Source organism: Aquila chrysaetos, chromosome 11 (genome assembly GCF_900496995.4).
Source record: "Aquila chrysaetos chrysaetos chromosome 11, bAquChr1.4, whole genome shotgun sequence".
Taxonomy (NCBI): Eukaryota; Metazoa; Chordata; class Aves; order Accipitriformes; family Accipitridae; genus Aquila; species Aquila chrysaetos.
Window position 1 is genome coordinate 29,243,357 of NC_044014.1, and position 288,358 is coordinate 29,531,714.

Consider the following 288,358-nt stretch of genomic DNA (forward strand, 5'->3'; position numbering starts at 1 on the left):
TATAGGTCGGTCTGTATTCTTCTGGGGTTTTTTTGTGCCAAGCAAAGCTTGGGCAAATTCTAAGACAGATTCATACATCATGTAACTATGCTGAGTTTCCAAGTGATAGTTCAAAAAAACCCCAAACCTAGAGAAGTCACATAAGAAGGGTAAGGGAAATATGTGTTTGAGTTAACAGTGGCCTACATCTGAGCAGTAGTGAAAATATTTATCCTAAAGATATTAAGAGATCAGTGTCTATAAAAACATGATCTATTGAGATAAGAGAATTCGTGTTTCAGAGGGATGACTGATTATAGTTCTTGCCAAGAAACCTAAGTAGTTTTAAAATACAAGCAAATACAATAACCCTTAACTCAAGCCCAAGTGAGAAACAAAATAGTGATGCATTTTTTCTATAGGCTCCACTTAGATACATATGGACACTGAAAAAATGTTGAAGAACAGCTGTCTCAGAACTTCACAGCAGTCCCAGCCCCCAAAATTTTCAGCTGTCAGTGCCTAAGGGTAACTTTTCAGTGCAGCTAGGTTTACAATGAAACAAACAACAGATCCTGTTTCCAGGGTTACAATTATCGGCTAAATAAATAGCATTTTTTAAACTTATCTACGAAACACATCAGTGGCAAAACCGCAATTGCTTAAGATAATAATGAACCAAATACAGGTGTGTCTGCATGCAGCCAGTCATTTCTGGAAGAAAGTACATTTAGGAGGTGGAGTAGAAATGAAGCAGAATGATTGGAGAAGCCCAACACACTCCCAGGAATGTGACTTGAAACTGAGCAAAGGGGAGCTGCAGTGCCCCTTTGCTGCAATGGGAATGATTTATTATCTGAATGCTTCCTCTCTCCCTCTCTCCCCCTCTCTTCACAATTAATCTCTTTTTATTTCTGCAGTATCTTTCCCTACATGTAGCTTGAGTCAATCAATTCTCTCATGTTTTAATATTAAATATATTAAAAGTTTAATAAATAGGAGACAGCTTCTCAGAGGTAGAACTCATGCTCATGCTAGTAGAGAACTCAATCCTCTTACAGTTTCAACCACAGGGTTTTCAGCAACTTCAATGAGAACAAAATTGAGATCCTTGGAAGACTACTTCCTCAGTGCACCAAAAAATGTTTTGCTTCAAATTTTTTTCAGAAACAAAACAACAACAATCAGCTCTATTATAGAGCTGAAAATATGGTTCAGTTCATTAAGAAAAACAGACTGAGCAAGATACTTTCTCCTCCTCCCCCAGAAAAAGCTAATTTCTTTACCTGGAATCTGCTACTACATCTAAATTATAGAGAAACCACTGAGTAAAATAATTTATTTTGTCCAGAAAACAATTTGCTTCTTGCATCAAACTAAAAAATAACATATTTTTCACACTTACTTTCCCAAGATTATGGGGGGGGGGAGTCTTTTGTAATAGCAACTTCTGTTGAGATCCATGAATAACTACATGCAGAAAGTGGCAAAATCTCCTTGGAGAGTTTGTTAAAAGATTCCTAAACCTTCTAAATACTCCTTAGAGAGAGTAAGATTATTCAGATAACTTTGGTGTGATATTCCTAAATATCAGTGTTTTTTTTCTAGAACAAACCCAAGCTTCACATCATCATTCAGAGTACATTGAAATTTTAAATTATGCCAGATGCAAAATGGGGAAGAGTTTTGATTTTTAGTGAAGTTTATATTTCTGTGTCAGTACAGAGACATCAATCCAGCCTTTGTAATGGATAACAACTCAGCTAAGATTAACCAAGAGGCAAAAGGCAACCATCTGTACTTACTACATTACTTGACCGTTTGCCTCTGGATTTACTTTCAGGTGATAATACAAACATGCTTAGTATTAATAATAAAATGGTTTAACATAAGCACTTTTTTCTTTTTTTTTTTTGCATCCCCCTCAATTAACTCATGTTGATATAGTCAAAATACTAACTAAGGAACTGGTCATCTCAATTTTTTTCAAAATGGCAATTGATTTTGGGTGCCCTACAACTAAAGATAAAATGGAAGCACTCAGCATCTCCACACAGGCCCTAGTGAATGTAATTTTTTATGACATAGCATCGTCTAGAATAACTTACTTCAAATAAAATATAGTAGTATAAATGACAACAATTCTGATCTCTAAGTTAAACAGTGATTTTGGTTTATGATAATAATTCTATGAGGTGCAGGTTAACAGGGAAGACCCACAGCATTTAAGTGGGATATACATCTGAGAGCTCTCAAATTCTGTGAATCAGTCTTCTGCTTCTTTTAAAAAGTTTTCTACACTGTGACAGCTTGATTAAATGGCACATTCCTCTACCTTGCCTTTCTTCCACTACTGTTAGCCCAATAATACCTACATAAATGTTTATAATAGTATAGCTTCTTCCATCATACGAATTGAAACAAATATACAAGTATAAAGCACAAAGACTGCATGAAGGTTTATAAAGGTAATGCCAGAAAACAAACAAAAGTAAAAAAACATCAAACAAGTGTACTGGTAAGATAATTTAAAAAGTAGATAAGTCCTTACCAGCAAATAACAGGTTTAGACTCTCTTTTCTAGCTGTAGTCAATAGACAACACTGTTCTTATCTAACCTAAGTACAGACAAAACTTCACAGAAGTACTGCAATTAATAGCTGACTTCAAATATGAGTAAACGGTATTAGCAAAGTTCAGAGGAATTCAATTTTACATTTAATCCACACTAATTCATCCAACTCTCATTACCATTAGCAAATTACTGTATAAAGCTTTTGCTTACAAAAAGATAAGTTAGTTCCTTTAGACTTTGAAGGAAAAATCATCCATCATAAGAAAGGGACTGCAGACTTAATAAAGCCTATTCTGTTAAAAGATAACATTAAAACATGCTTGCTGCAACATGTATTTCTCCTTCTAGGAGAAAAGCTTCTCCCATTGCAGAGCTGAGTTTCCATCTTTGTGAGCAAACTGATAGCTAATCTGATTCATTTTGTCCTATTCTGGGCTTCATATCTGTTTTCATCCTTCTGCTTCAGTATTGCTGGAATGAGAACAGCTGTGAATGGGCACGTTACTATCAGCACGTTCTTTGGAGGATCTGTACATGGGGTCTGATAGCAGCCTAAATAAGTCTGATCCTATTCTGAAGAAAGGAAAAATGACAATTTCATAAATCTTCTGTCAGTATGTAGCACCTTATTTTCAGCAACATTTTCCATCATCTGCCTCTGAATTCCACCTTCTTCATTCCACAAAAGTGTATTCAAAGGGAGTCTAAGCTGTAGCTGAAGTTACATTAGGTAATTGCATTTTTTTTTCAATATGTGACTTCAGATTTTTATGCAGAGGTTAAATTGTATTAACACTTCTGAAATCACATCACATGCAGTAACAATAAAATAGTATCTTCTTCTCTGTTCTCTTCCTGTTCCAGGCTCTAGCTTGCTATGCTCCAAAGGTTAAAGTTCAGGAGGAGAAGCCAAAGATGATTTTAAGCTGCCTTAATTTCCCTCCAGGCGTAGACACCCAAGCAGAAGTCATCTCTGTTGTGAACTACGTTTCCAAGTTACCTACAGACTGCTTTGCACCTTAAGAAAGCACTGAGCCAAGAATTGTTTACCCTCTGGCCCCATATCTAACATAAGAATTCCTATAAAGCTGTAGAAGGTGATCAATGCACCAGGTCTATGCACATCAAATCCTGAAAAAACGGGAATTCCTATAAATAACATTTGAACAACTTATGTCTTCTGTACATAATGTAACAGCAAAGGAATAGGTAAATTGGAATCTACCATTTTATTTTGACCCTTGCTAAGCAATTTTCTGATAGCAGTTTCCATCCAAAAATTCAATTCCTATCTAGAAAGAGAATGTGGAATACAAACTGCAGGATCACAAAGAAAAAGTCACAGTTAAAAAATAAGCTGAAACAAAATGACAAACAAAAGTTGTAGTTTTCATGGGTTGTTACTGACAGAGCCGCCAGTGTGTTTATTTAGGATGCACTCTAGTGGACACACATATAACAAAATCAAAGAAAGATACAAATGTTACAAAAAGATAGAAAATGAAAGCCACATGTTGAAAGTAGTAATTAGAATTATTTACTAGCATGTTTTAAAATACTGCCTTATAACTTGAACATATTTTCTAATTAAATATGAAGGCTGTATGAAGGCTGAAATTTTCATAGTCAACATGATTGTCCAATCATGTAACATGTAAATGGACACAAGTTACTTATTATTTTTTTTAAAAATTTAATCTAAATAACAAGATCCAGTTATACATACTGGCTCAAAAGGGAAACTCCATCTATTTATCCAGTCACTCAATCCCTTTGAGATTGTCACAAGAAGCTGCTGTGCATACAGTGTTAATAGGTGTAACTAGAACTGTAGTACCTTAAAATGCAGCCTTAAAATGACACTGTTTTAATGGTTACTCATAAATATAATCATAAACTGTGACAAAATCCGTTTACTGGAATATCAACCATAAGGGTATATTCATTCCACAGAAAAGCTTCTTGACTGTCATGGAAATTGCAAACCTACACCAATGCAGAATAAATGTAGATAGCAAATCCTGACCACCTAGTCACAAAAGTAGTTCCATTTTTCATTACTTAAAAAGTTACACAAACATTTCTAAATATTTATATCTGGAAAGTGACATTTTTCTCTTTTGATTTTAAGGATGTTCATATAAGACATACCAATCAACAATGTCTAAAAAGCAATATGGCAATAAAGAGGGCAACAGGACTTCTTTAATAAATGTACTTTATTATTTTTAAGGGAAAAATAATATATTACTATACTAGAAATCAATAGTGCTCACCATTTTAAAAATTGGTAGGATTATGCCTAGTATGAGCTACATGAACAGAACAAGTTAGAGCATAAAAATATTTATTACATGATTGACCTTTGCCTGTTGGGTATGTAGATATTTTTAAGTTTGCCAAAGATAGCGAAACCCTTAAAGCTAACTGTAATATAAACACATTAAAGTGAAATTATCCCCAAAATCTCTTTTATCCCAAAACTGAAGAATGCAGTGTATGCACTAACTATGCACTGAATTTGTAATGAAGAGTATTTTCATTGCACAATATTGGCAATGACTAAGTGTTAATTGTCCAACTAACCTGTATTATTGGAAGACACTGAGATGCAAAGGCCTGTTTTAGCCAAGAAGTGTAGGATTTCTTAATGCTGGTGTCTTTTCTATTTATAACGAACAGACATGGAACATTCTTGACAACCTGTACCAAGATATCAGTGATTACAGAAATTTGTCCTTATAAAAATTAATGCAGTCTTTAAGAATTATAAAACTTATTTTTATAGATAAATATGGATCAAGCTAAATGTCCTTCCAATTTTTATTAGAAGTGAAGCTTTGAGAACTTATAATGGTAGTTACTGAAGACAACAGAGATGTAATTTATTGATTTCCAAATTCAAGGCAAAAGCAGAAAAGATTATTTTAAGACTTGACTAATTAAAACTCTTATGCAGACACTTGCAGCTCACCTAATACCACACAATAACCAGAAAAGGTTATTATAAAGCCTAGAGCAAACACCTAGTGTTACAGAAAGCACCTCATGATTTCCAAGACAGACAAGATCTTTTAGGACATCTGTCTACGCAGTCACACACAGTTCAATTTCTCTCTTCCAGATAAATTGGAAAATCTTCCGATTTGATTTTTGCATCTAGTTTGATGTGCAGAACTCTCTCCACACCTTCTAATCTGTAGATCACTCCCTCTTTCTATCAGAAATCATTCAAATTCTTGGAAAATCCTTTTTCAATAATCTTTTATTCTTTTAATATTGATTAAAATTATCATATTGTAGCCTGTACTCCAAAATAATCTTGACACATTAATTATATCTGTAATTATTACGGTTACATGTCAAGAATCAAGGGACAATAAGTAGAAAATATATTTACTGCTTACATTTCAGTTGCAGTTTTCTTCCTCTGAGTCAGCTCTGCTAGCTACAATGATTTAAGAACAAAAAGGAAGCATCACATGCCAGAATTAACAGACTTTATACAAACACTCAGAAAGCACAGAAACTGAAACAAAAGGTATGTAAATCAGTTCTATATATAAAATACATAAATTAAGATATTACACTTCAGGATCAGCAAGTAATGAGTAGAAAATATATTTACTGCTTTCAGATCAGTTGGGAACTTTCTTGTTCTGCTTCTGCCATGAGATCTGTTATACCCTAAAAAACAAAAAATAACTTCTATCAGTTGCCAGCATTAACTGAACTTTGCAAAAAGTAAAAAAGAGGAGAAAAGAAAAAGAAAAAACTCAGTGAAAGACAAGTTGGTATTCATCAATATAATTATGTATTCTTCCATTCAGTGAAATGCGATGAAGTTTATCACCAGACTTCTATTATAAAATCCAGCAGGTCTGGATAAAGTACTATGATACTGAGAGCAGTATAGTTTCAATAGTACAAGTCTATATATTTTCATTTTATTGACCTGTTCTTAATTTGTAGTTTAATTCAACAAACATCACCGTAAAACCTGAAATAACATCACCAAAGGCCAATGTAATCCAACTTTAAATGACTTTAGGCATGAAAACTTGGAAGCTGGCACATACAAGAAGAAGCAGGTAAGTTTACTACTCATGTTCACTTCTGGTTTTGCAATTCACTTATTTAAGAACACATAAAATAGGCCTGAAGCCTCAAGAATACTTTTTAATATGTAATTATCAGAAAATTGTAAAAATTGGGGCTATAGGAGATTTTGAGAACTCATCTGATTTACCCTGGTAAAAAAACACCTGTGAAAATCTGACCCTAAGTACAGTCATAATTATGTTCATAAATATATTTAAAGAATACTTATAAAACAGGCTGTTATTAAAGTAACCTTAAGCATAAAGCATATTATTAAGGCTAATAAAGGAAAAAGGGTTCTGATAATGATGTACTAAAACTAGTATATCAAAATCTCAAGTCATACCACTTTGAATACTCTAACTGGAAAAAGTCGGACCGTACCAATATCTTTATGACCGGTGAATACTCATAAAGCTGATTTCACAGGAGTTGGCATCATCTGTTAAACGTACTGCCATGCCTTACAATAAATAAAGGCTGATTCATGTTCTCTCATTTCCCTGGACTGTCAAGTATAAAAGGAATTTAAAAAAAAAAAAAAAAAGCTGGGCATAGAAGATAGCTGAGGATCACAGCATAGAGCCATAGTTGTAGTACTGAAAGCAGTACATTCATCTTGGCACAGGGCTCAGATAACCTGATTCTCAGCAGGCCCCAGCCTTAGTGAGCACTGTGTGTCCTTAGTATCTGGTGTTATATGTTAAATGTTTGCTCAGATATCTCTGCACAAGAGTACATTCTTCTGCACAAAAAATATACTTCATACCAACCAGAAAAATATAAATTACTTCAATCACTCAAAAGTGAGTAATCTTTTGTAATTTAGTACATGTTGTACATGACTATCTGTTCACATGGCAAAGGAAGGCTGCCTCCTCTCTGAGAATATTCATATTTTCATTTGTAATGCACCTGAATACAAAAGGGCATTTTAAATCTTGAAGATTTAGTCAGCCAACACCACACAGTCTTTTAGAATGGCTTAACTTGCACCAGAGAACAGGCTATGGGCAGTTTGGAAGTTGTGGCCAAAATACCATCCTTTAAAACCATAGGAAAGAACCAGCACAGTCTTAACTGCAACAGTTTTAACCTTTGATATGTCAGTGCAGAAAAGCAAATCTGTAAGAATCAATCATTTATAATCTCCCTGTTCTTTCTAAACACTTACCTCAAACTGTCCATTCTCATCTAGCTCCTCAACTCTGGTCAAATTAGGTGCTCCAAGTCTATCTGTAAGTTCAGCTATCGTCTTTTCATTTTCCTATGGTAATGAAAACCAGTTTTCAGTTAAAAGTATTCCATGTCATGAATAATTATCTACAGAGAATATTTCAGACATGTTAAAATGACATTATGTATTAATATAAAGAGGTACTTTAGATGCATGCTATACAAACGTGTTAGTATATGAGTATGGTCTTTGTATGCTTGTTAAGACTATTTTTATCAGTTTTTTTTAAATAACAGGAATTTTGGTTTAAATTTCTATATATTCATTTTTTCTGTCACTTTAATACTGTCATCTTTCTACAATTATGTTCTGTCGGTATTTTAACAGTGGTCTAAAAATGTACATATCTCTAAAATATGATGTGCTCCATGTAAATGTAAGAGATACTCACATTTAAAAGCTTTATTGAGATAAGCATGCCAATTATCAGTGTATGTTTTTACTGAAATAGCATTAAAATACCATACATTTACATGGACATCTGTATACGCACTCTTCTGTTAGTATAAATTCCTGTGCACCAGGAAGATCTCACAATCAAGAGGCATCCCAATTCCAATCCACAGTTCCTTTTCCAGGCACAGCAAATGGACTTTGTGCTGGCACACTGTAAAGCATTACTGCCTAGACACTTAAATTAGACATGCTTAAGTTATAATACTTTCTCATAAATACCATCAAGGAACGTGAAAGCATCAACTAAGCTGACCTTAGGCTAAATTTTGCAATAAATTTATGCTCTGTTCTGAATATAAACTAAATAAACCTAATAGAACAGACCAAAACTCAAGTATAAAACCCAGACTGGAAGCAAGGTGTTAGACATTCTTCCCCCATTTTAACTTTTTTTTTTTTTTTTTAATTATGTGTTAGTTCAACACCCATGGGCTTCTGCCTTGTGTTTCATATTTAGTGCCTCCACCTGGCAAAGACAGCTGATTAACAGTACTTTCAAACCACTGACTAAGCTTTGGCTTAAACCTCTTGATCTTTCCTCTGCAACAGCATTTCGTCTTCTTCATTCTGCAGTTTCAACTCCTCACGTTCTTGTTCCAGCTGACCCTGCAGACAGTTTAAGAAAGGACAAATTAGAAGGAAAAGAACCACATTCATCTTCCCTACCCCATTGCTTACAATGTATTTCATGATTGCAATCTTAAATAAAATGAAAAAGGAAGCAGAAAACATAACTGCAATGTTAATAACATAAAGCCCTTTCAGTATTACCTAGCTCAACATTTTCATAGGTTTTAGACACACATGGATAGAAAGGCTTTACTGCCAAGAGGAAGAAGAAATAGACAACTGAAGTTAGTGTACACACTTAAGATACTGTCTCATTCCGCATGCTCTTTATCAGTCTATATTCATTATCTCCTATACTTCGGATTAAGTTCTTTGATACTTCATACAGTATCTAGCACAGACAGCTGAATCCATATAGAATCAAACTTACAGAAAAGGTTGGCAAGCAATGTCATTAACATTATTATCATCTTCATCAGCAACCTTTAATATTTCCAATCGGAAATATCTAATACAAAGTGTTTATTCTTTGTGAGCCAAGTCCTATTGCATCAAAACTTCAGAAACTGCATAATCTAACTGTTCACATTCAACAGCACTAAGGCCTAGAGAATACTGTTTGCTGTAGTGTTTTGTGAGCAGTTGCTATAAATATGGTCATATTGTAGTAACTAGTTTTCACATTCATTTTTGGTACATATAATCAAACCATGCCTGAGTACGTGACTATAGCCAAAATTGTGAGTTAGGTTAAAAAATGTGTCTAATGTGAGTATTGTTCAACATCTTTCCTGCAGTTTACATGAAATAACTTATTTAATTCTCTGTGAATTACCTCATATTCTTGTTTCCATTTACTATTTTAAATGACTCATGAAATCCTTAAGCACATAACTTTTGGTCTGCAAATTTGTAAAGTCCAAATTTAAAAAGTGCAAGTGAAATAGAATGAATGCACCTTACACTAGAACTGGGCTTAACAAGATCAGCACAGATTTAAAATTACTCTTGATTTTAACGTCGTGAAAGTCAGCCATGTAAAAAAATCCAGTCAGATAATGTCAACATTATCACAGCAACACTAAGGCTGTTACATGTGTGGTCAAATTCATATGACTCCTTTAAAAAGAACAGCTAGAAACACAGATATTATCTTTATTTCTCATATTCAAAGTCCATATAGCATAGGACTCAAATTGCTTCATACCAACAGAATGCTCAGGTAGCGAAGGAAAGAAAAAGGGACCTCATTGGATCACACTATACATACTGCTCACATACACAGTCTTCATTCATTGATTACCAACCATTTTCAGGACTCTGTAATTGTGTATACATTCTCATTAGCTTTTTTTGCATTACTGACGTTACATGGAAGTAGCTTCAGACAATGATTGGTTATTACTCCCAGGCCTCTTAGCAGGCCTGTCAAAAATTTTTGCAATGATTTCTAGCTTTATTTGCACCAGCTCTTGTTCATTATTAACTACAGATGATAGCCTACTTATTTTAAGTTACTTCTCATGTAAGTCTTAAATTGGTTGCTTTTTACCTTAGGCTTCTTCATTTTTTTTATAACATTTTACTGCATAGTATGTAAGTTTTTCTTCCCATGGGCTGACTAATCATTTCAGTTATTATTTAGAAAAATTAGATTAAAATACTTGTTTTATGCTACCTTCTGTCAAAATCATTATACAGAGATTAGAAGTATACAGAGAGCTACAAGATGCCACAGCATCATATACTATTTATAACTATCTATTATTAAGTATTATTAACCTGACGCTGTTCTTCAAGTTTCTGCTGAATCATTAGCTCTTCTTCCTTCATTTTTCTTAACATTTCGAGTTCTACCAGGGCCGCCTCCCGTTGTTGTTCCAGCTCAATTCTCTCCAGCATTCTCTATTTCAGAGGTAACACAGAATCAATTAAAAAAATAAAGAGGCATTAAATAGCATCAATTATATTGTCATGAATTTTTTTGCCCAAGATGGATCCACCTTTTTTTCTTCATCTAAGATTCTTCTGTAATTGTAAATCCAATGTGCCAGATACTCTATTGGATCTGCCGGCCGATGCTCTACAACCTCTGCCAGTCCCTTTTTCAAGCAACTTCCCAGGCATCTTTTCAGATACTGAGACTCCATTCACATCTACTGACAACAGACAGAGATTAGCCATCAATGTCAGAATTAAATTACGGTTTTTAAGAATTATTGCCTCAGGCACCAAATACTGAATATGACGTTACTCTTTTTATTAACCTGGCAATTAATAGAAGAAAGTTATTTAAATTTAATATTGGTTTAGTTCTTAAAAGCTCCAGTGATAGATCAGTTTCACCAAGCACTGCAGAAAAAGTACTCAATGCCTGCCCCCCCCCCCCCCCCCCCTTACTGTTTAGGCATGTAGAATTCAGAAACTGCTTGGAAATATACTGGTAATTCTAGGTCAGCACAATAGCAAAAAAACCACAACAGGACATAGGAAACTTCCAGACAGATATTTGAAGAACAGCGAAGTAGTTCTGTGAATGATTAAGGATAGGTTTTAGTATGAACTAACAAAGCGATCTTTAGGATACGTATGCAAGACCAGGGCCTGAAGCATTCACGCTATACAGTCAAGAAAGGCACAAATCTCTGTGCACACACAAGGTTTTACTGGCCCTGCGCCAGTAAACACGTAACACACCTGAAACGCGACTTCTGCAGGGCTGAAGAGACCCTTCACTTGCTGTCTGCGGGACTGAGCCCGCGTCGCGCAGCCCTGGCCCGGCGAAGGCAGCGGAGCGGATCCCTCGCTAGGAACGGCGCCCGTCGAGCAGCGGGTGCCCCTACAGACGCCGCGCAGCTCTGCGCCGCACGGCCCGACGGCAGGAGGGAAGCCAGGGCGTTTCACGCTGCCCGGTGTGAAATGCCGCGGATATAAAACCTCTCTCACCCTCCGCGTCCGCACCGGCTCCTGAGGTAGCGGGTCCCGAGCTAGCTGTCGGGGCCCCGAGAGCACTAGTAAGACCTTAATTGTCCCGACCGTTTTCACCTGGAGCCTCCACCCACGTCCTCTTGCCGCCGGACTCCATCTAAGCACAGGCTGGCGCCTTTACCTCCCGCCCCTCCCGCCCTGAGCTACGCGCTGGGCGGGCCTGTTCCCTGGCCCTGCTCCCGTTCGGCTTTCCTATTGGACCTGGAGCGTCACCCTGCCTCGCCCGGTGCTCCGCGGACTGTCGCTAGGACCCGGCGCTGTCGCCCCCCTGCCTCTGGCGCCGCGGGGCTGCGCGCTGTCGCTAAGGTAATTACCCGACCGCCCTCGGCTCCTCCCGCTCGCCTTCCCTCAGAGAGCGGCCCCGCTCCCGCTGCTCCCGGAGCCCCGGGACGGCAGACCCTCCCCGCTACCGACGGCCTGCCTCCGGCCCAACGGCGGCTGGGCGCCTCTCCACCCGCTCCGGGGCCGCGGCAGCCGCAACGGCGCCCTGCGCGGAGAGGCTGTGGCGAGGCGCGCGCCGCCACACAACGCGCTGGGTTGCTAAGCGACACCGCTCGCGGGCGCACCGCGACCTCCACGTCGCCGGCAGGAGGCACGCGATTGGAGGAAAGGCGGGGCGGGGCCGGGTGGGCGGTGCCAGCCACCGCCCCGAGGGGAGCGGGAGGTGGGTGCCCGGGGGCGGCGCCCGGCAGCCGCCTCCGACGCGGGAGCCCTGTGAGCCCCGGCGGGGGGCTGAGGCACCGACGGGCGGCGCAGCGATACAGCCGAAACGGGGCGTCCGCTACCGGTCCCTGGGGACGCGGTGGGGTCTTCCTAGGGACAAACCCACTTGAAATGCGTTTAAGGCCATCTCTCCGTGAACGGTTTCCTCCCGTAACAGACGGGGTGTCCACAAAAACGAAAACCCGCCGTCAGTCGGTGCCGGATGCAGCCAACCGGCAACGTACAGATCCCTCCTGACGAACGTGGAGATTAAATCAGTCTCTGTGTGTGTGTGTGTGTGTGTGTGAGTATAAATACATACACTCTGGTAGAAAGCGTAGAAAGCAATTTAGGGGAGAAAGATGGTGGAATTTTAGCAGAAGGAACCTGAGCTAACACTGAATACAGATTTTGCGGCCAAGTGGAGGGCACCTTTTCAAACAAAGCGGTGGTCTCCCATGCTTGCAGTTAAGACTTCCAGCATTACAGCAGAGCGATCTTTTCTCCTCGTAGACAAAGTTCTCGGCTGACGTTCACCTCGGACTTGGCCAGCTGTTTGTTTCACCGGCCACTCTTAATCAGGTATTAAAAAACCGCAAGTGATCGCAGCCGAAAGCGTTAATTCGGTGTCCGTATTCATCCTGCAGCTTAGCTGCACTAACGTTATCGTGGTCTTTCCCTAGCAGAAACGAAAGGCTGCAGAAGGAATTCCTTCCAGAACGAAAGGCTGCCCGGGAGTAACGAAGCACGCGGCTTTCGAGCGGTGAGAAGCGGGCCGCAGTACTTCCTGCAGGTGACCCGGTAGGTCGAGAGGACGCGCCGGGAGCGGGTGTTCCTGTTCTGGCCGGAGGATGTCGCTGGCGCCCCGCGAACGCGTTCCCCAGCGTGGCAAAGGCGCCGCCGCCGCCTTCGCCCCGGGGCTGGGGGGAAGCCCGCCCGCCTCACCGCGGCCCGTAGAGCTGCGCCGGCGCCGCCGCCGGGGGACAGCCCCGCTTCCCGCCTCCCGCCTCGGCCCGGCCCCGCGCCTGCGCGGCGCCCGGCGGCGGTCCTGCGCCTGCGCGGCGATGGCGGCGGGCCGCGGCGAGGCGGCGGAGGCCTGCGTGGGGCGGGTGGTGCTCCCCGGGGACGTGCTGCTCCTCCCCGCCCGCCCCGACGAGGACGGGGAGCGGCTGCGGCTGGGCGCCGGCGCGGCCCCGCGGGGCCGGCTGCTCTGCGGGCCGGGCCTGCGGCGGTGCGTGGCCGGGCTGCTGGTGACCAAGTGCGGCCTGCTGCGGCACCGCCAGGCGGGCGGCGGCGGGGCGGCGGGCGGCGCCTACTGGGTGGACTCGCAGCAGAAGCGGGTAGGGGCGCGGGGGGGAGCGGGCGTGTGCCGGGAGAGCCCTCGTCTCGTCCGCGCTTGCCCGGCCGCGCTGACCGCCGACCCCCCCTCGTTTTGCAGTATGTTCCGGTCAAGGGCGACCACGTCATAGGAATAGTGACGGCCAAGGCGGGAGACGTGTTTAAGCTGGACGTCGGTGGGAGCGAGCAGGCGTCGCTGTCCTACTTGGCCTTCGAAGGCGCCACGAAGAGGAACAGGCCGAATGTGCAGGTTAGTGCTCTTGTTCCTCGGCGGTGGCGCGTCGGCGGCGTCGTTTGGTGGCGCTCCTGTTACGTTTAGCAGTCTTGCGTAGTAAAAGTATTTTTATAAACCGCAGGTAAAAGGAGGAGTGCACGTTCGTCTGCAGTGATTTTTGCCTTGGCCCTCCTCGGAGGTTTTTGCGTGACTAGGCTGTGGGCTGTCTGAGGTGTCTTAAGAGAACGTGTAACTAGCGTGGCTCGAGATCTGTCAGGTGGCAGGCTTTTGCACTCCGTACGTTTTAATTTTTGCCAGCCGTAGGTGCGATTCATGAGTAACGTGCATCCAAGGGGGCACTCTGAGTTTAAGACTCTAGAACGAGCTTTTACACCATCTGATACTGGTAGAAAACAGTTCTTTAATAACACTGTTACAACAGTTGTGTGGCATATGCGTGCCACAGTTTTCTGCATTCAGCTGAAATACCGTCACCAGAACGTAAAAGTGGGCTGTAAAGAAAAACGAAGTATGTTAGTGCGGGTTTTGTTGTTGTTGTCCTCAAATGATTGCAAGAGCAGGTTGCTTAGATTTTTTTAATACTCTTAAAGTCTAAAGACAGAAATTCATGTTTGGTATTTAAAAAAGAAAAAGGGAATACTCTGTGAAATAAAATTCTGTACTTTTTTTAAAATATCTTTCAAATTCCAGTAGTGATACAAGATAATTGTTCCCAGATGATGTTGCCTTTAGTAGAAGAGGAAATGAAAATTCTTATTATACCAGTTTTTCTACCACCAATATTTTAAAACTATTTTGTGGCCTCATGAGAGCATCTTTATCAACTGAGTATTTCTTACAAATGTGCAGTATGATCTTCTCTACTACTTCTGCTCTTTGACACTGTTTTGTTTAGGTGGGAGATCTTATTTATGGTCAGTTCCTTGTAGCAAATAAAGACATGGAACCAGAGATGGTCTGTATAGACAGCAGTGGAAGATCAAGTGGAATGGGAATAATTGGACAAGATGGCTTCCTCTTTAAGGTTTCCTTAGGTCTAATAAGAAAGTAAGTACTAAGAAAAGTAAGTAGTCACTGTAACATGTAATATGGTGCGTAGGATTCGCACAACTATTTCCTCTGAGCAGTGTGGGCGATTTGGTAATCAGAGTGTGTAATTGTTTTAGTGCATTTATACCAGTTGTACTGAATAGAGTATGGATATTGAGCTAGAAGGAGCGTTTATTTTCCCTCTTAAGAGATTTAGATGCTTTTCTATATGGTGTTGTGTGACCTGTTTAAAAAAAAAAAAAAAAAAAAGCGATGTGGTTGCCAAGGCAGCATGGAGAATACAACTAGTGACCTGAGGAAATCAAACATTCAAGCTAGGGTTTCAGGTATGTACTTACTACCTTGGAGTTTAAAAATGGGAAGTGCTTACTGTCCTTTTTCTGCTTAATGGGATAGTGAGGGATGTACATTTGACTGACAGCTGATTAAAGGGGTCTTTCCACATGAATACACATTTTCTTACTTCCAAAGCAAAATTTGTGGGACTTCATTTAAAACTGACATGTTAATCCAGGAACCGTTTCATAAGCTTTTAAATGAATTGTGAACTTTGGAGTTACTTATGCTGATGTAAAGATGAGATTTTTATGACTATCAAAGAATATCAGATTAAATGGATAAATGATAGTCAAGCTTTGTTGTTGCTTTTGGGTGGGTTTTTTTCTTTGGTTTTGTTCTTTGGAAAAGCAATCTGGAGATGCAGAGCAGCTATTTCATACCTGGGTTTTTTAAGTAATGATTTGTCTGGTTTACATGTCCCATCAGAAGTCAGGGTGAACTGATACAAATATTTTTGCAGCCATTCTGCTTGTTTTCCAAATCTTGTCTGTATGTAAGTAGAGAAATAACAGTATATTACAAGCAAACTGCTAAATCCTGATATGTTTGTCTCCTTTGAGAAGCCTGTTGAAGCTTGATTTAATCCTAGATGTATTACAATGTTCTTGACATTTCTATTTTTCAGTATGCTGTCACCTAATAAAAACAAAATACTTCGTTTACTGCTGTTAATATTGTCTCGTGAAGGAGAAGGGAAGTTGTGTTTTGAAAGACACATCTTTAACTCTGGTGTCAAATTTATAAGTAGCAGCACTTTAAAATGTCACTTTGCCAAACAGTGTAGTTTTAGAATTTATTAAACCATAGAATTGTTCTAAAAGTATCAATTCACTTTAAATTTGTCAGGTGTTACTTCTGAATCTAATTAGAAAAAAACCAACTAAATTCACAAGTGCTGTATTTTTTTAGGTGCATATATTTCATATGAGAGGAGAATTAAAAATCTGATACTGTATTGCTAATAGGTCCCGTAACACCAGTACTACGGTTTAGTTATTGAGTGATAATAATGCAGTGTCTATCAAATGTGAGCACTTACTACTTCCTCTGACTTTTTTTAATCTTGTTTACAGACTCTTGGCTCCCAAATGTGAAATAATTCAGGAGTTGTCACAATTGTACCCGTTTGAGCTGGTGCTGGGAATGAATGGAAGAATATGGGTAAAAGCAAAAACAGTTCAACAGACTTTAATTATAGTAAATATTTTGGAAGCCTGTGAGTATATGACTGCAGAACAGAGAAAACAAGCTCTTGCCAAATTGTCAGGGCATTGATAAGAGAAAACGTTGAGGATTTGCTTGAGATGACTGTAGGGTGTTTTGGTTATTTTTGTATTCAGATTCATATTAAAAGCCATTTTTAAATTAAGTACTAGACTTTTGTTGTTCTTCAGTTCCCTTCTTTATCCACTCAGCTTGTTCTTGTCTTGTTTAGGAACTTTGTTTTTACTCTTATGATTATGAAACCCTGTTTATGCTTATGAATTTTGACTGATGTGGAGACAGTCTTTAAAATCTTCCATTAGCTGTGAGTTTTGAGGTGTAACTAAAGTCTTCTGTAAGAACTGGTCAATTTGTAAACTGCGTATATTTGCTTTTTTTAGTCATTATTAATATTAAAACTTCAAACAATATGTGTTTACTTGGGGTAGCGGAAAGTATCCTGCAGGTCATTCATTCTGGTCAGATGCTCTATTTATACAGTGACAAGAAGTGGTTATTTAATATTTTACAAAATTTTGGCTTAGAAATGCAGGTGGAGAATACCAGAAAATAATTACCACAGGGCATAGCCTAAAATAATCATAGGGTGCTTAAGGCAGATGATCAGGTAAGACCCAACATATGCTCATAGTGATGTTGCCACTTTCCCTAAAAGACTACCTGGCTAGTAGTATTAAGGAAATAGCATGAACATTCCAGTAGCTTGATGGCTCACTGGAGGTAAAGAATATAGCTGACAGTAATGCTATTTGAAGTCACTTGCAACTTTTCCTAAGTGCTTTTTAACTAGAGATTAGGTAAAGACCACTGCAGCAATAGCCATGTATTTCTCACTTCTAGACATTTTAGATTTATTTTCTTTAGCTACAGCATGAAGATTCCATATAGCTTTGCTTCATGTTTAACAAAATCAGCATTTCTGAAAAAAGCTGTATTAGGCTTCATTGTGTAGTAGTTCCTCACATGCATATAGAGGAAATGCTGTCCTAAGAAGGATAAGCTGTCAGTCCATTTTAGTATGTGAATAGTTTGCTGCTGTTCTTTTGAAAGAGAGCCTTGGAGTAATGGAAGGGAAATTACTGATGCCTGCTTGCTGTGGGAGAAGAATTTGACTGTATGTACCCAATGAACTGCATTGGAGCTGTTTAAGCAGTTATTTAGATCTGTGATGGTTTTGGTTCTTAATAAGCTGAATAGTTTGATACCAATAGTTAAATGAAATTTGAAAAAATGGACTAATTAGAGTGAGCCTGAATACTGTCTTAATTCCAAGTGGAAACAAAATTCTTCCTATTCTGTATTTCATCCAAAGTTCAGCCTGTGGTATTTGATGATGCGGTTTTCTTTGGCATCTCTCTAATTTAGAAATTGCTTCAATTCAGAGCCATTTCTCTGAGTCATCTTTAATATGCTTACCTAGGGCTTCCCCTGATTCAATAAAAACACAACTCTAATGGTTTCCATGTGAGTCTAATGGCTACAATCCAGAATTCTTTCTGGGTTTTACTGGCCTCTGTATTTAGTGTTTAGGATATTGCTTATCTGGCTTGGTAGATCTTTAGTCATCTTTTTTTTTCACCTGTCTTCTCCCAGCTGAAGTAACTTTCATTCACATCCCATAAATCTTTTAGGCCTATAACCTTTCTCTTACTACACCTGAAAAGCTGTAACTTAATAAGGATTTCACTAATGCTGCTCTTCTCCAGTGTTTTTTCAACTTTAGTTAACTAGAGGCCCTGCAGGTTGTCTGTTGTTAGAACAATAGCTGGCATAAGCAGAAAAGCACTTGCCAAATCATCTCAGGGTGCTAGCTTCGTTTTCTGTGAATGTTCTTGGATCATAATAGTAAAACCACAGGAATGGGGAATGACATGGATCATTTCCTGAAGAGTTGTGGCTTGAAATGCAATTAGCCTTACCACTCCCCCTTTTACTTGTCTAAGCAGCCTCCCTTCCCTCCCAAAAGTCTTGAGTTTTAAGCCTAACCTGCAAGATATGTGAACAATCCCTGATTTAAAAATGCTGTTTTGGTAGTGCAGCATAGCAAATGGTGAAAGTTTTCAACATCATCAGTGCCCCATTTCACACCACCCATTATTCTGTCCTGTTGTCAACTGCTTACCACCCGAGTAGAACCTTGATTAAATCAAGAGCAGGGAACAAAATGCATTAAAACTATGCTTGTGTTTAATACACAGTCATTTTAAGTATGTACTACACTTAAGTTTGACAACTTACGCAGTGACAAAAATGACAGTGGATGTGAGTAAAACAGGTGTGGGGAAAAATGCTTGAACGCAAATACATTTAAACACAATACTAAAAGAAGGCAGTATTGGTGTTTTGGTTTCTTTTTAACTGGAGAAAAGAAAACTCTCTACATTCCTTAAACCAATTACTAGCTTTGACAAGCTTTATCTCAGGAACAAAATGTTCAGGCAAAATCTGTATGATGTCTTTGTGAACTTTTAGTTCTGGCTCAGTGACTAAACCAGTATTATCAAAAAGAGCGACGTAGAATATAACTTGGTTCTAGGAAGAAAGACTGGTCATGAGTGGATGAAGTCCTTGGCATTCCCATTAGAAGCACATAAACACATTTCAGGAAATGGAACTTGCAGAAGTGATGCTGTGGACTTGAAATGTACCTTGATTAGTAGGATGTCTTTCTGTTGCATTTGTGTGATGTTTGCCCTTGTCAGTTTAAGTCATTATTTTAGTCATTCATTTCAGATACTTGGTAATTGTGCATTGGGTTGCTTTGTTACATTGCTTTTCATTCAAGTTGTGATGAAAGTTAAAAAGTAAAGATTGTAGATGTCAACACGGACACAGTCCTTATCCTCAGAGATGAGCATGACCCCTTAAAAAGAAAGTTTACAAAGAATTAAATGGAAACCGTACATTGAAAATATGAAATATGTAGTTTGTGGCCCTTCCTAGGTTGATGTGTTGTGTAAAGACCAAGAATAAATGCTAACAAAGTACAGATATGCAGTGTTGAAATTGTGTGAAAGTAAAACATTAGTATTTTGCTCTAGCAGAAGAAAGTTGCACAGATAAATAGTTCAACGTAATAAGAGGATTAAGAGCTTAACTGTAAGGTTATGGTTAGAGCGTGGCTGTAACTCTGCTAGATTAGAAGTTTACTGTGCCCAACTACTTATTACCACCTTACCACTGGAAGTTGCAACTGAGGTTTGCAGGCATGTGTATTTGATTCCTAGCCAGGTTCTGTCAAAATCACCCACATTGGCATCAACACTTTTAATAGCAGCGTTATTTTGTTTTTCTAACCCAAATGTTCTTCTAGCAGAAGAGGTCATGGAATTTTTCTCTCGGATTTTAAATATTAAGAGCAGCTCATCTACTACTGGAGAATCTCAAATTTGTTAGAGAAAGCCCAGTTTTCTTAATGCTTGAGCAAATGATTCTGAGTAACAGCTAAATCAACTGGTAAATCAACATGTTATTTTAAACCTTACAAATTGGTCATCTCCAAGCTTTACATACTTACATTAAAAAATATTTACACTGTTTTTCCTAGCTACATACAATCAACTTGGTGAGATATGTTGAGTGTAGAAAGTAGCTGTCTTAAGGACAATGTAGGACACTTTAGTTGTATTAGTAACACAAGCAGCCTTGTGCTTACTAATGACTTGTATAGATTGCAAGATGCATAACTACTATTGAAGCCTATAGTAAGGAATTAAACATGTAAATTTTGTCCCAACAACTTGAAAGAGAAACAGCCTAGAAAAGTGTTGGGTGCCTGGATTTTAATAGAAACTATGTAGTAGCTGTGGGCGGTGAACCAGGACTGCTGCAGAATGACTTTTCCTCTGATGTCCTGATCTTGCAGAGGTGCAGTTACTGCCTTTTTGGTGCTATCAATATGGGTAGTTTGGGATGTTCAAGAGCCTGTTTCTGCTTATAGAGCCTGAAGCTTGACCACTATTCTAGTGGCTTTAATAGTCTTTAAAAATAACTCTTTACTAGGCCTCAGTGTCCGACCTAGTATAAGAAAAGCTAAAAAACTGGAATAAAATAGCAGTATAGGTAGCACTGCAGTAAACGGGACAAAGAAAAAACTATAGGCCACTGAGAGATTCAATTTTGCTTTAATTACGCTTACCTGACCTAAAGATATTAAAGACTGAAAGACAGATAGAAGGACTAATGACCTCATCCGCTGTTTCCAAAGGCCTTGGTTATCTATTGTATTGTAAATGGTAGGCTTTTCTGTGATTCAGTGTTTATTAGGCTATTGCCAAAAGACATTTGTATAAGCATCTGTATACCCGTTAAAAAGACTTGCTAATTCTTTCTTCCTGTTCTTGTCCAGATGGAGGGTGTTGCACCAATCTCTTCTTGGTGTTCCACTGTGAACTGCTCATGTGGGTGAAACTGATTTCAAAAGGCCTGTAGGTCCTTTGGTTTATTTCGTGACTACTGCACCCTGATCTTACTTTTGAGATAAATCTAAGATCCTGTGTCCAGGCTGCTGTAGACAGAATGGTGCTTTTATTTCCTGAGAATCAGGATGAGGTTGCAAGCACCACCACCTGAGTACATATCCCTGTACAGTCTCCAAACAAGAGATGGCTTTTGCCTGGTCTAGTTGAAACATATGTCAGTCTGCATCTGGGTGCATATGCCGTTAGAAGCACATGGGTGAAAAGTTCAAGCTGTATTTTTGTGTATCTGCATCTACTCTTATTGGCTCAGTATCGAAAATCTTAATTAGTCTGGAAATGCTTCTACGGACATAGCGCCTAGATCTTGCCTTAGCCCACCGCTGTCTGTTTCCTTGTTGCTTTTGAGATCTCCTGTTTCCTGATCTATTAAACAAACTGACTTTTCTAAGCCATTTGTTTAACAACGCCCTTGGTCTAAAGCTGATCTACAGAAGCATGATCCAACAAGAAATAGAAATAATTAACTTCTGAAATAACACACAGCTTTGTCATTCTGTATGTGAATTGAAAGTTTCGTAATGCTAAATCATGTTTTAGCATAGATACTGTTACAGTGCATGCTGGGTGACTTATGCACGGGCATGCTAGGGAAATTTAATTAACTGATATACAAGCAGTTTGCAGACTGATACTCTTCATTCAGTTTAACCGCTATAAAAGTGAATTATGAAAGCAGGAAGAGAAGGGCTCAATGTGCTTTTTAAGAGTACTATTCAAAACCTGAGAACTAGAAGATTAGATGTTGGTGCCTGTTGCTCTGTGAAATGTTCTTTCTGTTTGTGTTAGGGACTTTATTAGTCTCTTTTCTTTAGCAGGAAAAATGTGTGAATAACATCTGAATAGGTGTATGGAAAAGCAAAACTATTAAAATCGTATTATGATTGATCTGTATCAAGAGGGAATACCAGAAAACCAAAGTCGTCAAATTCCCATTCAGCTTTCCTGCCAAAATCTCCCTACCCTTCTAAAGCAATCAGGGCAAAGGTAGTCTAATAAGGAAGTCCAATAAGGACAAAGTAGTCCTTGCTGCAGCTCCTCTTAAGCAACACAGCAGCTTTTCATGGAAAGCAAGCCTTTCTAGAGAGGTAGGCAGAGAAGGTTAGATTCCAGTATTTTCATGACACCATTTTTCTTTGGGTTCTGTGTCTATTGGAAGTGTGCGTGCATTCAAGGGATTTCATGGCTTTGTAAAGTCGGAAGACATTCTTGGGTGGAATCCAGGTGTGCGGGCTCAGATTTTTCTGCATTTTTCTTTTTAACAGTAGGGACAAATGAAGTCAGAGTCGCTTCTGTGATTAACTGCTTATTTTTCTTGCCTGATGCCTTGTTGTGGACTCCTACGCAGAGCAAACAATAAATAAAAAGAAGTTTTCGTCTTGTGATAGGTGGTGGTTTTTCCCCCTCAGGAACACTGGCTACCTTTGAATTGTGAAGGCCAACTGCCAGATTGTTAGAGGTGTAACGTGCAAAAGTATCATTAAGAGAAAAGTTTTTTTGTTTTGTGTGCTTACCATGGCAACAAAAAATAGAACTGCAATTCTACCATTGCCAAATGTTGACAGCTGGACCCACAACCGTTATAAAATTCAGAAGAAAGGAATGTTGGCAGCCTGCAGAAATTAGGGTTTTAATTACATGCTGATGGCTGACAGAATTTGTCAATCATTTTTTTGTCATAATGTTTTTCTGAAGATTGCTGTGTCACAGTAGCAAAGACACATTCTAATGCTGACTGCATTTCAAAAACAGCGAGAAAGCCACTTGAGCATACGACGTTTGGTGTTGACAGAGAACCTTCGCACACTGGTTAAGGAGAAAAAGTAGAGATATTACTTGTTTTCATGTATTTCCAAGGAAAAAAAGCAGCCTCAAACCCTGGAGTCCTCCCAGATACCCCAGCTTTTTCAGGTAGTCTGGTAATGCTGTTTCTGCCATGAACTTTCCTTAGGTTATTTTTTGATTGCTGCTAAGGGTGAGTGACTTCAGTGCTTTTTATAATCAATTTGATTTCTAAAAGCATGTGCATGAATAAAAGCATAGCTACCACAATTTCAGGCAAAAAGACACAAAATCTTTTCCCTGCAACTGCCTGAGACCGTGCCATTCTGACATGTACTAAGCAACATGATGCAATGGGACGTGCTCTTGCAAAACGTCTGTTTGGCATTGCCGTCCCGCAGCGCAGGGCCGCTGGGCTCTCCTGCGGGAGCCAGGCAGCCTGATCAGGGAGCAGCCAGCCTCTGGGAAGCCCCCGTGGTCTTCTGCTCCAAGGGGTCTGCCGGGGTGCCCGGGCAGGCTGCCTGGGGATGGTTTCTGGTGCATCCCAGCACAGGGGCACATTGCCTCCAGTTTGATCTGCGCTAGAGCAGAACCGGGATGCTGTTGTTGCTTCCAGTTAGCAGGGAACTTGTTTTGTGGTGAGGTTACTCAAAAAAACAAGCTCTGCATTAAAGATAAACAAACTGCCAATAAGGGGTAAACTGAGCAGGTCTAACCAGAGTGGCTGGTGACTCCCAGTTGAGAGAGAGATAAGAAAAGGCCTTTCATTTGGTCTAGCTAAGTTTGGGGGACATGCTGAAAACCAGTGGCTCTAGGTGGTTTGGAATGTAGACTCTCCAGTAACATCAAAGAGGTTATGTTCATTCTCCCCAGCTGCTGTTGTGTAACCGACCAGACAGCGCTGTCACTGCTACTACCTTTTTTTGTTTGGTTTTTGGTATTTTAAGTGCCAGCTTAACAGGAGACCCCAGGGAATAGTCCCAAGGTGGTGAAGATGAGTCCTCTCTGAGTTTCTGGCTGGAGCGGTGCCTCATGACCACAAGGAGCTGAAGAGCGCGTTCCTTCAATGGTGTTGTGACATGTTATTGGCTGGCTTATCTGAGCAAGTATATTCTTGAATGTAATATATATGTAAGTATTTTAAGTGCCCCATTAATCAGATTACTTGAGCGATAAGCTCACTGTGTTCTCGGACTTCAGTCCTTACGGTTTTTTTTTTTTTGCCTTAAATACATTTCAGCACCGTATCTTACAAAACAGTTCGTTTCTTTCCTGGCTTAGCCAGAAGCTAAAGAAAGTCCTGGTGAGGGGAGCACGGGCCCGGCAGGAGCAGAAGGTTTTTATTCATTCCAGTCCCTAAGGGCGGGCTAAACCGCCTCAGCGCCGCAGCTCAGCTGCCCCCCCCGCGCGGCGCGGACCCCGCCGACGCCGCTCCGAAGGGCACCCGCGGCGAGCGGCCTCGGCACGGCGCCGCCGGTCCCCGCGGCGCGGAGGGCGCCGGGGGCGGTGCCTGCGCTCCGCCCGCCCGCCCGCGCGTGGGCTGCGGCGGCCGCGGGGCCGGGAGCGGCGGGGCGCCGCGGCAGCGTGAGTGCGGGGTCGGGGGGCGGCGGGGGTAGGCGCCCGGCGGGGAGGGCCGCGGGAACCGCCGCTGCGCCGGCCGCGGGGGCAGCGCCGCCGGGCCCGCGCCGCCCCCCCGCCGGCCTGCTGCCCCGGCCCCGCTAGCGCGGCGGGGAAGAGGCGCGCAGCCCTGAGACGAGACCTGAGGGGTGGGGTGGGGGGGGGGGGGCCGTGCGAGCAGCGGGGCGGCGGCGGGCTGCGCAGGGCCCGCCTGAGGGGCGCCGCGGGCGGAGCTCCCCGCCCGCCCCCCGCAGGAGCGCCGTGGGGGCCTTTTGGCCTGCTGCTCTCGCCGTCGGGACTCTGCCGCCCCCCCCGACGTTTTGAGGTCCGGAATTCTGCTTACGCCTGTCCTTGTGATCGAATATTTCGATTGATACCTGCACTCTTATGTGACTTAACCAGGGTGCAAGGAGGCGCAGCGAGACCGGCGAGGCGCAGAGACACGCTGCGCTTCGCTCCTCGCGTCATTCCCAACGCGTTGGTTTGGTCTTGGGCGCGATCGCGGTACTGAAGAAATCCACTGGCTGAATGCTCCTTCAGGCTGCTTGAAGTTCCAGTTTGGAGCCCTCCCAGCCTTCCCTTCTGGAAGCACAGGGACAATTTCCCCATCAGACGATTTCCACGTCAGACCTGGTTCGCAGCAGACAACAGAAAGGGTAAACCAGGTTGTGGGGAAATTGTTCTCCGCTGGGTGTATCTACTGAGACTAATGCTTTAGTCTCATTTATGCACAGAGCCGCCCCTGCCTTATGGGTCGGAGTTAAAACCTATATTGATTATTTTGTGGTTTTGCTTTTTGTAACAAATAATTTTGCTGTTAGGAATTCTGTGATGTGAAGAATGAGAAAGTTAAAACACAAGCAAGGCCTAAGAATCCAAAAAGGTGGAAAAGTAATTCTTAATTTAAGCTTGAATCTGCAGGAGTTATGGCTGCGTTGGAACAGGAGGGAACACTTGCTGCCTAGCGGGTCGCTGTGTTTTTGGTGAACACTGATTTGCATCATTGCATTATCTGTTGGTATTCGTCTTCTTCCCCCACCTCTGCAGACTGCCACAGCTTGTGGCTTTCTTGCTCTGGATCCCCAGCAGACCCAGCAGTGAGTTTAGCCTGTATTATCTTCACATAAGTCCTTTTGGCAGTTCTGTGCTCCAGGTACTTCCTCCCAGCTCCATGGTATCTCCGTTTTGCGGATTGAGCAGAGATTTGAATTTACGCTTACACGGTATCTAGCTGCCTCTTCCCTCTGAATATACCTAGAGAGCTGGAAGATTTCCAAAGTGGTGTACCAGAGCTCTTTGCTCTCCCTTGCTCAAAAGGAAAGGGTTGCCGAGATGTTTGTTGGGATTCTTTAAACCAGTCTCAGAATGGGGGAGATTATTTGGTCTAACAACTAACTTCCTTTCACAGGAAGGAGTATGGTTTGCTTGTTTGACACAGCAACTTTCTCTTTAGCTAGGGCCAAGCGCAGTGTTGTACTGAATTCAGTAATGAAATATGCGCAGACTGGGAAGAAATCTGAAAAGATGACTGTTATTCTTGACACAAGGAATGGTTTGTTACAGGATCTTTACAATAGCGAAAAGAAAAGAAAAAATCCTTCATGTTGTGAAAATTACCTACATTCATGCCATCGGAAATGTTAGGAGACTTCTTTTTGCGTTGATTTTGGCATTTAAAGGACAGTTTAGGTTGGAAGGGACCTCTGAAGCTTCTCCAGTCAAATCCACACTTAAAGCAGGGCTAATTTTGAAGGTCAGTCAGGGTGCTGTATTTTATAATACTTAATGGTATTTAAAAGCTCATGAAATCTTGATGAGCATGTTACCAGGTTATTGTGAATTGTAAATTTTCTTTATAGGAGTTAGATTACAAAGATATTTGTAATCATATGACTCATTTTTGGGGGGAACGTCTCATAAAAAAATAATCAGCTCAACTTGTTTGGGATATGCAAGTTGTGACAAAGCTCTGAAATATTTTTAGGCTCGATATGGAATCCCTTGGGGTAGTTGGGAGGGAAGGAAAGAGTAAGCAATGGTCAAAGCCATTTTAGACTAGGGTATATGTGCTAGTGCAGTCCAGCTTGTGAGAGTGCCCACTGAGTGTTTCCACTTTTGCTCAGCTGTCTTCTTAGGAAAATTATGTAAGTAAGTGTGTGGTACCCTGAGTTTTACTGAGAACTTGAAAACACAGACTTTCCAGGTTTTTTTGACACAGCTGCAATGGTCTTGTTTACACTGCTAAAATAAATGTTTAAGGATAGCTATCCTCCTGATGACAATTTTCTCTGATTGTGGGTGGGAGGGAAATGAGACATCCAGAAAACCACGTTTTAGCTGGTCTTCTTGACACAAAGTGAAGACCATCAGCTGGCACTTAAAACAGGATTAAGACTAAGCTTGTTTAAATTCTGGTTAGCTGAGTACTGACAGACCACAAAATAACTCACTGTTATCTTGGAGATCTCTTGTGGTCACCACAAAAAACACACAAAAAGATGGTTTTTTCCTTTTTTCTTTGGCCTCTGCTCTCTGTAAAGAGAAGTGCTTGTTCTTTTCTGGAGGTTTTAGCAGAGTTGAGAGATTGCAGATCTGATAGTTCCAGACAAAATGATGCTCTTTAGCGAAGGGATGTTGCCACTAAAGCAGGTAACTGAACACAGAAATGTTGGGTTAATTCACCAGTACAGCGTCTATATTGAAACTTTTTTCTAACACTGTGCATTGTGATGGCTTTTTAATTGTTTCCAGGGTTGTTTGTATTGTTTTGCCATGCAGTGTGCCTGGGGGGGTGGGTGTTTAGAAGTAGAATAGGCTGAAACGTAGAGAAAATATTGTAAAAATGCTCAGTTCTACAGAAGAGCACAGTTTAGCATGCAGATCTTAAAGTTTAGTGCTGTGATCCCAGCTTCAGAAAAGCTTTCTCTTAATTCCTGTTCCCTGTACCCACCCACCCCATAAAGAGGGTAACGATGTGTTCAGTTAAAAAAAAAAAAAAAGTTGAATGATTAAGATACCTTTAAAACAATCTTGCCGTGGATTGGACAGCTGTTCTTTCGTAACTGCTGCAGGGTGGCTGTGGCAACATATTTCTCAAAGACTCTGAGAGCCAGGTTCTGCTGCAAGGCAAAGGCTCCAGCGCTGGACTCCTGCCTAGTCCTGCCCACTTGCCACCCGTGGCAGCACAGTTTGTCTCTTCTCCTGCCCACGCTCGCATTCAGGGGGAGCTGGTGGTGGCTGATGCTTGTGCAGGCTGCATGGGTTCTGGTGAGTGTGTGCACCTAAAATTTGAAGGCTTATGGGATGCTATGTTTTGTCTTCTCCTCTTGGATTGTGGTTTACGGGATTCATTTGTTGTATCTTCTTGCTGTGGATTGTCTTTGATGTTTAAAAACTCACAGAGTTTGATCACAAGGCAGTAGCGTTTGTATTTTAAGGTGGGGTGGAGGGTTATGAAGTTATTTTGAGCTTCAGATCTCCTTAATAAACAGCAGCTAAATAGAACTGAAGCTGGTAGTTGCAAATGGTCAGCTGTTTTCTGTTTAGTCTCTTCACTTGGGGTTCAATGACATAGATGTATCAGGGCTCAGCCTTTCTCGTTAGCAAATGTTTTAATAATCCTGGCTGCTGTTTCCTATACATATTTTTCAGAGTGGCTCACTGGTGTTTGCTCAGCAGGGGAAGAATTTCGGTAGCACCATGTAGAGCTGCTTCTTCCATTCCCCTATTTTTTTAAATAGCAAAAGATTCGCATATTTGAATAGGGTTTTTTTGTCACTGACTGGAAACCAAAGAGTCCCAGCTAAACTGAAGAGATGTGTTGACTAAGCTTAATGATATCCTCTCTATCAACTACCACTGGCTGGAAGCTGGCTTTTAGTTGTGCTAATGATGCTAACAATAATAATAATGCTAATAAAAATAAAAAGCTATGTGAGAACTACTCATTAAGCAGTTAGTTGCCACAAATTTGGCAACATTTTTGTACACAAATGACGTGCACAAGGGATAAATACTTGGATTTTACCCCCCCTCTCCTCTTGTAACTAGGAATTAAGAGAAAAACAGTTCTTGATCAGACAAGATTAAAGTCTAAAGAATAGTTGGATAATCAAACTCTGGGAAGGGAGCAGCGCTATAGCCTTTTGGGTATGCCACAGAGATTTTAAGTCTTAACACAAGGATATTGCTGCATTACAGCAATACATTTTGAGTTACATTTTGGTCATTCCAAAGGCTGGGGTCAGGATGGTCTCTGATATGAGTCAGAGGCAGATATCAAAAAATTGTCATTACGGTATGACTTTATGTTTGAAAAAAAGTATCTAGACAAAGCAGATATGTTCAAGGAAGGTTTTCCTTGGTTAGAAATAAGTGGTGAAATGGGGGAGAATCTGTTCTCTTATCTGTGTTATGTTTGTGTAAACTAGCCTTGTTTCCTGCTCACGATCATGGATTACTCATGTTTCTAGATACTGTGATACTGTCTTCCTTGGAACCAAGCATGCTGTTAGAAGAACAAAGCGATCTTTTTTTCAAAATGTTTTCTAGCTATTTCTGCAGGTAGGCAGTTGGTTGTATTTGTTTGTCAGTAGTATTCTGGAGCTAGTTTTAAGGATGGAAAGGGATTTTTTCCCAGAAAATTCTGGGCACAAAAGCAAGGAGCTGCTTCTGGTTCTTACTTTCTGAATTCTGGCAACAGCTAGCTGTGGGGTTAAAGATAATGTGTGTGTCTGGTTTATTGCCAGTCACAGTTCAAAACAGTAATATTTTCCTATATTTATGAGGGGAAAAAAACCCCTCTCCCATACGAAAGTATATACAGAGGGCAATATTTACCAAAACAGTCTATCAGGGAATAGGGTTTTGCAGATGGCTGTGGAAAAAAATCAGTTCTTCGTATTGTATAATACTAAAGTTGGGTGAATGCAAACCTACACCCCTTTGTAACACATAACTGTTGTGATGTAAGTGTACACTGACTTCTTATACTGCCAAAACTCCAATGACTCTTGCACCAGTTATTGCTCAGAGCTGGATCTTGAATTTTGTCCATGAGGCAGGGCTAAGTGTGCTTTCCTGCATCCTCATAACTGATAGTGCCTCACTGGAAGGTCGCTGTCAGCCCTTCCCACGCTTGTGAAACATGTGCAAGCGTCAGGATTGGGCTGTGGGGGATATGTGGATGGATGGTGGTTAAATAAAATTGCCACCGAACTAGAGTCACTGGTAACAACAAGCAGTGTTTGTACTTTAAGACTTGAGCATGCATATGTAATGGTTTCCATTGCAATGTTATCTATCAGTTCTAACTGATGGGTGTGAGTTTAAGTTGTTTGTTCCTGACGTCATTTCTGCTTTAGCCGGAGTGGAAATTGGGTAGCATATAGAAGGTCCTGTCCAGGGCATGTTTGTAATGTTGGATCACTGTGTCTAATAAAATGGTTGCAAATCTATAAATTTCTGCCTGCAGGCATGACTGATGAGCTCTAATTTCGGCTTGGTGCCTGCTTTGGTTCTAGTGTGGAACTGTAAGAAACAGGAAAGGTTAGCAGTTATGGTGAACCAGATATAGATTTTTTTTTTTTTTTTTTTTTTTTTAAAGTCTTCTGTGGTATATTTGTGAAGTTCACTGTTTAATATAGATTAGTGGGGGGAAAAAACATTTAATCTACGAACGCTTCTTTTTTTGAAAGAAACCACTGTCTTACTGTAATAATTTAAGTTACTGGCTAACATAGAGATCATCTTGTTAGAGACTTTTTATTACACACATATACTTCAATCATCTTTCTCCCCATTCCATCTGAGCACTTTAATCATGAATGTTTTTGTCAGTCTGGTAGCAGGAAAAGGTAAGAATATCTTGTTAAAAGTTTTGATGTGGGTCAGGCACAGAACTGGAATGTAATCTAGATCTTCTAAAACCCAGTTCAGTACATTAATAAATATACAGATGATCTCCAGATGAAACCAAAAATATCTGTGTGAGCTTTTAGTTGTTGTTTTAATCCAGTTCCTCCTTGTCTGGCATCATTGATGTCCAGTGTTAGATCTGCTTTCTTCTTTCTCTTTCCAGAAATGTCCTTCCTGCCTGACTTTGGGATCTTCACCATGGGCATGTGGTCTGTTGGTCTTGGAGCCATTGGTGCAGCTGTGACAGGGATCGTCCTTGCTAACACTGACTTATTTTTGTCCAAGCCAGAAAAGGCTACGTTGGAGTTTTTAGAGGAGATAGAGCTAAAAACTTTGGGATCAGGTAAGATTCTGGGTGTTTCAGCCCACATTCTTCAATAATTGGGCTTTTATAAGAACCTTTGTAAAGCCAGGGTTGGAAGAGTTTTTCTTAGTCTTTCCTAGTTATAACTCATAGTTGGGTGCCATCGATAGCCAATAATTCTGGTGAAGGAAAAGCAACCAAAACTGGTATTTCTGGATGAAACATGACACACTTCTAAAAATCAGTAAAGCAATAATAACCTGTTAGGCATATAGATTTTTTTTCTGATAAAACTGTATTTGAATGTGGAATTCTCTGCAGTGCTTTATGTTGATCCTTAAAGCATTAATCAATATAAACAAAAATGGCTGATATTACTGTTGATGCTGTTTCTCCTGTATAAACAGAACAAAGAACATTCAAAGCAGGTGAACTATGGAAGAAGAATGGTGCAGTGATCATGGCTGTGCGAAGACCTGGATGATTTTTGTGCAGAGAGGTACTTACTGGGATTGGGGATTAATAAGGAAGAGTTGGGCTCTACTTGCATAGATTCCCTTTAAATAAATTATTTTTTACATCTACCAGGGACCTAGCCCATGGCAATTAGAAAAGGAGATTACACAAAATCCAATTGGTAATGAGTCATATGAGCTAGTCGTATTCCATATGTCCAAAATAAATCTCTGTGATCGGGTAGTCTCTGGTCAAAAGCAGCCCAAGACTGGACTGGCAAAAAGCCATCAGGTAAAGCTCATCAGCAAAAAAGAGGTGTGCATAAAGGGGAGTCCCTTGCTGTTCTAGATGCTGAACGTGAGTCAGGAAGGTAAGGAGTCTGAAGACAAGGAGTTACTGTTCCATAACAAGGTGGGTGGGGAAACAAAATTTGATCCTTAAGTTGGCATTAGGCTCCTTGGACGGAGGTGGGAGTAGATACTTAAAATAAGATTTGAATGTGCTGTGTGCCTGGGAACGGCCATAACTTACACCTTGGCCATTATTTTTCTCATAGCTATGGGGAAAAATAGCTATTATGTTGTTACTCACTACTTCATAACATGGAGTAATTAATATTGCAACCACTTCATTAAGGGATCTGTTCCCATCAGTAGTAACTGCTTAAGTATGTGTAGAATTCATGGAAGGTTAAAGTTTAAAGTACTTTGCTCTCTGAACAGGTGTAGCATAGGCAGGAGGAGATAGCGCTGCATGCCTGACTCTGTGCCTTTCCAATACAGTCAGACAGGAATTCATTAATGATTTTTTTTTTTTAATGCTAAATTCCTAAGTAGAAATAAAGAACCCAATTCAAAGAATTGTGGTTTTGAGGAGAGAGAAATTTAATTTTCTAATTCTTATTTTTGGTTCAAAACTTCAAATTTTTAACAGAGGCAGTCACACTACTGATCAGCTAATTAGGGCAAAGAATTGTTTTGTATTTTAATTGTGAAAGTGTTTGAAAAAGCTTTTAAATTGTCTGAACTGAAGTAATTTTTGATTGTTGTACACTCTAAGCATTTTTGTGAGTTGTCCTAAGAACAGTTCAGTTGCCCCCCTTTTTTTTTTGCCCATTAATGTTTCTCTGTAGTATGAAAGCTGCTGCTTTCCCCAGTGTCGCTGACTCTGAGCTGGTGGAATGGTTCAATACAGGTGACTTGCCATATCTGTTAACTTGCAGGCAGTAGTTTTTTGGGGTTTTTTTTTTTTTGCAAGAGACAAAATACACTTGGTTCCCACTATCTTACACCTTGGAAAGGATGTTGAATTTTGTCCTCGTTGACAGCATCAAGAAGGAATATATACTTCCAGGAATATATACTTCCCTGGACACAGTGGTGGTGTTGAAAAGTGGCCGTTCTGCCTCATAGATCACTGACCTGATACCAGTGGTGAGGACACACTTCCATTATCCACTGCAGAGGATGTCACAAATCCTACTGGAATGATGCCTTTGGATCCTTGAGAATTGAGGCCTGTAGACTTAAGAAATATGGACTTTTTTATCTTTATCATCTGCATCCTAAATCATCAGTTTCCCTTTTTGTTATTTAAGATAGACTATCTTTAACAGGACTGCACTTCTACATCTCATAGTCTGGATCTGGCCAGGTAGTGATCCAGTGCTCCAGTCATTGTGAAGGTGCCATGGGCTTGCTAAATGTTGTAGGTATCAACTCAAGCAGTCTAAAATAGCAGAAGAGCCATAGTATCAGAGGGACAAATTGAAATGGGAATTGTTCTTTTGGGTTGTCCCTGCCTTGGTGGAGAGAGGAAGTATTCTGCTAGGGTGTGCTTGTCTGCTTTTTACAAAAACAAGAAAACAGTTTCACAGACTAGATGAAATGGTCACAGCCCCATGGTAAAGCTGTACAGCTGTTGTGTGATATGATTTGCCCACAAAAATAGACTTTTTTGTTTTCTCTTGTATAATTTTTAACGAGCAGTAAAGCAAAGCAAATCAGGTCTAGTGCCAAGATGCTGCTTGAAGTCTAATCTCTTGAGAATTTTAAAACTTAACTATGCTCTTACATCATTTCTACTCTCTCCCCTCCCAAAAGCCGAGCAAGGAGACACGAAATAAACCCCACCAAACTGCTGAAGTGCCTTTCTCCAAAAGGCTAATCAAGGTTTGATGGTATTGCTGTCTCTCCAGAGACAGTGATTTCTGGCTTTACAGGGGACCCCACTGCACTAGCATCAGTTCTCAGACATGTTAGGTCGCAATACAGATCTTTTTTGTTTTGTTTTTGTTGGTTATGAGAGTTTTGAACTGTATAGAAAATCCCAGATAAAATTGTTTTAACCCCCCTTTTAGGAAGATCGTAAGGCATTTTGTTGAGGGAAAACAGAAAATAATTACCAGATCTTTAAGAACAGAAAAGAGGGGAAAAATCTAACAAGTGTAAGCTATGATCCTTTAACTCTCTGTCATGGTTTAACCCCAGCCAGCAACTAAGCACCACGCAGCTGCTTGTTCACTTCCCCCTACCCAGTGGGATGGGGGAGAGAATCGGAAGGAAAAAGGTAAAACTCGTGGATTGAGATAAGAACAGTTTAATAGAACAGAAAGGAAGAAACTAATAATGATAATAATAACAATAATAAAATTACAATAATAATAAAAGGATTGGAATATACAAAACAAGTGATGCACAATGCAATTGCTCACCACTCGCTGACTGATGCCCAGTTAGTTCCCGAGCAGCGATCTGCACCCCCAGGCCAACTCCCCCCAGTTTACATACTGGGAATGACGTCATATGGTATGGAATATCCCTTTGGCCAGTTTGGGTCAGCTGCTGTTGCTGTGTCCCCTCCCAGCTTCTTGTACCCTTCCAGCCTTCTTGCTGGCTGGACATGAGAAGCTGAAAAAAAATCCTTGACTTAGTATAAACACTGCTTAGCAACAACTGAAAACATCAGTGCTATCAACATTCTTCTCATACTGAATCCAAGACATAACACTATACCAGCTACTGGAAAGAAAATTAACTCTATCCCAGCTGAAACCAGGACACTCTCACTGCTCACTACTCTGTGTTTGCTTGTGATGCTGATTCATCCTTTTTCATTTCCTCTGAAAAAGATGGAGTAGTGAACTGGAAAGCTGCCCTTACCCTTTCACCTACTGATGTCTTTCTCTAATGTCTTTTCTCCTGTCTGTTCACCCCTATCTGTCTGCTACTTGATACTTGGTAAATTCTAGGTGTCCTGCAAGCCTTTGAGTTAAGGCATTTTGGTTAGGTGGCTGAGGGTGTTCATGCAGACTGTGTCCATTTTTTAAAGCATGGAGTTCTTTGTAGGAGTTTTGTCCAGTAAAAATGACCTTTCTCCATTGGAGATGAGAAGAAACATATTTCAGTGTGCACTCTGATCTGTTGGAAACCTCAGAGGTCTTTGCACAAACTGTGGGAGCTGGGATTCCTTCAGCAGAACAAAAAACCCAGCTGATGAGTGGTGACACCTTACACTCTTACACACCAGAAAAAGCAGTATTGCTTCTGGGATACTGAAGGTGTATGAAGAAATTCCATGATTATTTTCACTGGGGGATCTAGGAAGGAGAATGCATCTTCACTCCATTACTTGTTCTGGACTTGTATAGCCTGCTGCTGCACAGAGGCCTCAAAATACTTTGCAAAAGGGCTGATAATGATGTATTTCTACTTGGAAAAAAGGATTAGAAATTCTGGCCTGGGAAAGTTAAGTGATGTGCAGGCAGTATCTTTGTACTGTTCTGTAAACACTTTAAAAGATAGTTGAAGCCCTAGCACAGACAAGGTATATCTACAGCTCTGAGTTAAGAATATGTTTTCTCCAGGATTGTAATATTTTATCCAGTAAATGCTCAAAAAAATCTCCTTCCTCTGTGCTTAATGAAGAAAATTCTAGTAAATCCAGTGAAGACCTGCCTAGGAGTAGAGCTAGCTTAAATGTCTGATTTACAAGTCTGTTTCTGTTTTGCGGCTCAAGCTAGAATTTATGTATGTTTCTGATGCTCTTGAAATTCAAGGTGAAGCTTTCCAACCTCCATTTCCATTTACTGCCTGAAATGTTTGGGATTTTTTCCTTTCTTAGGAGGCTTCTGAGCTCTCCTCTCTGAAACCTCAGCTGTCCAAGCTGGGTGTCCCTCTCTATGCTGTTGTGAAAGAGAAGATAGGGACTGAAGTGGAGGATTTTCAGCATTATTTCAAAGGAGAAATCTTTCTGGATGAAAAGGTATAGTGAAGTCGGTGTTCTTTTCTTTAAAAACAAGCTTATGAATGTCCTCTTTGAAGAGCTTGTATAAATAATACAGATAGAACGTGGTCTGAATGAAAAAGGTTTTAGTAGCATTGTAGTTTAAGAAGTTAATTAGCTTTGCGTTTCTATATATATCTGTCTCTCCTGCTCAGCTTAAAAACTGCTCTGTAGCTATGCACCGATAACATGCTGTTGCAGGATTATTCCTCCCCTCCCCTTTAACAGGTAAACAATATGGCCTATTAATTTTTATTCCTTTCTTCCACTGGCTGTGTGACTTGCTGATGTGTTTGATGTATGAATCAAGGTCTGCAGGTGACAGACATAATTAATTCATGATGTACAGGCCAAATTGCAGTAATGTGGTTTGTCCCAGTAGACTGTCACATGCTGTATTGCCAGTCTCATGTCTTACAAAACCACGGCCCTGGCTTACTTCTTAACCCAGAAAATGCCTTTAGAAATCATTTGGCTTCTGAAGGAAAAAGAATACGTAATACTCAAAATCAACTAGAAGATACCTTTATTTTCCTTCCTCACTCTGCCTGTGTGAAAGAATTGGGCTGATTTAAAAAAAAACACAAACCAACCCTCCCCCCCAAAAAAACCCAAAACAGATTGCTGATAAAGGTTCAGGACTTGGCACCACTGTTACCTCTTTACCAGCATTTTTATTGCCATACTTCAAAAATAAGAAAAAAGATCTTTATCACAAAGGACCCTTGTTGTCAGCAATAGGGATGTAGATGTATATGGGACTTAAATACCTGTGGATCAGCTTAAAATCCACATGAATGGTGGCAGTACCACTAGTTGGCTGTGTGGATGTAAGTGGTTAGGTAATGCCTTCAAGAAGTTATTTCAGGTGCAATTTCTTTTTAGTTCTGCCTGGTTAGCTTTTGGGTGTTGTGACCTTTCTTGGATACAGGGTTGGCTGGTTTCCTAAATTTCATTTGGGAGGAAAAGTCCTTTTCACTTTGTTTGCTGAGGTATTTTCTGTTTCCCTGCAGAAGGGCTTCTATGGACCACGTAGACGAAAAATGATGATGTCAGGCTTCTTCCGCTTTGGAGTCTGGCAAAATTTCTTCCGTGCCTGGAAAAGTGGATATAGTGGTAACCTGGAAGGAGAAGGATTCACCCTGGGAGGAGTCTACGTGATTGGGGCAGGAACACAGGTACTGTAGGCCATCTAGGAGGCTTTTATGTCTCCTGTGAGACCAAAAGTTTCTTTTCTGGAATTGTTCAGTTGCTGGTCAGTTGATCTCCTGTGGGGAGACGAGTGTATGAATTTCTCTCTTGTGTCTTTGACTAGGGTGTTTTACTGGAGCATCGTGAGAAAGAATTTGGAGACAAAGTCAGCCTTCCATCTGTCCTTGAAGCTGCTGAGAAGATAAAACCACAAGCTTCATAAGCGGAAAAATAGTTGCGCATATTTCTGATCACAGCTTGAAATGTAGAATGCATCTGTTTCTTGAACATGCATTTTAATTGCTTCTTAACTATTTAGTGATCAACGCAGAAGAAAGATTCTCTATTCAAGCATAGAAAATGATGAAAATCCTCCTGCAGGCTTTGCAGCCTTTCAGGTGGTCAGGATTTCAACTGCTCTTTTGTGTCTGACTGTATTAATGAAAGGCTGGGTCTAAAATCTGACCTAGCCTAGATGTTTCCAGTCAGAGACAGTCAGCTGAAAACCTGTCTACCTAGGGGAGCAAAACTCTAAGGCTGGAGTAATGGAGTACCAGCTGAGGTTGAAGGTTAATAAAACTTTATGTAAAGGAAATGCCTTCGCTTTTTGCTTTTTCATTAACATGTAAACACATCTGTGTTTCTAGAAGACTAAATCCTGTCTGTCTAGATTATTCTGAGATTCTGCATTCAAGATGTGCCACTATGTCGACCTAGTAAGTTTCGTGTTAGTTAACTACTGGCTCTTGATCTTCCAGCTCTTTGTGTGATTCCCTGCAATGAAGATTGAAGGCATCTAATGTTCACTTCAGAAGATAATTGTGGCATGAGGGCAAGTTCCTTCTCGTGTTTAAGATTCTAAAAGAGAAGGGAACAATATCAGAGAGCAGATTAGGTAGAGTTTCCACCCTGGCTTGTGTTCTGCAGTAGAATGGCTGGGCTGTTACTCCTAAAAATAGATGTAGTGTTGCACAATATGATCCGTGAGACCCAGTACCATACATAGCCGAATATATGTGCCTAGACTGAAGTATGAGCAAGACAGCATGAATTTTCCAAATGTGCTGATGTTTCAAAGTCTAAACAAAATTTTAACATTGCATCTAGAGAGGATTATCAAGTGTTGCATATCCTTCGTTAGCTCGTGTATATAAAAGGTTAGGTGACTTCGGAAAAATGCGCAGGCTAGAAAGTACTAAGCCAGCAGAAGAATTAAAGGGAAGGATTCTTTTGTCCTGGCAGCATGTCAGTCTGAACTGTCATTCTGCTTTCTTTTGACCTTAAAATTAATGAAACCTTCATGTATCGTTGCTACTGAGGGCAGGGATGCTTTGCACCTCTGAAACTTTGGTAATATGCCTATTTTGGCTCTGTTTGCCAGTGCCTAACCATCTGTATTGTTGAGCTGTGTGCAAAAAAATGGTCATACATGATGCTTACTGTATGAAACCTAAATGCCAAAAACTCTTAAAACTTCACAAACACTGAGGCCTGGCCTTGGTCTGTGTTAAATCAGTTATGCAGGCTTTAAAATCACATCATTATGGATGACATTCTGACCTTTTTTTTTTTTTCTTTAAGTATTTATGTCCAGGCAGAACTAATTTTAACTAAAAGTATTTACGTGCTCTTCAGAGTCTGTTCTTCACAGTTCCCTGAAACAACACTAGCAGTGAGGAATTTGAGTGATTCATATGTTCACAGAGGTGTTTCATTTGAAAACTAAATGGAAATCGGACTCATGTATGCTACTATTAGGTTAAATTTGTGTTTGACTGTTTTGGGGGATGGAGGAAGGAACAGGAGTTTGGAGAGCAGAGCAGCAGAGTCTACAGCAAATTGACTACATGATACGGACTTCATAAAGGCTCTCCGAGGAGTCATGGACAGGTGCAGAGAACCATGTATTGTCTCCATGTTCTGAGCTGCCTGGGTAAGTATGCCCATAAGATGGTGTCAAAAAGCTATTGGGTGCTCAAAGGCATAAAATAACTGGCTGGAGGTAGGCTCCTCTGAATGGCATCCAGAGCAGCCAGACAGCTGTCAAAAGTTTGCTCCATAAAATGAAGAGTTGTGCTTGAGGGCTTTTTGTCCTGGGTTTTACCACTGAAAGGAAGTACCTGTATCATGAGTGCTTGCCTGACACAAGGCACCTAAAACTCTTCCTCTACGCATCTGCGAAGTTCAAAGCATTGTCTAAGTGGCCACTTGTCTGCAGTAGGCGTATTGTTACTTTGGAGTGCAAGTGGTAGGAAACACAAAAGATGCTAAAAGAAATGGGTGTGAGCTGCTCCTTCTTACAGTTGCAAGATGGTACTAACAACAAAGATCTTTCTTAGAACAGGATGAGAATTCTGGAGCATGGCTCCTGTAGAGTTTTGAGTTTTCTTTCCAGTGGGAACTGGAAAGCTTTGCCATTTGCAGAGAACAGATCTTGCGCAGAGACAGGCAAAGAAGGTGCTGATCTTAGACCTGGATTTCAGGCCTTGTTCCAAGGGCTGTTTGAGCATTTCGTATAAACATGAAATGTGGAAGGCATAAACAGTCCTTGGAGAATGGGATGGAACCCAAATAAATTCCAAGATATTTAAGATAAAGTGAAGTGCTATTAGAACCTGCTAAATCTGGAGAGCATCTACTTAACAATTTTGTGTATGTGCAATTGAATTCCACCCATTCTGTCAGATCTGGCCACTGGTTCTTTTGTCAGAGTGCAGGAAGTCCTAGATGATGAGGAGGATGGCACAGCGTTGCAGCCCTGCTGTTAGCCCACCCAAAGTGACTGTTTTGTGATCCTGGAAACGGAAGCAGGAAGCCGTCATGTTCAGCATTTAGAATGTTTAGCTGAAGTACAAGGGCTGTCAAACATACAAATCACTAATGCTACAACATGATGAAATGGTCCTTTAGTGTAGAAACATTTTTAGAAAGACCCATGAAGTCCTTTTGAGGGTGTTTATTAAAATATTCATGGAGACTGAAAGTTCTCTGCTCCCTTCAGCTTCAGCAAAGGCATATATACGGTAAACACGTCAGACCTAGGTCTGGGAGAGTGTTTTCCTACTGTTAACAGTGATAGTTCCCGTAAACAGCTAGTGGGATAGTGTACTTTTTGAGTCGAAAGCTATGTAAGCTTACACACATTTCAAAGTTTTCTAACCCTGTCTTTCAGAGATCAAGTAAAAATTTGGAGCCATAAAATGTCCGAATGGTATTTGAAAATGTTCTGAAGAATTATTATTGATAAATCTGATCTTTTTTTAGGCCAACCTTGGGATTATTTGGAGTTGACTCATCCATTCTGAACTCCATGTTGACAAAATACAAATGGAGAGGATAGAAAATACGTGGTGCCTAGGAGCTAGGAACAGCTAATAGGAATTGTAAATGGGCAGTCTTGAAGAAATAAAAATGACAGCAAAATAGTAAAGGAGGAACAAATGAATTCAAAGTGAATTTCCAATGTTGGAGACTGCAAGGTCTGACTATTTTATAAAAAATGTTTTCTTCTTTGAATGTAGCATGTTCGTTGAAAAAAAAATTTCATAGTTGTTGATTTTGTTGTACCAACAGCTACCTCTGCTGGCCCAGTTCCTTATATGCATTTAATGTTTTGATTTTTTTTTTCTTTTAACACAACATGTACACAAAATCTAAATCACTTCTCAGTGCATCGAATATCACATCACGGTTCAACACTCAAGCTAGTTACTGGAGACTCTTAATAATTGAAAGTTTGTTTGTTCTGGGCTTGAGAAACAAAACTCCCCTGTAGTAATTTCTCTTCAGTCAACTTTCCCTTGTTTGTAAGCTTGTTCATCTTTTTTTCAGCACAAAAGCACGGTTAATAAATTTTAAGAAGGAAAATGCTGTGAAGTCAATGGGGTAGGTGTAATATAGGAAGGTGCTTTTTACTTGAACTTTTAAAAATACCGATTACATTTCCTATCTGTGGTGTCCTTTTAAAACCATTAGAAAGATGGGTCTGCCGCAGAAGGTGTTTTCTGTTTATTTCCTGTTCTGCATTTTTGTTTCCGTGTGTGGGTTATCCATTCCCACTGCCTGCAGTTGGTGCCGTTTGCGAATATCCATGAAGAGAAGGTAATGCCAAGGGATCCCTGCCATTTTCTGATGCGTTTCCTGTGATGCACTGTGGTAGGAAGAAAAGAATGAGCAGATTTCTTTTTCTCTCTGAACCGCTGGATGTCACTGCTACCCCAGCCGAAATGAAGGTCAGCAGTAAACCAGAGTTTTTTTCTGCGGTAAAAGATTTGCGTAACAAAGATGCCAGGAACAGACTACTGTAGATTCCGATTAGGCTAGAAGAAAGCTGTTAGAAAAGTCTTCTGCCATCTTTTTACTTGTGTGGAAGTTTTCCTTTTTAATGTAAGAAACATAAAGGAAGGATATACCGTATTGAATGATACAGTCTATGGTATACAGATATTTCTAAATGAGTGTGGCAGGAATAAATTAGTAACAGGCTTACTGTAATCCTTACTAATGTCTTATGTTTTAGTAATATTAATTTTAGATACTGCCAGTGTGTGAGTGGCTCCCATTATCCCACAGACTTCTGTCAGAGGTTGATTGAGCGGAGCCGGAGTAGACAGGTGCAATAGCCACTTGGTAGCAGCGGAGGGAGCTGGGGAGATGGAGAAAATACTGTGGAGACGTGATGAGTAAAGTTAAATCGCTGATTCAGTCTAATCCACTCCAATTTTGATATCTGAATAGTTCCAGCCTAATTTATTCTTCTTCTAATTGATCTCGAAAATGTTATAAAGGTTTTCCCTAAAATATTTCTACTTTCTCTTTTCGGTCCAGCTACTGATTTATTTGAAGTTTAAATTCTCTCAGTAGCTTCTGTGGGCTTTTTTCCCCACACCCCCCTTTCTCTCTCAGCCTCATAATTATCAAAACCACGTGATAATTCCAACTTTAACTAAGTGCTAGGGCAAGTTAGAAGACTTTTAAACGACAGTAACTTTGGCAGTAAAAGGGTGTAATAATACTGCAGGAATGAAAATGGAAAATCTGATTTTTTAGTGAACTTGTGCAGGCTGATGTTCATGTATGGTTTGTCAAGGCTTTTTCCTCTGACCACTACAAAACATTTCCTGAAATTAATGAATGATCCGTTATGAGGAGTAGTTGGTGGAAAATGGCATGACTGAGCTATTCACCAATTCTACTGTGTCTGCTCAGTGTTATCATTATCATCAAATACAACTTTTCAGTGGAATAAATTTATATTTATGCAGGGAGGTTTCTGGAAATCAGAGTTAATGTTTCTGTGATGGATGAGATTTTTACCCTAATTTTCTTGGCAACACAGTGAAGCACACAGAACTGAGATAATGTCAAAGGCAAATAAATGGGACATAGGTTGTTTGAACTATCTCTATGCTAACAGTGAACGCAGTCAATTCACCTGCTCTGTGAACTGCTAACACTAACCACTTTACAAGACTATTTTAAATTGCAAGAGAACCTTATTTTACTGACGAATGCCCTTCCTAATTCCACAGTCCTTACATCCTAAAGCTGCTGAATTTCCCATTTCCCCTGCTGAATCTTAGCAGTTACTATTTTACCCTCTGTCTTCCCATCTCTTATAGAAGCAGCACACTGGAGCTTTCTGCCTTGGCTCTGGACTTTCTGGAGATGTGACTCAGTGCTCTGTAAGATAACTACTTCTGAGTTGGAGAAAGGATCTCTTCTAGTTCTTTCTACCACCTGATAATCCAATGACCTTTCCTCACTTGGATCCTCCCTAAAATTTAGCTGATTCTTCTTCTAGCATCTTCTTTCAGCTTTACCAGTCAATTCAATTTTACTTCCATTTCTAAGAAGCCACGAGCAAGCTCGGGGGGGCCTGCAACACCACCCACCCCCCTTTTTTTTTTTACATTTCTTTGAACAACTGCATGTAGGGGATGAGAAGAAGTCTTGATAACGCAACCAGCGGGTGGGTGACACGTTGGTGTCTATCCGCTTTCTCTTACTTCAGATGGGTGTGGGTGAGGGGAACTGTGCATTTATGCCATATTGATTCTAGCATGGTTTTGGTTGTTGGCCTTGACCTAGTGGCGAATTATCACAAAAGAGAAGCACTAAGCTCACATCATTTAATTGCTCAACAGTTCCTTTCACCCTTTAGCAGAGCACTCGGTAGGTTTGCTGCTGTCTTTGTGAGCAGCACTTGTTCCTGATCCAGGGGGAATAAGGAAGTCCCCAAAGTCCAAGCTGTCCCGATCCAATGTCGGGGAAGGTTTCGATATGATCCCAAGAGCGAGATTAAGACACAAACGAGGTCAAATGCCGTATAGTCAAAAGAGTTTTTATTATCAAAAGTATCAAAAGTGGAAAAATGGTAGCGATAGGATAGAATGGAAGAAAAGGTAGAAATTAAGCAAGCAGTCGGGATAGAGTTGCAAGGATAGTCACCACCATGGATCCAGCGGCGTCCCGTCGGTCCTCAGGCAAGCAGTCGGTGGTGGGAGTTGCAAGGATAGTCACCAGCACGGATCCAGCGGCGTCCCGTTGGTCCTCAGGCCAGCAGTCGGTCAAGGAAGGTCACCAGCACGGATCCAGCGGCGTCCCGTTGGTCCTCAGGCCAGCAGTCGGTGGTGCGAGTTGCAAGGATGGTCACCAGCACGGATCCAGCGGCGTCCCGTTGGTCCTCAATCTTCAATTCTTTGGTGAGGAAGAAAAGGCCCCCCCTCACCACTTGTTTCTAGGGGTTCTTTATAGGGCATATTTCGATGATGTCATGCGCTGCAGGTTTCATTCATCACACGACCTTCGCGTGATCGATACCAGAAACCAATATCTTATCAGCTCCAGCCCAGTTTCCTCCCCTGAATGCCTCAATGGCCTGGTAATCGTCCTTATGGACAGAGGAGTGTCCCGCTTAAACCGGCCATCTTGGAGACAAAGGGCTCTGGATGAGCAGTTCACAGTTCCTTGATGACAGCCCAGTCCCTCATACCTAACAATCTTTGAGGCAAATGGTTCGAGATAACAATTCAGCCTCTTACACAAGCCCTGGAGCCGGTGAAGGAATTGTAAAGAGTATGAGAAGGCCTGCAATAATGCCTCTGGTGTTGACTACCTTCCTTAGCCTTGCCTTCCTGCACACAAATGTATTTTCATAGTGAGGCACTGAAGAAAATAGTTTTGCTCTGCATATGAGGAAGAGAATGAAGGTGACAGAAGCGTTTCTCTGTGTCAAGGGAGATCGAGAAAGGGAACAGGAGCAGCGGATGGAAGTTAGGAGCTAAGCCAGACAGGGAAGGGAGGGTACGTCCCACCTGCCCGGCGGTGACCACCTCAGGTGTGAGCTATCGCTTGCTCACCACATGGGTTTAAAAACCGCGACTCGGCCACTCCTTCCCTTCCTCTCCCTCCTATCTTCTCAGCACCTCGGAAGAGAGGTTTAAAAGCTCTGGGACGCCTGAAGACTCGAAATACTCTTCGGGGTAATTTTATTATTTTTTTTCTTCCTTCGCCTTCCGGCTTTCCAGGAAAAGCTCGATTGCGCCTTCAACATTACCCTGAAAGCGCTGTCCCTGGCATGCCCGTTCTCGCTCCGAAAGTCCCTCAGGGGGCAGCAAACGCGGCTGAGAGGACGGCCGGGCCGCGCGGGCCGCCGCCGAGCTGCCTCGGCCCGGCCCGGGGGCGGGGCAGCCTCTTCCGCAGGGCGGGGGACGCGGCCATCTCCGCCACAAAACGACTCGAAACCAAAAAAGCCGAGAGCCTTCCCCAGCGGTGGCGGGCTTCCTCCGGCTGAGCCGCCGAAGGGGGCTGCGGGGCGGGGGGTCGCCCGCGGGGAAGGGGCGGCGGGAACGTGAGGGGCGGCCGCTCCCCACGCTGGGGCGGGGCGGGGGCCGCTGGCGCTCGCAGTCTCCGCCTGGCCTCGGGGGTCCCCGCGGGGCGCCGCGGCTCCCCCGCCAGCGCGGAGTACGCCTGTGGGGGCCACAGCAGGCGAAGCCGCCCGGAGGCCCGCGTAGAGCCTGGGGGTCCGCAGGGAGAGCGGGGCCTCCCGCGCGTCCCCTTTGTGTGGAGTACGGCTGCGTACAGGGGCGGGCGTGGCAGGAGGGACGGGCGTGCATTTCCGCGCTGCCTCGGCCGCCGGCGGGAGCACGGTAGCGGCGGGGCGGCTCGGTGGAGAGGCACCCCGGCGCTGGTGGCCGGCCGCGCTGACGCGGGGAAGGTCCGGGAGCGCCGCCGCGCCGCGTCCATGGACTAGCCGAGGCAGCGGAGGGACCCCCGATTACGCCGACCTCCGCCTCGCCCTCCGCCCAACTTGGGGAAACTTGGCGAGCAGGCTGCTGCCCCCGGTGAGTCCCTGCCCGCCCCGCCGCCGGCCCGGGCATCCCCTCAGCCGTCTGCCCCCGGGGTCGCGCCGCGTCCCCGCCGTACGGAATGCCCCTTTCTCCCCCCGTCTTTAAGCACCGGCCCCCGTCTTTGACCCCTCCCCGGCGCACGACTCTTCCCCCGCAACATCCCCTGGGAGCTGGCAGCCATTGAACGGAGCGGGGAGCAAGCGCTGCCCGGCTGCCCTCCCTCGGGGCGGGCAGCAGCCCTCAGACTTCGTAAGTTTCCCGAAAACGTGGGGCTGTGGCGAGCCTCTGCCATTGTCCTTGTCCATTAAAGGAAGCCGGAGAGGCCGGGCGAGGCTTCCTCTGGGAGTTCACGCGAAGTTGTTTCGTTGAGTGAGGTGCCACGAGGGAGAAAAATAATTTTTTTTTTTAAAAAAAGGCCTTTCGGGGTGCTGCAGCCGCGGGGCGGCGTTTGGCCGCTCCGTCCTCTGCCGGTGCGCCGGCTGCCGGCAGCGCCTGCCCTCGATCCAGGCGTTGCTGTTAGCAGAAGCAACTGCTCCGTGCGTACGAGGGTTGGGGCCTGTAACTTCTTTTTTGAATTTTGACTGTAATTACTTGTAAGCTGTGTGAGCGAGGGACCTCTCTGACACCCTCTGAGCTTCCTGCCGAAGCAGGCCCGGCCGTTGAGTGCGGTGTCACCTGAGGTGATGCCTCGCGTTTGTTTCGGCTCCTGTGGGGTTCCAGGATGGGTGACTGGGTAATTAACACATCACCAGTTCCCCTTTGGTCATTTACCTTCTACCTGGTCGTCTTTGTCGTTTCAGGCGAATGTTTTATTTCTGGTCTGTGACCCCTATGGAGCGCTGCTGAGAAGCTGCTGCACACAGACCTTATGAGGAGAGTTCAAGTAAAATGCATTATGCACGGTTAATGTGGGGAAAGTGTTCTGGTTGTTTTCCCCTTTGTAAACTTTTTTGTTTTAAGGGAGGGAATGGCCCTTGTGCATTCTAGAGAGAGGGTTTAAGCTAAGCTGGAAAAGGCTTGGTATTATGGAGGACCCATGGTGTTATACCGGCCTCACTTCAATACTGGCTTTTTATTTTTGTGTAGAACAAACCACGATTTTACACTTTCAGAGTATCTGCATAAGGCTGTTAAGCATACATCTGACTTTACCTCACATACTCAATGTAGACTTAGTGGTTTTATTTTGAGCCTTTCTGAATTAAAAACAACAAAAAAAAAAGCTGTAAAAGTAAGTTATTTCTGTTGGTTTTCCCTTCCTTAGTAGGGCTTCAAAGGTGGTGGTGGAGGGAAGGACATTTTATGATAACCGGGAGGGTAGGATTTTTCCAGCGTTATGCCTTTTTTTTTTTTTTTTTTTTTTTTTTTTTTTTTTTTTTTTTCCATAGGGACATAAAGTTTGTGACCTAGAGCTCTGGATAAAATGGAAGGAAACCCGTTCCTAGAGAATGGAAGTACAGGGTCTATCTAGTTCATTGGGGCGATGATCTCCTTTCTGGCTATCTCCATCAGTGAGTTAGGCATCAGTACTCACATGCTCTTATGACTTCCTGAGCCATTTTCTACTTAAAATAAACGTGTGAAACTTTAAATGCTTGGGTGTGGATGGTTGAGATGCTACCACTTTGTCTGCTTGACAAAGGAATTGTGTGGGGAGAGAAGGGGTCAGGTGGCAATTCAAGTCTAGTCATTGATGAGAAGTAGGAATGAGCTGTGGGGGAAACTACTTTGCAGCTTTTGTGTTTTGGCTGTTTTTTTTTTTTTTTTAAAAAAAATCCAGGACATCTGTGTTGGTGGAATGGTGTTCTTTATCCTCTGGCTAATGACACTGGAAGAAGGTACTTTCAGGGTGTGATGTGTGTCCTTTTATAAAGCTCTGTTCTTGTGGGGAGGGAAGAACGGAGTGATGATGCCTGTCCTTAGAATATTTTCATGTTCAAAATTACAATGCCACTGAAAACAGCAGTTTTTAAAAATAGCTTCCCAAAAGTTTGGAAATACTTCTATAATAATGTTGAAAAACAACATGCAAGTAAGTTATGTGGTTGGCATTTTGCTTTATTTTTGTTGATATCACTCATAGATGGACTTGCTAAAGGTGAAGCCTAGAACTAGATCAAAATCACTGAAAGTTGATCTTCTGTGTCTGGTGTGTGCTCTATGATTTTTATTTAGTGTAAGTTTATCTAGTTAGCTTTCTTTGTAGCTTCCTTTGTGTGGAAGCGTCCCCAGGAAAGAAGACCAAATCAGGAGAAACCTCACTTGAGTTTTATTCTTGTCTGTGGGCATAGGCTTTGCCTGACACTTAGTGCATTGTAGAATAATTAATCTTATGCTGTTTTCCTGTTTAAAGCCTCTTTCCTGTCCTCCCAAACCCTCTTGGCGGGGGGAGGGGGGTGCGGGTGTGTGACAGAAAAGAAAGAAAAGAATTACTTATTAGGAGCGGTGTCTGTGCAAGAACCTTCAACATACCTGACAGGACTGAAGGGGAGTATGTTCTGGGCTACCTTTTGCTAGCTTTAGGCCTTGGCCTTGCAATACTTAATGAAAGGATCATAAAAAGCCCTTGCTGTGAGCCCTAAAATGCTATCTAGTTGGGGCACTTTCTTTGGTATTGAAGATGTGACTTTTTGCTCTTAGATGTAGCAAGAAAATTGTTGTCATGATGTCTTATGAATTTGGTCATGTCCGGATGCAAATGTGTATGTAATCTGGATGAAGAAGTTTTTAGTTGTAGGCTAACTTCTAATGAATAACTGAGGAGTATACTTTTTGATCCCTTATAAGTTGTTTGGGTCTTGAGGCTGACCTCTGATTTTCTTACAGGGTAGTTATATTTAATTTACAAAGCTTTGGTTTGTGGCTACCAGTCAGCCATTACCTGTAAATTGATGTTTGGAAAAAAAAAAAAAGCAGTGGTGGGGGTGGAGATCTTTCTGCTGACAAACTCCTACAATTAATTCTTATAGTCTTCTATGAAGTTTCCCATCGTGTATTAGGTGTGGTATAGTCTGAGTACTGCTGAGCGTGAATAAATTAAACTCTTGTTCTAATCCCACTGTGTTAGATTAGAAATCTCATTGAGGTGAGGCAGGGGAGGGAAGTGGAGTTCACTGAGCTATTGTCAAAACTGTTCCCACAGATCCTCCCTTTATGTCATTTTCTGCTTTTACAAAAAAAAATTTCCACTAGAGTGGGGTATGGTGAAATATGTGGGTTTCAGACACCAGACAAAGGAGACATTTATGCCTCACCTATGAATCAAGAATGTTTTTACTTGTGGGCTTTTTGTGTCATGCTGCTTTGCATTGTGGCTTCCTGGGTCAAAACTTCCTGTTTTTGATAGAACGGACTTTTGTACTTTGGCATCTGTGGTGGGTTTCCAAGGCTAACAGGCTGCAATTCACAAAATCCATGAACGTGCTATGGTTCTCATGTTGCTTTAAGCTGAAGTACCTTAGATAAAGTAAATCAAACCCTCAAACAAGAATTTTCTTTACTTCAGAGTAAATGTTGCAGGCTATCACTAAGGGGGAATTACGAAGTGGTCCTTTTCCAGGTGGCTTCTGATTGTATGTCCAAAGGATGGTCATGTGTCTTCGTCACTACTATTGCACAGTCCTTAAAATCTATGGCTTTTCTAGAATTGTAGTGTTGGTAGCTTGCATGAGGGTACTGAAGCAGCCTTCCAGCCCCTAGCACAGCTTGCGCAGGAACAGGATTCTTCTTCTTGACCCTTTGGCTCATGCTCAGTCAAAAGCATCTGATAAAGGAAAGGTTAAGAACAATGTCAGAGATGATCAGAGCGAAGCTTATCAAGGTTAGATACGTGTGGCTCTTAAAGTTTAATAGTTTGGGTGTTCCCCTGCCCCTAATCTAGCAATCAAAAAAAGAGGGGGGGGGGGGAACTGAACAGTCTAGGTTCAGATGACTTCATTTTGAAAACAGCCACGATTTAATTACTTATACTTGAACGTCTCATATTTGAATTTTTTGCATTGTAAAGCTGCTTCTCTTTTTTTCTGGATGACTGAACAAAACCTGTTTTCATTATGGTCAGTGAGCTGAAGAATCTATTTTAGGCATGTTGCAGGTGAGGATTACGGCAAAGGATTTAACCTGCAGAAAATGGTGATCCTCAAATATTGACAGGATAAGGGATTGCAATGTTTGCAGTTGAAACCACTGGCTTCAAAGGCTTTGGCTTTTGCTGACTTTCTTTACCAATCTGACGTAAATCTTAGAATTGAATCCCTTTGAGAGAGGAGAAGTATCATTCTGCTTGATTATTCACACTTGAATTCTGTTGCCACTTATGCAGAAAACTTTTGGCAAATGAAAATAAAATATGCTAAACAAGAGGAACGGTATCTGAACCCAGGGCTGTTAGGATTTAAAAGTAAGTTTATTTTCCTTTCTGGTTCAAAGTGTGCCTCAGCCCCTGTTTGGAAAGGGGGGACCACCACTTGTTTTGCTTCAGTGTTTCCTGTCTCTCTTCCTTTTTGAGAGCAAAGCAATAGTGTTTTATCCCTTTCCTTGTAGTAAAGCTCATACATGATATGTGTAAGTGAATAAACTTTTGTCCTTATCCAGAGTACCTGCTTACATGTGTTTCTTCTGAGAGCTGTTTCTGTGCCCTTGTCTTTAGAAGTCTGTGCAAAAGCTGAAAATTTTAGGACTGTCTTCATCCTTAATCTGAACCTGAATGTGAAAGGCAAGGGTGTAATAAACATAGGCCTTTGCTTCCTCTTGACCTTTGCAGTCAGTGTTGTTGAATGTTGTCCTGGTATTACAAAGGAGCTTCTCTCCATTTTATGCTCCCAGTCTAGAGAGCAGGCATTTATAACAAATTGATAAGGGTCTTCTGTGTGAAGACCTGTGCTGAAGCCCCCATTGTAGTTGGGACTCTTCCTGTGACACTAATAGGCTCAGACACTTGCTGAGCTTGTGTGTGCATATGAGCTTTTGGCTTTTTTATGGGTTGTTTTATTTTGGCTTTTTCATTCTGTTTCGGGCAGGTTGCTAGTGTACAAAACCAAATTTGTTCATGTGGCCCAACAGCCCTTTCCAGAAGTTGTCTTTTCCTGTTTTAAAGGTTTTTGTTTCCTGCTCAAAGACTAAATAATTGATACTTGAGTCTCTCTGGAAAGGTGTTTTCTCTAAATAATTGGTGGGACTTGGAGGAAACAAGGCAGCTTCCAGTTGCTGCAGTCAGAGCTACAGGAAGCAGAATGAAGCACAGTATTCAAAGGCAGCTAAATGCTGTGAATTTTAATATTTCAAAAAGAATCTGATTTGTTCTGCTTGGCGAGAGCTGTCTACTCTTGCTTTGGGGTATAAAATCAGTGCTGAAGCATGTACACTGACATCTAGAAACTCCTGGAATAGAAAACAAAGTTGAATAGTCTCAAGTAACTTGCATCTGAAGGAAGACACCCGAGATGTTGGACTTTCGTCTCTACACGACAGCAGCCTTCTGACTGCCAGGATATGGAGCTGATTCTCTTGTTTCTTTCCCCTCAACAATTTGTTATTAAATGGTGCTCAGGGAAGTACTTAATGTTGTGTGGAATATGAATGCAGTGGTATAGCTGCATATAATACAGGGTATGAAACAGCAAAGCTTTCTACCCTGCCCTGAGTATTTCTTCAGTTTGTCTGCATGGTAAGCCTGTGGAGATGGAAGGTTCATCTAAAAAGTTATCTGACTTGAAACTGATGGGTAGGCAGTTAGTGAGATGACTCTCAGAAGACAACAAGGTGGCTTTCTTTGCAAAGTGTACAGTGTGCTGTGCTCGCAAAGGGTATTTTGGTGAAGTGGTCATAGCGGTCGTCTGATTCTGCAAAGCAGAAGGGGAGTTCAACTGAAAGGCTTTGTCCAGCTGGGAGAAGTGAGAAGGGAAGGTGTTGTTCAGCTCTGTTGGGTTGGTTTTTGGTTTTTTTTGAGCTGTTCTGCTTGTGTAACCAGTCATACTGTCAGCCTGTTAAGATGGCAGTTTCCTGTGTTCTCACTTTTTTTTTCTGAAGGTATTTGTTTTTTCCCTTTTATTAAAAGCACAGATTAGGAAGTGTTTGTGTCTAACCGCCACACCTTCTAATTCTGCTGATGCATTTGCTGTTAGCTATTGCAGAGACTGACGTCTGCACTGGAAGGAGCTTCAACAGTGTCACTTCACGGCCTTTGCTGCCCTGATCTCTTAACGGCACCGTGTTGTTCTTGGCGTAATCCTGAGTGGTGGAAAGCCTGTTTTTCCTCCTTCCCCTGGGGCGGATGCAGAGTCTTCCAGTGAGACAGTCGAGGGTTTCTCATGACCCGACCCACCTCGCCTGAGCACTGGCTTTTGGGGGAAGGGCTGGAGCAGCTTTGGTCTTTGTCTTTTTAATTCTCTTTCCTTGTGTTGTGGTAGCATGTGCAGGGTGCTCTGCGAACCTACCTCCTACGTCTCCTGAAGCATTAGCTTATTTCTTTGTCTTTGGGCTGAGACATCTGGTCTGCTGAAGAGCTGGCAGTGGTTAGGATGGTGAGGTGTTTGGTGAATGCTGTTTTGTCACATCTCTGATGTTTTCCAGTATTGTGTTAGAGGTTATCTGCTAGTTGGTTTTTGAAAGTTGCGGAAGTGTGTTTCTTTACCAGAAAGTCAGTTGATAGGGAGAATAATTACACCGTTCTTGAGCTGTCAATGTGGCCACAAAGACCTATTTTCTCTTGTGGCCTCTCAGCTGGTGATGGTCCTGCTCAGCATGTAAAATAAGGTTCTTCTTGGTGTGTTGTGAATGCAATTGGTGTGTGAAGTGGAGGGCAGCAAAAGCAAGCAAGCTTTGAAAGCATTGTCCCCAGACCTAACAGGCATTAACAACCCACCCTCCAATAAGTAGCATCCCCTGGTGCTGGGAGGGTGCCTCATTTGGAATGAGTGTTCCTGTGGTGTTTGAAAGCATGGGTCCTGTTACTTGGTGTGGGGAGGGAGAAAAAATTGAGGTTTTATGGATTCAGCTCCACATCATGTCTCCATGACATGGAGACAGCATTGTTTAACCAGAACAAGTGGTGAATGTAACTAGTATTGTACAGATACATGCATTCTTAGCATGCTCATTACTGGAGATCAGATGTCAATATTGGAATTCTTTTTTTTCCACTTAAAGATACCTTGATCTGGTTTAAATTGTCAAAATAAATATCTTTTATTATGCATAATATATATTATATAAATAAATATATAGGAACACTCAGTGTAAAGGCTAAGAAATGTGGTGTGAATGTGGACAGACTGCATGTTATATTCAAAGCAAGGAATGTTTTTAAGAAAAAAACCCAAAACAAATTATGTGCTTGTCATTTCTGTAGTTTATATTTCTATAATCATTCTCCTGTTTTTCTGTCTTATGAAAAAAGAAAATGAAGGGATATCCTTTTTGGCTTAAATGTAACTGGAGACTTGAACAAGTGGCATTCCTGGAAATGGAGGAAAGCCATAATGTGTCTAAAAGTGTAGGATGTTCTCTGAAGAAAGAGTGGATTTGTCAGCAAAGAAAGTTGGTAGCTTCCTGTCTTTTCTCCTCAAAGTTGTGACTTATTTTTGTGATACAAAGTGGTTTAGTAAATGGAGGACCCATTTGGTTCTTGAAATATTTTGGTCTGTATGGAGGTATGGGACGGAACAGACAACATGTATGGAATAGGTTCTGTTACTGTTGGCTCACTAAATAGAAAGAAAGTTATTCCCCAGTCACTAAATAGAAATAAAATTGTTCCCCAGCCTGGAAGTTCTGGCTCCTCAAATAAAATATTTACTTTGTAAGGGTTCCAAAACCTTCTGTTGGAAAGAAGAAAAAGTCAAATTACATGCTTGCTTTAATTTGAAAACTTGAGTTTTCCCTTACTACTGTTGATGTTATAGGGAGTGGGTATATATCTGCTCTCATGAGAGGTAGTAGAAAGCAGCTGAGGAGTTTTGATCAGCTAAGATTATTCTGGCTACTTGTTCTAAAAGGCTTTGCTCCCTGGTGTGAATAAACTCCTGGTCAGAATGACTGACACACTTCTATGTGTTTTGCAATACCTGAACTTTCTGTGAAGTAAAAGGAAAACATAGCTTTTTGGTTTGTTGTGTAAGTAAGTTCCTTACTAAGTAAGTTACAACACAGGCAAGCTCCTATTCAGGTGAAACTGCTCAATAGCTTTGTTAGAGAAAATTTTCATAGACATGAAAGATTTTTCCAAACTTTCCCAATATGTTAATGAGCCATCCATTGAACTGGAGTGACAGTGTCTAGTGTTGGTTTCGCTTATCCTGGTGTAATCCGACTTGAGTTTTAACTTGCATGTGCATGGGTTATCCCACAGTGCTTTCGAGGCTAAGGTCAGTGAATGCCCTACATCCTGTACTCCTGCTGTTGCCTCCAATTCTTAAATACTAATAAAGAGCCTGACAGCTTACAAAAAGATCCTTCTCTCTTCTACTATCTTTCACTCTTTTGGTCATGTTTGGAAAATTGCTGGCTTTTGGACTAAGTTTACTTGTGACATTTCCTTTTCTTTCTGCTTCCTGTGCTATGCCTTGCTTTAAGTCAGAATATGGAGTGTACACTTTATTTGCAGTTGGCTACTTTGAGTAGATTTCCCTTGAACTAGGTAAGAGGTCCGTGCCTTCTAGTTGGTGCCTTTGTCAAGCGCTGCTGTATGTTGGAGCAGAAAGTCTCTTATCTGTTCACTTATTACTTCAGTGAAACTGGGGTTGGTGGAGCAGACCTGTAGCATAAACCTAGGAAAATTCAGTGGATAGCTGAGTAGAGTTGTACCTCTCCACAGTGGCAATAACTAAAAATATTTGTAGTTTGGATTTACATGGTCAATACTTGCATTCTGCAGTGTCATTGGCTTTCATTCTGACCAGTTTGTATAAATGAAAATATGGAAATTTTGGAGCTGCTTTTTATATATATATATATATATATATTATTTATTTATTTTTTAGCATTACTAGTAGCTTTCATAGCTAAGTAGGAATAAAGACTTTAACATGTGAAAGCAAGGCCAGCCAACTATATCTCTTGGTAACTTCTGTGTGAAGAGCAGTGAAAAGTGAAATTGTTAGAACTGCTATTGTCCTCTGTCACTGCTTTTTAATTGCTGTGAAAGTGATCCCTAATTCTGCTCCCCTTTTTCAAGTCTTCCTTTAGTGTCTTTCTGTTCGTAAAAGAAATCAGGTGGCGCTGAAAACATCACATGAATGATAGTGTGAATAGCTCCTTGAATGTAGAGCTATTATATGGAAGTATTGGTGATGTTAGTCAGGTGGGCAGTTCAGAAGAGGTTAAAAGATGATACTTCTTGATGCCCATGTAGATTATTTTTCAGAATTTAAGGTGTCTACATTCTGAATGTTAGTTTAAGTTCAAAGTACTCTTACATGGTATTTCAGATGCAACTCACCCACGTAAAAGTAGTGGCTTGGCCAAAAGCACGTGTATAAACTTCAGTGTGAGTTGTCTGTAGAGCTGGAGTGGAGCTCTTCTGAATCGCTGCTTCCTTGTTTTAGATTTGGGAACACTGGGGTATGTTCCTCACAAGTTTTCCTAAGTTGCAATTTGTGCTGTAGTGAATAAAGTCTGGTCACTGAAACCTGAAACTCTTCCCATTTACAGGGGATTGGATCTGCTCTGAGATTGTTTTGTAGAGTTTGTGTTGGAGCAGCTTGTGCTTGAAATAGTCTTCAAGTACTTTGAGGACTTAGCGGCTTCAGCACACTACAAAAATAAGAGCCCCAAACGATAATGTCTTAAGAAATATGTCTGGCTTTGGTCATGTTTTCCATTGAGTTCAGAGATCTGTTATCTGGCATTATTTTTCTAGTAAAACGGGGATAACCTATTAGCAGTATCTGTCTTGCATCATGAGTCTTTCAGGTTAAAAAATACCCTTTTGTTGAATAATCCTCAGGTTTCCTCTAAGAATGAGCAAATATTTCTCTGCTGTTCTGAACTGCAGCAGAAGTAAATACACTATACTTGTATTCCTTAAGAGAAGCTTGTACTTTCTTTGTGAGGCCCTAGTCAGAGTTCCTTGGAGACAAAATTACAAAAATAAAGATGACACATGCTTGCAGGGAGTTCCTGAATCATCAGCAGGGCTACTCTCTCTGTTTCCAGGAACAGATTAGTCGGTAAGAGCTTTAAATCCTGTCAGTTTTAGTTCCCTTTGTGTTGTACCAGCTCAGCCCTTAAATATGAAGATTTGATCCCCAGCACCCAGATACTGTACTGAACATTAAGACTCCCTCGGTGGTCAGCTTTTCTCTGGGATGTGGAAAAAGCAGTCTGTAGGTGCCTCTTAGTTGCTCCATTTTCAGAAGGTCCTAAGAGAATCTCTGAACTATCCCTGGTCAGGGGTAAGTCTTTCTTTCAACTTCACAAACTGCCCCCCCGTATTGATAAGAGGACCAAAGAAAATGGCACCATGTCTTGAATGAACTGATGCTTTTTGATATAGATTTGGTGTTGATGAAGTAATGGAATTAAGTAGTCGTATCAAACAATAGGCCAAAGTGCATATCCTATTTTAAAAATTCTTCTTGCTCTTCAGTATGTTCTTCTTTTGACTTTATATGAAGCTGGTGAAGCAAATCAACAGACTTGATGCTTTGTGTTGATGAATGATGGGGAGAGCAGCCAATAGCTTACAAAATTAAATTTTTTTTCTTTGTTTTCTCTTTTCTTCGTTCTGTCCCTGTTCCCCCAGCTTCATCCATTTCAGTGTGTTAGCTTGAAGTGTCGTGTAGCCTGTGGTGCTGTTTTAGGCTGGCATTGCAGGGGTGCTGCATTTCCACGAGCACTCTCAGAAGCTAGCATTGCTTCTGGCCTCCCATCCTTGTTCTCCTGCCACCTCCTGCACCCACACTGGCATTTTATGAGCTCTGGGGAGATAGATTGGAAGGCTTAAAACTGTTTTCTTCTTGGCACGTGGTACAAGATCACAGGATTGATCTGAAGATTTGCTGTATGATTGTTTGCTCCACTGAGTAGGATGTTTAATGGTTGTAGATTTTAGGAGGGTACAGGGAAGGGGATCAGGACTACATATGGTGGCAGTACTGTCTGCACCTGGAACTTCAGTGTGACTTATGTCTCCCTTGTAAAGTTAATGCCTCCTGAGGGTCAAAAGAATTTGTGGACCTAGATCTAGAGATGTTAAATCTAGAACAAAGCTGGAACACTAATGCACATCTTATCTGTGAGGATTTCCCTGCATACATGAATTAGATTGTTTAATATATCACAGCTTCTGTTTTATGAGAGTTAAAATCTATAGACTATGAATGTCAATGCTGTAGCATTTTGAAGGTAAGAGTGGAATCTGTGGGTGTAGAAATGCTTTGGAAATGGCAGTAGTCTCTTGATGAATGACCATATTTTTTCCCCTTACTAAAGCTGTAAACACCAAGACAAAATTATATATTCTACCAAAGCAGCACTGCTCTGTTGTCATGAGTGGGTGATAACTGTCAGCTGACACAATGTGACTTGCTTTGTCTGAAACACTGTAGAGAAAGTTACTAGTCTATGCTGCCCACATACTTTAATCTTCCAAGTGTTTTGTAGTATTGCCTAACCATAGTTATGTAGCCTGTGATGTAAATTAAATGAAATACTGATGTAGCAGATTTCTGGACTGGTAACAGATGCCTCCTACATTAGGAAACATGACTGCTTTTAGGATAAACATGGGGAAGGTGGCTGTGTGGCCTTGAGTGGATTGCTTGGTCTGTTTATTTGTAGGGTTAGGGGAAAAAGTCAGACACACCTACACTTTAGATTTATTATGTCAATGTCACTCCCACAGCAGTAGTGATTATACTGTGCCATATGGTGTTCGGTAGTCTGTCAAGAAGAACCAAAAGACTCCTGATGAGGATAAGCAAAGAGAGTAAGTCAAATCTGCTCTTAATATAGGCAAGTGTTTCAGAAGGTAACATCTGTCTGGGAAGCCATGTGCTGTTATAGGACAGCTCCTTGGAACAGGGAACCAGTACTGGTAGTACTAGGCACCCTGTCACTTCAGAGCATTAAAAAAAAAAAAAAAGGCATATTAAAAAAAAATTTTTCTTTTTCATTCTGTGAAAATACTGTGATTGGAATCGGCTGGGGCATCTTGCTAGTTGTATGGGAAAGTAGGGGCAAATGTCTTACATGCTGGTGGTCAAAACGATGAGGTACCTAGGGAATGGTGCTTATCAGTAAGGGTACTTTTGATGCTCTTATTCCTGTGAATAGTTTCACTGAAGTTGGGACTTGAACAGTTGGATGTAAGTCCCAATGCCAGGGAGGGCAACCTAACAAAAAGTAAGACTTCAGACTTGTATTTTAGGTCCTGAAATGGTATGCTTGCCTTTTTGCCCCAGATTATATTGTAAGCCTTTTTGTCTAGTAGAACCCCATTTTTATGGAACTTAATGATGTGCTAGCTAAATGCCACTTGCTGCCTCCTGTTGTAGTAGTAGTAGCAGCAGCAAAAGCAATGGTTTTTATTAGTAGCATGTGCATTTTACAGTTGCTGCTCCTGTCTTTTTCCAGGATCCTGATTTTCATGGGGAGGGAGGCAGAACAGTGACGGAGGCCTCAGTGTGCCTGCATCTGGAGAACATGTTTGCACTGGCAGCTAGTGTATTGCTGTAATACAGGCTTACACTGGTGCAAATGGAGTCTTGGACTCTGCTCGGATTAGTGGGGTTCTTCTGTTGTCTCCTAATATTCCCTCTTTTCCCTCTCTTCCCCTGACCCATCAGACTTACTGACTTGGACAAGTGTATGAGTATTGATTGTTGAAATATAAATTGCCTTTTGGAGCTAGAGACTGAAATGAAGAAGTTGGGAAAACCAAGTGTTCATTCCTTCTCTTTTATTCTCTCAGCTGCAGGCTTAGAAAAGCATGTCAGAAGAGTGGTGTTTTAAACAATTTTCTTTACTATGTCTCGTAATAGTAAGATTCCTAAGTGTTGTCTGTGAAACTGAGTGGGTTGAAAAGGTCTGTAACTAAAGCTGAACCAGGGCATGAGGAAACAAAACTGTACTTCTTAGGAATGTATATTGCAAAACTCAGCTTATGTATATGAGTGGGTCACATACATCTAGGAAAGTCCTTTCCAGTCACTGCCTGTACTGCCATAAAGTACAATTTTCTTTGTTTTAACAAAGGTTAAGTGCTTTTTGCTATAACTGAACTGTGAGCATTAGAACCTAGTTAAAAGGTGAGGTTTTGGAAGGCAAAAAACCTTGTTTTCAGTGTTTGTTTAAAACTGTATGGAAATCAACACCTGAACTGTGGAAATATCAAGCTCAGGTGTTAATGGTGAATGTTTATGCTCTCTTGCCTCACAAATTTTGCAAGTATTGTTTCTGTAAGAATGTGCAGTATATCCTTTAATCTTTCTCCAGACTCTGCCATTTCTCTGAAACGAGCTAAGTAGTTCATTCTGTGTGTTCAGTCCCTTTACTGGGGCTATTGAGGAAAAAAAGTTTTAGTTCTGACTTAACTCAGTTTTACTCTGTCTCATGGAATTTTTTACTCCATCTCATATGGAATCAGGAGGATTAATTCCTTCTTTTACTGATTTTTTTTCTATTGCTACTGTGTCTGTCCAGATGCGGTAATCTAGAGTTGCCTGTGGGTAATGTATCTTAAGAAACCTGCATAGGCGGCATATGCATGAAGGCTACTTAGGTGATGTCTGGCTTTATTATATACAAATTAACCTACTTCATGTCAAGTCGATCAGTATGTGTAGGATCTGAAAATACCTTTTATGCGCATGCAGGCCATCTTAGCTTGAAAAAATCAGAAATTATTCTCTGTTCACAAGTCTTGCAGTCTTACTTCAGTATGCCAAGTCACATGATTTTGCAATTGTTTTTTCCATAACTGCTTAAAGCTATGGAGTATTCTACCAAAATGTACCCTCATTAGATTTTTCTACATGGTTTCTGCATGTCTGAAAACTATTTCCATTTGGTTGTGCAGCAAAGAAACTTCCTGGCTGGGCTTGAAGAAGGACAGGGGATGTGTCTGGACCAAGGAGGGATTCTCAGTCTGCTTCCGGATGGAAGCCAAGCCTGGCATGGGGAGAGACCTATGGAAGAAAAATAAAAGTCTGTTTGGGATCTCTGTCCATAGTCTTGTGGGCTGGAGATGCCCATTGTTTGTCCTTGATCTGTTTGTGTGTGTGTAGTTTTACCTTCAGGGGAAAAAAAATTTAAGGCAAGGCATAAAATATTTGTGTTGAGATTTCAAAAAAATAAGCTCCTCCAGTGAGACAATGATGGTAGTACTCCATAACTGTCCTGGAAAATAATGGGTATTTTACTTAAAAGCTAAAGCAAGCTGTTTATTGTATTGAATGGGATTCTCAGCTGACAAGTGTTTGATTCTGTTCCTTCTTTCAGTGGGAATGGTTTTTACAACCAGGTGCAGATTGCCTTCTAAAAAAAAAATAGTTTCCCTTCTCATAGCTGTGGATGTCGTGGAGATCTTCAGTTCTCTGTTCCATGGTGCTTGGTTTCAGACTTTGCTGGGTAGTCTTGGTTTTTGCGTGCTGTCTGTGAATGTCCAGGTCAGCATAGTCCTTGAAGTCTTTTCCTTAGTTATGAGGTGTTCGAAATTTCTCTGTGCTTGCATCCCTGTTACAAGCCTTTCACTGACATCTTATGGGAGGAAAACATTTGCCTCAAGCGAGCGGAGGGTTGAAACGTGGAACTGCTTCTTGTCTATCATAAGCAGCACTTGTGCAGTCAGCCCTCTAGAATGTGAGGGCTATGCAAGTGCTTTGTCTTTCCTGCTCCGGCTCTCGCTTTAACAGCTTGTCCTCTGTTTTTTTTCCTATGCATGGCATTTCTGCAGAGGTGGTTTAGTTATGATACTCTGAAGAGCTGTAGTTCTCTGAAATATTTGAGCAACAGTTGCAGTTGAACCTTATCTCTAGTGTATGTAAGGAAGCAAGGAAACCGAACTCTGCAGAGCAGGTCAGCTGTTTAATGGTGGGGCTTTTGTTCTTGAGAATAAAACCTTTTACAGGGTATTGATTTGGTAAAGAAACACTGAAGCATGGAGAAGACAGTACAACTGCCCATTTTATTTAGCAGTCTGTAGACACTGAGATTTTCCTGGTAACCACTTCTAACATCTTGCTAGCTGAGTTGGATGTGCAATCCACAGGGTATGTGTTTAAACTTTTGTGTAAGTCCAAGCAGCCATCTGTATAAGTAAAATGGTTTTGAAGGAGTGAGAAAGGGGATGAGTGTCAGCTTGCTGATGCAGATCTTCCTAGGTTAACTGTATAGCTAGTTTCCTTTTTGGGTGTCCCTCCCTGTTACCACATAAGGGTGCTTAAAGAAGATAGGATTATTAAGCAACAAATACTTGAAGGGAGTTTAGGGTCAGCAGAAGTTTCTGAGCTGACTTTGAACATGCCTCTGAATGGCATACGGTACAGGTTACTATAGTCTTGTTCTCAACAGAGCAAGAGATCTGGAAAGAAATTCTTTACTCTTAAAATATTTCACTGCCTAATTCTTCTCGTTCTTTCTTTTTTGTACAGACGCTCTGCTATAGAAGATGCACTATTACCGATATTCTAATGCAGAAGTCAGCTGTTGGTACAAATACCTGCTCTTCAGCTACAACATTGTCTTCTGGGTAAGTATAAAATGTAGAGACTGAAGTAGCTTAGGCATACCTCAGTGTCATGGTTTAAGCCCAGCTGGTAACAAAGCACCACGAAGCCACTCGCTCAGTCCTCCCGCTGGCCATCGTGGGATGAGGAGAAAATACAACGAAAGGCTCATGGGTTGAGACAAGGACAGGGAGGCATCACTCACCACTTATGGTCACGGGCAAAAGACGGACTCAACTTGGGGGGAAAAAACAAAATCAATTTAATTTACTACCAATCAAATCAAAACAAGGATACTGAGAAGTAAAACCAAACCTTAAAACACCTTCCCCCCACCCCTCCCTCCTTCCCGGCTCAACTCCGTTCCCGATTCCTCTACCTCCTTGCCCCCAGCAGTGCAGCGGGACGGGGAATGGGCGTTGGGGTCAGCGCATCACGCGTTGTCTCTGCCGTTCCTTCCTCCTCAGGGGGAGAACTCCTCGCTTGTCCCCTGCTCTGGCATGGGGTCCCTCCCACGGGAGACAGTCCTTCACAAACTTCTCCAGCGTGGGTCCCTCCCACAGGCTGCAGTCCTTCAGTCACAGACTGCTCCAGCGCGGGCTTTCCCATGGAGTCCCGGCCATCTTGGGGGGGCATCCCCCTGCTCCGGCGGGGGCTCCTCCCCGGGCTGCAGGTGTCAACTGCTCCCCCCCGTGGGCTGGGGGGGACAGCCTGCCGTCTGGTGTCACCACGGGCTGCAGGGGCATCCCCTCCTGCCCTGCTCCTCCTCCCCTCCTTCTGCGCTGACCTCGCTATCTGCACAGGGGTTCCTCTCACGTTCCAATCCCACTGCTCGCTGCAGGCTCCCTTCTTAAATACGTTATCCCGGAGGTGATACCACCGTCACCGATGGGCTCGGCCTTGGCCAGCGGCGGGTCTGACTTGGAGCCGGGGAAGCTTCTAGCAGCTTCTCACAGGAGCCACCCCTGCAGCCTCTCCCCTGCTACCAAAAAACCCCACCACACAAATCCAAACCACTCAGTTTTATTAACTTCCTTCCTCTATTTGAGAGGACAGGCTGAAATATTTACCTGAAAGCAGGAAGCTGATGTATGGTATGTCCCAAGTGTTTTGGAATTGAAGAAGCCTATCCCATGTGAGAAAGTAATTCTTATTGAAAGTTATACGGATACTGATTCCTCACAATCTTTCCCTTCCTTGTCACTTCCTCCTGTCTTACCTTCTGAGCGAAGATAGAGGGGTGAAGCAGATAAAGCTGGTTTTCTTGTTTGTTTGTTTTTAATGGAGAAAGGAAAGATCTGCTTGAAGGATTTGTCAAAAGAAAATAGTACAGTCTCTGCTGTTGCTGACAAAGCCTCTTGTCTTTTGAGTGATGGAGGCCATTAAATGCTGGTTGTGTTTGGGCAAAGGTTAAAGCTACCTCTGACTGTACTTAAGTTGTATGTTAAGTTGCTTCCCTGTTAAGAGAAGTCTCTTCTAATATCTCCTTCCAGATCATCTTTGATATCTATGTTGGGGTGGTGTAGCTGTAAATACGCTATGCAGAAGAGAAGAAAGGAACTGCCCCAAAGATGTGTCCCAGCTGGCATTATGCCATAGTCAAGATCTTAAAAGTCATGCTCTGTGGGCAGCAAAATTGTCTGATACTGTCTTGAAATAGGGACTAGCCTGCCTATGATGTTTGTTTAGAATTGTGAATGTGAAAAGGGTGCAAAAACAAGTGTGTGGTTTTAGATGATGGTCAAGATCACTGAAGCACCTAACTACCTTGGAAAAAAAGGCTATTCAAAGGTTAGTGCATAGCGTTGCATTAGAAATAGTTAACATGTCTGTGAGGGGAAGGTGAAGCTAAGGATGCTGTTCAGATAAACTTGATAATTCTTTTCAGAACTTAGAGGTCAAATGTTAGGAGTTTGCACCTGAAGTCATAGAAACTGTAGTCCTAGATAGAAAGGTGGGGTAGTCATGGAGAAGTGCAGATACAGTGTTTTGCCTTGTGCTAGTAGCTTGCGTTAATGTTCTGATTCAGAGTTGAAATATTTCGTAGTACGGATAGCCTCTTCTAAAGATGTTTAGATCTTTTCAAAGCTGAAAGGATCAGATAGTAAGAATGAAGATATGGTATGTGGTTGAAGCAACTTATTTAAGAGTAAAAATTGATCCTCCTGATCCCGACTTGTCTGAGATCAGTAGACATGCTAGAGAAGACTATATTCCATTTGTTTACTGGGTTCCTTAAACCATGTCAACTTTTTATTACCTAAAACTTAAGATACACAGAATTATTACCCAAATCTGTATTTAACTTCAGTAAAAAAAGGGGTTTTGTGTCTGAACGTAAGTTGCAGGCTGTAGAATCTTGTTCGTACTTGTCAGTAATGACTTGGTATTTTGCTTGATTAACCCACATAAACTTCTGGTAAACTAGGTTGGTGTTTCTGCCCATTTCAGCTGCTTTGGCAGTATTTAAGGTAGAAAATAAGCTTTTTTGAAAGCTGCATGTATGATGGACAAAACTCTGAATTAATTTGGAATCATAGAAAAATTTAGGTTTGATGGAACTTCTGGAGGTCATCAGGCCCAATTTTCTGTTGAAAGCAAGACCCTTTTAGGGTAGAAAATCACTGCTCAAAGGGAAGAGCTGGGAGTCTTGTGAGTTTATTACTCATGAATTTTCTGCTGTTTTCAGCCTAATAAAAATGTTAGAAGGCTGGGTCATACTGAGACTGCAATGTTTGGGTATCCTTAAAAACCACAGAACTTTTTGCTGCTGTTACCAGCTCTTGTTTATTAGTGCAATGTTTTAACATGATACTGTACTATTAAGCCACAGGGGAGTTTATCCTTGTGTGGGTAACAGGGCAGAAAAGATGTGTGTGGTTTGTGTAGAAACTTTTTTCCAGTAAGGGTTAATTGGCCACAGTATTGCCATAGTGCAAATGTTTGTAAGTGATGATTTTTTCGCCTCTAGCAATTGTCAGTTCCCATTATGGCCTCGTGTCAAAATGTAGGTGCTCAAAGGCCACCAGCTCTGTAGTTATTTCTATTCTTCCATATAGTACAACTCCCATGTACCTGTAGTAGAGTGTGGTGCAATGAGAAGTGATTTTTGTCAAGCTGTTCTGGTTTTCAGAGAAATCACTTTAACTGGGTGGATGCTCTTTAGCAGGTAGTGTGGCAGTATGTGAGAAACTGACACTTTTTTTCATGAATATATTAGGTTTGTTCTAGTTGTCTGTCTTTCTGGTGAGTGCCTCATGAAGTGAGTCTGTTACTGCTTTTGATGGGTAAACAACCTTTGAAAAACTGAAATTTTTTGTGTTTACTGGGAAGACTCAAGAATTTGCCTCTGCTTTTTCACAGGAATTAATTTTGTCTCTTTCTATTTTCTTTTTCATTCCCTGCAGAGTCATTACATTTCACTTTTTTCAGATTTATTTTTTATTGTATTCTCTTGAAATAGATGATGAAGATCCAATGATTTTTCTTAAAGAATCATCTTAAAGAAGAGATGCAGAAAAATTGAGGAGAATTTGAAATACAGTTTGTGTGTTTCAGCTCATCTGTTGGCTGGAGGAATTGGTTTTCTGAACAGGTAGTACCTTGCTCAACAAATGGTCTGAGGCTTCTGCTGAGAAGTTATCAGGCTGACCTGGTAAATTATGTGTAACTACAGCTCTTTTGATAAGAGTTCAGCACCTTTAGTTGTAGAACAAGCTATGTAAATGTTGAGTGGGAGGGTAGACACTCCTATAGGCAATGCATGAATCATTTAGCTGTGATTCAGGAGCCTATGACATCCTGCTGGCTGGGATGCCTAGTCTAACAATCTCTTTAACTGGACAAAACCATCGTGTGTAGAACAAAGTAAATTTTCTATGTGCCTTAAAAGAGCTGAAGGACTACAAAATCAGAAGGGAAATGTAACCATGACTCTAAAAAGCAGCTTTTAAGGAGGGAACATTAGTCTTGATTCATCTTTCTTGGCTTGCAGGACAGGTGCTTGTGGGAGCCTGTTTTGTGAGTGTTTGTGTTAGTGAGGCTGGCTACTATATAATGGGTGCGAGGGATGGTATTTAGATAGGTGTGCGGTCAGCCTTTTGCCCACTTAAGCTGTTACTGGAGGTATGCTAGTAGCTCAGCTGTGTCTCAACTCATGATACAGTTTATTCACAAGCCAGGTAATTTGCATGTAAATAGAGTTGCATTTGTTCTTCTGTTACGCTTACTGAAGATGCATGTTGACTTCCCTGTTGTAGCTCTAAAGATAGTATCAGTGACTGTATAAACTTTAAAGTTAAAGCATATGGTGACTTAGTGAGTAGTTTACAGAATATTTAAACTTTTTAGTGGGTGGTTACTTTTCAGTTTGTGTCATGTTTCAAATACAGTTCACATTGGTGTGGAACAAAATATTGAACTCAAAGAGGACAAATATAACTCTCTTAATAATGGCAAGCTCACAGTTTAATCAGCCTTTAGAAATCTGTAAATCTTCATTCTTTGGAAGGTTTTTTGGTTGGTTTTTCTTTGGGTTGGTTTTTTTTTTTTTTCAGATGGGCAACTTGACAATAGAAGTTTCAGTTTTGATGGCTTTGAGTTAGTTGTGTACGACTGCTTGCAAAATCACTTCTCTATTCTTTGTGATTGACCTTCCCTTGTAAGAAAGGGAATGGAGGTCATAGGAAGGCTCTGTCTTCCTAGACATGATTTTAATGTGGGATTACTTTTTTTTATCTTGCTTTTTAAGCATGCTAGTAAGATTTAACTTCTCCAAGTACACTTGTTTTAATAAGTAGTGATGAGGCAGTATTGCAACCATTAAGATAGCCCTGCAGGGAGTGCTCAGAAGTTTAAGTGAAATTACCCTATTACAGCAAGGCTGGATCTCCTTTTGAGTTTTAAAGCTTTTTTTTTTCTTTTTTCTCCTCCAAATAGCTTCATTTGTCATAATGAAATTAAAATACTGCAGTAATACAAAGTGAAGAGCTTGATTTTGGCACCTTTCTGTTCAAGTCATTTTGCAACTGAGCGAGCCATCTGTGAAAGCCTCAGTGGAGGGAGGAGGCAGGGGTGCCCTGTCTTGTGGTGCAGCACTGCTCTGTGCCTTCCAGCCTGCATTTGGGAAGGCCCAGGGAATAAAAGGCAGTGCCTCACTCACCTGTCTCTGGTGCTTGCTCCTTTGTCGCCAGTTGAACGATTTTTTGAGTAGTCCAAGAATTTCACCTCAGCCAGGACATGACTGTTTCAGTGAAGTGAAAGATTGCATGTGTGCTCTGCCAAAGCCTTTTAGGTTGCATGTGAGCTCACTGTCTCTCAGATGAATTGAGAGGAGAGGGTAAAATAGCTTTTAGCTGCTGTCATCTTGATTTATCTTCTAATGCTCTGTAGTTTTGTGTGTGGCTCTTAAGGGGTTTTGGAGGAAAAATAAAACTTTTCAGTCATGCCATAGAAGATGTGACATTTTTGCCCTGAACATGATGATGAAGGGCAAAAATTCTCTTAAGTTCTGGAAAAGAATTTTGAGCTCACTTTTGAAAAGTAAGAGAAGACCCAGGCTAGCATAAGATTTTCTTGGCTTTTGCAGTGTATGTTGTGTTTCAGGAACATCTAAAACAGCAAGGCTGTGCCAGGAAGAGGAAAGAATCCACCACCAGGTGTTTTCCTGACCCTGAGAGGAAAAGTCTGGGAAGAGACAAGGGTAGGAAGGAAGGGCTGTAGGCTGCTGATTGCTCCAGCATGGGTGGAGCTACAATGTAAAATAGGATTGTCCAGGGGGTAGAAAGTGTTCTCTGTAAGGGTAACATTTTGTGCTTAGAAAAAGCGAGCACAATAGGAACGCATTCCCATTGCCTCTAATCAGACATTGATTTTGGGTCAGCCTGCCTCAGTGTGTGCCCTTGTGTGCAAGGATTGTCTTGCAAGAATTATGTTTAGCTGCAACCTAGATTTGAGAAACAAATTAGACCTGTTTTTTCAGTTAGTAGGCTGATTCTAATAGCATAGTCAAAGGAATTCAAAGTGTGGTTAGGAACAGATAATGCTTAAGCTAAGTGGTCTTGTGCACAGTGTCTGTGAGTTGGTGTCAGTATTGTATGTCTCCTGAACAGATTTTACAGCTTGATGCAATATGTTAATAATGTGGATTTTTCAGTTCTAAAGCAGGAAATGACCAAATGCTGATTACTAGTTTTAGTTTCCTGTTCAAAGGGGTACAGTTGGGCTGCTTCGTGTATGTTTCCATCTAACCTTTCATGCAGTATATGGCTGAAATGACTCTACGGCATAGAAGTGAATTGGGTAGTCCAGTTTGTTGTTGCTTACACATCATCCAGATTCTGGTGAAAGGTGAAGTTCAAAATGCCTCTCTTGAGATAGCTAGCTTGCTCACTCTCACCCTGGGAACACTTTCAGTTAGCACTGCTACTTCTCAGCTGCCTGTTCTCCCATTCATGTGACCAGTTAGTTCAGTGAGCTGATGAAGGTTAAAACTTTTCTTTCAATTCAGGCTGGATCAGCTCCCTGGTCTGCCTCATAGCAGTCAACTTGAATGCCTCTGTGCAAGAGTGGGAAAGAGAGGGTATTTTCCTGGTGCTAATTCTCTCTAGAACTCTGTATTGGGTATCAATCATGCTAAATTCTGAGTTAGTTTTATCACCGTGGTGTGTTTTACAATAGTTTTCAGTGAGATACTTTAAAGAATCTTGCACATGGTATTTAAAGCAAGTAGATCTTTTTACTTCCTTGCAAATTGGTTGTCTTGGTTATTGTGCCTGTAGATGTAGTGGCTGATGGCTTTGTTTCTTCTGCAAGTACATCATACTTCACTTTTTTTTGTTAAAGAAACCTAATGTATGTGGTTTGGCTGCTTCTAGTGAGAATTATGAACCACTTGTCTTAGCTGAATTAAGTTTTAGATTTATCTATGTTGATTCTATGAGACTAGGTGTATTTTTCTGCTAATAAACTCTGTTTTACTTGTAGATAGTTTGCATAGGTGCTGATGGAAATAACTTTGCAAAAATAGTGTAATTTTGTGAAACTGAACGCTTTATAAAAACATGAGAGCAATGTTAATGTTCAGAGGTGAGAATGAAGCATGCTAGTGAAAAATCTACTTAATCAAGAATCTATTACAATTTAAGATGGTAATTATAATGAAAGGCTGCCAGTGGACATCCTGTTTGTATATTCAATAGCACAGTATTAGTGTTACACTAACATTAGTTTGTATGCAGAGTGTGGAAGATGTGTGTCTTCCCAATTCTTTTTTTTTTTTCTTTATTTATTTAGAAAAAGTTCCCAAAGATCCAGCTGTGTGTACTGTGTAATTTACCCTGATTACTTGAAATTATACCAGCTGTCTTCACCTGTCTCCCAGCATTCCTGGAACATTTGGAATGAGAAAGGGTGAAGGATGCATCAATTGCATGCCCTGGGTAACTTCATGACATACAAGTTTGACTAATTATTTTTTTTTCTTTCTTTTTTTTTTCTCCCCCATTTTGCTTCTTCATCTGAAAATCACTGGGTTAAGATTTAGGGGTAATCTGGGTCAATATTCTGTTTATGTCCATGTGGTTTTTAATAGTATTTTTCAAGTTGTACTTTGATCCAAATCATCACTTTAAATGTTCTTAGCTTATTCAGAGTCTGAGATAAGTAGTCATTGTGCTGTTGCTTATTAAGCAACATCAGGAAATTTAACTTATTTAGCACTGCTTTGTCCAGTTGTAACTTTTTCCATGTATTAGTAGTGGATTTGGTTGGTTAATCTGTGTGCTTAAGCCCTAAAATATGGCATATAATACTTCATGCCTGGAGACAAATGTCTAACATCATTTGAGTACAGAATTACATGAATGACACTTAGCAGCCCTTTGTGGCTTTGCTGGGGGAGTGGGGAAAGGAGAGTAAACCCAGAACAACTTGTGGGTGCTGGTCTCTTCTGTCAGGTGGCTGGAGATAGGATGAGAGGAAATGGCCTTAAGTTGCGGCAGGGGAGGTTTAGGCTGGATATTAGGAAAAATTTCTTTACTGAAAGGGTTGTCAGGTATTGGAACAGGCTGCCCAGGGAAGTAGTTGAGTCACCATCCTTGGAGTTATTCAAAAAGCGCGTAGACAAAGCACTTCAGAACATGGTTTAGTGGGCATGGATGATGGTTGGACTCGATGATCTTGAAGGTCTTTTCCAACCTAAATGATTCTATGATCTTATAACTTCATTTGCCCCGAGTGCAGTTTAGAGTCAGCAGGCAGTGAACCCAGCAGTACTTAAAATCTACGCATATATTTTCATGTGTGACTGTAAGAGGGTCTCATTTTTACTTCTTGCCTGTGCTGTGGGGAATTGCCTGTGATGCCCATTTAGTTCATGGGAGGTGTTGCATTCCCTAGAGGAAATGGTTCCTTTTTCAAGGCATTTTTTCAGTTGTTGGGATTTACTTGTCAGTGTGTGTAAGGCTTGGGGCGGGGGCGGGAATATTAGTCCTTTATATAGAATCATAGAATCATTCAGGTTGGAAAAGGCCTTTAAGATCATTGAGTCCAACCATAAATCTAACACTGCCAAGTCCACCACTAACATGCCCCTAAGCGCCACATCTACATGTCTTTTAAATACCTTGAGGGATGGTGACTCAACCACTTCCTTGGGCAGCCTGTTCCAATGCTTGATAACTCTTTTGGTGAAGAAATGTTTTCTAATATCAAATCTAAACCTCCCCTGGTGCAACTTGAGGCCATTTCCTCCCATCCTATCGCTAGTTACTTGATAGAAGAGACCAACATCCACCTCACTACAACCTCCTTTCAGGTAGTTGTAGAGAGCGATAAGGTCTCCCCTCAGCCTCCTTTTCTCCGGGCTAAACAACACCAGTTTCATCACCTCCTCCTAGGACTTGTTCTCTAGACCCTTCATGAGCTTCGTTGCTCCTCTTTGGACATGCTCCAGCACCTCAATGTCTTTTAAGGTTACATGGACATAGCAGGGTAGAATGCCATTTTAAGTAATGAGGGGGAGCTGCCCTCAGTTTGTAGAGAGGTCATTTTAGTTTGATTATTGAAATTGGGTATTAAAGACAAACTGCCTGAGAATGAAGAAAGGGAGTGAAAGACTAGAACAAGGATCTCTTGTTCATTTGGATGAATATAATTCAGAAATATTTATTGCACAAACATATGAATTGGTGTCGGGTTTGTATGTTGTCAGTTAGATTTGTTGCTTATTGCAAGTAAGTGGATGGACCATTACTTCAGCTTAATTCAAAAGGGTTTAAACAAGGTAAGGATTCAGAAGACACACTGTATGTAATTAGAGAACAGGCTAATATAATGAGCCTTGACACTGAGAAGTTATGAAGAGTCAAGCATGGCTACTGTCTGGGGGTGGTATGGTAAAATGACTAAATAGGGAATAACCTCAAAATGCATTAAATATTCTGAAATCTTCATTAGTTTGCTGGCAAAAGGTTTAGAGCAAGTCATTGGGACAAGGATAACTCCCACGTGCATGCTACTGGGTGGAATTGTTAATTTAGTGCTATGTGCTTCTAGAGTAATAATAATCAAATTGAAATACTTTTGAAAGTAGCTTATGAAATGCAAGAATACTATGGAATAAAAGCACTCTAAATCCTTTTTGCAAGAGATTGACTCATGGGGAGGAATGTCCCATTACTGTTGTCTGAGATTACAGACAATATCTGTTCTACTTGAGCAACAGTGCTACTGGCTAAGTGTTTGAGAATGTGTTGATTAGCATATCTAATTAATCTTTTCTTTTTGTTTTAGCTAGCTGGGGTGGCCTTCCTTGCAGCTGGTCTATGGGCATGGAGTGAAAAGGTAAGGGTAGAAATGACTGGTCTTACTTTGGTGGCTGCCCTCTCCTGCCCCCAGCCCTAGTAAAACTACTTCCTCAGGAAGCAGCAAAGGTTAAATGTAGCATATGAGCTCAGGACCATGTTCGAATGATCTAAACTGAGTTCAGTTGGAGTTTCATTCTTGTCCCTGATCAGGTGTTAAGCTGTGGCCCTTGACATTTAGACCTTTTTAGTAAACTTATAAGAGCAGGGTGCTAGGGAGAATTTAATCTTTATGAATGGTCTTTATGAACTGGTTCTCTTTTGAAAGCATGTTTTCTAAAATACATTTATCCACCCACCTCTTTTTGTTAAAAACAAGAAGCTTTTGGGAGGAATGTGAAAGATATCTCTTTATATAAAAAACCCCAAACCAAACCAACAAACGCAAAAACATGTGTCTTTGGGACCATCTTTCTGAAGTATTCCAATCTTCAGGGCATCTGTTGTCTTCCACTTTACTCCCCATGGAGTTGCTTAAGTGATTGTGTCTTCATGTAGAGGAACAAAATTAGAGAACATAATCTAGCTGAATAACACTTGTATTTTTGGCAAAGGTTTCTTCCAGCTGAATAACTTCCTTGGAGGAAGTCTGTGCAGACATGTACCTACAGAGTTCTCCTGTTACAAGAGAAGAGATGGTATAGGTATGGAAATGAATCGTGCAGACCCTTGTAATGAATCTAAAAGCATGGCTTTAAGAGGACTGCAAGCAGTAGGAAAAAGTGACAATTACTGATTTACTGATCTGCATCTTAACTAACAGTGGAGGGCAGGTTCAGTTGTGCTGCTGAGTAGGAACACTTTAATTACCATCATAGTGTAACATTTCGTTAATCAGAGTGCTTGTATGCAGCAGTTACCCACATACAGATTGGTTCTGGGATTCCTCCACTTTTTGGAAGCAAAAGAGTTTTATGATGATCTTAATGCTGAGGTATTTATTCTCCTCCCTGTTCCCTATGTGTGTGTTCACATTCTCACAACTAGGTTAGTGATATCATTGGTATATAGTAAGCAGCCTACCTCCACACACCAAATGCATTTACCTGCTATTCTGTTGTTATAAAAGGATTTTTTTCCAACCCTTTAGGGAGGGTGTTCAACTTGTCTTTAATTTGTATTCTCTTATGTTCAGACATTATCTTCTGTTCTGTAAAGAAGCACATAGGATCTGTGTGGTTGGAAATGACTAGGTCACGACTACCTCCATTTGCCAAATGGACTTTGTGGTACACTGAAGTTACTAAAAAGCAAAGACAGACTCTTTCTGCCTTTATTTCTTAAATTTTGCCTGCACTATTTCTGCTTTCTCTACTATCTTGCAAATAAGTGCTTCAAAGCTTTTCCTGTGGTTTTGAACTTCTGAACGGCTCATGGCTCAATCTAACTGTACGTTATTTTTCATGTCTGTTGTTCTGTGCTATGTGGAGAGTCTTTCATACTAGTGCCATTTTTCAGCCATAGTGCCTGTATGGATCTGTCTGTTTACAGATAAACATCTTGGTGAACAATAGATAGGAAGTAAGAAAAAAACATTCCAGAAACTGTGCTGCAGTGGTAAACCCAAAGATAAACTACAGGTGGTGGAAGTTTTTTGAACATCCTGTCTAAGTGCAATGTGAAGTACATTGGGTCCCTTTTGTTTTTTCTTGTCTTTTTCTACTAGGACTACACTTCAGATTGATTCCTAAGCAGTGTTTTTTTCCTGGATATAAATTCTGTGCATCTTCTAGCTGATAATATATCGAAATAAGAATGTTGATTTGTGAGAAATGTTGAAAATACTATATGTAAACATGTTACCCATCCTGATTTGTGTTACCTTTTTGAGTCAAATCCACTCTTTAACTGGTGTGTCTAATTGGCCTATCCTTATATCTTGTAAGTGGGTTTTGTTATGCTGAACAGTCATGTAAAAGTTAAATTGCATAAAATTTTAAAAGTCTATACAATAAAAAATGGATAGATGTTAATATGTCACCCAAGAGATATTGCAGAAATCACTAAGAGAAAGTGAATTGTAATAAACTGTTAATAGAAGCAAGGTGAATAACACTGAGCCCTCTCATCAGGAAAACAGTTTTTATTGGTAAAACCATTTCAAGAAGGACACAAATGAAGATCTGGGAAACTAGAGGTTAGTCAGCCTAACTTCATTCTAGCAAGTTCATGGCTAATCACAGATGGAGAGGGAGCAGTATACTTCAAAGCAGGACTGTTACTTAGAGGGACTTCAAGAGCATGGAGAAATGGGTTGACAGGAATGTTATGAAAGTTTATTTTTAAAAAAAAAAAAAAAAGGCAAATGCAAAATCCTGTGCATGAGATGGAGTAACCCCATGCATCAGTATGGGCTTGGGGTTGACTGCCTAGAAAGCAGGTTTGTGAGGTAAAAACCTTAGGCACCTGTTGATCAGTAAGTTGAGTATCAGGTGTGCCCTCATGTCAAGGCCAACAGCATACTGGGCTATATTAGCACCAATGTGCCCAGTGGTTGAGGGGAGGAGCTTCTTCCAACAATATTCATCACACTTGGGGCTGTATCTGGAGTACCATGTCCAGTTTTGGGCTCACTGTGTCAGACAGGTGTTCCAACTTTAACTTATTCTATGATTAAGTGTACTTATTCCTTAGTCTGCTGATATTTGTTTGTGTGTGTACACAGAGGTATGTAAACTGTCGAAAGGTATGTGCATATAACTTGTGTTATAATCAGTGGCAGTGTGATATTGTGACAATCAACATCCAGTTTACAGAACTTGATTGTAAGAAATCAACTCTGTCCTTGTCAGATGTATTTTGTAGTTTCCATAGTAGCGCATCTCAAAACAGTAACTGGTTTGGCATTTGTTAATGGGTGGTATTAGAGATTTTTTTTTTTTTTTAAAGACAATCCATGTTTGCCTTCTGCCAACACTTCAGTTGAGATAGTGGCATAATGCTTACAAACATTAAAAGAAAGTGGAAAACAAGTTAAGCATGTACAGTTGAACTCTTAATTCACTGTTCTAAGTGACTGAAATGAAAACTTAAAGGCTGAGTTTTATTCGTGGATTTTTTGACACTGACTTCAGGTATCGGACTTCATTTCTGTATACCTGTAGAGAATCTAGGTGCTGTTGTAAAGGGCAGCCTGTGCTTCAAAGAGCTTTTACCATCCTGCAGATGGTACAAGCAGAAGAATCCTTAGAGAGATGAGTAAGGTAGAATGAGATAGTCCCCTGAATTAATGCTTGTTTGCATCCTTCCTTCAGGATTTTTCACTTAACACCTTTTGTTAGGCAAAAAACCCCCTACAACCTTCTTATCAGAAGAGAACACTGCAAACATCAAATGTGAATGTGAAGAAACTGTTGTGAACCAGCAACATCTGAGGGTGAATAATAGAGCCCAGTTCCTGCCAACTTTTCTTCATAACATGCTTTGATCAGAGGAAGTTTTCTTCCAAAAGATGTTGCTTGAGCAAGTGAGATTGTCTGAAAAAAAACCTTGAGTTAGGGTGTGGGAAGGAGATGGCTGGAAATAGTTGTGAAAGTTTCAACATCCTGGTCACACAGTGTTTGGTTTCATAGTATATTGCTTCTATAAAGACACTGAATTAGCCTAGCTAATCTTGGCATGTCTTCCTTGATTGTGGGGTCTGAGCCAAGGTTTGATTAGGTGGGACTCTCATAATTAACCCAGTAGACCAAGTTTGATAGCTGTGAGGTCTTACAGTTTGTAAGAATGGAAACGTGTCACTGGTGACACTAAACTAGAAAAGTCTTTGCTTCCCAAGACTTTCTGAAAGCTTGGAATTCTATGAACTGTGACCACTTTTTAATAGGCTGTTTCAACTGTTAGTCACCAGCTATTGCAAGGCAATTCGGAGTTCTACATTTCAATTATTTTTTTTCTTTTCATCCCTTCAACCAGTTTTGGCAAAAACAACTCTATTGTCTTGCTGTTGCCAAATTAACAGCTCTAAAAAGATCTGTTATGGAACACATGAAAGAAGATGAACTCCTGTGTATCACTATATAGTACTGTTAATCAGTGTCTTTTCAGAAGCTGATGAAGTTTTTTCATGTGCACATTTTCTTCCAATTTTATATTTTGAAGATATTTTTGTTAAGTAAGCATTTAAATACAAAGTGATACGGATTTTTCCAAGGTGTCCTCTTAGGATGTATATTCTTTGCACTTAACTCTAGCACAAATACTTGAGTAGCAAGATGAGAATTTACATTCCCGTGACAGAATTAGACTCCTTATACGAATTACTTTACGAGTCTCTCTGATATGTTTCTCTTACACTAAATGTAGTTAGCTTGAGAATATACTTTATAAAGAAAAAACCAAGATATAGTAAACGTAATTATGGGATATTGTACTGTGTCAATTTTTGTTATTTCTCTGTTTCAAAGGGAAAATATTTCCTTATTAAAATGTTCTATGTATTGCTGGTGAGTGTTTGATGAACACTCGGACTATTGTAAGGCTGCCTGGATGTCCCTACAAATTGGTCCTGCGAACTTTAAGAGTTTCAGCTGTTGGTCCTTTCTGTCTTATGCACATTGCATCTTTTTCTTATACATTACATGAGAAGCTTGTGTTACATGTATTTGATGGAATTTTAATGGTAGCTGGTACATAAACTTGATTTCTTTAAAACCTAATCTAGAAATGATAAGGGCTTCACTGTGTTAGCATTACATTTGCATAGACTTAGAAATTCTCTCCTAAGATCTAGGCAGACAGGCTTAATAGGTAAGATTATTGTCAAGATAAGTGGTACCTCTGGATAGTTAACAAAAAAGAAAGTATTGCTGCTAAATTAGGCAAATTGCAAGTATCTTATGGGGAATAACTAACTTCTTTTGGTGTAAGAATTTTATCTGGGCTGAAAGGAGAATATTTAGACTATACTTCTGTATTTTTGCAAGATTTTGGAGGAGTATTCCTAAGGCTATTCAGCACTAGGAGGGGTACAACTAAAATGTTGAGAGGAAAAAATCTGCTTCCCTTGAAAACCAAAGCAAGATTTTGTTCCCCTCCCTTAAAAAGTCACCCCAACCTGCTTTGTCGTTAAATGTCTCTCCCTTTCTGCCATCTAAACATTAGGATTGGAAAAATTATTTTCTTAATTTTTTTTTTTTAAAGACTTTGTAATTGGAGTGCCCTTCTTATTCATGCATTTCAAGTTAGTATAAAGCATTAATTCTTTTGCCTTGAAACTAAGTGAATAGTCAGTGATAGTATTGAGCTTTTGGCACCATCTTGTGGAAGCTTGTTTGGCAAATAGACCTACAAGAATGTAATCCGAGAAGTTCACTGCATTGGATTTTACTTATTAAAAGAATGAATAGCTATGCCTTTGCATTTGGGTGAAGAAAATTGGTATTGTCAGTTACCATTTTACAACAAGACTTTTCCATGTGGGTTGCTGTTGGCAAACTCAGGGGTTTGTAACCAATTCATTTGGCATCATGTGGAATCATGGACATCCAGAAGGAATTTTAAATGAAAAACATGCTTATAGTTGTCACCTTTTTCTGTTATCCTGTTTTTCTCTTTCAGGGTGTATTGTCTGATCTGACGAAGGTGACTGGTCTTCATGGTCTGGACCCAGTGGTGCTTGTCTTAGTGGTGGGAATAGTGATGTTTACTTTGGGATTTGCTGGTTGTGTAGGAGCACTGAGAGAAAACATCTGCCTTCTGAAGTTTGTAAGTAACATCATTATATGAGTGGATTATTATGCATTTGAAAGCTGGGAATGATGGGTGAGGAACTAGTAGCAAACCCAGGTAATTAGTTTATAGAATTTGGTTTGTTACAATGTATATGGTAAACTTACTCCCCTGACTAACCTCTGAGTAATGGTATTAAAAGCAGTGTAGGCTCAAACCTATGTATGTTTTTCCCCTTCCTGGAAAACGTTTCTTCCCTTATTCTGCTATACAGTGATTTTCTAGTATGTATACCAGAATCTAAGATTGTGATGCATTCAAAGTGAATGGATATTTTCTAATTTGGGACTTTTTTTTTTTTTTTTTTTTTACAGTTCTGTGGAGCAATTGTGTTTATATTCCTGCTGGAGATGGCAGTGGCAGTTCTGGCTTTCCTGTTCCAGGACTGGGTGAGGGACAGGGTCAAGGAATTCTTTGAGAATAACATTAAATCCTACCGAGATGATATTGACCTCCAGAACCTCATTGATTCGCTACAAAAAATTGTAAGTTCATATCCTGTCATTTTTTTTCATGTGTTCTAGGAGAATATGTAGATTTGGAAGTTTTCCTTTTTGTTACAGATTTATCATATTCTGTAGCTAATAGTGCCATGTTACAGATGTGCTGTTTTGTTCTTTCTGCATTGAAAGAATCAGGGAGGCAAGATATTCTGAGATACAGTGCTGTTCTAACTGCGAGTGTGGAAGCTCTGCCAAGCATCCATCTGTCTTTTGACCTTCTTCACTTGTTCCCCTGTTCTGATCAGTGTTGCACCAGTTTAAGTGAGAAGTGAGCAACAAAAAACTCTTTATCTTGAAAAAATTGTGCAATGCAACTGCTAGTCTGCACTCTTATTTTAGGAGGTGCTCCAGTCTTGTACAGGGATGCAGCACAGGGCCTTTAGTCTTCTGAGATGCACCTCATCTTGAAGCAAATGAGGGTTTTTATTAACTGGGAAAGGCTAGTCTCTAAGCAGGCAGTTGTCATGGAAGGTTGAAACAATTTTACGCTCCTGTGGTCCTAAAATCTTCAGTTACCAGAAGACAGTGATGTACACCAGGAGATGACAAGACCTATGCTAGTAAGGGTCTGGTGACTTTCATTCGATCAGCTGCTTTTGTAATCGTGCCTAGGAAACAACTAGTGAGGGTGACTCTTCCGATTTTTATTTATTTGCGTGTGGTTAAAAAAAATACATATGGAGAGAAACAGAGTACGTATGTGAGTACTTCATGAAGAGGTTGTTGTGGTTTAACCCCAGCCAGCAACTAAGCACAACGCAGCCGCTCACTCACTCCCCCCCACCCAGTGGGATGGGGGAGAAAATTGGGAAAAAGAAGCAAAACCTGCAGGTTGAGATAAGAACGGTTTAATAGAACAGAAAAGAAGAAACTAATAATGATAACACTAATAAAATGACAACAGCAATAATGAAAGGATTGGAATGTACAAATGATGCGCAGTGCAATTGCTCACCACCTGCCGACTGACACCCAGCTAGTCCCCGAGCGGCAATTCCCCGCCCACACTCCCCAGTTCCTATACTGGATGTGACGTCCCATAGTATGGAATACACCGTTGGCCAGTTTGGGTCAGCTGTCCTGGCTGTGTCCTGTGCCAACTTCTTGTGCCCCTCCAGCTTTCTCGCTGGCTGGGGATGAGAAGCTGAAAAATCCTTGACTTTAGTCTAAACACTACTTAGCAACAACTGAAAACATCAGTGTTATCAGCATTCTTCACATACTGAACTCAAAACATAGCACCGTACCAGCTACTAGGAAGACAGTTAACTCTATCCCAGCTGAAACTAGGACAGAGGTAAAGTGGTTGTCTCCTTTATCTCCGCCCCCCCCCCCCCCCCCATATGAAAGAAGGTTGGTTTTGTCTGTCTTCCATCTTTTAGAAGATCATGTTTAGAAATCTGTGCTTACAGCTCAGTGTGATAGCTAAGCACGTTTTAGAGTGGATACCAGTTTGGTCAGCTGTGTATTACCAGCAGTTTACCCATTATGTTCATTCACTCTTGTGTGCATTGGTAGGGAAGCATCCTCTGACTAAGCTGCCTGGATGGATTTCAGTGCTCTTTTGCTTTAGCTTTCGGTGCTAAGGGCACCTTTTTTGTAAGGTAGGATGACTGCTGGCCATGACCAACACCAGTAATTGTCTCAGTGTTGTCCACTCTGTTGTTGTTCGTTCTGTTTATCTAGTTTCAGTGCAGTCAGCCTGGCTAATACGCTAAGCTGACTTACAGTTGAACTCCAGTTAAATATTTTTCAATGAAAATAAAAGGCTGAGCTTACTAAAAGGACTTCACTAGCCAGATTAACAAATTAATAAACATGAAAAAGGAAAGACCAGAAAAATCTCTGAAACAGCCTGTCATTGATCCATACCTGAAAGTACTGTGGAAGGAGGGGAAGTGGATGCAATGTGGATTAGCAACTGTAGTTTTGCAAGGGTTGAACAACAAGGTGCAGCAGCATGTTCAAATGCCTTTCTGAAGCCCATCTCCTAAGGAGCCATGTTCCTTAGGCTGACTTGCTCTGTTCTCAGTGTGTGCCTTGGGACCCAGATAGCTTTTTGTAGGCAGCTCCTTGCTCTGGCTAATTATGTTACTTTCAGGCCTGTAAGTGACCTTATAGTCTCTACCTTACTAAGGTAGATTAGCGTGTTTAGTGGTTGTATGGCTTTTTGCAAAGCTGTAGAAGTGTGAGGGAGAAAGGACTAGAAAGACAAATAAGAGCTTCTCTTGCTTTCTTCATGGTAAATGTATTAGTGACCTAAAATAATTTTTTCTTGGTGTTGTTTCTATTCTTACTATTCTGTTCATCTCTTTAGTCATATTTCCTGTGAAAACTGTTATTGTAAATAGTTCTGCTCTGTTCACATCAGTGTCTGTCACAACTTCATAACTTCTAAATCCATTTACTGACTTTGAGTTTCAGTGGTCTTCAGACAGTAGTTAGGTTAATACAAGTTTTGTAAGATGGGCGGTGGGCAGAGGAGAGATGTTAGAGATATCCCAAGAGGATGGAATTTCATGAGGTACCAGGAAAATCTGTGTGCTGGTATAACATTTCAAGCACTAAATTACAGAGAGAGATATGTGCCCTTAAATATCCAGGCCAGTAAACTGCAAAACATAAATTAATAAGAAACTAGCTTTCATTACTTCCAGGAATTGAACATTGTTTGAAATGTTGGGTTTTCACAAACCTGCAATTATGGTAATTACATTACACTGTTCAGGTTAGAAGTATTTCACAGAAGTTTCTTAGAGTTGAGTGATCTTTGAGCTAGTGAGACTTTACCAGTTTGGATATGGAAACCTTCTTATTCAAAACAAAGGAAGTATAGTCACAAATGTTTGGATCCACTTTTTACAGTAAACAAGGAGAAGAAAACTTGTTGATTCATGAAGATTTAAGGATGAAGTCACAAATTTATCATAGTTTTTCTAGTTTTGGAAATAATGGGGTACAAAGCATTTGTATAAACTATTTTGTTGCACCATTTATGGATATGCACTGATTGCATCTAGCAATTACATCTAAAGTGATAATTTTTATGATTTTGCTTGTCACACTGACACCTATTTCCAGGAGCAGTATGCCGAATGTATTGCTTTGATTTCATAGAGCCACGGTATTGATTACTCTTTTTTTTTACTCTGATGTTGCCAGTGATTCTGCACAGCGTTAGAGAAAGTGAAGATGATGAACAAATGTCATTCCAGAGAGTTAATTCAGTGGATAAATTGTCTCTAAAATACCCCTAAATGCTAAGTGTTTGTTTATCTGTTGCAGAACCATTGCTGTGGTGCCCAAGGTCCAGATGACTGGGACTTTAACATATACTTTAACTGCAGCAGTGAAAGCAAAAGTCGTGAGAAGTGCGGCGTTCCTTTTTCCTGTTGTATACCTGATCCTGCCGTAAGTTGTTTCCTGGCTTTGTATTGCTCTGATGTTGTTGGAGAGGTATGAAAGGAAGTACTTCCTGAATGAGGTGTGATGACTAAGGGCTTTAAAAGGTCTTCTAAATGATCAAAAATTACTCTTGTGCAGACAACCTCTTTTCATGTTTCTGTTCCATCCTTTTTAAGAGTCCAAATGTGGCAACCTGTTATACAGCTGAAAATGTATTGTTACCAGGAATTCAAGCTATTTTTGTATGGCTTGAGTCCGCAAGTATTGGTGCCTGATATTTTTTTTTTTATTCCCAGTGCACTGTTTCCTTGAATTTCTGGCATCTGTTATCTAGCTTGTAAGGACCTGAGAGCACTGTCTAAGCTGTGTGTTTGTCCCAGTTAGAATTAATGTTGCACCACCCCTCCACCAGACAAGTAGGAGTAACTCCATTTGCTGATTGTTTATCAGCAACTAGTAAAGTGCTCATGTACAAACTCAGTTTAAAGCATTTGAATCAGTTCTTTGGTTTTGGCAAGATTTAGGTGCTTATTGGTTAGATCTGTTTACTAAACTTGAGGAATCTGACCCTTCCAGTGGAAGTGGAAATGTGGAGGTAGGAACTAACATAAAATTCTTCATAGCATTAGTGGGAGTAGTTACAGCTCAAAGTCAGTCCAGCAATCCTTGTGCAGAGCAGATAGCCATTAGCAGGTTATACTTTTGAATGTCTTGAAAATCAGCCAAGGAAAGACTGTCAGGGAAATATTCCATGTTCAGATTCCGCAGTAATTAGTTTCTACTTCAATTTGGAGCAGTACTATTCCACTGCAACTTTTTCTGTTGCTGTATTTAAGGAGACATAAGTATGTTTAAATCTTTTTAATATGAGATTCTGTTCCTAATATTTAAATATATAACACTATGCATTGTGTAAATTATGCTATAATTGTGTAATACATATGTTTTCATGACTCCTATACAGAGAAAACAAAAAATGTCTTAAAAGGAATGTCTTTGCATCTCTGGAGATAAATACTGTCATTGGGTTGTGTGGGGTTGTGATCTGGAAGGTGTTTATCATCCTCCTACTTGGGACCTGCAGCTGGAGTGTTTTGTGTTCAAGACTAGGTATATCTTGGAGCTGTGTTATGTGTGAGACTTTGAACTATCAACTGAGGGGTCTCAAGTAGCTTGCAGCTGTTACTTGTTTTAACTGATTGGGATAGCAAATTGTATACCACTTGAAATGATGGAGTTGTAAGGCATATTTCTCCACTGCAGGTGTAAATAAATCACCCTGGTACCTTTCTTGTTACATCAGTGTTATGTGAAATAGCTAACATGAAATCCAGATGTCTTATTGGTATGCTGGCAGTACAGTTGCTGTGCTTCATGTTAAAAAGTCCTTCCTAGTTCAAAGTCAAGTGATAGAAGAAGCTGGGATTTCTCAGTGAGGATGTTTTTCTGGTAGTATACACCTCTGCTTTGTCATTACTTTTCTTGTGTTCTGCTAGTGCTTTGCTCATTTTCACTAAAAATGCTTCTTAAAATGGTTGGCTCTGACAGTCCTGATTTGTTTGTCTGAATCTAAAAGACAGAAAAACTTCCTGTGAACAGAAGTGAGTAGAATTCAATTGATTTAAAATAAATCTTTTTTGCTTTGCAGCAAAAAGTTGTGAATACACAGTGTGGCTATGATGTCAGAAAGAAGGTAAGGTGCTGGGATCTTGCTGTCTGTCATAATCTGTGCTTGCGTAGGCAAAACTATAAAAACAGTGGAAATGCTGATAGATATGTCAGGTTAAAATTCTGGGAACTAATCAGCTGTGCTACATCATACTACAAGTAGAGAGTGGTAGAGATTTTCCTTTGTTTAAAGTAAACTTGTACTGTGGGAGGGTGGAGGAAACAAGTGATGGAACAGGGAAAGGGAAAGGTGTGTTTCAAAAAGGGGTAGGACTTGCATTTCAAGTGTGCATGTCAATTATTAGTTATAATAGTCTAACTCTGAATTCTATTATCTGCTAATTCTAACGTATTGTAATAACAGGATTGCAGGAAGATACTAACATCAGTGTCTGACACTCCCTGATTTAATCTGGGCATATATGTTATTTCTGGAATCTGGTTAAAAACATTACTGCATAAGTGACAAATCATTAGTTTAGCTATACCATGTGGTTGACTGATCTTAAAATAAACTTGAGCAGAAAAGTAATACTCTTATTCTTCCTCTCCACATTCAGAGCAAGAGTCAATGGGATGATCAGATTTTTGTCAAAGGATGTATTCTTGCTCTGGAAGCTTGGTTACCCCGAAATATCTACATTGTTGCAGGTGTCTTCATAGCTATCTCACTCCTCCAGGTTAGCTGTTTTTGTTATGCTACTTCGAATAAAGTTTCAAGTTTGCAGATACAGACCTGCTGAAGGTAAAAGTAGTTATGGAGAGAGGTAAATATTTTGACACTGGATTTTTTCAGGTATGAGAATAATGGGGGGGGGGGAATTATGGGGATGAAGACTTAGAATGAAAATATCTGATATCAACTAATTTAATTCTCTTGAAATTATGTTCCTCAAAGCCATGAAGGTCATTATAAAAATACACTAGAATTATAATACATACAGTATATGATGATTGTGATGTATATTGTTATATATATGATTATTATATAAATTAATGTGATACAATAATATTTCTTACATTTCAATGTGCTGTGAGGGTGGGGAGATCTTCTGGTCATCTGCTCCAGTAGATCTAAACTACAGCTTTCTATCACAAATGTGAAATGACTAAAATACAATTCTGTCCTTCGTGTTAAGATTGTCACTCAGCTGGCTGTAAGTGACGTGTAGCATACTGCTCAAAAAAAGTTGAGAACGGAAGAGCAGGGAAATTGGTGAACAGGTTGTGAATGTGATATTAGCAGAACCAGGTGAAGGAGTTGGTGTGACTTCTTCCGGTACTTTGTCAGTACTTGGTACATTAAAGAAAAAGAACCCAAATTCTCAGGAAAACATATCAGATTACTTCTTTCAAGGTGAATCGTACTTTCACTGGGGCAGTTGTTTACACTTACCTAAATTTCTTCACTATGGTACTGCTTTGCTTCAGTGGGAAATAAGAGACTTGTAAATCTACTACCATTTAACTGAAAATAGTTGAGCATAGAGTGCTGGCAAAATACCTTTTCCCAGCCATGGCAAGACTGCCCTATGTTGCTTGGGTTTTGATATTTTATCACCATCTAATGATAGTGCTTCCGTGGCTTTGAGAGGTGCTGCCCCTGAGGACAACACCTTCGGTTAGGAGGATGTTCAAGATAGGAAGTCTAATCTTTTGGCAGTGTGTTGACCAACAATAACTTGATGTTTTTGTTCTTATTCATGTCTTGAGTATCTGTGAAACCACTTTCAGTCTCACTTGTATTTTCAAATTGTGTCAGTCTTGTGCATTAAACTATTTCATGGTAGGACAGAGTTAGACATAATCTGACTACTTCTAAAACAAATCTTTCAGCTTTTCTAAAACTTCACCCCAGTCTTTTGGTTTTTTTCCTAAGAATGTTTCAGGAGATGTGCTGCGTTATGAATTTATCTTCAATTTGTAAGGGAAGATTTCCCTGAGAACTTGAGTGAAAGTTAAAATTTCAAATTTAAATGTCTTGGAATAGTTTGGGACTTTTCTCACTATTGTTTGTGACAAGAATTTCATTTTAGTACAGGTAATTGTACATTCTATGTGTATTTAAAAAAATTGATGAGAAAATTGGCTGGATTATCCAGAGTTGTGGAATGAATGAAAATGCCTGATTTGTAACTTTAGCAATAGGTAAGGGTGAGTGTTATAAGACTCAAACGTGGCTAAGTGGATTTCTTCCAGCTCTAGGGAATCTAGAAGCTTATTATTTTGAATGCTCCTGAAGTGTCACATGAAAACATCTTTTTCTCATGAGTTTTATTTCTTGCAAGATTCTGCTGCCTTTATTACTTTTTAGTAATAGCCATGCTTTGATGGATGATCCTGGCTATGAAGTGATACCTGAATGTGCAAACACTTTATGAATGCATATCTTTATTCACAAGAGTAGTTGCGCTGACATCAGTACAGTGTAATAGGGACACAGAAGAAGTAGGTTCCCATTCTGCAATAATAACTCATCGTAATAGGCTCTAATTTTTAGAAACATCTTGCAGACTAGTACATTACAAGCTTTTCATCTCACAAATCGTTTGTGTTTTTGTCTTTTTAGATTTTTGGGATTTTCCTAGCCAGGACATTGATTTCTGATATTGAAGCTGTAAAGGCAGGTAATGCCTTCTGAATATAAAAGCAGACGTGTTGCAAAAAAGTATGTTTTACAGTTATTGGTTGGATGTGAAGGTGGAAGAAATGAGCAGACCATGAAATACTCCTGTTATTAAAAGCCTTATGTGGATTTTACCCTGCTCGTGCTTTTTGTTAGAAGCTGGTACAAAAAAAAAAAACCAAACCCTCCGAACACACACCTGTCTACCTTTTTTCTAACAAGACAACTTGGTGCACCAGCATTGATCTCTGAGGAAGAAATGGGATTTCTCAAGACGGCAGAACAGATTTTAAAGATCATAGCAAGGAGACATGAAACTGCTGTAAACTTTCCTTGAAGGATTACTGTGAAGACCGTTCTGTTTTCACTCCCAACTGTCACCAGTCTCAAAATGTAATCTTTTCAGAAGGTGTGCTGATTGCTTCAGAATCTTGAAGTGGTTTTAATCTCTACAGTAGACTTGTGCAGTCGTTTTTTGGCAAAATACCCAGCAACCGTAATCATCATGGTATTGGAAATTGGAAAAAAAAGTAACAAATTGTCTAGTTCTTTAATTGATTTTCAGTTGTGCAGAAGTAGGGATATTTGTTTGACTGGGAATAATATAGATGTCTCGGGAGCAGGAACTTGTGCTCAGCATCAGAGCTTGAGTAACCCATGTTGTTTTCAAAATGCAAGCCTTTTGTCAAGAGGGGAAAAATCTGACTATCTGTAGCATTATATGTTAGAAATCTCCATTTCAGGCAAGGGGGTGTGAATCCCTGATGCTGTTTCCTGTCTGAAAAAAATGTAAATATTCTTTATTTATAGAAGAAAAAACTCTTTAAAAATGCTTAGCTTTTTATTATCAGTAATATCTTTAAAAAGTGCTGTCTGCAGAAATTTCAAAATACACCTTGTTTAAGTAGGTAGCAAGCATACTATGCTAGCTGTTGATGGTTTTTGCCTTTCCTCCAGTTTCTCTCACAGCTGCTATATTGAACTTCACAAGTCCTAACTGCTAATATCAGGACTGATGAAAAACATTTAAATTGAGTATTGATACCTACTGAAATCTGTTTTTTTAATGAGGAAATACACATTTAGTGAAAGATTCGAGTTGTTGAATTTTTAAATCTTCAGTAAAGCTGTTGAATCATCAGTTCTGCTTGTATTCTGATACATGGTTCAAATGCCAGCCACAATATGGTGAACCAGAATGATTTCTTCACAGCAATTTTCTGCATCAAATGGAACTACTCCTGCTGAATTAATTTTTTTTTTATTTTTATCAGAAGAAAACTAAACTCTCTTCTTCCTGTCCTCCCCTCCTGGGGGTTCAGTAAATGGATCTGTAGTTCAGTAAGAGTTCCAGTCTTCTCTAAAAGACTTTGGCGTAGTATTTTTAGCTTTAAGATAGAAGTATGTGACTGAACTTCTTGGAAGTAGCTGTAGCTGTCAGTTTTACTGTGGGCCATATAACTAACATTGTTTACTGCTTCCAGTGACACCAGTTTTTTCAGGGAGAGCAGGTTTATTTACAGTGCCTAACATAGTGTAAATTTTAGAAAAGTATATATTTTTATAATGATATTTTACTACATGTAGTCTGCCTGAAGGATTTAATACTTGTATTTCCAAAGTATATGGCTTTCTTAGGAAGCCAAACTTTTAAATCTCTCTAATGTCCTTTTTTCTATTATGCATGTATTAACGAACATTTCACTGGCAAAAGCTGATCAACAGTAAGAATCTTTGTGTCTCTATTGATTGTCCAGACATCCTTCTAGCTTTTTAATCTGTGAAGCACTTCACAGACAATGATGTACTTCTCATGTGTACTTCAGTTCAGCTTTCATAGTTCTTTTTCTGGCCAGTGATTGAGACACTACAGGAAAAGGAAGCTTGTCTAAGGATGGTTGACTTCCTTACAGGAGCAGAGAACAGTCTGCTATTACTCATCTGAAAACCTGAAAGTAAAATTGCTAGAAGTGCACTGTGATTTTTTTTTTTAATTTTTTTTATTTTTTTAGCTTTGATATACAACAAGGAAACAATAGCAGTAGACCACTGAGGGGAGAGAAAGAGGCATTTCTTCTGTAGAGCCTTGAATCTGAGGTCTGTATTACTTATTTGTTGACTCTAGTCCATTAGGAGCAGCCAAAAATTTACTGCTGTTAGTGCTACTTTGCAAGCAGCAAAGCAGTGTCCAGCAACCTTTGCTTTAAACTCTGGTGCTTGAAACTTTACAATGCCTCATCAACCAACTTACTCTGTTAAGGTTATGTGTAATAATCTGATGTATGAAAAATTGGAGAAGGATGCTTTCTATTTGTAACTTTTTATTCATAAAACATTGCATTGAAAATTGCATCTAGGGAGTACGTTTCCCTTTGCCACTTTTTGACGCAGAAAGCTCCTAATGCTGCGAAGTAATTTCAGCAGTTGGTGAAAGTCATCATGGTGTCAAAGATATCTGTGGAGTTCATGCACTGAAACTAGCTGCTGACAAGAGCCAGTGTCATGGAGCAGGATTCCAGTGTCTGCAAATCTTGCCAAGTTGCCTGAAGACAAATGAATATTTTGTTTCTTTTTGAACTACTGTTTGTATGTAAAATAGAATATAATTGAAGTGTTGTCTTTCCATGGTTTGTTCTGATTGGCTTTGGCCATTTTAACACCAGCTTTGTATCAATGCTCCAGTTATTTGGAACTGAATTCAAGAGATCAAGTTCAACCTATTTGAGGATCTTTAAATTAATGGATTGATTTGCTTTCACTGTGGATAAACTTCTCTGTGCTTATTCAGTATCACTCTTAAAACCCTGGGGCTCTAGGCTGGTTTACCCCTGGACATTTTGAAGTGCACCCCTATTGGTGGTATACATGGCTAGTGTAATTTAAGACTTGGAATGGGAATACTTTCTTACCACTTTCTACTTAGCTATATTTAGCACCTTCTCTGTGGACCTGCAGCGACTTCATGGCTAAACATATAGGTTATGGTTTAAAAAGTCTTGTCATCAAAAGCGGTTAGGTGTGAGCCTGCCTCTAAAGCCTTGAAGGAGAAGCAATTCAATGATCTCACAAAGAGAGAGGCTTTATAAATTGTTGATGTTGAGATTTCAGTGGTTGCATTTGGAACAACTCCACAAACACTACAATGGAAACAAGGTTTTTAATGAAGATGTCAAATATGAGATCAGACTCAAATAACTAGACTGAGAGAAGGAAACTTTTCAGTCTGATCACTTTTATTTCTTGGAAAGGGGCACAATTTATTTCTGTGAAGCAATGTATTTATTTGCCAGTATGTTTGACAGTGCAGCTGCCCTTTTGTTTCTATTAATATACCTGCATTTGGACACAGTTTCCCTGTACGTGAAGAGGAGGATGAATATAAGCACTGAAAAAACTGCAGTGACAAAAGGAGCTTCGGTTGCCTCCTGAAAACCTGAATATTTCTTCCCGAGGGGTCCTTAGTTTGGTGACCCTCATACAGTGCCATGTGGATAGACTTGTACCTCCAGTCCATTGAGGCTGATGTGGCAATTGGCTTATATGTAGAATTGCCTTGGTTTTTTTTGTCTTCCCATTCCATCCTTTCCTCTTCGTTCTTCCTACTGCCTGTGGGTTATCAGGCAGCTTGAACGTTGTTTAGCCACTGGAAGGGGAGGTTCTGTCTCTTCTTCTGAGGTGGTTTTTCTGAGTGACTTTCAGTATATTTTTTTCCTCAAGCCTTAAATTTGATTAAATAAAATTTAATGTTTTGTACTCCTGGAGTTTGATTTCTAAGATTTTTTTTGTTTCCAGTCACTAGTATTTCCCTCTCTAAGGTTTAGACGGCTACTGAGACTGCAATTTGTGGATAACTACAGAAATGGTAAAAGCCAGCTGGTGTTTGTGTGTATATTTTGCTGAAACTCTCCTGAATTTCCCCCCCCCCCCCCCCCCCAGTCTGGGCTGCTGAATAATAGGTAACACTGGTGCTTTTCTCTCTATTGTTAATGCAAAGCCATGAACAAGTGAAGAGCTGCAGAATGGTGTAGAGAAATTATTAAATCTCTAACTGCTGTTTGCACTTTGCCATTATACACAGTTATTGCTACTGTGATTTGCACAGTCTATGGTTTGTCATGTCTGAGCAATGTTCCTGAAACTATTAAGAGTGCAGAAGTGAAGTAACTTCCAGGTTTGAAGATGAGGCTTGCAGAAATAGGTTTGTGTATGCTTTTTTTACCATTTCAATGTTTCTTTAATGCATTAAAACCTGATTTTAGTTTTAATAAGGTCAGAGAAACATCTAGCCAATAGGTAGTGACTATATTAGAATAACAGAGTTATCTGGAAATTAGATACTCTAGAATGTTAAGGCTGGATCACTTCTAATAAGAATGACTTAACTTGAATGTGGCTATTTGGTGTGTATATATAGAACTTGTAATAGATCCTGATATATCTCATACTAATGCCTGGTTTAGGCAGATCTTATTCTGAAGTTGAGAGTCTGAAGCTATTTCTCATTTTGACATTGGAAATGTGTAGGATGCCCATATCACTGTGTGCTTTAAGCTAAAGGAAACTGTGCATGGTTCAGCTCTTGTTTTTCTTTTCTCCTACTACGTGGTCAAAACCTGCTTGTGTGTTGCCAAGTGACTTGTCTGGGGTGGTTTTATGAAATTCCCTTTCTCAAGAGTACTCCTGAAAGTGATATTTGGTGGTGAATGTAGTGGGCTAAATAGTGTTAACAAGTTTTGCAAGTGGGAAAGCTTTTGCAGGAACAAAGCTGTAATGTTTGTTCACAGGCGCAAGCCAGTTATACTTGAATTGTTTGACAACAGGAGGCCTTGTTGACTTTTAAACATTACCTGGTTTATAACAACTTTTTAAAGGTCAGTACTCTTCTGGGTGTTTTCTCAATAACTTCTACTGCTGGCTAAAAAAAAACCCCACCATTGTTCTCTAGCTCTTTAGTATCTACCACTACAGCATTTTGAATTTGATCTAGGTCTTGGCAATGTGTCTGCAACATACTTGCAACTGCTTCAAAAAGCTCCATAAGAACAAGTTGCGCAATAGATCCTGTTACCTTTTTTTAATCAAGTGACCATTTTAAAATATGACAGGTTTCTGTAGAAATGTTCAGAGACATTTGTTTTACTACAGTTTTTCATAAACTAAAGTTAAACCGAGGTTCTCTTACTGGAGATAATTTAATGAAATGCCAGCTGTCTTAAAATCTTCACACAAGCCCACTTGTAATTTCTAACTAGCTTTAATTTGTATCTTGTCCAACCACTGTATGGACATTGACTGCAGTTTCTTGTAAACTACTGAGTCTCATTCCAGGTTACAGTAGCTGCAACTCTGAAATTAGGATGAGTGTGACCTCAGATAGTTAGGAATATAGCTTGTGACACTAGCAGGTAAAACCTCAGGGATGAGTTTTAGAATTGGAAATTGAAGAGGGATTTGGTTTAAAGGTACAGTTTTATGGTGGTTTTAACATGTTCAGTTAACAGCTGGGCTTGCAGGTCGATTCACAATGTGCAGAGGTTGAATTGGTGCCAATTAGCCCTTTGCATTGTTTAAGCTACAGCTCTAGTCTAATCTAAACCCCCATTGTTTCAGGTTGCACAATATAAGCTTGACATTTTTTTGGTAATGATTTTAAAGTCCCATTGATACAAGAAAAAGTTGCAAGTGATATCCTGATTTGACAAAACCAAGTAGCTTAAAAATGTATTGTGGAAGTGGTAATTGCCTGATGCTTCTCGTGATGTTTTCTAAGACTGCTTGCTTGACAGGCCTTATTCCTACTGCTGTTAGTAGCTCAGTAAAGAGCAGCAGTGAGGCAGGTATCTGTAGGCCAAATAGATGAGCAAATGATTTTTTTTTTTTAATATGTACAGCTTTGAAAGCAGGAGCTGTACCTGGGCTTAGTAGTGTTGGTTATGCGGCAGCATGACAAATGCAAGGCAGTGTTGGCAAAGCTGGCATTGTATTGCATTTGCCTCAGCAGCAGTGCAGGGTTGCAATGGGGAAGAAGGGAGGCTAGTGGGGTGTCTCTCCTCTCAAAACCTGTAATGTTGTGACAGCTTCCTTGACCACATTTGCATTGCTGTGACTACAGAGTTGTTCGATGGTTTCTTTAATCTTATTCTCTTCTATTTCTTGTCTCAGATCACCTGAATGGGAGATGAAATGCTGACTTTTAGTGACATGCCATGGCATAGTGGCTCCCGACAGTTGTAAGATAAAAGTTTGAAGTATTGGCTGTTTAAAATGAGCTGCTTTAATTTAAATACATTTCTCTCAATAGATACCGTTTCAGCTATTTAAAGTATTGAACAGGTTAAGATTTTTTTTTCTCTCCTGTTTGACTTCCAAGAACTGATTGAACAGGAGAAAAGCACTTTGTTAAAAGTATAATAGAGGACAAGTTCTAGCATTATTTTGCCTGTGTGTTTTTTTTTAGCCTTTCATATTAGTAAGACTCAACCCTTAGTGTTACAGTTAATCTATAAAGTGCTAAGTACATACACCTCTGGAAAAAAGTCTTATAGGTCACATCTGTTGTGTCAGTACTCCGTAGTAGCACTGAAGGATGCAAATACTGATCCCTATTCCAATAACTGTGTGGCTACAGGTAAAAAATACTCTACTGCAAAATCCAACTTGGCTGCCAATATAGGGTGACTCCACGATTTGAAAGGCAGCTCCCCTTGTGGCAGATCTTGCCTGGGCACAATCATTATTTTCAATTTACATGATTTATGTATTAAGATGCGAGAAACTGCCACAAGATCTTTGGACTCCTGGTTTCAAGGTGGTGGTTTTCAGTTAGTGCCACACATCCAGGATGAGTCTGATCTTGCTCAAAGCATTTTAAGTCTTCCCTAACCACAGAGCGAGAGAAACTGAAATCATATCCTTCATATGTTTTACTAAAAGTTGCTGTGCAAAGGCAGCATTGCTAAAATTGCTGTTTTCTCTCAGCTTCTGGTTTGCTTACAGCATAGGCAGAACAAATGTATGCCTGCCTGTGGAAGATGATACAGACTATTTTTGAACACAAAAATGCTGTGGTACATACAGGACCTGGGATTGTCAGACATTTGTGCATGGTGAATTTGGACAAAGATGCCTTTATTCCAGGGCTCTAATTTTGCTAGTTCAGGACTTGATTATGCCACTGACTCACTGGAATAAAGCCTTTTTTTCATTCAACTGATGGTTTAATCAACTTCTCGTAAAGAAGGAAGCTACTTTACTGGGTTTTTTGGTGATCAATAAAGAGTGAACCTCTTTAATATCCTTTACTACTCACTGACTAACATTACAAGCAGCACATTTCAGTAACAGAAAACACTTGTGTTTCCATCACAAACATCTGTTCTTTCATCACAGACAACTTAAAATGAAGTTACCTGAATTAAGAAGACTGCACAAAAGACCCATTGAATTATATATCACCTCAGGACTTGTATTATCATCTTGTAGAAGTTTGTGTAAGCTTTGAACTAGCTGTGATTCCTTAAATGATTCTTCAAGCGTTTCTGAAAAATAAGTAAACAAATACCTGAGACGTACCTGAAAAGAAGCTAGAAAGTGAACATGCTTGCTTTTTAAAAATAAAATTCCTGACTGGCTTAATTTCAGATTGGCGATACAGGGATGTCTTGGGCATCTGTTTTCTGCACTGGAAAATTTCTGTATTATTTTCTTCACTGGCCTCATTATGGAAGACAGAACCTGTATACTATAGATTGTATAAAATAACTTCATCATAGATTAAAATTTGCAACGATCAGTGCTAGGAATGTTGATTCATGTTAGTTTCCCAGTTGAGTTTGAGAGCCTTAATGGTGGACCAAGCAGTAAAATTGGCTCTTTACTGTCTTGCTTGTTGGTATACAAAATTCAAAATTTCAAGCTGACTATTACTTTTCAATTTATCTCTTGATGTACGTAGATTTCTGTGGTGACTGTCTTTATTGTAATAAATTGAGTCCCGTTTTCAAATGTGATCAGTCATACAGGAAATACCTGGGAAAAAAAAATATACTCAATCTCTCTGAAAACGAGCTCAGTAAAAGTAGTTAGAACCAGTTTTCTCACTTGTTTAATTTGCAACTTCTACAAGGCCCTTTTGTCTATGCTTCTGCTTTATTCTCGCCTGCATTCAAATGTCTGCTGAAGATTATTTCCTTAGTTTATAGTCTTCATTGACCATTCCAGTCCGTAATTTTTCCTTAATTTTGTCTTCATTTAGACTTTCTCATCTTTTTCTTTAGTCTTCATTACCTTTACTTTCCTTCTGTTTTTTTATAGAAGTTTCTAGCATCATACCATGCTACTCAACAGATTATGCCTGTCCACGCAACCTAATCATCTGACAGTACCCTAAACAAAAAAAAAAAATCTTTGGGCAGTTCCTGAAGCCTGTTGCTTTTGTGATCTTTTGGATGGCTGACTTCCTTTATTTCATGCTGAAGAGCTAAATCTAGACAAGAAACATGCTTTTTTGTTCATGTTATGTAGAATTAACAGCATGATGCTTTCTTAATAATTGAGGATCTTGCACAGGTAAATGCTTTTAGGAGAAAAATACCTAAATCGATTGCAGATGCTATTGCCAAAGCATTCAGAGCCTCGTTCTGCATGGCAGCATGTTTGCTTGTTGTCATGGAAACCAGATGCTTCACTCCTTGTGCCTCCTGGATGGCTTTGACCACTTCCTGTTAAAGCAAAGGTAAAATATCACAGATGGAAATCTGACTAATGAATAAAGTAGAATGAAGAGAGAAATGAGGTTGCACTCTTCAGCCTCTGAACAGATGGAAATGATTTACCTGCTGCAATGCAAACTGATATTTGAAGATTAGAGTTAACATTGCTTTTGGCACTGATCATATGTGTCTGCTTAGGGCTGGTCTAATTTACTTGGAATATCAATACTTATATATGCATATCTATAAGGTATAAAAATACATATATTTTGTCTTGAGTTTTAGTTTGACCTTATTCCGATTTTTCATTTCAAACTAGCAAAGATTAGTTTTACTTTATCAAAGCCTGTGCAGATAGTATCTACTTTTTTTTATCACTACCTCAAAGTAAAGCATGGTTGGGATGCCTGTGTATAATAGCATAATTTACAAGAAACAGAAGCCTGTTCTAATACGCCAGCAGATAGAGATCATACGAGATTCATCCATCACTAGGTAGATAAGTGGGCTCTTTGGAGCTTCTGGAGGACTGATGTTTGGAACAGGTCTGGGTTATCTTTGCCATTTTAATTAGAAACTAATATTTATGGAAATAGAAAAGCTTTACTTACTATTTGTCAAGCCTTACTCAAGCAGGGTAAAAGTTGACAAATGACAGTAAATAGCTATGTTGCTCGTTTCTGTGCAGTATGTGTGGCTACGGAGAGCGCTGCTTTCCTGCTCACACCCTTATTGGTATTGAGGCAGACTAGAGGGGTTTTTACTGTGAACTTTCATGTTTTTAATGATAAAGCTGTATGTGCTGTTTTAACACTTAACCCTCAGCTATATTGACAAGCTTTAAAAATATTTGAGAAGGATAAAGTAGAAACATATCAGGACAATAGCTCTCATACTTGGGATCTGTTGTGATGCAAGATCGATGCTAGCAGCCGATTTGCTTCTCCACGAACGCCAGTGTGGTCATTAGCATTGCACCACTGTACAAGTCTGTTGAGCAGCACGGGGTCTTGGCCCAAGATTTCAGCTGCATCAGCTGAAAAGAAAAGCATCGGGAGACATTCAAAATCAGACTTCACAGTCTTTCTGTCACAGAAGTGTTGAATGCAGAAGTAGCCAGGACCACAGGCCTGAGCTCAGTATCCTTTAAAAGCTGTAACTAGAGCACTGGGCTTTTAAGGGATCTTGGAAATCTTGAGGAATGCCAGTTGTGTTAGGGCAACTCTTGGAGGTAAAGAACAAAGTAAGCTGTTCTGATAGACCTATCCTTTTTAAAAGGCTGCTGAAGCAGGGCTTAAAATGAGCAGCTTCATATCTTTAAAAGCAAATATTCTGTTGCTATACTGAAATCTTCCTGAGGACTGTCCCTTTCCGATTTGGTTTCTTGCACTTGCTCTTTGAGTCCTGCACAAATGTAATCATGGGCTCTTCAGAGTCTGTTCTTGCTGTTTCAGTGCTCCCAGTAATGGTGATAATTACTGTTGGTAGCATGTGGGAAGCCAAGTCTTAGTACAGAATTGCAGCATGTCTGTAATTGCATGTCTCAAGTTCTAAGAATGTGTGTTGAAGTGTGTATTAGGCATCACCAAAACTTCCCCCAGAGTTTGGAAGAGCCTTTTAATTTGTGTTCCCCTGTGTTTCAGGAACCCTATCTCAAGACATGCTAGCAGTATTATCTCTGTGATTGACATTTGCAAAAAACCTCACTAGATAACTTTTCCTAAGAAGTGAAACTCTAATGATATGCTGTGGTTTGAGACTCTTTGCCACTAAGGGAGACTACTCCCAAAGCTCGTAGAAGTTCAGCAGCAAAAGCAACTTTACTCATGCTCTCTCAATATTGCATCAGTCTAACACATGATTCCACATGAGTCTTACTGCAGTTTAATAACACATCTTTAAAGTGCTGTGGATCAAAAATGACTAACTGGTGGAAAGTGATTTCCTAAGCAAAGGAAAAATGCAGATATAAGGGTGCTGAGGACTGTGAAGTACTCCATTTTAACCAAGTATGTTAAGCAGGGGTTCAGCCCTGAGGACATCCTGGTAAATACTGCTTCAATAATTTCAGTTAGTTAATTCTGTTCAGTACTTAAGACATTGAAATTCTACATCTTGGTTCAACTGGAATTTTCTTCGAAGTGAAGGGTACCAGGAGAAAGATAAGAAAGTAGTAATGTGCACAACTTAGGCTGCCTCTTTGTAGGAATTGAGTGCTCACCCATTTGGCTTTGAGCACACAAGAGCTCTTTTGTAAACTGCCAGACTGCTGTTCCCGTGTGTTCCAGTTGATTGTGAACTGAGGATATAAATGCACAGCACTTCCAACTTGGCACCAGATGTATTAGCTGAGAGCTAAGAGTAGTCACAGGACAGATGCTCACTTTCGGTGTAGAATTACTCTATTTGCAAAAATATACTGTGGTTATAAGATTTAATTCAAATTAAGGAGTCTCGTGTAGTTATTTTTAATAAAGGGTTTTTCTTGTTGACTTCATTTTGGTTATGTTGAGTCCTGTCCCATGCCTGCCCCCCACCCCTCAATGCTGGAAGACCAGAGCAGATGAGCATGAAATGTGTGTTTGTGTGCTCTGAAGAAGGAAAGATGTGGTAAAGGTCTTCATGGGAAGTGTACATTCCCTAAGAAGGGCCATAAAGGGTTTGTGAGCTTTTTCCGATCTTTTTCTGCTTTTCCAGTCTTTTGAAATAGTTCCAGGCCTGAAAGAAGGTAACCAGGGAGATCCTTTCTGCTGTGGAAGCAAATTCAGAAAGGGAAAACTGTGGGGAAAAGTCTGTGTGGTTTTAAGATACTGGGAAGTTTGTCTCCTGGAGCTTTGCTGAAGCGAAGACTTGAGGAAGAACCAATGTAACATCCAGAACAGAAGGGATAGGTTTGGCTGACAGGGGCATCACTCTACTCCTGTTTCTTTACCTGTCCCTTTCTCTGTTGCATTTGTTTTGAGATATTCTGGAGAGTCAAGTAGAGTATGCACCAGAAGGTCAGTGTCAATAAACCACATGATTACTCTGGATATTTTGCAGAAACTGTAAGTCATCCTATACTCTTTCTATTTTGGGGAGGGAGATGAAGAAGGATGGACACTTCCTTTTTTTTTATTTGTCCAGTACACTAAGTAACAATCCACAGGGCAAAATCCCATAAGGAATCTTGGAGCTTCTAGCCTAGCTGAACATACTTTTTTTGAGGTAAGAGTTATTTGTCGTTGCATACCACCTGCATATTACCTCCTGTAAGAGAAGGGCTTTTGCTTCTAGGTCAGATGTTACATGTTAGTCTGAGGAGATCATGGTAATCCAGTTTAGTACAGAAAGCTGAAAGAGGTAGGAGGGTGGTGAATGGAACCAGTTTAAGAGCTTTGTTCAAAGGAGGTGTCTTGACACAGTTTGACAGGGACCTCCTGATGTCTTCCAGCAATAGAGCTCTTTGAGATAAAACCCAATTAGTTATTCTTAACCGGAACAGGAGGACATTTTAACTTACAAAATACCAAATTTGAGTAAATTGTGTGTATGACTGAACTTTAACTTGAGCTGTAAGTCCTTTGGCTGTTGAAGTGCAGAAATTCTGCTCCTCTGAAGCAAAAAAGCAAAACTGTAAAAACCAGTTAATGTTAACATCTCTAGTGTAATGAAGCTGACAGATCTGACTGCAGTTTTCTATAGTTAGAAAGAAACCTAACTCTTCTAGTCAGTAGGTCTCAGCATGCCCAGTGATTATCAGAATAATTAATTTATACTAGATAATGCAATTAACTAATTTAGTGTGGACTTCTTAGTAGATGTGTATTCAAAGAGTTTCAGGCTGAGTTAATTAAGGGCAGTGTTGACTCATGGGTAAACAGAATAGAAAGTAAAGGTGGGAGAATTGTGTGTTCATAGGCAGGAAGTGGTAAACATTGAATAATCTTCTACATCTTTTATTTTCTACTTTACACTTTGATATCTGTATTGTTTCAGATTCGGAAGTTGTACCATTTTGTGCCAAATTCTGACTTCATACTAGAGCTGGTAAATAGCGTTGAGTAAAAAAAAAAAAAAAAAATTTAGATAATGTGTTTGATAATTTAGATCTCTGTTGTTATGATGTCTCAATTTTAAAAGCTAAATGATCTCCCCATTGGAATTCTGATATAGCTTTGGAGAAATGCCCTTTTAATGACTTCCTGCAAAACCCAAGAGGAAGAAGGGGCTAAGTTTCTGTGTACCTTGCAATGTCCATTGCCTACCATGGTGAAATATAGGTGAAAGCAGCTTTTTACTGGACTGGAATCAGTGCAAATTAACGATTGCTAGATGTAAATTTTATGTCATGCATATTAAGTTGAAAAAGGATGCAAGTAGCTGCCATATCAAAGTGGTGTCTGCAGTGGTATAAATGAAAATGAGTGCAGCATGGAATGTAGGAGTGAGGTTTTTTCCCCTTCCATATAACTACTGAATTTGTGATTGTAATTGTTCCATACCAGCTGTCAATTCCCATTGTAAAATGGTCATAACACTTCTGATTCTGTTTTTGACCTATTTCTTGTTATTCCTGCACATCAAGGTGGGCAGTACTAATTAGTGTTCTAGAGCAGCTGCTCTGGTGATATGAAAGAATTACAACACTTATAATTAAAAAAAAAAAAAAAAACCCAAACCCCACAACACTTGTTTTTGTGTTATACTCTGGTAAGGAGCTACTAAGTCTAAAAATAAATTAAGATACTGTGTTAGATCTTAACACAATTCTGACGTTATGCATGTTTCTCAAAATGCAGCTATATGCATAGGTGAGTATTGTTGCCTTTGCATATCCACCTCTGTAAAACTGAATGAAGTGCGAGTAGATAATCCCACATTTCAATATGCAAACTAAATTCAACATTTGAGCTATGCCAGCAAGATAAACCTGGCAATAAATGTATAGAGAGACTGTGTGACTGGTAGAAACTTGTTTTTCCTGCCTCTCTCCACCCCAGCTCCCTTTGATCATTTTATATTCTCTAGTTCTTCTATTGATTTGCTTTCCTGTGATTTGGCACTGTAAATCCTTAGCCTGATGCTTTTCCATCATACTTGTGCCTTGCTGGTATATCTTCGATGGAAAACATCTTCCTTTTAGGCCTTTGCCATTTCTCACTGACTGCTCCAGATTCTTCTGTTTGGTTTATTTCTCATCTACCTCTGAGGCTGATTGGAGCCTTCAGCAATCATCTCTGTTGGAATCTCTCCAGACTGAGCAGAATTAGGTTAGCAGGACACTTAGCCTGTAGTCTCCTTGCATATCCATTGTCTTGCAGGGGGAGGGGAGGAGGAGGGTGTACAGCTGACATCAGTAAGTACTAGCAATTCCCTACCTTGACCATCTGCTAATTTGCGTAGTGTTCCAAGAAGTTTAAACTGCACAGGAGGCATCTCTGACCTTAGAAGTGCCTGAATCCGTTCTGCCACACCTTCTTCCAGCACTTGAATCTTGTTAACAACTAGAAAATGGAAAAAAGATGTTGATGTGAAGCTCAGTAACTACACAAGCATCTGAAAATGTAGATATGACATAACTGTTGTTCTGAATTTTATGCTCCATTATGCTCTTAGCAAAAGGTCCAACTTGTTAGAGCACTCAGAAATGAAGTCAGGACTACCTGGCTGTTTAGGCTTCTCTTTTGAGCTAAAAACTTCCTAGGAATTGCTGTTACGATATTTTGGTTACTTTCGATCTCAGCCCTGCCTGGAATGAAGTACATAAAAGAGGATAAACACAGCATTGTTTTCTCTTCCTTTTTCTGGTTGTAATAGATTATCCATCCACTCTCCCACTGACATGAGCAAGCCTTTCCTATGCTTGCTTATCTTAACTGGGTGGCAGAAGTGATTTACGTAGCCATATTGCTTGAGAATGAATTTTCTTTTTGTATTTGAGCTCACTGATCCCCTGTTGTTCATGCCTTTGTTTCTGTGCTTTCCCAATTCTTGTATCTTTGCTTCAGTCGTTAGTGCAGTAATCCCTGGTAATAATCAGAAGCTTGCCTGGAAGGAGTCCTAATGCTGCTTAACTGTGCTACCAAAAGCTGCTTCCTCCAGAGCAATTTTCTTCCCATCCTCTGCATGCCCTTTTTTTTTTTTTTTTTTTGGGGGGGGGGGGGGGGGCGGGACGGGGAATGACAGGACAGTGAAATTAGGGAGATAACTGTTTTCTATCTTTCTCCTTCTATTGGGCAAATTGAGAAGCAGACACTGTTAAGGACTTGCTCTTAATGTCCTTGTTTTTCAGTGGCACAGACTGACTCCATTTACTAGAGCTTAATGACTTTTTGCAATTTTTTTTTTATAAGCACCTGTTCTCTTTTAAGATCATTACTTGAATTTAAGACTTCCCCTGTGCCTATTTGCAAGTGTTAGCCCAGATTTAATTTTTATTTTACGATTTATTTGGATTTGCACTCAGTCTTTTTTTTTTTTTTTTTTTCTGGGTAGCAGACTATATTGTTGAAAGTGATAGAGTTTGTGTATTTCTGGAAGTGATGTATTATTGTGAGGGGATGTCTTACAGCTTCCGTATTCTGATATTTTTACAAATTGATGAAGAAAAGTACAGTGTAGTAGTACATTTTAAGTGCTATGCATTGCCCACACACTTGGAAAGTTCTAAAATGTAATAGACTTGAACAGAACAGATAATCAAAATATCAACATATCAATACAGAGTCTATTTTATAATTCAGAGTTGAGCCTTTTAAAGTACAGCTGCAAAGAACATTACGATCTACTGGTACTATGTGTAGCAGGCAGTAATAGAGGGGTGAAGTTGTAGGTTGTAACCACATTTTTCTGGATTTTTAGATCCTGTAATCTTGGCAAGATCAGCTGTGTTCATTGCTTTAAGGAACTGCTGAGCAATGTCTGGGGGTTTGGCAATGCAAAAAGTGGGCCTTGGTGTTTGTTAAGGAACAGGTTCTGTTGTGAGTTAGAATGTGATCATCTGTGTTGTCAAGGGAAACTACATCAAAATTGCTATCTTTCAAATGAGATTAATTGGTATCTTTTCTGCTTGTAATGATTAAATACTATTTAATTTTTAAATAAATTAAAATTGTACATATTGCAGAGTGAAATCAATGAGAACTAAGCATGGGACACCTCTATAGAAAAAGGCTTGTAGAAAAAAATCTACCTTTTCATTCTCAAAGATAGTTACATTTTGCCTACTAAATTACTCTCTTAATTACAGCTGGATGGCTCACTATGATTTTTCATGATTCTGTGATTATCTTCTAATAGCTTTGTGTTAAGTTGTAACTGATTTAAGGTAGCTGGCATGCATGGTCGAAATAGTGCATGCTTTGTTAGCACCAAAAAGCAATTTGCACAGGCCTCTGTCTGCTGATGTGAATGGTGGTAGAAAAATCTCTTCACAGAGAAATAAAATATACATAGAAGCAGTGAGGGGCTTATGGTGGGAGATGTATTTATTAAAATACTGAATAGGCAGACATGGCTGACTATTATGATCCAGAGAGTGTGATAATACTATAAGCCAAACTAAATAAATTACTTGAGAGCATATAAAAAATAAGTTGAAAGAAATAGGTGAAGTTCTGAAGAGAGCTATCTGCAAGAAGAAATGAGAGTGTATTAGGCTTTAAAAGGAAGTAGGGGAGGCAAAGTAGCAACTAGTATATTCTGGGGCTCCCTTGTTCAAAGCTATGATTATGTATAAAACTGTTAAACCACGCATGCTGGCTTGCTTACATAATAAAATCGGGAGACAACTTCAGGTTCTTTTCTTTTCAGAAAATAGTGTTGGTGTTGAGCTCTTCTCTGGAGTACTGCATAGCAGTGTAAGAACTGTGTTGCAGGGTACTGTGCTGTTAAGTCTCTAGCAAAACTTTTTTTTTTTTTGCACTTTCACATGGAAGCAGTAAATTTGAGATGAGAAGCAGCACAATTTTGTGATGTGTATTAACAAAAGATCACAAGCGTAGAATCGTTTGGGTTGGAAGGGATCTTTAAAGCTCATGTAGTCCAACCCCCCTGCAATGAGCAGAGGCATCTTGAACTAGATCAGGATCCTCAGAGCCCCGTCCAACCTGACCTGGAATGTTTCCAGGGTTGGGGCATCTACCACCTCTCTGTGCAACCTGTTCCAGTGTTTCACCACCCTCATTGTAAAAAAATTTCTTCCTTATCTAATCTAAATCTACCCTCTTTTAGTTTAAAATGATTACCCTTTGTCCTATCACAGCAGGCCCTACTAAAAAGTCTGTCCCCGTCTTTCTTATATGCCCCCTTTAAGTATTGTAGCTAAGTGTGTTACAAAGGCTGAATTTGCAATGAATATTGGCTTTATAGAAGAGGAGCAGATTTATGAAATCCCTACCAGCTGTGATACGATAGCTCCACCCCATACTCTCCATTTTAAGCTATAAACCGTGTTCTGCATTTTTGTCTTGAACTTCTGTATGCTGTTAATATGAAACCATTTCAGCTGCTGGCAATAAGATCACACTTTATTATATTTAGACCCTTTATGTAGATCAGAAGTCCTGATGAATTATTCAGATATATGTCTCTGCAGGGGGGAAAAGGTTAATTGCCCCTCAGTATACAAGGGAGTCGAATTGGTGACTTGGACAGAGCTGCACAGATCTCCATTAAGAGACCCATCTTTACAAAGAATCACTGTATGTCAATTGTCTTCAAACTCTGTACCTGGAATAGCAAGGTTTCGAAGTGCACTGAGTGCAGCATGTTGAACAGAGATGTCCCCACTCTCTACGTGTTTCTCCAAAAGATCCAGAAGCTGATGTATGACCCCCAGCTGTACCATTCGTACACAGTTGCCATCTGAAGAAAGAGGCAAAACCAAGCAGGTGAGAGAGATAAGAAACACAGTGATAGAAATTAATCATGCAAATTGAGAATTCAGGGAGTCTTTGCCTTGATTGTTTCCTTGTCTTGATAAGATTGAGACTATAGCTTTTGGGTTGTTTTTTGCAACCTTCAACTCTCTAGAAATAAGTGGGCATCAGCCACTTGTGAACTGATGCTGAGACACCCTCTAGTAAAGCTTAGCTTGAGAGCGCTTTCTAGGGACAGTCATAGTCAAATTCAAAATCATATGTTCTCTAGTCAATTTCTTCTTCAATACTGCTTTATTTTCCACTACATATGTGGTAGAATACTCGTGGCATTTTCCATTTCTCTACAGGATAGCTTTAATACAATTTTGCTATTCCACTGGCTTAAGATATTATTGTGAGACCAGGGATCTTATCCAGCAATGGTGAGTCTGATTATTAGTTTTGTACTGCTGTTGCTCCCTGTATTAAATCAAATAACTTGTCATTAACTAATCATTGAAAGAATCAGGCCTAGGTTTTTCTTACCTTTTTTGAGAAACCCACTTTCTGAAATGAGAAGTCTAGTTGTGTTGCAGTCATATGAAGCTAGGAAAAATATGAGTTGACCTAGAGAGTTCTGATCTGTTTAATGCTGGTGAAAGAGCAGATCTGTACATTCCAAAGAACTACCATTTTGCCCAGTACATGATCTGCAATATTTTGTCAGTTCGTGTCCGTATGTCTCCTTCTCTCTTTGAGAACTTGCTCTGCAGTGGTGACAGCCCTTTTATTATTAGAAGCCTACTTAGCTTACCTTGATAGGAAATGAGAAAGCGTTCTCCTAAAGAGCAAAAGGAAGCCCTCCATATTACAGTCTGCATCCTTCCTGAAGGAAGTGTTTTGAAGATGCCATTTGGCAAATATTTTTCTGTATTTTTATTTTAGACAGTTTATTATACCTTGAGAGGCATATTCTTGACACCAGTCAACATTTCCTTACTGCTGTGCTGTTATAGAATGCTGTTTGTTAACATGTGGCAAAACAGTGTGAACGCTATATAGGAAGACCACGTCTTCACCTGGAGTAAACAATTTTCCATGGAACTATAGACCTCATGCAAATACAGAATCTGGCCAAAAGTAGCTTTAGGTGCTTCTCATGGTACTAACTGCATGCCTAAAATGTACAGACTTCTAATTTTTGTGTGTATACCACTTAAAAATGGCTCTAGTAATTTTAACACCTTTTCTTGTTTGAATGTTATTTCTACCCCAAAGTAGTAGAAACTCCTCCATGTTGTGATTTGAACCAATGCCTGCTATTCCTTTAATCTCTTAGCATTTCAGTTAGTAGCATATTTTTCCCCTGTATTACTACATATGTTAAATAAGAATTTGTCAAATGCTTAAAATGTAGGTGGATATTTTCATGAGAGGACTGTCAGTCTGTGAAATACTTTGAATTCTACTCATGCAAAAATATTTTGATATCAATTTATACATACATTCTCTAAAGCTGATGTTTTTGCTTGTGATTCTTCAAATGTTCTCTTGCCTAATCTTTGGAGATCAGAGTATATGAGGAAAATTGCCCAGTCCTCTCTAGGAACAGGTTCTCTAGGAATACACCATCTCTTTTGGTCTGCCAGTATTCTACAGGCAAAATACTTTGATCTTCATATAGGCTAACCTTAATTGAATTTAATTTCTCTCCTCCACCCACCTTTCAAACCAAAGAATGGCAGAGCATTTTTTTCTCATGTAGTGAAGTGCGAATAGGCAGAACCCATTAGTGGTTGCCTTGCTTTGAGCTCCAAACTGGTGTTCTCTCCCATGGATTTTTGATTGGATAGCAGCAGAACCTTCAATTTAATGGCTCATAGTTAAAGTCTCATAGGAACAGCCACTTTCGTAGCTGCAAAAGCTGTCTGTCATCTTTTCACTGCCGCAGAAGTCATTTGATGCTGAGATCAGATTTCCATAGGATTTTTTTTCTCTTAGATTAAAGGCTGTGCATACATCAGTGGCACACACTGGGGCCTGAGAGGGATTATTCGCTTTTTCCACATGAAACATCTAATGGGGTTGCGGGGGAGATGAAGGGAGAAGAGCGAGTGACAAAGCAAGCCATTCAGCTGAATAAATTGAAGATAGCCAGTTTAAAGGCACCGAGGGCATTTCTGTGGCCTTTGTAGAACTGTGATGCACAATGGCGAATTCAGAGCAAGGTATAAAACAAAAAAGGGAGTCTAGAAAGGATGTGGGGGGAGAGGTGGAGATTTGTGTGTATGATAGCTTGCTTTAAAAAAAAACAAAAAACAGATGAGACTGACTAGCTAAACATTCAGACAGATATGAGGGAATCTTTTATGATAATTAAGCACATATTAATGCAGAAAGTTGAGCAATGTTGAAAAAGCTCCTTTTTGTTAATTGAGTATGAACCCAGTACAGTAACTATCAGTGAGAAAGGACAGAAAACATGGTGGGGTATCTTCTGCTGACTGATTCAACACAGCATGCATTCCAGGAGCCTGTTTATGAGAGTCTCTCTTGTGTTTCTGCATAGTATTAAGGCTCATTGCTTTCTATAATAGGAAAGTGCAAAAGATAAAATTACTTATCTTGAGATTTCTTTTTCCCCTCTGGTAAGTCTGACTAACCCTACCTTCCTAAAAGTTACTGAAAACCTAAAGCATCAATAATTGTGTGTTATTTTTGTATATTTCTAACAAATGTATTTGCCATGAAACATTTCCAGAGTCTCCTCTCTAATAGTGTGCGATTTAGGAAAAAAAGTGCAAAAGCTTGCATACCTGACCACCCCATTTTTCACAATTATGTCCCTCAAACTACTTCGATATCATTAGCATGTGTAACTTAAAGGCATGCAAGTCTCCAGTCTGTAGAAAAGCAAGAATGTTACTGTTTCAGAGCCAGGGAACAATGAAATTTAGTAGAGTTGCTTTTCTCTCCACTCACAAACAGTGGCTTTCCATCTTCAAAAGGTAGAGAATAACCAACCTTACCATTTTTTGTAAAATTAGCAATAGCCGTTGCTCCTGTCTCTGTAGCTGCATGTGTTTGGATGTGATGCAAATACCAGCATTCTGGGAGATGATGCCACATCCCTTAGCAAAACAACTTCTGCATGTACCTATCTGTGGCATGACAAATAGAGAGAACATCTCATGTCTGTTTATAATTAGCCCTGAAGTGAACTGTTCTGTCTTTGGGGAGATTTAAATCAGTGATGACTTAGATTGTTGTTATAATTAATAATTTAAGGCCTTTAAATTGTTGATTGCTTTGGGATTGGGGGTGGTGGGATGCAGTACAAATGTCCAGTTCTTGATGTTTTATTTTTTAATCTGTATTGCCCAAAATACAACATAGCAAGGCCACCTAAATTAAGTTGCTGTTAGGTCTTTAGCCGTGTCTTGTTGTTCCTGAAATCAGCTTAAAGACTTAGAGAAAAATCTAGGTCAGCAATGTGTGTAGTCTGTTCCTAATAATAGATGCAGAACTTACATTACAAGAAAGTTCTTGCATTTTGTTTGTTATTCCACATGTTCAAAGTATGTACACAGGTTTGGAATAAGGAAACATGAGTAGTTCAATATCATGTGAACTTAATCTGATGATTAGCTTTAAACTTAAAACTGGCTCTTAGGCCAGCTTTGAAAGTTATAGAAGCAGGGTGTGAACTGACAACCACAGGTACAGTTACAGGGGCCTTGAAGTTCTTGTGCTTGCGTTTGCATTCTGCACAGGAGCAGTCACAGTGGTGTTAGATGACTTGAGGCAACATATGTATGTGCTTGAAGGGAAGCATGGCAAGGTGAGCACTAGGCTCCTCTAAAAAAAACATAAAGAAACAACATCAAAATGTCCCCTTAGCAGAGGGGTTGCCATCTGCTCTGTATCTGGACTGTCAGTATTCCTTTTTTTACCTCCAAGAAGCAGAGAGACAATGAGATCTGATGCAGCCTTCACAATGCATGTATCTTCAGCTTGTGAACTAGCCTGGAGCCTCAGCAGGATCTCGGACAGCACCTCTTGCACGCCTGCCTCCACCAACTGCGCCTTCAGAGCATCTGTAGAGATCATAGTAAAAGCACACTAAAAGCTTCTTGGGTCTTTACAGTGTTTCAAACTAGGAAGCTAAATCCTTGAACTTCAGCCAGTCTTTTTTTCAGGTGCAGTCACTGTTTTGGTTTTGTTTGTAACAGACATTCTGGTGCTAGGATGACATCAAGGCAGAATGCGCAAAGTTGCTGCATTGAGCTTTGACATTTCTTGTATTGCCAGTCATGAGTTTTCATTTCTTTAAAATCTCTATCAGGTATCTAGATACTCTTAGTGGATTCTTGTCGGTGCTTGTTACACCACTGCTTAGAGTAGACATCTTCTGTGATATTTGGCTGTCATTTTTTAAAATAAAAAACCAATCTGTCTAGTCTGCTTTCCTGTTGCACACCATGGAGAATATGAGTTTGAATCTGCTATCTTATGGATCTACTGAAATAGAGTGGAATGCTACTCTCTCCCTCCTTTCTTTGTTGCCTCACCTGTTATGCTTCAAAGTCTTGCTCAGGCCAGGATTTCATATGTTCTGGCTTATTTCCACTGAAGGGATTACTGGTTCCATTAGTAGGATCCCATGGCAAACTCAGGACCCGGAGCTTAAGCTAAGTACCAGTACCCTGTCTCCCCTCATTCCCCCAAGCTGAAAGGAGCCTTACCATTTTCTGCAAGCGCTTGCAGGACCTCAAAGACAATTTCTAGCCTCTCATGGTTCTCTGCTCTTCTCAGTTGTTTCACCAGCTGTTCAGCAACCTTTGTCTTGCTTAGAGCTTCCTTGGCTGTATCTGTGTATATGATAAAGTCAGGATTTTGAATGTTCTTTATTGGATTAAATGTTAAAAGCATATCTCCCTATAATCTGAAGTGATTAGACACAACTCTGTTTTTAATGCTTTTTCTGTTTTTATAGATGCTTCTGTCCCTTTGGACAGCACTGAGGCAGCAAAACTCTGCTCCACCCCTTCTCCCCCCTACTTCTTTCTTTAACACTATTTTTGTCTAATTCCTGTAGCTATGACCTTATAATAGCTGTCAAATTAATCCTGGCTTAATTCCACTGACTCTTATAAATCCATCTGTAGTATGATTATTTAATATATCAAATTGGCACATGCCAGTTTGCTGTAGTAGTGTATTTTCTGCCTTGATTAGATGGTTTTAGTCTTGCTGGGATCCTAAACATGTACAAGGTGCGTGTTAACAAAGATCAGATTTTTTTTTTTTTTTAAAGCTTCCTGCTGTCTGACATAAAACACATTTGAATGGAATTAAGTAATGTAAAAGATCTAGAATGGAATAGGGTATTAAGTAATATGAGAGATCTATAAAGGACAGACCTCACTAGAGGATGATGTGACAGTGTGTGTGATACCATACCCCCTTCCCTGCCTCTACCCCTAAATGCAGGAAGCAGTAGATCAAACTGTAGTCAGACCATATACAAAATGTGTTACTAATTTTCTACTTGGTCTTTTTCTTCTGTCACTACTTACAACTTGTGTAAAGTAGGGCAGATGTAATTTAAATCAGTAGAGATGCCTTTGGTTTGAAAATTGTGTAAATGAAAAGGGAAGCTGTTTCATTAAGGTATATAAACTTAATTATTAAATAGAAATACATTTTAAATAAATGAGTACTTAATGTACCGCATCTGAAGTAGTTGAAACTGTCAATTTACCACATGAATTTATGCCCTCTATACTTTTTTCTGGGTCAAAAGCTGTCTATTGAATCTTAATTGTTTTAATATAGTACCAGCAACTGCTGATACTCCAGGAAAGAGTAGTTACTTCTCCAACACAGATACTGTGTCCAGTCCCTGATTAGGTATCAGTAGTGTTTAAAAAAACAAAACCCAAACCAAACAACCCCCTGCCTCACCCTCAAACCAGCACGCTCCCATAACCAACAAAACCAAATCCCCAGGAAAAAAAACCCCAAACAACCCTCCCCCCCGCCAAACCTGTGGATGTTGTGCATGTACATGGAAAGGCAGTGACAGTGTGAAGATGATATTTTGCTAAGATACAAAAACATTTACTTACCAAGGTCTGCAAGATTGCATAAGGCTAATAAATCAACATGGACAAGTGGTTCACTCTCTGCATAATCGGTTAATATTCGGACTAGTGATGTGATTATTCCTACCTTCACCAGCTCTTCCTGAAGATCCCCTGGTTAATAGTAAGCATAAAATTTAAAGGTGATTAAATAGGGACTAATTAAGTCAGTAAAAAATGTCCAACTGATGCTTTGCAGCAAGATAGTCTGGTCCTTTCTCACACTGTTAGAATTTGTACAGCTTTTGTGCTGTGGCTTCACGCTAATGTGTGTGTGTGAGAAATGCAGGTTTCAGGACAGAGTTTTGCTGAACCTCCTAGTTCTACTTTGACTTGAGGAATTAAGCCACTGTAAAAATATATAAGGGCAATTGCCTGAGCATCTCTATTACTAGTGCAGCTTCTAAAGCGAGTTCTGATGGACTGTATCTCTTCATATGTATCTGAAAATTGAGTGAGGAACAGACAGTTGGCTTATTTCTCTCAGGGAATGGGAATCTCAGCCTTATTATCCTATGGCTTCTTTTGTTCTGAAGGGCAGGGCGATGGAAGGGACTGGAAACCGAAGATAAAGCATAGTCCAGTGATGAATCTGCTTTCAGGGATCAGCAGTATTCTGACTCATACAGCAAATATCTGTATGTCTGCTTTTTGCATGTTAGAATAATGATTCTTTTTTTCTTAAAAAAAAAAAAAACCAAACCACAAACCTTCTTTGTAAAACAAGACACTTTACCAATACCTGGGCTATTATAAGATACCACTGAGAGACAGAAGGCTCTAAAGTTGATCTGGGGGATTCATTCTCTTCCATTTTTTTGAATGTTAGTTGCTCAGCATGTAGGGAGTCTTGGAGTGCTTGAATTCAAGGTATCTTTGGAATTTTTATAGGCTGAGTAAGGTTCTCAAGCAGCTGTAAATTTGTGTGACTTAAGGGAATTCAACAAAGTACAGTAAGTAAAAAAATTAATTTGGTCCCAGTTTTAATATACTAACTAAAGTTTTCTTTATCCACATGCAGAATTGCTGAGGAAAACACTGGTAACTGTTTTCTTTCTTTTTGTAGTTTGTCTTGTAATGAATGAAAGCTGAATATCTAAAATGATTTTGAGAATTCCGAGAACTATGAAATACAAAGTTGGACAGTGATGATTGCTTAACAGTACAACGACACTGCTTTTGCAGTAGCGTCTTGCTGAGGGCTAGGCTGCAACTTGGATGACAACATATATGACAGACACCAGAAAGTGGGTGCTATTGTAGCATAGACAATTGTAATTCAATCGGGAAATCACTGACGTTAATTTTTCTGTGATGTATTTATTGCTGTGTTAGTAATAGGAATTATTAAAGCATGTATCTTATAATCACAGTCATCTTGTCAAATCTATGCTGGGCCCGTGTTCTGACAGAAGTGAAGCAGATTTGCAGTATGGCGATATGCTGTAGTAATGCTGTACAGTAGTTGCATGAGCCCTGCATGTAATCATATGGAGAAGTGTTTTTTAAACTATTATGTGGCATTCCTTGGCAAATACATATAATTTGCAGGGGGCTAGTAGAATCTATACCAGGTACCTATCATGCTTGTATTTCATAGGAACAATGCAGGGAGGCAAACACATAGCTTTCTAGATAAAGCTATGCAGGTCCACACTAGAAAAACAAGAGAAGGTGGGTTGAAGGCAGAGGGAAATGGATAGAAGATGCTGTCTGAAAAGTTCCATATGGCCTTCAGTATGCATTAAATATTTTTGGTCGGTCTGGGAATTAAAGGTAAAATAAAAATCTTAAACTGTTGGAGCAAGTAAATGAAAAGGATTTTAATTTGTGAGACCAGCAGGCAAGCTAGCGTGCTAACTTTAGGGAAAAATCTGAAGCACAAAGATCTCTTATATGCAAGCAATGGTCCTCAGAGAAGACCATTCCTTGCACAGAAAAATATCTCGGTATTTCTTATTTTTTAGAGTATGTTTTTTCTGACATACTTTTTAAACACGTGCTTTGCTTTATAGATGCTGTTATTACTTTGGAAGAAGACAAAGCCATTCAGGATTTGGGCCCAAGGCAGTTCTGCAAAATTGATTGATACATGTACGAGGCTCTGCTACTTTTGTATTTACAGAGCAGTTCTGACAAAGGTGTGTCACCTTGAAGTCAAAAATAAGGGGGAAACCCAGAGTTTAGGAGGTGTTTGGGATGCTTTCAGCCTGGTGTCTGTGACCTGTGTGAATTGTATATCTAACTGGAGGCTGAAGTGCATTGTGTGCTCAGGTCTCATAAAATTATTATTAGTTACAGGTTACAATGCCTTACAAAATAATGCCTTACAGCTAGGGAAAATAGGATTCTCTCAAGTTGATACTTACGATTATCATAACAGATACGGCCAATAGCCCTCCCAGCATGAAGCAACATTTCTTGGTCTGTGCTCTCCAGCAAAGGTATCAAAGTTAGAACCAAATCTGCTTCAATACATGGTTTCTTCATTTCCTCTGTGTAGGTAAAGGAGAGGGACTTGTGCTTTTTTGCCATGTTGAAATAAAACAATTGCAATTGCAAGACCAATAGCCGGTAGCCATGAAACAAAACTCAGGAGTGGAAACATACAGCTAATGTGCTGTAATATGCCTTGTAGTAACACTTTTGTACAACGTACCATTCTTAGCTATCTCTGAAAGCACCTGGGCTGCTTTCACTGCACATCGTGGATTGCCCTTCAGGATTTTTGCCAAAGTTAGGAAGATCCCACTCTCTCTGAGTAGGCTGAAGGATCTCTGCTCTGTAATGATAAGAGTGTTAACAATACCTGCAGCAGGTCTGCAACTGTTTTATTTACATGTTGCTTTGTTTCATAGAGTTCTGAGTGGATATCTGTGGGATCCAAGGTTCTGATTTAACAAGGTACTTAAAGGCTATCTCAGTCTAAATACATGGGAACAGTCATCTGCTTGAATTGCAGTAAGTATAGTTGCAGCTGATTATTCTGCTTCATGCTGAATTGAAGCACAGGTGGCAAAACGAAGGGGGAAGCAGATTCATCTTCTCTGACTATAAAAGGATGCTTGCGTAAAGCATGGGAAGTCAGGGATTAAGATTCTATTCCTGAGGTATGGCCTAGCAATTAATTTTGTAGGTAGGCACAACATCTTTTATTAGACTAGCAATTAGAACAGTAAATTCCCTTAGCCTTTTTTTCATCAAAAATATGGCTAATTGTCCTTAAGGTAGTAAATCACCATCTGCCAGGAGATTCAAATAAAAGCAGGTTTATGTCATTTCAGGACCACGTGCAGAGACCTTAAAGACTTTCTTATGAGACTGGGAATTACTTTTTTAAATTCATGACCTGATAGGGTCACCCCAGTTTAATCCTAGGAGTTTGTAGTAAATAGAATATTAAATTTGGAATTTCTTTGCAGCTTCAGGTGGTTCAGTGACCAGTAGCTTTATCTGGTCACAGGTAGATTTGCAAGTATATAAAGAGAAAGGAAAACCACAAAACAGGCTCAGGACAGCCATAGTTCCAGCAGCAATCGCTTCCTGTAATGTGGATTATCACAATAGACAAAAACCTCCAATGAATGCCTTTGGATTGTGCAAATGGTTCAATAGTGATCTGGAGTGATACTTAGCTATCTTCAGTAAGAGCCAGGAGAATCCCATTCAGACTTTCAAGAATCTGATCTTCAGCTTCTGTGTCATCTCCACAGAGCCGAAGGTACTCCAGGTGCTGATTCAGAGTTTCTAAACAGAATGGGATAGAAAACTGTGGTGAGCCAGTATGGAAAATATTTTGAGTTCTTGCTGGTATTTCTTTTCAGTGACAATGGCTGACCATGAGATCATCTCCTGAAGGGTCCAGATCTAAATATGCTCATTAAATAACTCAATCCAAGAGCACGAGGGCAAAGGCTTGGTCTGCTTCGCAGACAGCACATAGCTCTTGTGCAGGCATAAACATGCAGAGATAAATTCTATGTGGAAAAAGAAATAAATGTGTAAGAACTGTGGCAGAGTTTGAGGTGAGGAGGAGAGAGGAATAATTAGAGAACCCAAATCAAGCCTGTTATTTCTAAATACCTCTTTATCATAAAGATAGTACTTGCAGTTCAGCTAGCTGTGTATCTACTCTGATGGTGGCCAGTAGCAGGCACTGAAAGAGTGCAGAATGAAAAGATATGGTAACATACTTCTCCCTTAGTTTCTGGCAACCTTGGCCTTTAGAAACATACCTTATATTTACGTCAATGTATTTAATACATTTTGATGGACTTTTATTCTATAAATTTTTTTAATTACCTATTTAAGATAATTCATACCTTTTATCTCCACAGCACACTGTGATATTAAGTTCCACAGTTTCACTGTTGTAAGAGGAAGATACTTCCCTTTATTTTAAAATATCTACCAGAAAGCTCAAAGCTAATGGCCCTTGAGTTTCTGTAGTAAGAGAAAGGAATGATCCTTCACTAGTTGCTCTTCCCATGCTTGTCATGATTAGATGGATTTTTATTATATCCCTCCTTCGTAATTCCTCTGCCAATTCATTTAATATTTCCTCTACAGAAGCTTTGGTAACTTGCCTCAATCTTTTTCCTGTTCACTTTTATTCTTTTTTTTTTTTAGGTGAAGAACTAGAATTTGAAAGTGTTTTCAAGATACAGGTGGACTGGGATTAAGACAGTGTCCTAGTTTCAGCTGGGATAGAGTTAACTGTCTTCCTAGTAGCTGGTACGGTGCTGTGTTTTGAGTTCAGTATGTGAAGAATGTTGATAACACCGATGTTTTCAGTTGTTGCTAAGTAGTGTTTAGACTAAAGTCAAGGATTTTTCAGGATTTTCTCATCCCCAGCCAGCGAGAAAGCTGGAGGGGCACAAGAAGTTGGCACAGGACACAGCCAGGGCAGCTGACCCAAACTGGCCAACAGTGTATTCCATACCATGGGACATCCCATCTAGTATAGGAACTGGGAAGTGGGGGCGGGGAATTGCCGCTCGGGGACTAGCTGGGTGTCGGTCGCCAGGTGGTGAGCAATTGCACTGTGCATCATTTGTACATTCCAATCCTTTTATTATTGCTGTTGTCATTTTATTAGTGTTATCATTATCATTATTAGTTTCTTCTTTTCTGTTCTATTAAACCGTTCTTATCTCAACCCACGGGTTTTGCTTCTTTTTCCCGATTTTCTCCCCCATCCCACTGGGTGGGGGGGGGAGTTAGTGAGCGGCTGCGTGGTGTTTAGTTGCTGGCTGGGGTTAAACCATGACAGACAGATTGTAATGTTTTGTTTTCTACTCTTTTAATTGTTTGTCTATTTGAGAACGTGTTTTGTGCAGTTACTCAAAATGACTTGATCTCTTCTGGGCAGAGGGAATTAATTTAAACCCCACCATTGTTCATAATTAGGTCACCTTTTCCCCATGTATGTTGCTCTACATTTACAGACACTGAACTTGATGTGCCTCTTTATCCCAAGTTGTACAGGGTGGTAAGATTTTTCTGCAACTCTCTACAGTTGGTTTTAATTTTGAGTACTCCAGATAATCCCAAAACTCTTTACCATTCTGCCATTTCTAGATCGTTTATGAATATATTGAATGACACAGGTTCCAGCAAAGGTAACCTCTAATAATTATGGCTCTCTATTGTGAAAGCAGTCTTTATTCTGCCCTTCAGACTTCATCAGATAACCTTCTCTCATATCCCAAAATAGCTTAGATGATAAACCTTATTGAAAGGTTTGTAGAAATCGAAATGCATTAACAGTATCTCCTTTATTCACCTTCTTGCTCCTTAAAAATATATTTAAAGATTGAGCGATTGAGCATTACTTGCCTCCACAGAAGTCATATAGACTCTCTCCTTTTTTATCGTATCTGTTTAGTAATTCTGTGCTTTACTATAATCTTACAATTTACCTAGGCAGAGATCAGACTGCTGTACTTTAATTCCCTGCATTCCTTGCAACTGTTGTTGTAAACTCATGCCACTCTTACTGCTTTCCACCCTATTAATCCTGTAGTTGATTTAAATGGCATTCTGCATGTCACAGATAATGATTTGATGATTCATTTTTTTAATTCCTTATAAACTCTGGGGAATAACATCCAGTCCTGACAATTGGTTACCATTTATTTTATTGATTTGTTCTAAATCATCTGCTCTTTCAATCTGAAGGTTTCTCCATCTACTTCCTGAAAACAAAAAGATCTAAAGTGGTTGAAATGAATGTAAGAAATAATGCCATCAGAAAACTGGTGGCTGAAGTATTTAACTTATAGCAGAATATAATAGGTGTTACCAAAATTGTAGTAAAATAGCATTTCTACTTCACTGAAAAACTATTTCACTGAAAAAGATGAGTCATGAGTCTTGGCCTAGAAATTCTTCAGCCGAGGATTAATAATTCATCATTTATTTCTGTTGTTTGATGGATTCGCTATTTTCTCTTCCCTTAATGTGTCCATTAGTTATTGTGAGATTTTTTTTTTTTTTTTTTTAAATTAGAATGCATGAATTTAGTGCATAAAGGAATTTACTTCAGAGGAACCAGAAGTGTCTTGAGCTGTTTTGAAGAGAGGATGAATTAAAGGGAGGGGAAGTAGAACATAATTAAAGGCTGTTATAGTCCTTTGAGAAGAAAAATTCTTTGGCTTTAAAAATTAAAAGCTGTTATGTAAGACCAACAACAATTTTGGTTTTGTGCTTTAAACAAGATGCCACCTTTAGAAAAATGGCTGGATCCATCAGGTTAAAAATATAGATGGGGGAACCTCAATATTTTTTATTCTGAGTGAGAAACTGAGGCTGTATGTATTGATGTCTCTTGGAAAGGCTTTGTAGTTTAAAGTGACTACGTGCTTGTCTTTTCGTGGCCTCTTCAAAACTGTGTGCTAAGGGGGTACAAGCATAAAATTGATAGGAGATCATTGTTTTTTTTGAAAAATAGATTACTTTGGATTTGTTACCTTTTTTATTAACAAAAACAGGCTGAAGACTCCTGGAATAGATAGATGTACAACAAGAATGAATTCCTTTGACCTGCTTTAAAAAATTAACATTAGTCACTGGTTTCCATTTCCGTCCATTTCTGCCACAATTTGCTGAATAAATGATTTTGTATGAAAGAAGTACAGGTAGAATGCAATTTTCTTAGCGGGAAAAAAAAAAAAATCATCTGAGCAACCTGACAGTTGAATCAGCTTTGATCTTAAACTAGATCTAGTGGGAGTGGGCAGAAGGTTACAACTGCTGATAGAGCAACATGAAATAAATTAGGAGCCTGTGAGAATGAATTATCTATTGAACTCTGACTTCATCCTTATCAAGACCCAAAATGTGTTGGCGTGAGGTATTGCATTTCACTTCTAGTACTCTGTCCTCTAATTAGAGCGATAGTGATATTTGCAACTACATTTCTAATATGGTTAGGATATATAGAAAGATAAAAAGGTGACCATATCTTTTAAGTTGGAGGAGGTTGTTTTACAAATAGCAGGGAACAGTCTACATTACTGGTCACTCATTAGGTTGGTATAGTGGTAATTAGAAATCCAGGTGCTTTGTTATTTCTCCAGGGAATAGATCAGTAGAATAACACCATATGCATGATGACAAAGTCCTTGCAAAATATCCCTCTGGTTACAGTCTGTAGTGTTGTGGAATTAGTACTATAAGCGGCAGAATCGACCAAGTAGCTGACTAAAGAGCTATTTTTATAGAAGTCTTGCAGAAGGCAGTATTTAACTGTAACAGTCTTAAAATACTGAACCTTTCTGTCAAATACTCAGAATTTTATTGTGTTGTACTTCTTTTATAAAAACTTGATTAATCAACATGGGACTGATTCCTCACTACTCATTGTCTTTAAGTCTATGCTTTTGAAGTGGAATTGAAGCAGACATTGTAAGACACAGTTATTTTTGTGGAGAGGCAATAATAACAGCACACATACAGACTGTGACTAAAATTGGCCAGAAAAGGGTATTTCTGTTCTATGGAAAATTCTGGGTTGTTGACGTTTTGTTGTATCCCATGCTGGAACAGAACCGAGATGTGGTGGAACTTCAGGCAAAACAGAACAATTTGTTTCAGTTTTTTTGCAAATGTGGTTCTTCCCCAGCTGGGGGCTGCCTGGCACACTGGCCTGCTGCCCAGCTGGCTTGTAGGCAAGCTGGAAAGAAGCCAGCCGGGCTAGCCAGCTGGTTGGGCAGCGAGGAGTGCCTGCCCGCCTGGCTTCTAAGGAGGGTTTTAGCAGAATAAACACATTCTCGAGGAATATTTTTCGTTCTCTTGAATCAGCATTTTTATCAGAATATTGTTGATCAGCTTTAGTAATTCACTGTAGAAGTAGGGGAAATGGACTTAGGCTCTCTGGTCTGGAAAGCTCTAATTTTACTTTCTCACTGATTACCTGCAGGGTCTGAATTTAGAAATCTCTGGAGGTTGAAGTACAGAAGGCTTTTTTCCTGAGCTGAAGGGCTAGATTATTAATTCACGCATAAATCTGTGCATAAGGTACCGAGTAGAGGCATAGGAACGAGACTGTTGCTGTGGGAGTTGTTTTTTGATCATCCTGATGAGAGCAGGAACAATAATGCAGAAAACAGGCTGCACCGTGGAGATTTCATCTGTCTTCTGCAGTGGGGAAAGAGCCATGAGGTGTGAGCTCTTTGGATCCCTTGGACCATTGCTGTGTCAATTCCCAGCACAAGTTTTGACCTATAAAGTCCTTGGGGAGTGAGAAAGAAGGAATCCCACACATCTCTATATTTTTCAGTGACTAATATGCCCCCCCCCCCCTAAAATGGCAATGCCTTATCTGATTTTTTTCATCATTTTATAGCCTTTCACATGTGTAGGAACTATATTCTATTTTTTCTAGAGGAAATATAGATCCTATCTTGCAATACCAAATGCTACATTTGGTATTATTTATTACTGTGTGGATCCTGAGCAGTGGGAAGTCAGTATGATCAAATTTGTTTGAGGGCTTGAAACAACTCATTCCAGTCGAATGTGTAGCCTTGTGTGTCTGCTGCTTCCTCTTCCTTCAGTAATTTCACTTACTAAACTTATTCTTCTGCCACTTACCTTTAGTATACTTCCATGGACTTTGATGATGATGATGATTATTATTCAAAGCTGGAAAACAAGTTAATGTGTTTTTCCAGAACATAAAGATGTGGTAATTGTTTGCAATAGAGGTCCATTTAGCTCAGTGTAATATCTCTCATAATAGATCATTAAAGAACAGTAAAACAAGACAGTACATATCCTTTCCCAACTTTTCTACTTTCTCAACTTTTAGTAATCAACTCCTTAGGGATTTTCTTTGCCGGAAGTTTCATCTTGTTTAATTGCACTTAAATTAATGAAACTATTTATTTTGAACTTGTTTGTAATTTAGCTTCCAGAACATAGACTGGTGATGAATTCCACAAAGTAATTTTGGGTTGAGAGAGAAAATAATTCATTCTTGTTTTCTCTTGTTGAAATCATCACCAGGGCGGGGAACACAAGTCTCTATTAAATGCATCCTGTGTAACAGCTGAGGGATAAGAGTCCATGTTGATAAACTGCTAGAGTTCTATAGGTCAAGAGTAGCTGGAAGACATAAGAAGAGTCCTGAAAAAACTAAAATTTCAAGTCATAATACTGGAAAATAGCTGTTGGGTCTGTCTAGCAATTTAATAATAAAAAAAATGAAAAGTTGACCTGCATTCTTATTCATGTGGCTGCCTGCAAAATCATGTAGCTGTAAGCCTCCATTTGATCACAGTATTTTTTAATGCTCTTCCCTAAAATAACAAAAATAATTCCTGGTCCATGGCATCTCCCATATAAACCTATGGGAACAAATATGCCTGCATGCCGAGTAGAAGAATTAGTAATAGTAGTAGAAGGTAAGGCTCCAGGTCTCCTTGTCTAGGAATGTGATACTATATTTAATTGGAGATGGAGAAATCTAGAAGGGTTGGTGAGTATATGTGTGTTAGGAGCCAATAAATCCTATAAGGTCAAATACATTCCTGCTGACGGTGAATGGTACAGCTATATGATTATAGCAGTTTTGCTGTCAAAAAAAGTAGCTTTTGCTTCCCTTGGTTACTTCAGTGGCCCTACAGGGAAAGGAGGAGAAATGCGCAATTCAATTTGAGGAAAGGTTTTTGAATTTCTCCAGTGGTGAGTTATTATATGCCATCTCTAGAAAGGCATGCAGCTGTTTTGGGACTGGGCTGACTTATATTCTTTCCAATAGAACTATCTTATCTTGGTGCATGAAGTAAAGTATTGGAGGAACAGATCCTCCATCTCTTCAGACTTTCAAACCCATGGCAAGAAAATTGTCATATAAATCAGATAAGCTGTTATCTATGTCTCCATGAAAAGCCACTTACGGCCATGTTAAAAGATATGTTTTGTGTCTTTGTCACTGCACTCGAGGGTGATGAGATGTAGGGGAAAAATCATTAGATTAAAAAGGAGCTGGGGAGAGAATTTAAAACCAATATTCTAAGGATGACAGGATATAATTATGAACAGCTCCTCACCTGACTTTTTTTTCCTCTTGTTTCTCTATAAAGTGTTTTAGATTACTCACGTCTATTCTGTAGCCGTAAAGAATTCACAGTAAAAGTAAATTTTAAGGGTTCCTTTGACTGGGTTTTTTTAACTTTTTCTGCATGGAAGTTACTTGACAGAAAACGTCTGTGGACAAAAATGAATTCTGCTTTCTGGACACATTTGCTTTATTAAAATTAGAAAAGGGGAAGAAATATTTTGAAACATTTTTGAAACCTTGAGACAGCATTTTAATTTGCAGTTCTCTTGGTGGATGTTCACTGGAATGTCCTTGGTTTTATTAAGCTGAACTGAGCTTAAGACTTGATTCAATGTCTATGGCAGGATGGGGTTGAAAGCTAAGATGTTGTCTGGAATGGCACCCAAAGCTACTCTGAATTAATTCAGCCTGGGCAGTCCTGTAGTTTATGATCATGTGGGCATATATAGCCTTTGTATTCTTCTTGCCCCTGCATCCTTCAGTAACCCTCTTCAAGGAGGAAAGGAGTAGGAATGGTTGGCTAGTATAGGTTGTCCTAGAAGGCTGGAGCCATGTCATTACCTGGGAATTGAAATCTCTCCTTCCGCCCACTTTCAGAATCTGAAAAGGACCATACATTTCCTCAATAGTCTTTTCTCCTGGTCTAGACTATTGGTAAATATTCTCAATGTTAATGGCCAAATACGTACAGTTTCTAAGCATGCTTTAAAAACACCTGTTGCCAAGAACTGGAAAGCAGAGGAAAGCCCACTGTGTTGTCCACAAAAACTAGCCTTTGCCCATTGCTTTTGCAGCCTTTCTGGATTGCACTGACTCATTCTGAACTCTTGAGAGCATTGTTCAGTGCCTATGATCCTGTGGGATGCACCTTTGAACATTTTACTATTCAAAGAACATGAGAATGCAGTGGGTTTTTAAGGAGATTTTTACTGTTTAGCCTGAGCTGCAGGTTGAAAGGATGATGAAAACAGGAGTTTAAGCCTGACTGGTTAGTACTTACATTAATGTTCTCTATTAATTGCAGGCATTTAAGAAAACTTTCTCTAATCCATGTCTAAAATTATCTTAATTGTCATATATCAGCCAGGACAGCCACAAATACTCATTCTTTGATGTGGTGTCATGTGTGGCATTAATTTTTGTCAAAAAATGAGGTAAAGAATAATAGGAACCACCTAGCAGTAAAGTAGAAAAAGAAAACAGATACAGAACACAAATGGGTCAGCATCTGGTTGCCATGGCTGGATACTGAGTGTTGAATTTTTAATGCCTGAACACCAACCATTAGACAGAAGAGCACTGCAAGGGGGTGGGGAGCAGAAAGTGTTAGAGGGAGTTTACTGTGGTGTTCGTATGTCTACAATATGTCCGTCAGCTGGCCTTGGACTATTCCTTAATCTCTCAGCTGTTGATCACCACCACTCTGCCTTTACTTCTGAAGGGTTTCCTACCATTCATCTGCTGTTTGGCCTGCAGTTTGTTTCAGAAAGCATAGTTCTTCTTTGGCCTTTGATGCCAGGCTTCTTACCCACTCTGAATATGCCTGGAATCAGAGAACAGATGGGGGGACGGGGTGGTTCGCTTCTGAGCAAGAGTTCTACTAGCTATATGAATGCCCTGAGTGGTGAAGGACAACTTTGTTATATGGCTGATTTAAAAAGAAGAGAGTGTGCTGATGCAGGAAGGTGTTTTAATCGATAACATTTATCCTTTGAGAACCTGTGCATAGTTTTAACTTGAGCAAAACATGAGTGAAGAAGTTGAAAATGTAAGCAGTTAAGGGAGATGTAGAAATGTTGCATTATTTGGGTGGGAATTACATGGCTGAAGCTTAGAGTTCCACAGTGCAATGACTGAAGTACAAAGCTGTAAGTGCGTGAACAAAGACTTTTTTTGTTGTTAACGGTAAGAGACTCAGCTATGCTTCACATGATCAGAAGATGATACTTGCAGAAAACTAGTAGAGAAATTCAGGCTCAGAAGAAGAGGTCTTGGAAAAAGGTGATACTGATATTCCTTGTGGTAACACAAATTGATACATTGTCACTAGTGAGAAAAATCGCAATTGATTGTGAAATGGAGATTGATTGGGAGGGGGGAAACAACTTTTTTTTTTTTTTTTGGCAAATTATTTTTGGATAATTGAATTCCACAAAGGAGGGAATACAGGAAAGAGTGTGTGTGTGTGGAAAGCTAGGGGTAGAAAGCAGATCCTACTGGCCTGTGGTTGATGCTGTGCCCTGTGGAGTCAATAAGAAAAATGGCTGCAGAACCCTGACTGAAAACAGATAAGAGGAAAAATATGATTATCCTAGGATAACCTAAAATAGGTCAGTGAGATAAGTCAGAAGAAAGCCAGCGAGTGCTGTCAGGGAGAGCGTATGTGCTGAAGAGATGACCCATAGCATGAAAAGCTGCTTAATTGTACTCTGCTAAACTTACTCCTTTGTTGAGGGATGGAGAATAGGAATAAAATTCACTTTAGTGTAAAGGAGTCAATGTTGTAAATTCGTGTACAAGTATGCGCCTTTTTACGTGCCTGATAATTTAACTCTGACTCTCAGTGCTTATGGAATAGGTCTCTTTGACATACGCCAGCTTCATAGGCTAATGCTGAGCCTGAGCTCCCAGGTGCTTTTAACTCCTCACAGAAGGTAAGGGGAGCACCAGGTTTTGGGTTTAGAAGTCAGACTTGCAGGAATAGTAACAGATGTACTATGCTCAAAAGCAATGAGTAATGCACCTAAAAATTACTTTTTTCCTCCATGAACAATTTGTGTTTGGGTCATATTTTCAGGTTTTTCTTTGTAAACAAGAGGTCAGGAAACTTGCTGGTTTAAATCAAAGTTCAGCTTTTTCCATAGTTGTTTAGTTCTAGGAGGTGTTGATTTCAGCAAGTATTGCGAAACACGGGGTAAATCGTCAGAGCTGGGGAAGCTACATGCTGACTACAACAATGTGAGCAGATAAATAATTGGACAAATTGTGACAGCTGGGTATAAATTGACTGACTTCATTTATGGAAATGAATGAAATCCCCGTCTTGCTTGCTTGCTTACTGGATATCTTGTTTCCCCCATTTGTTGAGTGATGTTGGTCTCTAAAGGTACCTTTGATCACACAGTTAATATACATCTTAAGTAGTTATCTTTTATATGATGGGCTTGCTATTTGCTCACTTTCTGTAGTTTTGCAGCACAAGGTGAATTAAAGGAACCCTTCCATTTGGTCATGTGTGTATGGGAAGTAGGCCGTAGTCTCAGCCAAGTAGCATTCAGTCTAATTTCCCTGGCTCCCTAAATTTAGCTTGAAGAGCTGTCAGTGGAGGAAAAACCAATTAGACTCCATAGCAGAGAAAACACTAATTTCCTTTGGCTGACAACTCCTACAAGGTTTTTTTCAGCCAAATAAAAGAACAGCTGTGAAAAAATAAGCCTTTGCGCTGGTATCAAAGCATCAGCCCAGTCCTCAACTATCCCTGCTAGACAGTCTGTTGGGAGTGTAGGTGGATGTTAGAGACTATAGACAGTGACAATAAAGCTGGTGGTGTCCAGACCCCAGCATGTGTTGTCATAAGAAAAGTTGTTGACAGGAGTTGGAGGTAGACCACCAAATGGTGAGCTGGGGACATGTGCCATCCCTGACTTCCAGCTGTCTGCTGCCTCTGCAGCGAAGCAGAGAAGTCTCATCCCTGGCCATGGCAGTGTATCTAATCTGGTTCTTCACAGGGACTTGTTGCAAAGCCATCTGGTTGGTTGTAGGCGTTCTGGTTGGTGTATAGGTATTGCTGGAGCATGGCGATGCACAGCTGAAGCCAGAATGTGTGTCGGCAGTAAAGAGAGCATCAGCAGGTGGAGAACAGGACTGGCTGCGCTGGGAAACCCAGCCATGTGGCATGGCTGACAGAGCAAGGAGGTCCCACCAGGGAGCCCAGTAGTGTGGGAGCTACATGGACAGATGACAAGTAATGAGGCAAATGCAATTATTGGCCTTTTGTGCCTGGACTCCACCTAAATAGGCACAGCACAAGGGTCCCACAGTCCAGACTAACACTCGTGAAGTTCTGGGGTTTAATTAATGTTTGTTGTGTGTGCAAGGCAACTCATAGGCCTGAGCATTTGTCTGTTCCACCTGTGTGTGACAGATGCTGTTTGAGGTAGGTGTATCGTGTAGATTTAGGAGGCTATAGTACAAAGCTATGTTGTCACACTTGAAAGGACATTCCTTCCTTTTCTTCTTCTCTGGTACAATGCCCCCGCCCAAAAGTGTATTTCTGTAATTCTTGAAAGGACGCAGCTTTTGTCTGCAACTCATCCTCTACTGGCGCCTGTCTTGTCCTTACTACTTGCTTGTATGACTCCACCCAAGATCTGGAAAAAGCCACTGATGATCTATGGTGCAGTTAGCGAGGCTCCTTATTAATCTTAGAGGTTTCAAGAATAAAGCAGACTGCAGTGGGAACTCGCGTGAATTCTGGCAATTTTTCTGTGGGCACTGTCTGAAGCTTTTGTAGTGCTCAGTATTACAATTATAATCCTGACATGTATTTGACCCATTTTATAACTTCATAGGGATGTGAAGAAGATCCTTGGAAGATATCCTCAAAGTTGATTGCATAATGGACATGCTAGAGATATTTTTTCCTAGTTAGTGGGGGTGTGTGTTTGTCTATTTTATGCAGTATAAGATACCTCATACTGAAAAAAGGATCATTCTAGGGTCACACACACATTTTAAAAATTACTGCCTTACAAGATCTGCTAGTGCTTAATGCAAGTATCATGCTGCTGTAATATATGACCTATATTTTAGAGCTCTGCTCCAAAACTTGAGTTGCTCAGCAGAATCTGCTTATTGGTACATCACTTCATTGATACTTATGAAGTGTTACTTTTGTGCTCATTCCCAGTGGAGCAAGAAGGATCAGATTTTAAAGATATGTAGACAGGCACAGGTATCCTAACATTTTTGAAAATTTGTTTTGGGTAATTTATTTTTTGTTTTAACTTAATTATGTTGACCGAGTGCTACCTGTGCTGTACAAATAGGTTTGAGGTCTGCTGCACAAGTGAGTTGGCGTTGCCTGGGCATTGAAGGGGGAGCACGCAGGGAGAACTGGAATGCAGCCTGAGCTCTGCAGAGGACTTGCTTCTGGGACCTCCCAGTAGTTGTTCTCTGCTGCCAGTGTAAGAGGGTGATTATACCAAACAGTACTGGGAGCAGGCTTATACAGATTGACATCTTGAGAAAACCCTGGTTGTATGAATGAAATAAATTCACTAAAGCAGTTAGCACACATTCAGTTGTAAAGCATTTTAGACAGAGTTCATGTCTACAATAGTTCCAGCCTATGCAAGATAACATGAATAACTTCTATCTTGGGTATTTTTTCCTGGGCTGAATATCACAATAAGGTTTTCATGTGCAACCTTGTGTTTACATAAAGTTCTACAAGCTTTTTTGAGAGTACCTAGAACTATCAGGTTCAAAAGTCTTTGCAGGTTCTCTCACTTTTATTTGCCTGGAAGAAACGCTTACAATCATTAGAAATTATATAAGTCAGGTTTTTAATATCTAAACATATATCAAAGTGTATGGGAGGGGATTTGGAGAAAAGAAAAAAGGAAACATTTAATCAAGGCGGGAAGGAAGTGTCTGTGAACAAGTCATAAGATTCTTTTGCTGTGGTGAACTTGTGCATTTTGGTCTAAGTACTTTGTAACTAGATTTCTTCCTATTGTTCTACTTTTCTTGCACAGATAAGTTAATGATAAAATGCTTTTGATGAAATAGTTTTGGAGTGCTCAATGTTTCAACAAATAGGTTGAACAGTGCTGATTCCAAATACTTATTTGTGGTATTTCTTAGAGTCTTAAAAGTAAAATATTCTTTTATTTGTAACATGGGCTAATTTCTCTTAAATGGATAACCGTTTACTTTTTTTTTCTGGCACTGGTAAAGCTGAGCAGCTTTTATCCACAAATATTTTTAGACTAAACAGGATGGTAATTTTACACTCCAATCTACAAAGGACCCTAACAAAGTCCATATACCAGTCATAAATAGGAATATACTGTCACTATACTTTTGCTGGACTGAGTCCTGAATGAAGTACTTTTTCTGTATAGATTTTATTTTAAATCAGCTCTTCATTAGAAAAAAAGCTCCCCATAAAATTGGATTTTGATGTTAGAATAGTGAAAAGATAATTCAGCTCTTTCCAAGTGGCACTATATTTTATTTACTTAATTTAGCTTTTTTTAATGAAGGTGGGGGGATCCCAAAGCACAGGAACAATGGTTTTAGGTGAGCATGTATTAAAAGTTACTTGGGTTGTCACAAAGCAAAAAGACTTTTTTTTCAGATTGTTGGTGACCTTGTGACGCAAACAAGTGTTTAGAAACAAAGAAGGACAGATGGAAGCACAGATGTTGAAGGCCCATACCCAGTAGCACTTCACTAACTGTCTTTCCTCAAGTGCAAGAGCTTTGTTTCACAAAGAACATCTAGCTGAAATGGTGCTGAGAGACTTTGAGGAGTTGGGAACCTGTCTCCCCTTCTTCGGCCCATGCAGGTCAGGATAGCTTTATTGACTTTGCAGTCTAGATTCTAATTCTACAGAACAAAAGTGGCTGAATTTCCATTAGGTACTGGAAAGCAACAAGCTTTGTTGACTCCAATTTATTTAAGTGCATCTGACACAATGCTTTAAAAATCTATAAGAAAAAAAAAAACTTGAATTAAAAGCAGCAGCTGTGGGATTTCCCTATGGTATTGATGTATTAAGTGTATAATGCTTTTGAAGCAAATGGCAAGATGGTGGGGAAAGTTGAGAACCGTGCACACAAGGAATTTGTAATATTGTCCAGGCTGGTTTTAATATTTTTAGTTGTAAGCTGTGTTACCTTCCTTACATCTAAAAATTGCCTGAATTATTACATGGGTTTACATGAATGAATGTTTCTTTTGAAAAGCAAAGTTTGACAAATCTGTACGTAGAAGTGTATGGGTTGGTTTGTCATTTATTATTCTCCTATCCAAAGTTTCATACTTGGGGAGCAGAAACAGTGCTGTGTGACCAAATGCATGCTGTAAAGAGCACTAACAAAAAGTGTGAATAAAAACTTTGAGCCACGATCAGCAAATACCTCAAAAGAATAAGCCTTCTGAACAGAAGATTTGGAAAGTAGGACGTGTACACATAACTGATGTAGGAATAGGAAAACAAACAATCCACCAAGTTCAGTTTTCTACACCTGAATCGCAATAGGAAGTCCTACAGAAATAATTCTGTATGAATATAGCTGGTTTAGGCAGAAGCAATACCTGTGTAATACTGGTTTAGTCCACCTATATTTTGTGTCCATCTCTCTGACTGTTTAAGGTGCTTTTAAATTAAATTTTCACCTGCTTTTTTATCAGTGTCCCAAAACTACTGAGATGTTTAACTTCACTTGAATAATTATTTAATTGACTAGGAAGGTAATTACTCTAAATGGCTGCTCAGTTGTCATACTCTACTTAGAGACAGATTATTTCCCCTTTAAATATTTTGAGTAATACTAAGATTAGTTCCACTGATGTCATGAGATCTAATTGTGGAGTAAGTTACCACCATGTGAATGAAGGTGGAAGGCTGAACCCTTTGATCCAGTTACCTGGTACCTTTGAATGATCTGGAGAATAATGGAAGTTAAAATCTCAAAGGTGTATTTTAAATCCAGTATGAACATCATTCCTTTCACATGGAACAATCATAGCTAAGGGCTTACACTCTAACTTTACCTAGGCTAACAGTTGAGTCATAGCGAAACATATTCAAAGGCCGGACTGCTTAAATGCAGCTCCGGTCTTTTCAGTAGCGCTTGACAAAGTGGAATGAGTATGCAGAGGCATATGTGAGCAGCTTTGCTTTGATGTATGTTGTACTGTCAATAGAGAGCAATGAATTTTAGTTCCCTTCAAAATACTTAAATTCATAAGAACTCATAATTTTCCAATGCTTTAAGTTCATTTGTCATTGTCTTTCTCATAATTCGCTAGTGTTCTTTAAACAAACCTTAATTTTCATGTGATGTTAAGTGTTAAGTATTGTTTGAAATAGGACACACAAGAATTTCAGGTCACCTATAGTACTGCATTTATCATAGAACTACACTTCTACATTTAAATGATCCTAAATTAGTTCTCTATTTCTATCACAGATATTTGCAATTCCTATATGAGAGAAAATTAATCACATGTTAACTATAGATAGATATAATCTCTAATAAGAGCTTTACTTACCCATAAAAGCAGTAGCTCTCCAGAATGAGGAAAATGAAGAATAGCTGATCTGTACTGTGAGCCTTTGTCCTTTACAGCTAGCAAGCTGTGAATAAGGGGGGATATTTTATAGCTTTCAAGCTGATGAGCAGCCCACAGCATGCTCACTCTCTTTTCTCCTTCTGTCTTTTTCTGTGACCCTGCTCTTCAAATGTATCTAATACTCCATAATTACTTAATCCTCTGCTGCTGCTTGTGTTTCCAGTTCTTAGATGTCATTAACAGAAATGGAAACACAGTAATTATCATGCTGGGAGAGAACCTTTCAGATCTTCAAAATAATTTATATTGAATTTCCCTCTACTGTCATTCAGAAGAGTGATTATTCAATCTAATAAGGAACAGATTTCCAAGAGACGCCAGATCCCTCATTGACATCTAGGTACACCAGACAGGTTTAGAAAGTGTTTGGCTCCTGGAAGGTACTTCTAAAGTCTAGCCAAACTATATTAATGCCTGAATCTTACCTGGTGGGTGCTAAGCGCTTGAGAAAGCATGTTCCAAACTCATCTTATTCCACTTCTCACTCACCTTTCAAGTTTGTGTCTGAAACATATGGGAGTATTCTTTTCTCTTCCATAAAGATAACATTAGAGCCTGAAGCTGCCATCTCTGGCTTACTATTTTTGATCAAGTGGAATGGTTTTTTTTTAATATTCTCCTTTTTTTTGGTAATTGTTATGAAAAAAAAATGCTGTCTTTCAACCAATAGTTTCAAAAATGTACTTTTTTTTCTGTTGCATTTTTCAGCCCACTTCATTGGAGAGTTGAACCTATAACAAATAAGAGCCAGTTATAGCTTACAAAGTATGTGCTGTGTTCTATTCAGGATGCATTACAACCCCCTAGCGTTGCTGCAGTATGAGTTAGAGGAAACACTGTCTGCCAGTTAATACTATTTAAAGATTGTTCCAGTAAGCAGATTGAGCTTCCCAGTGTGGTGCTGCCTGACGGTGCCTGTGTGTTGCGGTGTTTGCGGTAGTAGCAGTGGGCTCCAAGTCTGTAGCATTCTAAAACTTTGCTGCACTGTGGAGCCATAATTGTTGTGGTGATTATAACACTGGAGGGAGTTTAAATTGCTGACTCTTAAAGATAAAAAGCGATCTGATAATGAGTTTGGAGCCTGAGGATCCTGTTAAGGAGGTTGGGATGTTTTACTGACTCTCTTGCTAGATAATTAAAAAGCTGGTCCCTTTGGCTGGACTGATGGAGAGGGAGGGTGAACTGAATGCTTTCTGGCATTTTTTTTTAAATTGTAATGGTGTGTTTTGCAAAGTTGCAAATTAATTGGAAAATAAAAGTCCTAAGATAAAGATTGCTACATTACATCCTGTAATGGGGAAAATTGCTTATATGTTGTCGTAGTTTAACCCCAGCCAGCAACTAAGCACCACGCAGCAGCTCACTCACTCCCCCCGCCCACCAATAGGATCGGGGAGAAAATCGGGAGAAGAAGTAAAACTCGTGGGTTGAGATAAGAACGGTTTAATAGAACAGAAAAGAAGAAACTAATAATGATAATACTAATAAAATGACAACAGTAATAATAAAAGGATTGGAATGTACAAATGATGCACAGTGCAATTGCTTACCACCCACCGATCGATATCCAGTTAGTCCCTGAGCGGCGATCTGCAGCCCCCAGCCAACTCCCCCCAGTTTATATACTGGGCATGACATCACATGATATGGAATATCCCTTTGGCCAGTTTGGGTCAGCTGCCCTGGCTGTGTCCTGTGCCAACTTCTTGTGCCCCTCCAGCTTTCTCACTGGCTGGGCATGAGGAGCTGAAAAATCCTTGACTTCAGACTAAACACTACTTAGCAACAACTGAAAACATCAGTATTATCAACATTCTTCTCATACTGAACTCAAAACATGGCACCGTACCAGCTACTAGGAAGACAATTAACTCTGTCCCAGCTGAAACCAGGACATAGGGGTATCGATTGTTTGCGTTGTGACATTCAGAAAACATGTGCTCTACAGATACTGGAGAAATATAGCATGTGTGCTTGCTTAAAAGGGGCCAAGATCAGTTGTGGATTAAGCTGCGTATCACAAAATGGTGAGACCTTCCTGCCAGTTCAGGGATTGACAAGATGAATTGGTTCTTGACCACTTCTGGGTATCAAAGGTACTGCTGTTTATTGAGGTTAGAGTGCAGATCAAGTCCTAAGCAGGATTGCCACATGCTGTCAGCATGGGCAGAGGTTGTGATATTTCTGAAAAACAAGCAAGAGGTGTAAATGTTAGCATTTTATGGGCAGACATGGTAAACTGTGAAGCCCCAAAAGAGATTGTATTGGGTCTGGCTGAGATGGAGTTAATACTCCCCATAGCAGCCCTTGTAGCGCTGTGCTCTGCATCAGTAGCTAGAAAGGTGTTGATAACACACCAGTGCTTTGGCTACTGCTGAGCCAAAGCTGTTCTATCACTCCCCCTCCTCAGCTGGACAGGGGAGAGAAGATATACCAAAGGGCTTGTGGGTTGAGATAAGGACAGGAGAGATCACTTACCAATTACTGTCATGGGCAAAACAGACTCAGCCTGGGGACAATTAACTCAATTTATTACAAATCAACCAGAGTAGGGTAATGAGAAATAAAACCAAATCTCAGAACACCTTCCCTCCACCCCTCCCTTCTTCCTGGGCACAACTTCACTCCTGGCTTCTCTACCTACCCCCCCCAGCGGCACAGGGGGATGGGGAATGGGGTTTACGGTCAGTTCATCACATGTTATTTTCTGCCACTTCATCCTTCTCGGGGGCAGGACTCATCACACTCTTCCCCTGCTCCAGCGTGGGGTCCTTCCCACGGGAGAGTCCTCCATGGACTTCTCCAACGTGGGTCCTTCCCACGGGCTGCAGTTCTTCACGAACTGCTCCAGCATGGGTCCTTTCCATGGCATGCAGTCCTTCAGGCACAGACTGCTCCAGCGTGGGTCCCCCACGGGGTCACAAGTCCTGCCAGAAAACCTGCTCCGTGGGCTCCTCTCTCCACAGATCCGCAGGTCCTGCCAGGAGCCTGCTCCAGCGCGGGCTTCCCACGGGGTCACAGCCTCCTTCGGGCACCCACCTGCTCCGGCGTGGGGTCCTCCACGGGCTGCAGGTGGAGATCTGCTCCACCGTGGACCTCCCTGGGCTGCAGGGGGACAGCCTGCCTCACCATGATCTTCCCCACGGGCCGCAGGGGAATCTCTGCTCCGGTGCCTGGAGCATCTCCTCCCCCTCCTTCTTCTCTGACCTGGGGGTCTGCAGGGTTGTTTCTCTCACATATTCTCACTCCTCTGGCTGCCGTTTCTGTCTGTCCCAACTTTTTTTTTCTTCTTAAAAATGTTATCCCAGAGGCATTACCACTATCGCTGATTGGCTTGGCCTTGGCCGGCAGCGGGTCCATCTCAGAGCCGGCGGGTATTGGCTCTGTTGGACACAGGGGAAGCTTCTAGCAGCTTCTTACAGAAGCCACCCCTGTAGCCCCCCCGCTACCAAAACCTTGCCACACAAAGCCAATACAGAGACAAAATACAAAGTAAGTACAGAGGGGATGAGTAGGTGGTGTTACTGCAGTATTAGGTATGCCAGAAGCATTTAACCTCCATAGAGGCCAGTTCCAGGGTCTTTTGAAGTCAGCAGGAATTTTTTCAAAGGAACACTGGATCAGGCTCATGGATATGTAGAAAATGGTAATAATGAAAAAAAAAATTAACAGCTTTCCTTTGTAAAAGACTGAAGACAGCAAAGAAAACAAAATGAGGCATATAGTAAATGGGTGAAGACAAGTAAGAAATCACATCAGATAAACTCATCTTCAGTATCATTCATCATCTTGCTGCAGTGAATACTAATGGGAAAACGGGGGTTCATAATATTGCACAAAGCACTGACAAGCAGCCAGGTATGGAAATCCTGTGCCAAATGAACTGTGGTTTTATATGCAAACTAATCAGTTACAAAGATTATGGCAAAATAAGGCAGTGTGGGAATCCAAATTTATAGAACAGCACTATCAAGCTAAAATGCTCTTTCTGTTTGAATATAATCCTGCAAACCTGTTGTAAGGGCTACTGTAGAAGGTTCTTACCAACATCAGGTGCTGATTATGCTAGGTGCTGTACAAGTGCACAGTAAGCAATTTTTGTGCTGGGCAAGTTTACAACCAAACTGAAAAATCAGAAAATACCTCATCAGTAACCTGGTGAAGGGTCAGTGGGAGAGGTGGTGAGAGGACCCAGCAGTGTTCCTCCGGTGAGGAAGGCCCAAGCTCTGCTCTGGTGAAGCATTAGCTAGTCCGCACCGCTCAGAGGGACAATGTGCTTGGGTCTGAGACTGACTGTGTGCCTGTACAGCTTCTGAAATAAAGCTTGGTCATCAGGGACTCTGCCCGGGGAACCTGAGGTATGGTTATGCCTCCTCTTCTAGGCATGTCCCAGGACTGACAGACACGGAGAAACTATTTTCTCTGCAGATGCCAATGAGAAAACTTCTTTGCAGCAGAAGAAATTAATCTACGATAAATGCAGGAGTGTTTCTGTCTTAGTTGATGGATTGCTCTAAGTTAAATTAATCTAATATTCTGCATTGTGATGTATCTCTCATCTGAAGGTTAATTTACTGCTTTTACTGCTTGAATTTTTTACAAGGTGGAAATGTGATGTATTTGATCATGGCTTCAAGTAAACTGGCCTCTTTTTAGAGTGGACAGTGAATACCTATGTTGATCTGAGAAGTAAAATACCAGGAAAATATTTATTGGAAAGGACTCTCTACACCGGGGAATATACAGTGCTTCCATATACGGTATTGTTTTTCTTCTCTGCCTTTGAATGCTTGTGAAAGGATATTTTAGTCTGGTTCACAGGTCTAGTAGATGCAGTTATTTTGGGAAAATCAAAAGATTTTTAGAAAAGGATCTATCATCAGTTTAGTTGCTCAGCATGAAATTTCTGTAACTATGATGAAAATAAACCTCACAGAACAGAAAGGAAGTGGGGGAGTTAGAGCAAAGGGTGATCATATTGGAGAGTAGAGCTAGGGCCTGTGGTTGTGCTTCAGCAAACTTTTGGGGGGAAAGAATTGGAAATAAGTTAATCTACAACATCCCGTTAAGATCTATAGTGAGTCCTATTCTTTTCATGGGGGCATATCATCGCACAGAGAGTAGTGCACAACATCTCAGTGCTATGAGAGATGTGGCTGCGGTTCTCCCAGTGTGCTGCAGTGCTGCTCTAGCTATGTAGAGGACATTAAAGATTTATTACTCTCTGCAATTCCGATTACTCTGAAGTGCTTTGATGGCAAATCCATATTAGCAAATGCCATTACTGGGTTTAGAGGTACACTTTTGATTTATTATGAGAATAAATATTTATTCTTATTTGTAAAAACAAGTAACCACAGTTACCAGAGTTCTGTCCAAGATTTCCTGGAAAGAAGCGCACACATCTGTTACGGATGCACGACTAACTAAATCCAACAGGTGTTAAAACTCAGATTTATTCTTCAGCAAAAGTTAGTTAGAAGTCCGGTAACATTTTATAAAACCACAGGCTCAATGATGTAAAGAGGATTAATACTACACGGCCGACTTAAGAATCCCCAAGATTTAAAGTGATGGCTCGAAACGCGCGTATCGCTCCCCTAAAAGCTGAGCTCTCTCTCTCCCTCGAGGAGTTACCTCGGGCGGTGCCCTGGCCCGAGGGGGAGTCCCCGACTGCAGACCCGCTGCTCCGAGGAGGACTGCCCACGTGTCCTCCGGCGGGACCCCCTTTATACCCCTGTCGAATCTGACCTGCGGTCATTTAATTCTATTGGCCAGGAGGGTCACCTCGGTGTACCTGGCGCATCTCGACTGGCCAGTTCAAATTTCAACCTGCAGCCTCCAGGGTTTCCTTCCCCTTCTCCCTGCCTGGAGAAGTTTTTTCCTGCTGGCGGGATGGGGGGCGTGGGATGTACTGCCACAACAGCTACTGTGCTCTGGATTTTCTGTACATGCTCCTGTGCAGGTTGGACGTGAGCTGAGCATGCTTTTGTCTTGGATTTCTTGATGTTTTACAATTCTCTTGTAACTCCAGCCCTGAGTGGGCTACAGATATCCCCAAATCCAGAACAAATTGACCTTATGTATCTGGAGCATTCTGGTCCTAATGCACATGCTGGAGACCCAATTTGTGTATATTTAGGGGCCATGTTTGGAGTTCTGGCAATTTGGTCAGGGTTGTATTGGGATGTACCTAATGGTCACGTTCTCAAATTAAGTACAGTACTTCCTGATAGCAAAAAAAGGACTTCTCAATGAAAGAGTGTATGAATTGCTGCTGTCACTGCTACTTCTTTTCAAGCAGTTTTTACCAATACACCTTCAATATTATGAGAAGAATTTGGCCACCAAAAGCTTGTCTACCCATTAAGAAGTCATGGCTTTATGAAACTGAGGCAGTGGGCCATCTGAATACTGTTATTTCACTTTAAGACTGACTTAGGTTGGTATTCCTAATTAATTAAAAACAACAACTCTTATGCTCATGATGGAGACACTCCTACCAAAGATTTTAAATGAATTGCTTAAAAATGGATTGCATTAAGTTGGAGCCATGGTTCAGCATAAACAAGTTCAACTGGTCATCATCTCTTTGGACCTTTTTTTCTTCCTTGGCTGCCAAAAAAAAAGGTGATTGCCTTTCCTTCTGTATGTGTAATTAAGTGTCCCACTCAATTTAGGGATACGGTCTTTAAACTTTGGGTCATTAAAGTTTTTCTCTGGTTATTTTTGAGTTGTGTTTGTGGTGTTTTTTTTGATGTTTGGGTTTTTTTGTCACGTGTCCATGTAAGAAGTTTTATCTTTCTCTGGAATAGAGTCTTCCCATCATAGGAAAATGTGTAGGTGATAAATTTGTAGTAATATGGTTTCATCTTCTTGTGTTATACAGCTGTACTTTTTGTATAAAGCATCATCCAGGGTCTGGGATTCATTTAATGCCATGCAGTTTTAAGCAGGTTAGTAATCATATTTACTTGGAAGAGGTGGTGTCTATATCTACTGTAAACTGAGAACCTCAGAGAATACATCTAGGCAATATCTCTGCTGAAGATCAAATTACTCTTGAAAGTCTGCTTATGAGTATCTGCTGAAGAGAGTAAGGGCTGATGTTATAAACTCTTTTCTAATCCTTTCAGTGTTCATGTTTTGACAATGAATAATCAGGAAACTCTACAAGGAAAAGTGTGCTGACCAAAATGATGAAAAAAAAGATGTAGAAAAGGGTGATATCTTTTAGTGAATAATGTGTTAAGTGTGAAAAGCTGGATTTACTACTCAAGTCAGTCTTTGTTTCCTGTCCCATCTTTACTACTTGAATGCAATCTGTAGTACTTGAGGGATAGGAGAGTTGTCCTTTTCTACGCATTCATGAAGTACCTAGATCCTTCAAGCCTATTCATTTTTTGATAGTTTTGTCTGTCTTTGTTCTTCCTTGCTGCAATTTTTATGTACCACTTCTTGCTTCCTGTTTTGTGTGGTGCTGGTGCAATAAAAATATACATACGCCCACAGATTTTTATGCTTTTTAGTACAGAATAAAAATATCAAATAGAAAAGCAGCAGATGCCTGTCAGTTAGCCTGAATATCTTCAACTGAGAAAAAAACACCACCATTATCCTGCCTTTTCCTTGACTCGCATTTCAAAGAAGCTTATCTGGAGTTTTTCAACAATGGACAGAGACCTGAAGGAATTGAAGTCTGTGATTTTGGGGACTAGAAAGAAACTCACCTTTTTATGAAAAGGCAGATGAAAAATACGAGTCATTTCAGTCCTCATTTTAAAGAGATGCTTCTGGAAGGCAAAGATATGACTTACAGGAATAGATGTGATAGTTTGTGATCCTGTCTGAATTTAACTTCAGTCAGGAAGCTTGCATGTGAAGATTCAAGTTGGTGGTAGTGATTTAATGCTCTGGTTTCTTATTTTGTGTGAGACATTTTTATGAGGCGCACATACTAACGTTTCTCAGAGTTGTCAAAACACTATTCCTAGCCTTCTTTGGTGCTGTAGTGCAGTTGTGGAAGAAATTCAGATTAGCTCTAAGTCATAAGCACCGTTAGTCTCAGGACGATGGCCAGATTACTGCGTGCTAAAAAGTAGCTCTATTCCACGCATACTGGATTTGGATTTATTATCCTTCACTCCCATGACATTTTAAGGAGTGGTGTTGGGACAAAATGGTTGCTGCGATTTCAGTCCGGAAGGTCATTCACACTCTCGAGTTTCACTTCTGATTTGGCAGTCTTGTACTTCTGTTGTGGGCCAGCACAAGCCTTTATTGTGATACTGTTTCTTGCTGTTGTGTATGTTTATTTGGAAGTCTGGTGGTTTTGTACAGGGGCTGCCAGTGGAAGTCCTCAGGCTGCTTGAAAGGCCATTGCATACACTTTCACATATGGAGCTGCTTCTGACCTGCTGTGTGGTAAGATTTATTTCTTTGCAGGTTTTAGTTAAAGGGGTTAAAACAGGGTTAATACTTTCCCCTCTCCCTGGAATATTGAGGCCTTACTAATTAGGCAGTGAATAAACTGACTTGTAGTGAGTTAGAAATCTGTGAATTGCATTAAGGTAGAGAACCTATGGAATCTTAATATGCATGCTCTTGAGTTCTGCTCAGTGGGGAAGAACTGTAGATCTGTGTGACCAAAGGACGCTTATTAACTAGTACAACCTTCTTTTACCTAGGAATCCTTTATTATCATGAATACAGGTCAGATTTCCATTCCTTGGTTCTCTGGCTGTAATGTATAGCATAAGTGAAATCCTAGGTTGTCATTGGTTCACAGTGAGAGTTTTTATTCATATAAAAAAGAAAAAAAAAAAAGAGAGAGAAGGGATTTTAACTTTTCTATAGGTTCCCTAGCTTTGTTGAGGCTGGGAGATGTCATGACCTTCCATATAACTCACTTTTAAATTCTTTTTGCCTCAGGACATTGGTCAAGAAACTTTCTGAGAGAAAATTAATAAACTTTCTAATTCCTTTTCACAGACTAAGGAATGGTTAAAGGAATGTCAGTGATGATCTGGAGGGTAACTGAGAAAATCCCTTGTTTAGGACAACTGTTCTGCCACTATGTATCTGCAAAACATTGTAGGTGGTGTGTGTACCAGGCAGATTTTAAATTAGCTATAGATTTTTGATTCTTCCCATCTGGTTCAATAAAAAGATAATTTGCCTCGTAACATGTGTTACAGTAACAGCTGGCTATACAACACCAACTTGGCTTCAGAAAAGTTTTTTGAGGTTTTGACATTTCATTTTCTACTATGTTGGGAAGATTTTGGCTTCATTTTTATGTTTTCGCAACCAGAACTGTACTGGGGTGTCATGTCTGGAATCGAAACCTTGGGATTTCAATTAGAAGACTGTGCATACATATCCAGCTAGGCTGCTAAAGCTGGCTTGGGAATGGGCAAATATACACCTGTGTTCTGCCTGCTGTCTGCTGAGAGTAGGTTTTAAATGAGAAATCCCCCAGGTACATCAAAGACTTCAATATTAGGGCTGGTACAATGAGAATATCTGACTTTCATGAAATGAAATGTTAATTGATAAGTCTCTGAAATATTTAGGCTTTCACAGTCAAAACCATTCTGATAATCTCTAATTATTTCCACCCATGTTCGACAGCATGTACAGCGCAAAAGGAAAGCTGGATCCTGCTTTCTACAATTAGTACCTTTATTGCTCAAGGAGAAGGTTTAAAAGCAGGCATTAGATTCAGTTGTTTGTACTTTTTCTCTGTCAGGCCCAGAGAACTCAAATATTTGTCTCCAGAATCAAAACAACACTGTAATAAGTAATATTAGTGAAATACTCAATATCTTCTATGCGACTTTTTAATTTCCTATTGTTATATAAATCCTGCTGTTCTGTTTTATTTTATAATGGAGATCAGAGGAACTTCTTCACTGCTGAGATTAATTTTTGGTGTCAATTCTTTTCTTAGGTCCTCTGAGTATTTGAGGGTTTACTTCCTGTAATTTTCATTAATAGCTGGTTTTTTTAGACTGGTTCTCTTTCAGTTGCACATGCGGATGTTCAGGAGATGGTTTTCAAAGCCCACAGAACAAATTCGGACTTGAGGTGCTCTATTCCTAGCTCTCTGCCTCGTGAGGCAGAGAATATTTTAACATCAAGGGAACAAAGCAGGTCCTACAGCTCAGCTGTATAAAAAGTGACCAGAGTCCTTGCTTAGGGATATTGGAGGTTCATTCCAGCTGACCTTTGGAGAAACTGTAGAAGATATGGAACACCCAACCATGCTTGTTCTTTGTTATAACTTCCTGACATGAAATACTCTTCAAATCATTTGAGAGAAGAATTGCCTATTCTTAAATAGGTATCTGAAGAACAATAAAGCAATCCAGTAGCTTCTTTGTTCAGAGAAAAGGGCTGGTGCGTTATGCTTATAGTATTGTAAAATTGCTTGGAAATTAAAAAATTTGCATTGGTATTGTCGTGGTTTAACCCCAGCCGGTAACTAAGCACCACGCAGCTGCTCACTCTCTTCCCCCCTGCCCAGTGGGATGGGGGCGGGACGGGAAGGTAAAACTTGTGGGTTGAGATAAGAACAGTTTAATAGAACAGAAAGGAAGAAAATAATAATGATAATAATAACAATAATGAAATGACAATAATAATGATAAAGTAATTGGGATATACAAAACAAGTGATGCACAGTGCAGTTGCTTATCACTCACTGACCGATGCCCAGTTAGTTCCTGAGCAGCGATCCGCACCCCCAGGCCAACTCCCCCCAGTTTATATACTGGGCATGATGTCCCATGGTATGGAATATCCCTTTGGCCAGTTTGGGTCAGCTGCCCTGGCTGTGTCCCCTCCCAACTTCTTGTGCCCCTCCAGCCTTCTTGCTGGCTGGACATGAGAAGCTGAGAAAAAATCCTTGACTCAGTCTAAACATTGCTTAGCAACAACTGAAAACATCAGTGTGTTATCAACATTCTTCTCATACTGAATCCAAAACATAACACTATACCAGTTACTAAGATGACAATTAAATCTATCCCAGCTGAAACCAGGACAGGTATTAATATATATTTTTTAAAGAAAACATGTGAAATGATTGAAACTACCTGAACCTCTGGCTTTGTAGGGCATAGAAGAGCCTGTAAAATGCATTGTAAATCCACAAAAAAGATTTATTGCTGGTACGTATGAACTTAGAAAAGGCAAAGGAAGGATATGTGCAAGTATTTATGATGCTCAGAACTGCTTTTATTCTGCTGAGATTGTGGATTTACTTCATCTCATTCGACTTTGGTGATGGCAATATATCATTAGACATAAAAAGTTATGAGATTAGGGGTTTTCTTTTAGAGTGGAGTTGCATATATAATTTTTTACAATACTTGTCAGATAAAGGAGTGTGTAAACACAGAAACATATCCTTATGTATGATTTTGCTTATTGAACATTTAGCAAAGACCACAAAATATCTTTGCTCACAAGAAGATCAGGTATCATTAATGGTACAAGCTATTTTGTTGAAATATAACAGCTGCAAAATACAATGATATATCAGTAATGGAGAGCCACTTTTGTGTTAACCTGCTGTTGAATTTTAAAAAGGAGAACTTGTTCATAATGGAGAATAGGCTATATTAAGTCTAAAAGTTTATGAATTCTTGGGAGGCAAACATGATGGAAGTCTGGATCTTGGTTGCAATTTCAGAATTTCCACCTGTCCAGCACCTGTAGTCCTTAAGCCACACAGGGATCCCTCTAGTAGAAGAGTTTCTGATTGCAGATCCAGATTACAATATTATTTTTGTGGTTAAAATCTGGGATCTCGCTTTATTAAACCAGGGTGTAGTCTGTTTATTTTATTTTATTTTTAGTTTGTAACACTGTTAGCTCTTCCTTTCTCTCTCTTGTTTTTTAATGCAGGTCTGACTTTAAAATTACTTTCTATATCAACCGTTGGCATCTTCCTGCAGCTGCTTTTTTTTTTTCTAAATATGCAATTTAGTCCCTGTTCTACATACTGAATGTCCGTGGTGTCACTCATAGAGAATACATATACTGTCCATCTTGCTCCACTGTGGATTTTATTTCTAGAAAACAAGAAGTTTTAATGCAGCATTTTTGTAATGGAACAATAACAGCTAAAGAAATATGGTCTCTGAATATTTTTGTTGAATTGTGTGAAAAGACGCTGAAATAGAAAGGAAGAAAATGCAATAAATGACAATCTCAAGGACCTAGTCTTCAGTTTAGCTGAGCCAAACTCTTTATATAGCCTTGGGGTCTGTGGGAGGGGCCTGGAGCAAAGTTGGGGCAGTTCAAATTCCTGTGTAGCCTAGAGAAGCCTCAAGGTTGTTATAGTGCTCTACCTACTTTTTCTTGGCCCAAAGGGACCGGGTTATATGCATCTTTTCTCTCAATAAGCCACCTGTTCTATAGCATCCTGCAAATGCCTTGTAGCTTGCCCTTTAGCTGATGTCTGCTTGTTTTTGTGAGCTGCCGTATAGACTGTATGGAGCAACACAACCTATGGAATGGGGAGTCCTTTGGAAACTAGCGAAGCTGGTTGTATGGTCTTTGTGGCTTCCAAAGAGCTATATCGGGGATAAGAATTTGGCCTGTATTTCCCTATTCCCCTACATTTCACATAATATTCCCTTGTACTTATTGGACTTTTTTCATGGAAGATGCAGTGTCTGATCCCATTTCTTCAGTGACCTACAAAGCTTTTTAATATTACACACTCTATCTAATCCCATTGATTTTACTAGAGTTGACTATACAGCATAAAGTTAAGTGCCTGCTTCAGTCTATATTTTCATTAACAGCTGGGCCTACAAAGAAAGAAGACTGCTGGTGACAAATCTGCAGGCAAATACAATAAATTTTAGAGAGGGATAGAAAGCTGCTTTGTTTTCATTTCTACAATAGTTACGTTTATAAGGATTATTACTTTATATGATCAAAGTAAAGACTAAATAAAATTATCAGCACAAGTGCTGCATTACTCCAGTGCCTTCTGGCAGTTATCATGTTTAAGTGCTAACTTCTTTGTGCTATTTGGTGACAACTCCACTTGGGAGCAGTCTGTCTCACTCTTGGGTGAGTTTATAGATTCATAGTAAGTAAGCCAGAAGGGACTATTAGATCATCTTGATCATCATAGGCTATTAAAACTTCACTCAGTTATCCATGTAGCATTTGTTCTTAAGGCTGGATATAACAGGTCTGTGCCTTTTCTGAATTCCATAGGAGAAAATGGAGTGGCTTCATGGGGATTGCTGGAGCACTCTAGCACTCAGAATTGATGGTTAATTTAGTTTGCAAAGAACTGTTTGTGGTGCCAGTAGAGAAAAATGAAAAACTTCACGCTAACCTGGGCCTTCAGCTTCATGTGAGTGTATGACTAGTCTCACTGTGAGGCTGATGATTATCAGTATAATTTAATCAAAGGAGCTGCTTGTATCCATAAGATGTAGCCTACTGTATGACTCAGTTGAAACTCCCAACAGTATTAATGTAAAAATTTCCTCCTCTAGTAAATAAATCACATTTCACCAATCAAATCAGAGGGACCAGGTCTTCCTCCATAGTTCAGACTCTGAGCCAGATTGCAGTTAGTTGTGCTAACTATGAGAACTTAGGAATGACTAAATTCCCGGATGCCTCATTCTTACTTCCATAAACTGATCTCATCTACTTGCTTGCTCTTGTGAGGAATAAATGATCTTTTCTGCCTAACAAGTTTAGCTGGGAGGTAGCAACACACTCAAGGGCAGCGTAAACCCAGCTTCTGCGGAAAGGCCAGCCTTGTGGCTAGTATGGAGAGCTGGGCCACAGGCTGCGCAAGCAATGGTCATAAGATTGTGTGCCAGCCTGGCCTGGGCAATGGAGTTGTGAGGAGGGGAGTGAAAGAAGGCTAAGGAAAAAAACAATGAGTTTCTTTGTAGTTTGGAGCAGAACAGTTAGTTAAGGCTTCTGGAGTTCATGGCAGTGTGGATGGAGGAGACCTCTGAGCTACCTGGTTGTGCACTTAGGGCAAGTGGTCTGTGGAATAGAAGACAGGACCTATTAGGATGGCAACTACTAGTGTGGAATATGGCAAGTGAGCCTTGGTATGGGATATCAGAATCCTGAAATATCACAGGAGCTGAACCAGTGATGTGCCAACAAACTTCCAGGAGTTCTAGTTATTCCAGCTGTAATGAAAATGAACCTATAGGCAGCTGCAGTCAACTGTGAGTGACTTTCAGCTGGAGACTTTAACCATTGCAGGCATGACTGTGCCCATGACTAGAGTACATTTTGACAACTGAAGTGCAGCAGCTAACTGAGCTCTACTCCAGCATTTTGAGGGCAACTGACAGCAGTTTCTTTCATTCAATACTTTGCAGAGAATGCAAGAGATGTGAACTGCTGATGAACTATACAGGTAGCAGTGAGACAGTAGAAAAATGTGAAACAGTAGTGCACTGTCTCCCGCTTGGACTGCACACTCACTGCCTGATGGTAAGATAAAGAGGTACTTAAAGAATTCTAAGATGAGCACATGAAAATAATCTTGTTTGGCAATTGGAGATAGTATTTTTTTTTTTTAAATCTCAGAATATCCTCTTGAGGGTATGTAGGTGGCTTAAGATGACTTAGTAAAAGGAGAGAAAGACCTGGAGCAATAGCCATAACCTGCTCGAATCCATTGTTACTCAGGAATGGCTAGAAAATTTGGCCAACATATGGTAGTTGTCTCTTTGCAGGAACTAGCTGGTATAGTACAGTGGCAGTTTTTCCAAAGCAAGAGTTTCTGTAGGAAGAAATTCCTCAGTCACCTGAATACTTTAGTAATTTTGTGGCCGTGTTGTGTAATGTATTTAATATAACGAAGTGTATTACTTCTCTATATTTGGAGAGATATATATATACATGGAGAATGTAGAGGGGCTCATCTTCCTGTTGGGAGAGGGGAAAGGTGGGATACCACAGGGACGGTACAGTCCTCTGTTGCAGTGAGAGGAGCAGGGATGAATTTACTTGAGCTGGTCCTCTTTCTCAGGACATAGCTACTGACAGTGGGTAGAGGCTTAGCGCAGGAAGCAGCAGTAGAAATCTAAAATGCAGAGGCTTAGAAGAAAGGAGAAAATAAACAAAAGCGTGAAGAAGCACTACGTGGCACTGTTGGAAAAGAATGAGGAGGTAACTATGATGACTGAGCATACGACAAGAGAAGAGAGAATGAAGGGAAATAGAGCTGCTCTTACTTCATAAGTCTGCCATAAGGGATTGATAGGGGCACATCCCTATTGTGAAACTTGGATCTGTCATGATTTTGCAAATAGCTTTGAAGAGTGTATTTTCTGTCAGGTGAATGGAGCACAGACATGAATGCCAAAGCTGCTAAGGCTCGTATTGTGAAAATGAGTCAGTGGGCTTAATCCAGGTTTTGTGATTTGAAACTGTGAAGATGATTGGGGGGGGGGGGGGGGGGGAGAAATCAAGTAAGTTTCAACAATGTCCTGAGCTGTTCTTTGTCCCACAGTATGACAGGAGTGGAGAAGGTCTTAAAAAGGGTATGAAGAAAAAGGGAAGGATTTTCAGAATACTTTAGGTACTGCTTTTTAAACCTTTTGAACAGCACCTCAATGTCAAGACATGGAAAGTGCTGAATATGATCTGCAGCAGAAACTTAGGGGTCTTTTGTGGCAGAAGTTTTGCCACCTTAGGAGGTGGGCAGCAATGAAGCTGAAAATTAAAGGGCTTTAAAGAACAATATGATGCCAAAATGATGTTAAAGAACAATGTGATGTTTGTGGATTTTTCTACCTGATCCTTGAAAACAAAGAAAAGTCTGGCTTCTTATGGTGAGTGAAATATAAAAAAAAAAAACCCAAAACAAACCCACAAAAAACCACACCAGAAACAAACCCCAAAACAGAAATCATCAAAAGTTTGTTGATGTGATTCAGAATGGCAGCTAGCTTTGTCTAGCTGGATTGTTGATCAGGTCTTGCAAACAAGAGTCTGATAGTCAAGAGAAATCCTATATAGCCTCCATGCAGAATATGCTCTGCCTTTTGTAAATCTTTAGGACTTTATTGTCAGCAAAGATGATGAGAATAAGAAGTGGCTTAAATGGGCAAAATGCTATGCCCTGAAAGAAAATCACTTGCATGATGCCACTAAAGCAAGACATTTTGTATATAAAACTGATGAGTCATTTAAATGATTAAAAATTTTCCTATTGGTGGCTTTCAATTACACAAGTAATCAATTTAGCTGCCATAATGCAGTGTCTAATATGATGTGAAGTTGATATGATATGACTGCTACATTATACATAATGCAGCTAAATTGTACCAGGGAGTATATTAAAGAAAATTAGCTCTCACGTGATACGTTTTGATGCACTTACGGTTAGATGGAAACAGGTGAACTTACTGAGCATCTTTGTAAGTTAATATATATCTGAGAGAAGAAACTCACATCATTGAGAGCATGATATCTCTTGGGTAGCTTATTGTAATGAATTTCATTGAAAATGTACCAAACGCTGGAATAATTTCATGTAGCAATTAGGTCATGGGATCCACAGGTCTCTTGGACTTTGCAGATACACAAAGCGAATAATTCATGTAAAGGAGAATATTGAATTCCTGCTTGAAGATATGTATCCTGTAGTTATGCAGACAGCTGGGTCTTGGAAAGGTGTGTGCTGAGGGCCAGGGGCAGAAGAGCAAACTGTGCCAGTATTCTTTAGGTACCTGTCTATACTTGGAGTTTCATCCTAGGTTAACAGTTCATTATAAAGATCAGATGGAGGTAAATCAATAAAAAGGCAAAGTGTGTAGAGTCTTAAGAAAAGCCTATCACTCAGGAGTTGAAAGGCAACCAGTTCTGCTTTGAAGAGTCATGGATGGCCTCCCTCAGCTACGGAGACTTCTGCTGAGAAACAGATGGACTGATGTATTTTGTACTTAAACAGCACAAAGCTGAACTGCAGTGTGCAGTGTAAGCACATGCTGTGTTTAATACAGTGAAGTATAACATCAGGATCTGACATGAGCAAGGAAGTGTAAATAGGAAAGCAGGGGGTAGTGCATTCTGCATATCTTTTTGAACTAAGAAATTCCTTGGAGACTGTTGCTAGTGGGCCTTTTAATCTATGTTAAGACTAGATGCCTACAGACACTTAGTGAGCTGTAATTGCTTCCTAAGTAGAGCCTGCTGCCTGCCAACCAAGTACACCCCATTCATAGCTGAGGGTCCGACCTGAAGAGCTTGATTACTGTTTTGTAAATAAGATACGCACCAGTTGAATTAGACAGCACAAGCCAAGTGAGAGGATGGTAGAGTACCGAGAGCTCTGTTGTAGGTAACTGCAGTGTGTGCGAGTGTTTTGCTGCCTTTTTCTGCCCCTCCCCTGCGAAGTATCTCTGTACAGTGCTTGGCTTACGGGACACTAGTTGTTGCTTGCAAGCCTATGTACCATGTTTTCTCAGATGAATTCTCTCAAGGAAGCTTGAGGTTTTTTCTGTTTGGTTTACTTTACTAGCTTTCATTCTGAATTATTTTAATAGTGGATGTTTCATTCTCTGTTTGAAAAAGTTATGATGGGACTTGCCCAGCTCTTTGATGTATTTTGCTATTGTGAGTGTATTAATAGCAATAAACATTAAGTATGTGATCTTCTAGTTTGGGTTGCATCCATGTCTATTACTATAGAGGTATTAAAATTAAAACAAGTCTAAACTTAAAGTTGACAAACTGGTATTGACCTCAGACCTTTGTAATGTAGGTCAGAATTTCAAATATCTACTATCAACTTGAAGAAAAATTGGAGTGCTGCCCTTTCTACCCAGCTTCCCAAATCTCTGATAAATTGTGCTGAACCATGCAGGCATTACAGGCTCCAGTGTAATTCTGTGTACAACAGCTGTAGCACAGAACACAAAGGGATAGACCTAAAGTAATCTTGCTGGGTAGGATTGCCACGCTGCCAGGCAAAAATAATCACTGATGTGACATCTTCTGAAGGGCAAGTAGTGTTGCAGAGTACAGAATTAACCTTGGGAGAGTGGAGTAATGACAGATCGCTCTATTGTCTGCAGCCCTGGACTTCAAATACTACTTTCTCTGGGTTAGTTCCCATCCCTTTTCTGTCCCTACTGTTAGTGCTATCTATATTTGTGACTGTCTAATTTCTGCGAGGAGCTGAGGAGTAACAGATTTGAATTTTGGGGAAAAAAAAAAAATCTGATGAGACTCCTGCCACTGTAAATCACCATTGCACCATTAAAGTCCCAAGTTAGCATCACTTCCCTTACAGCTATGTGACTGACAGTATGATAAGACATCTTTTCTCATTAATTGGTTTATAGTTCTTCTGCTGCATTTAATTTCTTTAAGATGGGGTTTTAATCGATTTCATTCCTATTTTGCTATACAGACCTCAAATTTTTTCTTTTTCTTTTTTTTTTTTTTTTTTAATTATGGCAGTGCCTTGTAGAAATACCAGTCTTGAAAGGGTACAGAGAAGGTGACAAATACGCAAAGCCAGTCCATGCTCCAAAACACTTCGTAGTCTGATTTACTGATACTAGCCCCGTATGGAAAAGGAAGGTCTAGGAAAACATACCCTCATTCTTGCTTTATGTGATGCTTTGTGATGGAATAGCAGCTTCAGGGAAATGATCATTCTGATCCAGCTGCAGATTGTGCTGTTGAGGAGCTCATTGTAGCCCTTAGAGGGAGCCACAGACTTAGCTATGGAAAAGGAGGAAAACCAGGCAGGTTTTGTTACATCCATCTGTGATAGAGGAGGTGGGGAGGGGATGGTTCTCAATTGGTTTTGGTTTTTTTCTAGTTTTTAATTGAACAGCAGTGTGTAAATCAGACACAAGACTGGTTTGTTGTGGTGACTGCCCTAATGTATTTGCTTTTCTAGTGATGGTTTTGTAGAGTTTAGAAGGCCTCAGACAAATGTTAATTTTACTTTTCCCCTTTCATGTTGTCACCTCCCTCCTGCACCATTCAATTCCAGCTTCCACTGTTCTCCTTTTGATGCTGACACAGCAGGACTTGAAAAATTCAGATACTGAACATTGCTTCCTCTTAAAAAATGAAAAACATAAAAAAAGACACAAACCACAAAAAATTGATTAAGGCTATGGAGTTCAAAGTCTAGAAAACATATGATTGCCTTTAAGGAGAGAGGTTCATTACCCCTCTCTCTTTCCTTGTAATATGTAGGTTATGGCAGAATATTTTTATGTAAATGGCTAAAGTAGGTTATATGACTGTGTTGTAAAATCCAGATGAACATGCTGTTCTGCTGGCTCAGCATTCATCAGCATTGCCAGTGAGCTATTCAGTTCAGGGAATGGAGGGTGCACATGCTTGGAGGAAAATGGATGAGGAGATTTGCAGGCCTTGGCCTATTAAGCACTTCCCCTTTTCTTAAAAGTAAAATTAAAATGTTTTTTCTCTGCCTTTTCCTCACCCTTCCTCCCCCTTCCCCAGCAGATGAATTCTAGTGGCAGTGCTGAAGACTGCTTAGCCAGAAAGATGCTATACCAGCGATGGGACAGAGTGTGTCTAGTCCCAGAAGATACCGTTAAAGATTAAAGGAAAGTCCAAACTTAAATTTCAAACAACTCTAAGCTGCTTGCAGAGACTGCTACTAATTAGAGCATCGAGTTGTGTGGCAGTTACCATAAGGTAATGACTGCCAACAAAGAGCTACATTAATAGTAATCTCTTATTTTGTGTATAGGCTGTTGACACGTAATGTCTTTCTGTAATGGTTTTAGCTTAGTTTGGACTGTTGAACTAGGGGTAACCAAGATGGAAGAGCAACGGAGAGGTCATTGTCCTTCTAAACTATTCAAAATACTTCCTAGAAAGGCTGGGAAGATGCTGAATGTCCACAATCAGGAAGGGGCACCCTTACTTCAAATTTCCCTGCTCTTCTGAGTCATTAATTCATCCATATCTTAATCAGGTCTGGGAAAGGAAGGGAGGAGAGAGAATTTTTATTTTGCAATAGAAAGTTTTATTTTGTGTTTTGTCTGAGTTATGTCTGGTTCCTGGCTGGAACTGCAATAGGAAGTTTTATTTTGTGTTTTGTCTGAGTTATGTCCGGTTCCTGGCTGGACCTGCAAAGCTCATCCATTGCAAAATATGAGCTAATCCTAGAAGTGGCAAGAGTTTTTAAAGTAGATTTGGTGTTTCATCGAGGTGGCCATTTTTTGTTTTGGACCTCATAGATTTTACGAATTTTCTGAGAAATCAGGAGAATTCATGATAATTTCTTCGTGATAACTCAGACTATTCATTTGGAATATTTATGGAAAAGTGAACTATAATGAGAATCAGTGTCTACTAGGTTAAAAATCCAGTCTTGGATTTGCATAGGATACTGCTGGGAATATTTAATATGCAGACAAACCAGTTCACTGAGATAGCCAAGAGAGAAGCAGCCCTTTTATCTCTTTAACAGGACCATGTCTTCAATGAGGAGAAAAATCGTTTTCTAGTAGACAGGTGCTTTCTTTCCCTCTGACAGAAGGTTTAGAACTGGAAATTCTGTTCTCATTTATGCAAGGAAATCTGTGACCTCTCATTTTTTGACTTTAACTATGGTGAGTGAGTGTTTTCTTTGAATTTTTGATTGTCAAACATCTCGCTTATCAGAATCTATTAATTTTTACCTGAGGTCATTCTAGAGATCGTCATTCATAGAGGAATCAAGTGTCTAGCTTTCTCTTAGTGAATAAGGTGAGCAGGAAGCAGAGCTGCACAGATGCCTATGTCTCGCTGGTCATCTGGTCATCCTGACACCTCTGTGTGTTATGGGAGTGGGCTGTGAAAACAGTCTATTTTAAAGATCACTAAAGGCCGGATGTGAGGAGGGCATTAACATCTAAAATGATGCCTCCCACAGGGGGACAAGCAGTGTGGAAAGAGAATGTTTTTATACATATATTCTTTTTCCATCTTCCCCATGATGGTTATTACAAGGGGGCAGATGACTACATTTTCTGTAGTCAGGTTTTTTTATCCCTTGTAGTGTATGTTTGGGGTCATTCTGCCTGCATCAGAGAGATCATTTAATTGTTTTCTAATAGTTCTTCAAGAGTATTTCTTCAGAGAGGAGAAATGTGATTCTGAAAGGATTTGTGTCAGATACAGAAGAGATTTGAGGTACCGGAATGGTGGTTAGTGACTACACTTCATTGTCTGAATTATTTATTGCTCCTTAGCACTTTTAGTCTGGCGAGGGTATATGGAAGGTGGACCTGCTGTCAAATTCTTTCATACACTGCAAGGTGCTCAGCATAGACAGGTTGGGTGTTGCCAGCTCCTGATGAAGCCAACAGGCTAGGCCTAGTTTGGGCCAAATACTTCATTGGCCCAAAATATTCAAAGCTTGTATTTCTGGGAACACCATCCAGCATTAGTCTTTTCTGATAAGTGGAACATCAGATGGTTTCTCGAGCATGCCTAGTATTTACTTACGTGACTGAGGTTCTCTATACCTTTGGGATCTGCAGGTAGGTAACCATCTCTCTCCTTCCATTCACTCCATTCCCAAATTGTTATCAAATCAAATGTTAATTAGGAAGGGACTGGTGAAAACACTTGATTCTTCCCATTGGTCCTCTCGGATTTTCCACCCCATAAAGAAACATAAGTCTTAAAACAAACATAGCTACCAGTGGAAGCAAAGGGAGAGATTTGATGAAAAACTGCCACCCATGTGAGAGTTCAAAGACCAAGAGTTCTAAGGCAGAGTATTTTTATCTTGGACAAGAAACTAATGGAAGATTTTATGATGTATCTTTCTACTTCTGTTGCGTGTTGGCTTATGTCAGATAGAGTATTTCTTTATTTTCCTTATTTCCCCTTTGCATTTCTGCAATTTTTTGTTTTCGGGTTGCTACAATCCAAAGAAGAAAAGCTATGACAGAGGAGGTTGATCAGATTCATTGCTGTGATTAGATGATAACACTTCCACATGTGACTTTTATTTAAAAAAAAAATTCCCACACAGATTAATTCCACTTGATCATTTGGTTACCATTCTTAAATATTTTTGGTGAATAATCTTAGGCAATGGGTTGATCGTGAAGTATTCATTTCATCTCCTTGTTCTTGCTATTTTTGTTGTGTGATTGCTCGTTGAACATTACCAGTAGTTTCCTGAAAACTTGTTTGTATGCCATCTTGTATCTCCATCCTGAGCTACTTCTGCAGCTAAATGCAGTTCAGAAATGGTTCTTCTTATCATGCTTAAATGCACATAATCCTTGATGAAGAGTTTGTTCTTTGCACTGTGATCGCTTCTGATCGGGATTTGATTTCTGTTCTGTGAAGTCAAGTAAAATAAAATAAGAAAGATGACAAATGGGTAGAACAGCAAAACTGCTTGCCCTGAAGCCTTTGCAAAGGCGAGTCTTTTTCAATTAGTGCCAAAATGTGGAGCCAGAGCTCTAATATAATTGAATAAAAGCAGAGATACAAAGGCCGAATCCCCCAGGCTCTCCCCTTTCTATACCTGACCAAGTAAAATAGAAGAAAGAAGCAGTAACAAAGTCTTTCTTACCCTAATTTTTTCTTGCCAAACTGTATTTCTTAAAAAATAAAAATAAAAAAATTAAAGCATTTTATTTTAGGAGACAAAATCTGTACATAAGAAGAGATCCTGAATTGCAGAGTGGCATGCATTTGAACTGAACCCTATAAAGCCCAAACGTGATGGGTTCTGAAATTCTGCTTCAGCTGAAGGCATCATTCAGGTATAATCTTTGGATTCCTGCTTCTAGGTGATACAGTGTCTTGTCTTGAATTACAGTTTAGGTCAGATATATTTTATGCCTACATTAAGATGATAGTATTTTGCATACATCAAAAGAATGTTACATGAATAGATGCATTAACAGTGTAAGGTTTTGAATATGAGGATCATGGAAATCATTTGACAGATACCTATCTATAAAGAAGGCTTCTCGTGAGGAGATCTCACAGATCTGCTTTCGCTCTTCATTCTTGTGTAAACACCATGCAGTGGGACGCGGCTCAGCCTGCACACGTCATCTGTGTTTTGTTGTGACTCCAAGTGTCCACATCGTGGTTCTCTTGAGAAGATGTCCCCTTCCCACAGCGTGCCACCGCTCCCCGGGGGAGCTGGGCCCCTGCCCAGTGCAAGCTGGCTCTGGAATCCAGAGGGTTTGGGGTTTGGTTTTTTGGTGTGTTGTGGGGTTTTTTGGACACAATTAAGTGGCTGTTGGCCCTGGTGCTGAAATCAAATTATTTTACTGATTTTGGTGAAACTCTCATATAGTGAAAAGCCACAGTTGGCTTGAAGAACAACATTGTAACTTTCTCCACTCACAAAGTGGAAAATAAATCAACAGCAGGACTTGCATAGTCTGCATGAACTGCTGAGAATTTACTCTTGTTTAATTAATATTAATTTACTATTTATAAAGTGATAACAAGAGTCTTGTGGCTTTTGTTACATCTGCTTTTAATTTTAGAGGCATTTTAATCCATTTGCTGCATAACAATATTTGTCAACACCAGGTAAATAGGACCTCTAATATGACCTACCCTGCTGAGACTAGTTAACAGGCTAGACTGGGAAATAATATGCAAACTCATTTCTTCTCTCTTATCAGAAGAGATCAGTTCCCAAAGTGACATAGATATTGTTGGTGTAGGTGATACCTTTAACCATGACATCACTTTAAACCCCTGGGCAACACTTACACCCTTGGGAGTGTATTGCTGCTAAAGGAAACCACTTGAGCTGGAAGTCCGAGACTTTCTCTATATTGAAATTCCTTCCGCTCAAGGGAGCAAAGCCGATGGGTTCAATCAAGAATCTCTTATTTTTACCAGCTTGCAGTCAGGAGCACTGAAGTGACTTTTTTCCTTATCCTTGTTTGTTCCTCCCCCTTCCTTTCACTTGACACCTGTCCCTACCTTTGGAAGATGAGATAAGCAGAGGACTCTGTCCCTGTAAGAGACGAGGAGCAGAATATGCCTACACGAAGAGGGCCAGAGCAAGAATCAAACCTCTCCTGGGCAGGCTGGTGTGGGAGAGCTCCTTTGCTGCAGGTTGCTTTCTGGAGTGCTGTCAGTGGGGTTTTGCCACTGTAGTGAGGATAATTGGAAGCAGGTTTATCTTCTTTTTTTTTCTTTTTTTCTTTTTTTTTTTTTTTTTTTTTTGGAGTCACCATGCTGCAGCAAATTTTGCATGATATGTATATTGACCCTGAACTCCTGGCAGAGCTGAATGAAGAGCAAAAGCAGATCTTGTTCTACAAAATGAGAGAAGAGCAGCTGAGGCGCTGGAAGGAAAGGGAAGAAAAAGCACGAATGGAGGAGGCTGTGCTGAGAAAGACAGCGAGGCGCAAACAGAGTAAGATTTGTGACCTTCTTCTATACTTAAGAGCTGGGGATGGTGGGCATGCAACTGGCTATGGTGCGGCATGCATCTGGAAGAGATTACAAGGAAGAGTGCCAGCTGTCCCCATAGGCAAAAAGACAGTCCGAGGCAGCAAAGGCACCATGTTCCTGCTCCTTGTCTCTCAAGGCTGGTTCTTTCTCCAGGGGAATAGTTTAGTGTGGGAGTAAGGGGAATTGTTTTGAAGTGTCTCTTTCAGTCAGGAGTCACTGCTCCTATTCTCTCAGTGGTAACAGATGTATCATGACCGAGTTTCCCCTCCACTCCTAAGGCTTTTTTCTTCACCTACCATCCCCACCCCTCACCCTCAGTCACGCAAATGGCAGTCTTGCCTGTGCTGTTGAGGTTCCTTGACTTGACATTAAATGTTTCCAAGGGGCTGGAGCAGGAGATAAATTCATGATTTTGAGCTTGTTATGAAGGGCTGATTGTGAATAAGATGTGGCATCAGAACAGGCATACCATATGAGACTAAATTTCCAACTGTACTAGTAAACACTCTCCAAAGATTATGGCTACAGAATAGGGTAATAGTGGGGCAAGCATATTAAAAAAAACCAAACCAAAACAAAACCAAAACAAACAATAAAAACCCAACCAGCAACCAAAACCAAAAAAAGAATAAAACAGAAATGTGTTTTCATGCAGTATGTAGTTAAACTGTGGAGCTCCTTCTACAGGCTGCTATGGATGCTAAATGTGTGTGTTGACTTAAAAAACAAATAAGCTAAATCATGGAAGAAAATATCAAAAAAAGAACTCCAAAGGTGATTTCCAAGTGTCTGGTCTTGGGTCCAAGTGGTTTGGAATAAACAGAAATACTTATTTCCTTGCTCTCTTCTCTGAACAAGTGGCTTCCAGCTCTTTTCCCATTCACAGGATGAAGTTGTTAGGCTGAGGCAAGATAGAAAACATTTTCATCTTGGAAATGTAGTTGCAGTGATTCCTCACTCAGCAAGGAAATGTCACAGAGATATGCCAAACATTCCTTTCCCTGTAAAATGCCAAAGATCTTATCCTATCTTTAAATCTATTAAAACTTGAATATTCAAAATTTCTAGTAATTTGGGGTAGCTGATTTTGAGAAAGCGCTCTAATAGCTATGTGACTCTGCAGTCAGTGTTTAAAGTGTTGCTCATCTTAACACACCTATGCTAGAAAGCTTTGCTTGGAGCCCCTCAATACAGATAGATTATTGGATTCAGTTGTCAGGCTTCTTAAAACGTTTAGAGCCTCTGAACCCTACAAAGTGCCCATTAGATAGTTAACAATTCAAAGACTATCATTAAAGAAACGTGTTTCAAAGCAAAACTAGTTTCCAAGACTCACTTGAAGCAAAGGCCTTTATGAAATGATTCTAGAGTAAGTTACAATTGTAGCCTTAAAATAAAGGGTGAACATTCAGAACACCCTAATCAGCCATAATAGGAGTTTAAAATGGCCCCTCAGAGATGGCAAGGTGGATGTTGGAAAGCCTCATCCTGTTTAATGTCTATTTTCTTCATGTTAGTGTACTTACTGTGAATGGCACTATCCTAAGAGAGATGGCATCAAAATAGCTTCTCTCATACAACACAAAAACCTTGTTCATTTTGATTGATTTGTAGCCAAGAAAAAATTAAAAATGTAGTTCAGCTCCATACACCAAAACAACATTATATCATTGAGATAATCGGTATTATGCTCATTCTTTGAGGAAGACAGATGCAGAAAAATCTAACTGAAAAAAAATTTATGTGATGATTTGTCACAGTGTTGACACCTCAATTTCCATATATAAATTATACATGAAACCTGTTCAGCTTCCTACTACATTTTCTAGGTAATTAATTTTCTGATTTATAAAGAATAAGAGAAAGGAGAGCAGCAGAGTAACCTATAGATTATATTTGCTCTGACAAAAGTATTCACGAATACACATGGAGTTAAATTTCACAATAGCTCATATCCATTTTACCTTCTTAAATTGCCACTTTAAGGTATCGCTTAGGTTTGACTTTTGCCCACTGTTAGAAACTTTCTCCTTCCTTCAGAACTGTATGAAAGAACTGATCTTACCGATTTTTTGTAGAGAGTACTGTTGGAATTAGATTTGCAAGTCAGTTATTTGGTTCTGCTGAAAATATATTTTGACTTCCATGAACTGATGTGGGCCAGAGTTACAAAAGATAACTTCCATCTTTCAGGCATGCTGGTCATCAACTATACAGAAAATTGTAACTGATTTCTACTGTACAGTTCCATAATATGATGGTAAATGGTCTCATAGTGGAGCTAGTTTCTTGTAAAAGAAAAAAAAAAAAAAGGTGAAAAAAGTCAGCCAGAAATTATGGTGTAAGATAGCAATTACTGTGCAATAGTTTTGCCTATATGACTCAAAGGGTCGGAGTAGATGACTGTAATAATCCTTTCTTATCTTAAAATACGTGATTTTTTTTTTTTTTTTTTCTAAAAGACATTTGGTATCATCACTTTTTGGACCTTGAAGCTGCTTAGTTTTCAGTTTCTACTGATGTATAAGCAAATTCCCAAACATTGTCCCCCTGCTACACAGCGTAGAATATGTAGTATTTTTATTCCTGTTTAAAATTAGTGGCTACCAGGAAATTTAGAGGTACTGCAATTACATGTTCTTTATTCCTTTGAAACTGAGGGATTTGAGCAGTTTCATCCACAAGGTTTTGCTTTTGACTCTCTACTGCATGACACAAGTTTTATGTTTGTGCTATTTTGTTGAAGCCAAGAGTTACTCTAGGTTTACAGAGGTCTTTGTAACCTGACATATAGTAGAAAACAGAGATGAGACTTCAATATCTCTAATGTTGTGCCAAGTTTCTGAAATTCTCTAGCTGACAGAAAAATGTATATGTTGTTTGTGAATACAACATAACATTTGTATAAAATGATTTTTTACTAATTTAATCAGAATTATCTTTATAGGACTACCTTTCAAATCCTTCTGTTTTCCTCATAGTTTGAATAGCTACATATGAAAACTTTCCCCCCCTTCTCCGGGATGGGATAGGGTGAGATAGAACAAAAGGAATTAATGACAATGGGCAGTTCTTTAATTAAAAATGCTCAAAAAAGTGCTTGGGCTTGATCTGATTCAAGAGCTTACCTGCAACGGTACGTGTGAACCCAGCAGCATAGCAAAAGGGGTGGATTTTTTGAAACAGCGCAGTGATTGTGAATCCAATTTTGATTTTCTACAGTGACTTGAGGATGAAGGGCTCTTGTGCAAGGTTTAGATGTGTTGTCTTACAGAAACCACAAGTGCACAGTTGGGGAGGAAAAAAGTGGCATATGCAAGTCAGATTGGCCTTGTGCTAGAGTTAAAATCATCATCAGCTTGAGGGAATGCTCGTCAGTGTGATAATTTTTTCATTTCTTGGAAACTAACTAGCAAAGGCCCAAAATCTGCAGTGGTTTTTACAGAAGCGCCACCGAACACAGATTGTCCATAAATGTCCATTTCAGTACTATGAAATTTGCTTCTTAGAAAACAAAAACAAGTCCAAACCATGAAATAAGATGTAAGTTGTTGAGAGTGTTTAGCAAGCCAAATAGTGCAACAGTCTGTGTAATTAGTCTTATTCTTCATATCTAAAGAAAATAATATCAGCCACCTTCAGTAAATGCTAATTTGTGCCGCCTCTTCCATTTGGATTGTTTGGTTTCATGAGTCTTGAGGAAAGGTTAAAATTGAAATTTGTATCAGAGTGAGTCAATATTAATGAAATTTTTTCACTTTGGGGGTGAATGAAATGTTTTCAGATTATTCAACAGTTTTAATTTATTCCCTTTTTAAAAACACAGGTCAATGTCTAAAAGGGAGCAATATCTAAACATCACTTCAGAATGAGATATTTCCTTTAGAAGATATTCAATAAACTGTTCCCATGTTTTTGCTGTTTGCACCTAGCTTACATTTGTACCTTGCTTAAAAATATGAGTAGAATTTGAGCATCATTTGGGTCCTCCTAAAACTGCAGTGTTTAGTGAACTTATTCCAGGTAAAAGAAGTATTTCGTAGCTTTAATTAAATCATGACTGCTGTCTTCTAGTGAAATAGCTTCACAAGTGAGTTGAATTCCTGGACGTCCATCTCCAGTTCATTTACAAATTACTCCTGGGCAGATCTTTCAGGAACATATTTTCATTGTAATAAAACAGGTTGCCTTTTCTTATTGTGCTAAAATCACTAAGGGAAGTCTCCTCAAAATTTCAAGATCCCTTTGGGATTTGCTGAGAGTTGACTGACAGGCAGCTTTACAGTATGCAGAGAAACATATTTATTTGATTAGGCAGGAGCCCTCTAACTCAGCTATATGCTGAGTTGGGAGTAAGTGAAGGATCCTGCCAATTTGGATTTTGACTCTGATGCAGTATCCAGAGCTGTCAGCATACCCAAAATGAGATCTCAAAAACTATTGAGCATTAGGTAGCTGAAGGACAGCCATGTGGGAGGGAAGACAATGCTGGTCTGCTGCTGCTTATTCTGACATTTATTGATTGTGAACTGGAGCTCATGATGTTCAGACAGGAGCTATTTGTAAACACTCTTATTTACCTGTCCTTAACAAGAGTAGCTGGGAGAAAATTAGGCAGGCTTATCACAGCATGGCTAGAAAATAATTTCTTTATCTAAATGGCATTTGTGTTAGAAAATCATTAGAGAATAGATGAAGCTGTTTGGAAGCATGTATTTCAAATATCACAAGTGGATGGTTAGAGGATGCATCAGTGTCACATGTGAAGGCCAGTGCGTGGGCGTGTGTTTCAGTGTATGTGTGAAGGGTGAGTGGGTGTACATGCAGTGACATTTTTTCTATGTTTTTGAACTCAGAAATGTATTCCTCATTTATACTAAGGCCTCTAGACACCCTGGTAGTGCCTTGCTAAGATTTTCTCTCCTACGGAGACGTGCTCCTGGCAGTGTTCATTGTCTCTTTCCCTCTCTTATTGGATATGGGTCTAACCAGAGACATCAGACTTGAGTATTTCTGAAATTTCTGGCTTGAATTCTGTAGAGCCCTGTCTTCTGTTTCCAATTCAGATACAACTGAAAAAGTAACAGGAGAACATTAGCGAGAACGTTAGAATAATTTTTATTAGGGAACTGAGGCAACTAATTTGAAGTCATTGGAAAAGTTTTAAAGTAATATTCACAACATGTATAGCAGCTTGTGACATGATGCAGTTTTGTTTGTACTGTATACCTTGGGGCCAGAACTCAGCTGCTCAGAGCTCGAGCTCGGTGTGGCTGTGTACTGAGGTATGGTTACACAGCAGCTTCTAAACTGTCTGTTCGCTTCTCCGAACCTGGGGCTAGAAAGAGACCTCCAACCGCCATATGACCTAAATATGTACCAGATGGAACAAATCCAGAGGGACTTCTCTGCCCTCCTAAGATTAGCCATAAGTCTGTGCTTTTTAGTCTCATATCTTGCCCTGCAGCCGGCTTCCCTGTTTTGCAGAAAAGTGACAGCAGAATATCGCTGGACGTTTCTCTTGCACGTGTGCGATCCTCAGCGCTCCTGTTGTCTGAAGCATCTGGCATCAGCCGCTTTCTGAGAGAGGCTGCGGGGTTAATTGAGCCACTGCCACGGAGAGCATTCCTGTGTTTCTCTACGGCATTGTGTTCCTCAGCCTGTCTGGGCACAGTGGTGTTAGATGGGCTTTCTTGTACATACTGGTGCTCTGGTAGTGATACAAGGTTGTGACTGTCTGCAGGCTCATGAATACTTGATATGGAAAGAGAGCAGTACTGCGGCCAAGCTAATTCAGTATTTCCTTGCCGATTTTGCCAGGTTTTAGCATAAATTAGTAAAACATTCAAGGACAGAGGCACGAGGATTGGGAAGACATGGGAAAACTCAATGTATTCTAGTCGGCAGTGGATTTAGCCAGACGCTGATGGTGGTTCATTAACTTTCGAGTCCACTCATGTGCTGTGGCGCTGGAAAATCTTGCTGTAGTGGTATAGTTCTCCCTGCTTTTGTGGTCCTGTGTGCCTGACAAAAGGAGTCACGCTGCCATTAAGTAGGGGAATCTGGTGCCGAACGTGATCCGTAGTTCTCTGTTCATTCTGTGACAGAGAACCCTTATCTGACTGGTTTGACTTACCAGCAGACCCTGAAGTAGCCATGCAAGCTTGTTTTTGTTTATTCTTCAGCAGTGGGAAAATCTGGATGCTTTGTGATACCTCTGTGTGAGAAAACAAGCCCTGTATATAGCTTTTGCTCTTTACAAGAGGCAATTGGGATCAGGAATCAGAAATTATAGTGCTATGTTCTTGTCTTCATTTTTTTATGAAGAAAAAAAATTCGAATGAACGATACTGATGAGAATTTTACAACCTTCAACTTTGATCTGATGTTTACCTGCATTTTTATACTGTTCACGGTGAAAGGGTCATTACAATGGACAGAAAGAGACTACCTCTAGATTGTACATAGTTAGAACAATGTCTTTAAGAGTGAGTTCTGAATGTTATCTCCCAGTTGAAAGTGGGCAAATTACAAAATTGTTATGCGTAACAGCGTGCCTTGGCTGGGGAGCCAAGAAGATATCTGGGACATACTAGATAGAGACCACATAAATGATACTTTATTTCTCTGTTTCTTTTTTTTTTCTTCTTCTTTTTGGTTTACAATATGCAAACCTGTATATATGTATTATATATATATATATATACCAGGTGATAATGCAAACCCACTTACCTTTGAGCGTTATGTACAGTTATCTTTGCTACATTTGTTAATTACCATAGTCTTATTTGAGTAACTGTTTCCTCCCTTAATGTTTGCTCTCTTGCAGTCACTCTTCCTTTATTTGATCCTGCAGGGGTATATTGCAGCATAATTATTTCCATGGTAACATGCTGTAATTCCATAAACAGAAGATTGAGTTTGTTATATGATCAGGAAGCAGCTGGAGAGCCATGAAGGCTGATTTTTCAGCAACGCTGAGATCCTGCAACCCTTATTGATATAGTAATGTAAATCAGCTGAATTTCTTTCTCCCTCTGCAAATCCTTCTTTAAACAAAAAGACACACAACACAGTGTTGAAATTGGAGGGTGTGTAAACTGAAATGTTCGGGGAATGCTTGAGAAGTTCAGAATTTTCCCCCATTTTCTTCCTGTTTTAAGAATTGAAGTGAATGGTTTTTTTGAATGTATTCTTGGAAGAAAGGGGTTCATGGTCCTTTGACTATTAGCAGTGGCAGACCACAGAATTAATTATAGCAGATCTTCAGTTTATTGTGGGATTATGTTATTTTCATTACTTTCATCATTACCACCTAATTATTCTAGATGTATTTTAATGGATTTATGGCAGTTAATGTTTGGAAAAGTGCATTCTGTCCTTTGAACAGTCTGTCAGAAACATTCACAGTAATTTCCTAGGTTTTCTCCTTAGAAAAAAGTGGAATTATGTGTGTGTATTTGTGTGTTCGTATAAAAAAGAAATATAATTAAATAAAATACTTGTACTGGGTAAGCTCAAGGAACTGAGAACAGCCTACAGCTCACATTCTCATTTTCATCCTAATCAATGTGGTTCTAATACATGTCCTGCAGCTAATGAAACTCTGAATGGAACCTCATCTACCTTGCAGACTATCAAAATTCAAGCTCCTACTTTAAGGAAGCCATTAAAATCATTTGCTCAGAAAGTCAAGGGTGAAACCTCATGTAAAACACATTGTGCTTAGACCAAAGTATACCAGATATCTAAACTCCAAAAGAACAAAAACCCCTCAACCCTACAAACACACCAATCTCCACAAGCTACGTTTTGTCTCTGAATGACAAAAGTAGATCAGGCTGATCAGCTTGATGTCAGCAGTGAATGTTCATGCAGCCTATTTCAAATACAGAATAAATTTCAGGAGCCTTTTTCTAGTGCAGAGAGAGAAAAGAAAAGGAATATTTTCTAAAGAGAGAGTCAAAGGATGTTTGTATAACTCCATAGCTTTCCAGCGAGTAAGGAGAGTCAATTGCTGTTGCAGAGATCTGTGGCTTCCAAGCAGGAGGAGTATGGTGGGAAGCCCAACCTCAGAGAAACAAGACTGTTCATGGAAATAGCAGGCTCTTTTGAGAAAGTTTCAGGAGACTTTGAATGCCATTCCATGTTTCTCAGATTATAAATCAGTGATCTTCTGATTTTCTGAATTTACACTTGACACAGCCTGTAATATTCCCTATGATAAAAGGCAGTCAGGGTTACTTGGTGCTCTCCATCATTTGGCTGGACTAAGCAGGCAGACGGTGGCCAAGTGACAGCACAGCTGGGAGGCGTGACACCAAATGAGGCCTCCAGTGATCCTTGGAGTAGTTTCCGTGTAAACACTGGAGATGGGTGACAAATGGGAATTGTCAGGGATTCCATAACTGTTAAAGCAATGGTGAACAAGCTTGGAGGAAGGAAGCTGGCTCCAGCAGTATTCCATTTGCTCTGATGACTGTTATTTTTAAAGCGCTTTTAATTAGAAGCCTGTGTGAGAATGAAGCCAGATAGAACCCAAAATCACAAAAACCAACCCAAAACCCCAAACCCTGTAAAACACCCGAATGCGCTCCGTGGTTCTGCTTCTCTGTCCCGGTTAGCAGAGGCAGTGTAAAGGCCCAGTTCTCCTTTGTTTAACTCCATTTGTTTTTAAGCCTTAGTCACAGTGTGGAAGTCTGAGCTGATTGGAAGTGAAGCCTGATTTAGCCTGAGCATTGCGCGCAGCCAGGATTCCCCCTGCCACGCACCTTCAGGTGCTGTTTTTCTCGTTCTCCTAAGGTGGCTGGCAGTGTTCGTATTTTCTGGCAGCATTCAGCCCTGACAGTAATGGTACCGTGCCTACACCAGGGACTTCCTAAGGGTAGCAGAAAGGCCAAGAGCAGCCTGTGGTGCCATATAGCACAACTCATGGTTGCACTCCAGCACTCTGTGTGTGTATGAGATTAGTAGAGCTGCCGGTAGAGACTAATAATTCTTAGAGGAGAGAGCCTTGAGTTTACTATTACTCTCTAGGGCATTGTTTTATACTTTCATTGCTGTTATAGAATTGACTGCGTAAATACAAACAAATAGTAAACATGATTTGGTCTTATTTTTGATTGTGTGTGTTTATACGTGCAAATTTGTGTTGCTGTTGGTTCGGGCTGTAGGTCTCCAAGAAAGTTTTCACTGTGATCCCGTTGTGCTGCAAATTTGAGATACCTGATTTTGTATTGGTCTGGAGTAAGGACCAATATCCAGAAACCAATTTACTTGTCTCAAAGCAGTATAGATGTAGGTTTAGGGGAACTCCATGGGAGATACTAATTCGTGGAAGAGCTACAGGTGAAAAGAACTGCAAGAATTAATGTTGCCTTCTTGTGGTGCTACAGAGTTGTTTTTGACAAAAAACGGGTAGAATACTACAGCCAATAATCATTGGTCTGAAGAGTAGAGACGGAAAAGTCTTGGTAAATTATTCAGTACATTTTCCTGATAAAGCAGTGTTTGTTTTTAAAACACTTTCATTTCTAGTCTCCAATGTAGACTAATTTTGATGTCCACTACTTCCTAATGGTAATTATTTGCAGCCTGCCACAGTCTCTCCAGGAAAAGAAAAGTACTTTTGTGGTCAAGGCACAAGACTGGGGCTCAAGAGATTTAATTTTTATTTCCTGACTCTGCATTAGGCTTTGTGACTGGGCTCAGAAGCCTGCTTCTGAACAGGAAACATGAAGTTCCCTTGCCTCTTTCTCACCTAGTTTTGTTTTGTCAGGACCTGTCTCTTCCTTTTAGATTTAGTTGAATTTTTCTTTCTTTTTTTTTTTTTTTATTTCTGTTTCATTTGGAAATGAAGTGTGTTAACAAAATATCTTGTTTTGCAGAAAAATGTAATACTTGAGAGGCATCTTAAAGCAGAAATTATTTTATTATAATCAGCCCTCAATGGTAGTCATTCTCTGCTCGCAAAGCAGACAACACTAGTTTCCTAAAAATATTAAGGAAAATAATGTTCTGTACTTTCAGCTCAGATCTTGCAATTGGTTCTACAGTTTAAAAGTGCAAGCCCAGTATCGTTAGCCTAGAAGAGCTGACACTGACCACTGTGAACTTGATTCTGCAGGCTGCAAAGACTTTTTCTATGACAGGAATTCTGTTTTCACATTGCCAGATTTTCTCCCTAAGCTGCTTTTTTCTCCTGCACACTCATTTTTGAACGTTATTCTGTGCTAAGAATCTATCAAGTTTCATGATCAGATTGTACGGTAAAGCCCATCTCCAACTTTATGGGAGCGTGAGTTTAAAGGAAGATTTGCATGGGAGTCATTTCTTGAAGTAAAATAGAAAGGGTGGTTGGATGTGAAGGAGACATTCTCTTTTTCTAAAGAAAAACCTGAATAAAGGCATATGTGCTCAAGTTGAGTTGTTTTAAAATTGTACATCTGGAGGTCTGTCTGTTTAATGCTGAAGCTTAAAATTGCCAGATTGTTTGATACTGCTATTATCTTTCAACTTGAACTATGGATGCGTATACAGTAGTATACCGTACTGTTGTAGACAGTAGTTAGTGCTGAATCAACAATATGTTACACTGATGTTTTCAAAAAAGTTTATACATCTACTGTCCATAGCTTTAGAAGAGGCATCCATTGTTTTAAAAGTAAGACAGAGAATAATTTCTCAAGACATGTCTACAAATGAACTATTTGTTTTATGGGGCTGGGTAGTAATGGATAAGTTGTGCCTCTGAGAAATATATGAATGAATAACTCTTTGGCACAGAAAACCTGGAAAGAAGCAAAGATAAAATTTGTCTGCTTACCTGAAAAGGGTTTTTTAGTTCTCTTTCCATCTGGTAAGCTCATAAATGAGTAGTGGTAAAGTTGTCTCAGAACAGTAGAAGATATCTACCAGTTATGATACAAGAAAATTAACATGAGGCATGTTGTTTGCAATGCTTCTTTAAAGTACTGAATAAAGGGCAACAAGTAGGTTATCCAGATTCCTCCCAGGGAAAAGGACACGGGCCACTTTTAAAACAAAAGCTGCCATTGGTTAGGTGGGATCAGTACTCCTGGGAAATCATTCCATACTTTCCAAGATACTTTACTATAAAATGCAGTAGGAGAAAACCTTGCAGGGAAATACTGATATGGGCAGTCAGTTCTCAGCAGATGGTGTTCAAATGCTGTATCCAAAAAATACGACATAAATGTTGTGCTGATAGGAACACAGAAATGTACACACTAGGAACCACAATAAAATACATTCACATTTATAACCTGAGACATAATCTGATAGACTGTGAAAGAGCAAATGCTTTTGAGACTTATTGAAGGAAAACATTATTAGCTTAAATTTCCACCCCGCACCCCCATTGAAGTCAGTACCATTAGGCCAACACTGGGAATTCGTATAAATCACATTTTCAAATTTGATATAGAATATTAGCTTTCATTGAGAGATCTGATATGTTCATTGCCTGCAGTTCATATTGTCAACACTTGCGAGTGTGGGTTGGCACTGGCACTGCCTGCTGTCAACAGCCCCGCTTCATTCCCTCCTGCAGTTTTCTTCTTTCAGTCTGGGATGTCAAAAACACTTTATTGATTGTGCATCGGGAAACTTAATCTGGTTAAATGGATACTGACCTATCACAGAACAACAGGTAGTTGAAGGTGAGAGTAGCTAAGCTGATGCTTGTACAGAAAGATGTAGAAAGAGCGAAAGCAAAGACTGGCCATTCAAATAGGACCAGGTTTCTTCTAACCCTTATGGGAACATCAGAGAAAAACTACCTAGGAAAATGGCAGACTGTCCATTTCTTCACATTTTCAAATGAGACAAAATGCCTTTTAGAAGCTATGCGGCAACGCACAATTTACTAACCTCAATATTTGGGTAAGAGGGTAAAATCTAGTGGACTGTAATATACAAGAAGTGAGATGATCTGCTAAGCCTTTATGGCCTTTTAGTCTGTGTTCTTTAAAATAAATCCACTGTTCATCTTGGAAATGGTCTTTGTGGTAGAATCTCCTTTTGTAAAGAACAGTTTCACCAAATTTGCAAGAAATAAAACATAAAAATGGATGCATAAGAGCTGTTTCTACCAATTCCTTATTATGAACCTCTGAAACGCATAAAATACATTAGTTATACATATAAAAGCAGAAGGAAAAGACCAAACCATACTAAGGCAGTGTATGTGACTATTAAAATGTATTCAGATAGGTTCTAATCTAGTGCCTTTTGTAGTCAGCAGGAACCCTATAGTTGGTTCTTGGACATGAAGGTTCACCAAATGTAGTCTATTTTGTCAAGAGCACTCAGGCTTTTCTGGTGTTTTTAAAATCACTCTGTCAACACAGTAACCATAGATTTTTGCGTGGTGTCTTTCATGAAAACTGAACCAGAAACTTAATCCCTTTCAATTGCCGACCTGAACAGAAAAGCCTCTGCAGTGTTGAGTGGTGTGCTCTGAGTATGCAAGCTTTCTGAAACTCCCCCTTTGCACAGTGGGAGCAGGAAATTTCTGGATTTTTTGCAGGGGTTCCAATGAAGTCTCTATATGCTCAACACTCGACATTCTCTGTGCACTGTAGCATTGCTAGTCACATAAGTCACTGGTTATTGTTGTCGCTCCATCTCTTTTGCCCTTCTCTTCATTTGCTGAGTGAAGCAAGAAAATAAAACAATTAAAAAGGGATCATAATACCTAAATTCTGGGAAATACATGTCAGAATTAATAATTCCATATTTTTGTGGGACAGTGAGTCTTTAAAGATTGTGTGATCTGGAGCGTACAACCCCCTTTTTTTTGCCCCACCATGGTAGATTGGTCAAATCTGAAGATTTCATCCAACCTCTCAGTAGTGTTTTATTCTGAATGGTAATTGCAAGCTTAATGTTTCTAAATTGCAGATTTCCCATCTTTTCCTCTATATTTATGTAAGAATTTGAACCACTATTTATATATCTGGTTTGTTCTTGGTGGCTGTTGCAGGTAATGGCAAACATGTGCAGTGGCTACGTGGGAAGGACGGTGAGGTCTGGGTCTGGGTTATGGGAGAAGCCCCAGGTGACAAGCCATATGAACAGATATCAGAGGAGCTAATAGCAGAGCGAGCCAGGCAACAAGCACAGAAGGAGGCAGAAGAACTATGGTGAGGATTTAAGAATCTGAATTCAGGTTCCACTTGGCATAATGGGAGACATGGCCTTGTAGAAAGGCAGCAGGTAATGGTGGGTAAAACTGGTAAGTATGTTTTGTGAACATTTGCTTTCACTTGTTTTGGTAATTTTTCAGCACATGAAAAATGTAATTTTATTTTTATTGAAAACTGAAAAACAAAACCCCTCTTTCACAAAAAAAGTGAAGCAACCCTTTTTCTTTTGGGAATTTTCCTAAACCATTGACCAGTTTGTAAATAAATAAAAATGAAACAATCTGGTTTTGAGATGATTAGATTAGAAGTGTTTGTTGTATCACACATCTATGCCCACAATAGGCATTTGGTACATAAAATCCTTTTTGAAATTGGTTTTATCTGCATATCACCTGTATTAATTCTTATCCCAGCAGTTCAGAAACTGATTACACAAAGTGCTATGCTGGTGTTTCCAGCAGGGCCTCTTCCAGCTTTGGGAGAGAGTCAAAAGTGTTTTGATGCTTGATATGGTTAGGAAGTAGGCCACCTGCCTCCTGCACTTCCTTTTGTAGTCCAGCACTGAAAAGTGACGGTTTAAATATCAGATTATTCTATATTATTCCTTTTCATACCAGATTTTTCTTGCTTATGGTGATTGCATATTTAAGCAGGGATTAAAAGCTTCAACCTGTGCTCTGCGTTCCTTTTACATTGTCAGTACTAATAAACAATCTATTGTAAGAATTTGGCAGACATTCACATTGATATTTGAGAGACAATAAATTCCCGAACATGCTTTGCTAGACTGACAGATCTATTTTTTTGGCCAGGGAAGGAAAAATATAGGGTATGACTCAAAGACATCCAAGAAGTGCTTCTCTAATTTAGAAGGTGCTATTTTAATTAGTCATTTATCAAAAATTGAAAATGTCTGCTTTCTGGATAGTTTCCTCAAATCTGATTTGTGGTAGGTCTCTTGTTAAATAGATTTTAATTCTTTCCTTGTACATTTCCATGAAGTCTTATGCTAATTATTTGTTGCAACCAGTGAGCAAGTATTGATCCTTGATTTAAAAAAATAATCAGTGTCTTAAATTATTTTTATTTTCAAACTCTTTTCTGAAGGAGACAAAAGGAGGCTGAAATTACAAAGAAATTCCGGGATGCTATGGCTCAAGAAAAAGCCAGAATAGTGGCAGAAAAATGGAAAATAGAAATAGAAGATCGGAAAGCTGCCAAATTGGAGGAGGAAAAAATTCAGGAGGAACTGAAGGTTTGCATAGAGTAATTTAGCTTTTTTAGTAGTGTTTTTATAGAGATTCAAAGTTCTTGTCACCTTCAGTGCATGTTTATTAATCGGCTTTGAAACCCAGAGTTGAAATTTTTCATCCTGGAATATACAAATAGCTACATGGTGTTCACCACAACAGCTGGGAGAGTGATGCGAAAAAATTACATATCTCATTCAAAAGTGTCAGGACAATCAAACTGGTTATTCAGCTCACACATTAACAGAATTGTTCAGTCAGCTGTGCTGAGTGAATCATACTGGGGGAGAAAAACGTACAATTGTGAAATGTCTCATTTTAAGTTAGTTTGCTTGAACATGTTTTGTGTATTTTGGATGAGTTGTTCACATATTTAACTTGAAAATTCTGTCACTACTTTCTTTAAGATAATGAGGGGGGAGGATCCTTCTGCTACTCAACATATGGGATGAGTCCAGTTGGCTTTGCTGGGAGAAGTTCACTTGGCTGATTTTTATTGACTTCATCATGAATTTTCTATGAGCTCAGTTATAGTATTTTAATGTTTGTTTGAAATAATATTTTTTTTCACATTCTCTTGTTGAAAATAACAATTTGAAAACTAAACAGAAAAAGAAGGCCTCTCTCTACCCTTTTCATATGACTTTATAAAGATAAAAACTTGTTTAAAATGAGAAAAAAAAAATAATTGGTTTAGCATGCGGAGAAATTATCTCAGTCTTCTGAGTCTGGGATGTGCACTGTGGGACTGCACAAGATTGGTGAGGCTGGGTTTCCATGGAGAAAGCCTGTAGCAAAATACGACTCCTAGGAGATCTGCATCCAGTAAGTTCTGTCTATACGCCTCTCCCCTGCTGACAGCTTGCTATGTCATTTTTCCCTTCCTGGGATGGTGATTAAAGGTGTGGGAAGTGCAGATAGGCTCCCCCCTTGTCCCTCTGTGATGGGAGGAATGCTGAAAAACTCGGCGTTAAATTTATGTGGTTTGATTACAAACTAGAGTCAGCAAGTTACTTGTCATTCTATAAACTGCGGGCCTGGGATTTGAGGCTGGTTGTGCAGCACAAAGCAAGGGCGGTTCCTGTAGCCTCCTCTGCACAATGTTGCGGATTTACCTTTGCACAATTAATTTGAATTCATAGGAGAGAACAGGGCCTTTGAAATTTGATGTCAATGAGTAATGAAACTATACCTTTCAAGTGCTTTATTAATGTATGAATAATGAGCAGAGCAACTAATTAAATGCTCTTTCCTCTGCTTTCCAGAAAGCAAAGCCCTCTTGAACAAAGACTGATACAGGCCCGTTCACTTACATCTCTGTGGTTGATGTACAGTGCACTTGATGGGGTAAATGTCCATAAGCTCACTGTTATTCTGTTTCAAAGAAACTTTTTCAAAAAGCAGAGTGAGCAACTTGTGAGACTTCAGTGGCCAGCAGTCATAATTTCCTATTATGGAAAAGTAGTCTCTCAGTTACTGATACAATTTAAAAGGAATGGCACCAAATTCTGCTCATTTTCATATTGATGGAAAGGTAATGTCACAGTGATCTGTGTTCCCACTGTTTCTCGGTAAGTGAGCAGGTATCCTCCACCCAGCTGTGTGCCTGGTAGGAGCAAGAATTGCACTGATGAGATGAGAATTTGGTTCAGTTTCTACTTTGAATTTCAAGTACTAACTTTTGGCCAGGATTTCTTTAGCCCTATTGATAAAGTTGCCAACATCTTTATTTTATCAAAGAAACAGGATCCTTTAAATAAAGCATTTGAAGAGAATATTTGCAAAAATGTAAGAAATGGATCAAAATTTTTAAGACAAGGCCCAGCAGAAATGAACTCTTTGGCTTCAAAAATGAGTTTGGAAACAAGATATTATGCAGTGGTTATTTTTTAAATGCCCCTTCATTGAGTGTGCTCTCAGCGTTTGCTGTATTAATACGACAACATAGACTAATTAAACTTCCAGCCCTGGGTCTTCAATTAGCTCTATAATTTGAGATCTGTTAGGAGGGACTTGGACTAACATAGGGTTCCACCAGCAGAGATCCAAATGCAGGATTGATCCCTGGTACTATAATACCACACCTTTGCTGCTCAGAAAAGCAGCTTATCTATTACTTGGTCTTGAAAGAGCAGATCTTGTATATAGTGCTGTAGAACTACTTTAAAACAGTAAAGGCGTTTCAAAGACAAGTGAATCTCACAAGCTAATATGGGGGAGTTGTTAACCTCTCCGTCATGTACAGGAAGTTCATGAAATATTTACAAGTTGAATGAGTGGAAAGGTACCTAGACAGGAAAATAGGAAAATTATGTTTCTGGCATCTCCCTCCAACTATAAAAGGTGAATAGAACTAACGTGTTGGGAAAAAGATGAATTAATGAATCTACTCATGTGTGACTGCGATCATTGAAATCATGAAGAAATGTACCTTTTGTAAATGATGCAGGGTGTGGAATGAGATGCAGATCAGTTAGCAAGCCCCCTTTAACAGGTTTAAAATATTTAATGCGTAGGTAATCATCCTTCTGTGATGATGACCAGACCGTGTTTAAAGTGGTCTCCAGACTGGGGTATGAAAAGTTCAGTCTCTGCTAATGCTTCATCCTCTTGAGGCATTTTGACTTGGGAGATTGAAACACTGTCCTTTCTGCTGATGTGTTTAATTTCTAACTAGATTGTATCACAAACACTCCTTTTAAAAATGCTTTTATTCCTCTTGACCTATCATGGGACTTTAGGGCTGTCTGCACTAGATAAATGGTATCTCACATATCAAAGTGAATGATGATCTCTGTTTCCTTTTCCAACACTATTAGAAAAGTGCTGCTTTCCTTGGTGTTTCTTAAGCAGAAATGCCTTTAATTTATGGTGCTAGAATATAAATGTTGACTGCTCTATTTATGCAGTTTAAGGACAGCTATTCTTTTATGCACCTATTGCAAAGGACAAATAAGAGAGCCAATTACTATCATTAATCTTTTTGCTAATTCACAAAGGCTATGAGATCATAGGCATAATTTCCTACTGTTATCAGTTGCTGTCACTAAAAGTCTTGAACAATGTGCAGAGCTAGGGCAAATTAAAGGTATAAGTGTCAGCCAGCCAGGGGCGGGTGTTATCCTTCAGCTGCATTTAGAGGTAACAGAGATACTCTCTCAGCTGTCTTTCTCTTCATGTTGTCTACATAAAGCAAGAGAATATTAATAGTAAAGTACTGTGTGTATGACAACACCAGATACCTGCCAAATTTAGTACTATAAGCACAGTTGACAGTAAAGCTGGATCGCTTCTTAAAAATTCCTTGGGAGAGGAAATGTGTGTTAACCAAAAGCTGCATATAAACTTTTATGGGCATTGTTTTTCTTCATGCATCAAAAAATATTTAGTAGGAGTTTTAATGAGAGTGGCACTTAAGGAGAAATAATCCTTATTCTCTTGATAGGCAACAAGAGAGTAACAGTGCATTATAATTCCTTTCACATTTTTTTTTTTTTTATGCAAGTTCATGACCTTTAATTCCAGTTGGGATTGTGGTGAGTGAAGTGAGTTTTTTTAAGGTGTGGATCCAAGAGTTTCTATGTCCTGGCTGTTTCCATTCTCATCAAAGAAGATAGTTTTAGAATCAACCTTCAGAGAAGAACAGAATAATTAGTGCTTCAGTTCAGGACTTCAGTCCTGTGTACTTGGATGGGCTTTCAATGCATACCTGAGTGCTTTATTGTGCCCAAAAGTGCTGTGGACCTGATTCTTCAGACAATTGCTGCCAGTCTAGAGTTTAGGAATACACTAAAATGTTACCATCACCACTTACAGTACTATGGGCTTCTTATGATATAGCAGTGAGCATTCTGTCCTGATCTGAAAAAAAAATCTTGTCTCCAAGTAAGCGTCAAGCACTTCTGAGTGGGCCTGTTATCTTTAAGTGCAAATAAGCTGTAAGTTCAACTCTGTGCTTTGCTGTGCCAAGAAAACACTGAACTCTTTCCCAAGGACAGCATATTTAGAATCCAGGAATATGACAACAGCTTCTTGCTGGGGTTTGGCACCCAGTTCATACTGAAAATGCCTCTGTTGGGTTCATTCAACTGCAATTACAGTAATTCAGTAATACTTCATTTTGTTTTCTTTTGTGCAACCATAGTTCAGAAATTGTTTTTTTCTATGCAGTTGTCTCTTAAACAATGTTGGAAATGAGACAGCTGTTAGTTTCTGCTGGGAATCAGGTCCTCAGGTTTTTCTATCCTACTTGTGAGGAACTGTGGTATTAATTCTAAAGAAAAATCTTTTCCCCGGTGACATCAGTAATGATTGTGCTGCTGCAGCCACTGTCTTTATTCTGGATCGCTAGTAAAAACTAGCAAAGCTCTGATATTTTCCATGGGCAAATGGGAAGATTGGAGCCACTAATGAGGATAGTTTACGTATCAGGAATTCAAGCTATGAAGAGTCCCTAAGATCCAGAGACAAACTTTTATCTATGGCAACTTGGATCTATGGCAAGTTACCCAAGCAGAGTCTGCTCCAGCACGTGCAATAAATCTCAGATCTCTCCCAATCAGGAATAGTCCTTAGCTTTGTTTTCTGTCTCATCTAAAAGAGGATCTTTGTGAATCGGAGTATGTTGTTACCTCCCTGTATGAGCCATGTGTGAATAGCATGTCCTGGGGCATATCCATGCCTGAAACGTAACTAACTTCTTCTGCCTAAAGCATGACTGCATTTCATACAAATACATGCACAGTGAAGTGATGCAAACCCGGTGTTCCTTTTGAGACGCTGGTAGTAGAGAAGAAAATAATGTCTCTGCAAACAATTTCTTTTCTGAGGCAAGTGAGAGAATTTTCTCAGAGAATGTTGGGAAGGAGTTGGACGGATTTCTGCTGATACTTACTCACGGCCCTGTTAGAAACTGCCAGGTGGGTTTGTGGAGAACTCTGATCTCTGAATTCAGCCTGCTGCATCAGCCTTGCTGAGAGCAGGCTGTCCTGGAGCTAGGGACCCTGGGACTTCCAGATTCCCTTCCTCAGAGCAGGGAGTCCTGCGGGCTCAGGTCTGAAGAGGAGCTGTGCTCTCAGCTCTGTGGCAGGTAGCCTGAGTGTCTGCCCTGGCTCAGGGGAGATTGCTGAGGGGGCTCAGGAGATTCACAGCAGCTGTAATGCAGCCGACTAGCTGCAGCTCTCAGGGCTGCCAAAGACACTTCCCGCCTGCCTGAAGCACTGAGGGAATCCCAGGCATCCTTTGCTTTGGAGAGGACTGCTGTAACAAATACGTCTTGTAGGTTTTGTCCTGAGCAGGATGGCAGTCATTCAGCTGCCCTGCATCCCGCAAGACTCCCCAGAGAGACCCCAAGAGCCATGGCAGCCAGAGCTCCGTTTTCCATTGTAAAAAAATCAACTGCTGTATTTTGGCTTTTCCTCAGTGTATTTTTTAAATCTTTCTGGAGCAAAAACTAAATGCTGACCTAATCTCCTCTCATCTGCACTGGACTGAAACATCAGAAGCTAGCCATGGCTAATATTAAATATTATTTAGAGCAGGCTGTAGTAAAGCTATCAAACATTGTGAGACACACGTTTACAGTAACAAGTTTGTGGTAAATGGTCAACTGCCAGAGGCTAGATAAGATTATTTAGCATGTTCAAATTCTCCAGTGGAGTTAAAGCTGGAGAGGATTACTGCTGCCTATTGAATTGCCAGTGTGATTTGTTGCAGCAGGTTGGTTTTTCTTGGCAATTTGCAGCTACGTACTGAATTGTCACCTTCCTAATTATTCTGGAAGAGCTGAAAGGGTCACGGCACACAGTACAATCTCTCTCAACTGTCAGGCAGAAGGTGAAGTTTGTAGGTTATTATAGCTCTTCAGGGCCATTAGCTCTGATGTGCAGGATTGGGTTCATGCGGAGAAGCAGATAAACTGGTTGCTGTATTCTTCCACTGGAGTAAATGTGAGAAGTTCAGTTGTTGTTCATTTTAAATACAAACATATACTTTTTACTCATACTTGCCAAAAGGATGACTTTTCTTTCCTGTGTCATACTAACAAGGGTTGTTTTTCCTCACACATACCTTTAAGGAGTTGTACAATATACTTGCACATGTATCTATGTGCTAATTTGAGTAAAGAGAATTTAAAATTTTTCTTCCTTTAAAAAGGAAAATCGTATCAAAAAGTTTTGTGAATTCAGAATCAAGCGCCAGCATTAAGGTTTTTTTTGTGGTTGTTTTCTCTTCTTTGACTTAATCTCCTCCTTCTCACAAAAAACAACGACAAAAAAAAAAGGTAGAGTTTTCTTAGTAGGTATTACTGGTTTTGATTAAGAACTCAAACTCTACCTGAATTCTAGTTTGTTTTTTTTTTTTTCTTTAGATGCTTTCACCTTTTTACTACAAATACTTCAGCAATAGTTACATTTAAAAAACCCAAACTTGTGATAAAACTCTTGTGTGATTCAGGGAAACTGCTGTGAGTTTGATTCCACCCCCCATTAAACCTTGTGGTTTGAGATGTTGAATAGAAAACATTTTGATAACCCAGGATTACCCCTGTGTCTCTCCATCTTCCTGAAAAGATAGCCTAGAGGTATTGGATTTTTTTAGGTAGTGAAGCTAAATGAATAAATATTCTCCTCATAAGAGTAAAGAATAGCCGATTGCATACTTTTTCCAAGAAAGGAATAGAGCCATTTGCTAGCAACTGAAATATGGAATCCCTAATTCTATGGGGTATTTAAAAAGATAATTTATTTTTTAATTTATTTTTTTTATTCTGAAGAAGCTGCTGGGCTTTGAAATGAGTACTTCCTAAAAGCACTGACTTGTCAAAAATAATGAACTGTCCACTCAACTAATCTTTTTAGGACTCAGGAGATAACAATGGGAGGATGATGTTAGAAATAATCAAAGATACTAGCATTAAAATTGACTGAAGAACAATACTATGCTTTTCTTTCTCAGAAATAAGAGCAGCCTGATGTATTGTTCATCATGTGTGTTATGGAACTATTTATTCAATACACAGGTGCATCACTATTAATACCCAATATTTCAGGTGTTTTGATTTGTTGTATTATCAAGAAGACAGATCCTCTGCTGGTGTAAACTGGTGGAGTTCAGCTGTGCTAAATCAAGAAATGTTGATTTATGTTACTTAGGGAAATGGAAAAGTGGTTGAATTGGAAAAGTGGTTGAATTCTTTCAAAGGATGGAGATTTGCATTTGTTCCGTTTTCCCACTCTGAAGATGGTGTTGCTCGTCACTGCTAAATTGCTTACTGCTCTTCAGTCTTTCTGTCATTCTTCCTTAAACGTGCCATTGTGTGATCCATGATCAGAACAACCAAACAGTCCTGATTTCTTCTGCTGCTTCTGGCCCTCACTGAGCTTCTAGAGGTTGCAAACAGCAATATTGTTTGCTTCGGAAAGCTGTCTTCTGAAAAGAATTGGAGTTACCTTCCTTTAATTCTAGATGTCTGGTTAACAACAGATAACTTCTGCAGAGCTAGAGAACTGGGGAGAGGGGAGGAGAGAAAAAAGTGCCTTTCCTTCCCCATGGTGGGCAAAAGTTTTTTTCTGTTTCCCAGATAGATATTCCAGACACATGTTTCACCATTGGGAAAAAGTGCATGAGTCCCTCTTAGGGGCATTAAACAACAACATTGTTTGGACATTCATGTTACTGTACTCAGGTTGCTTTTGGTACTTGTGCCCTGGCAGGTATTAAGATAGGACAGACAACCTTTGAATGAGTACTTTTGCAATGTATTATAAAATACAAACTATTTACTGTAGGGAAGTGTTAATCAATTAATATATACTTTACTGAATTAATATAGCTTTTGGATAGTTCAGCCCCTTTCAGCCTAAAAAGAGACTGAATTATAATGAACGTATATACATAGTGTGAACTTTCATATAAGTAGCATCTCCAAACACTGAACAGGAAGAACCTATGTGTTAAAAAAAAAAAAAGACATGCAAGTTACTTTTTGCAGGTTTATGAGCAACATCATGAAAGCTCAGTTTTGCGTCTCCTGAACCCACAGACTATGTTTAGAGAATAATAGAAGTCAGAGTTTGGCCCCGTTTTTTAAATCTCTCCATTCATATTTGTAGTACTTACTAAAATAGACCATGGATTGTTTTGGTCATGCTGTGAATCTTGCTGTGATGAAAGTTTGTTTTCAAACTTAGTAAATATGCCCTTCCATAAAGTTCACAGTGCACAAATATGGTATAATAAAAAGGAAGCTGAATATGTGTGATTCCCCTTTGAGAGCAGGAGCATTCCCATCTGAACATAATTTTCAGAATTTACATCATACCATGTCTTAAGAAAAAAAAGAAATTACCAGTACAAAGTCTGTAGTTAAGAAACATTTGCTCAAGTATGTCAGCTCAGCTGATTGATATAATGTGTCAGTGCATTTGAGAAAACTGTCTTCCAATTTAAAATAAGCTTGGGGTTTTCTTTGTTGTTTTTTCTCCTGTGCTCAACTCTTGCTGGTCCCATTGTAATGAAACATTAAAATCCCACTGAAAGGGAGCAAAGTTAGGAAAATGCAAAGATCTTATGAAATACCACTTCTGACCTTTAGTAAAAAAAAGTTATTTAAGGAAGACCCAAAGATCTCCCCCAAACCTCCTAATGTAAAAAGCAGAGTTTCACCAGATTTTATTCAACTGGATGTCAGTTGCTTCACCCTAGAAATCTGATAGGCTTAACATTTTGCAACAAGTCACAAGCTACTTTGGGCTTCCCTTACTTATAGTTTAGGTTAGGTAACTATGTTAGTAATTCAGGGTGATTTTATTCAGTGACTTATAACAAAATTCTTATCCATAAATTTGTCACCCAAAAGGGTATAGTGTTGGTTCTGTTACAAAATTAAATAAAAGACTGTTCTTATTCATAATTCAAGTTATTTCAATAATAGGAATAACATTTCATAAAGTTCAGTTTTGGGGTTTTTTGGGGGTTCCATTGAACAATGAATTAAATCTGCTTCTTTGCTACCTAAGGAAATTGGGAAGATTTATTAGAAAACAGATATGGACTCCTATTTCTACACTAATCAAGCTCCTATGTTATTGATAGTATGTGGAAGGCCAGCTGTAGAAGCAATCTTTATCAGTTTTCCATCTCCTTTAAGGTCTCCTTGGAAGGGAACTTTTTTGTATGTTACTCGTAGCTACATTTTGCAAAGTAACTAGTGTGTGCTGAAGGATCTGGCTTTTCTTCTAGAATGTAATGATCTTGATATTTGGAAAATATTATTCTCTGTGTTAGTTATGATGACACATGGTGACAGTTGCTAAACTAAGAACACCAGTAAATCAGTTACCAAATTCTACAGATTCTGTAGATGATGTGTATACTGCTTGAGTGACAGTGATAACTCTGATGGAAGTACGTGTGGACTTAAAATGAGCATTGCTTATGGATTGCAGGATAGCACAGGCTTTGGTGCCATGTGATAAAAAATGTTTTCCGTATGGATTTCAAGTCTTAGATACTTACATGTTCCTTATTCCTGTGATATCTGTGCAGCTCAAAACATACCTCCCTCAGAAATTCCTAAGAGGTAGGAAACTTCTGTTATGCCTGTTATGATAGGTGAGAAACCCAAAGTTGGAAGAGACAGTGATTTGTCCAAGGTAACATAGCTACTCCGTGGGAGGAAGCAACTGAAGCAGCGTCCTAACTTTTGGCACGTTCTTCCTCCTTAGTCACCTCTGTTTTACTTCATTTTGCCTAGAAAAGAGAAGAAGAGGAAAGACAAAAGGGTGAAGAACAAATAAGGCAGCAGGAAGAAATCCGAGCAAAAGAGTTGTATCTGAGCCTCAAGCAAGCTCAGCAGCATAGTCAACACAGTGATGATGACCAGGAGTGGGAAGAACAGTGTGAGTAAAATTACCTTCACAGGATTAATGTATTTCTAAAAGCAAATAAAAGGAGACCTGTAGAATGGAAAAAGGAGTTGCCGAAAATCTCTTCTACCTAGAGCAATACAAAATGCTGTATTATTTTGCAGGAATTTACCAGCTTGACCTTACAAACAGAAGTTACTGTGAGTTTACCAATTTCACATTTCTTTCTGAGTAAGAATCCATGTCAATGCCTTATAGAAAATTTTTTGGGTACAGTGACTGAGATAATTAATTTTTGTCTAATGTAATTAATTAACAGTTTTGGCTTAGTAATAATAATTCTGGACACAGTTATTTCAACAGCTTGTCCTCAGCTATCTCTGAAGAGGTAAAATCTGTCTTCATCTGTATTTTAATTACTTCCATATGGTGATGGGGTCAAGCTATGGTAGCAGCACTGAAACTCACTTAATTTCAAAAGATTACAGTAAATAATACTTAGATTGTTGCCCTGAAAAAAATCCGTATGATGATGATCTCCCTCTATGGAGGTGCTCTTCCTTTTTAGCCACCCTGAAATTCTTTATTAATATCATCATTGTGATCAATTTAAAAAAACATTAGTGATTTTTAAAAGCCTATAAGGAACAGAACAAATATATTACTATATATATGTATACACACATACTGTAGGTGAGTAAACTTCCACATTACGAGTAAATAAGACTTAATAGGTTATTGTGAATAAAATGTACGTCTCCTCCATCTGCAGTCTATTGTATAGTTGGCTTTAGAAGTAGGAAATTTGTTTGCAATAAGAATTGTGCATTTTTGTTGGGGGAAGAATATTTTTTATTTCCCGCATCTATACTGATCTGATTACTCTGCAGAAAAAGGAAATGTAATGATTGGAAAATTTTAGCTCATGTGGGGTTATTGTATTATTTATATATGACACAACGGTTCATCAACTAATACTAGAAATGGAGTTTTAGGGACCTTATAGTCAGTATGTGTTGCATGAAATACCTCATGAAGTAGGACAAAAAAATTGCTGTAGTGTTACTTATTTCCTGACAGAAGTAGAAGAAATGTTTCAAAATATGCAATGAGTTTGTTTTATGGTTTTAGTCATCACTTCAGGAGTTCCTGAAGACTAATTACTGAAGTCCTATTACCTGGAATTGATGTGATAGTGAATCATTCTGTACAACATGAATTAAATCTGTATAAGATACACTGGTGCCATTTTCCAAGCTCATAGCAGGCTACGCTCATTTTTGATCAATAAAACCTCTGTATATTACACTATCAATAAAGAGAAGGTAATTATTTTCTGGAGAATTATCTAAATCCTGGTGTATGTGTTTATTCGGAAAGGAAAACTAGCTTTCTGTATTTTGGGTGTTTAAGAGCAGAACAAGTTGGGGAAAAAAAAGCCCTTTAGTTTTGTAGAAAATGAGGCATCGTCAATTAGCATCAGCTGGCAACCTAGCAGAGAGGATGGTATTATGTACTTTAGCATTTCTTTGATGATAGATAAGGAAAGAAAATATATCTGTAACCATGTTATTAAAAAAAAAAAAAATATCCAGCCTATCTTTACACTGAAATTGGCAATAAAACAAAATACTATAAACATTACTAAAACCAGCTATCATTTTCTTACTATTGCATTAAAGAGGTAACTGAGGTTTTAAATTGTTGTCTCAGTTTTCTCAAGGAGTGCTGGTTGTTCGGGGACAGATACTAGAAATGCAATAGAGGAATTGTGGGAGAAGGCAGAGAGGAAAAGAATAAGCTACGAAAGGTTTTGACCATGATTTCTGTAATGGCATTCTTGGTCTGTCAAAGCACTTTCAACTGCATCATATGCTGATAGATATAATCTACCACCAGTATTTTTTCTTGTGTAACCTTTGGAGTGTTCTGTATGCTCTGAAGGAACTCTGTCGCCTCCACTCTGTGTCCCTCAATACCTATAGACCTGTTTGCTTGTGGTCAAAAGGGTGACTGACTGCAGCTCACAGGATTTCAAGCTATCCAGCCTGGTCACCAATAATAGTGCTGCAGAGGCAAAAGAAAAGCTCAGCACCTTCTAGCTGGCGGCACCACAGCTGGGTTTTGCAGCATACTATAAATTCTGCGCTGCCAGAGTTTATGTTGTTATCAGTAATTGATTTAGCATTAAACTAACTGCAGACTAATGACTAGAGTGTATCACATCCTTGTTTATCCTCTTATGCTTATCTCAGTGTCTCAATTTATCCCAGTTGGTTTGAGGGCTTAGAACTGTGTTCCATTAGCAAATGAGTGTGACAACTTAAGATATGAAGATGCAGTGTTTAGTGCCTTATCTGAAACCAGTTCCTGGCTGGTTTAGCCTATGCCATCAGACTTTGCATTTGAGCTTCCTGAGGAATGTTAACATCTTCCATTTCCTTAACTTTGCTGCAGAAGCCAGAACCTCCAGCAGACAGGCAATAACGAATCTTTGGAAGTGGGAACACCTGAAATTGCTATGGAATGAACTAGTAGCTCAGGTTCACCAGATTTTTCACTTTGGATTTCAGTTCCAGGTTTCTTTTTTTTTCCTTTTTTTCCTTTTTATGGTAATCCTTTAATTTTGTCTACAAATACTCCGTTGGGACACCGAGAGGAAATTTAGTCCTGTTAGGCAAAGGTATCCACTTGTCGTCTTTTCTAAGCAATAAATAAATGCATGAACCCATAAGAGAATTACAAGCAGATGTAATATTAACATCTTTTGTCTCTACACACCTGCAATGGAAACCATATTGCCCATTAGGAACAAGGCCAGGCTCCTTTGTGTCTTACCTCCTTGAAGTCAGCCCTCCATATTCAACAGTGCTGGGGGGTCAGTACTGAAGAGGAGCAGCAGTGCTAGAGCAGCTATTGTGGAGAGTAAATGTAGCAATGATATTGATGACACTACTAATTTATTTAGTAGATGGAATTTAGAATGTGATGAGAATTCATCTCTTCTCATCACATTATCCCTCAGCTGTTTATTGCCAAGGCAATAAACGAAGTGTTGCTAATATTAGTTTCTGTTGTTCGGTTCAGTTTGCTTCTGCTGTTTGCCTGATTGTGCCAAATAACAATAAAAGCCCATACAACCACTGTGTTAATTGAAATACATAGTTTTGGTGATTTTTAATATACTAAATGATGAATGTAGAATAACTTGAGAAATCAGTACTAAAAGAAAAAAAAAGATGTTTTAAGAGCAATTATACACTTTGATTTCATATAAAGGATATATGTTGGGGTATTTTAGAGGACAGTTAGTTGTGAGTTAATATGTGGAGCAAGTATATTGGTTGGCAAATGAGAAGATGAATAGTGGAAAGACTGATTAAGAGTCCACTGTTCAAAGCTCTTACTCTTTGAAACTGAGAAGTGAGAACTAAGGCTAAGCTTGAATAGAGGAGTGTATATATTCTGTTTAGTTTTGGACCTTTCTATGGGCTGTTCCATTTTGTTAGGTTTCTAGAGTATTCAATAAACAATACCCTATATCACAGTCTCTAAGTGTGACCTCTGTCAGAGCAGAAAAGGAATCTGCAAAAGATAGTAGGAAAAACTGTAGCATAAATATTAATCTGATTGAATATTGCAAAAGGCATGCTGTTAGTACACTTACGAACCCCTGCAAACTGCATCAAGCAGTGGAGTGCTCAGACACCAGTAAAAATGTAAACAGAGTTGAGTGACCTGATCTATTCTTATGCCTTTCCCTAAGCACCCACTTTTGGTCTCTGTTGGAAGTAGGATACCAGGCTGACTCATTATAGCTTCTTTTATAGTGCTATATTTTTATGTTCTTCTACAAACTTTGTCTATGAATTTATTTTTGTCTGGATTTTAAAGGAATTTACGTTCATTTGGTACTTATCTTCCACAGAAATTCAAGTGAGTGAGTTTATTGGCAGGAACATTTGATAAAATGCTGGATTTTAAAGTGAGTAGTCCCCAGTTTGGCTATGCATTAGCTAAGCAAGTGCTCAACCTTAAGTATGTGCTCACTGAACTTCAGTAGGTCTCAGAGTGCGTTGTTGAATAGGGATGGAATTATTCACATGCTTTCAGATAAGAAGATTGCTGAACTGGAGCCATATTGCAGAGTATTTGTGGGAAATTATTTTCCAATTAGGAAACGGAAAAACACCGTGTGATTTGTATGTGCACTCAGAAAATTTGAAGATTGAATTTTATCTATTAAGTAGTCATTTTGAATTGCTCATAAACAAGCTTCCAAGAATTATTAACAAGCGTAAAGCTGAAACAAAATAATTTAAAAACGAGGATGCATATTCATGGCACATGGGTTTTCTTCTGCTTTCACATAGCTCTGACTGTAACTCACAGCTCTTCAAAAGCACAAAATAGATTATACAAAATGGAGAGTTCCTAGTCTTTCACAAATGATGTGATCACGTTCAGTTGCAGCACAGCATGAATTAATCCTCATCTGTATCAAAAGATTTGGTATTAGAACTTTACCAGGACTGCTAATAGGGATTTTCCAATCCTAAGTGAAAATATAAAAGGCAATCTTGTATTTTCACTCAAAAGACAACTTAGGTTAGCATAGAGGAATAACAGGTTCTTGTAAACTGTTCAAGGTAAACAAGGCAAACTCAAATTAAGACCTAGAGGATCATAAGAGCTATTGCATACACGAGCTTTGTGGTTTCTTCTTTGTTGTTAGAGTATGTTCACACTGCAGGTCATGTACACATGTCCAAGCTGGCTTATAACTATTTATTTCTAGTAATGATAACTGTATAATCATGACAGCACAGACCTCAGTCTGGATATTTTTACCAGTTTTCCAGAAGGGTTTGGTAACCCATTTTTGGCCTGCAGCCACAGTCACATTGTCACCTAACCTATATAAACAGCTCAAGCATTTCTACACAAGTTACAGTGCCATCAGGGCAGAAGCGTGCTTAATTTTACAAGTGCTGAAGGAGGATGTACATGTTGTTATGATCACCAACACCTGCAGAGAATACTAGTAGTGGAGATGGACTTCATGGGAACTGGTTAAACTGTAGATTTCCTGTGAGCTTGACAAATCAATCAAATTCCTCATTTCCCAGACTTGTCAGTCCAGACAGTATTCTGTAATACAAAAGGAAGATGAAGAAAATGTGAATTATTATTTGTAGTAATTCTTGTTGCTAGGTATATGGACCTATGGTGATGATTTTTAAGGGTGGAAGACATTATTCAGATATCTAGTCTCCCTACGGAAAATACTGACTGTTGAATTTAATGCTTTGCACAGAAGTCATGCCAGAAGTACATTTACTGTAAAAGGGCAGCCAGTCAAGAAAAGTAATCTGTTCCTGCTTAAGACAGTACTAGAAGTCCTGACTACTTTTGCTCTCTTATTGTGAGAAAGGCTATGATGTGTCCTGAAATACAAGTAATGCAGAATTTGTGGCTTCTTTGATCTCAGAATATTTGTGCTACACTTGATCCAGATATAAAGTTCTTATTTCTAGGGACATAGTTCAGAGTCAGAGAGAAATATGAATATTAGTTAAATTCTATTGTAAGAAAAACCTGCTACAGAAATATGTCCCGATTTACCTTCAGACTTTGAGTGACTTTCCCAGGATATATAAATTTGTAGGAGGTATCGGTAAGGGAGGACAGTTCGTGTGACACACATCGTCGTGTCTGGAGTGTAAGGGAAAACTTCGTACATTCCTGACCACAATGGCTGAATGAGCCTTTATCAACAATATTCTTTCCAGTCACCAAAACCAGTTATTGGTGCCAGTGACTTTGGTTATTTACCTGATACAAAGTCCCTTGACCAGTCAGAGAGTTTTAAAAGAAACTTGGGGTAACATAGCACCCCAGATCCACAGTAGGAGCTGTACTAGAGAATTCCTGAAGATAGAGGAATGTGAGGGAAGAGAAAGAGGTTTCTGGGTATAATTATAAGGAATGGGATAGGGAGAAAATCAGGACTCCAGTAACAACAAAAAAAAAAAAAAAAAAAAAAAGAGTTAAGAGACCCTATGCGTCCCTATGGTCAATGATAAAATTCTTCAGATACCTCAGTTGGGAAATTTCAATAAAAATTCTTCACAATGTGAAAGAGATGCCTGTTTATGTATATATATAAAATCTATATGCATGCATTTAGGCATCTATGGCATGCAGCCTTCCCTATCCCGACATATATACAGACACATATACAAATCTATGGGTATATACAAATATGTAAACATATATACATATATGTGGATGGATAGGGAAGGCTTCATGTCATACAACCTTTCAGAAAGTTTTCTGAATGTTAATATTTGACAGTTGCAAACTATGCTACCTCTCACCATTGTTTTGTGATAAGAAATATTAAAATTTGGTACAGGTTGGGAGAATGTGGTCCACGTCACTGGCTTCCGATGGTATAGATTTATTAGCTAGCACAAATACAGTAGGACTGTCTGTTGAAAAGAGTTATCTATTGCTGAGGAAAGTGGAGCATGAAGATACCTTGCCTTTTTCATTACGAGGCAGCCTGTACATCAGTAGAAAAGAATCCCAGAAAGCTCCAGACATTCTGCCCTCGATATGTATACTGTGGTTGTGACAAACAATGACTGGTTTCTAAATGTCTTACCAAGCTGCATTACACTCATCTTCCTTGCTGTCTCTCGAGTTGTTGCAAGCACAAAGTCCACATTTGAAGCAGCTGTTACTGAGTGGCTTTACAAAGGACAAATCACAGAATATTTGTAACTAATATACTTAACCCGTTGAAACAGTATATTTAGATGACATTATCTATGCTTAAAAATTACCTGGAGGATAATAGTAAAACCTGTTACTCACATTATCTGTGCTGTACAGTTGTTTGTTACTGCATTTAGCTAAAACTGCAGGGTATGTAGTTAAATGAAACTGAATTCCTGCCAGTTGTATACATATGAAGCATCTATGACTTGTTTTTTACGCTGTCTTAATGAGCTTTTAGTCCTGTATATCTTTCTACTTACGATAATATTATATAACTCTAAACTTAAAGGTCTTTTCTCTTTCCCTTATATGCCCAGAGGGTTTTATTTCCTTTCATTTTGCTTTGAGCGCTTTTATTTCTTAATTTCATTAAACCTTTTCATAATTTGGACAAATCCATTGATACTTCTGCTTACTTTAAATCAGGAGTGTAAACCAGTGGCATGCAAACAACTTAATGAAATGCAGCTGTCTGGTTTTGTATCATGCATTCCTAGTCACAGGTACGATCACAGTAGAGTAAGAAATAACGTGTGCACTTTATGAATTGGGTGTGATCTAAGCCAAGATAGTCACGGCAGGCTTGATAATTGCTACTGGAGGCAATAGCTTGCTTCTTTAATATTTGCTTCACTGGATGTTAAAGGTTTGTTTTGCACTGGAATAATTTGCCTGCCTGAAGTTATTTGTGTCTCAGAAAAATCATCAAAATGGGGCTTGAGGCACCAGAAAAGAGCTGATAGATTATGAATATTTGCAGTACAATTCTTGGTGCATTTAAGTTATACCATTTTGAAGACAGGATTGTTAGTACATTAGTTTTAAAATGAAGAAGCTTTAGTGAAAGATGCCTAACCTGCAGTGGCCAGAGGAGCAGTCTCATTTCAGGTTATGGAAATATGTAACTCCCTGGTCAGTGCCATCGATAGGTGTGTATTAAATTTTCCAGTACAGATTCTGGTTCTTTATATGCAATTTCAGAGACTCAAGTGTGAGACAACCCCGTCCATAGCATCAGCATGCCCTTTCCAATGGCTGCTAAGTTCTCCATTGTTACTGAAACCATTTTTAGACTGCAATTTTCAAGATGGAGACTTGTGTGACTTTAAGTACCACAACAAAGATAGCATCTGCCTTTCAGAAAGAAAGCAACATTAGCAACAAAAAAGTGTGACCTACATGTTAGTTTTTATAATTGTAAGTTTCGGGAGTAGCTCCTGCAGTTCTAGTTATGTGCATAGTTGCAGAGAATTCTGTTAAACACAGACTTAATTTTAAGCAGTAGTTAACGTTCTCTCTTGAAACATAAAACTTGGTGCACTGCCAGTGGAAAAGATGTCCTCAAGCAGAATTTCTCTTATTACAGCCAAAGCAAGTGTCAGATGTAATCGCAGTATGTAGAGGCTCGGTTATTGCCAGTGATCAATTCATTGATAGCTCAGGTCTGGCACATGTCATCTAGTGCTGGGCCTGTATTTGAAGCACCAGGGAAGCCATCCAGTTAGCTATCTCTTTGATAGTGCGTTGTCATTTATACGTTCTTAAAATCAGGTCATATAAGGAATAAAGATAGTAAGTTGTTGTATAAGGAAAGGGGTAAATGGCTGTTTGTATTTCTAAATTCTCTCCTCCCCATCCTTCCCATTCATTCCACCCAGTGCGCCGCTCCAAAGCTGCAGATGAGGAAAGGAGCCACAAAGCACGCAGGGCCCGGGATGAATACCGACGACAATCCTTGCGTGCCATCCAGAAGGGAAGAGTGGCTGGCCTGAGTAATTTGTTCCAGGGGACAAGCCTGAATAATGATCAGGAGATAAAACTGAACAACAATAGTGCAAGTCCTTTGCTGTCTCTCTCTGCAGCATCCAGGTTGGTTTGTACAGGATTGACTTTGAAATAGTTTTCTGTTGAATTGTTCCCTCTCCAATCGCCACCATTTCAACAACCTCTTCAGTTGCTGGAGATTCTCAGTCTTGCTCTTTCACTACGACCAGAAAAAGAATGTTTAAAGAAAAATGTAAACAGATTGAATACTTAATATAAACTAAATGCCATTTATTTTTCAGACAGATTTCTTAGAGTTCACACAGAGAGAGATGGGTCCTTCAAAAGTCAATATTAGATTAGTATGCAAGGCTGTGATATGGAGAAATCAAACAGACGAATTCTTAGGCAAGTCTTAAGCCCCAAGCTTAAAACTGCCTGCTGCATAACAGCCCTTTGAAACATTTTACAGAGAGCTGTCGTACTCCTAAGTTTCAGGGGTTTTATGTTTTATTTTCAGGCAAAATCAAGTGTCTTTGGTGTTTATTAATCTTTCATCTGATTATTTAGGGAGTGCCATGAATCGCAGAAGAGGAAAAGAATCCAAACTGGCAGATGGGTGATAGAAAGTTGACTAGTCACTCTACTCTTTTCCTGGTTATTTCTTATACCATTAATTTGGTTTCATGTGGTGATAAAGGCAATGTAAGCACTGGCAGGGTAGTAGCATTAAATGCTAAAAAAGAATAATAAACCCAACAGCCAATATCCAGGCTCAGAAAGGAAAGAGCCCCATTACATTGTTTTTCTTTACCAGTCAGTGTGGCACCAGAGAGAATTAGTCCCTCATTGTTTGGAAATGTGTTCTGCTTTGACAAGTTCTTTGCTCTACTGTGTTGAGACACAGAAACTCTCCGGTAACAGCAGACAAAACTCCCAGTTTGAAGAGGAATCAGACTTTCACTCTCAGAGAGAGCAGGATCTTTAAAGTTGCCATCAAATCAACTTGTCAAAGGAATTCTCTCATTATTTTTCCAAACTACTTAAAGCCTTCTTCAAATTGAAGTAATAAAAACACTAGTAAAAGTGGCAGATTTTGAAAAAGATGGTCCATAAATTTGAGCTGAAGTTCTGAGCTTCTGAGGTGAGGTTATTTACTCTAGAATTTGGTGGTGCTAGATGTGATCCTTTTCAAAAAGGGCCTGAAAAAAAGCTGAAAAATATTCTGATCATTATCCAGCTTGTATTCAATACTATTTATCTGTTTCTAAGCTATGCCTATACTACAAAAAACCAGGCAGTATTTATTTTTCTGATCTCTTAAGGCTCCTTTTTGCCTGTCCATGACTTGTTTGTGAAGTTATCAAGAAAAATGAAAGTTGCTTTAAACGTGTGCTTTAATAGTGAATATACATAAATATATATATAATTCAACTTCTCACACCTAACACTGGTATGGTAAAGCAGGAGCAGATGTGTATCTAAAATTTTAGTTTGCCAGTGACCTAGGAGGTCAAGGAAGAGATGCACAGTATGTTGTTATTTACCACTAGTGTGAGACAGATTTTTTGCCTCAAGGGAATGTGGGTGCAGTGTTATGTCTCTAAGTTTTTCAGCATGAAGCATAGCTCCTGTAGTTTTTACCTTGCCTTGCCTTTTCTTTCAAAAGTCACATGAAAATAGTATTCTTTTATTTTTACTTGAGATCTCTCTTTCTTATAATTTCTATATAGTTTAGAAAGCTTCCATTTAATTTTTTTCCTACTGTCTTTCTTATTTTGCTGAGTGTTCTCTTCCCAATGAAACTCTTTGGCCCACTTACTCACTTCTATCCTTTTTCCTACTGTGTTGGTTTTTTTTTTTTTTTTTTTTTTTTACTTTTTTGGTTGTATTTCTTTCTTCCTGCCCCTACAGGACAAACTCGACTACAGTAGCTGTATAGAAACTGACAGTAATTTTGAGATTTGGCCCAGGGCAGAAAAAATTCTGGATTTGACAAGTTTTTCAAATATAAACTGAATTAGAGAGAAATGAGTTAAGAAATGAGAATGGATTGTAGGGCCCTGGAATTTAAATGCTTTTTTTGTTTCTGATATTGAAACAATTGAATATTTGAAAATATTCAAAAACAGAAATAAGAAACACATATGTAGTTTGGGTTTTTTAACATGTGTCTATAACTGAATATCACTTTCTCCCCTCACTCATGTTTGTATCTTCAAATTTTATGATGAATATTGGTCAGATCTACTCTACACGCGTTTGTGTAATTTAGCAATAACTATTACATTCCCTGCTGGCTTCATCACTTGATATCAACAGAATCAATCACTAGTTTTAGTAACAGACGTGCGAAAGGGGGACTCAGTTGCATATCATCGAGCAGACAGCATCTATCTTTTTGCTTTTATTCCTTTCTAAAGAGCGCTTTGCTGTTATGAATTGCAGAACCTTGATTGGTTTTGAGGGTGCTTGATTATTTCACAAATTAGTTTAATGCTGTTTGGTGACTTCTGAGCTGACATTCTAATTATAGTAGTAGTTCTCCGTTACATTGTCTAGAAATATACAACATTAACTGGCAGCTCCATGGCAGGTGGAGTAGGAAAGCTAGAAGTATGTAGCCAGCTACTGTACTGAGCGCTGTGAGTGTATGTCTCACCAAATGAAAGTGAAATTCTAGTACAAGTAGACATACCCACACTAGCCTTCATCCTATTTATCTGAAGAAGAACAGCGATGAAGATTTTGTAATTTGTGCTAACAGTTTAAGCACCCAGAAAACCATGGGATTTCAAAGTGTACAGAAATCCGTTGTAAAACCTCCCTTTTACTACTGTTATCAGGGTAAATGATATTGTATGCTTAATTGGAATGCAGTCATGCTTTGATTTGATATGATATACCATAGTCCTTATTTGGGGTAGCTGGATGGATTTTCCACATATTTTACCTGATTTGCCTCCTACTAGCTAAAATAGTCTAAAAGCATAGAAAGTAGTAGAAACAGTAAGGGAGGCTGGCAAGTAGAGAATGCAAAGGGAACATAAGAGTTTAAACAAAATGTTCCCTCTATCACGCTCAGTGGTTTGGATACACAACCTATTATAGCTGATTCTGATTTAGAATTTCTTGTCAGTGAGAAGGAGTATACTCTAAGCAAAAAAATAAACTTTGCTTGTCAATATGTACATTGGAATAAAAACAAGGTGGAAGAGGAAAGCTGACTGAAATGTCCATTGCATCTTTTGTGGCAAATTGTTTTTCAATATATGTTCTGTGCTTAAGAAAATGCTTAAGGTTCCATTGCAAATGTAAAATCAAAATACTCTGGTTTCTGTAAAAACTCAGAATAGTTTTAACAAAGTTAAAAAAAGGTTAAAATTTTTCAGTAAGCTATACTGCGCAGCAGTTATACTGACCATTTTGTAGCTGTATGTTTTGTAAATATATAAAAGAGAGATTAATATTTACATTGTCCCTTGCTTTCATGCACTGCTAATTCTTTGTATGACTCTTTTCTGTAATTACTTGCCTTTCAATGCAGTAACATCTGGGAGCGTCCTTCTAGGCCCTTTTCCCGAGATGTCATCATTCGCTGGTTCAAAGAAGAGCAGATCCCTCGACGTGCTGGGTTTGAGAGGAACACAAACAGGATTGCTCAATGGTTTCATGGTAATACATTGATCCTTCATTTCTTATATAACAGATCTGTAAGCATACACACAGGAAATAAATCTTGCCAGCTTTCATCACAAAAAGGAATGTCTGCTGACACTGTGAAACCTAGTGCCTGTTAAAACAACATTTTTGCATCATTCCTCTTATTGGCATATTTTCCTGTTTTCTTTTTTCTGATTAAGTAGACTAATTTGTGACTCATATCACTGAGTTTTTTTCAGGAATATTTTGGCCAGTATATACTTGCTGTAAAATAGCGAGCCAAGCAGGAGGAATGAGACCAAGATAGGGTGAGGAGGACTCCAAAATAAACTGGCAAATACCGTAGTGATATGGTATGTGGATGACTGACATTCAAGTTTTTGCTTTACCTGATTTGCAAGAAGGACTTGAACCTGCATCTGTTTAATCCCTGTTGTACTTTCTAAGCGGGGGTAGCATTTTTTCTTTCTCACTTTCTTTTGCAAACAAAAATTATTGAAGGATCTTGATTTTTCTCAGGAAGACTTGGGAGTGTATAATTTTAGGCAGTTTTCATGAAACAGGAAAAAAAATTCCTGTACAGATCCATAATTTGCTGTCATACCTGCTGGAGTTCCTAGCATCTCGGAGGATTTTTTGCTCTGTATAGCATTTGCTATGCAGCTGAGTCTTTGATATCAAATTCACAGGTAAGACATCTTATTTTCATAGGTATTAGCAATGATCTTTATATTTGTTATACGTAAACATGAAAAAAAAGAATTCTGGCTTAATAGCTGACATAATTGAGGGACTGGAAAGACTTTAAAGTTAAATCTCAATATTTTTTCAGTGCTGCTTTTGGTGAGTCTGGTATTTCTTTGTTCAAAGCACTAAGTTCTGACCTCGATCCTATTTTCATGATTCTCTAAGCATCAGATGAAGATGTGTGGGTGTTCTAAGCTGAACCAGGCAAGGAAGATTTCTGAACAAGTTTAGTCTTTCATATATTTCAGATTTTTTTTTTTATGATACGCAAATCCTTATGTGTTAAAAGACATCAGCAAGCTGCTGTTTTCATTGGCTTAATTAGTCAAAGACACTGAAGTCAGTCATGAATAGCTTGCAAATGCTACATACTTCCATTTCTAATGAACAATGATGCAGACAGGGTTTTTTGTTTTCTTACAAAAGACATTTGGTGTGGTTTCTTTCTGAGAGACAAACTGATTAAAATTTCATCTGTGGACATTTTTCAAAAATATTTTCAACCATGATCTTTTTGTGTGGTCTAATGGTAAATGTTTTCCCTGCTTGTGGGAAGTTCACATCCATATAAATTGACATGAGCAGTTATGAACGTAATTCACGCCTTAAGTTAAGAAGGCATCTGGGCTTGAGCTACTACCTGTGCAGTTGTTCTACTGACTTCAGTGGCTTTTGGATTATCTGTTTATCACTGCTAGAACTGAGGAATTAATGATCTTTCTTTAGTTTCTCAGATCATGCTGTTCATATCTTAAGAAACTGTGACTATCCAATGACATTTATAAAAGTGAGCGAAGTACCTCATTTGTCCTCCTCCCACTCAAGGAGCCTGACAAAGATAATTAAGATAGATTCCCAGCACAGAGCTCAGTGGTTTTCTTTGCAGAGATCCACACGAATGCTGCTTTGGTAAATATTTGCTGTGTTAGCTCCTTTAGCTTCTGCAGCTCTGGTCAGATTCATCGTAATCTCAGCACAACTCAGCTGCCTTGTAACTCTTCTGGAGTGGTGGAAACTAAACATCAGGTTGTTACAGATGTAGTAGTCAATGTTTTGTAGTGTTATGTAGTGTCTAATCTACATTTTGTAATGTAGACAAACTTTGAGGAAAAACAAACAAACAAAGAGCAAAATATTAGAAAGTATTAACATACTTTAACTTCTTTTTTCCAGAAGAAAACCCCTTCTTCATTGAATTGGCCTCCAATTCGGGGGCAGGTGGGAAGGGGAAGGCAACCAAAAACTTTTGATCCAACCAAAAATCTTTTTTCTATTCTTTATTTACTTCTTATTAAAATAAAGATTGTGACTTCTATTGTATAGTCCTATTTAGGATCTTCTCTGTGTTGTTGTTTTGTATTGTATTCAGGGAACCAGGACATATATATACATTTTTTCTGTATGAACAAAAATACAGCAGAATGTATCTGGCTTGTATAAGAAATTGGCAATACAAATGAAAGCCATTCTGCAAAACCCAGAATTATGGCTAACCACTTGAGTCAATGGGACAATAATACGATCATCATTTGGATAGGTGGATGTTTCTGTGGAAAGAACTGCTGCCTAGTATTTAATGTTATCTAGTATTATGATGACAGGTTCTTAAAACCTCAAACATCTCTCAAAACAGGTATAATCAGGTCCTTCACATCCTTGAACAACTTCTGTATTTTCTTATATCCCAGTTTTGGACCATAAAATGGGAGGATAATATTCTGCCTCACGTTAAAGGCTTTTTGAATGCAATGCACTAAGAGAGCTATTACGGCAGTACTGAAAAAGTAGATATCAGTTTGTTACAGAATTACATGTTTCTGCCGAGGTCAATAGACCTTTGCTTACCTGCTATGACTGTCAGGTTGTTCAGTTTTTTAGCTAAAGTTAGGCGTTAGCTGATTCACTGTCTTCAAATTGTACTATGGACATACGATATTTTGTAATTATGCAGAGATGAAGGTTTGAGACAGATGTGTTTGGCTAAAATAACAAAGTCCAAATAATAATGCAAAAATGTCTTTACCCTCATATATTTGGCATATTTCCCACGTTAAGTCATCAAACTGATCTGGATTCTGTTTTAAAATATATATTGTCTAGTGCATTTTCATGATATGTGAAACAGGGTTAACATATGGCATACTTAATGTACCTGAAGTTTTCCTTTTGTCCTCATTTGAAGAATCACTACAAAATGTTTCATTTGAAGTGGAGTGGTAAAATCTGTAGTAAAGAAAAGTCTTTTCAAATCTGAGCATTTCCTTCCTTATTCACAAAAAGTTACTTCTTAAATGAATATCAGCTTCAACTTCATCCATCTTTATTTGTCTCTTGAAATTAGCATGTTATCTGCACTTCACTAATATGTTTTTAGCTCATTTTGAATAGGCTTTTCTGTTTTCTTGATTGAAAAAATTACCATGTTAAAGATACAAACTGTAATGTTCAGCTGAATTTTGGATGTAAATTCTATTATTTTTGCTATGTTTGAATAATAGATCCTTGCCAAAAACTGGATCATTCACCCCTTCAATAAAGGATAACTTTTTTTAAAATTTGTAAAGAAAAAAATGTTATTTTAAAATATCTCTTTTAAAATGTTATTTATAACTTAAAGCCATCTTTAAGCCCCTCAGAAACCATAACATTAGATGATCTTTAATTCATTTGGGTTGGGAAGCAACGAACCTTTTTTCAAAGTGGCTTATGCTCACTTAGTGGCCACAGTGCAATGATACTCAGTTCTCAAACTGCTAAAATAAAGGAGAATCAGAGCAAGCGATTAAGGTGTCACTGAGACTGTCCTGGGATATAAGGTAATTGGTGTCTAAATCTTTTGTACAAAAACCAGCTGTTTCTTTTGTATTGTTTAATAGTTGCCTTAGGTTTCAGTGAAAAGAATTATGCCTTCAGTTTTTTGACTATGAAAACTAAGAAACTGGTCTAAATTTAGTTAAAGGTAAATTCTCATCATTTTGATAACCAAGAAGTTAATAATCATATTCAGATTTCTTACCTGCTAATTGATGAATATGGGCAAATGAATTTAACTTACAAGGCCATCCTAATGTTGTATCAAGATGTATGAAACTTTTTTGTAAATCTGAATTCAGAACATGCTTTGCCAAGATCTCAGTTGCTGCTACACTTTGAAAGCGAGGAAGTAATTTGGTGTTTAGGATGGGAGGTCTGTCTCTCAAAAGGGCTAGAAAGGGAGACACGCTCTTTCTTTTGGCCAAATTTAGCTTTGGACTCGAATTTTCTTTTCAAACCTCTGTGTGACCCATGCCAAGTAAAGGGAAAGTTACCAGCCTTCCCTATATGTTAAAGAGTTTTGCCAAACTCTATCACAGTCATTAGCAAATTGTAGTTTTCAGTTTACTACAGACATAAGACACTGGGAATAGAATTCCATATGGCAACAAAACTAGAGGCCTCTTCCTTCCGTAAGTAAGGATGCTGGTGGCTGAGACAGATGATGTTGCCATTTGTTTGCTCTGTCTTTCATTTGTCCTTTAACCTTTCTCTTTTGCTTGAAATCTGTTTCAGCATTATTTTTTTTTCCATTCCCACTGGTTTGTCAGCTATTATTTTTGATATTTTTTATATTTTTTTAACTTCAGATGTTAGACTTTTTGCTCTCACATATTCTGTTCTGCATTTGGTTATTTTCCATTCAGAACATAGGAGTGTTACTGTTTGCAGGAGGGCTGATCTCTAAATATTTCCCCAGCTTTAGTTGAGACCAATGTTTTAGGATTGTTGATGTTATTTATCCATGATATAAAAGGGATCTCTCAGATGTATAGCAAGGATAATACAGTATGAGAAAATGAGGAATTTATTCATTGCCAGTCTGTGAGGTGGCTGTATGCATGTTCACTAGGCATCTACTGCAGCACTATCTGATCTCTACTTGCCTTCAGGTTGAAAGGAAAGTTCAGAGGCTGATATCACAGATCTGGAAACATGAGGTAGTTGCCCTGAAGGTTGTACCTTTAAAATGTAATTGCAGTAGCATGGTTCCTATTGTGGAGAACTATTTTATCAAGGCAAATCAGCATGGCAGTGCAGTTACTCGCTAAAGGAGTGGCAAGCTGTGAACCAGCTGATCAGAGCAAGTTGAAGGATGGATTGAAAAAAGCTGAGAGGAGGAGAAGCTGAGTAATCCTTGAGGTCAGGGGAGCCAGGGAAGACAATTTTCAGTTTAACAAGATCATGTTGCAAATGTTTATAGATCAAGGTATAATTTCAGGTGGCTAATATTGTTTTCAGGAAGAAACTTGTTTTCAAGAGGAAAATCTAGCAGACCTAAATAGTGACTGGTTCTGCAAATCAGATGCTCTCAGTAAAGGATTCAAGACTTAGTATTTCTGAAAGTCTACTAATTTTGAGTCCTTGAACAGCAGCAGCAACACTGGGCATATTGGTAGAGCTGAAATGTGGGAAATATAGCTTATAAAATATAGCTTGTATAGCAATATTTTCTAAGGGACACAGAAATCGCAGTGGTTTGAAAAACATCTAACAGTGAATACAGTTTGCTGTTTTGAACATAAAAGCACACTTTTTCTTCTGCTCTTGAAGAAGAACCTTCCAGTCATTCATAAATGCATGTTAGGAAGATGTAAAGCAAGTGTTGTAAATCCAGCAAAAGTACAGCCTTCTTGGTATTAATGTTCTATTTTCTAATTCACTGCTTTATCGTTATGTAGCTTTTACTTCTCTCTGAGAAAGTGCACAGATAGATTCTCTGCTTAAGTAAACTGAGCCCCCCCCCCAGGGGTCTGGGATTTTTTTTTACTTCTAGAATTGTTGTTGATAGGGTACTTTGTTAGGAAGAAGATACAAGATCTTGTTAAAAACCTCCTGAATTCATTGAGGGCTTTTCCACTGTCTTCCACAGGCCTTGAAAGACACATCCAAAAAATAGCTATATGCAAAGCTTGCTATCTAAAACATCCTGTGATTGGGAAACACCTGGAATGGAATGAGAGAATTCCTGACTTGAATGATAAAAATAGCTAAAATAAAAGTTGACAATTACAATGTACCCGTTATCTTGCACACATTTGCAGGACAGCTCTGGGTCTCTAATTTATGCAAGTGAATGAAGAAGGGGAAGTGTGAGATTAAAAAAGAGTTACAGAATATAAAAATTTATTTTGAACAACTGTCTGGGAAGGATTAAAAAAAAGATGACTTTCGAGATGATAGATTGAGAAGAGACTATGTCTACTCCCTTTATCAAAAAGGTAGATTTCTGTTTTCTACTCTGTCAGCCTGTTCTCAAAGAGAGAGGGCTGACACAGTTGTGAACAGCAGTTCGAATGTCTGTAGACTTTGTGGCTTAGGACTGCTGCAGGGATACACCCAGGTCAAGACAGGCTGATAGTTATTGCCACCTGGTTGATTTTTTGTAAAACAAGTAATGCCACAGTCATTCAGTATTAAACACCATTCCTAATCTGTGTGAATTTCTCCAAAAACATCGTTAGGAATGAGTGTTACCTTTGCTGAGAATCTTGGCAGAAAGAACAGATATGGAATAAGTTTGGACACCAAATGACGCTCTCATCATGTAACCCTACATTAGAAAATGGGTTGAGACATACTGTTAGGCCTGAGTGGAGAGGCATGCACTGCTGTCACCCCCGTTGTCCCTGTTCTGTGCTTAAACAGAGCACATTAGTTTCCAAGGCTCCTTAGTCCCATGCTTTTCATCACTGCTGAATTCAGACACAGGGATGAATGTGATTCCTATCATGGTGGTTAGGCAGGATGAATGAAAGCCCTCTGTTGTATTAGATAAAGGGGTTGCTAAACACTGAAGGAGACAAGTCAGGCTGGAAAATCTCTGTCTAGCATTCGAAGGACTGATGATAGGCTCACTCTGGTTTTATACCGTGGCCTTTAAATAGTAATAATACTGTAATTTTACTTTACTTTGAAATAATTATAAAGCAGTAATGTTTATAACATACACATACAGATTTTATTGGGGCACTATACGTGAACCAGTTTGTCCTTGCACTTTTATATAAATCTATATGGGTGGTTTTACACATAGTTATTAGAGCCATGATCATCAGTTTACTTGCTGTGAGATGGAACGCTGGATTTATATTTCCAGAACATATTCCTATCAAACATCTACTGGACGTTCTGATAATATTTTTCAAAGATAGTGCAGTATTTGGAGTTAAGCAGTTAGATCCTTTGGTTGATTCTGGTACTTGACTATGGATGTCTCAAGTCAAGTCAGACCCATAACATATGACAAAATCCAAATACTTCATCAGCTTGAATTCAGTTCTCAGCTTCTTCCTTAAGAAACGAGAGGTGTTTTGCTGTTTTCTAAGAAATAAGGTGATCCTTCATATACTAAGTCATTCTACTTAGGTCATAATGATTGTTTCAGTCTGTCAGTTCTTTTGAAGGCTTTGGAATTGTTTTTCTAGTGCCATTACAGTTCCAAAGTGTCTACGCAGACAGGTTATTAGCAAACAAAATAAATGTTTTAGACTCATGGCTCCCCTTGGAAGGGAGCAAAGTATCAAAGTGAGGTAATGTGAGCTGTAACATGCTGCAAGGAGAAAGGAAGCACAAAAGAACAGCAGGGAAATTGTAGAATGAGGCAATTGAATAATTAATGTAAATAGGCTAATTGCTAATGTGAAATGAGCTTTCTTACTCTTTTACAATACCTTGTCCTTCTTGACTCCTTTTTAACTGGAAGCTATATTCTAAAGATTAGGCATGTTCTAAAGATAGAAGGTAGCAACTTTTCTGAACAGGTATTGTAGACACTAAAAATGAGAGATAATAAAGAGCGTGTGACCACACAGGGGAAACAGGTTTGATGAAGTGTTAATGGTTTCATGGATACAAACAGGTCAGGTGCAGTGCCCATACAGTGCACTGCTAGTCAAAGATTAAAAAAAAAAAAAAAAAAAGTAAAATATCCTTTCTGGTTTGAAGTTTGTGCCAGACAATTCTTTGCACTTGTGAAGAATATGCACCAGCTTTTTCATAGAGTTTACTTCCAGGTTAATTTACTAATCTCTTAATGAAAAAATATTTTGCTATTGAAAATCAAATTGGTTTACGTTCTGAAGACTTCTTGCCCCCTTTATTTAAAACACTTTAAGATTTTCTTCTCCATGTGCTGCTATTAGAGCATGACATAGTGAGCAATTATGATTTCATTTAGTAAGCCATCGTGGTAGCTTAATGCATTTACCTGTAATTTTACATTACAGTTCTGTCTTCTATCTCCCTATTGAACTGGACTGTGTCTGAGTAGATTTCTCTATTACTGCAGCTCCTTCAGTTCTTCAGTTAGGCTTTCTTTATCACATTACAAAAAAACAAAAAAGAAGAGGCGTTCCTGAAAAGAAAGCTCTGCTCTTAGTCTTTGGAAATGAAGAATAATTTCTAAAAGACAAGTGATACAAAAGCATGAGTTACTTGGAAGAAATCATATATAAAGACTTAAAACTGACCCATTTTAAAGAAAATCTGGAACATTAGATTCAAATAAAAAGCCCTGACATCTGCCAAGGTTGTTTATGCTAAGACTGGAAGAAATTATGATGACTGTTTATGGTGACCAAAGTGAATGCAGAAGGCCTTGTTCATCTGTCCAGCAGCCTGAATCTGAGCTATGGTATCCTTTTACATATATTGTAGTCTGTTCCTTACATGCTGGATCATGCTTTCTCCTTTCAATGTCAGTTGTATATGTATTAATTGGTTGGTTAGTTTATCCACACACAAGGTGCCCTTACATGTCAGTCGCTACCAGCACAAGACATTCAGCTCATACTGCATATCTTTAAATGCTGTACCTGGATGTTTCCTGATCACCCCCTCTAGTATATCACAGGTGTCCTGCGTAGAACCTTGTTAGTCTTGGATGAATTGCTGATATCCTTCTTATTGTTAGTCCCTATCTAACTGTTTATCAGCCATGCCTCCAGCTCTTGTTCCTTTGCCTGCACACTTACAATAACATAATATATTTTCATCATATATAATATCCATATATTTTCTTCAGCTTATGCTAGACTAAGTTATATTTATTATTTTATCTGCAGCTTTTTCTGTTTAAAGCACAGCAAATAATTGGAAACCCAAGGTCAGAAAATTTTCCTGGTTTCCCAGCCGATGACCTTCTTACTGGTCCTACTGTCATGCTATGCAAAGTATTGAAACCACAGTCCTATTGATCCAGCCTCAAGGCAAAAGATTACAAGTTATTATTTCAACAGCTCCTTTGAAATAATGGTATTTTCCTGCTAAGCAAACACAAGTCTCTCAAACAGGGTATCAGCAGGTATGGTGTGTAGTCATGTAGAGGAGAAAAGCATGCAACTGCACAAAATTATGTTACTGGTTTAGCTCAACTCCAGTTCACCCAGTTAGGAGCAGATTGTGACATTTAAACCACTTTCACCACAGGAGATAAACATTAGGAGGTTATATGAAAACAAAGGGATGAGATTTCTGCAACTAACCCGTATGTGCAACTTCACCATGTGACACTGGCATGGAGGCAGAATGAGATGAAGTGTGGGGAACATAAATTTTCCCTTCCCCTGCAAAAGTTAAGGGAATGACAGCTCCCTTTCTTCCCTCTTGGATTTCAGAAAGGTCAGTTCTTCCTTCTTCTCATGGCCTTTCAGTGAATGGGACTGTCAAATCACAAACTCATTAATCTTTTTAAGAGGTAAAACTCTAAAAGAGCTATGTGGATTAGCACGCTGATTAGCATTGGCTCTGACTGGATCATACCCTACCTCTCTGTCCAAGATTAGCATCTCTAATGTAATACACAACAGTTCTTAATCCAGGATAGGGAGGACTCAGATCTAAATTATATATAATTCCATGGAACATTCTGCCACTGCTGTTACCACTGCTTCTCACAATTAAACACAGCATGGGTCTTTCATGAGTGCATGTGGTTATTGCAAATTCATTCCAGTATGCTTGCTAAAAAGAATCTTTTGTACTTGAAGTGAGCTGCAAACATTTATAGATATTTCAATCCAAGATACAAGAAAGTAATAGTTCATTAGTCATGGGACAGAGCTCCCTCTCCTATTTTCTCTCTTAACCATGCTACTGTTTGCAGGGTGGGGACGGAAGCTCTGAGAGCTAAGATGGTGGTAGCAACAAATGATTCTGCACACTTGCTGTCCGTGTGCAGATCCTCTTGTCATGTAAACTGGAATAGTCCCATTGATGAAATTTAGCATAAATGAAAGACTCTTAATTCCAGACTTTGTATTAGAAATTAAGTAAAAAATTCTGTTTGCTTCTGTTTGTAACTTTTTCAGAACCTCACATGAAGTTGGTCCCTCCACTGAAGACATTTCTGCTTACTAAGTAGTGGCTTCAAACACCTAATTCAGATTATCCTGCTGTGAGTTTGAGCCTAGCTGCTAGCTTACTTACCTTAATTCCAGTGCTGGTAGGAAATGAGGCTATTTAGTGGCTGGTTTTTAGTGGCTTAATGGAGAACTGGGTCAAACCCCAGAGGATGTCCAGAACTGGATCATTGTAAGAGCTTCATGTGGTTATACTGCCGCTTATTAGGTGTGAAGTTTTTACTATCCCAATGTTATTCTCATTTGACTTTCAAGAGTGCTTCAGTGTCTGGTTCACTTTATCGAGTGATTAAAGGTAACTTTTTCCCCTGAGGAACAGTACACTAAATCAATATGCAAGAATGTTGCAAGCAGCTAGAAAGCCCTGTAATTAACAAAGTTAGCTTAAAGATCGCAAATCTAGCCAAGTGTGTGAGAAGAAAAATTAGTTATCAAAATTAACCCTAGATTTATTTTTCTTTGAGCTGGATAAAGAAGTATAGTTTCTTAAGTACTTACAGAAAATAGCACAATCAAACTGCTTTACAGAAATCTATCTGGAACTGCTATTTTAATTTGAGTATGGGAAAATACTCCAGATATAGCATGATTTAAATTTGTATACCTTTTAGCAATAAAAGTTCTAACGATTACTTGATTAAAAAACATGTAGAAAGATTTCTTCTAAGCTCAGCGATGTCATCTGGAAGATTCTCACAGATGTAAATAGATTTCAGATTTGACTGCTAATGTACCTAAAAAATGTACGCATTCTTAAACCTTACACAAATGGAATATATTTGAGGCAAAACCATTTTCCTTCACCTATGAAAAAAGCATGAAAAGCAAAGACCACAGTATATTTTCTGCTTAGTTATCTGTTGTAACATCAGCTGTAAAATTTGAATTCCAGGGCTCCATGTTAACTGTGACTTTTATTTTTCTCCTTTTATTGAGTGAGCTCTGCTGACACTGTGATTTGCATTACAGTTGTCATTTAGGTTTATGGAAAATGTATCTTGACAGCTTCTTTAACACCTATGAGATTATAGTGTTCTAGGTAAGCTGTAAGATATATGTGTTTTTGAAGACCATCATAGGCACATGTATTTGTACACATGTAAAGTTTTGCTACTTTTTGGATCTATTAATTTCATTGTAAAAAGAAGAAGGGCTGATTGGTTATTTTTGAGCATGATGTATTTTTGTTAATAACCAAGGGGGTTTTTTAGTATTTAAAAACGAATTGACAATGCATTCAACTGCTTTTCTTCTGTCTAATTCACAGTCAAGAACGTTATCTTTAAAGCCTCCTGAAAAGTTTTTATACCTTCTACTCACAAATCGTTGTGATTGCAGAGCTAATTGCACTGTATAACTGCTATTATCAGCTGATATCTACTCAGTGTATTCACGGTAGTGTGTCAAATTGGCTATAAACTGTGGGCCAAATTTATGACAATAGTCTACGTTCTTCCTGAAATTAATAGTTTCATGGTGGGACCATACAGCAACCTTCAGCTATGTCATAAGGTACAAGGAAACATACTATGGGAAGAGAGAAGCTGGAGCTTACTGCACCCTAGTGATGATGCCATTCTGGTCCCTACCCACCCGAATGAGCCCTGGGCTGACTTTCTAGGGCTGACGTAGAATGGACCCCAGAATCAAAGAGTCAGCTCTTGTTGTGCATGGAGCTGGAGGTCGAACTAGAGGTTTAATGAGTCTTGTTGGATGCAATGAAGAATCAAAATCTAGCTTCCATATACTCAGATAAAAAGCAAATTCAAATAGCATAGGTACATCAGTACAAATCAGTATCAATATAAAAAGGCTAGTGGAAAACATTAGCAACTCTAGCAAATTAGCAGCTTGTCAGAGGCTGTAATGTGATATTTTGTTTACTACCATGTAACTCAATTAACTTCTAGACATTTCAGTGTCCATTCATTGGACAAATGCTTTTACAGTGAGACCACTAAATTAATGAAGTTGTATTCATATTGCATTCCCAGCGTACTGAATGACTAATCAATACTAGCATAAAATAAAGCCATTTAAACTAGCAGTATACCAGGAAGACTCCCGAAGAAGGCTCTAAACATTCCTAATGCCCAAACCCATGATCAACCTAGATATCACCGCTCTGTTGTTAACCACTAGAATTACAAAACCTTTCCCAGACAGCTATGCATTTTGTATTACACTATTCAAGACGTTTGTTCACAGAAATTTGACATTTGCATAAAACTTACTAAGTATGGATGTATATGGAGAGATTTGGGTTTCAGTTTACCTACAAGCAGATTTTGAATATCTAATGGTCCTTACTGGTGTCAAAATCTTACTTCTCTGTTTCACAGTAGTAATTGTGAAGCTTGTTTGTTTTAGGTAGAATTGCAAATTAATTGCCTTTATGGAAAGTAATTTAAGTATTTTTTCAATATTATTTCTGCTGCAGAGATGCATCATATAGAGAACTATTTAAATCCATGGAAGCAGCAGTGACATCTGCTAGTCTAAAGCCAGTCCAGTTGTCTTCCTATTTATACCACTAGCAGGATCATTGTTCTTCAGATGTTCTTAAAATGTGCTTTCATTCAGTACATCTCATTTATTTTTTTTAAGTTTTATTCTAAATAGCATTAGGGTATATTTCCTGTTTGCCTGAAGCTGTAATCTATATTTTTGGTTGCTTTATTGCACCCAAATAAAATATGTCAAGCCTCTAATAAAGACAGTAAGTTCAGTTTCTAAGTCCATATTTGAAGTGTTGGGCTTTATCTTAGTTCACCAAGATTGTGAAAAAGTTGTGAAGATATTTTTAAACATACTTTGTTTTTGTAGTGAAGAAATTATACTACTTTTATATGGGACATATTGACAAGCTTTATGTCAGTTTGGAGAAGGAAAGAATGCCTGAGAATGACTCCTTTTTTTTTTTCCTTTTCAAGGGGTGAGCTTGAGAAAGCAGCACTGCTGATTTTCTCCGAATTTTAACCATTAAAAATTGCAGGCTTTTTATAATTTAGCTCATGACTGAATGCGCTGTTTTTCCCTTCTGGGTTTTTTGTATGGTTCTTGGAGAAGCTCTGATAAAGGCAGGAGTACCCATAAAATGTGGTGATATAGATAGGGCTGCTTTGCTTTTGTTTGCCTTTTTATAGCCAATCTCTGCATCATGCAGCCTCCAGTGCAATTAACTCCTGGTTTAAAAATCTTGTTCATTTTGCTACTTCTCGCTTGGCTTGATGAAATTTGCCAGTAGCTTCCTATTATCTAACTAATTTGTTCCTTTTCTTCATTTAGTAAATCCAGTGGCTATGTTTCATAGGTATTTACAGCTATGGCAATAGTGACAGAGGAAAACTGCACTAGGAGTTAATGTTGGTGTCTTACTTATTCCATTTAATATGAAATCATAGCATATTACAATTCTCAGTAATTTATTACTGTTATTATTAGAAAGCTTTTTGGCAGCTGGTTGTCTCAGTCCAGTCTGTGTGGACAAGGGCCTGATTTTTTAATTTCTCTGTATTTTCTGTACTCAATTACGTGATGGATAAATGGGTATAATGGGTCACAAGACCGCCTCAGAATAAATGAGTGCAAACATACGAGGCAAATGCAAATCAGGCCCTAACTGTTCTGCCAGAGTTTATGTTGATTTATTATATCGTTTATTCAGTATAATGTCATAGTCGCAGCCTAGACATTAAGAATTTCATGGGCACTGAATTAAATCCCCTGTTTTCCTCTAGAAGTGGCATATTCATGATAAAGCATGCAAATGGTGGGGTAGCCACAGTGGACTTTTTTAATGAACGTGCATTATTGCTTTCTGTTCTATACATCCTGAAGTGTGGCCACGTTTTTAGAAGAGGGGCTGGTTACACGAAAGATCCAGTCTGCATTTGGAAACATAAATGATTGTTTGCCTAAGCATCCATGTATTCACAATTCAGAAGCACCAAAAATGTTTTACATATCGATACTGTAAGACTATAAGTGAAACCATATATAATTGGTTTTAGCATATTGTGGTTTTCTTATATCAAAATTATTTGAGGACAGAAAGAAACATCTTACTCCTTAAGAAACATCAATATATTAAGATGTGTAGTACAGAAGCAGAACCTGGTGCCAAAATAAATATATTGTATAATTTTTAGCATTTAATTTTTTAAATAGTGCTTATGGAATTACATGTTTTATAAAGTATTCCACACTCCAGTCAATAATGCTTATTTCGGAGCTAGGAAAAATATGTATGAATACGCATGCTGTTTTAAAGGATTGCATAGTTTATCCTTCTAGGTAGAAGTTTTGTGCTTTACTTGTCTGTCTTGTCAAGATTAAACACCTGTTGATTTGCAAGTACAAGTATTTCTTCTGGCACTGGTTTTCAAAGAAAATCTTGGTGGTTAAAGGTACATATCTAGTTCAGTGACGGGAGAAGTGGCAAGCTGATAAAAATGTGATGAGACATGTTTTTTTCAGAAGTGCTGTCTGAGACTGGCAGTAGTTTTAACGCTTGCAATTTTTCATACTCATCTTCCACTTGCAGAAAGTGGGAAATGGTAACATTTACACACACTAAGTGAGCAGGTGTGTAGAGTTTTAAGTTCCAAATGCAGCTTTCATGGCAAATCAATAAACCTGCACTCAATTCTGATTCTAATGCCTTCAGCATCTGAAGTGTTCAGCAACTGATGATTTTGAATTGCAAATAATTTATACTTTTATACGAATATTTCTTCAAGCCTTTGATTCAAGAAGAATTCTCCCCAACCTCACAAACATTTCTCAGTTTCTGTGTGTTCAGAACTGTACCTCCCAACTCTCCTTCAGCAGCTATCCATCAGCCAGTAATGGGCTCTTTGAAACCATGTATCTGCAGGAATGTCATCCCAGCCAAGGCTATTTAGTAGTAGTGCTGTTCCATGCGCTATTCTCGTCTTCGGTCCATGTGTTCCCCCTGGAGTGTCATCTAGCAGTGTTGCCTCAGAGTAGGTTGTACAAAGCCAGGCAGGGGCTACAAAGAGACTATCTTTAACTAATTCTTCTACTTTGCCATTTTACAGAAATCTAAAGCAAGCAAAAATGTCACTGTGGGCTTTATTTTGTTTTGTGCAATTGGTTTGGTAAAAGTTCAGTCTTCCATGTTTTTTCATGTCCATGCTGCCCTCAGAAGTATTTAGGAGGAACAAGGACTTATGATGGCTGGAGTTATGAGAACATAAATAGATCCCAGGAGGGCTTTTGCTCTCTCATCTTCTCCTCTCACAGATCAGGTTTCTCATCTTTTTCCTTGAGTTAGATCTCATTTGCATACCAGAAGATTTTTCTCTCTCATTTTCAAATTCAGCAAAATTTGAGGATTTAAATGAGAAGTAAAAAGGTGAGTAATGTAAACAAGTGAAGTGGATAAGAAGTGCTTGCAAATGATGCCCACAAGCTAGAATTTCCCTTTCTTTTTCCTCTGTTGCTTGCAAGACCAAGACTGAATGAATGCAAATATTTTGTCTGCCTGGAGAAAGGATGGTGAATACTGGCCATTAACCTTCTAAAAATCTGCCATGCTTTTCATTTTTCACAGAAAACACAGCATCAGTGACTGCTGTACAAGAACAGATGTGTTCCTCTTTGCTGGACCAGGATCAGAGCTTAAATCAGCTTCTTTGCTCTACCATGTTTTTGTGTCACACCACAGTACTATTTCTAGCCCTGTCAGGCTGCTCTAGTGAGGTATTTCTGTGTGCTTTACTGATAAAGCAAATTTAAATGTTTCAGAAGATACACTAAGGTCTTAATATCTACTTTGCATGTGCCACATCGCACATCTATCACAAAAGTTTGTTGATATAGTCTGTATAGTTGTCTATCTTTTTCACAGATAATAGAAATAAAAATTCAATCCCATCTGTATTGTAAGGAGGTAAACACATCCTACAGGAATAATATTTGTAACAAAGTTCCCTATTTGGATTAGTGTACTGATATTTTCTTGAAGCATGTTTGTTTCTTATTTGGAGTTTGCAGACATCCTCATGAATATGCTTATTTTCCATGCTCTTTGCAGGAAATGTCATCTTATCTATAACAGCATCTAGGATGCTTATATAGGCTTGGAAGTATTTACTGTTTGGTTTTTTTTTAAAAAAAAAAACCCAACACTTTCTTATTTTCCAGTCATCCTATCAGCAAAGAAAATTCATCATTATCAAGATTATTTGTACTGTTTATGTAAGGCATCCTGTTTAGGTGCTTGGAACCCCCCTGTTGTTGATCTTCCATTGACTTTACTAGAGCACAGAGGCTTCCAACTTTAGTCAGTGAAAATAATACAAAATTAAATATTCTTGCCCCTAAGTTTCTGTCAATTTACTCATCATAGATAGTAAACTACACACAGAGAATGTACTTTGAGAAACCACTGAAAATGGAATGGTTAACTGTTCCATTCTTGTGAATGAGCTTCTTTTCAGAAGCTGATCAGATGGGAAGAGAAAACTCACAAAAATTAAAGGGTAATAGCAGAGATTTAATGCGGGGATTTCAGGTCAGAAAGCCCATTTCTAAAGAAAAAAAATCAAGAAATATATGAGATAAAAGGTTAAAGGTCTTTTGTGCTACCTTTTCTCCTCTAATAGGTGACAATTAATAATGTACAAAGAGAAGAGAGAGTTTGAAATCTTTGTTTTCCTCCTGGCTAATGCATTCTATAGGCTTATCTGAAAGGAAGGAAAGAAAGAAACCAACACTATGCTTTGAGGAGACATTAACAGAAAAAATTATAGCTCTATTATACCAGTGGTGTATTCAGACAAGTAATGCAAATGCATATCTTTAACTTGCTGCAATGCTCGTTAGTGAATAAGGTGTAAATATTTTGACAGTGAGTATAAAGGGTTTTACAGTATTTGATGGTTTGGATATAGAATGAACTTTAAAGGAGACAATTAAGGGGTATATTTTCTGCAGAGTGCATAGGGAATTACCTGTGAGCCACACTGGCAACAATGGATGTACTACATCTGATTTTCTGTAAACCTGAAGAAAAATACCCATTATAACTGCATTACATGTTTAGATAGGATTTTCAAAGATTCCAGGGGAGTAAGGCACCCATTTCCTTCAGAATTTCAGTAGGTCTTTAATTGCTTTAAGGAATCTCAACCTTAGGGAATTAAGGCGGCTTCTGAGGTCTGAGTTTTCTTTATTCTAAGAACTGCTTTATCCTGACAGAACAGAAAGATGAGTCCATATTAGTTTAAAAAAAAAAAAAAAAGGAAAAAACCCAGCAAAACAGGCCTATATATTTTTACATATGATACTTTTCCTTCCTGTGTATAGAGGCTCAAGATAGTCCTATGTACCATGTAAGTCTTCAAGGAGAGCTTGTTTAGGGCATGGTGCATTATCAGTATGCCTTACCCTTGCCTGAAGGGATCTCTTGCCATCAGGAACACATTATTCCTCTGGGCCTTGGTTTTCTATACATGTCTGTAGGTAGCCCAGAGCATGCTTTCCATACTGAGCAAGGCCCACTGGGGAGGTAGCTGAGATTCACTGATGTGGTGTTTCCCAATTCTGCATATATCTTAAATGTACCAGCATGGTTACAAAGGAGAGGAATGGTGAAGAATGGGTAATGAACTCCTGCTCACCTTTCAACAGCACAGATTTATCTCTGTCTTAGGTATGTTACTGCATGCATTGCTTCTGCACTTGCGCAGAAGAAAAGGTGGTGAATATGGAACAAAGTAAGGTTCCTCCAGAGGCTCCCTAACCACTGTCACTTCACTTTGCCTATGTAGCTGAGAGAGGAGGCCAGCCCCGTACTGACCACGGAGTACTCAGATAAGCTATCTGTGACATGGCCAGTGAATTTCAAATGTGTATTTTACCTGTTGATTTCTAAATACATCCCAGCTTTGCCTCCCATTGCAGTTCTATGCAGACAGGAAGGTTTCAGTTTATTTGCTCATATTTTAGGTTTTGCTCTTTGTGACCTATTGCACACCTTTTCTCTATTATCAGCACAGAGGCCTATAGCCCCTTACTTAGTAACATTTATGGATACTGTGCTATTTACTAGGACTTAAATGAGATTGCCAACATGCAGCACAGCATGAAATATCTGCATTCTTACCAGCTCTAAGTAGCAAAAGCATTTTGTAGGAACTCAGCACCCCATGGCTCTTGGGCTCTTGCCATGACACTTGTGGCCAGGTTTTGAAAAAAACAAACAAACAAAAAAAACCCAACAACAAAACAAACTAATCCCAAACCAGTTATTGTACTGGTTTTTTTGTTTGTTTGGTTGGGTTTTGTCTTTTTTTTTTTAAACCTGGCCATTTATTTTGATGCCTAAATGGGAACAGACCTCTTTTGAAGATCTAGTCCCATGTGAGTTTATCCTGCATTAACAGCAGATGGTGAATAGCTTCAACAGCTTTGTTTCTATTACCGGCCATCTTTGATTTACTCCCTTGCTTTGCTTTTCAGTCTTTATTGCTTCTATTCTGAAATAACAGAGGCAGAGCTATTGTTATCTCTCAGCCATAGCTTTTCTCACACAATACTATTGATCTCTTCTTTCACTATTTGTTTTGTTGCACTACCCCAAAAAGTATTGTGACTAAAAGGAAGGAGAAGGAGAGGATGAAACATTTTTAATAGAGTGGCACACTGTAAGATCCTATTGCTGCAAATATTTGTGCATGTATTTAATTGTGCATGCTACTCCTGCTGTAAATGCTGGAGAAATTACAAGGTATGACCTAAATATATACGTTATCCTTTGGCTATTTCAGTTGCAGATCAGTCCATAAACGACCATAACTGATAACAGTGCTCTTTAAATTATATGTGACATCGGTAGTCTCAAGGGTAACATAAAGTATTCAGTCTAGACATCATAGTTTTGTAGATTAATAGTGTCCTTCCCAATGAACAACCATGAGTATGTTCAGTCAGCTTAAGAGTCCACATATAGACTTGCACCTGTGGGAGAGAATTGAAAAAGTCAACCTGAGGAAACTATTGCTCTGAGTGATGTAAAGACTGCTTTTCCCTGAGAGCATAAACTATAGCTGCTCTAGTTCTTGCACTGCAGGGAAGCAATCACTTCATCTTCCCTGCTTTTATGCTTTTGATCTTTCTGAGTGGTTGAAGGAGCTGTATTTTTCACTTTCTCTTAGACCAGAGCTGGTTGCTAGTGTCATGCATTCGAACATTTGTTTCAAGCCTTTACTGTCCCACCTTATTATGGCATCTAAAAAAGGTCAGATTTATTCTAAACCTTAGTCCCCCAGCTTGAGTTTTCATCTCAGATTGTGTTTGTTCCTCGTGTATATCTTCCTTTGCTGTGGGCTCTGAAATCTATGACCCCCTCCATTAGGTTCATAGACTAGTGTTCTAATAAGCTGTTCTTGCACTTCCTGACAGTGGTTTATGTTAATGCTGGCGTGCTAACACAGGCTGTCAGTTCTTCCTAAACCACACTGGCTGCAGTTGGATTAATCCCTTCTGAATTTCTGTTTACTTTTCTGATTATTTCCTTCAAACTGATTACCTTTTTTCATATTTTGGTCCCAAGTAGGTTGGGTCTTTACTCCCAACTACATGATTTTTATTATTATAATGATGTAGGCAGAAAAAACTATGACGTATTTTCCTCTCCTCAAATCAGAACTTTTCTGTTTTGATTAAAAATACCCAAGACCCTAAAATCTGTTCTATACAAATTTATTTTTAGGCTTTTATAGCGGTTTGTTCTGAAAATTTTTTCAGCTTTTTTGCAAGGTGAGGTGCAATCCAGCTTTTGACTCTCAAATTAAGTCTCAGAGAGAAGAAATTTATTTGGAAGTTTTTGGAAAATTCGCTTATTTATTCCCCTTTGGGAAACATTTTATTCCAAATGGTATAGTTACAATAATATGTCTGTCTAGTTCAGTTTTTGAGTTCCAAAAAATGGAAGGGATTGGCTGGTGCTTTGCAAACTGATCCTTCTAACCCTTGTGCCATTTTATCACTATCTTTCAAATTACTGTTTAGATCTGCCTGTATAATTAGAAAAATAAAGTCCTTTACATTACTCGGGAGTTACCTGCTAATTCCTCATAATTCCTTGTGTTTACTCATTTATTTATTGTTTACACTTGCTCTAGGTGTAATGAGTCTGTATGACCTTAACATGTGAATTATTCATGTAATGATTGCCAGGAATATTTTTATTCATATGGGCTTTGATCTAATCCCATTGAAAACAAAGGAGATACTGGTATTGGCTTCTCTGTGTTTTGGATCCTGCTCCTAATTTTGATTGGTAACCTAAATCACACACTTCCCTGGTTAGATGTCTTAAGTTGTATAAGCAGGATGAGTCTCTTTCCTCTTCATTGATTACTTGTGAATATTCATAATTGTTCAACAAATCAATTTTGCATGAAATAGAAGGCTTTTCATAATGGTCATGAAAGCACTGTTGGCATGAATGCTCTCATTAATATTTATTCATGCCAGTATTTGTGACGCTTTTGCTCTGTGAGTAAAACCTCATGCACTAGAGTGTTTGAGATCAAGCTAATGAAAAAATATGAAAAGAGAGAACATCAGCTAAGCAAATAGCTTCTATTGCAGAAGGGTAAATGAACGCTTCTGGGCTGTGTTTGTACCTGCTGTCCCTCTAATCTTAGTAGACCTCTTGGCATATATAAATGCGCATATGCATATTAAAAATATCTTGATCATTAAAGGCCAAATTATCTTAATATATTGACATTGTTATTATACATGGTACATTAGACCACTGGTAGATTACAACAATGACATGATGTAACTTTATCTGTATAATCCAAAAACTAATTTTAGACTTCTAGTATATAGTCTTGCCTTGTTGGCAAAGTTTATCAGCTTTTCTAGTCTGGATTCATGCTTGTTATGGCATTCTCTTAGCAAATATTTATGTATTTCATCTCCTGAGTTTCACTCAAGGATGTATGTAGGATAATGCTGAGAGAAGAGTGGGAAGCTGAAGTGTCATTGCATAATATTTCAGAATAGCATTTTCTGCTATTGAGGCTGCCGTAAACTTGGAAGGCAGCATCAAGATTTCTTAGCTGTGCCCACTAAATTCATAAGGGACTCTCCAGTTCCCACGTGAGCTTAATATACTCTAAATGTTAGGGTGTTCTTTTTCCTTTTTGGAAGATTGGTGGCAGTAAAAAGAACATAATTAGAACCAAAATGTTAAGACTTGCCTATCATCTACAAATTTTCATTACAGGCACTGTATTTAAAAATGAAGCTGTTAATTAGGAACATGTCAGTTGGTGATGAATGTCCTATAATTTGAAATAACTGTCATCCAAAACGTTATTCTCTTGCTAAGAATCAAAAATGTTAATATGTATAAGCATTGCAAAACTAGAATGTTTAAGGTGGACAGGTAGATACATGTAACATGATAGATGCATGAAGTGAATCTGGGGGGCAGGGGGCTAAAACTCAAGCCAGCTGATAGGGTTTCCCTGCTTTCAAGAGGAGTTAGTTACACCTTTGATCCTCTCCCAGTCAAAACCCTACTGCTCTTTTACAGTTTGTTATGGACAACAGCAGTTTGTATACTCTGAGAGAAATTATTTGGCATGACAGGTAAAAGATGTAAGTGAGTTTCAGTGGGGTAGCTAATAGCTGTCCAAATACACTATTGTGTATTTGGCCACACAACGAGTTAAATGATACTGATGATAGATTAATTGTGAGGTATTTATTTAAATGACTGATTTGCAAACTTGTGCTTACGTGAAAGGATTACTGCTTTTGACACAGTGTTGGTTTACAGCAAGTGAAGTTGTTGCCTTTTTTTTTTTAAGAGATTAGAGAGAGGGGAAAATTAGCTTTCAAAGCATCGGTGGTTTCTCTTCCAGATAGTATTTCCAATTAATATCCTAACTAACACAAGTAAGAGCATCAGTGATTCTAAACCTCTCACCAGAGCCTTGGGAAACCAAAGTTTCTTGACTTCAGTTCAAACAATTTTAAATGTTCGTGTAGGGGTTTCACAGATGTTGTGTATTTCTCTACAGCTGTCTCAGGAGCGAGCAGTGCCACTCTTTTTCTAGTTGTCTTGAGAACAGTATAATGTTTTTTAAAGGGTGGAGGGAGACTTTCATTGCTGCAAACACCACCCACTGAAGAACTGAACCAGAGAAAAATAAAATAACTGGGAGGCAGAGACAGGGAGGAGGTGGTGGGGAGAGATGGTTTCTCATGAGCTGTTAACAGAATCAGGAGAGAAAAAAGGAAGAAAGCAGCTGGCTGATAATTTATTACACCATCTTTAACAGAAAAGAGAATGAAAACAAAAAAGAACTTGGCCGTGAGCAATGTAGCATTTCTCACCTACTCAATGTTATAAAGCGCCCAGAACAAAAATAAGGTCTGGCAAAGAAGATAACATCATGTGGAAGCCTGCAGTGTTTTAGCTCTACTGGTGGGAGTTGAGAGCAGGTGAACAGATTGTTTAGCATTAAACTAATCGATGTTAAATGCATTTCATATTATATGCCTGATAGTGATGGTCACTGAAACCTTAGACATACCCTAAGAATAATGTTCACCATATAATACAAACCCTCTTTTTTTACAACTCTCTTTTTTTTACAAACCCTCTATTTTTATAGGTGCTAAATTGTCTAGGCCACCTCATTCCCTAGCAGGCCTGCGTAACAGTTCTGACACTGCTTAGAGAAGGGGTAGTTGTAACAGCACCCAGTTCCTATCCCAAAAGTTACCAGCATGGTTTCAATCTAGAATTACAGTATAAATATTGATTGTTGGAATTAATATAGTATTTGCTGGTGATGGAACTGTTTATCCCTTCCTCTATTACTGAATGCTGTGAGCTTCTTAGTGTGGCTCATGTACATGTATTTCTAGCAGAGATTTGTCAAGGAAGTTGGCATCGTAATCACTAATAAAAGCTTTCATTGTATATTTAAATTAGGGCAATTTGAGAGAAGACTGAATTAACAAATAGTGTGATTTCAGAATCAATTTTTGTGTAATTCTTGGCATGTGGTACCTGGTATTGGGATCTAGTGATACAGCTTCACATAATATGATGTATCATATGGATTCATGTTAGTACTATCTTTTCATTTGAACAGAGTTCAAGACTTTTTAACAATTCATCTTGGAATACTTCCAATAAAACTGTTTTTAGTTTTGCAAAGTGCAGCAATTGACACCGTTGGCTGAGCAGTTGCATGCTGTTTCTAAACAAATGCATATATTTCCATGCTTACTGCCTGTTTTGCATGTCTGGTGAAAAGATGATGCAATATCCTCCAGAAAAGAGAACTGTACATCATTCAGCAGAGTATATATGTGTATGTTTCTCCTCAGTACTGAGGATATTTCAGTGGAGATCTCTGAGCCCCACTGACATTGAGCCCTTGTCGTGTTCATCATTGCACCAAGTAAAACTGTAAAAGAAATTCATTGTCTCAAAGTAGAAAAAAACTGAGAGAAGGAGATGCTTTTCTATCTTTCCTAAAATCATCCAGTGCTTGCTTTTAGGACCCAGATCTACTCAGTCTCTTCCTATGTCTCCCAGAGGCATAATTTTCCTTGTGGGCTGGTTTAATTAGAGCATCCCAAACTTTGATCTTTCAGGTAGGTCCTTCTTTGTATGAATTGGTAATCCCTGGGCTATGGTTATTATTACACTAAAACAATGTGGCTTTTCAGCACTCAGACTCCATGGAATTCTGAGTAGGACACATGTAGGATTCTACGATGACAAGCAGTTCCATTAAATATTGCATGTATTGTTTTGAGTAAGTTTAGTTTTACAGAGAGTAACTTTGGAACATGTACATATATTATTTATTGACATTAGTGCCATGTTCACATTCAGGATGGCCTAATTCAACATCTGTTCCTAATTGAAGTGAGCATCTGGTATTTCACAGATAATTATGAGACATGAGCTTACTGTCCTCTAGGCCCACCAGACAAATTGGAACCAGGCTCTCTAGATGGATGGTAAGACCTGGTTCAGTGCTGGGTGCAGTTCTGATCACACCTTTTACGTGGTGTGTGATCAGATTAGGGTTTATCTGTTATACCCTGTTTGCAAGCAGAAGTACCACAACCTGTTGTGTCCTAGGATCAGAAAGAAAAAGAAAGCTGAAGATTTGTCCAACACAAGAATAAAATGGGAAAGTTCTTGAAAGCTCTACTACTGTTAAACTTTTACCCCTGCTTATTCTGAAAATCTGAATTTGTGATCCTTCTTTTGCCCTGACAAATACATTTGTCATGCAGCAAAGGAATGAATTCACCTATAAAACAGCTGCTTGGTGACCAGGATATAGGGGAGAGTTTGTTCCCTGACTGAGTTTGTCCAGAGAGGTAAGTTGCCTCACAGAGAAAATGACCACAGGATGATAGTTATGTACTGCAAAAGCCCCAACTAATTTTGTAATCTCTTGTCCCAGAGCAAGGTGCATAACTCATTATTGTTCATTATGAATTGTAAAGATGAGCTCACTTCTGATCAACAAATACAATATTCGATCTTTTCTTTGTGTTGGTACTCTGGTTAGCTCATGACTACAGTTTTTAACTAGAGGAGACTATTATTCTGATATTAAGCCTGAAAGGTCCCAGAAGGAAAGGACTGTGATCTTTGTTTCTTGTTTTCCTCTGTGACAATGTTCCCTAGAAATGCAAGCCTGTGAATAAGTAATCTAACATACCCACCTCTGTTAGCAGCTCTGTTAGCTGCAGGTTTTGATTTCTTTGTGCTCCAGTTTATCTATATGCATCTATGGATGTGTGTGTATGAATGTACAAATACAGGCAAATGCTTTTTCTCCTGGCACTTTCTTTATGTTCCTTCTTTAGGACCTATAAAACAGTTGTAAGGCAACACAATCAGAAATACTGCTATACAATTGCAAATATCAGCAATGTATTGCAAATTCAAATTGCGATGCCAAACCATGCTAGTCTGCTAAATGATCACTTGTACGGAATTCTCTGGTCTGATAGGCCAGTTGTGTTTGGCCACTTCCTTTGAAAAAGCAGTAATGATGGGAAAAAGCAATTCGTAATCAGATAATTAAAAAGCATATCCCACCAGACTCCATCAAAACTCTTACAGCTATCCTTCAGAAGCAAATAGCATAAATGTTGTCTCCATAGCTCTTAACTCCTCCTATAAACATTTCAATCTTGACAAGTTACGCCATTTTAATTTCACTTCTGCTCTGTATTGTTGCCTTTGATTTACTGTGACAGACCCATTAGCTGCATAACCATAGGTTTTTTTTCTTGCCAGGTATTATCAGCCGCCAGGAGGCAGAAGAGTTGTTGATGAATAAATCTGAAGGAACCTTCCTGGTGCGAGTCAGTGAGAAAATCTGGGGCTATGCGTTGTCTTATCGCCAGCAAAGTGGGTTCAAACACTTCCTGGTTGATGCTTCGGGGGATTTCTACAGCTTCTTGGGGGTAGATCCAAACCGACATGCAACACTGACAGATCTTATTGATTTTCACAAGGTAACACTTGCTAGGTAGAGATCAATAACTGGGTGGAATGGATTAATAATTTAAAGAGAAACCGTGTAATTTGAAACCACAGTGGAAAGTAGTAGTAACCATAGTGGGGAACAGAATATATGCATATATTTTACACTAAGCCTAGCTGTAACATTTATAGTTTGTGCCTTTTGTTGCAGTGAATCAGAAGGCTTTTCCCCTTCTTTCAAATGCTTCAGCATGTATTTGTGTCCCCTTCTAAGCAGATTCTTATGCAATGCCTGCTCTTCTGGGCTAAAAATAGACTGATAAGGGCTGACAGAGCTAACACTTTTTGAGCTTCTTTGCTGTGCAAAATTGAATTGGAAATACTATAGAAAGGTCTTATAATGAAATTTCAGCATTTTTCAACCTTCGATGTGAGGGTTGTAACATGCAAAAGCAAAAGAGTGGGGCCCGGCAGTAAAGAAGGGAACATGGAGGGGTTCTGTTTTAGGGATGTGCTAAGGGTCATTTCTTATTGTCCGAAACAATGCTACAAGACTAATTTACTATTCATCTTTGACTTTAGATGGGTTTGAATTACTTTGACTGTAACTTGCGTTTCTTGTTGCCAGACTATGACTAAGCAGTAGCACTGTTTCTGATAGCATAGGTTGTTTTCATCATCTTGCATCTCTTCCCCATCTTCATCAGTTTTAATTCTGCTTTTTTTCTTAGCCACCCTTACAATTTCTCTTCATCCTCTCTTTTCTAGTTCCCTTTCTTTTTTTATCCTTTTCTCACTCTTGTCTCAAATGAATTCTATTAATTTTTTGCTCCTCCTTTTCTTCACAGCTTTTAATTTTTTCGGTATTCAGTCTCACAAACACTATGCAGACATTATTTTTCTTCTAATTTCCCTTTTCTTTTAAATCTTTCTTTTATTTCAGCTAGTTTGCAACATCTCTTCAGTGTTGCCTTAGTGTCCCCACAGAGATCCCTATGACGTTATATTTCCACAAATTACATTTCCACGTGGGAGGATAGTAGGTGTCACGTTTGACCAAAAAACCCCTCCTCCCCTAATTTGGTGAAATTCTCTCTCAGTGGCTACCCTGGAAGCCAACCGCCCCCCACACCTTTCTTCCTCTATCACAGGTTTTATTGCTGAGCATGACATATAGTACAGAATATCCTTTTGGCCAGTTTGGGTCAACCAGCTGGGCTGTGTACCCTCCCAACTTCTCGCTTATTCCCAGCCTACTCACTGCCAGCAGGGCCTGAGTGGGAAAAAGAGAAAGCCTTGATGCTTTGCAAGCACTGATCAGCAATAGCCAAAACATTAGTGTGTTATCAACACTAGTTTAGCCACAAATTCGAAACACACCACTATACAGACTGCTGCGAAGAAAGTTAACTCTATCCCAGCCAGACCCAGTACAACTGGAAAGAGCCTAACCAGGGCCTTGTCAGGGAAAGAAAGGCACACATGTAACACCTCAAATGCAGATTGTCAGGCATTGGATGTAGGAGCTCTGGCTGAAGTAGTATCCCCTGTGCTCCTGGAGAGAGGTGATGGTGACAACCAAATCCAACCATCTCTGCTCCAGCTATGTTCCGATATTTTCATCACAGCTCATCCTAGGCAATCACTGTGCTAGAAACACATCTATTTACAGACAGCAGAAGGGCACTTGTCAGAAGCAGAATGTCTTTTAGTTCCTGACATTTTTTTAAAGAAAAAGTTTTCTTAGGTGTCCCCTGATAATAGTTAATAGCTCCCCCTGTAGTAAGACTATCAGAGAAACTGGTTCACCTTTAATGTCACCACACAATTCTCTTTTAACTCTCTAGCTTAATAGCTATATTAAAACTGTTTTCTTTGGCAATCACTTCAGGAGGCGTCTTATCCTGTCTCTCACATGGTTTTCTTTGAAGCTTTTCTGTCTGCCCTTTCTGGTGAAGTCCATTGTCAAGTGTCCCAAAGCCTTCTGGTAACCAACTATGCAGTCTTTATGTAAATGGTTGCGCTACGGGCACACTGTCTCTTGCAGCTATTGCTATATTGTTTGGAAAAGTTGCTGCTTCCTCAGCACTATTTTTGGCAAGGGTATGCTTCCCCACCCCAAAAGTTGCATGGACTGCTCTTTGAGGGTCCTTTTCACTTTCGATCAAAATGAGCAGGGCTGGCATAACTGGCATAACTACTTTTTTTAGTTGCTTAGACTTATTCATCTAAAACTGCTTCATTTTGATTTAAAAAAATTAAGAAGAGGTCACTCAAGCAACTCAGCTGACAGATACAAGGGGGCAGTAACCATTAGCTGGAAGAACAAACTCCTTACAGAAGAGGGTGTGAGTGTGCATTTTCTCTTATTACTATTTGCACTTAAATACTGTGTGGAAAGCAGCAATAACATATCCAAGATAATTGCTAAATCTTTTCATTTACTTCCTCATAACCTTTGCGAAAGCATTTAATTTGAGTAGTAACTTTCTGAACTTAGTCTGATGTACTGATTGGGAAGGGACCATGACAGGGAGACTGCGTGTGTTCTGAGGAAATCAGGCACCAAATTTCCATTGAATTTCAATAGAAATTAGATAAGTTTTGAAAATGTTAGGCCCATATATGGATCCATAACTTGGATCTAAACTTTCAGATGAAGGATTGCTATTTTAGTCAATATAATTCTGGATTCTGGCTCATTTTGGTGCATTTATAAATCTTAAAGTTCTACAAAAATAAAAATGAACTATCATTACTCTAAGAATAAGTGCAAAGACCAAGTTCTCTACTTTTCCAGTAAGTTTTTTTGTATTCATCTTGGTAATCAATTACTGGAATGACAGACTTGGCATGTGGGTATTTAATTAATGAGAATAGGTGCTATTTGTAAAGACTGTCTTTACCCTAGCAAGGTTAATATCTTTCACCTCTCCGTAATCAGTCAGAAAGCTGTTACTGTTGTGTGTGAGCACTCAACATTGAGCTCTTGTTCAGTCTGCCTGGGGAAGCTTCTTTCAACCCAATGACTATGGAAGTAGAAGAGTAGGACTGGCATATGTCTGTTAAATTAACCCTTCAGAACATCCTTTATAGGCATCCGTAGCTGTTTTTTAAGTAGCATAGCAACTTACAGGTAGTACAAATCACCACCTTTTTTGTACACCAGCTGTTTGATTTCAGTGTTTGATACTAGCACAAGTTACTACTGGCATAAGTATGAGATAAAGCATGAAGAAAATGAATGGTTGATAGGATCCCTTTGCTGGTCTGTATTTATTTTATCAAAGGTTTATTCGTAATTGGTTACCAGTTACAGCGGAGTGATGGTCTTTATTGCTATCAGCTGCTTTTCTTAGAAGATCGGGAGAGGCTTAGACCTTTGATATTTTAATTGGTTTTATCTTTCTAGGAAGAAATCATCACATCCTCAGGTGGGGAGCTACTGCTGGAGCCATGTGGACAGCAGAAGAATCCACCAGACTACCGCCCCTTATTTGAATAACTGACCCAGGACTAACAGGAATGAATTCTGGATAGCTGTAGTAATAGATAGCTACAAAAGTAAACACTGAAGAGTAGTTAACAAACTTCCAAAGCCACTGGTCTTGTGGCCAAAAAGTATTCTCATTAGAAGGCCCAAAATATTTCTGTTTTGCATCTGAATTATCATCATTATTCATATTGCTAACATATTAAAGGTGAGAAACTACTGGCAAATTACAAATGAGGACTATTCCCAGGAATTTTTCAAGGGATTGTGGCCAATTGCACTGAACACTAAGTTCCTCACTTTATTTTCTTAATGTCTGAGATTGAAAATGCAAAAAGCCTCAAGAAGTATGGGCAGGAACTATTCATAGATTATTGTATGAAGTACCAATATTGGTGAACATACTCTTTTTTCCAAAGCAAGGTTTGTCAGTTTCTGTTGACAATCTAGTTACTCAGTGGTGGACTTTTGATAACCAGAGGAGCAGTCTTAAAACATCCTTTTGCAGTTTGTGATTGCTGAAATGGTTAGGTGTAGCTGGAAACTTGCCGTTGTGCTTTGGAATTCAGGCCTACAAAGTTCACCACAGCAGAGACAGAATGAGGTCATTAATATTTTATTTACAATTTCATGCAGTCCCACAGCCTTGGAAAGAATTTTACTCCTGTACAGAAAGTGGTCAGTTTATTCTAAACTAGTTATTCTAATGAAAGCACTTTGATTTGCAATAATAACAACTCTCACTGGCCTTGTCATGTTTTCTGCTTTCTGATGTGCAAGATACATGCTGGAGATTTCTAGCTTTACTTTGCTATGGGACCAGGTATTTTCCTTAGCTGATCTAGGGATGAAGGTGGGGTTGGTATATTTATCCACAGAAAAGGTACAACTAATTACATGATCATCATGCTATTTCATGTTTAAAAAAAGATGCACACAATGTGTTCTTGATCCATTTGTTATATATAACATGAAAATAGACCTGTAGCCTAGATCTATGGAGCAGTTGCTTAGTGTTTGGACTATAAAAAAAAAAAAATAATCTCATCACAGTAGTTAATTTGCCCTCCTGAAATTTGTGTCTTAGCAGTCCTTGTGCTCTGGGCTGTCACACGGTATAGATGTGGTCTTGTGTTGTTTCACTGGTCAGCTGGATACTACTGAGGCAGCCAGTTCAGGAAATGGAGTGAAATGAGTTGGAGAACTGTTACTATTACCTTCCTCTGCTCCTTGCTCTATTCTCGTGAATGGCCAGATAGAAACTGCTGGGTATAGAAGTGTTCTTTTCAGCTCCAAACATTCATTCTGCAGGGCAATATTTCAAATAACTGGGTTGTGACACTTTTATATGCAACTGATTTTTTTCAAGAGTGAGGTGGGACATGAGGGAAGTAGCTGCGTACCTATTGGTTAGCCTGATAGTCATGCCTTTAATAGGCAGTTTCTCAGTACTTTTCCTTATGTGATATGTATTTTGAGATGTAAAGTGGGTTGTTCTGTATGTGTTACTGTACCTCCATGGTGAATTTTTTCCTGGAAATCTCTGAACACATAGGGAAGGCACACTGAGTATACTTCTATATGCTACTGCTTTGGGCAGTCTCTGAATTCCTATGTGTTTCTCTTCCAAATCCCAGTGTAGACTTCCCTCCCAACCCCCATGTAAATCCAGCTCTCCTCAAATAGTCATTTCTCTTGACTCACTGTTACCTTCTGTACTTTGTCTGACCTAGATGGTAAGCTCATCTAGGAAAGAAATTTGTCTTGTCCAAGCTTATAAAGCACACTATACATTTAAGGTGCTACAATAATAATAAATACCTATGGTAATAATAGCAACAATTTTTTCATAATTAATTCTACAGTTAGCCCATATTAAAGTACAGATTTTTGCACACAAACTTCATTGTTGTGCAGGAAAATTTTCTTTTGTTAACTTTGCTTTTTGTGTGATTTAATCCATCAATGTTTGTGACCCTTGAAAAGAAAGTTCTAATGAACTTTCCACAGAGACTTAGCTGGACAGTTTCTGTATTAATCACTTGGGACACTGGCTCAGGAACTTTTAAATAGTTACTGTTAGCACCTTATAACAAAGCAAATCAGGACACAGCAAATAAGCAATGCTTACTAGCTGGAGCAGCTGTTCTTAGTGCACAGTGGTCAGATAAGATGACAGCTGGGCTTTTCACAGCAAGTAGGCTTACAGAGGTAGGACATCTTTAGCTATGTGTCTGATACCCTGAGAAACAAAGTGGCTTGGCAGCTAGATAAAGGGTCAAGATACACAAGTGGTCTTGGAATTTTGTTGAAGTGTGGTCCTTTGCAGGTCACCAGGGGCTGGATTCTCAAAATGAAATACAGCTCTACAATTCTGAACATAGTAACACTTATGTAGGCCTCTAGTAGGATCTGTAGTCTCCATTAAATGAGAAGCCTGGTATGTGTGATCCGGGATCAGAATACACCTGGTACAGGTATATACAGACATTGAATCCAGCTACCAGAACGTGGAGCTCAGCACAGGGTAATTCACTGCGCTTCAAATATGGAGTCTGTAAAATAATCACAGAATAAGTTGCTTTTTTCCAATAGATCATTCAATAGTGCAATTTACCTCCCCCAAAGAGTTCCAGTATCTACTAGCTGCTTCCTCTGAGAAACTAGCTCTGCACTTGCTGCCTCTATATAGACATCTCAAGAACCACCTCAGCCTCAGGTTATTCACAGCTGCACATGTTCAATCACAGAACATCTGGACCCCTACTTTAAAGGAGAATGGAAAGGGACCTTTTAAAGTTAAAAAATGTGGGTATCCATAGACTTACCTCTGAGGCCAGAGAGCAGCAGCTGGGTGCGTGGGACTGAGGGTCTAAAGGTGGTACTGAGTAATTAAGGTGGTATTTAAACACCTAGACATCTTTGCAGACTGGTGTTTTGCCTTTATGAACTGTAAACAAACAAAAGGCATAAAATGCTGCCTTCTCTTTGGAAAAGGTGCTAGGCATGCTAGAAAAGAAGGCGTGCAATTTCCAAAGTTTTTGGAAGATTACTTAACCCATTGTACACAATTTTGGGAATGTTTATAGACAGAATATTGAAGAACTTGTTCTATAAGGAATTCACATTCAGAGACTGATAATAATACAGCTATTTATTTCTAGTGACACAATTCCCAGCAACTCCTTGCATTTTGTTTAGCTGATAAGAAGGCTTTGAAATATTAGCTCTTTAGCTTATGTGTCCTCTTGTGATGTAATTAACATCACAACAGCATCATCGTTTTCACTTTGGAGCACATTTCCTACTTTTAATTTTCTAAATTTTTCTGTCTGAATTCCATCCATTTCTCATTCTAGGTTTTACCTGGCTTTAAAATAAATCCCTTGTAAGTTCCCCTGCAAATGAAATTACTTGGAAAACTGCAACTTATCTGAGAGTTTTATTATGCTAATAAATGTCAGAATTCTCAAGTAAAGGAATTGCTTTTTTTTTTTCCATAGCCCCACAGAAATAATGAAAAATAGCCAGCCAATTCATAGAGTTACCAGGAAAGAAAAACTCAGCAATACATAACCAGAAGCAGCAGCAATAAAATACAGTGCAACTTAACTGAAGATAAATTTTGAAGGAAATAAAAGGAGATCATAGCAAGCAGAAATTAAGAAGAACGGAAGCTTTCCTTGGTAGAGATGTGCAGCTGCTGCAAATACACTTGAGGGCTGTGAGTGAAGTACAAGCGCGGAGATGTTTTCTAAGCTAACAAATGCTTCTTGTTGCCTTCCAGAAAATAAGTGGACTATGAAAAGGTAGCCAGTTAGCAGGAAGAATAGAAGGGAAAGCAGTGATGGAGTAAATATGGAAAATTAAGAAAATAAGGGGAAAATGTGCTTATCCCATTGTTTTGAAAGCATTTTGGACTTTTGTTACTCTGGGAGGAGGACTGGGCACTGCTACCTCCCTTTTGCTCTGCAAGTCTTCAAGATTTCAGCTTTGAACTAAATCTACCTTGGAGCTAGATTTTACATCCTCAGTCTGTAAGAGTTGGGCTGGTCCATACTGCAGCCTTGAATGCTGCATCTGCTTCACACTGTCTGCCTCTACATTTAGTGCTGTCTGAAGCTGTTCATCACTGTGTACAAAATCTTTTTAGTGCTGCAGTTTCATTGTCTGGAATGGCTAGCTTTATTCTATTACACAGCGACCTTCAAGTCTTGCTTTCTGGTCTGTTTTTCTAGTGGTAGCTACTGTTAAGTCATAAGAGGTGCGTGTTATGGATTTTCATTATAACATTTCCTGTCAATGTATCTTGTCAATGAGGCCACTGGGAATACACTGAGAGACCTATTATGGTAATTCTGTTCCATAAGGAAAAATGCTACAGCAATAAGGAAAACTTTTAAACTTCTAAATGAATTGAACTTTTCTTCATATCTGTTTCACAGCAATAAAATATGGCACAAAAGGTCCCAAGCTTGTTTGCAAGTATCTTTGAAAAAGTAGCTCTTGATTTATTCTTGCTTGATCCACAGATGCATCCGTTCTTTCTAATTTTGTTTTAATCTGTTATTGTACATAGACATCTCCAATTTAATACTGCTCTCTTTAAAAGAGAACAAAAACCAGGCAAAGAAATTGACAGCAATCGTGGATGAGATTTTCAAAGCCAGTCTATTACCTCTTATAATTACTGTAATGAAATAATTATGTAGTATGAGTATTTAGATATTAGTTTTATAAAAGAATATTCCAGGGCAACTATTAAGTACTAAATCCCTATTGTACTGAACAAGTACTGAGCAAAAGAAGATAGCTCCTGCCTCAAGAAAGAGATACCTAAAAATTTTAGTTAGATTATTTTCAGACTGACTGTGTAGAAACTGTTTCCAAAGACCACATTCAGAGTGAGAATTTCCACTAGATTTCAATGACTTTGAATCAAATTAATAAAACCTATTTCTTTGCTGAGGTGAGCCAAGATTAATATACTGACTACAATGAACAATTCAGTTTTGTGCAAACTAGGGATCCACTTCTGCTCATTCTTCTCCTGAGTCCCCACAGACCTGAATATAGAGCGTTAATGGAGTTACACCACATTTCACTGCAGTCTAAACTCCTCTCTTTACTAATGCCACAACACAAACCTGGTCTCAGGTGAAATGTGGTAGTTCACAGTGGGAGAAATTTTTTTCTTCCTTTGTGTGAATAAATTCGTTTGCATAATTTACAGACTGGAGTTTATTTTTCAATTATTTTCAAGGACTGACTTTCTTTTCTGTTTTATTATGTGTTTGCTTTAAGATTCCTTTTTCCCTTCCCAAGAGCATAGGGTTAGTGACCTCTGTGAAGTAATAATGTGTCCCTGGCTGGGCTATCAATTGCAGAATGAGGTGTTTGCACTTGACCAAATGTTTGCTTTGTGTTTCCTGAGATGAATCTTCTGGATACATACTTACTGTCTGATGATAATGATGCGTAATTGATTTTTATAGCTAATTTTCTTGCCATGCAAGTGCTGTGTGAAACCTTCTCTTCAAATATTTGTTTACTGCTAGTGATTAGTCCTGTAGCTTGTATATTTACATTATGACCCATAGCTAATGCAAATTTTCTACCAGGCTGGAGCCTTCAATGAATTTGGTTTCTTCTTGCTTGGAATTTCTTCCAGTAGTTTTAAATGAAGGTAACATCATTTTATGGTATCTTTATTAAACATCAATAAGTGATTTTTTTTCTTACGGAGGAGAAATAGCTTCAAAAGAGATTGGACATTTAGTTTGGTCCTAATTGTGTTAGTTTGATCTATGTGCAAAGAAAACACTTAGCATGTTAATGTCTTCTTTAAAGTTTAGCTGCCATTTCTCCCCTGTTCTCAGTTTTAATGAGAACTGTATGTGGGAGAAGGTCATACGCTCACGAGCAGTGGAGAGAAAAGAGAGGAAGTAGGACTGTCTTATTCCGTATAATTTTACATATAACAGCAGGCAAAATCTTGAATCAAGTATTTCCTGAGATGCACTATTTTTTCTGCTTAGCATTCAGAGGATCTAGCCTGAGACGTATCGTCACTACTTTTCCCTTACATAAGAGCAACAGGAAGGTATTCATACTGGGTGTGAAAAGGGCCCAAATGGAATTGAATGAGTAACATTACAGTGCCCCAGGAATGGTACAGAAGTAGTGCAGGTCAAGAACATGGTAAAGACATATTTTGTATATAGGTGTGTAGAACTAGGAGTGCTTGCAAATTCTTGTTTGTTAGAAGTTAATTCTTTTAATTATATGATTGTCATTAATGGTCAATGCAGGGGAAGATATGGCCAATCTTAATGAACTTCCTATTCCACAAATTCATAGAACATAGATTGCCTCTGAGGAGAATCAGAAATACTTGTCTTAGACAAGAGTTAATATGCATTACTGTATGATATTTGGGGCAGAGAATTTTAAAGTGTGTTATGCATCACTATCAGGATAGGAGAATGTACCAGCTAAACACTGCTTTCCACATAAAGCATAATGAACTTCTCAATGTAGTTTTTATAGCACTTAAAAAGTCAATGAAGAATAAAGCTATCCCCAGTTATACTCCTCTCCTGTAGGAAATGCTGTCACTACAGTAAACAAGAAAATGTTTTCTCATCTAGGAGTTTAAGATTAATAATGGACTTAAATATTACAGCAAATAATTTCGCAGAGCTGTACACTGAACACTGCACTCCAATTAGTAGAATAGCCTGTTGCACTTACATTTGTTCTTGGTTCTCAAACTCGTCTTGCTTGTGATAGACTGATGCTAAAGAGAAGTAAGTTTTTAGTAAGTCATTCAAATCCAACTTTATGGAAAATGTATTAAGGTATATGTTTCATTATCATTTTTATCATTAACAGTTTCTCTCAGGGAATCCCAGAAAATAAAAAAAAAATTCTAAGAGCAATGACTAAATGCATACAGCTCTGGTCTGACTGCTAGACAATATTTTGTTATGTTTTATGGGCTGTACTCACAGCATGCTGGTTCATTCATTTTGAATTTCAGTACCCTATGTGCTACATTGGAACCTATCTACATTTTTTTAATAACAAAACAGTAAAGAGCAGTGCATGTGAGCAAACTGTTCTATGGGATGAAAATGTTCACCAAATTCCAATGCTGAGGCCCCACAACATCCACTGGAGTTCATGTGGCAATCCCTAGTTGATAAATATGAGAATTTTTTTATAAGGATTGCCTGTCAGAATCACTTTTCCCTTCCCCCAGAAAGAAATTGAGATACTCTAAAATCTTCCATTGACACTTTTTAATGGAGAAACATTCTGTTTTCAAAATGCAAAGCTTCGTGAAATTGTTCCTATTTTTTAGAGTAAAAAAGATTAAAAGTATCTAAAGGCATTTTTAATTGCAGAAAATATGAAAAGTATGCACAAATTTAACACCCAAAAAATCTGGGTTTTATTCAGCCCTAAAAGAAAATGTGCTGCATTAGCCTCCAAAGTCAATACAGATATTCAATGTTTTTGACATTTCATTAGGTATCCATTCTCTTCTTTAATGCTAGTTTCCTTTTAAGGGAGAATGGAAATACACAGGGAACAGTTATTCAAAATGTCAAGCCCATTAAATATCTGGTTTGACAACTGAAATAAATTTATGAAGGTTTAAATAAGACCCCAGGTAATGTTTTCTCCGGAAAAAAAATCAAGCTAGTGAGGTGGGTGAGTTCAGAAAGAAGAACTGATGTATATTGCTCAGAATTTTGTGTATTTTGTATTATATGCTAGGATCCTTACAGTATGATTTCCATTTAAACACTACTAAAAAGTGTGAGCACTGAAAAATAATTAATTTAAATTGAATAATAAATAACATAATGGAAATTGTCTGCTATTCCAGTTTCTCTGAAAAAGGCTAATCCTATCAACCCTATGGTTATGTGAAAGACTAAGCCTATTCATGAACTTTTGCAGGAAAAAGGATCTAATTTTCCAAGTCATCATTGGGACTAATCACAACACAAATCTCCTCCTGGTTGAAGGTCTTTGATTAAGAAATACAAAGTTCTGACTACACATTCAAATACTAAATGGAAACATTTGCAATGAACCAGTTGCATGCAAATGCAAACCATCCCACAGAATAGCCATTGTCATGTAGCAAAAATGAATAGCTTGGACTTCAGTTGTTCACCTCAAGTGGGACTAGAAATGTTGACTTAATCCAGAGATCCAGGTCAGTGTGGTACCAGCTCCTCTGTCAAAGATCACTGGTTATTTGAGGAGACATGAGGTCAGGAGAGAGTGTGAAAACTTTTGAAACCTTGAAATATTTCCGTGATAGGAAAAAAATTCTTCCCCACCCTAGGTAAGAGTCAGTTTGCAAAGGAAAAAGAGGAGGCTTTGTGAAACTGTTGCAGACATCTTTTTTCCTGTTGGTGCGTAGATGTTTAGACAATTTGTTGAAGTCAACGAGAAGTAAGTGGGGAATAAGGATTTCACAGCCGGGTCATTTTTTATTCATTCTGTTCTACAGCACCGCACATACAGTCATGAAGTGCTAACCCATCTGTTCTCGGAAGTTGTTCAAATCCAATGGACTAAAAATATTCTGTCTGCCAAGGAGACAGTCAAGGTGATTTGAAAAGGCTTGGATGCTTTTACTTTGGGCCACAGTCTGCAGATAAATTAAGAGGCATCAGGGCTTTTTTTTTGTTCCCTCTCCTCCTCACCCAGACCTATTAATAATGAACCAAATTCACAACAACCAAGGAGAAACCTGCCTGCTGGCTAATATTCTGTTTGTAATACTGTGTCTGCACCTGCCCATGGTGCTAAAATTCATTTCGAGTTACACTTTAGTAATTGATGATCACTTGCCATATCCCTTTATAAAGCTTTTTTATCAATGTCTTTGGTGGTTCATTTTGTATCAGCAGCAGATCAATGAAATTTTAATGGAACGGAGTGCTCTACTTGAGACTGAATTAATGTTGCTTTACCTGTTTCAATATCAAGTGAAGTTTTCAATGACGAGAAGGATAATAGTTTTTCAGATTTTTTTCTTCGATAACTTTGTTTCTGCACAATGGTGGCATCCTTGTGATCAGCTCTAATAAAGATTAAATGCATTAATGAACTTAGTTTTACATTAGCAATGTGCTGTGAGAGACAGTGGAAAAATGGGGGGTTTGAAGCTGATACCTGAATCCTTGTAAATGTAAATGCCACCGAGATGTAGCAGGGAACACATGAACTCCTAGAATACTAGCTGGGGAGTCCGGGAGGATCTGAAATGGTTTAAAAATCTCCAAGGTAATGCAGTAATTAACCATGCACAGGGAAGGATAACAAGGTCATGAATTGAGTTCCCTTCTTTAAAACTGCAGGAGGAGCCTGTGTTGTTATCAGAATAATCCCACAGCACTGCAGGAATAATATCAACCACTGCAGCCACCTCAGAGCAGCCTGTGAAGTACAGATGTCTTGCCTGTGAACTCGGCACAGAGGGACTACTGGGGCTTTGAGTGCATAGATCCTGCCGGTCTATGTCTATCACCAATTAAGAAACTATGGATCTTGAGAAGCTCCAACAACTCTCACATTGTCTTGGAGCCATCTGTACAGCAAAGTGATTGAACTATTTTATTCCCTTGTAGAAATGATTTCTTTCTGGTCCTCTAAGCCGCATGAACTAATTATGTGGTATTTCACTTTATTTTTTGCTACTATAGATGACTAAAAAGCATACGACAAAAGAAAATGACTTCCACTCAAGCTTAAATAGACTAGGAGGGAATATAAACCTTTTCCTGACGATTTAGCTCAAGGCCTGTGCTGCAAGTTGCCGCAGCCCGCCTGCTCCCTCAGGCCCCCCCTCAGGCCCTCCCTCAGGCCCTCAGGCCCCCCCTCAGGCCCTCACTCCCTCAGGCCCCCCTCAGGCCCTCCTGCCCTCAGGCCCCCCCTCAGGCCCTCACTCCCTCAGGCCCTCCCTCAGGCCCTCAGGCCCCCCCTCAGGCTGCCCCCCCCCCAGGCCCTCCCTCCCCCAGGCCGGGAGCCCTGCAGTGAGCGGCGCAGGCAACCGCCAGACGGCAAGTGCGCTTTGCGAAATGCCACTTGATTTTGGCCTTTCCGAAATGGGACTGTTAGACTTCATGCTTCAAATCGGGCAATTTTTAGCCATTCTAAACACAAACTAAAAAACCCTTTGCAAATGAGAGAAAAACTGAGAAAAGTCTCAAACAAACAACATTTCTTGGTTTGCGTTGGAGAAAATTCATTTAATTGATCTAAATTCACCTGAACTGGTCTGGATTCATCCCCTGGCTTGGCTTTCGTCACGGGTTTTGACAGACTTCCCTCTCTTTCCCCTCCTGCTCCCCCGGCCCCGGTCTCTCAGTGCGGCAGCTGGACGGAGGAACTGTCCCCTAGCCCAGCCTTGTCACCGTGTGGGTTTGGGGACGAGAGGTGCTATGGCGGGCTGGGGGGCTGGAGGAGCTGGCAGCTACAGCAGCTGCCAAGGAGGACGCGGGATGGAGCTGTCGTGGCATAGTTTGCCCATCAGTGCTCCAAAGTGAAGGCTTGGAGGTTGAGTGCAGCTTTACTGGAGGAAGCTTTCAATAGCAGTTTTCATCTGCTATTTACTGAGTCCTGTCTGAACCAGGGCCTGAAATGCAGGCCTGATAAAAACTTCTTCCATGGGTTGATTCCCCTCAGGCTGAACATAGCAGATAATTTACAGACTGACAAGATAAAACTGGCAGTAGGAAATACATGGGGGAACGCCGAACTATCCCGGTTTAAGGACTCTTCATCTGCTGAAGAGGACTTACTCAGTTGCGCTCCTTGTGGCTGGACAATAGAAATGGGAAGACGATAAGGAAGGAAGCTGCCATATTGCCTTCAAGGACAATGGGAAGAAGCCCTCCTCTCCAGTAATATTCACCTGATGAAGGCGGACTGGTAGGTAAGATGCATTTTTTTGTTGTTTGGCTTAGCTTCCTGGAATTGCCAGGTTGACAGTGCTGGAATGCAGGAAAGATATTGGCTGATTTTTGAAATAGGAAGACCCACGCTGATTGCTAAGGAGGTTAGCATTCACTGGCCCAATTCTAGAAAGAATCTAAAGGAAAATATTGTCCAACATGTTTGTATCTCCATGAATCAGTAAAAGAAAATAAAATATTAGTTCAGTATTAAGGGTATTTAAAAAAATGCAAATGTTTTTCCATGTTTCCAATGAGTGTTGGATCAAGCGTTGAATGCAAAAGAAGATAAATCTGCCTTCTCACCTTCACAGTCACAGCTGAAACAAACATTACCAGGGCAGCTTGTGTTTCCCTTAATGGAACTGTTTCTATTCAATGAAACAAAGTGTATCAGTCTCTGAAACCGTAAATTTAAATCTTATCACTAACACCTTTCTCCGTACAGCACTAAACACAATTTCAGATACGGGAGAGGGAAAACTTTTTGAAGACTTAGAAATGGCAAAATAAGAAATGTCTAAAATAGAATTCTTGTGGTAGAGAAAGCAGAGTGGCAAACAGCTATGTTCTGGTTGATTTGATGTGCTTTGATAAGTACAGTCTATAAACTTTCAAAAACTGGGACTATTTAATACATACTGAAATAATGCTCAGTAATGTAATGTAATAAAGCTTTTGTATAATAAGGAATGTTGTTAATAGCTACCAAGAATACAATGATGCCTGTTTTTCACAATTAAATTATTCTGGCATGATTTCTTTTTCTAAAGTAATCTCGGTATGCATCCTTTCACTACAGAAGAACAAGCTAGAGAACATCTAAATGAAGTTAACACTTTCTTAAATAGTTCAGATGAAATGTTTATGCTTATTTAATATTTTGTGGGTATTTTCCATGGTAATTTAATTTTCAACAAACCAAGGAGTCTAACAGAGAAAATAAAATGCAGACATATGATATTGTAATTTTAGTTGATTAGAAGCAGCAGATAAAAGATGAAGAATCTCCTGCCCTCATTCTGTACAGCACAACACTAGGTTAAAGAGCCACTTCATGGCATGAAAGAAAGGGAGCTGCTTTTAGCTCAGAATGGAAAAATTGTAGAATCATAGAATAAATTGAGCTTTTAGGGGGTCTTTGGAAGTCACGTCTGTACTAAAATTTGAGGATGGCTTCCCCTGGACTTGTGTGGAGTTTTTCCTCAATTTTCTTTGATCTTTCAGTATCTGGGATTTTTTGTTTTTCCTTCCTTGTCGCCACACCCTCTGGAGGACCATAGTTGACTAATTTATTGGTCCAACCAATAAATTTTCAGATCTGTCCTTGTATTGTAACACATCTCTTTCAGATTGCCATTCCTGGAGCTCATCTTTCAGTGAAGTTTCTGCCATGCACTTTTTTTTTTTAATCTTAGATTACAGCAGAGATGCTGGAATTCATTATGTGTGAATATGGACAGAAGTTCTACTGAAAGAGGCTGAAAAGTATTTTACGGAAGAAGAGAATTCTTGCCCATGTTTCATTTTTGCAGTATTAAAGTTCTTAATATGTATGTAATAGAGCTATAGAGAGGGTTTTGTTGTTGGGGTTTTTGTTTGTTTGTTTGTTTGTTTGTTTAAAAAACTATTTGATGGGATACAAGAGGATGTGTTGAAGACTTCGTTGTAGCCTGGACAGCTGGAGTTTCTTCTTTAAGCTTTGTATTTTATAGTGACTGCTGTTGTTGCATGTCTGATAAAATGCTGTTGCTGTGAGTTCTGTAACAGCTACAGATATGACTGACAAAGTGTCTGGGGTGTTGGGAGCTATACAAGAAAAAAATAACCCCAGGCCATTTCTAACCAAAGAATGCAAGGCAACCATACGTCACTATTGACAGCAGGAAAATGAATAAATATTGCAATAGATATATGTCTACTCAATGAATTTATATTAGCATCTGAGTGATGTCCTGTCTCAGGAAGGCTAGTAGACCAGTGTTATTAACTTCCTTGATGGAGATCTTTCCTTTCAGGCAGTGAATTTGTGGTGTGAAATCAACATCTTGTTTTTCTTGTATTCTTTTACTTCCTAAAGGAGTATGCATATTATTACATTATACTATGTTTAAAAAAAAAATAAAATAAAAAATGTCTTAGTTGCATGTCCAGAGCTAGGCTCCAAAATTCACATTTTGGCACCACAATAGACGTGGCCAAACTGAAAAGTCTCAGATATTTTACATAACTTTATATGTACAATGTATGTTCATCATATTGGGAAAATTATGATTCAATATAGATGCAAAATAATAAATTTGAGCCTATGTTGAGGCACAGAAAGTTCTGACAGTTCTTGTCAACCTGTTTAGACACACGTTATGAGAGTCCCTCATCATTAGTAATCATAAGGCTATAAAAGGAGCCAATGGATCATGTTTTCTGGGACAATAAACAGCTAATTGTAGCACAGCTCAGCCTATGAACTGGTTCAGTGTTTCTACTTCATTATTCTTGTTGCTCAGTTTTCCAGGTCCAGGATCTTCTGCTTCTTTTCAGACATATAGCTATCTTCCCCTTCTTGATTTCTCCCTCCTGCTTACCTTTCTCTTTTTTTTTTTAGTCTAGTGTTTGCTGGTAAGTTGTAGGCACTTGAGTGCACCATTAAAGTGTGCTTGAATCATTCCTTTAGCAACTTTGCCAGAATAGTTATTGTAGAAAAGTTATTGTAGAAAAAGCAGAGAAGAAAAACTCAGATAAACAGTTTAGTTAAACAAAGGAAAACTATTTCAGGCAAACCGATTTCATTCTGGTTTTATACGTAACAACCAGAACTCTTTTGAACTTTAAGAAAAACTCAGTGCCTTCACTTCCAGTCTCCTCTTAGGCTCTCCTGATTTCCTGATTCTTACTAGTTTTGAACTGAGTGCTAAAAGAATGCTCTGTTAGTGCTCGCCTGATCCGAAACTCCTGGAAATCCATGCAAGTCTGCTTTTATCTTCATTTTCCAACTTGTTAAATGTCTGATTCAAGAAGTTATATAAAGAATGGGAAGTCTCAAAAGAAGAACTTTCTAGGAATGAATCTGATGGACCCCAAAGACCTGAATTCCATGAAACAATTTCAGATGAGTGTCTGAACTCTTGTGCTTCATCTAAAAACATCTGAACTTTTTGAGAACAGCCAATCTCTAATGAAAATGTCCTTATGTATTTTTTAATCTATCCTGCTACTTTGGATGATAAGTCCTTTAATAACTCTTCAGAATACATCAAAATGTCATGCTGTGCCAAATGCCTACTTTTTTCCCTCTGGATCCTAGCTTGAAAATGAATGCTGTACAGTAGGAGATCATTCTGGATTACAGAACAACTTCTCAAAATGTCAGTGGTAAATAGTCAGCAAATCCCTCATTATCAATAAAATGGCACTGATATTCAGTAAAAAGCCATTTGTAATACTTTCAAATCCGTGTCCTCACAAACCTTTTATCTTGTAGCAATCCCACCAGCACCAAGCAAAATATAGTTTTAATGCAAGAGGGATCTTTGGGGTTTTTGCATGTCTAATGAACTTGAGTAAAGGCTTTAGAAACTGTTGCTGGACAAGGGACTTTGATTTTAATAGTGTTTTAAATGAAACCATTTAAAGATGTTTTTAATTCCCCATCTTTCATCACTGTAATAGATATAAAATCCTTCAGTATGTGCTCAGATACCATTCATTTTCTGAATAAGAGTCTATTATTGTTTATGAAACTGCTTTGCTTTAAATACTAGCTTGAATGTCACTAAATTAATCTTGTTGAGGGTTTTGGTCTCTGACTTGTGTTTAGTTACCTTATTCATTTACATATATTTCTTAAAAGCTCTCAATCTTGTGTGAAGTGAAAAAAACACCTCTCTAGTGTTACTTGTGTGGAAATTGTAACTCAATAGCCCTAAAGCCAGTATTTCTTTGATGTAAGTCAGCTGTAAAATTCCCATTGACTTCATTGGCAGAAGAGTTAGACCCATATGAGAAGCAGAGAAAGAAAACAAGTCAGTGGAAAAAATGCTATGAAAATTTTATACTGTCAGAGAAAATGTGGTGATGTTCAAGGTAACAAGTGTGAGCATAGTGGTAGGCATTGGTGTTGAAGAGTGCAACTTGTTTAACTGCAGTGCTGGGCTTTCAGCCCCATGTTACTGTACAGTTCATCTTGGTTCTGTAGATTTTAAGACTGGGAGGATGAAATTTGACTCTATGCTTTTGACTTACCTGCTGAGATTTCTGACTGGTGATTAGGTAGCTGTTTACTGGGAATCGCACTAATGTAAGACAGCTCATCTTATTGTATTAACTCCTATAACGCATCAGCCTGAACTGAGCTGTCCTTGAATAAATGACTCACAAGGGCAAGTCTAGGTATCTGGTTGCACGCTGCTAGCCAGTCAATCATATGTGAAGTATTAGGAGAGCCCATAAAATATAACTAATAAAAAAATAATTTTACCAGGAGATAAGTGGATCTGTAAAATTTTTGCCAAAAGAATAACAAAGAAAGTGACATTGTAAAATGCATCTGCTACACCTTAGATATTGTTGCTTACAAGTAAACATTCTTTCAATAACATGCAGAACTAGGTCTTCAAACAGAGAATTTTTTGAAAGGAAAAAGCTCTCAAATTTTTGAATTAAAATTGGCTAGATTTGACTTCCAGAAATGATCCAGTCTGAGTAAAACAGTGCCACAAATGTGTGTCAAAGTCTTTCTCAAATACCAAACCATTTTAAAATCAGATTCATGAATAGTAGCTAAGTTTCAAACATATACATTCTTTTTTATAACGTTACTCACATGCTCATGACAAAAGTTTGTAGACCTCTGCTTGACTTCACTAAAGCCTGGACTGCCCACATACCTTTTCTTCATCAAACTTGTGGTTCCTGAAAGTATTTTATGATTCTTTCTCCAGCTTCTTTTTCCTTCTAAACTGCCAATCATGGTCCATAATTGAGCAGTCAGCAATGTTGACAGTTAGTGGATTGCATAGTTGAATCTCAAAGCACTTTCTGCTAGGACTACGGATTAGACTACTGCAGTGGTATGCCTCATTTAACACTTGAGCAGAGTTGGAAACAGCTAGGGCTGAACTTACTTGAATAACTCCATCCGAAAGGGAGAGAGAGTGTGCAAGCTCCAGAGGATAATCTAGACAAACTTCAAGATGTAGAAAGCAGAGCTTTAAGATGTAAAAATGGAGCTCTAAGGTTTGGTGATCACCACAACAGCCCCTCTAAGGTAAAAGCAAGTAAATGCACGTCAAGCAGTTTCCATAGTCTATGTCTTGGGTATTATGACTCTAAAGAACGTAATCCTCAGCTTCAATTCATTCTCTACATGGGGATTTAGATGATTTTCTTCCCTTGACATTGTCTAGTCCTCTTGTCCTACCAGAGAAAAATCCAGCCCTATTCAGAAGACTGGCACACTGCCAACACAGATCTTTACTGTTTTGAAGTTCCCGAGTGGCTGTGCAGGGGGAGCTGACGTACTGGGAAAAGTGTAATGGTTCCTCACCATTAACACTGTGTTTCCACAACCTGTAGAATAAGGCAGTTGGATGTGGGCTGGGGATAGAATTGGAAAGAGCGTTTGCTATGTGATGGGCTGCATTCCAGTGAAGGTCCACCACAGCAATAAGTTAATGATGGAACAACTTAAAGCCAAACAGTAAATACTTCAATACAAAATGTTAAGTGCCAAATGTTTGCTTTGCTGAGAGTTTTTTTTTAATGTTACACAAAAAGTACATCAAGTTTGTGAAAAGATATGCACTGCCCAAGGAAGAGAAGAGTAATTAAAACCCCTTTAAAACTGATGTAAAGAGAAGGGCTTTGAAAAACTGACTCCCTCAGAAGTTCAGCATAGCTAACTTCTTTCCTTTTGAGCCTAGTGTACAGAATCTGAAAATGAGAATACAGTCTAAGTAGTCTTATTCACATAGATATGAGTGAGCGCTTTTGCTTTGCATATTCCTGCTGCAAGCAGACGTGAATGTATTCCTCCTGTGCTCAGAGATCTGAAGTCAGTGAGTATAGTGCTGAGTCAAGCTAATAATCCCTGAACCGCGTGAGTATATATTAACTCAGCTCAGACACTGTGCAAATCGTTAAACCTAGCTCATCATTTTTGGTGTTCAACTTGATGATCATCTATAACTCGTAATGCTGGAGTCAGGAAACTCCCGATGGCCCAAAGATGAAGACAGAAGAAAGGGGAAAGAGATCTTGCCACAGTTGTTCCATTTTGCTTTCCCTTCCTTTTTTAAAAGTGCTTCAACATGCTACTTGATTTTGCTCAACTTGCGTAATTCAACCGTGATAATTATTCTCAACTCTCTGTTACCATATTTCTTGTAAGCTTTAGCCTTCTTCTAAAAAGCATTTTTTGTATATGATAGTATTTATTCAAATGTTCAAGAGGTTTAGTCACTGGGACAAGCCTGCTGAATTGGGATTGTCCTGCTCACACAATCCCAGTACTTTGGCTAATTGCCACATCTTTTAAAACAGTGTTTTATTGAACCAGGCTGCCAGATCAATTTTTTTTCCCCATTTGTTCTTGGTATAATAGGAGATCTTTGAGTGACTGTAGCATCCCCTTGTAGCTGGCTTAGTTTTGTAAAATATATATTGGAATAGAGCCTTTCTTCTTGTAAGATAGGGAACCCCCTGCTGCAATATTCTGCCAAGATTTGACAAGAGTGCATAACTCATCATAAATATATAACGAGAGTAGTTTTGACAGGCATGGAGTCAAATAGGATGCATTCTGGTTTTGTCTGGACATTCACAATTAAACTCTTCTCAGGGTTTGGCAGACACAGCCAACTTAAAATGTTTCCGATCACACTAAAATTGGAACAGGCATAAAATCCTCCTTAGCTAGTGTGTTACTGTCACTGCAAAAGGCCTGAGTACTGAAATGTCAGTGAATTCACTTTCTCATCACCCTTTGACTTGGGAGACGAGCAGACAGCACACTCTTTTAAAATAAATATTTTAATAGTATTTGGTACTTTGGCTTGCATGTGGTGTTATGCCTTTGAAATTAAAGCCAGAGAACAAGACAAAAATTGAATTGTTTTGTAGAAACAGTAGCCATTTATGAACTAGGATAATTTTATGCTTTTCCAAGAAATATAACAGACAGGGCGGATCATCCTGGCAGACAGCACTCTGCAGTTCATGTATTTGTATCTCAGTGTATATTTCAAGCACAGCCTTGGTTGGGAACATACTGCAGCCCAACTTTTCAAATGTGATGACTGGTTTTGCATTGTCTTGTTTTGTTAGTTAGAGACATTTTGTAAGGTTTTATACTTGCTAGTGCTTTGCAGAACAAATCCTTTCAAAGGAGCTCAGGCGAAAAATTGAGGCATCCAAAATCATTAGTCATTTTTGAACAATCTTTTTTTCCTTGTTATGTGATAAAGTGCTTCTCAACAGTTCTTGATTAGAGCTTCTAAGGGAAATTAAGGGTCTGGAATATGGTTATCAACAAGAATGCTCAACTGCTGGTCTCCATTTTGATGGATACTTTTTACGTATGTTAAATATAGTACACAGACGCAATGCTGTAAGCCAGCCTAATCAACAGAGAGAGTCTAGCTCCTACCTGGCCCACCACCATCTTTTTGAGAAGATATGGGGATGTGTTGCCAAAACAGTAAATGCTGCTCCTGATCCAATGATGTGTAGAGAAGACGTTGTTTGTGCAGGAACAGAAATGTGTTTACCTACAAAGGAGAAGAATGCTAAGAAATAAATCAGCCCTTTTGGCTGACTCACCCTCAGTTAGATGTTGAACAATCAGAGGATAACAGCTGCTAAAGCCCTGGTACTCAGGTGAAAGGGATGATGAGTGCTATTTTGCCCCACCAGTCCATTGGTATCTCCGTTGGTTAATGAAAGCTTAGGACCTCTTCTCTTTCTCCCTTCCCTTTGATGGGAATGTATGGGAAACTTCAGTGCAAGGTAAAAAGCCTTACAGACTGGAAGGAAGTGGAAGGAAAATCAATCCCTGCTAGCAAGTCCCTAGGCAGTAATTCATGTAGGAGTCAGGCTAAAGTTCTTGTCCCTTTTTCATGATTTGTTGCTACTGCTTCTTTTCTTCTACATTATCACTGCAAAGAGTTGTCCTTTCAGCTGTATAAGCTTTCAAGGTCTCCAGGTAAGTGTTATTAGGATACTTCTGTTTTTTTCATGAAGACTATGATGGACTAAAAATATGATTTTTCTTTTGACATCTCAAATGTATTTCAGTATTTGAAAGTTTCATTTAAAATGTGAAAGAAGATTACCCAGAGCTTCACAATTGTGATTGCTATTGAAAATAGTCAACTCCATGAAGATCATTGAGAGCTGGCTTAAAACAAGAACTTGAATTTCAGTCTCCTATGTCAGGCTGCTGCTTTAATTAGCAGGCTTTTGACTATCTTGGATAAAAGCTTTTGCCCTGTTCCTCCCTTCCTTTTCTTTCCTTCTGTATTCAGAGAAACTGAATTTGTGTAATCAACTTATCTTCCTAATGTACCTTGTAGCCTTTTGGCTGTGCTACAAACACTGGATGAAGACATCAGAAATAGATTTTTTGTTTGTGTGTGGGTTTTTTTGTCTTTGTTTTTGGTATGTTCTCCTGATTTTCTTTCTCCCATAACTTGAGCAAGAGATTGCTAACTGAGAAAAACTGGGCTCATCAAGTTAGTCAAGGGAATAACTGGAGGATTGCTAAGCAGTCCTAAATTTGGGGAATATGTTTGTAATACACCACAGCACTGCCAAGGCTAAATTACAGACATAATGGCTTGAACAGCTTAGCATTATTAATTACATTTACTAATTAAGAAAATTGCACTGTTCCCCCCAAATATCATTAGAGAGAAATTATACAGTATTGACATTTCCATGAGAAATCAACATTAAAACCAGTGGTTTTTTCCTCATAATACAAGTAATGAAATAGGGGGAAAACAGCATCAGCACTAGATTCCATGGGTTTCAGAGAGATTATGGCAATAGACATTGTGAATAAGGGTTTAAAAAAGAACATGTCTACTGTGAATACTTTGCATCTTTTTTGCAAGATTCACCTACAAGACACCAGGCAGATTTAAACTATTTGTTTTGAATAGCAGGAAATGGCTTAGCTGTTACTCAGACTCTTTCAATGACTTAGAAACTAAGCTTAAAAAAGCAAGCAAATAAGCTTCTTACGGTCAAAATTTCTGTTCAGGAGCAGCATATGCATTAGCCAGTCAAAGATTACTATTACCTATCATTCTCACTGTAAAGCTGCATGAATGTGTACAGTGTTCACAGTTTAAATGTGCAAAAGAATGTAGTCTGTATGCAGAACAGGTGATTATCGATACAATTTAAGCACATCATGGACCATCTGGTCTTTCAGTTATTTTAAGATGGAGAAACAACTGCTTGACATGTTGACTGTGAAACTGCAAATATCAGTATTGTACAATATTTTTCAGTATTTAGTTTTGTGTCTTTTAGTGAAAGAATGCATACAAATCTTAGAAGTGTAACATTGGAAAGAGATGTTTTTATCTAGCTCATCTCCTTTCAGTGAGATAGGATTAATGACAGATGTTTTGTCCTTCATTAAGCAGTGACAGAACTTCCCTGGCCACTCTAATGATAAATACAGAAACACTCTGAATTATAAAATTTCTTCTATCTGAAATCTCTGCTGCAACCAAAGTTTGTTTATCTTTTTCCTTCTCTCAGTGAGACTGGAGAACAATTTATCACTATAGCATTTTTACCAACCTTCACATTAGAGAACTGTTGTCATGTTACCTGTAAGATTTCTCTTCTATAGACTAACCCAACTGAATTCCTGCAGCTTTTCCTTTTAGTTCACATTTTTAAAACCTGTTATTACTCTTAATGTTCTCTTCAGGACTCAGTAATTTGCTTTTGTCTGCCTTAAGCAGACTGGCTAAACTGCAGTCAATGCTCTAGCTGAGCTCTCACCAGGATGATGAAAAGCAGAGTGATTTGCTCCATTTCAGATTTACAATATTGCAGTTGGTACAGTTCAGAGTAAGTGCCACATATGGTTGACGCTTATTCAGGTTTAATCTTAACAACCAGATTCTTTCCTGACATAATCTGATTGTTTGTTTCCCTTTGTATTTATGCTATTTATTTCCCCTTCCTATGGGCAGTTCTTTGCACTGGTCCTAACTGAATTTATCTACTGACTTTAAAGCATATTTCTGACTTAACAGGGTCATTCCAAAACGCTTGTAAATTTTCCCAGTACAATGCCATGTGGGAATTTTGTGTGTTTATTTCATTACTCAAACAATTTACAAATATTATAGCTTGAATAGTTAAAAAAAAAAAAATCTCAGGACAGACCTCTGAAAGACTCACTTAAAGTCTCTTAGTCTGATAATGAGTCATAAACTATTAGTTTTTGAGATTATTATTGTGCTTGCCATTCTGCAAATATTTCCAGCTTGTTACAGTGTCACAGTGTCAAATACCTCACTAAAGCTGAGGTGTGGCACATCTATTGCTTAACCTTGTTCATTAAGCTAGCTAGAAGGAAATTCAAGTGCTCTAGTAAGATGTTTTTGATAAGACAGTACATCATGGAGAGATTATTTACTTATCACTATTCTCAGAATGCTTAGCAACTCTTCCAGGATCTTCCTGGGTATAAGATAAGGCTGGGTGATCTGTGATTCTCAGGTAGTCCTTTACTCTTTTAAAAATAGGTATATTTTCCCCTTCTGCTTTTGCAATCTCAGTTGTGCTTTTCCCTAAAAATCAGGATTGGTTTCTGATCTTGAGGCACAAGTGTATAAGCCTGTGTTTCTGGGAGAGCTCATTCCAGCTGTAATTTTATTTATCTTGCAGGCTCATTGCATTTTTGTCCTAGCTGTCACTGGCTAGATATGCATGCATGTATTCAGGTGTCGTGGTTTAACCCCAGCCAGCAACTAAGCACCACGCAGCCGCTCACTCACTTTCCCCCACCCCGCCAGTGGGATGGGGGAGAAAATCGGGAAAAAGAAGCAAAACCCGTGGGTTGAGATAAGAATGGTTTAATAGAACAGAAAAGAAGAAACTAATAATGATAATGATAACACTAATAAAATGACAACAGCAATAATAAAAGGATTGGAATGTACAAATGATGCGCAGTGCAATTGCTCACCACCTGCCGACTGACACCCAGCTAGTCCCCGAGCGGCGATTCCCCGCCCCCCCCAGTTCCTATACTAGATGGGACGTCACGTGGTATAGAATACAGTTTTGGCCACTTTGGGTCAGCTGCCCTGGCTCTTTCCTGTACCAACTTCTTGTGCCACTCCAGCTGGACATGAGAAACTGAAAGATCCTTGACTTTAGACTAAACACTACTTAGCAACAACAGAAAACATCAGTGTTATCAACATTCTTCACATACTGAACTCAAAACATAGCACCCTACCAGCTACTAGGAAGACAGTTAACTCTATCCCAGGTGAAACCAGGACATCAGGCACTCGCAGAAATCTTCATATGAAAGAAATGACTTCAGAAAAAGCAGGATAGAGTCCACAGAACAATATAGCATTTTCAAAAGCTATCTCACAATATCAGTATTTTAAAAATATACATAAAGGAAAGTTATTAGAGGTGGAAATTTGCTCATACCCTGTAAAATGGATGAGTTGCTTGCTAAGGTTCCACATTATACATATATGTAAGTGAACATGCAAGGTACAGAAATTGGATAATTATTTTCTTCATTTCCACATCCTAAACTTATGAAGGAAATGAACAGAAGTTTCTCAGAAAAATGTGAGCTGTGACTGTTGTCCCACAAACGGGGTTCATTTACCTGGCGTGCAAGCCAATAACACACTCAAGGTATTTGCAAATTAATTTCATTGATGACACTTAACTAATACATATTCATTGTTATTTTCCTTAATGAATGGTTCTTTCTTCTTTGACCCTCATGTAAATTAGTGCACAGACTCTGTCTTCTTCCTTCATTGTCTTCTTTTGAGTAGGTGGTATCATTTGAGTAGGTGGTCAATGAGTTGGTGGTTGCAATCTCCCCCTGTAGGAATTACCTTTTGCCTACTTCTTCCCTAATCTTGGTGGTTCCGAGCTGTTCTTCAGGGTTTATTGACCAGACCACAATCCATTACCTTTTCTGACATAAAGCCCCATTGTCTAGTAGTTAGTTCCTAAACCCTAAATCATGTCTAGTTATTGTTTCCCTATTTTAAATATTAACTGATGGGGGCTGTACACAGGACTTTAGCAGCTCCCTGGTTATTTCAATCATATTATATATATTAATTGATAACATGACTGTGACTACCAGATAGCCAGAGCTCCTTCTCAGGATAAAAGCATGCAGAAAACCTTGGAAGCTGTTAGCACAGGAAAGCCATAGTCCCAGCCTGAATTATGTAATTACAATAATAGAAGGATTTTTACTATTAAGCAAAACTAAAACAGTTTGTGTAAATTAATTTGGAACTGCAAACACACCCCACAACCCCCCAAACAATCAACCAACTATTTGCCTCTTCCATAATTTGGTGAGAGGTGGCAAGGGTGCAGGGATGTCTGTATTTTTATTAGATATCATGCATTTGGTGTAGTCTGATTACAGGTCACAATCTAGTGGGTGAATTAAGATGCTTTTAGAGAAGTACATGTTACAGGAAGTCCCCAATTTAATGAGATGGTGGAAAATGATATCAAAATAATAAAGCATAAGTTAAGAAAGTTGCAAAAGCTAACTTTGCGCTTTAATTTTTATTTTAAATTAGCAAAGCATCAACATTGTTACGTGGGTGGTTATTTGCTAATATTTATTTAAGAACTGAAACAAGAATGCCTGTGTTATTAGAGCCCAGCCATTGTCACTGGATATGTGCAAGCAAATAAAGTGAGAGCAGAGGCATAAGAAAATATTCAGTATATTTTAGCCTGTTGCAATTGTTTGGTGAAAATGATTCAGAGCATATCTAAGTCCTCAGGGGTGGTCAGCGGAAAACTGTTAAGCGTATGATGTGATACAGAAAGCATATCTCTGATTTCCATGCAAGGACAATTACAAATGGAGGTCTTGCATAAGATCTCAAGGAAGCACTACAGTAGATTGACACCATTCAGGCAGGATTACCATCTCAAAATGCTGTTTCTGATGTTTTCATATGCTGACACAGGCCAGCTCAAAGACCAGTTGAATGTAGGAGATTTTTTTTTAACGTGCTGAAATTGAGTAGCACTAGTTAATATTATTGTGTCAGAATGACAAGAAAGTATTCCCTTAAGAAGCTCTGGCAAGAGCCCTGTGGCTTCATTATTGCAGGTGAAGTGCATCAGTTGCAAGGGAATGGAGCAGACCTTTGTCAATGGATTTTTTTTTTCTGAGATACTTCTGAGCACCGCCTCACTTTCAGTGAGAATCTTTGTGTGAGGCTGAGACTGCCAGAAGGTTAGACAAAAGACTCTAAAAGCAGGATTTATTTTGAAGTAATCTGAATGACTAATTAGGTGGTCAATATACAGCTTGGAGCAAGGCATCTAGAAGTAGCCAAGACTCTATTCCAAACTGAGAACTCAGTTGGAGTCTCACAACAGAACAGAGTTTTGCAAATTCTCATAATGAAACCTCAGACCTTCAGTGCAAGTTGCCCAGCTTGTGTAGAATCAGTTGAATTGTATCAGTGTACACCAGCGGAGGATTTCTCCCATGGATTTGTAACAACAGAAGCACGGACAGCAAGATAAACAAAACTAACATGCCAGGTTTCCTTTTTGGGAGCTACAGTTTATTTGGGAATTAAGCTTTAGCATTATAGGAGAGAAAAAGCCTTTTAAACATGAAAATAATTAATGAACATTAAGCAGCAATTAAAGCAAACTTAAAAGTGGATAATCACGCCTTTCACTTGTAGTTCAGATATAATGTGTTGTTATTTTTCTTTCAGAATGCTCAGTCAAAAGGATTGAATTAAGGAAGCAAAGCAAGATAATAATAGCCTCCTACTTTAATTGTAAATACTGATTTCTACAGCAAAGGCTCCATTTCTGCTTTTAATACTAAGCACAGAGTGTTTTGAGGATTTAATATTTTTTCCCAAGCCCATGTTTTTCAACTCCAGCATTCCAAAACCAATTCCACTCTCCCAATATGTGGTCTTTCATCACACTGTTAACTTTGAGAAAAGTCTTTCCAACATTTCAGAAATTCTTTAATCAAATAAATGGCTACAGCTACAATAACTGGTTCTTCTAGCCCATGGGGGTTCATGTTTCTGATAGCTGAGTAGCAAACATCTTTTTATATGTTGAAAGAGAAGAATGACACATTCAAGCTGTGATACGTTTTATTGCCCAAGACTTCATCATGTTCATTAGGCTTTGAAATTAAAGTTTCTTGTAAAACTGAATGTGCTTGCTTCTACTCAGATTTGCCTGGATAGATGCAAGAGCATAGTAGTACTGAAGGCAAAACACCTTTTTTTTTTTTTTTTTTTTTTTTTTCCCCTTCCCCTTTTTTTTAGTAACATCAACAGTTGCAAGCCACATATGTTCAATTTTTAGGTTAAGTCAAAAGCTACTGTTCTCTGAAACATTAACGTGGCTTTAGGGATGGTAGATCAATATGATCATTAATTTTCACATGTTCACTAGAGGACCTTCTTCATGCTGGACATGTGGGACAGAAAGCCTTGTTATATACATTCTTTATAGCTCCTAATAGAAACTTCATGACTACAATTTTACAGCATGACTTATTTTTTCCTCGTCATAACAACATGGAGAATGAGAGCTGAAAAGGTCTGGTGCCATTTTTTCTGCAATATCTGTCTGAATCGACCAAACTCTCAAGAGTCCTTAATTTCAGTGATTTGCTATCAGTGCATTTTAGAGGCTGATTTGATGGCCTAGCACTGTAAAAGGACTTCAAAAATTCTTCATGCTGTTGTTGTAATTGCTGTGACTATTAAGAACTTTTTTACTTCTTCGCTCATTTTTCATAACTATGAATCTAACCACGCCTAAGTGGATATTAGTGCCATGCCTTCTTAAGGTTATTTGATGCTTCTAACAAAAGCCTTGATTTTTTGGAAAAAAATAAAGAATTGCTTTTGACTCTTCTAAGTATGTGGGACGAAGAAGAAAGAAAGAGGTTCCAAAAAAGCTATATCAATCTTTCCATCTTGTAGCAAATTGTATACAAATTTTCCATGACTGCAAAGTAACTTTTTCCTATTGCTGTAGTTTTGAATTGTTTTAAACCACAAATAGTAGCTTAAAAAGGAATAGCGTTATGACAGAGGACCATATTGAGTACATTTAGCTAAATAAATAAATGTTCTAATCCCCACTGATTTGATGGAACGCCAAGATTTTCTGTGTTACCACTATTTAGAGTTTAGAATATACCACACACTTTCTTTTTTTATTTCTAGATTTATACACACACATACTTGCACAACATGTATGTAAATATGTATAATCTGCAGTGACAACTGTGGCATGTGTTGGAGACATGCAAGTGGAATTACTAATTCTGTTTGCTCTCAGTCTGAAATCTCTTTTATTCTGTAAGAGGCAAGTATGTTATCTAAGCCTCGAAATGAAACTGGTGTCTCTTATTCATAAAATCAACTAGGGGACAATGTTCAACCTACAGAATGGTGTTATCAGTCAATACAGAGAGGAAATGGTGTATGTACAACAGTCCCAGTAGTGATATAAAAGTAGGAGTTCCATGCTTCAGATTAGTCTAACTAGACTAGGTTACTTTCTTACTTATACCTTGCTAAATATTTGTTCAGTATGAGCCAAATGAGTAATTGTTCAGAATGATACCTATAGACTAATACCGTTCAAGAGCCCTTTGGTTAATTTTTTGGTTAGTGAATTGGGAAATTGTAGAGATGCACCATGAAAATACTGAAAATAGGTAAATTATGCTGGCTCAGCTGACATTAAAGCACTGGAGTGAAACTGTACATTACTTAAAAGGATACCTTAAGGACCTCAGCATATTTTTCTTATATACTGAAGTCATTATGAGTGGTAACTTCCTAGGAAGTTCCTAGTGCCATGCAGCTGTTGATACTTGAAGTAGTTGTAGTGGAACCTGGGTATTTGCATTCCCATATTCTTGGAGCACATGATTACAAGCAACTATTACAGAGTTCATACTACAGTGGCACAGTTGCCATATAGAGAGATAGCTTCATGCTGCTTCTGCTGGGACTAGACCTTGAGTGGAGCAATCAAGCTATTTTTCTCTATTTCATCTGGCTCTAATACCCATGGTTAAGGGTCAAGACCCTTAATCAATTCTCTGGGAGTCCTGTGTATCTGATTTCATGCTGCCCTGAGCCCTTCCACAGAGAATTCTTGCAATCTCTCATCTACTGCTATTACCATCAGGAATTTCTGTTGGCACCCAGCAAAATGAGGTCAACAGAACTGAAAGCAAATCAGGAAAAATCTGCATTTTAGGTAATCACTGTTGTACTTCAGTGGACACCTTGCAGGCACACAGAAAGAACAGTCTGAATAGCAGTTAGACAAAGCTGTTTATTTTAGCAGCTCAACAAGAGCAAAGTTACAATATTGAAAAGAAGATATAGCAAACAATTAACACATGTCTATTACCAATATGGGGGAAAAAATCTAAACCTTCATTGTAGTTTGACTTAAGATTTAGGGAAAAAAAAAAAATTCCTGAAGAAGTTTGGGAAACTGATGAAGGTCTATGATGAGATCAAGAAAGGGAAAACTCAAAACAAAGAAGTCCCAAATGCAGAGTCAACAGTAGCTTGCAAGGTGAAACCTTGTACTGTATGAGATGTCTCTGATATATTGCAGCTTTTTTCTCATATCCAGTTATGTGAAGGATAATCCATTTTGTAACATTAACTTTCAATCATTGCATACCTGCCTTCATAGGCATCACTATTCGTAATTGTGATTTCTTACTGTTTCTAGTTCCTTTCTAGTATTTGCAGGAGTTCCATAATTTTCTGGCTTGGTATGGCATAGCATAATATTGGTAGGGTAAATGTCTCCTTTACACAATGCCAAAGCAGTTGTACTATGAAATTGTTGAGCAACGACTCCTGTTTGCATATCTGGGCAGATTACAGCTCTGTCAGAAGAATAGATTATATAGCTGTGGAAGCAGTGGTTGATGGTTAATTATATTATAACAGAAGTACATTGACTAGGGTGTGGTGGGGGAACACTGTGTGTTGAATGTATGTGAAACTCCTAGTGGGTACTTGTTCCTGATCAGGTTTCTCAGGACACCCGGATCTAGAAGGACATATGAACCAGGAAGTGGGTTATTGCTGCTCTGTTCCCTTAGTGTGGGGTAAGTAGAAGCACCGAGTCTTCATGACTACATATCATGGTGCTCTTATCCTCCCTCATTGAATCTCCACATCTAATAATATTCTTAACTACTATTGTTCGCACCTCTTTTCTAGCACATGGTGTGCAGGCTCCAGACACATCCTTTTTAATGAGTTCTGAGAACATTCTGGCTTCTTCCAATCAAGTATTCATTTCATTTATCTAGCATGGTTTTAAATCTATATTCTAGTCTAATATTATTCAGGACATTTTAGTATCAGGGAGTCTCGCAGCATTCATTGTGATGGAACAAAAATGGCTGTAAAATTATTGATAAATTTAGAGTAAAGCCAGTCCTTACTGAAGCCAATGACAAAATCCCAAACACAGCAGTAAGGCCAGTGCTTGTGGTCATAGACAAAATTTATTAGGATGTTTTAAAATCATATAGAATTTTATAACAAGGATAAATGTTTCAGTTAAAATCCTGAGGACAGGTCAAACAACATTTAGATAGAATCCTGTTCTCTATTAAAGTTCTACAGGGAAGCCTCACATTTGAAAAGCTCTTATTACTAGGCAAAATGAATAGTCTTAGTGTCTTTAAAGGTCCGTTCGCTTTTCTTTGCACAGCATGATTTTGCTGATCGATGGATATTTAGTGTGTATGTGCTTTTCAGCCTTGAGAATAGGACATGAAATAGAACTTTAATGAGTTTTCCTCCTGTAAAGAGTTTTGGGTTGGATCTGGAATTTTTTTGTAAAGAGTATTTGGCTTTACATATATACTAAAAGGGCTTGACTTGCTGTTGTTTTCCAGAGCCTTTAATACTTTTGGACCTTTCATCCATTATTATTTAAATATTACAGTGTTTTGTTGTTGTTGCCCATGAAATTACTATCTGATCAGAAACAGATCAGAGGAAAGTGTTACTGGTGGTTTTTTAAAAAGACTCCATTTGAAAGTGAGTTAGCCCTTATAACCACGATTTATATCATCTAGGCCTGGTTTGGGATAATAATGAAGGACCACAGGCCAAAATAATCTTTTGGGGATTGCACTGGGCCAAGAACATGAAGGGGGGATTAACTGTCCCCTGATAGGTGGTAGGGGCAGCTTTCTGAGAAGTAGGCACAGAATTTTGTCAAAAGGTGCATCTTCGCCCATGTCCAACTGAAATGCGTAAGACCCGAGGTGATGAAATCAAACTGTAATCTAATTTATTAAGCTCAGCCTTTGTTTGAGTTGTAATCAAAGGTTTGATTCCTCTGGCAAATTACTCAGGTTCTACGGCTTGGTTCTGTTTGTAGAGTGGGAATAATACTAACAGGTAGCAGCACATGCTGTGAAAGGAAGGATAAAGCTGATACTGAGTGCCTCTCTGGATGCATGGTTCTTCTGGCTGTTTGTATGATTGGTACTGCTGTTCTGCATTAGAGCATCCATCTGCATTTCATGGCAGTGTTGTTATATAAATAGCCCTGGCATCCCTTGACTATGGTTTTTGTGTCCTATTGGAAATCTAAATAAAATAAAGTTGTTAATAAGAGCAGACACTTCCATGACACTGTTCATCAGGCTGCTCACATGCCTCACCAACACAGAGAGCTAAAATTCCGTGGAGAGAAGCTTTTTTATTCCTTCTGCCAGCACCATCCAGAGGCAGAAAAAAGTTATCTTGAAAAACGAGTGAGGCTTTTCTTTGCAAAATTTCACATAAATTCCTGTCAGCAGAAAAATCTTTCCAAAACCAAAAGGCTTAAAGCATTCACTCTGCCATTGTTTTGGCAATTAATGAGGCCTGAAATTTAAATGCAGTTGAACTCAAACAAATTCATATTGTCCCTTTTAGAAGTATAAAGAAAAACAAAGTCACGAATAAGAGACATGATTGAGGAATTATTTTAGATAATTATCTGTTTGAGATTATTCTACTTGTCCTTATTTTGGGTATGATTCCCTTTTTCCTCTTCTCCATGTCTGGCTGAATAGTACTGTGCAACTCTGAAGGTCTTGTATAGTGAATAAAAAAAGCAAGTTTAGTGAAACTGATGAGGCCACAATTCCACTGTCTTAGGTGTGCAGCTGCCTTACAGAAGAGCCTAAACAGCCTGAAGAAAAATAACACTGACTTGAAGTGTAAGCCAAAATTTGAGTTTAATTTTTATTTAGATAGGACATATGCCCTATCTTTAATGCATACCAGGCCATGTATAGGATGTATTAAATCTCAGGGAAACGTAGGTCTCCGAGTTCTACGTTTACCTCTCCACCACACAGTTTATAGGGTATAGAATTCACTAGTTTGCTCTAGCTGCCTCTGGTGTGGAACTTAATAGATATGTTGGTTTATTATTTCAGATAACATCTGATAGAAATTAGTCCACAGAAATTAGTGGTTACCTGCCTAGCTGGTGACTTCAGTGCGTACATTCCATGTTTACTTGTTCATTCACATTTGCATGAGCAAAACTGCAATCAGCTGACACTGTCATCATGGTGATAATTAGAAGAAAATTTCCTCATCATATGAAACTAAAGGGGAAATTATATTTTGACAGAATAGTCATCAAGATAGAATTAGTACAGATTGAAACATGTCTGGGAAAATTAAGTGCATGCACCTGACATTAATCTTTCTCTAAAATAGCATTGCTTTTGCTTGCTTATGGTGGAAGAAATCAGGAGACCCATGGCAAGACAGGACCTTTTTCTCCTTTGGAAGAATTTGCTTGTAGAACAGGATATCTTGCATGGCGTACTAGAGATAATAAAATTCAAAATACTTACGAAAATAGTTCTGCATGTCACGCTTGAAAGATTTCACACGCCATGTGTTCCTGTGTTTACCCTGAAAGTTCATGTCACAGTTACACAAAGGAAAGAAATTGGAAGGAGGACTAGGATAATACTGTGAACCTCAATGATAGTCTGCCTGAGAGTTGATATAAATAGTTAACACAAAGTTGGCGTCTTCTTATTCAGACTGTAATTCATTCTTCATCATAGCAAAAAAGAGAACTTTTATTTTTTCCAGTAAATTGTTACTAAGTGAAGGGATGGCCAAGTCTAGTGCACCCTCCTATAGATAAATTGCTTAGGAACTTGTATGCACCATCAATGTACAAGACTGCCACTTAAGAACTTGAATGTTTATGGGAAAGAACTACTTTTTCTCTCTGAATGGTGTTGTAAGCTATGTAAATTTAAAAGTGCCATGGTGGGGGAGGGGACCAAGCAGTTTTAGTGTTGTGATTTTTGGAAGACAGCATTTGAAAGCAAAAAAAACCCCACAGAAATGCCTTTATTAGAAATCTTGATGTAGTGTTCTGTTTTCATTTATTCGGAGAGCACGGGGATTAGAACAGAAAATTCAGATAAAACCAAATAGAATGGATCAAAGCATGTGTGGCTACTTAATTTTGTAATTTGATGATTATTTAAAATTATGGCCAATTTCTTGCATGGAGCCCAATTAATACCTTTTGTAATGAAATGTGAGTGGCAAAGTAAACCTAGCAACCTGGGCTCTAATTTTCAGAATTTTCTCTCTCTCTCATTTTGTTTTCCTTTGTTTTCCTTTGTTTTCCTTTGTTTTCCTTTGTTTTCCTTTGTTTTCCTTTGTTTCCTTGTTTCCTTTGTTTTCCTTTGTTTTCCTTTGTTTTCCTTTGTTTTCCTTTGTTTCCTTTGTTTTCCTTTGTTTTCCTTTGTTTTCCTTTGTTTTCCTTGTTTCCTTTGTTTTCCTTTGTTTTCCTTTGTTTTCCTTTGTTTTCCTTTGTTTTCCTTTGTTTTCCTTTGTTTTCCTTTGTTTTCCTTTGTTTTCCTTTGTTTTCCTTTGTTTTCCTTTGTTTTCCTTTGTTTTCCTTTGTTTTCCTTTGTTTTCCTTTGTTTTCCTTTGTTTTCCTCCCCCCCCCCCCCCCCCCCCCCCCTCTTTTTTTTCCCAAGTACCTACAAACACTTCAAGGAGAATCCTTAGATCTGATTTACTGGGTTCAGCGCAGTGGAAACTGGGTTGTATTACATGCTAGATCTTGACAGTTGACTGAGTTTATCAGTTTCATTTTAAAATGTGTGGGTCAAGATGTCCTTCCTTGTTGTACCTCCAGAGGCTGTGTACTGCAAACTGTTAGAGCTGCACTTGATTTTTCTCTTCAGAACATTTCCTGAATTAGACTTGCTAACAGGTTATTCATGTAGGCTTCATCTCCACACTAGGAAGCACAGTTTACAAACTGTGAAACAGATCACCCTCTCTGTAGCCTTGTCCTTCTTCTTTATTATTCCATTACTTTGAAAGGAGATGGGTGGTTTGTGTTTTTTCCCCTCTTGTTTTACTCTTTACCATGAGAAGACATTGCAGGGAAGAAAAAGCAAAAATTATGGGCTTCACGCTCCTGAATTATCCCTCTGTTTCAGGGCAATGTGTCAAGGGTAATGCAAGTATATGCATATAGGGACAGCAGGCTATGTCCTACAAACAGTAGTCCGTATCTTCTGGAGGTATGCAAGATTTCTGATGCTTGAACTCTTTCCAGGTGCTTGAAAACATCCTTCCCTGTTTCTGAGTGGCCATGGCATTATGGTGAAATAAGTCCAGCCCCAAAGAGGATTTAGATCTTCAGCTCAGTATTTGCCCTTTGCCAGTGCATGACCTTGACTGTAAGAATTTTGTTTTGAGGTTTAACAGGAAGGCTGTGTTAACGGGTGTAGAAGCTGAGCAGTGTTGACATAGATTGAGATCTTTTGACGTGAAAACAGAAGCATTCACTTACAGAAGGAGATCTGTAGTCTCTTCAATTTTATTAGCTTGACAGTGGAAACTGTATGTTTTGTGTCTGCTTCCCTCCCTTTCCTTACCTTCATGCACATTGCAGTTGTATGTCTCTGAAATAGCTTGTCTCTTAGCTGTAACAAAGGAAAAGAGTGCCTATTGCTTGGGCTGCTAGCATTTACTAATACAGGATGACAAAAGCCCGATTAAGCTAAGGAGACCATATTAAGAATAAATAAAGAATGATTTGAAGATAGATCCTTTAAACCCACTGTTGTAACGCGAGGAAGAGACAGATGGATAACGTGCCACCTTCTAAATCCACAGCTCGTTTTCACCTCAGCTGAGACTGATTTCCAGACAACTGCCAGCCAGATGCTGTCCTCGCTTGTGTTTGTCCACCTCTAAAAGAGGCTGAAACTCGGCCAGGGGAAGGGAGCCCTACTGCAGTATGGTATGCAAAGCAGGGCTGTGGAAAGATCCGACCGCCAGCAGCGCAGGCGGTGCGAAACGAGGGGCGCTGGCTGAACGAGCCCCTGGCCCGGAGGCACCCGTGCCGTGAGCGTTGTCTCAGCAGGTGGCACTATTGAGCTTAGCAGCTGAGCGGGGCTCCGTCCTCGCTCCATTTCTCCCCCACCCCGCGCTTTCTTTTTTCTTTTTTCTTTTTTCTTTTTTTTTTTTTTTAATATTTTATTTTACTATCGTGGTGATGCGTTCTGCATGTGTCTCAAACTGCAAGTCATGACAGGGTGTTGTTGTACCGCTTTAAGTGCCGAGGGCAGCAAAAACACTACAGGAACAAGGTTTCTCCCATTGTTCATACTGGAAGTCCACTTCTTTCTGCTACCAGAATAAAACCCATTCTGGTTCTGAGTAGACCCTATTTGTATTACATTTTTAATGACTAATTCTTTTCCTTAGTTGAAAGAAATTGTGTGCATATTGGTAGAATACATAATGACACAGCAAAAGGAGCTATGGACAGAGTTTAAGATGGCTAAAGTCCTCTCAGCATCTTGCCCTTTGCTCCAGATGCAAAATAACATCCTACAGGGGGGACCTACATGGTCTTTATGAATGTTGGCCCCAGCCTCATAAGTAGTTGCGTCCCAAGCAACATACTGCCAGCACTTGCAGTGTCATTCTGCGGAAGTACTAATGTATGAAATACTTTTAAGACTAGGAACATTGTGGTTACTGTAGTTACTTTTTTTTTTTTTTAATTTCCCTGCACCTGTCAAACCAGTTTCCAATGGTTGAATGCTCACATTCCACCCCTGCTGGTTCACAAGCTATGAGATCTTAGGGTTGTCATTGATGTAAAACTAAACGTAATGAAGGTCTAATCTGCTAAAGTTGATTTGTATTATGTCAAGGTTTGGTTTTAAAGGAGCCAACTATTCCTGATTCATTCTTGTGTGGCTACTGTCTGAATTAGCTTCTATTTAAAAGAAGTGTAAGCTAATTCAGATCTGTGTTACTTTTTTTACTTGAAAAGAGCAGGGCCAATGACAGATGATGAGTAAGAAGAACCAGGAATAACAACTAAGAATAATTGCTCCTGCAAACAGTTCCTCAGTGTAATTTGTAGGAGATAGTCTACATTAAGACTCAAGAGGAAAAAGAAAGAAGACAGACAGTCCCTTGAAAATGCTTACAGCTGGAATGTTAGTATTCTTAGCAGGTAAATCATAACATCCTTCATACATCCTCATTTATGTGCATAACACTTCAGAAGTAAAATGTAGGTTCCACAAGGCGATTAAATGTGTCTGTGTTAAACATTTCCACCCAGGGGTTACCTCCACTGTTTTTTACATAGATCACATCCACTCAGGGGTAAACTGTGCCCATGACACAATACAACACAGATGTGTCTAAGTTATTCCTGTGCATAATGCCTTTTTTGCCTCAGCCTTTAATGGTAAGACCAGTTTTTCTCTGGGTACCCAGCACCCTGAGCTGGAAGACAGGGACAGGGAGCAGAATGAAGACACCATAATCCAAGGAGAAATGGTTAGCGACCTGCTACACCGCTTTGACACACATAAGTCTATGGGGCCAGATGGGATCCACCCAAGGGTACTGAGGGAGCTGGTGGAAGTGCTCATCAAGCCAGTTTCAGTCATTTACCAGCAGTCCTGTCTAACTGGGGAGGTCCCAGTTGACTGGAAGTTAGCAAATATGATGCCCATCTACAAGAAGGGCTGGAAGGAGGATTTGGGGAACTACAGGCCTGTCAGTCTGACCTTGGTGCTGGGGAAGGTTATGGAGCAGATCATCTTGAGTGCCATCATGCAGCACATACAGAACAACGAGGTGATCAGGCCCAGTCAGCATGGGTTTATGAAAGGCAGGTCCTGCTTGACTAACCTGATCTCCCCCTGTGACAAGGTGACCCATTTAGTGGATGAGGGAAAGGCTGTGGATGTTGTCTACCTGGACTTTAGTAAGGCCTTTGAAACCATTTCCCACAGCATTCTCCTGGAGAAACTGGCTGCTCATGACTTGGACAGCTGTACTCTTCACTGGGTAAAAAACTGGCTGGATGGCCAGGCCCAAAGTCTTACGGTGAACGGAGTTAAATCCAGCTGGCGGTCGGTCACAAGTGGTGTTCCCCAGTGTTCAGTATTGGGGCCAGTTCTGTTTAATATCTTTATCAAAGATCTAGATGAGGGGATCGAGTGCACCCTCAGTAAGTTTGCAGGCGACAACAAGTTGGGCAGGAGTGTTGATTTGCTTGAGGGTAGGAAGGCTCTACAGAGGGATCTGGACAGGCTGGATCCATGGGCTGAAGCCAATTGTATGAGGTTCAACAAGGCCAAATGCCGGGTCCTGCACTTGGGTCACAACCCCATGCAGCGCTACAGGCTTGAGGAAGAGTGGCTGGAAAGCTGCCTGGCGGACAAGGACCTGGGGGTGTTGGTTGACAGCCGGCTGAATATGAGCTGGCAGTGGGCCCAGGTGGTGAAGGCCAACAGCATCCTGGCCTGTATCAGAAACAGCGTGACCAGCGGGACTAGGGAAGTGATTGTTCCCCTGTACTCAGCACTGGTGAGGCCGCACCTTGAGTACTGTGTTCAGTTTTGGGCCCCTCACTACAAGAAAGACATTGAGTTGCTGGAGCGTGTCCAGAGAAGGGTAACCAAGCTGGTGAGGGGCCTGGAGCACAAGTCTGATGAGGAGCGGCTGAGGGAGCTGGGGCTGTTTAGTCTGGAGAAAAGGAGGCTGAGGGGAGACCTTATCCCTCTCTACAACTACCTGAAAGGAGGTTGTAGCGAGGCGGGTGTTGGTCTCTTTTCCCAAGTAAGAAGTGATAGCATGAGAGGAAACGGCCTCAAGTTGCACCAGGGGAGGTTTAGATTGGCTATTAGGAAAAATTTCTTCACCAAAAGAGTTATCAAGCATTGGAACAGGCTGCCCAGGGAAGTGGTTGAGTCACCATCCCTGGAGGTATTTAAAAGACATGTAGATGTAGTGCTTAGAGATGTGGTTTAGTGGTGGACTTGGCAGTGCTAAGTTAATGGTTGGACTTGATAATCTTAAAGGTCTTTTCCAATCTAAATTATTCTATGTTTCTATATATTGTGATGTCTTATTTTTAACACCTTTTTTTTTTTTTTGCAATATGTCAGCTATATTCCTATACTCAATAATGTGAACGAAGAGCACATTGCATGTTATGTGTCCAATTTTGCTTGACTTTGTATGGGCAAGTAAGAAGTGAAAAGTGACTAAGAGGCAGGGTACAATGCAGTTCTGATTGTGGTCTGTCTTTAGCTGCTTGAAAACGTGGGTGTGGTCATGATATATTAAAAATGTATTATGGAGAGCTGGAAAAATACTGACCGCTTTTAGCAAGGATCTTGATGTTTTGTTCAGAAACCATCTGTTGACCTATCAGTTACTGCCTAGGTTTTTCACTTCATGAAAAAGAGAGTATGTTCCTTTACTCATCACTTCTGAGACACTAGCAGCTTTTCAGACAGGTATTCCATCTAACCGGAGATTCAAAAGATATAGGCATTTTAGAGCAGGTGTTTCAGCAACGTCTGATATGACTAATCATGGGTGATTGCTTCAGCAGCTAAGAGATGCTTCTAGAATATCAGCACTTATCCTCTCTTAAGACCGGTAAGAAATAATCAAACTGCAGAGTTGGTGCCCAGAGGTATGAAACATGACATGTTTCAAGGATCTGTCTCCAAACCTTTGCTGCTCAAAGGACATGTGAAGCCTCTGGACAAAATTGTTTCCTAACACAGCATAGAATAACATCAGCACTCTCATAATGCACAGCTGTGTATCTTGTACCCTGTGGAGTTTAGTCTTCGCTCTGGAGAATTGCTTACATGACATTGCCATCTGGACGCATACAAATTATTTTGTTCTTAGTTTTATAAAAACATTAGCCTGGCTGCCAAGGGGAGGTCATTCAGGGTGTCTTTATCAACATATACGTAAACACATGTTCCCTGCCCAGACAAGCTTACAATGTATTGTTGCAAGGACACAAGAATTGCTTGATGCAAACGATAGTGGTGCTATAGGTATGTAAAGAATGTAGTAGTTTGCCTACTTTGTTTTACTAGTGAAGACTGTCATTGCAGCAAGCCTCTTCTAATTGTCATTTATTGCATACTACATCTGTTCTATGGTAAGCCCAGTTTGCTAGACATGGTATGAAAATGTCTCAAACTGTACATTTTGATCATCCTGTGCTCTTATTTGTCCCATACTGGCCTTGCAACTGCAAGACATCCTCCTCATAAGCATAGTGCTTGATTTGTTGCAATTCCCCTTCAGTCAGGCTTCCAGCAGAGTAGCAGCTCTGCTTATGCTTCTTCAGAGTTCAGGGACATATTTGCTCTCTGGTTTTGAACAATCGTGAGCATATTATACCTCTTTTGTCTTCTTTATATTGGCTGCCTGAAAATTAGCAAACAGACTGTAGCAAGTATAAATCAGGAGTAATTCAAAACAAATTATATTGTCCAGTTTTTGTTGGTGTGGTTTGGTTTATTTTTGGGGGGTGGGTGACTTATTTTGTCGTCTTTTAAGAGAAGTCTTAATAAAAAAATGTGTTAGGATGTGTTTGTATGGGTAATGCATGCCTCAGGAATTTGGTAGGTTGTGTGGGTATGCTGAGATGTTTGCCAGCCTCAGAAAAGAAATTGTGTTTTCCTGTATTACCGATGGTCAGTGAGGAGAGGGTGTTTGCCACCTTCAAATCCTTTTGGTCATGGGATATTTTTTTTTCCCCAAGCAATTAAAACGTAATGATGATAGCAGTGCTGTGACATATGTGGGTTGAGATTTCAAATTCCTTTTGGAAAAAAGTCTCAAAACATCAAAGCACTTCACACTCTTTAGCTGTGTCATCCTGACAGCTGCTCTTGGTCAATATATTAATCCCAATTTAAATCCCAATTTACACACAGAGAAACTGAGGCACAAATTGGTGGATTAAATATACTAAGTCTGGGTTATTCCAGAAAACTACAGCTTCACTACAGCTGTCTGAGCCAAGGTTTGGGAATGTGCCAAAGGAGGAATTTCTGTTGGACCTGTGGTTTGCCTGCAATTACACAGAATCATAGAAATTTTGGCTGGGAGTGATCTTTAGTGATCATAAAGTCTGAGTTTCTGCTCAAAATAGGACTTTGGCCAACAGTAGATCAGGCTAGTTGAGACTTTGTCTAGCTGAGTCTCAAAAAACTTCTCAAGCTGGAGTTTCCTTAGCCTGTCTAGTCATCTGTTCCGGTGCTGGGCCATGCTCCTATTTTCTCTTATGTCCAGCCCGTACTTGCTGATGTACAATTTGCAACTGTATTGAAGGAACTGAGAAAGGGGGGATGCCTGGCAGAGATATCTGTTGGCCCTCCTACCACAGAGGAAGAAGTTCCATAAAAGCCACCTGTCCTTTGGCTGCTGAAAAGGACACTTGAAGATCCATGAGTGCTTAAGCTTGGACAGCTCTTTTATTCTTCCCTATCTGATGAAAAACTAAACAGACAGGTTGTTTGGAGAATAAAAAATGAAAAGAAATATCAGGTGAAAATAGGGAAAAACTGTTTCTCCATTGTCCAGTCACAAAACTGAGTCTGCCAGAATAATGGAGTTGTTTAGTTGTGTCAGAATAATAAAAGGGCTATCCTGCTTGATCATCCCTTGTTTGTAAAGAAGATGAATTTAGTATCATTGCTATTTATTTTTTCACGACCATGTAACTTTTTAAATGTCAAAGCATGAGTCCACTCCAGGCCCTATTTATTGTACCATCAACCATCTAAAGAACTCTAAAGACTAAAAAGTTGACAGGTTCAAACATGACACTACTTATTTATGTATGCTCTCTTGATCTTAGTACAGCAGCTGCAAAACCATTTGATTGAAAAACAGCAGGTAACATGATGTGGAACTGACCCTCATGCATACTACGTACAGCACAGACTGTCCATGCTACTGAAGAAGTGGACAAGTAGCAGATCTGGACAATTAGCTGCAGCACTAGAATTAATATGACTGGCTACGAAGTTTCAGAATGAGGTGTTCTTTGAATAAGTACTCTTAGAAAAAGAGAGAATCAAGAAGAATATTTCTCAGGTTGCTGTCATGCTTCAGTCATTTTAACTTTTAACAGCAACTCAGTAGCAATGTGCTTGAAGTATATTTCCCCACTGGTTCCCCTGGTTCATAGTACTTAACTGTTGAGGTCTACTTAAACATTAAATGATTCCACCCTGAGGTCAAATTAAGGCTTAAATTCTTGAAACTTTGACATCAACATGTAACAGGTTATGAAATGGAGCTAACCTATGCTTCTCTATTTAGAAGACACTAAGAGAGGTGATGGATTTGGAGGACCCATGTGACCGCTCTAAAAGGAGGAATACTGAAACTTTCTCGCAATTCTGATTTTATTAAAAGAATACAGAACGAGAGAAATACATAAAAAAAGACAGCTGATGTTTCTTCATGTCTTACAGAGTAATTTTCTGGATTATTTCAACAGGCTATATCAAGCTAAGAAATATTGGTGGTCTTTTAATTAAATAAACCACTATCACTGAAAGTATTCATAACTCACTCTTACCCTTGGTGTCTCCAAGTTATACTGTGTTGTGTTGTCTCAGAAAGAGGTAGCGAGCAAATATGGTTGCTCTTACAATATGGTACTCATTTTTCTCCTTGTTCTACGGGGAAATAAATAAGCTATCCAAGCTGTTTTCTTGACCCATGTGAGTTCCTCTCTTTACTGGCACAGCTTTTCTGCCCAGTGCAACCCAGTTCTCAGTTGTCTTTGTAGAAAACCACTAAATTCTCTTTTGGTCAGAGACTATGAAAAATATTGCCCAAGCAGAGGTTTAAGTAGGAAAGCTTTCTTTTGGCAGCCATGTCACAGAGCAGTATCTTCCTTCTTCCCTTCTTCCTCCTTCCCTCCTTCACTGGCTTATTAAAATATTGACTTTTACAAGACTTGGCTGCCAGAAGTATTTTATGGTGCTAAAGAGAAGTTACTGGAGGATATTAAGAGCTCTCAACTTCTGCCCTTTTGATCAGTAATTACCTAAACTACATTGGATTATTCTGTCCCTGATTGGAAAAATTATTTGATCAGTTTATTAGGTGTGGATAGTGAATATTAACTCCACATGAGTCTTTCTGTTTTCTCTGAGGTGAGATTATGTAAGAAACATAGATGTCAGTGTGGATAGACAAAAATGAGCTTTCAAGACAAAGTTATGGGAAGAGGTTTAAGGGAGTCCTTGGCTGTTTACAGTGGAGATTGGTGCAAAGGGAAGGACTTTCATCTCTTTTTGCTACAGGTAAGAGTGATACTGAAATTCTGTGTGAAGTTCCAGTACTCATGTTCTTCAAAAGCATGTTGAAAATCTGACAGTGCAAAAAAGAAACAAAACCCCTGTGTATATGAATTGGAGATCATTATTTATAGAGATGCAAAAGAGGTCAGCCTGATTAGTTGACCACCAGGGAAGACTGAGAGATGGCATTCATTACAATGTATGAGTATTTTCAAAATAAAGTGGTACTTTGTAGGAAAAAGCTGTTTAGTGGCAAATGACTTAATGAAATTGGATGTCAGGAACTGAAGCCTGAATGAAAGTAAAACAACTTTAAAACACAAACTTCTAACTTTGAGATTGTATTTTGCTGTCCTTGTATCAGGACCCAATATATTTTGTTAACCAGTTACTAGCCCAGAACAGAGGGAAATATAGTATAGTCACCTTGGAAAAAGAGGGGGGCATGCGAGAAGCTATGTCAGGGTTTTCTATGTTCAGCTGTCTAATTTATGCATTGCATAATTGTAGGTGCTTGTCATGGGGCATCTACAGTTTCCATCAGTTAATTTCATAGTTAACTTTTTTTAGTATAATTGAGAAAGTTATATTTTTCCATCTGACCTTAATGAGCAGCGACTTTGCATAACTGTTCTTATTTCAGCCTACATTGTAATTCAATAAAGCTAAAATACGGGTGGGCTCAAATTTGGAGGGAATTATTACTGACTTCCTGGCTTGTTTGTACATGGAAACTGAAGCAAGTTTTCTGGGTCTAAATTAGAGGTCAATGAAGGACAACCCTTATCAGTCTGAAGACAGTATGGGGTCATCAGACCCTACCATGCCACCAGATATGAAAATGTGAAGAGTGAGAATGCACACTTAGCATTTTAACACAATAAAATAATTCTGTTCACATTACTATCTTCTCCACTGACTACCAACAGTGCATAATAAATCACCTAAATTATATCTAGAGAGTCTTACTGTTCTATAATTGCTGCAATAGGGTGTTTTGTATGCTGCAATTGCTTTCTACTACACTTATTTCACTTGGAAGACATTGAACCTCTTACCCAAACAAATTTTCACCCTGTGGTGTGTTTCCTAGGCTGCACAGTAGACAATACTTTTAAAAGAGTGGGGTTCAGGAGAGGGAAGCAGAGTGAAAAAGTGAATACTGAGAAGCATATAAATATGTTGTCTTGCCAAGAGTAAAGCAGTAACAATCTGAACAATAGCTAGGGCTTCTTGTGATGATTTCTTTCCTGTTCTTTCTATGAATTCTAGACCAGCATGCAAGGTGAAAGCTTAACTACAGTTCTTTACTTCAGAGATGCTCATAAGCAGTGGAGCATGCCAGACTTTATTGGAATTTGAAACTGCAGTCAATAGCATTTTCTGCCATTCTGATGCTCATCCTATTCAAACAGTAAATTTACTATCTAATCACAAGTTGCCTTGTCAGTCTAAACACAGTAATGCAGGGCTTCAATGCGTAAGATAATCCAACAAGAATGACAGTCAGTAAAATTACTCTTGTGTTTGCTTTTTCATTCTGGAGGGAGCCTTTGAGCTTTCAGATTTAGTGGCTTTATATTCTTTGGGGCTTCCTAGGTGCATGAGTCCAAGTTATACATAGCAATCAGAAAGGTGGTCAGCTAGCACTTTCCAAGGCTAGATAGTGGAATCGGACATTGATGGAAAGCAAAATAAAATATTGTGATCACTCTGTAACTGCTTAATCAGAGGCAATAGGCCTCATTCTTTACTCCCTTTCACTTTGGATAGTTGCATGCAAAGACTCTGTAATTCACCTGGGCAAAGAGTTCATTGTCCGTGACCCATTCTCTACTCACTGATGTCCACTGTAACATTTTGTATTCTCTTGGCACAAATTTAAGCAGACATAGAAAATTAACAGCCCTGGAGAATCAGGCTGATGGTGTTGCTGGAAGTCATTATTGACCTTTTAATTTTGTGCATTATGCACCCTCAGGGACACCCTCAGGATAATGGTATTTTAAAATAACATCAATATTTTGACATGAAAACCTAACAAGGACACTAATGCAAACTTAAATCAGAGGTGTTACAAGCAATTCATGTACAGCCAGATGCAGAAGGGGTATGCTTAATCCTGGAGGCCACGTACCTTTCTGTTGTGCATATTATTCCTCTTGTACGGTTGGCCTCAATTTAATGTTACTGAAGTAATTTCTAAAGTACACTTCTAATGATTTATACAAATATTTACAGGTAACAGTAAACTTGATAGGTAAGAATGAATTCTGCTGAGAACTGTAACTTTGAACTTGTCCATTCCTCATACATACTATCTGTAATATTAGTTCCTCAGGATAAGATGTGCCTATCTAGACGTTGAATAACGTGGCCTACCATACTGGACACCTGAATCTACAGTAACCTAGAAGTCTATTCAGTTAACTGGGAATCAGGAACTTGATATTGTTTTCCTATTTCTGACACAGCCTTGCCAGGTAACTTGACTTGAATTACTTAATCTTGTATGGTTTTTCTGTGTATAAGATATAAGACTTTCAGCAGCAAGAAATAAATACTGTGGAATAGGAAGGACCAGAGTTAATTTTTGTTACATTTTGTGCATTTGTCATGATTTTTTTTTGATCTGTACCCCAAATATGTACATTTAGAGAGGATCATTGGTCTCCTGTCTTGAGGGCATACATCCCCTGGCAGAATGCCATGCAGAAGTAGCTGTCTGAACCATTGCAAAAACTACCAAGTCAGAACAGCTGACACTGCACAAGGCATTAGACTAAGAACTATTAGACTTGCAGAAGCAAGATTTTCCATGGTTACATTTCAAGCACAACACATTTAGGGAGCTTGTACTTCCACTGTCTATGCTACACCTGTCCTGAGATGTATGACGAATTCATGTTCTAGAGCTGTTCATCTGGCAGTTTTCATCCAGAAACAGGTTCACCTGTCCTGAAACCATTTCTGGCCAGAAGGAAGGCAGCAGCTGTCTGAGGTAGCACATTACTTTGGAAATGAAACAGCAGCGGTACCACTGTCTGTTTTGCCTACATCCGGTCCTTGAGAAGTGGACCTTGCTACTGTTTCTGTTAAGCTGCTGCTACTGCTGCCATGGGGTAAGCAAGGTTTTAGACTGACTACAACTTCTGACTGCTACTGCCAGTTGCAACAGTATCAGTCACCAGCAAGCTTGGCTGTTTAGATCTTTTTCTGCTGCCGTCCAGAATTCAGTGGAACCCTGCCTTTTCTGTCCTTTTCTTAGTCCCTCATCTCTGTGGTAGCTAAATTCAGTGTCACATTGTCACCTTCAAGTTTCCTTCCAACCATTCCCTGTAGTTTAATCTGAGCTCTTTTGAAAAGTACTGCAAATAGTATTAAATTAATATTTTAATTAATATAGAATATAATTATATAAATTTAAAGATGGTAATGCCATACAGGCTAGGATGATTTGGGCCCTCATTGCCCCAAATTTTAGAAAATTGCATAGCAAACTAAAGATATGTTTGTTTGGTTTTTTTTTTTAAGATTCCATTAACTTCTAATGCAATGACAAGTTATTCTCTTATATGAAATAAATCAAGGCTGTAACAAAGACTGACACATCCTAATGTTTGCATGACAAGAATCAGGAACACTGACAAAAATAAACACCACTGGAAAACTGATTTATGAGACCTGTTTTCAAACCTACCCAAATTATATCAGCCCAGACCTTTTACTCAAAAGCTATTACCTGAGTCTGTTAACCTAAAACTAACTGGAGGGAAGGATAAACATTTCAGTACCAGACTATAGGCAATTATATTGATGTGCTTAAGTACAGCAACAGGGTTTTGATTTATTTGACAGAAAAATAAACTCATTATCTAGAAAGAGGGGTCTAGTGGTTAAGACCTAAGGTATGATTTTATATTATTCATAATCGGTCAGGTGACAATCTAAAGAAATAATCCATCCTATAGATAAATGACATGAAAGATCTAACTTTAAACTAAAAAAAGCCAAGCAGTCTACACTTATGTCATGATGAGAAGAATAACATCTAACAGTATAAGTCACTTTACACTTTTGTTCTTGTCTCTGAATTTCTTTTAATTTTTAAAATTAAACGGGAGTTGAAATTGTTGTCTTCTGTGCCATTAATGCTCAAAAAAATAAAACTTCAAAGAAGAGATGAAAGAATCCATTTTATAGCTTAGGAAAACTGGCATAGTTGAATGTAGAACCTTGTTTAGGTCCATTATCATCTGGTTTGCAAATAAATGATTATGGACTTTTAACAACTTACATTATTTATGTGTGACTTTTCTACCTAGTAACAGAGTTACAGGGTTATTTAAGCCACATGCTATTCAGTAGCTGGAAAGAACCTTGACAGTGTTATTGGTCTGCACCACTGTGTAATTAATAACTTGTGCAGAATAAGTACTTTTTACTCCAATGTTCATTATGGTCTTTTTAGGGCAGACACACACTCCTGGATGAAGGTCTAACATTCTCTGGCAATTTTTGCTTTCTAGACTAGCAACCTCACAGTCCATATGATCTTTCGTATTTCTTCTATGCACTAACTTAACAAGTAAAAGGTTTGACTCTTTCCATAAGTGACATATATAACGAATAATGACAAGGTATGGGTTCACATTCAGGCAAAACCCCAATAAACTTCATTGAGCAAAGTGTATTAAAAACTTGTGAAAATTGTTCTTCAGTTTCTTACTAAATATCTGCTGACCCTATGCTGAATCTGTATTTCCACTGGTCCATATGTGAAAAGAGCCATCTACCCTTGTGTAACTTGCCGATTTGCAAGAAAACTACTTACAGTGGAGAAATGCGAATTTTGTACATGTGAAGAGTTCTAAGCCTAGGCTTGGTCTGAAAACTTCAGAGCTGGGGCATATGACTATATGGGGCTTCAACGCGTTTTGCATCCAGAAGAGGACTAATACTTGGCCAATTTACTATTATAATGCTTTGAACATCTCTTATACAAGATTCTTGAAGAGCTTGTATTGATGAAACCAGCTATGCTGTGCATACCTTGGGAGCAAAGTTCATAAAGATAAATTATGTTCATATGAATTTTAGTGATGATTAAAGCTACAAAATGTAAGCTAATATCACTTTTAACATTTTTTTCCACTGAAAAGGTAAAGAATACTATGAAAAAATCTTATTTTCTAGAAGGTGATGTAAGGTTTATTGCATGCAATATTATTGCATTGTAAGAATTGTGGTTGAGAGAACAGACACCTTCATAAAATCTGCTATTCTAGATGACCTATGGCTGCAGTAATCAACTGCAGCTTCTCCTTAGACTGAATGGAAGGATATTTTGCAAGATTCATGGATTTATCTCAAATTTGTGATTTCTTGACTTACTTATTCATGTGACAAAAATGTAGTTTTATTTCAGCATAAATTGAGGTGCAAAGTTTTAAATGATTACACAAAGGTGTTCTAGTGCTAATAATCTACTGGCACAGGTGTGAAATGCAGAATATGTTTTCATAAAAGATAATGCTGAGTGACAGCTGAAGTCATTTATAAGAAATACACAAGTATTAAGCTCCTCCACTAGAATCACTGTGACAGGATCCAGTCAAATGGTCTATTTGACATATTAACTATTCCCATTATTTGTTGTGATTTTTATTCATCTAATAACAACACCAATCACATGGGTAAAAAAACTACCCTGAGTATGTGTGGGAAGCCTGCTTCTCAAAAGCTCCTGTTTGATTTGTTGTCATTGATCCAGTTTTATGGGATATTCAATTAGGAGAAGCAAAGAAGCCATGCCATTTTTCATAGCCTAGAATGAGTGACATTATTAAAGGCTGGCTTCTACTTGCTAGCCACTGTTTAGATTTTCTGTCATTGTCTGTTAAATTCATATAGATTGGCACAGCATGATTCTTTTCCCATACTCCAGTTTCTTAAGGGTCAAAATAACTCCTTTAACTAATCACAGAACATTAAAATGTCTCACTATAATTCAGTGCACCTAAATATCCTGCCCTGCGCCATTTACAATTTATCTAAGTGACCAAAACTCTAATGCATGACAACTTGACCACTTGCCAGCTTCTCTTTGCTTTGTAATACAGTACGTATTATTGTCAAACTTTAATGCCTCTTTCCAAACATTTTTGCCCTTCTTATTGCAGCACAAAGGCACATGCTTTGAAGGCTCATCCTTTCTCTGAGTGAACTCAGTAGGAATGGAAGTTCAGCAAGACCAGCCTGTAAATGGGGAGATGACTTATGTTAATTATTTATAGATTAATTGTGTGGAAAAGAAGGTGGTATCACTGGTAAAAAGCAGTATGTCACAACCTCCCATCCTACTCAGACTAAATAGCAGTGATGTTTGCAAACAGAGCCATTGGGCTAAATGGTAGAAAGATTTGGGACTTGGCCATTATTTAGCATTCAGAAATGTTAAAGCTACTTCACTGAGTGAGGACAGCCTAAAAGATCTCTCTTTGTAATCAGTGGTTTTAACTTTTAGTCAAGGATACAGAGAAGTCTAGGAGTGAGAGCTGGACTAGAGAGAGGAAAAAAAAAAAAGTAAAAAAAAGCTCAAGGTGAAGGAACATAAGAACATCATGACAGTTGGTAAAATTTCAAGTTAGTGATGTGTTTTCACCTATGTAGATGCTCTCTGGTTGTCCTTCACTTTACTGGTGTAAATCAGCTTGAGATACTTAAGTACTAGAAGATCAGACCACTGTTTTTTATGGAATCACTGTAGTCATTTCAATAATAGCAAACTCTTCAGGTATTCAAGTAAATACCATGCATAGTTCCACTGCAATTATATGATAACACATCACAAATCATAAATATCCACCTATATATCATTAAAAAGTCTCATCTAGGGATTTTCTTAATCTTTGAGAAAGACAAAGACTCTATATTTGCATGAGAGTACCTCTAGAAGATTGTGAACACCCGTATTTAATTCATGTAGTAAAATTAGAAGAAGATATTTATTTATACTGGATAGCTGTGAAATTGTTTGATCATTTGCTGCTAATGCATGAACAATGATTACTACCCTGTAACATTAGTGAAAGCAAATGTTTCACAGTATCAAAAGAAAAAACCTGAATGAACCTTACTCAGCTTTATGTTTTTCAGTTTCAATAACACAAAGTGCTATATTAACTTCCCTGGACCCAGGGTGTGTAGCCTGTATAATATGCCTTTGTGAAGGAATTGAGGACAAATAAGTCACCTCCTTATTTCCCTGTAACAGTAGCAATAATTATGGTATATCTGCAGAGCTGCTACTATTCCTCTAGATAAATCATAGTAGGCCCAAACATTTGAAATATTTTTTAACAAATGATAAATACAGATTTCTTTTTATTTCTTTCATTTTTTTTAAAAGCCTTTAGTGTTTTAAAGATTTCTCCATCTCCTTGAAACCTAACTTTACTTTTTTTAATTGACATTATCTCAGAATGACATGCTTCAAAGACCAGGTACTTTCAAGTAAAACAAACCTAGCATTACAGGACCTGGACAGGAGGTATGACACACAGTCATGCGAGAAGGCAAGGAGTGAATGAACAAAACCAGGCGCTTCTCTCTGACATGCAGAGCAAAGCAGGCACTACTGAAAGTCATGTTGCATTAAGTCTGTGCAGTATATCCCTTTAAGAACAAGGAAGCAGGCCATTACTATCACTGTTTATTTCTTAGTTTCCTCTCAAAATGCTGAGTCCACATGTAGGATTTGTAGCAAATCAAACGGCAGTTCAGTCTGTTCTGTCATAGCTTCAGAAAGCTATGAAAGTAATTTTACTTTACCATTTGATTGAGGAAGGAAGGAAAGAGGTGGTACATGTGTGTGTGTGAGAAAGTGAGCAAAAAAAAAAAATAGACTTTGGTAGAATTTTTAAAACATTAAAGTTTGAAAAAATTCCAGTGCTCTGTGGCATAGCTGTGGATGTTTGTCAGACAAGAAATGTCAGAAACTTACAGAACTGGCCCAGATTTGATTACTTGCCTTTTTAATGTCTGGGTGTTTGTATGAGTGCTTCTTTTGTTGGGAAGGAACAGTGGAAACAGAACATTTTCTTTAACCTGTCAGTACTGGTTTTGAGAAAGGTGTTCTCATTAACCTTTTTTTTTTTTTTTTTTCCCCCCTCCCCTGGACTGACATAAAACAGGTCTCTAGGGCACAGATCCTGCTGTCTTTTCTGTCTCTGTTTCTTTGGAGATGCACTAATTTCACTGGGCAGGGATATAGCCATGGGAAACCTTCTTGGATTCAGATTTTTCACTTGATTGAGGATTTTATTTTCTTTATATGTTATTTTTAAAAAATTGTTATTGACATGTTGTTCCTATTTGCCTAGCCTTTGTTTTCCAGGGAATTCAGATTTTAAGCTTACTTTCTATCCCACCTCAGCCTCCTAAGAGTATCCCTTTGTGAATTAATTTAGCTGAAAAAAACCCCTAGTCGTTTTTGCTGCTGCGGACTGACTTCTGGCAAACAATGGGGGGTTAATTTCAGGTTACTTGCCAATATATCCTTACTTGGGAGTTGAACTAATCTATTGTATCTTCTGTGTATTGTCTCCTAAATAGCCCGTGTGTGGGTAGTTTATTTTTATTGTCACTTCCCACTGAATATAAAGCATCTCACTCATTAACAGATATTATCTTGGGGGTTTACAGACTGCTTTTCTTCAGAGCATATTGGAGTAAAGTGCTTACTATGGTACACCTGGGTTACTAGGTTAGTGGAGTATGCTGTTACTTGATTTGATGTGGAGGATGGGGGTGTGAAGTAGATAAGAGTTGACAGGTGGGTGTAAGTGGCTGTGATCTTGGAGTGCCAGAATGAGAGCTGGGTTGTAGGGGTGGGGAGAATGAAATTAGTGCCTTTGAATTGCTTTGAAACTGCTTGACTAATAACCGGCTCAATTTATAAGGCTGGTAAATGGCTTCCTACCTTCTGTCAGACTATTATGAGTGAATAGAAACCATTTCAGTCTCACGAGGGAGAAAGGTTTCTGTTGTCCTCAATAAATTTGGAGATCTTGTGTTGCTAATTTATGTTTATAGTGTAAATATACACACATACATATAGGCACACATATAATTATATGTATAGATCTTCAGTGCTTGCCCATAATAAATTACATCCTTTTCTAAGAATCCTCTGAAATATTGGGACCACACTAAAGGACTTTCACCTTCTGATGATGAAGCTATTGGCAATATTCTAAATGAAACTCTCTAATCTCCCAAAACATTCTAAATGAAAATTTCTAATCTCCCTTTCAGTTAGCACATATTTTTCCCATCTTAAAAGGTAAGTACCATAACATTGGGACTAAAGGCTCATACAGTATAAAATAAATTACCATAACAGTTAAAATGAAAATGTTTAATATGTGATGAATAAATATCCCAAGCCTGATTTCAGCTTTAGCGTTGCTTACATACCTGCTAACAACCCCATGCCACATAAAGACTAGTGCTGTGTGTATGACTGTAACTTTAACTTATCAGTTCTACAGTGGTTTTGTATCTGACATGTATTTAGGCACTTTGTCTAGTAGCAAGAGCAGCATATAGAGGAGCATGACATAAGAATCATATACTATGACAAAAACTAAGGTAAAAAAAGTAATAAGCATAGCTTCTATGTGATTTAAAGTACTAAGCATTTCAGAAATGAATTGTCTGAAATGTTCAAAGGGTTGACTTGAGATCTGTAAAGCTGGAGAGAAAAAGAAATTCCCATTCTTCCTTGGCTTCAGCACTTCTCACGCTTCAATATTTCATTCATCCATTATAATTAAAAATGATTTATCATTACTGAAAGCTAATTTCATTTAACCAGCTAAAATCCTGGACTCACATGATTTAAAATATTTTTACTTGGAAAGGAGAAATCAATGATTGCATCACACGCTGGGAGACTAGCAGGTAGTCTTCTTTTTTCTGTGCCACAGTTTACTTGGACATACATGTCCTATCTTGAAATCATTATTTTCACCACTGGAAAAAATCAGATAAAACCTCTTATTGCATTGTGCTATCTCACTTATCCCCCAATAGTGGAAAAATGCAAAACAATACAAAAGCATTGCTATTTATTTTAGTATTAATTTTTCAAGTTTAAACACGGAGGCGTGGAGGAGGGAGAAGTACTTCAAATCCTTAGCTAGAATCGTCTTTCATAACTTATGGGTGATCAAGAGGAGCAAGATTTAATTTATAATGATCATATAATTACTTAAGATAAAATCTTACTGTGCATTCAGGGAAATGCTCGAGTGTTTGTTGGCTGGATCTGTCTCATGAGAGCTGGTTGACAGACCAGTTAGTGGACTAGCTAAGAATTTTTTGGTCTTCAACTCAATACTAGCATTACTACTGTGCATTTAACAGATTTACGAGGCCCTGACTCAACACTCAAGATTCGAACTGGCTAAAATGAATTTTAGAATTTTTCAGGAAACTCAATGAAGGAAACTGAGAACTTTTAATTATGCCCGCTTCTACAGCCATGGTCTGTCCATGTTATAAATACTATACACATCTGTTTCCTTAGCTCAGAGTAGAAGGAAAGACCTCTCCACAGACAACTAGGGAAAGGATATGAGAGAAGTCTGTGAAGTCTTGGATGGCTTGCTTCTTTCAGAGAGTATCAGCAGCAGGTGGACTGTCATAGGCAAAATGACCATGAGTAGGATAGGACTGCAGGAAAGGATTACCATCTTTCAAAAGTAGCACAGATTAATGTTTCACTGTCACCATTTCTGTTTTTTCTCATTGTCTCTTCTTGTCATGGGACAAATTAGATTCTCATGTGTCATTTCTCATCCATTTCCAGATACTTGTACTCAAAGTAATGCCATTCAAAATTTGCCATGTGTTTGGCCCATGAAAGATATCACAAAACTTGAAACTCAATTGCATTCTATAATTTCATTGCCTGTCCTTTTCCTTTTCCTCCTGTGTAAAATTCTGGTATAACTAACTTGTGAAGAATCAGTAGAGTGGGCATCCAGTAAAATCGTATATTTGTTTCAAAAAATCCTGTTTCAGTCTTAATTCGTTGATGTAGAAATTGGATTTCAGAGAATGAAAAACAGTTGCAATAAGGACAGCTAATAACACAGTTTATATATCCATCTAAAAATCTACTTTTTTTTCTTTCTTTTTCCTGTTGTTAATGTTAGATTCCATATTTTGCCCTGACTACTTCTTTGTGTCAGGAGCTTTTTATCTATTCTCATGACTCAGTTTTGAGGTTTTGGACACTGTACACCACAGAATCCAAAGCGTTAGAAGATCCAAAATACTCTCTGAAACAAGCTTCGGAAATATTACCTTGTGTTTACATGACTGCATACTTCACTCTTTTTTGCAACACTCTGAACTTCTGTTTGTAGACAAGCATATTTCCCACTTTTACTGTCCTAGCCTGTGCTGTAATCCATTTCACTCTTGAACAGATGCCACACAACTTTTATTTCATGTGATATGAATGACTTTCCCTTGGATGTACAAAAAATATGCTGAACTCGTTTTATTTGACGACATCACTGAGTCAGGCACTTTAACTCAAGGCCCAAGAGGGCAAAACTTTTCCTAATTATTCACTGTGCCCCTTGCTGAAACACTGACTAGAAAATGTCTGCTTATCAAACTGCTAAATGATAAGAAATTATATTTATATGTGCAGTTAGTATGTAACCTTTTCACTGCTTCCCTGTGGCTTACATTCCTGATGTCTTTTTCAGATGTCATTCTGAAAATGTCATAGATCAAATCCTTCAGTAAAGATGTAACATAGAACAAACCTGACTTGTTATGACTTTAAGATCGATTTTGTTGAGCTGCTCTCTTTCTGTTTCCAGAATATGGCTTCCTAATCTGCATAAGGTGATTTTTTGGTTTGGTTTGGTTTTTTTGCTTTCCTTCATTACGATTGAATTTAGCATAAAAATGCTCCTAGCTAGTAGAAAGAACACTTCTTACATAACAATCAACATACTTCCTTATATAAGGAATGAATGGCAAGTACGGACCTACATTATACTTTCAGGGAAATGTGTTCCTATATTCCCTCCAGTTACATCTACACTAATAAAGCTTCACAGGAAGGAAAGAAGTTTGTAACTCTAGTTTATGTTTATTCATATTTTGCCAATTGCTCTGGCAGGCCATTGAAAATGTTTCATCTCAGATTCCTGTTTTCAAATCGTCCAAACTGAATTTCAAAAAAGCCCTTTTACAAAACGCGTCAATAACAGATTAAGGATAGCAGCTGTTAGCTAACGTGATTGTTCCTATCATTGCTATAAACAGTACCACTGTCACTTGTGTTATTTTGATACTGGAATACTGGAGTCTTGACTGTAGATCCTAAGAAGAAAGCTTGAATACACAGGGAAAGCTATGTTTGGATTGAGGAACTGCAGATAAGGTAGCATTGATTAATCTATAGGATAATGCTTGTTTAGATACTATTAGTCTCATTTTTGGGTTTTTTTTTCTACCGTTGTAGCACAATAATTATAAAGTGCCTTCTAGATATTGTCATTAGTTGTTGTAATTGTCACCTCCCCAGAGAAAAGTGCCATTGTAAATGTAGAACATTCACATTGAAGCTAAATGCAAAGAAAAGTATTGTGTGGTATACTATGCAGTATCTGTGAAAAGCAAGAATTGTTTTTACATTATTCATTTATTTAGAAAGTGCAGCTGGTCTACTTCTATTTACAAGTCCTCTGACACTTGCCTTAAGAATGTCAGACTCAGATTCCATTGTAATAACCCTTGTTGCAATATTAGTTCTCATCCGCTTACCTATTCAGACACTTGGAAAGGTATTGACAAAGATGCTTCTTACCAAGCACAAATTACAAGGGAATACCTTTGAGTCAGTCCTTTTGCAGAATGAAGCCATTACAAGCTTTTGCGTCTGAAAACTTTCAAGTACACCCTGGTGGTTGTCTTCCAGCCTGAACCCAGGCTGTATGCCATAATGTGCTTCCCGGTCCTGGTTTCAGGAAAGGACTCTGTTTTGCTGACGGCAGCTTCTGGCAGTTAAAATGTCTATTGTGAAATTGTGGTAGCCAGTAATCCAGATTAATTCTTTCCTTAGAAGACAGAAAAATCTGTGCAAGGTGTGGTATAAATGCGAAAGCAAAAGCAACCCATGGCTGCTCTCAAACTCCTCTACCACACTACCAAAGCAGAAGGGTGTTGTGGCACCATCCTGGGAGTGGTGTGATCCCTGCCCCAGGAGAAAAGGAATTGGGGCCCCTAATGCTTCTCTCTGGCTGAAGCTCTCCACTTGTGTGTTTTTCTGCCATCTGACTATTTTGAGATGGGTGTCCATCATGACCTCTGTGCATTTGTGGATGAGATGTTACAGAGTGTTACTTTGAAAACTCCCTTGGTTCATGGCTTAGAGCTGCCAAACTAACCAAAACTAACCTGTCATATATCATCCAATATGCTAATTAAGCCATAAAGAAACCTGTTATTTTAAAAACCTTTCTCTGGGAGGGGTTATGAATTTTCTATTTGAGACAGCTGAGGGAATGCAAAAGACTTTTTTTTTTTTCCCCAAGCAAATTCCATTCTACTAGTATTTGTGTGGAAATAATTGATTTGGATTTAAGTGCAGTAAATTTTGCCTATACAGCTATAAGCAGTGTGGCCGTTAATTACAGAAACACTCAAGTAATTGTTACTGAAGGAGCATAATATGGAGGAATAGTATTAACCTAGCAAGCCAAAATTAAATGAGCCAACAGGAAGAAAAATAAACCAAAACCCCTCCACAACAAACCTCTTTCACTTTTTCAATAATTTATTCTCTTCATTCCCACTCTTCCCCAAGTACTGTCAAAAAGTTGGCTAGAAAACTTTTTTTTCCCCAGAAATGTAATTGAAAAGGGCATCTCATTTGCAGATGAATTATGTCACTGAATATATTAGTGAAATATACAGCAGCCAAATCACCAAAGGAACATGTATAATGAAGAGATCATGAGCAAGTTCTAGAGTGATATCTGTTTGTAAATTCATGTGTTGCAAGCTTTAAACAATGAACAAATCTTCATCTCAGTCAAACCCATGGTACCAGTTTGACTTCAAATGTATTCTTGAGACCCACCAAGGCCAGAAAGACTTTACCACATTGCTAGTCATTTCCCAGCCAGGGTCAAAAAGGCGTAGAGTTCGCAAAGGTGACAAAGGGTTGAACTTGTTGACATAATTTGTCATTATGCAAAAGTTATAAATGAAAGGGCTTTGCCATTGTTCAACAAATACCAATACCAACCTTCTTTTTTTTCCTGATAGTCCCCTCAGATCAGTGAAATTTGTAAGTAATAAAAGAGTTTAATTTTCTGCTATTCTGAAACATGTCCACTTCTACATGGATGCTGATTTTAAAAGTAGGAATGAATATGTTTTAAGACAACAGATTCAGAGCTGTGTGTAACTATCAAATTTAATGTAATTTTTGCCTATACAAATCTAACAGTTTTGTGATTTTTTAAAATTTTTTTTAGAAGTTTTACAACTTCTCCATTTATGCAGAGTAAAAACAACTCTTAAATATTTTCCTAGCCAAACCCATCTTTTATTTTTAGCAGTAAACAGTAAAAAACACCCAATGAAAATAGAATTTTCTTTCAGCTGGCTTTCCCATCAAAGTGAATTTTTTTGACAATGCTCATGAAATGTACCACTTAATTGTTCCATGATTTGAAGATGTGATTTAATTTCAATGCTAATTAACAAAGAATGCTTAATTAGAATAACAATGGATATCCAACTTTATTCTTTCTTGCCTTATCCAGGATACAAGCTTTATTTTAAAGCCCCATTAAAAACACATCAAATGTCCTGTACTGCTGCAGTGCCATAGCTTGCCCAGTTTCTAAGCCATGGTATGACACATACACATAGATTTTTTTCATACCTCTATACACGTCTTTTGAAACTCTGTTCCACAGGGCTATGATGAGAGGGACTGTTAGATTCTGCTGCTATGTATAGCCTTTCATTTATCTATTTGTGTTTGGGAAAATGTTGAGTTTTAGGAGAACAAGCTGTGATGTTCTTAATTTTTGTAATACTCTCTGCTGAGTAGAAGATGTATTTTGTAGAAGGAAGTAACAAAAGAATTTAATCACCCGTAGGAGCATTAATTCAAGTGAGCTCTTAGGGAAGAGTTATATCAGAGAAATGATTGCTGTCTTTGGCTGGAATCTCCCCAGAAATGTTGGCCTAGAATTACATTTGTTCTTTTCCCTGCCTGGTGTATATGTGCAATTTAGTCACATTACACATTACTCAGACTTCTTCCAGAGCTGAAATGAAAGGTCTCAACTACAGGTTATGAGAGGAAATGGAATGCTAGATGAGAAGACGACACTCGGTATCAGAAAAGAGATTACAAGAGGGCAGAATGGACATATAAAATGTCATATTCTTCAAGTTAGTTTGTAAGATGACTGGTTCTGCTGTGTAGCTGTTTCACTTTCAGGTGACTGCCTCAGGGTGTTGGTGACAATTGGGATATTCAGCACCATCAGCAAGAGGGAATTTCAAAGAGCAAAAAGCAGTATGCAACATATTGCTTTCCCTTCCTCAAAGGAAAATTTCTAACAGATCCTAAAACATGAGTGCAGAGTTTATGACATCTCTACATTTCTTAGAATATTCATAGTAATTATTAATGGTATTCATTGATTTCGGAATCTGGATGCTTTATCTTGTGCTTAAATGAAGTTCTTTAGTGATGAAGTATTATTTAAAACCTGATCTTTGTTTCTCAGCCACAGTTAGATTCCTTGGACTGATAGAAAGTCAGAGAAGTCATAAATAAAATGAATACACTGACAATTGCCAACTTAAGCTTTGAGACCTAAAGATTCCCCTAAAAAAAGAGAAACCTACTTTTAGTGTAAGGTGTATACAATAGCATGAAGGCAACCCGAAAGACTGAGGACTGGTGAAGGATATTGATGTGACACTGAAAGGTACTGCTATAACAAACATGGAGCATGCTTTATTACCGTGAGAATATTAATAGTAACCATAGCATTGATTTTTTTCTTTTTATAACTTTGGTGAATAATAAAATGTAAATTGCAATCTAATTAGAGAGGAAAACACAGCACAGTTCACTGTTATTTCAGCTCCCATAGAGAGTGAGCAGAGAAAGTCAAGATCGCAGTCAGTGATAAGTAATGTATTGCTCCCAAAAGATATTAGAAGCTTAATGAAGACTAACAGAAACTCTCCTTGTATCTTTTAATGAATTCATTTAAGTTATGAAATAATGCATGTTACTTGGGTAACAGTGGGAAAAGAATTCTAGCAACTTCAAAAACAATGCCACCACCAGGAGACTAATGAAAGGTAAGGAAGGCTAAACAGGACAAAACCACAATAGACCAGTAAAATCAGTCAAATTGATGCATCATCTCAGGTTAGTGGGCTAAAATCCTGTAATCTCAGAGATGTTTGAAGTACAGGACAAAGGAAAAACAACAATTGCCTCTCAAAAGCTGCCAGTAGATACTAGGGTTCCATCACTGTTCCTCCAGACTGTATCTTGTCAACTTTCTCATTTATCAGTGGTAGAGTAGAGCTACCGTTAAATATAAATAAGGAAGGATGGTGGTTTGCAACTTGGTCTCTGTTGTCTACTCATTCATATGGGATTACAGGCTGTTGCATTATGTTGGAGAGAACATACATAAAATAAATCTTTCCTGTCGTTGGTGGAAATGTCTTTATTTCATGAAGATAAGATTTAGCTTATGTGAACAATGAATAAGTGGGCTTGGTAGTGACAAATTTCAAACACTTCCAAGGAGTCTGACTGTTGGTGTTGTACTTACAAATAAGAATCTTTTGGTAAAACTTCAAGGGTATATTACATGAGTATTCTGCAAAGTTGCAAATAATGCAAAAGCTGTTAACATTTAAAGAGGTTGTTACTATAGCTGTACAGAAAAGTGAGAAAATGAACAGATAATTCATTCAAAACTGCTTCTAATTGGGTGTTATCCATATTTATTTTCCCTTTTAGTGATGAATATGTTTCAAATATTATATTCACCTTTGCATTTCAAAATTTCCATCTTTGTCTTTTTCATATTGCTTCCTAACATGTATCATTTTTCTGGGACACCACAAAACAGTGAAGGAAAATATTCACAGTAATACTGCTGCAGTTACTTGCTTGAGAATTAAGTATTTCACAAATGTAATAACTATTTTGTTGACAGTTTTTGTCTTTCATAAAACAATTGAAACATCTTTCAATAAACACAAACAGCAAAACAAGGGATAATATAGTCATCTTGGTTCAGATCCAAAGCTAAGTGAAATCAGGAGGAACCTCTCCGCTTTTTTTTCCTATTGATGGCCACGTTCAGTAGAAGCACTTTGAGTCATGCCTGAATATGTGACTCATTTGAATATTTTATTAAAATAACTGCATTATTTGCACTGCTTTATTGAAATAACTGTATGACATGTTTTTAACTGCCCATCATTCTTAAATAACTCCTTAGAAAGATCCGTGCTCTTCTTCTATGTACATTTTGCTTCAAATCTCTGTCTACCCATTTTATAATGGCTTATGTCTGTCTTGGGTTATATTATGAGCAGATGGAATTATTTCTTTTTAGAAGATATTAAAATAAATTGTCAGATTCATATCTTATCAAAATGCACTGTTTCCTCTGGGCTTACTTGTTAGAATATGTGATGAATAGTGTTTCTTCACATTTGAGTCAATCAATGCTCTTTTAAGAAGTCTGGGAAGAGGGATGGGAGATTGCTTCTTACTTGACAACTTCTGAGCCTGCTCAAGGCAGAAGAGGCTCCAACCTACATGGGAGAATATGGAGTTACAACAGGGAGCTGAGAGCCTGCAGCTCCAGCAGACAGTGTCAGACTTGAATGAGGGGCAGAAGCAAGACAACCAGACCTAATTGGTGACAGAAGGTGAAACTTTCTTGGAAAGAGGAGATGGTGATTTCACCATTTTTTTCAGTAAGACTGGGATTTCATATCAAGTTTTGTTCCATTAGAGTATCCTGAAGTGTGGATATGGATGTGCACCAAAGTTAACTGATCGTTCTAGCTAACTCTGATCCTTCAGAGGCTTTTTTATCCAAATGGAAAAGAAAAACTTTATGCTCTGAACTCAGAGAAAAAACAGGGTGTAGACATGAAGTGAAAGGGTGTCATTCTCTTCATTTTCTTTTAAGGAATCAGATTTCATTGCAGAGAAGGAAGAGGAAAAAACATTGCTGGGATAATTTAGTGTTAAGAGAATGTGACAAATGGCATAAAGGAAAATGATATTTTTTCTTTGTGTTCAGTGTAATATGCAAAAGAAAGCACTTTGATTCTAGTTTATCACACCATTTAAGAAGGGGCATTCTTCAGCTCAAAGTTTGTAATTTTTAGATAACTAGCTAGTCACAAGTCTATCCTAGACTGGCAAGAAATGCTTACTTGTGGGGAAATAACTTCTGCTCACTTCTCAAACGACAGGTGCCGACACTGAGACTCACTACGACAGCTGCCCTGCTAACAACATTCATGTTTTCAGCAGCAGCAGCCAAGACCAAACATACACCTAGTTTTGGCACCTTCAGGTCAATGTGGCTACATTAATAGCACTGTTACAGGCTACCGGGTAGTGCTTCCTAGCATATTTTTATCCATTTTGTGGATGAGTAAAGAGCTTTGATCATTGGAGCAGGGTTCCTGAAATGACAGCAGTCAGGCCACATAAAGTATATGGGACATCCTAATAGTTCACAGGAATGAGTGGCATGAATTGACTATAACTAATTTCATTTAAATTAATTTTTAATTTAATTTAATATCCTGCATTGGAAGGGACCCACGAGGATCATCAAGTCCAACTCCTGACTCCACACAGGGCAACCTAAAAGTTAAACCATGTATCTAAGAACATTGTCCAAAAGCTTTTTGAACACTGACAGGCTTGGGGCCATGACCACTTCCCTGGGGAGCTTGTTCCAGTGCTTGACCAACATCTCAGTGAAGAACTTTTTTCTAATATCCAATCTGAACTTCCCTTGATGCAGCTATAAGCCATTCCATTACATTCCTATCCCCAGACACCAAGGAGAAGAGATCATCACCTCTTTCTCTGCTCCCCCTCATGAGGAAGCTGTAGAGAGCAATGAGGTCACCCCTCAGTCTCCTCTTCATTAAGCTGAACAAATCTAGTATCCTCAGCTGATCCTCATAAATCATGCCCACTAGTCCTTTCATCATCTCTGTTACTTTTAATAATTTTGTGTACAGTGTTGGAGGGAGGATAAGGAATGAGGTCTATCTAATCATGTGATGTCTAATAAGGAGGTAATGGCTTCCTTACATCAGCTTGGGCCATGCTTCCCACACCTGTAATGTGATATATGGTTTTCAGTGGTAGAAGTATTGGTAAGAAAAGCCTTTTTTTTCAGATTAACTATGAACGATATGTAGAAAAAACCAAAAGCTTCACACTTCTTGAAATCCCATTATGATAACAGCAATTTATTGTTTATTCTCTCAGACTCAACTAGATTATTTATTAAATCAGGTGAAATTTATATAAGAAACACATTTTGTGAGAAGGAAATGTTAATGTGGAGGAGGAAAATCATTAAAATAATTTCTGACTGAATATTTGTAGCTGCAATGAGACTGATGCACAGTAGAAATTCTCAGGGTACTGTGGTTTTTATTTATAAACCATAATGATCTTCAAGTCAGGAAGAGAGCAGGATTTTAAAAAGTCTGTGGTGTTTGGTAATCCTTTTGGTAATTCTTTGGAAAAAGCGTGAAGGTGAATACCTGGATTTTACAAATGGAATTTACGTTCAAAGAAACAATATATTGCCTACATGTGACAAAATCTTATTCCTCCCTTTCCTTTTACCTTGTTGTGTATTGACAGAGCCCCAAGGCAGCAGAAGCATATTTCAAATTTGGGTAGCTATGGCTGACAATGCAGTGAGCTGGTGCAAAGTGTCAGGATGATGAAGCAGCACACAGCAGTGCTTCATTTGCAGAGTAGGAAGAAAGGGGGAAAGTTGGAATGAGCTATAAGTAGGGCCAAAGGATCCCTATAGTCATAGATCATCTGCCAAATGCAATGTCATGGGATGAATACCACCTTGAGTCATTAGCAATATCTCTCATGTGCTTATAGCTGTCCTTTGTGATCTGTGAAAACATTCCACTACCTTCAGTAACCTTGTAAAAATCCTATTTAACTGGAATTTGCAGAAGGTAACACTAGGACACTAAGTTAATATATTGTCTAAAAATATATAGGGTATAGTAAATATGATGCTATTAGGTGGCAATCCGTGTACTGTTTAGGCTGCTGCTCGGTATCATAATGTCTTTCATTGCCTTAATTATTACATATATAACAGGAAGGAAGAAAGGTTTCATTTTTCTATTCTTTCTCTACCAGTAAGGAAATCAATAACAGGTCTTAACAGATTAGGTTTAAATCAATTATTGTCCTTTTTATTGTGGAGACATTGAATGAGTCAATATTTGATAATATGGAGTGACCAGAGTAGCATCTATCGTTTCTTCATTGAAACATACTGTCCTAGTTTCAGCTGGGATAGAGTTAACTGTCTTCCTAGTAGCTGTTAGGGTGCTATGTTTTGAGTTCAGTATGCGAAGAATGTTGATAACACTGATGTTTTCAGTTGTTGCTAGTAGTGTTTAGACTAATGTCAAGGATTTTTCAGCTTCTCATCCCCAGCCAGCGAGAAAGCTGGAGGGGCACAAGAAGTTGGCACAGGACACAGCCAGGACAGCTGACCCAAACTGGCCAACAGTGTATTCCATACCATGGGACGTCACATCTGGTATAGGAACTGGGGAGTGGGGGCGGGGAATCGCTGCTCGGGGACTAGCTGGGTGCCAGTCAGCGGGTGGTGAGCAGTTGCACTGCGCATCATTTGTACATTCCAATCCTTTCATTATTGCTGTTGTCATTTTATTAATGTTATCATTATCATTATTAGTTTCTTCTTTTCTGTTCTATTCTTCTGTTCTGTTCTTTTCTGTTCTTGTCTCAACCCACGGGTTTTGCTTCTTTTTCCCGATTTTCTCCCCCATCCCACTGGATGGGGGGGAGTGAGTGAGCGGCTGCGTTGTGCTTAGTTGCTGGCTGGGGTTAAACCACAACACATACTTTGCCAAAGTGCTGGCAGCTGAATACACTTTCCTCTTTCTGTGTTACTTACATACTATTTCAAAATCTGCATTTATTGAGTAGCTTTGATATTATCTTTAGGAAACCAGTGTGATGAGATATTAATTTGCTTCCTTCCAGTTTTCCACCACAGATTACTCTGCTTTGCAAAGCTAATCATAGTCAGTCCAATTGATACCGAAAAGCCGGTCGAAGAAACTCTCTAAGACTCGTTTTGGAGTTTTAGAAAGCAGGCATTCTTTATTGCAGTGCTGGATGCACAGGGGATAGTTCCACCTAGCGTGCATACCACAGCTTTAGCACTAACAGGTTATATAGAATAACTAATTGCATATTAATCAGATTAGTATACATATACATAAAAATGATTGTAACTGATTATCATAGTACTGCCTACATCCGATCATGCGCAATGAAGGATCCATTTGAGTCAAAGGGCTGCTTTTGCGACCACCGACCCATTTGAAGTTCCTGTTGGCTGTCCTTGAAGTCTTTATTCTTGTCCTTGTTCTTTGATCTTGAAGCTTAATGCAGTTTCAATCACATGTGGTCAGTTTCAACATTGTTCTCATCTAGCGTACAGGAACATCTAGTCATAAGAGCAAAGAACTGCAAAACTTATGAGTAACTACCTCTACTAGTTAATTGCTTGGCTATACTTTTGTCTATTGTTTCTATCATAGTGTGAGTATAAGATTTCTAATAATTATTTACCAAATCTCACTTTTACAGTCACCTAGCAGCAAACCAGTTTCCATGGCTGGTACAAAATATTAAAACCATCAAAATATTTAGACATACCATACAGAATGTATGGAAATATGCTATCACAATAAAGAGGTTTTTTTAATTCAAACTTATTTTTACATTATGGTATTTTAATATAGCACATTTTTCACCTGATTCTTAATTTTTTTCTGCAAAGATACTAGATTTTGGAAAAGGTTCAGTTTTCAGATGCATAATATGCACTGCATTTCACTTTTTGGTTTGAATGATAAAGCAGCACCTGTAGCTGAAACTTCTGAGTTATGGCATAAACTGCAATATGTAGAATGGATTAGAATTAGGACCAATGATGTTTCACATTTGTTCTGGCTGCTCTTAGCTATTAGATATTTTAGATCTAAAATTACAGTGGGATCTGCAAAATGGTGTTATAAACCTGAACAGAGTTTCTGTCACTTCCTCTGTCAAAAAAAAAAAAAAAAAAAAAAAGTGAATAATTTAGAACTCTCAATCTTACTCTCAATCTTTTTTCCAGCAAGGAATATTGCAAAATTCATTTCTTAACAACATTGCTCTCTCTCTAGTTAAGTCTTGGTGAAACCCAGAAGTATCAACTCACAGAATTTAGAACTTGCTCTTTGACTGAAAATTGTTCTGTTGAAGATCACACTAGGATGTGCTAGAGCCAAAGAAAAGGAAATACTAGCCTTTGTTTTTAAAACTTGCATGGGTGAGTTTGACTACAAATATTGCATATTACTTAAGCCTATTGTTATACTGTCGATATATCTCTCAAACTGAGGGAATCACAATGTTTTCTTCTGAGAAGCACTGTGTTGCAGAGATATAAGAATAAATACTTGTGGATGGTAATTTGCAGATGCTGTTAAATGGATCTATTCTACACTTTACTGTTTTTATCTATGCCATGCACTTCTAAACTACCTTAGCTTCACAATACCTGTTTCATTAATAATATACTCATCTTGGAAACACCGCCTTCTGAAAGCTCTTCTGTTAGAATGGTGTCAAAATAAACCAGACCCTACTAATAACTGTGATACTGAGTAATTAGCACATACTGTATTTAGGTTTCCAGGCCTCTGCCTCTGCTTTGTTTAGAGGAGGTAGGCATGACTGATAACTATGTGACCTGTTTTGGCCTTCATCTCTGCCAATTGTGTGAAAGTTTCAGCAGTGTGAGATACAATTAATTAAGAACACATTAGGTTTACCAAATCTGTTATAATTAAGCCTGTGCTGTCTTCTAGAGTTTGGTAATCAAATCTGATATTTCGTGTTGTAATTGTAGCATTCAGAAGCAGGCTTCTGAATGTGTGGGAAAATTCTAATAGTAAATCCCATTTTAATTTCATGAGAATGGTGTGAAAAGATGCAGTATGAGAAGCACTTTTAACTGTCAACTTGGTGTATATGAAATAGTTTTCACCTTTGAAAATACATTGTTTTGTTAGCTTCTGTTAAATGTAGTATATAACTGCAACTAAAATAATTATCTGTCTCGGGAAATGTTAGATATGTAATGTATAAAACCAAAGGTCTGCATAAGAAATTGGGGCGAGTGGTGAATAAATAATCCAAAGAATACTAGAAATAAATTATATTTCTTATTTTTTCTTATATACATTACAGTAATGAAATAACAGATTATGGAGTGTTGTGAAGAACTGGTGTTGCAGAGAGAAATGTCTTGTTTTGGTAGCACCATACACTGGCAAAATCCAAATTATAGCTGACTTTTTACATTTCATACTTCTAGTCATCTTTTTATTGTAATTTTTTTTCCTCATGTAATGTTTCATTTAAATATTGTTACTGAAAAAGAATCAGCTCTAGAAATATTTGGAATTTTCAGGCATTTAAATTGTTATCGCAAAAGCAAGTCACATAATAGAAGATGGATGTAGCAGCTCCTACCCCACCACTCAACCTCTGTCCTAAAATCAGAATGCACTGAGCTGTTTGGTTAGATCAACAATGAGTAAAAGCTGAAATATCACAGATTCAGAGCATAGTGTATTGAGGTAAACCAAAACTGTCCTTTGTTTTTCTATAATACATTAGGCTGTAATTTGTGGTTATTCAGTAGCTGCCACACAAGTAGCTGTACTTTCCCTATAGTCAGCTGGAGCAGGATTGCATGATTGCACCCTCAATGCAAGCCATCCCTGGTCATGAATCAGAGCCCTGAATATTTTCAAAAGCTAGTATTTAGCAAATTATTTCCATCACTTTTCTCTCCTGAGTAGTTTTAAGAAGTTCTGTGAATTAATTAATCGATCCAGTCACCAAATGCTGGAATCAGCAAACTGATGGGCAGTTTTGGATTGAAGACGACAGCTAAAGAGTACTGACTTTTGTGCTGTAGGTAATCAAGTACTACTGTGTCTTTCTCAGTGGTGGGGAAGCTGAAATCAAGAAAATTAAATTAGTTCACAGAAGTTCCTAAAATTAAACAGAGATAGATTTTTCTCAGAAAGGTTAAATAACTTGCCTCCAGAACTAGGCCCCACTTGCATGTACCTGGACTATTCTTCACTTCTCTGAATTGCCCACTACAAATAGAGTTACTAATGATATTTAACTTTCCCTGGATGTGTTTTGAGCAATAGCTAAATAATTTTTATGGAATTGTAAGAAGTGTAAAGTTAGTTATATGACTGTCTGCAACAGATGGAATTTAGGGATTGTTGGTTCTCAGGTTTCCAAATATTCCTGTGAAGTGTGGGATATCGTGCACGCAAAAAATGCCACTACCAGCAGCTGAAAATTTCCAAGCTCAGTAATTTTTTTTTTTTTTTTGACTGTTAGGAGTTCATGTATGTAAACTTTGTCCAGCTGAAGTGTTAGGGAGGAAAAAAAGTAAAATGTTGAGATAAGTGATATGCCTCACAGAGAACCACTGCTCAAATCACATAGTTTAAACCAACTATGATGTGGTTTGATCACGATCATGATGTCATCATGAACTATGTTCATGATCAAAACACTTTATTGAATACTTAACAACATGTAATTAACATACAATCAGTGAACTATACATTCAGGATCAATATCAGATAAGCCACAAAACTAGACACTTACAAAACGTCAACAAATGCCCACAAAATTCTAAACACCCCCATGTAACTAATCCCAAAAGTTTTAATGCCCCCAGTCACCTGGCGTTGGGCTCAGAGCCCCACCAACCTCCCCACCCTCTCTGAGTGATGTACATCCACTCCAGGTGTGGGTCCCTACTTGATGCACCCCGAGGTCTCCCTCTCCTGGCTGGAGTGTGGCTGCTCATCATGTTTGATGACAAAGATGCTCTGTCAGACCTTGACAGAGTACGTGCTGATTGTGGGGCAACTTGTGGCAGTGTCAAACCAGGTTTTGACTACCTCTGTGTCAACCTCAAGGTCTCTTCTCTCTTACAAATGTTTGTGCTTCCATAATTTTTTTCAGGCTGACTTCTTTGTTTCAGAAGTCTCTGTAATTTCTCAGTTGTTATTTAATCCAGTTGATGGTTCTCTTTGGCTTCAACACAAACAATTTGGGGCAAATGTCATCCCAGATAGTTTTGGGTGACTTGATTCACTCATGCTGCTTACAGTTGCATTCCTATTTTTACAAGTGTTGTTATCCAGGCCATCTGTTAAAGGTGGATCATGGAAGCACTCTCATACTATACAGTTGAAAAGAAATATTTACAGGAAGTGTCTTGAAAGCTTTTGGTTAGTTTTCAGTTATGGGCAGATGGAAACATTGGTGTTGAAAATGTCGATTCAGATCTTAAAAGATGAATGTGAATACTATGGAAATTTTCACCCTGTCATAGCTTTGTCATGTACTTGCCCATGCTTGTCTGTCTGTTGGCACAGTTCATCTTTCTTTCCTTAATAGAACAGAACCATATTGAAAAATCAAGGATATATGTAAGCTTTTTTGTGTGTCCTTGATAATACATATGTATATATGGCCTCTATACTAAAGAATTATACTAACTCTTACGCAACATACTTCCCAATTTGGTCTTTATTTTCATTTATATTTTACAGTGCATTAGGGCACTTCAAGTCTTGCATTATGTTTACATAATGAGCTGTTGATAAGATGAATTATGCTGCATTCTTTGGTTTATATGAATTAACTAACATTGTATTTCCCACTGGAAGGGACATTTGCTGTCTGTTCTATTATATCTTTACTGTGTCTGCATTATAGTGATATTTTGTAAAAGCTTCAAAATTGAATCCTACCAATGTATTCAGACATATGTATTATGGTGATATCAAAATCTTTTTTCACCTTTTAGTAGGATCCCTTTTAAATCACCTTTTGCTTAACAAAGGCAGATAAAAAGATATTTAAATGCTTGGTCAAGTTAACTTTGCACCTTCTTGTGTTTTACAAGTTTGTTTATTTGTAAAAGTTAAATGGTGAATATGAAAGAGCAAGTAGAACTCATGAGAGCATTGCTTTCTTCCTAGCTTACCTGCAGTGGACACATTAAAGGATATATAAAGGTGAACAGAGACTCCATTTCTGTATTTTATTTATTTTATCTCCAGGCCTTTAGTGAATTACCTAGAGGAGAATTTAGGTATTATTTGCAGTGTCAGTAGTCTGTAGGAGTGAACGAACTTCTCATGTTTAGCACAAGGCTGAGTACATTCAACACTCATGACAAGGTTATAGCTAGAAAATATTACAGCTCCTCTCATGGGCTTCATGGAAGTCATTTGCAGTGTTTCAGTCAAAGACTGAAAAATTGTGCCTGCAAAGACATAGGCTCCAAATTCATGTGGAGAGCAAAACAGAGTCATGGTCTTTACAATCCAGAACAGTGATCTTTTCTTCTCTCTATAGCTAAAGAAGCAGAAGATGAGAGGAATACATTTGTGTTGCAGAAGCAGTTGAAGTACTTTAGGACTAAAGAAAACTGCTCTCTCCAGTCCTGTCAGAAGAGGGAATAATGAACCTTGCTGCTTTCTTGTTTTCCTTCGTGTTTGGCATTTTGCAACAGTTTATATATCATTGATAGAGACTTGATTATGGTACCAAAGAAGATTCATACATTCTAGCAGGAATGATAACTTTCTGGCTTCTGGAGGCTTTTGAGGTATTTTTCAGTCACTAATATTGCTGTGTATTTCTTGTTTGACTTTAGATTAAGCAACAGATATCTTTGTACCTCCTTCTTAGTCTGTAAAATGCATTTTACAGTGTTTCTTTTGCCTTTTTCTATTGTAAACTCTTATGCACATACAAGAGGGCTTTTTGGTTTGCCTCTGATCTTTATTTTAGTATAAATTACAAAAAATTTTTGTAATTTAGGAGGAAAAGAATGATCTTTATTACTTTGCTTTAGACTGTTGTCTACAGCAAATCTGACTGGACCAAAGGCCCTCATCATCAAATTCCAGAAAATTCAGTGCAAGGGGTCTCTATGCATCACTGCCCAACACCAGGCTCATTAGAAAGTCTTTCTAGCTTATCTTTAAAAAATAAGTCCACTAGAGTTCACAGAGTATATACGTAATTGCAGCAACCATTACAGTAGATATTAAAAGGCAATGTAAATAGTACATCTGAAAATGGTAATGCAAAAGACTTGGCCTTGAAACACTACTGCAACTCTCATACTGCAGTTGCTGTTCATGTAAGAAGAACTTATCTGTAGTCACAGGAACAAACACTGACAAAGATATCTTTGTCAAATTTTCTTCCTTTAAAAAAATGTGATCAATGACAGCTGACTATTAAAGACACGGAAGTTTCCATGATCTAAAGTGAATCAAGAATATCTCCTCACAAATTATGGAGTAAATACTGTAAATAATAATTCAAACAGGGCATAGATAACTGAGAAAGGCATTATTTCAGCATTGAGTGGGCCAAAGGGATGTTATATAGTTTTCAGTAGTGTATATGCACCTGCAGTCCAATATTGTGTTTTGTATGTCTCAAGTTCTTGGGCAGAATTCCCACAATCATAGAATCATAGAATAGTTTGGGTTTGAAGGGACCTTTAAAGCTCATCTATTCCAAGCCACCCTGTAATGAGCAGGGACACCTTTAACTAGACCAGGTTACTTAGAGCCCCATCCAACCACACCTTGAATGTTTCCAGGGATGGGGCATCTACCACCTCTTCAGGCAACCTGTTCCAGTGTTTCACCACCCTCGTTGAAAAAATGTCTTCCTTATATACAGTGTAAATCTACCCTCTTTTAGTTTAAAACCACTACCCCTTGTCCTATCAGAACAGGCCCTCCTAAAAAGTCTGTCCCCATCTTTCTTATAAGCCCCCCTTAAGTATTGAAAGGCCACAATAAGATCTCCCCAGAGCCACCTTTTCTCCAGGCTGAACAACCTCAACTCTCTCAGCCTGTCTTCATGGGAGAGGTGCTCCAGCCCTCTGATCATTTTTGTGGCCCTCCTCTGGACCCATTCCACCAGGTCCATGTCTTTCCTGTGCTGAGGGTCCCAGAGCTGAAGGCAGTACTCCAGGTGGGGTCTCACCAGAGCAGAGCAAAGGGGCAGAATCACCTCCCTCAACCTGCTGGTCACGCTTCTTTTGATGCAGCCCAGGATACGGTTGGCCTTCTGGGCTGTAAGTGCACATTGCCGACTCATGTCCAGCTTTTCATCCACCAGTACCCCAAAGTCTTTCTCTGCAGGGCTGCTCTCAATCCCTTCATCCCCCAGCCTGTATTGATACCAGGGACTGCCCCAACGATGTCTGGTATTGTACCAGTTTCACAAAGAGGGTTACACTTTGCACCAGGAGCCTTACTAAGTGTTTGCTGGATCTACCAACTCATTAGAAAAACATCTATAGATTTATGCCACAGGATAGATCAATTCTATCATCTTGCCAATGCAATGAATGACTAGGATCGGAACCTTCAGGAAAACAACAAGAACTGAGATGACAGTGAAGGAGAGTCAGATGGCAGGAACATCAAGAACTCTAAGTGAGGGGAGACAAGGAGAAAATAGCTAACAGCATAGAGAAAATATCTTCTAAAGTTGTTTGGCAAAGGAGGGGGCAGAGGTAGAAGTATTAAAGAAAATAAACATTGATGCCTTCATATGCCTCTCCACAAAACACTTCTGACGCCATAGAGTTGGCATTCTCTAACTTTTTGCTTTTACTTTGTAACGATAATGCTCTTTCCAATGGGGTATCTTTGTATTTGATTTATAATTTTTCTAAAGAAGCAATCCAAACAAAGTTTTCTGTATTGTTTTGTGTATGTTTTTTGATTTGACAGTCTTAGGACACCCAAACTTATAGTTTAATTTGTGGACCCAGTAAACATTTAAATAGCTCTTTGGGAAATAAGTGATGTTTATTAGTATATCAAGGATGAAGAACCTTGGTGATAATTTTTTATGCTATTATACTCTTAATTATAGTTTTCCATGCATTTGGGTTTTTTTTGTTTGTGGTTTGGTTGTTTTTTTTTTTTTCACTTCAGCAATCTATGTTGTTGATGAATTCTTAATGTGTTCTAATGCAGTCAAGGCTCATGTTAGTACAGAAAGCTGTGATGATAACATGCATTCTATATTCAAGACTTGGAATCTGCTTCACTTTTTCCTCTTCCTTCCCTGTAACAAGAATAAAAGGAATTAACTTTGTGAAAACTAAGGTTATGGTGCTATTGCATTGTGTACAGCAAATAACACTAAGAAATCAGCATTTCCTTTGTTTAATATCTTGAGACTTTGTCTATTAACATTGAAGTTACTAGGACAATAAGGAATGCTGAAATGTGGATTGTATAGCTGCTGAGATTTAAAGAGCAGTGTGGAAAAGGTATGTGGTTTCACTTGGAACTTTTTGTGCCAGCTTGGTAGTGACAAGGGAACAGAAAGTTAACTGACGTGCACAAATGGGATATTTTTTTTTTTTTTTTTTTTTTTTTTCCCTAAGGGAAATAGTCATTAGGGTGTGGTGAGGAACCAGTAGGAA

General features: G+C 38.9%; 6 protein-coding genes across 25 annotated transcripts; 4 read left to right on the forward strand and 2 right to left on the reverse strand.

Moving 5' to 3' along the window:
* Positions 1 to 3,938: 3,938 nt before the first annotated feature.
* Positions 3,939 to 13,202, reverse strand: DYDC1 (DPY30 domain containing 1). 11 transcript variants are annotated; one of them, XM_030031596.2, is made up of 8 exons: positions 11,616 to 11,949; positions 10,922 to 11,074; positions 10,701 to 10,823; positions 8,874 to 8,954; positions 7,830 to 7,922; positions 6,183 to 6,241; positions 5,962 to 6,002; positions 3,939 to 5,257 (listed from the first exon to the last, which is right to left on the reverse strand). In XM_030031596.2, exons 2-6 carry the CDS (start codon positions 11,066 to 11,068, stop codon positions 6,188 to 6,190), a joined length of 498 nt encoding a protein of 165 aa, XP_029887456.1. In that variant the 5' UTR covers positions 11,069 to 11,074; positions 11,616 to 11,949; the 3' UTR covers positions 3,939 to 5,257; positions 5,962 to 6,002; positions 6,183 to 6,187. The 11 variants fall into 11 exon arrangements, with proteins under 11 accessions (XP_029887456.1, XP_029887455.1, XP_029887451.1 ...); XM_030031595.2 differs by having other exon boundaries at positions 3,939 to 6,002; XM_030031591.2 differs by lacking the exon at positions 11,616 to 11,949 and adding an exon at positions 13,041 to 13,202 and having other exon boundaries at positions 3,939 to 6,241.
* A 426-nt stretch (positions 13,203 to 13,628) lies between these two features.
* EXOSC3 (exosome component 3) lies at positions 13,629 to 30,930 on the forward strand. Of its 4 annotated transcripts, XM_041127103.1 has the most exons (6): positions 13,629 to 13,948; positions 14,047 to 14,196; positions 15,077 to 15,228; positions 16,644 to 24,390; positions 25,074 to 25,134; positions 30,751 to 30,930. In XM_041127103.1, exons 1-4 carry the CDS (start codon positions 13,673 to 13,675, stop codon positions 16,843 to 16,845), a joined length of 780 nt encoding a protein of 259 aa, XP_040983037.1. In that variant the 5' UTR covers positions 13,629 to 13,672; the 3' UTR covers positions 16,846 to 24,390; positions 25,074 to 25,134; positions 30,751 to 30,930. The 4 variants fall into 4 exon arrangements, with proteins under 4 accessions (XP_040983037.1, XP_040983036.1, XP_029887442.1 ...); XM_041127102.1 differs by lacking the exon at positions 25,074 to 25,134; XM_030031582.2 differs by lacking the exon at positions 25,074 to 25,134 and having other exon boundaries at positions 16,644 to 24,357.
* PRXL2A (peroxiredoxin like 2A) lies at positions 25,166 to 37,417 on the forward strand. The gene is made up of 7 exons (XM_030031584.2): positions 25,166 to 25,327; positions 27,743 to 27,938; positions 30,751 to 30,930; positions 31,299 to 31,390; positions 35,470 to 35,610; positions 36,645 to 36,809; positions 36,947 to 37,417. The coding sequence occupies exons 2-7, from the start codon at positions 27,929 to 27,931 to the stop codon at positions 37,043 to 37,045; spliced, it is 687 nt and encodes a 228-aa protein (XP_029887444.1). The 5' UTR covers positions 25,166 to 25,327; positions 27,743 to 27,928; the 3' UTR covers positions 37,046 to 37,417.
* Positions 37,418 to 44,966: 7,549 nt separating this feature from the next.
* TSPAN14 (tetraspanin 14) lies at positions 44,967 to 88,386 on the forward strand. Of its 5 annotated transcripts, XM_041127086.1 has the most exons (11): positions 44,967 to 45,167; positions 45,974 to 46,056; positions 46,438 to 46,490; positions 60,764 to 60,861; positions 70,631 to 70,681; positions 76,261 to 76,407; positions 76,746 to 76,916; positions 80,220 to 80,345; positions 81,988 to 82,032; positions 82,568 to 82,687; positions 84,577 to 88,386. In XM_041127086.1, exons 4-11 carry the CDS (start codon positions 60,781 to 60,783, stop codon positions 84,646 to 84,648), a joined length of 813 nt encoding a protein of 270 aa, XP_040983020.1. In that variant the 5' UTR covers positions 44,967 to 45,167; positions 45,974 to 46,056; positions 46,438 to 46,490; positions 60,764 to 60,780; the 3' UTR covers positions 84,649 to 88,386. The 5 variants fall into 5 exon arrangements, with proteins under 5 accessions (XP_040983020.1, XP_040983022.1, XP_029885456.1 ...); XM_041127088.1 differs by lacking the exon at positions 46,438 to 46,490; XM_030029596.2 differs by lacking the exons at positions 45,974 to 46,056; positions 46,438 to 46,490.
* A 2,129-nt stretch (positions 88,387 to 90,515) lies between these two features.
* Positions 90,516 to 127,373, reverse strand: LOC115347903 (rap1 GTPase-GDP dissociation stimulator 1-like). 2 transcript variants are annotated; one of them, XM_030029592.2, is made up of 13 exons: positions 127,187 to 127,373; positions 111,970 to 112,080; positions 110,993 to 111,115; positions 110,703 to 110,828; positions 108,319 to 108,447; positions 106,933 to 107,058; positions 106,141 to 106,284; positions 102,057 to 102,191; positions 98,705 to 98,830; positions 94,241 to 94,380; positions 93,227 to 93,353; positions 92,043 to 92,171; positions 90,516 to 90,800 (listed from the first exon to the last, which is right to left on the reverse strand). In XM_030029592.2, the coding sequence occupies exons 1-13, from the start codon at positions 127,188 to 127,190 to the stop codon at positions 90,667 to 90,669; spliced, it is 1,554 nt and encodes a 517-aa protein (XP_029885452.1). In that variant the 5' UTR covers positions 127,191 to 127,373; the 3' UTR covers positions 90,516 to 90,666. The 2 variants fall into 2 exon arrangements, with proteins under 2 accessions (XP_029885452.1, XP_029885453.1); XM_030029593.2 differs by lacking the exon at positions 106,141 to 106,284.
* Positions 127,374 to 137,537: 10,164 nt separating this feature from the next.
* SH2D4B (SH2 domain containing 4B) lies at positions 137,538 to 226,512 on the forward strand. Of its 2 annotated transcripts, none has more exons than XM_030029595.2 (8): positions 137,538 to 137,612; positions 164,721 to 164,880; positions 165,991 to 166,138; positions 175,891 to 176,035; positions 184,447 to 184,657; positions 188,100 to 188,227; positions 213,695 to 213,915; positions 217,296 to 226,512. In XM_030029595.2, the coding sequence occupies exons 2-8, from the start codon at positions 164,780 to 164,782 to the stop codon at positions 217,386 to 217,388; spliced, it is 1,047 nt and encodes a 348-aa protein (XP_029885455.1). In that variant the 5' UTR covers positions 137,538 to 137,612; positions 164,721 to 164,779; the 3' UTR covers positions 217,389 to 226,512. The 2 variants fall into 2 exon arrangements, with proteins under 2 accessions (XP_029885455.1, XP_029885454.1); XM_030029594.2 differs by lacking the exon at positions 137,538 to 137,612 and adding an exon at positions 150,825 to 151,676.
* Positions 226,513 to 288,358: the final 61,846 nt, after the last annotated feature.

Coding starts and splice junctions, on each gene's coding strand:
- DYDC1 (XM_030031591.2), bottom strand. CDS start 11,068: ATGGAGTCTCAGTATCTGAAAAGATGCCTGGGAAGTTGCTTGAAAAAG. Junction 10,824..10,921: donor TCTTAGATGAAGAAAAAAAG/GTGGATCCATCT, acceptor CCTCTGAAATAG/AGAATGCTGGAGAGAATTGA. Junction 7,923..8,873: donor TGCAGAGGAAAGATCAAGAG/GTTTAAGCCAAA, acceptor TCATTACCATAG/GAAAATGAAAAGACGATAGC.
- EXOSC3 (XM_041127103.1), top strand. CDS start 13,673: ATGGCGGCGGGCCGCGGCGAGGCGGCGGAGGCCTGCGTGGGGCGGGTG. Junction 14,197..15,076: donor GGAACAGGCCGAATGTGCAG/GTTAGTGCTCTT, acceptor TGTTTTGTTTAG/GTGGGAGATCTTATTTATGG. Junction 15,229..16,643: donor TCCTTAGGTCTAATAAGAAA/GTAAGTACTAAG, acceptor TCTTGTTTACAG/ACTCTTGGCTCCCAAATGTG.
- TSPAN14 (XM_041127086.1), top strand. CDS start 60,781: ATGCACTATTACCGATATTCTAATGCAGAAGTCAGCTGTTGGTACAAA. Junction 76,408..76,745: donor ACATCTGCCTTCTGAAGTTT/GTAAGTAACATC, acceptor TTTTTTTTACAG/TTCTGTGGAGCAATTGTGTT. Junction 76,917..80,219: donor TTGATTCGCTACAAAAAATT/GTAAGTTCATAT, acceptor TATCTGTTGCAG/AACCATTGCTGTGGTGCCCA.
- LOC115347903 (XM_030029592.2), bottom strand. Junction 93,354..94,240: donor TGCATCACAACAGATCCCAA/GTATGAGAGCTA, acceptor TTGCTTTAACAG/GAAGTGGTCAAAGCCATCCA. Junction 92,172..93,226: donor AGCATCTGCAATCGATTTAG/GTATTTTTCTCC, acceptor CTTATTTTTCAG/AAACGCTTGAAGAATCATTT.
- SH2D4B (XM_030029594.2), top strand. CDS start 151,493: ATGCTGCAGCAAATTTTGCATGATATGTATATTGACCCTGAACTCCTG. Junction 166,139..175,890: donor AAATTCAGGAGGAACTGAAG/GTTTGCATAGAG, acceptor CATTTTGCCTAG/AAAAGAGAAGAAGAGGAAAG. Junction 188,228..213,694: donor GATTGCTCAATGGTTTCATG/GTAATACATTGA, acceptor TTTTCTTGCCAG/GTATTATCAGCCGCCAGGAG.